Source organism: Hydra viridissima, unplaced genomic scaffold (assembly GCF_058129835.1).
Source record: "Hydra viridissima isolate aposymbiotic clone 2 unplaced genomic scaffold, HvirCarnegie_v1 scaffold_2, whole genome shotgun sequence".
Classification (NCBI taxonomy): domain Eukaryota; kingdom Metazoa; phylum Cnidaria; class Hydrozoa; order Anthoathecata; family Hydridae; genus Hydra; species Hydra viridissima.
Genome location: NW_028324301.1, coordinates 16,514,516 through 16,752,415, shown reverse-complemented (window position 1 = coordinate 16,752,415; position 237,900 = coordinate 16,514,516). Strand labels below are relative to the sequence as shown.

The 237,900-nt window shown below is 28.8% G+C and overlaps 15 protein-coding genes, 3 long non-coding RNA genes and 1 other non-coding gene across 36 annotated transcripts in view; 7 read left to right on the top strand and 12 right to left on the bottom strand.

The window, feature by feature from the left end:
- Positions 1 to 3,188: 3,188 nt before the first annotated feature.
- On the bottom strand, positions 3,189 to 7,610 carry LOC149892241 (uncharacterized). Its single transcript, XR_016449782.1, has 3 exons — positions 6,975 to 7,610; positions 4,724 to 4,946; positions 3,189 to 4,642 (listed from the first exon to the last, which is right to left on the bottom strand). It is a non-coding gene; the product is annotated as an uncharacterized LOC149892241 (long non-coding RNA).
- A 516-nt stretch (positions 7,611 to 8,126) lies between these two features.
- LOC145197834 (sodium/hydrogen exchanger 8-like) lies at positions 8,127 to 19,655 on the bottom strand. 5 transcript variants are annotated; one of them, XM_090078600.1, is made up of 17 exons: positions 19,406 to 19,655; positions 18,935 to 19,067; positions 18,425 to 18,505; positions 18,176 to 18,243; positions 17,891 to 17,974; positions 17,350 to 17,451; positions 17,235 to 17,269; positions 16,656 to 16,799; positions 15,637 to 15,778; positions 15,445 to 15,550; positions 10,341 to 10,457; positions 9,949 to 10,031; positions 9,425 to 9,542; positions 9,140 to 9,285; positions 8,825 to 9,031; positions 8,448 to 8,687; positions 8,127 to 8,260 (listed from the first exon to the last, which is right to left on the bottom strand). In XM_090078600.1, exons 2-17 carry the CDS (start codon positions 19,053 to 19,055, stop codon positions 8,147 to 8,149), a joined length of 1,908 nt encoding a protein of 635 aa, XP_089934726.1. In that variant the 5' UTR covers positions 19,056 to 19,067; positions 19,406 to 19,655; the 3' UTR covers positions 8,127 to 8,146. The 5 variants fall into 5 exon arrangements, 4 of the variants coding, with proteins under 4 accessions (XP_089934726.1, XP_089934727.1, XP_089934728.1 ...); XM_090078601.1 differs by lacking the exons at positions 18,176 to 18,243; positions 18,425 to 18,505; positions 18,935 to 19,067; positions 19,406 to 19,655 and adding an exon at positions 17,659 to 17,742 and having other exon boundaries at positions 17,891 to 17,962; XR_016449781.1 differs by lacking the exons at positions 8,127 to 8,260; positions 8,448 to 8,687; positions 8,825 to 9,031; ... (1 more) ...; positions 9,425 to 9,542; positions 9,949 to 10,031 and having other exon boundaries at positions 15,666 to 15,778.
- Positions 19,656 to 27,079: 7,424 nt separating this feature from the next.
- LOC145186811 (uncharacterized) lies at positions 27,080 to 38,615 on the top strand. 2 transcript variants are annotated; one of them, XM_090078904.1, is made up of 3 exons: positions 27,080 to 27,221; positions 36,722 to 36,994; positions 37,365 to 38,615. In XM_090078904.1, the coding sequence occupies exons 2-3, from the start codon at positions 36,736 to 36,738 to the stop codon at positions 37,958 to 37,960; spliced, it is 855 nt and encodes a 284-aa protein (XP_089935030.1). In that variant the 5' UTR covers positions 27,080 to 27,221; positions 36,722 to 36,735; the 3' UTR covers positions 37,961 to 38,615. The 2 variants fall into 2 exon arrangements, with proteins under 2 accessions (XP_089935030.1, XP_089935031.1); XM_090078905.1 differs by having other exon boundaries at positions 27,092 to 27,221; positions 36,770 to 36,994.
- A 250-nt stretch (positions 38,616 to 38,865) lies between these two features.
- On the bottom strand, positions 38,866 to 51,345 carry LOC145186816 (putative sphingosine-1-phosphate phosphatase). Its single transcript, XM_090078903.1, has 13 exons — positions 50,883 to 51,345; positions 50,284 to 50,369; positions 49,833 to 49,927; positions 49,441 to 49,516; positions 47,608 to 47,675; positions 41,685 to 41,729; positions 41,242 to 41,321; positions 40,558 to 40,707; positions 40,227 to 40,312; positions 39,896 to 39,995; positions 39,763 to 39,816; positions 39,425 to 39,594; positions 38,866 to 39,273 (listed from the first exon to the last, which is right to left on the bottom strand). Exons 1-13 carry the CDS (start codon positions 51,028 to 51,030, stop codon positions 39,100 to 39,102), a joined length of 1,332 nt encoding a protein of 443 aa, XP_089935029.1. The 5' UTR covers positions 51,031 to 51,345; the 3' UTR covers positions 38,866 to 39,099.
- Positions 51,346 to 52,547: 1,202 nt separating this feature from the next.
- LOC145184463 (uncharacterized) lies at positions 52,548 to 59,057 on the top strand. The gene is made up of 16 exons (XM_090078799.1): positions 52,548 to 52,713; positions 53,922 to 53,949; positions 54,167 to 54,239; positions 54,367 to 54,470; positions 54,805 to 54,983; positions 55,451 to 55,557; positions 55,686 to 55,746; positions 56,804 to 56,878; positions 57,034 to 57,141; positions 57,390 to 57,455; positions 57,618 to 57,677; positions 57,851 to 57,910; positions 58,069 to 58,213; positions 58,332 to 58,413; positions 58,518 to 58,570; positions 58,677 to 59,057. The coding sequence occupies exons 1-16, from the start codon at positions 52,641 to 52,643 to the stop codon at positions 58,858 to 58,860; spliced, it is 1,458 nt and encodes a 485-aa protein (XP_089934925.1). The 5' UTR covers positions 52,548 to 52,640; the 3' UTR covers positions 58,861 to 59,057.
- Positions 59,058 to 62,068: 3,011 nt separating this feature from the next.
- On the bottom strand, positions 62,069 to 69,123 carry LOC145190080 (uncharacterized). 2 transcript variants are annotated; one of them, XM_090077298.1, is made up of 3 exons: positions 68,853 to 69,123; positions 63,580 to 64,463; positions 62,069 to 62,859 (listed from the first exon to the last, which is right to left on the bottom strand). In XM_090077298.1, exons 2-3 carry the CDS (start codon positions 64,448 to 64,450, stop codon positions 62,255 to 62,257), a joined length of 1,476 nt encoding a protein of 491 aa, XP_089933424.1. In that variant the 5' UTR covers positions 64,451 to 64,463; positions 68,853 to 69,123; the 3' UTR covers positions 62,069 to 62,254. The 2 variants fall into 2 exon arrangements, with proteins under 2 accessions (XP_089933424.1, XP_089933423.1); XM_090077297.1 differs by lacking the exon at positions 68,853 to 69,123 and adding an exon at positions 68,338 to 68,476 and having other exon boundaries at positions 62,070 to 62,859.
- A 12-nt stretch (positions 69,124 to 69,135) lies between these two features.
- LOC145193223 (uncharacterized) lies at positions 69,136 to 105,322 on the top strand. The gene is made up of 13 exons (XM_090077295.1): positions 69,136 to 70,137; positions 98,499 to 99,238; positions 99,326 to 99,613; positions 99,729 to 100,521; positions 100,612 to 100,776; positions 100,889 to 101,786; positions 101,880 to 102,099; positions 102,256 to 102,583; positions 102,769 to 102,989; positions 103,095 to 103,401; positions 103,484 to 103,761; positions 103,920 to 104,124; positions 104,265 to 105,322. Exons 2-13 carry the CDS (start codon positions 98,558 to 98,560, stop codon positions 104,873 to 104,875), a joined length of 4,995 nt encoding a protein of 1,664 aa, XP_089933421.1. The 5' UTR covers positions 69,136 to 70,137; positions 98,499 to 98,557; the 3' UTR covers positions 104,876 to 105,322.
- LOC145184518 (methionine adenosyltransferase 2 subunit beta-like) lies at positions 70,253 to 76,074 on the bottom strand. Its single transcript, XM_080060216.2, has 2 exons — positions 72,366 to 76,074; positions 70,253 to 70,949 (listed from the first exon to the last, which is right to left on the bottom strand). The coding sequence occupies exons 1-2, from the start codon at positions 72,877 to 72,879 to the stop codon at positions 70,576 to 70,578; spliced, it is 888 nt and encodes a 295-aa protein (XP_079916342.2). The 5' UTR covers positions 72,880 to 76,074; the 3' UTR covers positions 70,253 to 70,575.
- On the bottom strand, positions 77,514 to 77,586 carry Trnav-aac (transfer RNA valine (anticodon AAC)). Its single transcript has one exon. It is a non-coding gene; the product is annotated as a tRNA-Val (tRNA).
- LOC149892240 (uncharacterized) lies at positions 79,650 to 83,780 on the top strand. The gene is made up of 2 exons (XM_090077296.1): positions 79,650 to 80,041; positions 81,204 to 83,780. Exon 2 carries the CDS (start codon positions 81,204 to 81,206, stop codon positions 83,439 to 83,441), a length of 2,238 nt encoding a protein of 745 aa, XP_089933422.1. The 5' UTR covers positions 79,650 to 80,041; the 3' UTR covers positions 83,442 to 83,780.
- LOC149892238 (uncharacterized) lies at positions 83,631 to 87,821 on the bottom strand. Its single transcript, XR_016449473.1, has 2 exons — positions 87,333 to 87,821; positions 83,631 to 87,235 (listed from the first exon to the last, which is right to left on the bottom strand). It is a non-coding gene; the product is annotated as an uncharacterized LOC149892238 (long non-coding RNA).
- Positions 84,441 to 87,231, top strand: LOC149892239 (uncharacterized). Of its 2 annotated transcripts, XM_090077300.1 has the most exons (7): positions 84,441 to 84,618; positions 84,827 to 84,915; positions 84,988 to 85,038; positions 85,218 to 85,287; positions 85,628 to 86,383; positions 86,471 to 86,569; positions 87,075 to 87,231. In XM_090077300.1, exons 1-7 carry the CDS (start codon positions 84,441 to 84,443, stop codon positions 87,116 to 87,118), a joined length of 1,287 nt encoding a protein of 428 aa, XP_089933426.1. In that variant the 3' UTR covers positions 87,119 to 87,231. The 2 variants fall into 2 exon arrangements, with proteins under 2 accessions (XP_089933426.1, XP_089933425.1); XM_090077299.1 differs by having other exon boundaries at positions 85,628 to 86,569.
- On the bottom strand, positions 91,453 to 93,549 carry LOC149892237 (uncharacterized). Of its 2 annotated transcripts, none has more exons than XM_090077302.1 (3): positions 93,301 to 93,549; positions 92,977 to 93,097; positions 91,453 to 92,542 (listed from the first exon to the last, which is right to left on the bottom strand). In XM_090077302.1, the coding sequence occupies exons 1-3, from the start codon at positions 93,328 to 93,330 to the stop codon at positions 92,001 to 92,003; spliced, it is 693 nt and encodes a 230-aa protein (XP_089933428.1). In that variant the 5' UTR covers positions 93,331 to 93,549; the 3' UTR covers positions 91,453 to 92,000. The 2 variants fall into 2 exon arrangements, with proteins under 2 accessions (XP_089933428.1, XP_089933427.1); XM_090077301.1 differs by having other exon boundaries at positions 91,453 to 92,617; positions 93,301 to 93,472.
- Positions 105,323 to 106,389: 1,067 nt separating the features above from the next.
- On the bottom strand, positions 106,390 to 124,079 carry LOC145181416 (uncharacterized). Its single transcript, XM_090078428.1, has 20 exons — positions 123,979 to 124,079; positions 123,002 to 123,167; positions 121,897 to 122,033; positions 121,261 to 121,393; positions 120,651 to 120,686; positions 120,346 to 120,544; positions 120,039 to 120,112; positions 119,821 to 119,917; positions 119,318 to 119,426; positions 118,965 to 119,227; positions 118,286 to 118,350; positions 116,457 to 116,718; positions 113,784 to 114,029; positions 113,563 to 113,661; positions 113,002 to 113,162; positions 111,503 to 111,984; positions 108,299 to 110,777; positions 107,956 to 108,127; positions 107,301 to 107,872; positions 106,390 to 107,205 (listed from the first exon to the last, which is right to left on the bottom strand). Exons 2-20 carry the CDS (start codon positions 123,038 to 123,040, stop codon positions 106,534 to 106,536), a joined length of 6,297 nt encoding a protein of 2,098 aa, XP_089934554.1. The 5' UTR covers positions 123,041 to 123,167; positions 123,979 to 124,079; the 3' UTR covers positions 106,390 to 106,533.
- Positions 124,080 to 125,164: 1,085 nt separating this feature from the next.
- LOC145196016 (uncharacterized) lies at positions 125,165 to 145,326 on the top strand. Of its 3 annotated transcripts, none has more exons than XM_090079049.1 (11): positions 125,165 to 125,247; positions 137,505 to 137,660; positions 140,567 to 140,817; positions 140,967 to 141,129; positions 142,435 to 142,848; positions 143,028 to 143,147; positions 143,326 to 143,397; positions 143,589 to 143,664; positions 143,987 to 144,033; positions 144,320 to 144,598; positions 144,768 to 144,912. In XM_090079049.1, exons 2-11 carry the CDS (start codon positions 137,609 to 137,611, stop codon positions 144,851 to 144,853), a joined length of 1,560 nt encoding a protein of 519 aa, XP_089935175.1. In that variant the 5' UTR covers positions 125,165 to 125,247; positions 137,505 to 137,608; the 3' UTR covers positions 144,854 to 144,912. The 3 variants fall into 3 exon arrangements, with proteins under 3 accessions (XP_089935175.1, XP_089935174.1, XP_089935176.1); XM_090079048.1 differs by lacking the exon at positions 125,165 to 125,247 and adding an exon at positions 136,215 to 136,385 and having other exon boundaries at positions 144,768 to 145,326; XM_090079050.1 differs by lacking the exons at positions 125,165 to 125,247; positions 142,435 to 142,848; positions 143,028 to 143,147 and adding an exon at positions 136,254 to 136,385 and having other exon boundaries at positions 144,768 to 145,326.
- LOC145188547 (nucleoporin p54-like) lies at positions 125,810 to 134,149 on the bottom strand. 3 transcript variants are annotated; one of them, XR_016449762.1, is made up of 15 exons: positions 133,953 to 134,149; positions 133,534 to 133,710; positions 133,223 to 133,255; positions 133,031 to 133,063; positions 132,682 to 132,908; positions 132,032 to 132,219; positions 131,721 to 131,823; positions 131,503 to 131,596; positions 130,483 to 130,537; positions 129,662 to 129,755; positions 127,859 to 127,991; positions 127,632 to 127,699; positions 126,622 to 126,673; positions 126,337 to 126,447; positions 125,810 to 126,132 (listed from the first exon to the last, which is right to left on the bottom strand). XR_016449762.1 is itself a non-coding variant. In XM_090078485.1 (15 exons), the coding sequence occupies exons 1-15, from the start codon at positions 134,077 to 134,079 to the stop codon at positions 126,016 to 126,018; spliced, it is 1,587 nt and encodes a 528-aa protein (XP_089934611.1). In that variant the 5' UTR covers positions 134,080 to 134,149; the 3' UTR covers positions 125,810 to 126,015. The 3 variants fall into 3 exon arrangements, 1 of the variants encoding a protein (XP_089934611.1); XR_016449761.1 differs by having other exon boundaries at positions 126,257 to 126,447; positions 127,884 to 127,991; XM_090078485.1 differs by having other exon boundaries at positions 127,884 to 127,991.
- Positions 145,327 to 147,234: 1,908 nt separating the features above from the next.
- On the top strand, positions 147,235 to 149,175 carry LOC149892236 (uncharacterized). The gene is made up of 2 exons (XR_016450333.1): positions 147,235 to 148,523; positions 148,611 to 149,175. It is a non-coding gene; the product is annotated as an uncharacterized LOC149892236 (long non-coding RNA).
- Positions 149,176 to 150,883: 1,708 nt separating this feature from the next.
- Positions 150,884 to 188,308, bottom strand: LOC145193138 (uncharacterized). Of its 6 annotated transcripts, XM_090077134.1 has the most exons (51): positions 188,193 to 188,304; positions 185,527 to 185,581; positions 180,510 to 180,902; positions 180,052 to 180,371; positions 179,722 to 179,866; positions 179,083 to 179,270; positions 178,732 to 178,864; positions 178,300 to 178,512; positions 177,478 to 178,053; positions 176,942 to 176,990; positions 176,746 to 176,896; positions 176,489 to 176,615; positions 175,756 to 176,181; positions 175,054 to 175,146; positions 173,456 to 173,908; positions 173,101 to 173,351; positions 172,907 to 173,018; positions 172,202 to 172,511; positions 171,764 to 171,884; positions 171,447 to 171,591; positions 169,012 to 169,128; positions 166,607 to 167,209; positions 166,376 to 166,515; positions 166,159 to 166,232; positions 165,931 to 166,034; positions 165,757 to 165,786; positions 165,354 to 165,650; positions 164,935 to 165,100; positions 164,627 to 164,814; positions 163,985 to 164,299; positions 162,941 to 163,633; positions 162,325 to 162,684; positions 160,181 to 160,486; positions 159,876 to 160,040; positions 159,440 to 159,745; positions 159,111 to 159,260; positions 158,691 to 158,864; positions 158,429 to 158,599; positions 158,225 to 158,331; positions 158,023 to 158,087; positions 156,283 to 156,422; positions 154,836 to 155,132; positions 154,392 to 154,688; positions 153,917 to 154,222; positions 153,323 to 153,789; positions 153,131 to 153,228; positions 152,475 to 152,631; positions 152,307 to 152,373; positions 151,931 to 152,202; positions 151,629 to 151,800; positions 150,884 to 151,370 (listed from the first exon to the last, which is right to left on the bottom strand). In XM_090077134.1, the coding sequence occupies exons 1-51, from the start codon at positions 188,214 to 188,216 to the stop codon at positions 151,150 to 151,152; spliced, it is 11,310 nt and encodes a 3,769-aa protein (XP_089933260.1). In that variant the 5' UTR covers positions 188,217 to 188,304; the 3' UTR covers positions 150,884 to 151,149. The 6 variants fall into 6 exon arrangements, with proteins under 6 accessions (XP_089933260.1, XP_089933258.1, XP_089933263.1 ...); XM_090077132.1 differs by having other exon boundaries at positions 176,746 to 176,990; positions 188,193 to 188,308; XM_090077137.1 differs by lacking the exon at positions 188,193 to 188,304 and adding an exon at positions 185,758 to 185,889 and having other exon boundaries at positions 176,746 to 176,990.
- A 4,114-nt stretch (positions 188,309 to 192,422) lies between these two features.
- The window catches only part of LOC145195994 (uncharacterized), a 247,611-nt gene continuing 202,133 nt past the window's right edge, over positions 192,423 to 237,900 (bottom strand). The window contains exons 163-204 of the mRNA XM_090078096.1: positions 234,067 to 234,621; positions 233,544 to 233,749; positions 232,947 to 233,052; positions 231,899 to 232,321; positions 231,696 to 231,788; positions 231,044 to 231,478; positions 229,917 to 230,167; positions 229,536 to 229,644; positions 228,794 to 229,154; positions 226,291 to 226,408; positions 225,598 to 225,742; positions 225,181 to 225,309; positions 224,317 to 224,922; positions 224,036 to 224,178; positions 223,860 to 223,930; positions 223,581 to 223,687; positions 223,001 to 223,027; positions 221,876 to 222,160; positions 218,822 to 218,987; positions 218,398 to 218,585; positions 217,033 to 217,341; positions 214,384 to 215,142; positions 213,891 to 214,250; positions 213,468 to 213,773; positions 212,793 to 212,957; positions 211,469 to 211,774; positions 210,210 to 210,362; positions 209,761 to 209,934; positions 208,728 to 208,898; positions 208,537 to 208,643; positions 207,813 to 207,877; positions 200,911 to 201,050; positions 200,509 to 200,802; positions 200,108 to 200,404; positions 199,580 to 199,885; positions 199,010 to 199,476; positions 195,217 to 195,314; positions 194,951 to 195,107; positions 194,774 to 194,831; positions 194,325 to 194,596; positions 193,032 to 193,209; positions 192,423 to 192,792 (exon numbers count right to left, since the gene is read on the bottom strand). Of these exons, the coding sequence (XP_089934222.1) occupies positions 192,566 to 192,792; positions 193,032 to 193,209; positions 194,325 to 194,596; positions 194,774 to 194,831; positions 194,951 to 195,107; positions 195,217 to 195,314; positions 199,010 to 199,476; positions 199,580 to 199,885; positions 200,108 to 200,404; positions 200,509 to 200,802; positions 200,911 to 201,050; positions 207,813 to 207,877; positions 208,537 to 208,643; positions 208,728 to 208,898; positions 209,761 to 209,934; positions 210,210 to 210,362; positions 211,469 to 211,774; positions 212,793 to 212,957; positions 213,468 to 213,773; positions 213,891 to 214,250; positions 214,384 to 215,142; positions 217,033 to 217,341; positions 218,398 to 218,585; positions 218,822 to 218,987; positions 221,876 to 222,160; positions 223,001 to 223,027; positions 223,581 to 223,687; positions 223,860 to 223,930; positions 224,036 to 224,178; positions 224,317 to 224,922; positions 225,181 to 225,309; positions 225,598 to 225,742; positions 226,291 to 226,408; positions 228,794 to 229,154; positions 229,536 to 229,644; positions 229,917 to 230,167; positions 231,044 to 231,478; positions 231,696 to 231,788; positions 231,899 to 232,321; positions 232,947 to 233,052; positions 233,544 to 233,749; positions 234,067 to 234,621 (9,893 nt within the window). The 3' untranslated portion in view covers positions 192,423 to 192,565. The remainder of the gene's footprint in view (positions 192,793 to 193,031; positions 193,210 to 194,324; positions 194,597 to 194,773; positions 194,832 to 194,950; positions 195,108 to 195,216; positions 195,315 to 199,009; positions 199,477 to 199,579; positions 199,886 to 200,107; positions 200,405 to 200,508; positions 200,803 to 200,910; positions 201,051 to 207,812; positions 207,878 to 208,536; positions 208,644 to 208,727; positions 208,899 to 209,760; positions 209,935 to 210,209; positions 210,363 to 211,468; positions 211,775 to 212,792; positions 212,958 to 213,467; positions 213,774 to 213,890; positions 214,251 to 214,383; positions 215,143 to 217,032; positions 217,342 to 218,397; positions 218,586 to 218,821; positions 218,988 to 221,875; positions 222,161 to 223,000; positions 223,028 to 223,580; positions 223,688 to 223,859; positions 223,931 to 224,035; positions 224,179 to 224,316; positions 224,923 to 225,180; positions 225,310 to 225,597; positions 225,743 to 226,290; positions 226,409 to 228,793; positions 229,155 to 229,535; positions 229,645 to 229,916; positions 230,168 to 231,043; positions 231,479 to 231,695; positions 231,789 to 231,898; positions 232,322 to 232,946; positions 233,053 to 233,543; positions 233,750 to 234,066; positions 234,622 to 237,900) is intronic.

Genomic DNA, 237,900 nt, shown 5'->3' with positions numbered 1-237,900 from the left:
ATTTTTGGACAAAATTGCGGTCCAGAAACTTTACTTTTTGACTGTATTTAACATTAAATGGAGTCAACAAAGTATTAATTGAATAAAAATTGGCCTTTTCATTAATCGAACTGTGACCTAAAGTAAAATACGATTCATCATCAAAATGATCCATTCAAAGTCCAGGTAATTTTGGTAAAATCTACTGCATTATGTTCGAACTCTTTGCATCACTTGATCATCTCGCTTCGGAATTTTTGTTTTTTACAGCAAACTTATTTCTAAGCAATTTATTCACCGAGCGATTGCGTAATACTGAATTTACGAGCTACTCGCCTTTGAGAATCTTGATGATCAAAATAATGATGGTTTTTTGCTTAATTGTTTTTCATCTTAATGGTTTTTAACTTGGTAACCTTACTTTTTTGGCATTTTTTGGCTAAACAACCACTCGCAGCCTTTCTCTTATGCCCAAATTTGTTTTCAGCACGTTTACTTATGTCATAAAGTGCCTTCTTGGAATATTTTCAGCTTGGAGATGCTTTTATTATGTTTGTTTTTTCAAGATTCATATTTTCCAAATAAACCTCATATACACGTTTCCGTTGTTCATCTTCGTCTTTTTTTTTGTTCACCTTGATTTTGAAATATTTAATACAAATTCTGAAAACTAGAAACTCTTTGCTTAATAAATGTATATAGAACGATGTGAATAGTCATTTTGAAACGAGGCAAAATTCAAATAAAAAATCAAATTAAACTTTGTGCGGATTTTTAGTGATCACCTCTTACTCATCTGCATTTAACTTAACTCATCTGCATTTAACTTAACTCATCTGCATTTTAAAAAAATTCCGAGTTACGGACAGTCGTAATTAGAGATTTTAAATTTCGAACATTTTCGTAACGCATCAAACTTTTAAGTAAAAGTTCCGAAAGTTAGAGTAATTACGAAAAACCAGGTGTAAGAGGTCTTTAACATAGAAAATTTGCAACACACAAAAAATAATTATCTTAAAAAGAATTTTTGTGGAAATGGAAATACAAAGAAAAAGTTACTTCTGTTAGCGCAAACGTTTTTCTTGATCAGTTTCTGGTAAGATTTACTTTAATTGAAACGTAGATAATCATGTCCACATTTTCTAGGCCTTGGACGGTTTCTGCGATGACAGACAATTTGACCACTTCCAGAAAACCAACTTTCACTAAACTTAAAAAATACTAAAGAAAACATGATTACCAAGTTAACACAGAAACTAAAAGTATGTAACTTTCGTAAAAAACAGATTACTTATTGGATACTTGGTTATAAGAAAGTAAAAAATATTACTTACTCCAAGACGATACCTTGCCAATCCTAAAGGGTTTTCTTCAACGATTTGGATCTTGATTTTGTTGAACATGTCCACTTATTTAGCAGCACGCCCTTGTAGATTGGATGAAGAAGATTTGCAACAGCATTGGTGAAATTGTTGCAGCCACAATCAAGAAACCTTTTCTCGATTTCTTTTTCAAGAGTTTTTAAGAATTCGTCAACTTCTTTGTTGTTGGTTTGTTTTTTGAGAATTTTCAGTTTGTACATTTGAGAAATTTTCTTTGGAACAGTAAGAAAGTCGGATGAGAGAATTCCTGAAGTATTTTTTTTCAAAGTCATTTGATGTATGAATTCTGTAGCTAAGTGAAGAGGTTGGATCTTCTTTAATGGCTTCCAGAGCAACTCAGACACGTTGTTGACTAAACTGTTGTTGAGTTGTGTCAAAAAGATTTTGAATGAATCAAGTACTTGCACATTTGTGGGTGGTTTTTTAAACTCTACCGCTTTGAACACAATTTACACAATTAGAACACAATTTGAATATAACTAGATTGATTTAATGGTCAATTAAGATATGAATGTTGGTGATTAGAAAGGATTTCGGGATTGCTGCATTGATCTTTGCTTCCAAACCATGTGTTGCAACTCATGCTGCATCTGGAAGATTTCTGGGAACCTCTTCAATAATTTTTTAAAGTTTTTTGAGATTGCAGCACTTTTGTGGTTTCCCTTAAAAAGAGCATAACCCACTACAACATTTTTCTGATTGAAATCCTTGTCGATGTATTGCAAGGTTGTTGCGACTGGTCCACATGTAACACTTTCGCATTCTGGAAGATCAGCCTCTAGCCTGGAATCCATAGCTTTGTTCACCTTATTATAGAAAAAAGGAAGTTTATTCCTGAAAAAGTTGTTGCCCTCTTGACTAAGAACTTTGGTAGATACTTTGAGGACCATTTTTGGAGTCTTTCATTCCATAAAGCTGAAGGGAACAGATGAGCTTTTCCATCGGTTATGATCAAACTCAAGTTGGCGGCGATAGAACAAGGGTGTCTCATCTCCATATGATGAGTCTTCTTGAATCTCCAGTCATCAACGTTCTTTTCTTGGTGTGAGGCTGCAGTAAAGTGCCCTGTGTACTGATATACACATCTCGTTGTCTTTCATACTCTTCTGCTTCCTTGACTGCCGATGCAAATTCTTCAGTTTCCAAGTCGTTTTTTCTATTTCTTCCACACGGCGATCTTCTATTTGACTTATTAAGTAAATTTTTCGAGATCGTCCGTGTTTTATCATTCGGTCTTATTTTTATAAGATTTTTCATTCCGTAATTTTAAGGTCTTCATAAACATGCCGCGACAGCTCATTTACCGTAAAATTAGCGAAGGCCGACTTTTTTACGGTTAAAATTATTTTTTATCCTTGCTTTTGTAAACAAACTTCAGAATCACATAAAGAGTTTTATAAGGACAAAAAAAAATTTTCATTAAATTTCGGAAGAAAATATTGTGGGAATTTTTTTTACGTTTATAAATAAGTTAATTACAATAAAAATTTAAAGAGTTTAGCTAAAAATGACTAAATCTCATTTTCATAAACTGCACGTTTTTTTTTTAGCTGTTTAACACTTGTGACAAAAATAATAATTTTTTTGATAAAAACAAACAAATATGTTAACTTTATTTTGTTAAAATTATTTTGACTTTTTTAATTCAAAGCATTTTATTTTGAAGTTGAAAGTTTTGGTTGTTTTATTAAATATTCCTTCCCAAAATCTTCAGTGTTTTTTACAATAATTGTTTTAAAAAATGTTTGCCAAAATGCAGCAAATTTTTTTAACACTTCGAACAAGCAATTGAACTTTACTATTGCAGTTAATAAAAATATCAATTAATCCTCTCTTGCACAGCAATGGTGAAACTTTATTCACAAGTGTCACTTCAAATATAAAAAAAACAATAAATAACAATGTAGACTAAATTGTCAGAAGGTTCTCTTAGTCTTCCCCTGTTTAAAGAACTAATCAAAGTTCCATATTTTTGAAACATATCAAAGGTGTCTGTTTCTTCTAAAATTAAATGTAATTCTGGAAGTTTGTAAGCAATAAAACCTGCAATATATAAAAGCCCTTGTTTGCATTCATTTGGCAACTAACCTCACAATTTTCACATATTGATATATCAAACTCCACATCAAGTTCACAGTTATCACAATGGTGGTGAGCAGGAGGAAATATTGTAAAATCTGCTTGCTCGTCTAGCAACTTTCCAGTTTTGTCGATTCTAAATTTTTGAATAACATTTTGAACAGTTATCAGATGTGTCACCTGACTCTTGCTGATATTTCCTAAATTGATTTTCTAGTGCATCTGATTGCATATGTCCTAGCAATATATAAGATACACCGCAATTCAAAAAATACTTGGCACAGCTTGCTAATCTTTTAGAAGTTTTTTGCAATAAGAAATATAGTTCTCTAAGAAATCTATTTGCCATTGACTGAAGTAATTGGCTTTCTTCGAATATCATTTATTCTAATCTTTACTGTTTCAATAAAAAGTGCAGTATCTTTAGCTTCAGGGATTTTTACACGTAATGCTGCAACTGTTTCATCACAAAAAACTTTGAGAACTGATCTAAAACTTTGTCGTTTAATTGGTTTTGGTGACTTGATGCCTAAAATAACTTGCTCGCTTAGAATCTGTTTCATTATTAATAACATAACTGACAGCATTCTCCAGTTGAGAATAATATTTAATAATTCCTTTGTTTAAAAAAGAAAATAAATATCTCCAGAATCTTCTGAAGTTATATATATTGAAAACTTAGGTACTGGTCCACCATGTTCATATGATATTAAAGATATTTTTTTTTCTTTTTCAACAAAATAAAATTTTTCTTCACAGTTATTTATCATTGACTTCAAATTTTCAAAAAATCCATTTTTTTGAAGTTTTCGAACTCATCAGGTAAACTATTCTTTCATAGCACATTAACCCAGTGACATCTTGTTTTCTAGACACTATTGGAATACAAGACACTGGTATACCTTTAAAGACTGATGGAGGATGCACTGGAACAAAACTACCACCTTTGACTTTATTTAATTCTGCATCTTTAGGCTAATGCTGAGCACAAATTCGCTTATAATCTGTTAACACCAAGTTTGCATTTGGAAGTTTTTTAATCCATAACTTGCGATCCTCGGATTCACAGACAAAGACATACCAATTTTATCTTCACCATTTTTTTAAACGCATTCAAACATTGGCTGACCGTTTCCTGACTCTAGATACTCCAATATTTACTACACTATCCCATAATAACTTTTTCATCTAAACGAGAAGAACTATTAATTACTATTAGTTAATTAATTCCAGTTATACTATTACAGCTCGAAGAACTATAACCTTATTTTATCTTCACTTACTTTGAAATTATAGAAAATAATTTCATTTTTGTAAACTTCGTTTACGATTTGAGTCTGATCATTTTCTAGCGATATCAAAAATTTACTTCATATTAAAGAAACAAACAGTAAAAACACCTAGTTTTATAAAACGAAACAAAATACAGAAAGAAATTATTTCGTTTTTATTTAAACAAAATACAGACATGCAATTATTTCTTTACAGTTAAATAATTTTGCTGACCTGGGGCCAATGCTATAAACATAAAAAACGAAGTTTTTTCCGTAAAACACGAAGTTTTTACCGTAAAAAGCGAAGAAAAAAAAAGTCCATTGCTATAAACATTCAAAAAACTCCGTTTTTAAGATAAAAACTTCGCTATTAAATCCAATGCTATAAACGAACAAGGGAATCGCCTTTTCAGATAAAAAATGCGTTTTTTCGAAAAAAAACTTCAGATAGATTTTTGATCTCAATTTTAGATATTTTCTTCGTGATTTTTGGCGGCCATTGTTGGAACAACGTTAGCGCTTCAAAATCATTGAACATTCTTTGTTTGTGTTTTTATGCAGATATTTTATAGATAAAGCTTAAAAGGATTTTGGTAACTTCATAATAAACTAATTACTTAAAATCTGCATTTAATCGATTATTCAGTTCCTTGTTGTGCTTCGTTAACAATGCATGCATGAATTTAAAATTCCATACTTATTTATGAAGGTTTTCGATAGTAATTCTGGTTAAACAAATTTTTCATAGTGTTTGACTAAAGAAAAGTATAAAGAGTTGATAAATATGCCATATAATACACAAATACACAACAAAATAATACACAAATACACAACAAAATAAAATGCTGTTTAAAGAACTTAAAATGTTACTAGCAATAAAGATCAGAGAAAACAAAGAGGTTCTTCTTGGGAAGCTTAGTATGTTTTAATTAGCAAACTATTTAAATAAAAATATGTATTGCTACATTATATTTTATATATGTATATATATATATTTACAAATGTTATAGTATAAGTATGTAATATATAGTATATATTAACATAATATAAGTATGTAATCAATCAATCATATTTCTAAATAAAGATTTTACATTCGAGTTTATATACAAATAGTTATAAACTAATGTAAAGTAAGCTACTAACAGTGCTAATGATATATAACAAGGGTAATAATAATGGCAATTTAATCATTCTATTCAAAAACAGCAGAGATATATTACAGTATATAAAATTAACAGTGATAACATGATGTAATGTATAGTATATATCAATTTTATATATATCTAAATATATATATATATATATATATATATATATATATATATATATATATATATATATATATATATATATATATATATATATATGTAAATATATATATACTTCCAATAGTTTTATTAACTTAATACACTAACATTGAAAATAGCTTCCCCTACACTGTGTATAATACGATAAATTGTGTTGGTAAAGATTCCATGACAGTCTCTGAGAACATGAAAAAAAACATTTGTGCCAATAAAATGAAGAAATGCTTAGTATAATGTTGCAAATTGCTTAGTATAATGTTGCAAATCATCTTTAAGCCTAGTTTCTAAAAAATCTAATACAGCTCTTGGGACTCGATACTGCTCTCGAAAAACGTTGTCAGAAACATCTTCGTTAAAAAAGCGACCATTAAACTAAAATGATATTGAAAAACAAAACAAAAATATAATTTCTGCGCCTATTTAGTTTGATTTCTGATTTTGTTCGATAAAAAATCATTATATATATATGTATATATATATATATATATAGTAATTTTAAGTAATGTTTTAAACACCAACCTCTCGAGGCAATCGGTGGCGAAGCTAATTTTCTGCAACTTCGAAATCTAAGTCTTCGCCCGAAAAAATTAAATTCATGTTCCTACTTTAATTTTACACAGCTTTTTTAAACACCAAATACTAGAATGTAAAAATATTCATAAAAGTAGAATAGACAGCACAGCATACTTAATGACTAATAAAATTCATTAATTAGGCCTAATAAATAAAAATTACAATAAAAATTACTATTATATAACTACTATGTATTACGGATAAAAAAGTTCGTGAATTTTAGTGACGTATACGTTTTATGCTTTATAGCAATGGCCGAAAAAAATACAAACAGCGATAAATTCTTCGAGATTACGAACTTTTTTTCGTACGTGAAAAATTGCGTTTTTACGAAAGATTTTTTTTCTCGAAAAAAACTTCGAATTGTTTATAGCATTGGCCCCTGGAATCTTGCGACGCATTCGGCTTAAAGTTCTAAAAAAAGACTGATTTTTTAAATAGTAAATTCTCCATAACAAAAATAACGAACTTTTCTCTTTTTACTTTTCTTGATAAAACAGGTCTTATTTTTCCTAATTGTCAAAAAAAAATTAAAATGAATTTTATTTGCATGATTTTGTCAAAACAACATTTTTTTTTTTTTTTTTAAAAACAAAAGAACAACGTTCTGACTGTATAACGCACAAGTTTATGTTTACAAAGTAAGGTGAATTCGCATTGTATATAACATTTCAAATAGGTTACTTGGAGTTGTTTGACTATTTGGTAATTTCCAGATCCACGGATATTAGGAAAATCTATATGCGAAAGATCGCCGTGCCAAGACAAGCGTGACTTCTTTCATGGTAAATTCTCATTCCGGCAGTGGTACTTTTTCTGTGTCAAATAACTTTAGGGAAAAACTGGCATTTGATTGGCCTGTAATCAGTTCCAGGGATAGAGTCATGCTTTTCAAAGTTTTTTCAAAATTCAACAGCAAAAACTCGATTTACTGTCTTGCTTAAAAAAAAATTCGACTTATCTGAAAAGTTTCAAATTTCTCCAAAATCATTTACTTTAATTAATCGCTGTTTATTAAGATTTTTCGCGTCATGCATTTTAGAAAATCTCAGATTTTTTTTTTTATTAATAAAAGAGCTAATATTTATTTAAGAAACACAAAAGACACTATAAACGACATATAGCTATAAACGACAGTTGTTAAAACATAAAGGATAAAGAAATAAAACATGAAGGATAGAGAAATATTGAATTGGTGAACTTCAACATCAGTTTGAGAGAAATGTTTTTTACGTCATGCAAAGAAGAAGAAAAAAAATTTCTTCTATGTATGGTTACTTTTTCATAATAATTTGAAATAAGAAGAAATAAGAAAAGCTGGACGCCTCTATTTTTTAAAATCGTTGGATGATCCACTTAACGTTTGAGATTCACTACGACCGTAGCGATAAATGTACAGATTGTTATCAACTCTGAAAGACTTATTAACATTACATAATACAAAAATGATCTCGTTATTTATATGTTAACAAAATTATAATTTATATATATATATAAAAATTCTCATTACGAAAACAAAAAACACGTGAAAATGCAACTTTAAAGAAGTAATTCATAGCGCGCTGTCTTTTTTGTCGTCAGGAATTACATTCACCGAACCGTAGTTGCAACTGGAAATTGTGCTTTCCTCGTGCTCAGCGCTTTCATCAATAGCTTCGAATCGAATCTAAAAAAATAATGTTTATTACGGATCTCTTAAATTTTATTGAAAATTTTGTTTATTAAACATTGCTTAGTTCACAAGCCTAACAACAGCAAATTTGCGGTGATTATAACTTTAACCACTTTTTTTTAAAAAAGTTTTTTTTTAAGATATAAAGAAATCATAAACGACACAGGTACGATAACTTTACCCTATCACTTTTTTTTATAGGAGTCATCCCACTGTCACTTTCATCTTCAGTCTTACTTCCCCCTTCGTCGACGTCGCGCAAAATTTTTCGCACAGGGCGCACAATATTTTTTCGGGTCCGCTGAACTATCAGTGGACTGTTTTCATCAATTTCTCCAGAAGACGTTAGAAACTGATGCGCTGTTCGCTCCTCATTTTCAGCCCATCTGTCAATCAGATGAGTCACGGCAGCAGTGTAATCCTATGAAAGTCGATTGTTATACAAATAGAGTCAAGTTTATTATTTAAGGTATTTTTGCTGAACAAAATAAATGTCTATGTCAACTTTGTAAATCAAAATACATGTGAATCGTTTTGTCTTATAAAAAATCAAAATACCTGTGAATCATTTTGTCTTATAAAAAACGGCATTAAATACTTCTTATCAAATCGTCGCCACCCGCGGATGATACTCATAGGAGATTTTCCATAACGCGCTTTGTACTTTATTGTTTGACTCGAAGCTTCGGAGGGCCCTACAATACGACCTAATTTCAATGACTTACTGAAGCCTGACTTAAAGTGCTTTCTTTGAACTTTTAGTAACTAAAAAAAAATAAATAAAAATACTACAAAATAAAAAACAAAAGATTTTAGTAAACGACTATTTAAAAACAAATAACTAAAAACAGAACATCATCAAACAACATCTACCTTAACTAAGGGTAATGTAGATACACCAAGTACTAAATTAGTAACTACAACAATAGCGAGCGTAGTGGTAATAATTAATTTCTGAGTTTCAGAATTAGCAAGAGGAAGATGTAGACTCTGAGCATACGCCACAGCCCCACGTAACCCTAATAGGTATCATAACTGTATAAAGTTCTACTATTATTTGTTTAAAAGTTTCTTCCTATAAATTTTTTTTAAAAAAAAAAACAACTTTGGAAAAATAGAAAATGATTATTTTATATAAAAATAAAGCGAGACACTCACCGCTGAACCAAATAAGAAACAGTACTTTAAGCGAGATTCTGTTTTCTTTCGGTCGGCAATAAATAAAGAAAAGTGATAACGGAAAAACCACAACGGCTCTTGAAATCAGACATGTCAGCTGGTGTCAAAAAAAAAAAAAGTTCTCATTTAAAAAAATTTTTTTTTTGGTTTTATTTTAACATTGTAATAATAAATGTATTAATTTTAATGTGAGTATTAAAATTTACTCTATTATTTTCAAATTTCCCCTTCACTTCACTTATATGCTTTGAAATGCAAGTTTACAAAAAGTATAAATTCAAAATGGGTTGGTGGAAACATTGACAACATTGAAAGCTTTTTTATTTGTTGACTTAAGATTATCCATTTAGTTATTTTTATAATCGAAACTGTCAACTTGAATTGTCAACGAATACGAAGTCATGAAAAAGATCTAAATAAGCAGTGCTCATAATTTTGGGACTGTACTATGTAAAAACAACAAAAATGTTTTGCTATTTTTTTGAAAAAAGTTTTAAGTCTACCAATGACCAAGAGATGAATCTTATATCAAATAGGTGCGGTCCATTTAAGATAGCCATACCCAAGAACAGGAATACGATTGTTTCTAAACAGAATAATATTAGAAAATGATAAAAAGTAGAAAAATAAAAAAAAAAAGTTCCATTTAGGAAAAAGATGAAAATTATATGAAGGATACACGTCCAAACAATCCAAACGTTCAAAAAAGTTTTTAACTCAAAACCAGCTCTCATACTCATACAAATATAAAATACTCGAATTACATGAGTAAACTCTTTATTTTTCTTTTTTTTTTTTTTTTAAGTACAAGTAAAAAGGCCCGTTATCTTTTTTTACATAACCAGCTCAGTCAAAAAGAAATTTAGTTTTCCTAATAAAAAAAAACTTAACAAACCTGTAACTAGAGCCATCAGACGAAAAATTTGCTGAACAGTTATTTGGGTGAGGGGAGATAAGTTGAAGTGCGTATAATGAGACATAGTAATTCCACACAATAAAATTGCCATAATACCTATAAGAAAACGTAAAACAAATTTGAAGTTAATAAAGTTAAAATCTAGAAAAGAAACCTTACAATGCTCATGGATTCACCCAAAATAATTTTTTTCTAAAGTAATTATTTTTTTCTTTCAGCTAGAATGTTGCCCCTGGATCTGGATGTTTTGCCCCCAAATTTAGAGTATTTTGAAACATCTAACAACCTTCAGAAGTGTAATTAATATTCTTAGACATGTATTTCAGTTTGAAAAAAACATGCTGGAATGGATGTACCAATCCATGAGCAATAATCATATTAAATATTTTGATTTTGGGAAGTATGTAAATAATGGGAGGGGGAAGGAGGGGGATGAATATGTCTGAAAGTATAAGAGTTTATGATCAATCCTCTTCGTTCTTTACACCTTTTTGAAAGTATATGATATATCATTTTCTTTTTTTTTGCTCTTTTTTGAGGGTACATGACCAATGCTCTTCTCTCAAAAGAAAGAAGTTTGAAAAAGTCAAGTGTGGAAATTCTACTCTTAAACACTTTCAGAGATTCTACAGATATGGCAAAGTTTAGGTGCTAACATTTGAAGTCCTGTAACCCACTTTTAAAAAAATTTTTTACACAATCTATAAAATTTTTACACAATTTTTACACAGGATATGGTGTGTTTTTGAAAACTTCAGCTTATCTTTTTTTAAAAGTTTAAAAAGAAATTAAAAAGTATAGTTTGACCTATACTTTTTAATTTCTTTTTAAACTATGTCCCCACTTTACCCCATTATGTGGGCTTTTTTTACTTTTAATTGCTTTTTCTTTTAAAACTTTTACTTTTGAAATTTACAGTGATAAAAAAAAAAAAAAAGATTCAACTGAAAAATACTTTGGACAGCTTAAAAGTACAATTTAACAACGTAACTCTTTATTATTGATAGTTGATTAGACAGAGAAAAAATCTTTTAAAGTAAGAGTAACTATTATTAGTACAACTTGTATGGTAAGAATTTGAAGGAAGAAAAATTGAAAATGATGGCTCTTAGCCACTCCCTCTGGTGAGTACCAGTATAGTGAATAGTAAAGTTAATTCAAGTCAAGCAGACTGGTTTTAAAAACCTAAAACCTTTAAAAGAAACCTAAAAAATACTAAAACTATGTTAACTAAGCATCGGCGTTACCGCGGTAAAAGTGCGTAAATCTGCGTAAAAAAACCTGCGGTAAGTTTGCGTAAAAAAAACTTTTACTGGAACGATAAGTTTGCTTAATTACCGCGTTAACTTTGCTTAAAAATGCGTAATACACAAATTTACCGCTTTTATCACTATTAACCACTTTTCTTACCGAATTATTAAACAAGGATACGAAATTTTACATTTTAAGTTTTAAACAAACAAGTTATTAATAAAAAATTAATCACAGATAATTCATCATCTGATTGTAATAAAAGACTTGCAACCTCAGATGCTTTGTACTTCTTTTTCTCATTCCTCTTCTCCTTTGAATTTATCATGTCACTTTATTTTGCTTTTTTTGCTAGTAATAAGACTTGTACCAGAAAAAATCTGCGCGGACTTTATAAAGGATATTTATCTAACTATTGTATTTCTATATTGAATGTTATGTATATTTTGAAAGTACATATATTAATATTTTTAAATTTCACTTAAGAAAGTTTGTGAAGTTTTGTACGTGAGAACGCACGCACTTTGCGTTTTACACTCGACATCAGCTTTTGCACAGTCTTCGGCTGGACATTCTTGGTAGCTCTCATCCATTTATTTTTGAAGTCTTTAATGTTTTTGGCTTCTTTTACATTGAACCATAGTTTTCTTTTGACAAGAGCCCAATATCTTTCGATAGGACGTAGTTCGGGACAATTTGGTGGATTGCAGTGTTTTTCAACGAAATCTACTTTATGTTCTCTAAGCCAGTTTAAAGTTGTCCCAGAGTAGTGACATGATGCTAAATCGGGCCAAAATAACGGGTTACCCGTGTGTGTTCTTAAAAACGGCAAAAGACGTTTCTTGAGACATTCCTTTATGTATATTTTGGTGTTAATTATTCCCGTAGTCACAAAACAAGAGCTTCTTTCACCACATTCACAAATTGCTTGCCAAACTAAGAACTTTTTAGCAAACTTTTGCATTCCAATGCATTTATATTTGGAATTCAGTTTCTTGCGATTCATTGCTGAATAATATTGGTGTCCTGGAAGAGATCGGAAATATGCAGCACAATAAGTTTCATCATCAATAATCAAACAAGATTTTTTAGCACATAATTTTTTATAGAGCAGCTTTAAACATCGAATTGCGACATTTTCTTGCTTTTCTTCACGAGGAACTTTTTTCTTTTTATAAGATTTATAACCACAATTTCTCTTTACTCTTTGTATAGTGTAAGCTTTTGTCTTAAATTTATTCGCTAATGTTCGAACAGAAATCTCCGGTTTTCTGTCTAAGGCATCTTTTACCTTTTTACGAAGATCTCGTCTAACAAAACATTTTTTTCTTCCACTTCCTGATTTTCTTATGATTGTACCAGTGTCCTTAAATCGTTTCACAACGCTCTGCACTGTTCTTTAGAAATAGTTTTGTTTGATACACCAGGATTTTCAAGGAGAAAATTCAAAATTTTTTCTCGCTTCTTATCTTGATTTGATGACATTTCAATTAAAGCTAATTGTTTTAATAACAGAGTTGTTTAAATTTTGAACAACATTAATACAATCACATTTTAAAACAATTAGCTATTTTAAATGATGTACGGTTTCCGTAAACACCACATCAGAACACGCGCAGATTTTTTCTGGTACATGTCTTACTAGTACTTTATCTTTGTTGGAGTGTCATTGGAATCAACAGAGAGAGACTTTGAGTTTGGTCTTCACTTTGAGTCCCATCATTCCCTTCTTGTTGAACTAGAGTCTGTTAACTGTCTTAAAGTGTCATTGCTGTAGCTGTTGTTGCTGTTTAAGTTCAGGAACAATTTGAGTTTCTGGTACTTGACTTGGAGAAAACTTTTCAGGTGCACCTCTTTTTTTAGTTTAGTTAGACTTTAAGTCTTGGTTTTAGAGATTTCTTACTGTTTAATCTCTGGTAGTGATGGTGGTGTGAGATGAGGTAACTCATGATTCACCTTCATACGTTTTCTCCCAATCTTTGAGGTTAGAAGGAGCCTTTGTGTAATTTTTACAACTTTTTAAACTTTGTGCATAGTCACCTTTTTTGTGAAGACCAGAAACCAGAGCATTGTTTACATTTTGCCAGAAAAGGTAAAATGTTGTAAATACTATTGCACTCTAACTCATCCAGAACCAAACTTTGAAGATCTGGTTTGTCTAGGGTTTCAAAAGCAACCAATAAACCAACCTTTAGTCTGAGAATTGACTTAAGCATCATGAAGTTGGAATTCCATCTTGGTACCACAGACTAAATGATCTTGACTGGTTCTATATTTGCTGCCGCACATAATTTCTTGATATCCTGTCAGTCCAGTGAACTTTGATGGGTCCTTTGAGCAAGTCCTTTACATTTTTTGATTATAGCATTAAGTACTTCTGATTTTTCTATAACTTTTGTTAAGCAAGTATTGAGCAGATGATCAGCACTAGTTAGATGATCATTGATCACTTTGTTTTCCATGATTGCTTTCTTGATGTTGGCTGCAATATCATTAACAAACTATGTAAAGGTCTTCCCTCTGAAGAGCAGGAAATCAAGAAATCATGTGTTCTACTCCTTGAGCCAAACCCCTGTATGTCTCCCAATGAAGTTTTGGAAATCCAAAGACAACTTTTTTAGTTCAAAGTCTTTCATAACAATGCAATCTAAGACTGACTAAGGGATCACATTTTCTTGCAATCCATCTATCTTTTGTGAAAACTCCAATGTGGGATGTCTCTCTCAAATTGCTTTTCAACATCATGCCTTAGATTGCAATAAATAATTGGCATCTTGTATTTGGATAAGGCAATTGGACTTTTTTGGGTGACTTGTGGACAAAGATTTTAAAGCCAGCATTTTCAATAACGTGAAACAGGAGGTTAAAGAGGACAACTGCCAGGGTTAGGATGATGTCAAATTCCTATTATTATGTACTTTGTGAAGGCCACTTTGTTGATTCATTAAAGTCAGCAATTTTTGTTGACTTGATGATGCACCTTGGGGGAGACTATCAAGTCTTTTATTTTTATTAATAGACCCAAAATATCCTCTTATGGTGTAGGACTTATTAGCCACTGCTAGAGCATCCCTCTTTTCTTGAAATTTCTTCTCTTTATTTTTATTATCAACTTTTTGCACCTCATAAAAAGATAGCAGGTGGTAGAACCTGAAAGAAAATAGTGAAGTTATAAAAAGATACAAGTTACAATGTTTCAATAGTAGATAGTTCATAAATAGTAAATACATGAACCACAAGACACAATGATACATTTTAAGTGATTCGAAAAATATTTTTTCATCAAGTAAAGTTGCATTTTACTCAGAAAATTTCTGGTTTTTGTGCATTAAATTACTGGGATTTAAAATACACTAAATTAAAAAAAAAGTAAAAAGCAAAAGAGTAAAACACTTTAATGGAACACTGATGCTTAACATCAAATTTACATATTGGATACTGACTTACTATTGTGACTGTTTATAACTCACCAACATTGTCTAGATTAGTTAATCTGCTTTAGATGTAAAGGTGACATCAATATTTTATAAGGTTGCTATGCAGCTCCATACATATGCAATAAATATTACCAAATCTGATAAACAATGAACTTTTTGTGTGAGCTCCCCAACATTTTTTAAAGCTAGTTCAATCAGTCCTTAGTAACAATAAGTTTAGTTTATAAATGCTTTCTGGATGGTTTCTTAAATGGCAGAGAACATAATAAATTACTTTTACTTTATCCAAGTTAACAATTATTATTCTAATGTGAGCAAACAACTTTTAACCTTAGAAATAGGAAAAAAATGAGTACAATTTTTAAATTTGCACTCGCTTTTTCTAATAAAATTACCAGATAACTCAATGGCTTCACAAAACCCATAAGGCATAAAAGCAAATATAATCATGGTCACACATTCTAATGATGGATGATTATGCATTCGAACATACTTCAACAACTAAAAAGATCATTTAATTAAAGTTAGTGCTATTAAAATATTAAGCTTATCAAGAAATGCATGAAATTTAAAAAAACTGCACTCACTAAAGCACTAGCAAGTCCAAAAAAAATACCAATAATAGAAGACAAAAAGAACATCATGCAAAACTTTCCAAGAGAATGAACTGCTAAACTGCTGAAGTGAACAACACCAGAATCTATCTGTACAGCAGCACTCATTATTGTTCTAAACAAAATAGTTTTTACTTGTGTTACTTAACTACATAAAATGCTTTTTGTGTTTTTGACACTTTTTACATCGAATTTAAAAAAGAAATCAAAATTTTTCATGCAAGAAAATTTTTTAATAAATTGGCTTTCCAAAATTTTGGGTATTTTGCAAGTGATTAATTATTGTGCATAAAACAATACTTTATATGATTACTACTTTGTGTGTTTAATTCTAATAGAGAGATTTAAACAAATAATGACCCTCATGGTGCTAAAAAAATAGCCTGTACAACTATACAGAATGCTCTTTATAAGTATGACAAAATTGTGAAAGTAATCACTGTGCTTGCACCTAGAAAGGTTCACTCGGTTTTGTTTAGAAATTACAGCTATTCTGTAAATGTGTATGACAAGGTAGTGTGCAAATTATTTCCATTGCAGATAATCCTTATTGTGTGCTTACTGTGTTCTCATTGTGTTCTTATTGTTTACTATTATTTCTATACAACTATATAACTTCTAAAATAGATCAAAACACTTTACATGCTACAGAGAGTATTGGTCTTAAAACTGTTAAATATTATTATTATCATTATTATTATTATTATTATTATTATTATTATTATTATTATTATTATTATTATTATTATTATTATTATTATTATTATTATTATTATTATTATTATTATTATTATTATTATTATTATTATTATTATTATTATTATTATTATTATTATTATTATTATTATTATTATTATTATTATTATTATTATTATTATTATTATTATTATTATTATAACTATATTTATATTAATATTATAGTAACTATATTTAAAAACTTACTTTGTTTTAAATTTTAATATTAAAAAACATTAATAAAAATCTTCACTTACAGAGTTAAAATAATAGACACTGCATCATTTAGGACACTTTCACCAAACACTATTGCATATAAATCTTGGTCTGCATTCATTGCGCTAAATAATGCTAGAGTTGAAACAGGATCAGTGGCAGAGATCAAAGAACCAAAAGCAAATCTAGATATAATTTTACTTAAAATGATTTATCTTTAATGGTATAGAGTTAGATGCAACTAATGGTACAACTAATTCATTTTTATCTTACTATTGAAAAACATCTTTTAGGTTGTTTTACTGGATATAAGGTAAATTATTTGAAGAAAAAGCTTATGGGACAACCAGTTTCTTATACACCCTTCTGATTACATATTTCTGCTTTGCAAATGTTTTAGAATATTTTTATTTCATCTTTTTGCTCCCAGTTAAAGTAATGGTTGCAAAATGAATGTTAACTAGTGTTTATTAAAATTACTTTTTCAAAAGAAACTTATTTACAAGTTTACTTTTATATAATAAATTCTCAGCAAAAATGCAAAAGTTTTAGTTTTCTTTGTGGCTTAAATTTTGTTTGCCTGTAGAAACTTAACAACTAGCAATTCATTTGTTACTTACGCTTCAACTCCAGCTACTTCATAAACCCAACCTAACTAAAAATAAATGTTATAATTAACAGCTTAAAGATGCATTTTAAAAAATCAAACAATAAATGAAGTTATTTTCCAAATACCTGACCAAGTCCATACATTGAAAAACCAACTATTACTGTAGACACTGTTGTACCAAGAAGTGCATATGTTAGTATAGCCCCAATATTACTGAAAAAATCTCCCTAAAAAAAGAATGTCAATCTTTTTAAAAGGCCAGAAAATAAAATAATCGTTCTGTAATTAAAAGTTTTTATGTAATGATTACTACCAAAATGATCACTAAACCACTACTGTTTAACTATTTTACTTGTAATCTGAACAAAAGTGTTTAATGAACACGATCCAACAATTATTACAAGTGCTCTTTTGAAAGGCTAAAATATACTCACTCTACACATAATACAATATGATATCTTCACCATTTATCATAGGAATACCTTCTCCAAATATACACCAGTGTGTGTAATGTAATACTAAACTAACAAATTTATCTAATTGGCTGAATTTGAATGTTTAGAAACCTGTATAAATTATTTACTAATTTGAGTTTGAGAATAAATAAACATTCACACTAAAAAATAAAATTTGTAAAAAGTATTGATAAATAAAATAATAACGGACCTTTTGCAGGGTGTAACCTGATTCAAATATCATTGGAGGTAGCAATACTAAGAAGAAAATATCCGGGTGAAATGACTCCAGGTTCTGAAAAAATACAAAAAAGTTTTTGAAATATAGTTAAAACTTTGAAAATAACACAATGCTATACCATTATTATCATATATTATACATCACTATATGCATCAACATCAGTACTAACATAATTTAATGTAGGGATTATATAGAAATTGATTTATTTGCAACAAATCATTAAAAGATTACATTTAATTGATCGTAATTTTTTACCTTCCATTTACTCACATCAACACCAATATTTGCTAAGAGAAAATTTACTACAACAGCAATAGCTACACCTAAGAAAAACAAATACTTTACATACAGTTTTAATTTGAATTGCTATCAGTTGTGTAATTTTACCAAAATAAATTTTCTTAAATATCTCAATCTGCTTCTGTCTTATATATGCAAGCCAAGAATGAATTTTAATCATACATCTTTAAATTGTTTGAATCATAAAAAAAAAAAAACATTTACCAAATATCATGACAACAAGTGCTTCTGGTATAAAATGAAGCTTGTTGTTCAGCAAAAAAGTGATGGCTATCACACAAATCACTAAAAAAGTTAAATATCAGTAAAAAAAAAAAAAATGCTTTAAATTTAAAAAAAAAGGTTGACATATTTATTAATTGAATACTAACTAACCTACAAAAATAGGTTATTTTATTCAGGTTATTTTTAGAATACTGTTTTACAAACAACATGAAGAGAACCTTGCAAAAACAAAACCATAAAAAATTTAAAGCTAAATATTTTAAAAAAAAACTAATTTTTTATATAAGTTATTGACATTGATGAATGATTTGTTAATGATTAACTATAAAAAAAAAAAACTGATAATTTTAAAGATTATTAAATATACAACTTGATAATTAAACTAATACTTATTTGCATTACAGTTAAGCTTTAAATGAAACAAGCAAATTGGCAAAAGTTTAGCAAGAATGTATATATGCAAAAGCAAATCAATACAAAACAACTCACATAAAAAAATAAGAACAAGAAAAAAAGTTAAGGCTTGTTCTTCAAGGAGTTTTGCAACTGGGTCAAATTTTACAAGTGTAGAAGAATTTTTGAATGTTTCATTTGTTGCATTTGATCCCATTTCTATGCTTCTCTAAAATATAAAAAAAATGTTGCTGCTACACTTAGTCAAACTTTTGCAATAAAAAAGAATTCACAAAACACACCCAAAAACAGTTTTTTTGACTAAGCATAATGTTTGCTTTTTTTCTTTTAAAACCTTAGGTAATTAATCTTTTAATTATCTGAATTTTAAACTATGAACTAACATTAACCAGTACACTAAATAAGGTTTAAATCTTAATATTCTTGCAAGATAAAAAGTATAGCAATAATAAGTAAACGATCCGGATATGCTGCTTTAAAAAAATAATTCTAATAAAATCAATAAAAATAAATTAAAAATTATGAAAATAGTGTGGAAACGCATACCTTATATTTGTCCCCTAAGGTTAAAATAGTCTCTCACATGCTGATTCCCTTGCGTCAAAGGGAATGATCTAACGGTTAGGGAAAAACCAAAAATAATAAAAGGGTATTTTCAAAATGTATCTGACAGTTTTATAACTTCTCTAAAAGGGTGAAATGACTACTTTCTTCAAAAGTTTCCTTTTGATCAATCACACAACAAAAACAAATATGAAGCAAAAACAACGCGACTTTCTGTAAGATCAATAGAAACAACTTTTATATCGCTCCGCACAGTATAAAAGTTCAGTATTAAATAATAACTTTTCGTTCAGGAAAATTCTTAAAGAATATTGCCCGTCAAAAATAAGTCAAAAAATGATATTTTTGTAACCACTTTAAGATGACAATCATTCCGCTCACGCCTACATAAACTAAAAAAAGGTGTATTTTATTGTCATCTTTTTAGTGTCATTTTTCCAAATATTAGGAGTTTTGTTAATTGTAAGTTCAATTGGTAAATAGATAAATAGACTATAACCATTTCAGAAAAGTGCCTCGAACTAGTTTCCAAGCCGCTATGTTAAAGTATGAAAAATATATTGTTAATCAAAGCTCGCATTCCAAATTTCATCAGTTTCTCCAGTAGTCAATGTTATAAACGTGTTACGCTCGTGATTTACGCAGTTCCTAGCGTAAAAACAAAAAAATCGATTTCATAAAACTTTTTTGGCGTAACTTACGCTGGAAGCATCGTAAGTCACGCTCAAAACTGTACGACAAAAAGTCCAGCGTTAGTTCAAATTTTTGTCGTAATGATATATGGCGCTGTGCAATATCTATATGTTTTTTTTTGTTTTGATTAAGTATTAGAAGGTAAGTGGCGTCCTCTAACTTTTTTTAACAGAAGATAATACTAATAAAACAAAGTTTATTCTTTGCCATTTGAGATTCAAAGTAAAAGTATAATTGGTTTATATTATATTATTTTTAATGAAAAATAAAAATATTTTAAGACTTAGAAATTGTCTATTTTTAACTACCGATTTTGAATTCCCAATTAGTTTGACGACATCAGGCGGTGGCATTAAATTATTCCAGTATTTCCCAAAGCAGGGCCCAAGCCAATCAAGGGAGGGGGAGGGGGCAAAATTTGAAGTAAAATTTTGAATGAAAGTATGGGGGTTCTCATTTCAGTGAATTAAATTTTTGAATATTGAAACTTTTGTTAGATTAGGGGAATTTGAATTTTAGAAATAACAAGTAATTTTGAAATCAGAATCAATCATGATCAACAGGCTAAAATTGTCCGTAACAAGTAATTTTGTCCGTAACAAGTAATTTTGAAATCAGAATCAATCATGATCAACAGGCTAAAATTGTCAAGCTCAAGCTTGGCTTGAGGCTCAGGTTCAACTTTTGGAGGGTCAACCCGAATCAAGAACTTATTAGAAAGTCACATACATTTGGAAAAGTCTATATTCAACCAAAACATTATGAATTAAAAAAATATAAGTTTAAGATTTAGTTGGTATAAAAGATGAAGTGTTAAACATTTATCTATGATGTTAGATAATTAAATAAAATTTTTAAAAATTATTACCTTTTCAATTTATAAATTTTTATTGTTATTGTTATTGCAAGACCAAAAACCTTGTTGTTTTGTCCGCCAATTTGAATCACAGACATCTAAAATATTCAACTCATAGAGTTGAAATCTTATGACACACTTGAAACAAATGACGAAAAGATTACGATACGATGCAATACGCTGAAAATTATTTATAACATTGAAAAACTTTGTCACGCTGAAATAGTCGTAGCGTAACATTTCCATCGTAATTACGACATTTCTAGCGTTAGGCTAGAAAAAGTTTTATAACATTGACTACAGGAGTAGCTTTTGGAAGAAACTTACTTGTCTCGACGTAGATCTTAAGATAGTTTTTAAAGAAAAATGGGAATTAACATACCAAATTAATACTTGCAAATATTGAGGTCACATTAAATAGTAAAAGAATTTATAAGTTACCTCAAGCTGAAGCATTTTTTAGCAATATTTTCTGGAAAAAATATTTAAAATGCTAATGCTTATGAAGATGACTACACACTGTAGTCAATCGGGTTGAGATTCGAAGAGAAACTTACGGTAAAAGGGAGAAAAGCACTCTGGTCGCTGCGACCGTAGAGCTTTTCTTCCTTTTACCGTAAGTTTCACATCGAGACAAAACTCCTTAAACCGGTTGATGATGTTAGAAACAATCGAGGGATGTTGAGCAAAAAGTCCATCGAAGGATGTTGAGCAAACGCATTTCGGTATAAACACTGGTTGATGGTGTTAGAAACAATCCATCGAGGGATGTTGAGCAAACGCATTTCGCGAAGTTTTCCTTGAAAAAAAAAGTTCCACTGCGAAAACAAAACACAAGTTTTATCATAGCAAAAATATACTAAGTGAGGTTTTATCATAGCAAAAGTATGCTAAGTGAGGTTTTATCGTAGCAAAAATATGCTAAGTTGAGGAGAATTCAATAAAACAAAAATTAATTGCGCTAAAATAATTTTGTTACAAAATGCAGCAAAAATTAAGCCAGTATTTTTTTGGTCTCCCTGTATAAAACTTTTAATGGTCGTCTGCAATTCTTACAGATTTGAGATTGGAAAAAGAGATTACTTAAAAAGGGTGGTTATTTGCCGAGTACAAATTTAAATATTAAATTTGAATAACGCAACCTATGTTATTTCAAAAAATATTGCCACAAAAAGATTTCTCGATGGTCATTGGAAATCAGTCATATGAAGCAATAAGATAAAGAAATAATATTAAGTTATAAAATTTTACAACAAATAAACATCAACGAATATTTTAAAATATATTATCAAGAGCCTGCCCAAAAAAAAAAAAAAAACGCAAAAGATCGTTTAAACACGGCCCTTTTTTCCAGAATGTAAGTAATAATAATTAAAAAATTTATTCAAGTGAAATTTACCTCAACTAAAATGTACTTAAGAGACATTATATCAGGTGCTACATTTAGGTGTCAAAAAATCTTAAGAGTACTTTGGTATCACGAAGTTTCTCAGAGGAAAAAAGAGGCACAGAAGTGAGATCAATAATTTTATTTTGATTGTCTTAGTACAAAGTTGTAGTAATATATAGTAGTACATAGTTGTAGTAATATATAGTAGTACATAGTTGTAGTAGATTGCTATTCATAGTTGTAGTAATATTTTAACAGTGTTTTTGATAACAAAGTAAAAATTATGTTAACAAAAATAGTATTATTAATTGTAATAACAACCACCAATTTGCATTCAGTGGAATTTCCATGATTTTTTAATTGTAAGCACATTGATGTTTGGATATTTTGCAGTTGAAGGAGGAGTCGGAAGAAGAGGTTCGCTTGGATTCTTTACAAATTATTTAACTAAATTAATTGTTTGTCTTTCTGCGTTTTCTCATTATTTACTCTTGATAAATTGGGACCTCATAACTTGTTTAAATAATTACTCTAATTACTAACAAAGTATAGCTTGAAAAGAATGATAGGTAATGTAAAACTGATGGTAATGTTTTCACTTCAGAAACGAAAAACTATCCCATTTTTTAGAAACTTCAGATAATGCTTAAATTAGACTATTTCAAGTGTATTTAATTTAAGTGTATCTATTTCAAGTGTATTTATTTTGGTGTTAAAGTCCTAGAGCAAATATATATCAATTTTTAAATATAAAAACTGCGTATAAAAATAACTCGCGCATTTATATTTACATACGTGTGCATATCCACACATGCATGTATGTACATATTTGTATAAACACACTCAGATTTATTTATACATAAAATCATAGGCGTCGAGTTCACGGGGGCAACAGGGGCAGTGCCCACCCCCCCAGAAGTTTATACTAATAATTGTCAAAACCAAGTTGAGGCCACTACCCCTGTTGCCCCCGTGAACTCGGCGCCTATGCATATAATAAACTAAATCTAACAAACTTTTCGTTATCATTTAATGTAGGAAACGGAACTAACGGTAGACAACGATTTTATTCAATTATTTTAAAAAAGTTATTGTACGTTATTCTAAACAGACGCAATTGTACAAGCACACACGCTTTTGTATATTTACGTTCATTCTTAATTCAATCTTTATTGCAAATTTATTTTTGAATAAAAAAAGGAACTGAAACAGAGAATCATTCTTGTATTTAACAAGCTTTACTTTACAAGCTTTATTTGATATGTCGTTTTACAGTCCCAACACACATAACACGTTGTAATTACCAAAATCATTTGTTATAAAAAACAGAAACTACTCTTGCGTGCCTAATACACGGGAGGGGACGTTTATTAATTTTCGGAAAACTTTTCCACCCACCCCAAGCTAATTAAGATCCCCCCCCCCCCCCTCTATTAACTTTTACTTGTTATTAACAAAAAAACTCAAAACTCAAAACTAAAAAAGAAAATTAAGCGAAAGAATTAGAAAATATATGTCACTGATAAAGTAAAAAACTTTCAGTGTAATCAGGTTTTAAAAATTGTCGACTAATAAAAAATCTTGTAAAATTCGATTTGTCGAAAATGAGCTTTTGGTCTATTCCTCACCAGACTATAAAACTTATATAAGCATATTAAATCCTATTGAAATTATGATAAAACAGATGTTAAAAAAATGCACATTTGACCGTAAGCCACCTCCCAAATAGTGAACTATAATTAAAAAAGAAGAAAACACGTTAAAACATTGCCACGCGGAGGTGATGTTGCAAGAGAGAGTTTTATTCAGATCTTAAAGACGTTAAACATGATAACCCCACATTAACAAAAGCCCTAAAACTTGGGAAAAGATGTCAAAACCAAGTTGAGGCAGATAAGATGCTGTAACTGCTCCTCCAAGCAAATCAAATTATTTTCAAGCAGGAGAAGGACAGTTAACCATCCCAAATATCAGACAAGTTTTATTTGAGTGGTTTGTAGATATCCGTGGAACCTTTAAAGCAAGTTTACCCAGGAAAATGTTTACCAAGCAATGCAAGTTTTTTTTATGAACAGTGGCTTGCTCAACAACCAAATGAGGTGCCAGAGGATGAGAAAATTACTTTCTCCAACCGTTGGATACATAACTGGATAAGTGAGTATGGTTTCAGTCTGCGCCATCCTAACAAACGCTTTCAAATAATGGAGGTAGATTGCGAAGAAAGAATATTTGAGTACCTGAAAAACATTTGGACTGTACGTAAATATTTTACTGAAAAATTTGGAGTTGATCCACCTATGCTGAATGGTGACCAAATGCCTCTCCACCGGAGAGAAAGTTTTACCCAAAAGACCTTGAACTTCACTGGTTCGGACACATACGTCAAAGATAACTTATTCTCTTTCAAGAGAACGAATTACTGTTTACACCCAAGTTTTCGGTGATCCTAAAGTCTCACTTAAACCAAAATTTGTGTTTAAAGGCAAAGGTGTTCGAGTTAAGCTTATTCCTCCTCAAGATATGAATTTTTAAAGGGCGCCTAAAGGTTCATATCGCTTGGAACGTATGCTGAGAACAATAGCTAATCTACCAAACAGGTACAATATTTTTACACATCGAAACTACGGGATTTATGTTCTAGATGACTATAGTATTCATATCATGCCAGAAATCAATGCTGTCTTACTGAAGAAAGACTATATTTTCGTTGGAATAGGTGGTAGTGTCACAGGTGATATTCAAATTAACGATACAGATTTCCACAGCCCTTTAAAAGCTAAATACCGAGAGTTGGAGCAAAACCTTATGATGGAGCAATTAAGGCTTAACCCCAAGAAAATTCCAGGGATCAGATGAAGCAAATGCTGCTAGAAAGTTGGAATTCGCTGGAGATTGAATGTAACTAGTCGATTTAAGGCCCTGTAGGTAACTAATGCTCTGGACGGAAGCGAGGATTATCTTGTTTCAGAAAGAGTTTTTGCCTTAATGGGAGAAAAGTTTCAAGCATTTCGAAGAAACCTAATGCTAATCCGAAGTCCAAGAAATTTGAAAGATCTCCAGGGGCTAATTATACCTCCTAAAGCAGTGAAACGAAAGCAAGGAAACAAAACTAGTGAAACAGAACCGGTAGATGAGGGAGATAAATTATATGATTGTGAAGATGACAAATTAGTAATAAATGAACACGATGAAGAGCATCAGTCAGACGAGGAAAATGATGCAAATGTGGAAACAGGCACTATTGAGAATCAAGATGAAAACGATCAAGTTAATGTAAATACTGTTAGCACTTCCAATTATTTATTAGGCGATTTATGTCGAGGCAAAAATGGTTTGAGAAAAGATGCTGTTTTCATTGATAAGTTAGGAAAACTTTTAGGTAATTAAGAAACATTTACCCAATTTATTCCATATCTTACAAAGTTTAAACAAAGCTACATAACATCTCGCCGTGCCATAAAGAAGCGTGTTGAAAGCATGGTAAACAACAACCTTGATTTAGAAGCTGGTGACGATGAAAAGTTGGAAAACGAAGTAGAGCACCGCGATGAAAATGATTAATCAGAAACGCTTTTGAGGATCTGTTTCAATAAATGGATCATGTTTATATATTTATTAAATGTTGGTAGTAAAACCTGTTTTAAAAGTCATTCATTTTCTTCTGGGAAATCTTTTTCGTACGTTCATTAGAACTTGAGAGATCTCTTTCTTAAAGAAACACCATCTATTACATTTTGAGACAAAATCCTTCGCCCTTCTATCAATACAACCTCCAGTTTATTACATTTGAAAAAAAATTTAAGTCTATTGCAGAGCATCTGGACAAATAATTTTTCTTGCAGTACAAATTTTGCGCATGTAAATATAATAATAACAAAGAATATAGTAATAAATACATTCACAAACGTTATACTATTTTGCTATTTTATTTTTGTTCCCTACATCTCATACTCATGGCCGCCGAGAGAGGGGGGGGGGGTGGACAGGGAAGATTCCCGGGGCCCCGTGTGTGTACAAACGATTTTTTAAAATAATTTTTAAAAGATTTAAGTAGTTTTGACTTTCAAAAGATTTAATTAACTTTTGTTTTTAATTTTCAATGACCAGAGCACGTTTCTTTTGGTCCTAGGTATATAATTGATCATAATGATGGCCCCTCAAAAAAACTTCCCCGGGGCCCGAAATTTCTCTCGCCTTCGTTAGTCTTTTTTAAAAATAAGTTTGTCTACAAAATATCACAGCTCGCCACTGTATGTCTAAAAAAAGGTCACAGATGAGCCCAAGAAATATTATTTTGACTGTTATGCGGGTTAAGTTTCTTATATAGAGCATCAAAAAAAATGTGAATTAATGTGTATTGTAACATTTTAAGTTGCGAGGTTTCTCTCACTGAAGCGATCAATTTAAAAGCCAGAAACTAATTTTAAATTTAACTTTTAAAAAATTGACCTTTGAATGCGATTAAGTGGCAGGCTTAAAATAGTGAAAATAATTTTATTTTTCTTTTATTTGAAGTATTCCGTGCGTGAATTTGAGATCGACAGAAAATAAAATTTCCACCAAAGTTTGATTGGTAGGCTTTATATACGCGCATTGTTTTTCATTTTAAATAGATTTAGAATATTAAATAGAACAATACACCAGGAGTCTATTTAACTTGTTATTTTGAAAATGCAATTAGAAATGTGTTGATTACGCGTATTCCTGCAATTGCTTTGTGAAGCTGGAGAAAGTTTTGAACCATTTTGCGCTGTTTTGTTAAATTTTATCTACCGAAAATGTTCTTCGCGCTTCAACATCGTTGAAAATTTTATCGAACTCTAACGTTCGAAATAAAGGACAGGCGAGGCGACAAAACGGTAAGATTTTTTTCTTACAAACTGCTTATTCAACTTAATATGCATTGCCTAATTCCATTTCTTAAAGTTTTGTAAATGGAATTATCTAAGATATTCGCTCAGCGCATTTACAAAAGCACCACTCTTAATAAAACTTTGATAATATAAAAAGTAGAAAGGAATCAATAATCGATTCTTTTACATTTGCTGAAAAGATATTTAAAGAATTTCTCTTGTAAAACGTGGTTTGTTTTATCAAAATATAGTATTATGCTGCCAGGTAACTAAAGGGGGAACCCTCTCACTTTTTTTAAAATGAGAAATGAAAAAAAATAAATAAATAATAAAAAATAACTTAAAAAGAATGCTAATAAAGTCACTCTAGCAACAAATATAGAAAAATATATTGAAAATTGTTACTTGTTGTCATAGTTATTACACAAAAATAGATAAATTTGCTAAAATAAATTTGCTAAGTAATATGCTGATTATCTGAATTTCTCTCTGCAGATTTTTTTTCTTTGATCCTTATATTGTCCACTGCATAAGCAAAAGTGGATCAGTAAAAACCATAAGAAGTTAGATTTAATTACTTACGAAAAAAAAAAACTTTTCAAACTGTAGCTCACTCAGATCACTGATTTGCTGTCCTCACTCAGATCACAGATTTGCTGTCCACTGCATAAGCAAAAGTGGATCAGTAAAAACCATAAGAAGTTAGATTTAATTACTTACGAAAAAAAAAACTTTTCAAACTGTAGCTCACTCAGATCACTGATTTGCTGTCCTCACTCAGATCACAGATTTGCTGTCCACTGCATAAGCAAAAGTGGATCAGTAAAAACCATAAGAAGTTAGATTTAATTACTTACGAAAAAAAAAACTTTTCAAACTGTAGCTCACTCAGATCACAGATTTCTATAAATAGAATATTTCCTAAAAATGAGAAATGTAGACAAACGCAATCAAAACGATAATATAAAATTTGAAAACTTTTTTTATCTATATGAAAGTAAAAAAACTTCCAGACTTCTCCTAAATCTTTTTCTTTTTTTATCTTTTTAAAACGCAAAAGTTTTCATTTTTCTTTTTGGTATAATAACAAATTTTTAGCAGCTTCATTCTTCCATTTATGGTAAATTACCCAGGAACAATTGACAGTTTTTTAAATACAAGGACAGATGACTTCATCCTATTGTGAAATGCAACTACAATCAACCGAGTTCCAAGAGTGATAATGACACAAAGTTTGATTTTGGGATCCGCTCTCATATCGTACTGTTTAAAAGTTCGTTATTAATCTGTCTTACCATGAAAATATTTTACGAATTTTTTATTTTTATTCAGATCTAAATGTAAAGCCATTACTTTCATAATCATATCAATTTACAATCCTGCTTTCTATCTTACTTTTTTTTTCGTTTTTATCAATACTGAACCTGTACTAACTGTTTTTTTTCATTTAGGTTCATGTTAGTAATATGTTTTTGCTACATGAAAGAAAATCACATTAAAGGACGTAGTTACTAAGACCCAAATATCTATAAAAAAAAAAAAAAAAAAATTCATTCGGTTTTAGATTTCAAATTCTGGATAATTTATGCGTAAAATGCACTCATAATAACTTTTTTGAAATTTTTATAAAAATTGGGGGGGGGGGGGGGTAAAGTTTACTTCTTAAAATAAGTGTTCATTCAATGCCAGTTTATACTCCACTCTATTCCTGAAATTTTGTGATGCAGTGTTCGGTAAATTTAAATGATTTCGTCATGCTTTCAATTCTTACATTACAGACAACAATCTAGTATCTTAAGATGATATTTGTGTGTTGCACCCTATTCTCGCAATATGAGTTAAGGATGATTCTTAGGCTTTCTACTCAGACTACATTTCTGTTACTTAGCCTTTTTTCTTTCTATGTTTTTTCCCTCTATTCCGTAAGACCTTCCAACGGCTTTATTCACTCTCTTCTTTTTTAAACTTGAGTAATTTTTAATCACTTTAAATTTGTTATTGTAGTTATTGCGATATAATCATTGGAGTGGTCACATTGAGAGAAGGGGGAAGCTGCCCAATTAACCTTTTACTTTTAACTGGTTTTTATAAACCGCAAGTTCATTAAAAATGATAATAATGATAAAAGGTTCTAATAAAATCATCGAAAAATAGTTTCTGATCATTTGCAATAAAAGGTGATGATGGGAAATGTGCAATTTAAAACGACCAATAAATAATGCATTTTTTAGAAACGGTTTTCAAAAGTAATACTTTATTTATCAGGGATTTGAACGTTGCATAGATTTGGGCTGATTTAAATCGATTTGGTACATAAAATTAATAATTTAGTGAGTCTAAGATTAACTTACGCAACCTAACTTATGCAACCTTCAATTTAATAGGAAAAAGCTCCGAAAAATTCTATGTATATATAAAATCAATTCAAATAAGTTGTAAATATTATGAAATTTTTCATGGAATTCGATACATTTTGATTACGTTGAAATCATCATACCAGGACACATAAATAATTATCACTTGAAATTCTTAGAGCAATAAAATCAATGGCATTTTTAATATCACGCCTGACATATTTCATATTAGTTGCAGTAAAACTAGTTTCACCCTTTCTACCGTTTCCACCCTTTCCGTGGCTTGCAACAAAAAGTCCCAGAAAAAGATTTTCTTCATTTTGCATTAAAGACACGTTATGTTTATGATATCTTTGTTTTTGAATTGCGATGTCACATTGTCGATGAATATATGAATTTCATCAGAAATCACAACAATGAATTAAAGAACTTTGTTCATGTAAATAAAAAATTACAACTAGATGATGATGAGCCCAGCGGCAATTACTGAATCAGAATAAGATTAGCCAAATACTTATTTTAGCCATTTTCTTTAATCTACATTCTTGACATATTTATTATCTTTTTTTTAATTTTTATTACTTACTGAAATTTTAACATTTTCATGTTGTTGTTTTTTTTTTTGAATATTTTATTTATAGTGTCTCAATTTTACATGCAGCTATATTGCTAATATGTTTTATGCAGTAATTCATTTGGAGCAATTTTGTTTTTTTACATGATGTTAAAAGTAGTAGTATTTTTTTCAAACTGGTTTGAAAAAAATAATACTGGTTTATACTGGTTTAATATTGGTTTAATGTAGTAAAAAAACAACAGAAAAAAACAATTTGAAAAAAATGGTTTTTTTCACAACCCTTGATATAGATTACTCATACCACATGACAACATTTCTAATCGAGAATTGATTTTGACCATAATAACGCTCATTACGTGAAAAACAATTTGCATTTTCTGACCAATCAAAATAAATTATAGCCGATGTTGATGATTTCTTTAAAGCTTTTTTTTATAAAAGGTCCTTAAATTTTTGCAGATTTTTCTTGAATGTACCTTAAACTACTTGAGAAAGAAGTTCATTGAACATTCGTTTGATAAACTCCTTTCTCAGTAATTTAATGTGTTCTACCAAAGTTTTTCCATTCTTGCAAGTTTTTTTTCTATGTTCACGTGAGACTTTTCTTGGGCTTTAGCCACTTGAATGTTGAAAGTTTCAGCTCTTTGCAAGTGTCTTTTAAATAATGAAGATGCGATGATTACGAGCAAATGAAAGATCGTCATCTTTTAAGCATATATTGTTCAATGTCGTAAACAAGGTCTTTTGATCATTTTGTCACCGAGCTAATTCTTATTTTTTTAAAACCGATATAAAAGATTGTGATATAAGTTACGGACAAATGTTGTGAGAGGGGAATTTTGTGACTGAAGAATATTTTTGGGTTGAGATTTTGAAACCTAATTTTATTTGTCAATTTTAAACATTGTCAATATTGAACAATTTTAAAAAGGGTAAGACTTATTTAATCATGGTAAAAAAAGCGAAAAAAAAAAAAAAAAAACGACACCAAAATCTCAAATTCATTTTGAAAGGATAGTCATTAAATTACTAAGAAAGGAGTTTATCAAACGAATGTTTGATGAACTTCTTTCTCAAATAGTTTAAGTTACATTCAAGAAAATTTCATTATTACATCAAAACTGAGAGGCGTAATTGGATTTATAAAATAATACAAAATCACGTTAATTTGGACAAAAACACAGCATTCGTCGGAAAATACGGAAAAAGCGTGTTTTTTTTTCTTTCTCTTAACATCTTTGATGATGGACTGCAGGTGCCTAATTTGTTGTTTATTTATTGTTTGCTATTTACATAAGAACAAAAATATTTTCTTCGGAGAAATTCTATTTCATTATTGCTGTAAAACTTGGTCACTTCTAAAATTTAACTGGATATTTTCCTGTCTGTCCGCACACGCAATTAAACAAAAATTTAGTGCCACTTTCTGAAAACAAGCAAGCTATGCAAATCTGGTCTTAGTTTTTTTTTTTTCTTTTATATATATGCGATTTGTACAAACCAATAAACTAAGAGTATTATTAAAATTTCATCTCGTCACTGTTAATACTTCCAGTGACAACCTTTGTCAAAACTTAACTGGCTTTAGTTTTAACTTTCACAAACTGCCATCATGGATTTCAAATATTGCCAATAAAATAAGTACAAATCAAAAATAAAATTTTTACAACATTTACAAATTTTTAACAATAGTTAACTATAACATGTAATAATATGTAACAATAGTTTCAAATTTTTACTCATGTGGGCAAGAGTTCGTTATCAAAGAAAATTTAACAAAGGTCGGTGATCAAAACCAAAAAAAGTTAAGTATCAATCATCTTTTGTATTATAAATCTCCAAGACCAGCAACGCTTAGCAAACCAGGTTGTTAAATACATTAGGCATTCTGACGCTTTTTTCAAAAAAAAAGCGTCAGAATGCCTAATGTATTTAACAACCATATCTTAGTTAACGTAATATGCTTCAAAAAGCATATTACGTTAATTTAGAAAGAAAAAACTGTGAAGTAGTTGATAAGTAGAGAAATTTTTTATTTTGTGTAGGTTTTTTCATGTAGATTCTTCTTACTTGCAAATGGCAAATAAATTAATGAAGCATAACTTCGTTATTTTTCATAATCTCGTTATCCCTGGTTGGAAAATGTGTTACATTTCATCATATAACTCAACATCAAAGAACCGTATCAGCTGAAGCAAAGTCAAAAAGCATTAAATAAATTGGAGAAACACATTGCAACTGATAGAAAAACTCGTATCACAAGAATTGAAAGAATATAAAGAAAATCTCGCTACATGATGGATCAACTCATCGCTAAGTAACCAAAAGTCAAGGAAGTTATTTAAATAACTAAAAGGGCACGCTCAGAACAATAAATGAATTATTCTCGGTGACTTTGCTGAGAACTATAAATACACCCTTTGACGACATGCAGTCATGGCAAAGTTCTATTTACCTTACTATATTTTCTATCAAAAAAGGTTATTGTTAAAAGATAAGCCAGAGACCTCGATCCATTCTTATAGTTATGATCTAATGGCATATATTTAATTCTATATTTAATGTAGTATTTTATCAAACTAAAATTTACATAAAACAGCAGAGAAAATTTGAGGTCTTTTTGTCCTGAAGCACAGACCTTGGTTGCGTCACTCAGGCCGGGCTTCATACTTACCAATTCTTAATTCTTGCAACAAAGCCTTTTTTATTTAAAATCTTGAAAATCCATTATGAAAGTTTTAAAAAAGTTCAAAAGGCTCAAAAATATCTCCAAAAAAATATAATTTCTAATGTATTAGAAATTATACAGGGTGGCCCAAAAATCACAAAGCCATTTTAAAATAGAATAGTTTTTTCATTTCTTATTAAAACACATTTACTCTTTCAAAACCAGAACACGCACTTCTAGGAAATAAATTTTATTTAGTTTTGAAAATTACATCCTTTAAATAAACCACCAATTTGCTTCTCCACACTGACTCACTCTTCTGAGGTTTAAGTCATCACCTGCCGTAATGTTTCTTGGCTTATTCCTTTAATTTCTTTACGGATGGTGGCCTTTAATTGATGAATGGTTCGAGGATTGTTACAGTAAACTCTATCTTTCAATTACCCCCTTAAGAAAAGGTCTGGAGCAGAATAGTCAGATGAGGGTGGCGGCCGAGCAATTTCAACTGTTTGCGAAATTATCCTTCTCCCAAAAATTAATCCGTAAGAGTTCAGTTGTTAAGCAAGCTTTATGGGTAAAAACACTGTCTTGCTGCCACTATACCTTTGGTGTGTCCTAGGCTGCAGGATGCACAAAATTCTCCAATATTTCTCGATACCTTTCGCCAGTGTTGGTTAGTACGTTTTCTCCCTCAAATAAGAACCCTTCCTGCAGTTACACCACGCCAAATCGTTACTTTTACGGAATGCAGAATATGTTGGTGGACTATTCGAGGATTTTCTGCCACCATAAATTGCATATTTTGTTTGCTAACAAACTCATTTAGGTAGAAGTGAGCCTCGTCGCCCATAATGAAATTGTAAATGAAATCAACTTCTTGCTTTGCCAATTCCTGGATCTGAACAGTCTACGCTAATCAATTCCGATAATCTGGCGGCTTCAGTTCCTGCACTAGCTGTACTTATACGAGGTTAGGAACATATCAAACTGCTGGGACCGTTTTTCGAGTTGACATTGAAGACACCTCTTCAATGCTTCGGCGTACAGACTCAATGTTTGTCTTCTTCCTAGAATTTGAAACCGCCGGAAAAAAAAAGAAGAAAGGTTTATTTATACGGTGGCTTTCTGACCAAAAAATGACGAATTTAGATTCTTTTTGCGTTACTAGATTTGATCGTTAGTTTTCTATATACAAATCGATTATTTTAACGCGTTGCTCAGTCGTGAATTTCTCCATAGTTAATTTCCAAAAGTGACGCTTAAATAATCTAAAATTAGATTTTTAAAGATATTTAGTTGCTTAGAAAGTATTTTGAATTTTAAATAGTGTTGCGACTTTTGGACCATCCTGTACACATGCGAAATTTTTAAACTGTTGCACCAAAAGAATGTTTAAGTTTGATTTTTTATTTAAAAAAAATTAATAACTCATAAAATTATTTATTAAAAATGTTATATCGTTATCTTCCTCCTTATCGCTTCCTTCTTTCATGGTTAGTTTGGAGCCTTAAAATTTGTCTCAAACTTCTACGCTGAAAAATGATGTCAAACTTTGCAGCTTCGATGTTTGGCTCTTACACAACAGTCTTCTATTTTCTTTGTCGGCCGTTCGGATGTTGATGGTTCTGGTGTCTGAACTTCACTACCATTCTCAGAAAATTCTGTTTTTGACTCTAACCATTGTTTGGCTGACACCGATTTCTGTCTCTTTTTTATGATTTCCAACATAATTCGATATTTTTAATGAATTTTAAACCTACCGTGTATTCCGCTGATTTCTAACTCTCAAATAATACTCTTCTAATCCAAACAAGCAATCATTTCGTTTTAAATCTTTCAATTTAAACCACTCATTAAAAAGCTCCAATCGGGTGAAATTCTCAAAGGCATTTTGAGACACTTTTTATCTTAAGTTAAATTTAAAACAATAAAGTACTAAAATAACATAGCTTTAACACCTGCAAATAAAGAACAACCTACATAATGATTTTTTATGTATTGTCATATGAGCTTAATCTCATTTAAACAAACAGTATTCTTTGATTCCGTTGTTAAATATGCATAATTTATTCTTACATTTAACAAATTTTAGGCTTAAATTTAATAGACGAGTTTAGAACTATGTTACACTACGATTGTAAACTTGCCCGGAGTTATTATTGAGTCCCTTTCAGAGATGTTAAATGTTAAGAGATAAAACTGATTGGAATATAATTTAAAGGAAAAAAGTAAATCCAAGGTTTTCTAACTTTTTGCAGTTCATTTAAAGAACACAGTTTTTTTTCTTTATTTTTTATAGTTTTTTACCCCTCAGTCTACCTTAAGAAATTAATAAGTTTGTGATAAAAAATTATCTTTAATGTGACGACCTTAGAAAAATGAAAAAACTATTGAAGTGGTGAGTTTTGAAAAAATTAATTAGTTATTAATTAGATGTATTGTTTTATTAATTAGGTGAACCTCAAATGTTTATTTCCTTACTCTTTAGTATGTAAAACTCAATAGGAATTAAAAAACGCCACAAAAAATTAAGTTTTAAAAAATGAAATATTCAATTCTTCCGTGGTTGATTTAGCCATATATGGCCTGCAAATAGCAATAACGATAAAAATAAACATAATATAAAATTAATAAATGATAGTTTGCCCACCCTACACACATCAACCAAAATGTCCTGGCCACCCCACTACGATGCAATTCGCCAACAAATTGTTGTTTTATTGACAGGTTGACAGTTTGACGATTAGCTGATAACACAGGCCAGCAATAAAAAAAACAATTTTTTTAACGTTGGCTGATTCTTGTGTTTTTGGGTGGCTGAGTCCAAAAATTATAATAAAAAAAGTCGTGTTCACACTCTATTTTTTTAAATATACGGAATATGAGAAATTCATTTATATATTAATTCATTTATATATTAATATAAATGAATTTCTCACATTATAATTTCTCACAATACTAATATCTGCACATTTAAATATCCTGTTACAGGTTAATACTAAATAAAATTTGGCAGTTGATTTAAAATGAAAATGAAAATTTGGCAAAAAAATTAAGTTGGTAGTTGGTGGTAAATGGCACCTTCAGTACTGGTCTTTGAACGATTTGTTCCTCTTCGCTTACAACTGTTTTCACTCAGTAGACACAACCTCACTTTCAGCTTTTTGCTCGTGTGCTCTAAGTATGGCTAACCGTGGTTGTAAAGAGTTTCTGTTTTTTATGTAATGACCTTACAATTAAAAAACGTGTGTTAAGTTAAATAAAATCTGTATCTAAACAAATGTTTAATACCAACTTGAGTAATTGATTGATGATCAATATATATCTACCATTTAATGAGATCGCCGTTTCACGAGGTCTCCGTCTAATTAAAAAATGCTTTTACCGAAATTCAGTAAAAGCATCTTTGAAATAGTCAGAGACCTAATGAAACGGCGTTTTCAAATGAGAGAGGAGGGCAATTTTGGTGATTTAAAAAAGTATTGTTATATCGATTTTTTTGCAATTCTAAAGAAACTTTTTTTGAATTCTTATTGTTTTCAATTTAGTTAGCACAGTTCAACTGATTTAAGATTTTCTTTTTATTAATGGGAAATTGTAAACCAACAGTCTCGCTCATCTTACAGATGAAGTGTCGCTCATCTAATATATAAATTGTTATTCTAGTGTTAATAGTGTATATTCCTTCCTTTAACTGGGTGAGAAAAAAAAATAACAACTTGAGGTTAATTTATTATTTAAACAAAGTTTAAATTTAACATTTGTTTAGATTTTATTAAGGTTTAATTATGAAAAAAATTTCTGGCTACAAATGAGCTTTAATAATCTGAATTTTAGTAATTTACTTATGTTTTTTTAATCGTTGTTTGATTTGTAAATAACGTGTTAGTATTATTTTTTCGTATAGAAAAACTCTAAAACATGAGTCGTAAGAAGGTAATCTTTGACCGTTTAGAAGGGTACATAAAACAAAACGATCACGTGAGCGTTTCTTGCATCTTAAAGTGGGAGTATATGAAAGAGACACTTTTTGAAATGACAAACGATAATGGACTGACACTAACCCACATTGCTTGCTTGTATGGCGATTTAAAGAGTCTGGAAGTGTTGCTGAGAAACGGGGGAAGTATACATACAAGAAGCTCACAAGGCTGGAGTGCTCTTCAAACTGCGTGTATAGGTGCTATAATATAAATAAATTGATTTTGATATGAAGGAGTCTTAGAATAAAATAAATTTTTAAATAATTCAGTATTAAAAAATGTAATTTTTAAAGCTTTATTCTTTTTTCGACTTAGGACACTGTTAATAAAAAAATGCTGAAAACGAGAAAAACCTAAAAGGAAATCTCAACACTTTGAATGAAGTCACCAAATTTCTTTTTTTAAGGGAGAATACTGTTAACTGTTATCAAATAAAATTAGTAAAATGTGATGCAAAATAGATATAAAAAACAAAGTAAAAATTGGTAAAATGTGACTGCAACAGAACTACACTTATGAAAATTAAAAACAGAACTACACTTATGAAAATTCATTTTTCTCATATAGGTGGGAGCATAAATGTCGTCGCATACTTATTGGAAGAGTGTTCAGCCAACCCGCTAGACATTGATGAAATAGATTTTGCATCTGATCATCCTATCAACGAAGAGATTGCATCACTATTAAATCAGCACAAAGAAAAGTACAATGCAAAAATTCAAAAAGAAAATTTGCCAAGACAACTAAATGAATTGCAGAACATAAAAGAGTGGGGAGAAACAAACCCCTCAAAACAGAAAAAAGGAATGTTAGAGCGATCATCAAGCTTGTGTATAAATAGGGAGAAAGCAAATGAAATGCGTAACTTACACCGAGGTCACCACACTTCCAAAGACGAAAGCTTTATTCAACATAAGAAAAATGAAATTCGCAGGCAATCGCTATTTTTCAATGAGAAATTATCCTTTAGAAACCTTGAGAAGCATAACGATGAAGTAATCCGTCGGAAATCTTTGCCTTTTGAATCTAGCCCTAGACCTTTTCCGAGAGTTAGGTTTTGTGCGTCATCTCCTTTTTCAGGGTTTCAAAATCAAACTAAGAGTACGCGAAAAAATTGCGACTCAGGAATTTATGACGAAGAGGAGATTGATAATTATCCTTAATCTCATACCAAAATTGAAAAGTAATGAATACAAACTGATTTTAAAAAAATCACTATAAATTTACGTGACAGACGGAATAGATAATTACTTCGGGGCGATTCGAAATAAAGCAGCAGTATGTAATGATTCGAATCATAGTAAGACAAATATAAAGTACAAAAAGACCGTAAAAATGGCCGAAAGATTGTTACTATGTATTACTTTTAAAATGATAGGAAAAAAAACTTCAAAAAATCAAATTCGAATAAAAAACAATTGAAATTTTGTTTGTTAAAAAGACAACGCAAAATATTTGAGTTTGGTACGGCATATTAAACGCTTTTGTTGGTAATACACAGACTTCTATACGCAGCTAATAAAAACTTAACAAAGCTCTAATCTCTATATCATGGAATTAAAAAACTCAATTAAGTTCACACAACTTATTGTTGTGTAAAAGAAAAAAACAGCATTTACAAATTTTACATATTAAAGCAAAAATATGAAAAAAGATTCCTAAGAATGTTTCTAATAGTTTCGCAAAAAGAAATGTAAATTATTTTGAAGAACAGTGTAAGAGGTTTCAATTTATTTACAACTGATCGGTGAATGAAATAACTCTTTAGACATATACACATAAAGTTAGATAATATTAACAAAAACAATAAAAAAGAAACATTTCAGAATTTGAATTCAGACCTAAAAAATTAAGTAACACCTAGCGCTATATAAATGTGTATTTGTAGTATACTCTATACACACAAACATTTAAGTAGATACATACACACGTATGTGCATATATATATATATATATATATATATATATATATATATATATATATATATATGCATACATACATTCCATAATTACATATACAAATACATTTCAAGAGCTACGAAAAATTTAAGAAATTTACTGTCGAATATTTTTGATTTTTAATTAGGATAAAATAAGGCATCAACTTGTAACTTTTCAATGATGACATCAGAAAATTTCTATCATGAGCTTAAAAGAACTTGAATTCTTGATAAGATGAATCAAAAAAATTGTTCTGACATTTTGAACTGGTACTGAAGAAAGTTGTAGATCTAAAAAGATTCTTACGCTTTGAATTTCATCAACAAGTTGCAAATTTTTCAACGTAGCAATCACTATCAACTCATAATACAAGGCCCAGATATTGATACAAGACTGGGTTACCATAGTATACTACAAAACCAAGACCTATGTAAGTGAAGAAACGAACGACATGACTTATATTCCATGGTTCTTGTTGCTTTAAATGTGAAATATTTCTTAATCGAACATCATGATCGTCATCATTTTCTTTCTTCTAAAATAATAACAATGTAAGCGTTTTAAATGATTGTAAACGTAAATGTTAGAAATCGACATATAACGAGGAATATGTTTCTACACAATGAAACAAATATGATTATCTACTACTTTTAAATTTTAACTAAGAAGCATACTATTTGACTTACTTTGTTTTGCCAAACAGGAGGAAGCCTGTAGTTTTTTGAAAAGCCAGTATAATAAACACTGGTTTTAGACTTGGAGTAATATTTTATATCAGTCAATTTTAGAGCAATCTCAATTACAGCTTGTATCAAAATTTTTAATACCACACGTGTAACAACTACTACTAAGATGCCTATAATAAATAAAAAAAAAATTATACAAAATATAAACTAAATATGAAAACTAAATTTTGTTTTTTAAATGACATCCTAGCAATATAAAAAGAGAAATTGCAAAAAGAGAAAAAACGAATTATGAGAAATAAATTTTAGTAATAGCCATACTGAAAATAACTGCTTACCAAGAACGAACCGACATACACCAACAATAACAGCAGTCATAACTGGTGTTTCACCTAAAAAAATCTCCTATGATATAATCAAAATGAAGGATAAAGATGTCTACAGTAAATTGAGTTCTAAACTCAAACATACCATACTTATACATTTCCATTAAAGACTTTAGAGGTGCAGAGCGCCCATATGATGCAGCTCGACCAAGAATGACACCAACCATACTGGAAACCATTGCAGTCTAAGAAATAAACACCAAAAATTAATTTGTGTTCAAACAAGGAGTCAAAGTATTAGGAGCAACTGAGAGTTAAAAACATCTTTGGTTGCTCCTTATACTTTGAAAAATTAAATAAAATTAATAATTTATAGGGAGGATTTATAAAAACTAATACAAAAAAAAAATTATTATTTTATACAAATCGTTAAAACTATACCGCCTTTAGTTCTAAATAATCAGACATTTCCTTACTGTTTCAACAAAAGCTGCCAGTCCAATTTCATTAAAGGGATGCAGAATAATAAGTATAGCTGAATAAACTGGGACAAGAAGAACACCTTATAGTGAAAAAAAAAAAATCTTTTAGATTGTAATCAATAATGCTCAAGAACTGAACCTCTGCTTAAGAATTGGATAAAATATTCAGATAATGTAAGCAAATGATTATTGCATTAACAAACTGTTTGCTAAAAAATGTGCAAATGTTTTTACTTAAACATCAATACATAACAAAAGAATTTTCTTGTGTATTAACATTTAAATAAAAACATTGGTGAAAGACTAACACTATTTATATTAATACCTTGGCCAGTCATCATACTGGATAGATCAAGCAGGTTATCAAACCTGTTCATAAAAGTAACTATTAAGCAACCAATTAAACTTCCAGTAATTACATCAGCAGGACTATGGACACCATTGTATATACGACAAAACATCACGTTAAATGACCCTAAAAAAATTTTATATACCTTTCAAATGTAACTCTAAACTGGTTTGCAACCTTAAACTAACTTCTTTTTTTTTTTAAGAATGTAAATGTTTATCATTTACTATCTTTAAAAAAAAAAAAAAAAAAAAAAAAAATTAATTTCATTAAAGATTAGTTGTTGCAATTTTCGTTAAAGATTATTCATTAAATATTATTTAGATTTATTTTCACTTTTCAGTAGCCTAAAACAAGAATAAGGGGATATTTTATATACTAACTTTGATGCTTATTGTTGAATCATCAACTTTGATTTATCAGTTATTTAATTATTATGTTCAATAACAATTTAAAGTATAATTATGTGTTTTAATATAAATCAAAATTAGGTCAATACCTTTTTTAATATTTGTTTTATGATTTTTTAAATAAGTTTCAAACAAAAAAATGTCTACTTTTTTTAAAAGCACTGAAGTTCTGTACCAAAAATTACTGACATGAATTTTAAACTACTTTAACATGCCCCCTCCTCTTTTTTTTTAACAAAGAAAATCTTACATGCAGTAATGAGCATAAAAAGGCAGATTAGTGTAGAGAATTGTAAATGATAATGAATCCAACAATAAAACCACAAATACCTAAAAAAAAAAAAAATGTAAATAAAGCAGAACTACACAGAATACTGACCCTGACCTCCCTCAGAAAGGCTTAATAATGAATTAAGAATAAAGATACCAATTAGCAGAGCATCATTTCTATGATAAAGTTGCAATCAGCTAATAAAATTTATCTTGACTATAAATTTTTCTGCAGATCAAGTTGTTTCTTTGAAGGATATTTATTCTTTGATAACAGTACAAATCAGAGTCTAATTCATTGTAATTAAATTAATTCTTTTATATTCAGAAAAAAAGAAAAGGTGAGGAAGAGTATAAATAAAATACTTATAAATTCTTATATAATTTGAGGTTTTTATAAACAAAAAGATTTTTTAAACTCACCATGGACATACAACAGCTAAAACAGAATGATGACTGGGCAAACCCCTAAAAATTAAAAGCTTAATTTAAATAAAAGAAAATACTATGATAAAGCAAACTCTATAATGTGTATTAAAAAAATAATTTCAAACAATCACTGCAGAAATATTTCAAAAGAATATATTTTGTCAGGTTTTTCTAATAGCTCCTTTTTTAAAATAATTAAAATATTGTGTGCTTTCACTGTATTATTAACATCCCAATTATAACGATTAATCGGATTTTTGGTTCTTTTGATTTTTGTTCATCAAAACCAATCTATTTGAGTTCATTTTTTAAAGAAATTACCATTAAAAATACTATCTTTTAAATTAACACGCACAAATCTTTATTGTGACCTATCAATTCATTACTTGTTTACAAGACATTTGAAATAGCGTTATGGGATTTTTTAACAATAGAAAAAACTGAATATCATGCAGTGATAAAATTCTTTGTTTTGGAAGGTTTATCTGCAACTGAAATTCATACAAAAATGGTGAACATGTTAAAGGAATCTGCTCTTTCATTTCTGACTGTACATCTATTGGTTTTAGAGAATAAATGCAGTCATACAATGATTGAAGATAAACCACATAGAGGTTGACTAAAAACTGCAACAGTCCAAGAAATCATTGAGCAAGTACATGATCTTGTTATTGAAGATCCAAGTTTAACTAAGCATAAAATTGCTGATACCATAGGCATCTAAGATGAACATGTACTCAATATTTTGCATGAAGAATTGCATATGAAAAAGCAGTTTGGAAACTTAGTGCTGCATTTGTTAAAAGTTCAACAAAAACTGGATTTTAAAAAAATTTCTCAGCATAATTAGGGGCATTTTAACCCATTCCACCACAATTTTTTTTACATATTTTGTTAATTAAAACACTATTTAATTTTTACAAGTTTTTATTTCAAAGAAACCTTAACACTAAATTATGAGTAATATTTACATGAATAAAATTGTTGACAATAATTTTTTATGCATAAAATGACCACGTAAAGACAGACCGGTGAAACGCCGGTTTAGTGTTTCAATACCATAATGTAGTAGACCAGCGATTCACCGGCTTTGTGTGTCAATGAGTTAAGCACAATAAAACCAATTTCTTGTATCATTTTACAATTATGGATGATACTTGGATCAACCACAATGATTCTAAATTGAAATAACAAAAATTGCAGTGGACTGAGGCTGGTTGTTCAGCTCCAAAGCAGGTGAAGTCAGTACAATTTGCAAAAAAGGTTATGGCATTAGTTTTTTGGGATGAAAAAAGGATTTTATTGATTATCTTGAAAAAGATAAAACAATTAACTCTAAATATTATTGTAACCTTTTGGATCTAAATATTATTGTAACCTTTTGTATGCTAAGAATTGTGAAAAAAAAACTGGTTTAGCAAAGAAAAAAATCATTTTTCATCAAGACAGTGCACATGTTCACATAAGTGTTTTGACAATGGCTAAATTAAATGAATTAAAGTACAAATTGCTTGAGCATCCACCATACCCACCAGATTTGGCTCCTAGCGACTACTACCTCTTTAGAAACATGAAACAATTCCTTCAGGGAAAGTGTTTTTCATTGAATGAAGAAGGTATTTCAGTCATAGATCAGTATTTTACAGAGTTTTCAGAAAATCATAACAGAGATGGTATAAAATTATTGGAGGATCATTTGAATAAGTGTATTAAAGCTGAGAGAGATAATATTGAATAAAGAAACTAATTTCAGGTAAAAATTTATATTCTTTCACTTTTGCTTTCAAAACTTTTCAACTAATTTATATTAGGGCTGTGGAGTCAGAGAGTCGGAGCTCATTTTGGCTGGAGTCGGAGTCAAAAAAAATTGTACTGACTACAACTTCAGCTTAAAAAAAATCTTTCAAGGTTTCATAATTTTCATATGGATTTTATAGATGTTACTCATTAAAATATTTTATTTTCTGTCAGCCTAAAGCACAAGCGTCAAACTCAAGCCCTCCAGTTGTTACAAAACTACAAGTCCCAGGATGCTCTGATAGTTGTAGGATATCCAGACATAATGGGAATTGCTGTTTGCAACAACTGGAGGGCAAGGAGTTTGATATGTTAGTTTAAGGCCTTTAAAACAGAGATTAGCAGCAAGGCATTTTGCTGCTTATCACTGAGAATCATAAATCATCTCCCCTGTGCTCTCCTCTACCATCCCTTAAACTAGATAACTTCATGATGCCCCAATCCCCAACTTAAACTGTCTGACACTGTGCTGCATATTCTTAGTAGAAAGCTAGGCATGCCACCACCAAACACAAAAGAGCTTCTTCAAAAAACAGAAAGACTGTAAGTATTCAATTAACTTTGCTTCTCTGGAGAGAGAGAGTATTAGAAAATTAGTGATTGAAGAAGTTGTTAAACAAAAAGAATTGCAATTTCTCAAGGGATGCTTTGTGTTTCTTAATAGAGTGAACTACTTTGCAATCAATGTCTGATTTGTTTTTGAAAAAAATGAAGTAGCTACCAAGATATTGGCAGTAAAAGACACCAAAGCTAATCACACCAGTGAATTTCTCTAGGTCTTGGTGGAAAAGATTCTTCAAGAACATGAACTTAAAGAAGAACAAATTCTTTCTGTTCAACTGACAATGTTTCAAACATGATTTTGACAAATTCATAATTTTATTAGTGACTGCATAAGAGTTTATTGCATAACAAGAGTTTAGAAAAGTTGGATTATTTGAATCATGGTGATGAAATAGCCAGTATTAACATTTTACTACAGTAAGTTTGTTGTTACAAATTGGCTACTTATGAAGGAGTCAGAGTTGGGAGTCGGAGTTGGAACAGAGGCTTACCGACTTCACAGCCCTGATTTATATATAAAAAAGTTTTAATTTCAGTCTTGTTTGTATACATTTTGTTACCAGGTCTACAGAGGTTTTACCAGGCTACTGAGGTTTTGCTCACTTTAAACAGCATGCGAAGATATAACCAATAATCATTAAACTCACTATCCCAGTACCGAACAAATTATGTAAGTCAAAAACATCAATGTATGTGTTTGCTTGGTAATCTTTGTATCATTAACTCAACTATAAAAATAATGAAAATGTTTGATAAGATGATTTTTTTTTTTTTTTAAATTATTGCAATACATTATAAGAATTTTTTTTAAATTATTAAATAAAGACTGTCTAGAATGATAATGACCATAGTGTTTTTGAAATATTTTAATGACTTTTTAAAAATTGTTTAAAGCAAATTTATTTCCCTTTCAAATTATATAAAGGTAATAAAAAGGTGATTGTAAACAAAGAAAATTTATTTGCAAGTAGAAAAGAGAAAATTCATTTTTAATGAGTGGCTAAAAAACTGTAAAGTTCCAATTAATTCACTAGGCAAAAAGAATAGAGTTCAAAGGAAAATTGTCAGTTGTGCCATCAAATCATGAAGTGAAGCTTACAGATTGGAAAGAAAGCCAAAAAACGAAGAAAGAGCTCAGTTAAGTTTTATACTTGAATAAAAAGTGATTAGGGAGATTGATACAAATCCAAAGTACTCCGTTTGGGATATCGAACTCCGTTTGGGATATCGAAAAAACTGGTGTTCCCAAATCAATAATCCAAAAATTCCAAAGGAGATATGGCAAATAGATGTATAAGAAATTTCTTGAAAAGTCCTAACAGTATTTCAGCGAAGACCAAAGACATGGTTGAAAATTGCTAAAAGAAAAGCTTCAAGAAAATCAAAAGTAAATTATATTGGATGATAAAACCCATTGCAAACTCAATTGTTTAATGCTCCCAGGCCAGCAGTTTTATGCAATCTTAAAAGGAAAAAAGCCTGACATTTAGGAAAGAAAGTTATGGTTTAGCAAGCCATCTGTTTATGTGAATTCACAAATCAGCCATTTTTAATGAATGGAAACAAGAACTCCAAAGTTTACATAAAAAAAAGTTTAAAAAAGCAACTTATGCTTTTGATACAAAAGCAGGATGATCAGGTTGCTTTCTGGTCTGATCTTGCATTTTACAATTACTTAAGAAGTTTTATCAAACAGTATTAACAAAATGGTGCCAATTATGTCCCAAAAAATATGAATCCAAAAAACATACCACAACTTTGTCCAATTGAAAATCTTGGGCTAGCATTAAATCTGGCTTGGTCAGGAAAGGCGTGCGATCGCACTCTAATCTTGACCACGCATACAATATTTAGTTACAACAACTTGCCTATAGCTTCATATACTTTTTGAAATGTTCTCAAAACATCTTAAGAGCCGTGGCCAAGTTGTCGCAAATAAATATTTTATGCGTGTACAGTTAAGTACAGTTAAGCTTTTAGAGCTGATCAATATATTAAGAAAATATTTTGATCAGCTCTAAAAGCTTAACTGTACTTGGTGAAAAACTTCCCTTACAACGAAAAAAATATTAAAATTTATGAAGTGGTTCTAGAAATAAGTTAAAAATCCCATGGTCATTGTCATTCTGGACCATGTTGTACTATGTCAATCTTTAAACATGTTATTTCTAACTGAAATTTAGATCTTCATGTGAATATGCATTACTAATAATTTTTTGCATAGTATAAAAAAATTTCAAAGTCATTTGCTTTAAGAAAAACATTTTTGTAAAAAAAGAAAAAAAAAAAAAAAGTGCATCAAATTATTATTCTAATTGTATAATGATTTTCCAATTGACAAATATTTAATTTGCTTCTATTTTATCTCTGAGGAGTTGACCTGGTATGTGACTCAATGTAGCATTCAAAATATTTCATTAAAATGAAACAAAACAAGATTCAATATTACCAATGGTGATCATCCCATTAATAAAGATTACTTACAGGTATGTATATAAATATTTAAAATACCAAACAAAAATTGTCTGGATTTAACTTACTATTACTAACTTCAAATGAAATTGTATAAAAACAATAAATACTGATATAAAACCAAAGGTGTAGAGAAATGTTACGCCCATGACTAAAAACAAACATTTTCACTTTTAGGCTGTCTGGCTTAAACCCTATAAAGGTATATATGTCAGGGCTTGTGATGAAGCGGACGCACTCGCGCCGCGCTCATGAAACATTTTCGCCCCTAGGAGGTTTTAAAATATTGTTCACGGCCGTAAACAATATTTTAAAACCTCCTAGGGGCGAAAAACAACACTCGATTAGCTTATAACAAGAGTATAAAATCATGCTCGTTCAAAAGTTTGGGATGGAAAAAAAAAATTTAATTACAAATATTTTTTATAAAATATTTGTAATTAAATTTTTTAGGTAATGATAAAACTTGTTGATTTAACAGTAAAACTCTGTCTTCCTTATACTTATATCCTTATACAAAGTACTTATATAAAATATAAGCATTATGTCACTCGCTTTCTGCACGTTTCTATTTTGTTATTTTGTCAGAATTTTTCCGTTTTGCACTAAACATAATGAATGAAATTTCAAGATCGCTCTCACAGACTTGACCCTGAGCACACATAATTGCACTCGATGACAACATATTATAATTTTACGAGCGTGATATAACACGCTTGGCAATTTTCTTCATCACAAGCCCTGATATGTGTTCAAAAAGCAGCCAACTCTTTAAACTTTTTTAATACTTTTTCTTTTGTTTTTACAAGAAATTTTTTAATGACAGGTCATTCATACCAGAAATTTTTAAATTTTTGGGTAAGAATTGCAAAACCTAAGGAGTAAAACTTTTCCAAAAAAGGTAAAACAAAATGTTAAAACAGAGAAACTAGATACAGCTACTTATTTGTGCTTAGGGATACTCAATTACTTCTATAACATACTATACTTTATGCCAGTATTATGAAATATTACAGAATTCAGAACTCAAGAACACTGAAAGTTTTTTATAGATGAAAAAATTTTTTAATTAAAAATAACTCACCATGTATAATAAGCATTTTCTAATGGTTTCACAGGTGGACTTGGGGGACGAGGTAAACATAATGAGTTCTAAAAAATATAAAACACTTTACATCCGGATATGCAGCTCTTAAACTACAATTAATGATATTAAATATAACTAAAATATGTTAAGTATCATAAAATCAAATATCAGGAGTTCTGTAAATTCTTGTGTATATAGCAAAGTTAATAAAATAATTGAAATTGAGAAAAATTTAAAGCTAAAGATATTTATATCATGTTTATGAAAGATTCATAAGCATATATAAATATATATATATATATATATATACATAAGCATATATATATATATATATATATATATATATATATATATATATATATATATATATACACACACACACACACACACACACACACACACACACACACACACACACACACACACACACACACACACACACACACACACACACACACACACACACACACGCTATTTGTGTTTCTTTAGATAAACTGGCTATTTGCCATTTGACTTCTTGTGATACTGATTTTCATTGCATTTTTCTGTTTCAGGCGTGCTAAGAATTTACTGATTGAAATATCTCTTGAAATTCTAGTTAAAAACTGATTTTTGTTTGAAATTATTTGTAATTTATATTGATCAAAGCGAGTTCAAATTTTCATGATTCTCGTATAACTAATTTAAAAGTTATTAAGTTTAAATTAACTGACCTTACAATTTTGATTAATTTTTGGTAATAAGTAAATAATAGGGTTGCTTGAATTTGTCTTTAAATTTCTCAGAAAGGATAAATAGGACCGAAAAGTGTTATATATCAATGTAAAGCTAATTGAAAATCAAAAATTAAAAAAGTTTTTTTTAACTATTAATCATTTAAAAAATCATTTAAGGGATAAGTAAATAGCTATCAAAAAAAAAACTGCCTTATATTTTTGAAAGCCACTGTATTTTAGTTAAAAGAATAGAACAGCGCTGGTATAGTTTTGTACCTGCTTTTAAACTTAATTGTACCAATAAAATGTACTTATTAACTTTATATATCCAATAAATGAAAATAGGACCCTGTAAAGATTCAGATTTTGAATAGAATAAGAAATGTGCTTTAAGATTCTATTTGAGCCTATTCTCTATAATTGAATCAGAAGAATTGTATTTTGAATTTTTATGTAAACATGTGTAAAATTGTTTTTTAGGTAATTCATCAAGTTAGGTGGATAGAAATTCAGCATTATTACAGTTTTAAAAAATGCACCATGGTTTTAAATCTATTATAAATGTCCATTGAGGAGGTAGGTCATGGGAATTGTGTATCCCTTCTGCTGTTGATGGTCTAAAGAGTATTCACCAAGATATTTACTTTGACACATAACTAAAATATTTAATGGTTGTCTCATAAGAATTAAAACAAAGGTACACAAACACTTTTCTATTATGGAGTATTTCATAGCAAGAAACAACACTTAAAAAGTGGAGCCTGAAGCTATAAGAACCCCCTAACTGACCTAAAAAAATGATAGGTTCTAGGCCCCCTCTTTATTAACTAAAAATACTCTTCATTAACTAAAAAAACTCTTCATTAACTAAAAATATATAAAAAAGGTTTGTACTAAGTAATCCTAATATTTCTACTGCATGGAAAGTTTATTAAATTTTGCTGATATTAAAACACAATTTAAGATTCAATTTGATTTCAAACCTATACAAGATTCAAATTGCAGCAAATCAATCAATTTCATATTCAATATAGAATAAATTTGTTGGGGAAAAAATAAAAGTATTCTGAGAAAAAACAATTAAAAATAAAGTCCAAAAATTAGCACTTCTTACTTTTACTGCATTAGCTATATAGAAACCCATTGCCATTGCAATACAAGATAATCGAGCAAGACGCATATCAACAATCCTAAAATTATATGCAATTCAGAACAGAAAAAACTTTTTAATTCAGGGTGGTAAATATTGGAATATGCCAAATATGCTTTAACGTTTTTAAACACAAATATTTTGCATATAATATTGAGTGTAAAACAATCTATCATTTTGGATGTTTTAGAAATATGGTAAACAGTGTTTGAAAGAACTTTCATGTTTATCCAAATAATTTCTTTATAATGGAATTATTTTTAGGCAAATCGAAAAATATATCTGAATTTAAAGTATTTTTATGAAATATATTTTAGATAAAAATTTTAAATAATAAACTTAGCTAATTTACTTACCATACAAGAAAACAAATATATAAAACATAAAACTCTTCACAACCAAGTAAACTAACAATCTTCATTAACTGTGTCACATGTTTGTTACGAAGATGCTAACAAAGCAATTAAAAAAACAGTTACATAAAAATCACACAAAATCATTTTAAAGCATTTTTATTGCATCTGATTATTAGAAGAAAAAATTTATTAGATTATTTTGTTATAATTTTATTACAATAGCTTTAAAGTCCAATTAACATAAACTTGATTATTTATCAGGTGTTACTAACTTTTATATAAATGGAATCCAGTTAGTTAGATAGAATAACAAAAAGAAAATGGAAAAATTTCCATTCACATCAATCACTATCCTACCATAATATAACTAGACAGATGTAACACTGAATTAGTTAAATGATTTTTATAAAAACAAAATTTTAATTTATGTCACATTATGTCCCAAACTCACTTGTATAGCAAGCAATACAGGTGTTCCATAAAGGATGCTTTGCAACAATTTGTGACGAATCCAACGACCAGGAGGACCAAGAGCATCTATAATTAATATATATTAGCATATAGATATATTTACATTTGGTGGTCATCATCTATGTCATTGTCATCATTATTGTTGTTATCACTATCATCATTTTTTCAGTTAATTTTAAAATTTGAACATTTTTGATGGCTTTGAGATAATGCCACATAAATATCTTTATTTCTTTTTCTATCATCATATAGTACAAACAGCATAACATTTTTATTATTGACTTTTAACTTACATGCAAAAAATTCTAAGTTATTTAGCATTTTCAAAAAAATTTAAACTATAGTCTTATTTATGGTATTTCAAAGAAGGTTAGATAACTAAATGCCTATAACTTCAACATTTAGTTACAAACATATGATTTATTAGTCTAAAATCGAACATTAATCAAACATAATAGAAAAAAAAAATTAAATTTAATGTTGTTTATATAATTATAATAACTGGAACTTATCATAAAAAATAGGAGTACGTAAATAATAAATAAAAGCTAGACAGTTACATTTATAACAATATCATACCAATAGGGGCTTGAACATATCCGATGTCTTCATCAACACCATCCGAACTGTTTTCTATTTCTCCTTTCATAATCTGTTCAAGGAGAATAAGTTCTTTCTCGGTTTCTTCATCATAGTTAGCCCACTCCTGAGTGTCCTGAGCCTCCATTCCTTAGTCTATGAAGATATCAGATACAGAGAGACATAACCCTTTCTTACTTAAATAGAACTCATTCGGAAGAACTTTCTTTTTTGTGACTGTTATGACATGAAAACATTTTTATCTTCAGCCCAGTTCTCCGTTTAGAAATCAATGTAAATACGAAGAAAAGAAGAAGGAAAAAAAAACGAAACCAAATAACGAAATTAGAATCGAAAAAAAAAAAGATGTTTAATCTAAACATTTCGATGAAAGGCATCATCATTATTTATTCAAAAATATTTATAGCGCAACGTTTGTTTTTTTTCGTTTTTTTTGTTTCTCAGCTAAGTGAAAAATTATGCTGCAAATCCTCTTACATAAATATTAAATTAAAATTCTTGACAAATTTAAATGATGAAATGACAAATCAACTGATTGAAAATTAATCCAATTATACATAGCCTACCTACAATAAAAAAAAAAAAAAAAAGAAAAAAAAAGAAAATAAGAAAATAAGAACCTATCTACTAGGCGTAGCCATTTAGAGTCTCAATCAATCTATTGTAGAGTAAGATAAAAACAGCATAATAGGTGGAAAAAGTTTTAGCGTAAGATTTTAGCAAGTATAAATGCGAGTGAGAAGATTTTTTTGTTTTAAAATAATGATTTATTGACACGATAAAAAATAAAAAGTGCCTTCTTTTCAGCCTATATTTAAAATGCAGTAAGACTATTGAAGAAGCATTTGATGTTAATCAAATCTCCTCTAAAAAACAGGAAAAAACAACTGGGTGTCTCTCCGATAAAGGTTTACATTAGAGACCCTTTTTTTTTCAGGCCTGAAAATACAGACCTTAACAAAAATCTTTTTTTAAAGTTAAAAATTTTCTCTGTAGTCACAGAAAATGGTGAATTTATATCTTTTCCTAGGCAACTTATACAGACTCAAAACGACCAAAATTTCAATACAGTTTTTTGGGATAAAAAAAATCATAAAATGAAACTGCTAAACTAAAAAAAAAAAGGAAGAGCAGGTAATGTCAGTTTCTGACCTTTGTAGAAAATCTAAATCATTTTTAAAAGATCTAAAACCTTAGTCTTTGGTTATGTAGGTTGTTTGATCTTGGTTTTTATGAAGAATATCTAAGGTGTAATTTTCAAAAAGCTGAAATAAGATTAGATATTTTCAATCACTCTCTTCAACTAATTGTCTTCGGTTTTAGACTTGACGAAAGTAAGTATATCATGTGTGCTATATGCAGACAGCATCTAAAAATCCTAAAATAACGGCATTCTTTGTTTTTCCCTTGATTTATTTAGTTTTTTGAGAAATTAAAAAAACCTTATTCTGTAAAATTCTCAGTTTTTACTGGCTTACATTGTCTATAATTTAGTATTTTAAAAATCGCTTAGATAACACGTTACTCCAATATCCTATATAAGAATCTATTTACAAATATTAGATAAGATTTTAAATGACAGCTTGTTGATCTAGTTGAAAATGAAATAGCTAATGTAGAATATAATTTTTAATTATATAGTAAAAATAATAAAAGGAAAGAGGCCCCCGTGGGTTCCGTTTATAAATGTTAAGTGGCTGTAATTAAATGTGATAAAAATCAAATGAATCGGTGAAAATGGCGGATCCCATAGCAGTAGCTAACGTCGGACCCATTTCTGCTGAGGAAGACGAGAGTTACCTATATTCAGGTAATAATCAGTTATAAGTGAACAATTTTCTAATTATTTACTAATAAAGTAGTAAATTTAATTTAGAGATAGTTCCTTTGCAACAAGAAAGAATTTGTCGCTGGTTTCAATGATTTATTTAAAAAAAGAAATTTCAATTATAGTTTTTATAGTTTATTTAACTCATCTATATTCAAATGGTAAAAGTAAATTAAATTTAGATGATAGATTTCTGTATTAAAAAAAATATTTATAGGATATTTGCTATCATATGCTTTAGTTAAAACAGTTTAAAGTTTATTCTAAATTTTTAAGTTCTTTTTGTTTGTTGTTTGCAACTTAGAGCAAGTATGATTCTGTCACTCTTATACTGGTTTCACTATTATGTTGCATTAGATATCTGTAGAAAGAAAAAAAAGCCAAATTTAATTTTTGAATTTTTGAATTTTTTATAGCACAACTGCAGATAAGTATCTAAAAGCCATGCTTTAATTGAGTTTGAAAAATTTATGCAGAGCATATAGCATCAGCACTGTCAATAAAGCTGCTTAGAATACTTATATCAATATTAAAATTTAAAAATTTTCGTAGCAGAATTAGCCTAGAACTTGCTTGAAGAGCTTGATGTGTTTAATGACAAATTTTATTGGGAATGGATTGAAATGAGTTTGTCATCAAAGTTAATTAGCTTGTAAATGGAGGCCACAGAATGCAGATTTGAAATAAAAGAATAGTATTAAGCTTCCAAACCCAAATCTTCAGTATATTCATTTTAACATGACTTGATAAATCCCTATTTTCACTACATTTATAAAGTAATATTAGAAAAAAAAACTAATTTGAACAACAGTTCTATGCAATTAAATGGCAATATCTTCAGTTTCATTTAATTGATTTTTATGTCAAATGTACTATTTATAGTATGCACTCATCTTAACTTTTGTGCATAGGAGAGGGAAGGATTTCACTGCATACTTCTTTTGTTTATGTTTATTTGTTTCTATATTTTTCAATATGATTTTGGCTCTAATTGGTGAGAGGGAAAGGCAGAATTATTAATTACACTAAAATACTGCATGGCTCACTTATCCTGGCACACAATCTAGTTTCTAAAAGTTAATTATTTAGAGAAATAAGTAAGTTTGATTAAGTTTGATGAAGTTTTAAAACCAATTGAGGTTTTTTGTTTCAACGAGTTTTTAACTTTTTAATTTCTGTTTCTTATATAGAAGGAAGTCAATCTGCACCTACAGTAAGGTAATAATCAAATGTTTATGCTTTGCTTTAAGTACAGATTTCTGTAATAAATTGTTATGGTAACTTTATTTACAGTTTTCGGGGTACAGTATTTGAGCTGTTCGCTATGTTCTTATGTGGACAGTGTTTTCCTTAAATTTTTTATTCCAGAAACTAATTTTTACTGGAAGACTTGAAAAAAAGCTTGTTTTTAAAAGATTTTTTATTATAAATATAGAGAGGATGAAAATTCCGCTCGGTTAGAGTTTGTTTCTGATGATCATACTGTAGAAGATGAGAAGAATGCAGAGGTAAACAAATTTTTGTGTGCAGGTTTTACAGTGGTTTTTGCCTGTCCTTATTTTTAACCTCAGACAAGGTTTGCGCACAAATTTTTTAAAATAAAAATTCTTCATATAATTATGTTCATTTAATTAGGAGCAAAATGATGAAGAAGGAGAGTTTGAGGAATCTGACGATGATGATGATGATAATATTCAAGTTCATATTGGTGAAGTAAATGCCAGTGGAACTACTCCTGGGTTAGTACTGTATTTAAGTCAAGATTTTGAGCTATTTTAGAATAGGTAAAAAACAGACCTTAACCTTTTCAACAAGTTTGTTTATCCAGTTGACTTGTTTACTAATTCAAGAGTTTTTTTTTTATATACATAATTATAATGATATTTTCCAGGTAAAAAACACAAGGTCATTCATTAATAAATGTATGTATATATATATATATATATATATATATATATATATATATATATATATATATATATATATATATATATATATAAATTAAAATCTGCTAAATATACTATTCTCCAAAAATTCCTGTTTGGGATAATAACCTACTTAATTTATGTTTAGTGTTTATGGTACACCTGTTAACTGGAAAAAAGATGCTACAGGCACTGTTAAATCTGCTGTTCTGCCTACACAAGGTCAGAAGAAAATTGATGTCAATGCTGTTGGGTTGATTAATGGTCAGCCTATATATGAGTATGACATGGACAATGATCAAGATGATAAGCCTTGGAGAAAACCAGGTTGGTGAGTTAGTTAATTATAATAGCCTTCTACTCTTTAAAACCTGGATTTTCTCCTGATAAAATGTTTTTCTACCAGAAAATAATTCTCCTAACCAGTTTATATTTTTATTAATGTAAAATACAAGAATAGTTGATTTACTTGTTTAAGCATTTTACATAAATGAAATGTTTAGCAATAAAGTTTTTACATGGTTCATAAGTAGATATACATTCCCACAGAGGATTTGTAAGATTACTTTAGAAGATAGGTTCTTGATAAGAATAATATTCTGAAATCTTCTTACCGCACATAGATACAGATTTGTTTTCATTCTTATAGCATCTTTCTCTGTTGCTTGTTTTTACATAACATTGAGGAATTTAATAACTAACTAGAACAATATTGCAAAGTTGTAGTATTAAATTTTCTTTTTAGAGTGTCCTTCTGATCTCAATGCTACAACTGTTTAACATTTTTTTGTCAGGTGCTGATATTTCAGACTATTTTAATTATGGCTTTACTGAAGAGACCTGGAAACAATATTGTGAAAAGCAAAGGCGCATGAGACTTGAAACTAATCGTGGGTCTTATGTAAGTATTTTTTGTTTATTGTTCAAAAGTTATCACTTGTTGAAACAAAATTTTTTTAACATAAGAGATTATTAGTTAATGTGAGTGTGATTATGCATAAATAAGTCAATTATCTTCTTTTTTTTAAGATAGTAACAACAACCCCGTCTATAACCCCAGCTCAAGTAGAAATTGAAGTGCTGCCTGATGGTAAGAAAACCTATTTCATTGAAAATGTTGTTGTTTATATTCCTATTGAGTATTCACTGCAAACATGGGTATTGAGAAGGCAGTGCAAAACAATCCAATTGTACCATATTTTTTTTAATTGTACCCTTTTTTTTTTCCTCAGTGGGGTCCTATTATTGATATAATAATTAGGATCAAAACTCATAATTATTAGCACTAAAACTTAGTCTTAGCATCAAACATAGTAATATTGTTCAAGCATAGCAAATTTTAAAAGTAAAAAAAGTAATACAGATCTTGTAAAAAAGAGTGTCATTTTGTGGTTGTATTTTAAAACAAAATGTCCTTTATATTATCCCTATCATAAGACTTGTCATTTGTGAATGTTATGAGTTACACAAAAGAAATGAAGTGCTGTTTAAAAACCAGTTGTAGTTAGTTGTAGTGTGTAGAATAAATCTCGGAAACCAAACTTAATTTAGTAGATGAGTAAATTAGTTTTTTTAAATTGTTCGTAAGTTTTTTAAAAGTTTTCTCGTTAACTGCTGTCAATTTACAATTTTCATCAAATCTATCAGATACTATTAGGCTTTTTATGAGACTGCAACCTCATGAAACTTGTGATGTTTAAAGCAAGAATGTATGACAAAATGTCCTTGTAACTCATACTGAATCATTATAAGTTACACGGACATTTTGTATTTTTATCAACTGACTTTTATCACTGTCAAAATGCTTTTGTGAACTTTTGCAGTTTTCTTGATTTAAAAAAAAAAAAAATGAATCTTTGATAATTTTACTTTTGATATTTTTATATCATACATTAGTTAAAAAATTTTAAATTTAATAATGTAAAGATTATGTTTTTATATATAAATCTAAATTTTAGATTACTCTGATAAACATAAAATAAGCCTGCATTTTATTGAACCATAAATTTTTTTTAGGGGATGCAGAGTGAAATTACTGTGCTTTCTCACTAAATAATTTTGTCTGTCTCTGTCTCTCTATAAATATTTAATCTGTTACCATGTTTTCTGTAATGAATTTTTATTTTATAAATAATTTTTATAAAAAGGGCGTACTCGTGTTAAAGCTGGTCCACCACCTGATAGGAAAGTAGAGGGTTCCATTCATGTCATTGGATCAGATGGTAATAAGATTGAAATATAATATTCTTTGCAATATTAACGAGAAAAACATTCAACTAGGTGTTTTTAAATGAATATTTGTATTTAACTTTTGCCAAAAACATTTTCACTACATTTTAAAGTGGAATCCTTTCAATGCTTATTTTTTGTTAAACAGCTGATGCACGGCGTAAGCAAAAAGAGGATGAATTATTAGCATTAGCTTTAGGATCTACCCGTGTGATGGCTCCATCAGGTTTTCCTGGTCAGCGTCCAATTTACACTGGTATTTATTTTACTTTAAATTGTTTTTTATCCTAAATTTAATTTAAGTTTAACATTTTTTGAAATCTCCAATTTTACAAGTTTGATAAGTATGTACGACAAATTGTTAAAATATTACGATTGTAATCTGATCATCTTCATAATTTTATCTTTGCAGCATTTCAATTGTCTTAAATTTAGTTTATATTCAATATTTAATTTATCTTTGCAGCATTACAGTTGTCTTATATTCAATATTTATCTTTACAGCATTACCAGCTGGCACAGTGATGTTTAATCCTGAAACCTCTCAGCCTCAACAAATTCAATCGATTGGTCAGTTCGTTTGTTATTATTATTCTTACTTTTGTTTTAAAATTTATACAAATTTTATATCTGCAATCTCTCATTTAAATATTTTAATTATTATTTTCAATTTGTTTGAATACAATTAGAGTAAGTAAGCCAAAATTTTTCATTTTTTGCTTGGTTTGGCAGGTGGAGGTCCAAGTGGTTTACCTCCTGGCCTTCAGTTCTTACCTCATGTATCTCAATCGGGTTAGTTAAGTTTTCAATATTGGAGATAATGTGAGTTTAATATAACTACCAAGTTATTCTCTATTTAAGTTTATTTTTCATCAACCTGGTGAGTTTTTTTAACACATGCGTGACTTAAAATTAGTTACTTTATTTTTTTTACAACTTTGAGTCTTACACATGAAATTAATTAGGAATACAAAGCATGAGTGGTGCTCCTCAGATATTTCCTCCGCCATCAATAAGTCTCGGTGGTATGTAATTTTTTTCTAACTGTAAATTTTTCTATATTTTATAGGTAATAATAATCTCTTACTTTATATTTTAAAAAAGTTCGTTAATTTTTTTGACATCATCCAAATCTATTTACCTTTTTTTTTTGTATTTAAATCTTTTTTCACTTTTTATACAGATCCATTTCTTCATCCTGGCAACATGGTGCCTCCCGGAGGCTATAGTTTTGCAGCTCCAAATCACTATGAAAGTGACAGTGAATATGATAGTGATAATGAAAATAGGCGGCATAGAAGCAGTCGTCGTGAAAGTTCACGTCATCGGTATTAATCCGATTTTTTTCATGAACATGGCAATTTTATTAAGCTCAAATTGCCTTTTTTTCTGGATAGCCTAAAAAAAGGAAATTTTTAATAAGTCTATTTTTCTTCATAATTTTAGAAGACACAGAGATAGAAGTGATAGAGATCGTAGTGATCGTAGTGATAGAGATCGTGATAGATCAAAAACACGAAGTGATCGTGTAAGAATTTAGCTATATTTGAGCCAAAAATTAACTGTACAGATAAATGTCGGCAATTACTGCTATTCTGGCATAACAATTTGACTCTTATTTTGATTTCCTAGGATCGCTCTTCATCAAGAGTAAAAAGAGAACATTCAAAAGCATCTTCAGACAGGTACTTTTTATGTATTTGTTTTTAATGACTTTTTTGAAATTGATATCTTTGTTAGTATATCACTGAATTATCGAGTAATAAAATTCAGTTTGTTATTGTTTTTTAGGAAAAAACGATCGTCACGTACAGTCAAGCAAGAGGGAGCTGAAGGAAGCGAAGAGTCCTCCGAAAGAAAGAGTCGATCATCACGTCGATCAAAGCAAGTAAGCGATGAACCAGAAGAGAAAAAAGATGTTACGAAGGATGAAGGAGCTCCGCCGAGCGTTAAACAAGAACCCGTTGGAGATTGATCAGAAGTTAAAGAAGTTCTTCGCGTTCTTACACCTTGATCAAAACGTTTCTAACATCTCATCAAATGTTAACCTATTAATACGGCGCAGCGTCTCAAAGACGTTGAAGATCATTTTTTTGTAAATAAAGTGTTGAACAATTGTCTATTGTTCCATTAGTAAATTTATTTACTGAAAGTAAAACGATTTTTTTTTCTGATTTGTTGCTTTTACTCAAGTCCCAATCCGTGGCCATTCTAAGAATACAAATTGCAAATTTTGTTTGCTTCAATATAGTTTACATACCCTAGAGAAAAATTTACGCGAAAATTTGGTTGTGGTTATAAAAACATTGCTGTGCTGAAATTCTATTTAAAAAAAGATTTTTCAAATGCCTAAAGATTTATGATAAAATAAAAATATACCTGACGGAACTCTATGAAGATTTAACTTGGCATTAATAGCGGCAGCTTCCCCGCAGTGTACTATTAGATAGGTAAAATGCTGATTTTAAACATAGTTACAAAAAATCCGAACGAAGTACTTTGACTAGTGTCGTCATCTTTAAAACACTTAAAAAGTTGGGAGTTTCTATGTAACTTTAATTTTTGTAACTTTAAAACTTCAATTTTTTTGTTAAGGTTAAAGAACAATGAAGTTAACATCGGAGCAACTCGTTTATAAAATGGGTTTTTCTCTTTTTAGTTTAAATATCGTCGATTCAATCAAAACCATGGTTATTCAGAAAAAGTAAAAGAGTACCAAAGAAGTTAAGATGTTACTTTTTTACTTAAATAGCTGGTGGATCTATTGGAAATAAAAACCTTTTTGCTTTTCAGTTTTATGATATACCAAGCATGCTTAATGTTGCTTTATTTTTAGATGATGCACAATGAGATCTTTGGAATAGGTCAAATGAAAACGGAGGTGGTCTGGAGGCTACTCACAATTACGTCCAGTAATGCACAAAATGTTAGTACGCTGGCAACAATTTCTTCAAACTTACCTTTTAAAAAATTTTGGAGCGGATAACTGTATGGCTGTTTAAAAAGGCTATTTTTACAGACACAGATCTTTTAAGATAATTATTTTTCACGAATATATGACACAAGTTTTATGATAACTTAGGGGCTCGCAATTTCTAGTGAACTGTTTGCATGTTTTAATTTTAAAATTTTTTATAAATATGAAATACCATTTTGCAATTTAAAATACAATAGAAAATTGCAAAAAAAAATCTTTTTAACCTCAATTTATTTCAAAAGTAAATTTATTTTTATTATATTTATCATGATCATCATCATGATCATCATCATGATCATCATCATGATCATCATCATGATCATCATCATGATCATCATCATGATCATCATCATCATCATCATCATCATCATCATCATCATCATGATCATCATCATCATCATCATCATCATCATCATCATCATCATCATCATTATTCCAAATCTTTTCGTGCTTAAATTTTAACTTTAATCAATCGCTAAAAATTGCTTAAATTTCATGAAGATTGTTTTAAAACGACTTTTTTGAACGAGTTTAACAAATAATATTTTTTGCTCTGGGAACAACACATTTATTATTAATACTCCGTATGATTCACTTTGTTCCGAGTTATTCACTTTACCTTTAGTGTTAAAATAAATTAAAATTTTTAAAATTTAAAATTAACTTAAAGATTTTAAAGCAGAAATAAATGTATTTTATAGTCAATAGGAGATGCTTGCAGATTAAGATTGCGAATATTTACTGGCCATTTGGAAAGTCCACTGCTTTCAGAATTATCTATTTATGGTTGTAAAAATTAACCATCTGCAAGAAGTAACGGGATTTTCTTATAACGCCTGATAATTTATATTTTACTATACTGTGAGGTATGCATTTCAATCTAAGAATCTTTTTTATGATTGGGCTTTATTATTGTTATTAAAATTTTATCATTGTTATTAAAAATTTTTGTTCTTAAAATTATTATGTGCTTTATAAGGTTTTATGAGTTGGGAGTTTTGAGGGTTGAAGGATTGGAAGGTTAGAGGATCAAAGGATTGGGTGTGCATGGTTGTGGAGATCTCTCAAGCTAAGAATATTGAAGCATCTCTGTATCCATATTCATTGTGATGGTTGCACTTAGTTCTATAACCGAACGTATTCTTACTTCTGCGCGATTTTTTTTTTTTTTACTGTCTAATGTTAATTTTCTTTTCCAACTCAAATAAAAACAAAAATCACAAAAATCACAAATTTTCAAACAAAATAAAGTTTCTCACTTTTTCTCATTGATTGTTTATTCATCTGTATATCTCTAACTCTTTGCTGTGCTTCCTACTCTTCTCTGATTTTTCTCTTTTACTCTTCCTTGCATCTTCTTATATCTTATTATACTCCCTTGCATCTTCTTATATTCGTTTCTTTATGTTTTGGCGTTAGCTTCTTTTTATTATCGCAGTTTGGTGTGTGAAACACTAACTTTTGGATTGGATAATTAAACAGCTACAAGTAGCTTCTTGTTTACATTAACGATTACATTTGGTTTTCTCACAACTTTAACTAATTGTGTAACTAAATCTCACAACTTTAACTAATAACTAAACTCACAAATTTAACTAATAACAAATTTAACTAATTTCTCACAACTTTAACTAAATGCTATTGGTAAATGGAGTTCGTAAAAAATATGTTTTTTAAATTTAAAGAATATGTTTTGAGCATCTTTCAACAATAGAACCCATTTTATTGGTAGTAACTTTTACTTAATTGTTAAAACAAAATTTTTGTTTATTTATGAGTTTGTTAGATTGAAATGCATAAAATGACGAAAACATGCTTTTATTCGATTTATATTTATATTTGCTCCCTATTATTAAGTGTTCATATTGACCGATATGATTGAGAATCGGTAAATTAAAGTCACAAATTAAGGTTAAAATAGAATTGTTTCCAAGGAGAGATTCAAAGCAATCCAAAAGCAATACCTAGAACTATCAAGTCTGAGGTGTAATTATTAAAGTATTTTATTATTTTAGCGGTTTTTAAAAATATCTTAATACACGAAAATTTTACTTTTTAACATTGACAAAAACGAAAACATAAAACTTCAAACAAAAGTGAAGACAATTTATTTTCATTAAGGTTTTATAAAAACCTAAAATAAAATTCCGGACTAGTAGAGTTACCCATCTTTAACTTTATGCAAAGTTCAAATCGTTTTTCATAAAACTGTTATGTATACTATTGATGTATAAAACAAATCGAATAGTGTTTGTTGTAAAAGGAACCAGTCAACAATAAGTTACATATATATATATATATATATATATATATATACATATTGAAAAATTATAATCTTGTTTCTTTTTTACAAATAAAAAATATACTGATACAGTACTGTCGCATTGTTTGCTTAATCTATTAGTATGCTATTTTCTAAAAGAGTTATTTCTTTTTCAAAAGCGTCCGTAAGCTCTGCAGGTTCAGCAATGATAGTCTCGTCTGTCATGATAGCTAACTGCAGTTTGCCATTATAGCTAAAAACAGATACCACAAGACCTACTCCACCATGAAGTGGTGGTGTAAAGACGATAGATTTCACGCGAGATCCAAGTATACCTAACGATGTGGTTGGCCCGGGAACATTTGAAACAATAAGCGTTGTATTCCTTCGCAATGCGAAAGCTGCGAATCGGCTAAAAAAATCTGGAAGCACGCTCGTTACGGTATAGAAAAAGAAAGAAAACATTTGTACGTGGGAGAGCTTCTTTAACAAGTTAATGCGATTGTTTGTCACTTGAAGTCTCTGTACAGGATCTGCAATGGAGAGCGGCAAATTGAGAAACAAGCCACCAGAATTGTTTCCCAGTGGAATATGGGTTTTCATCATTTCTGAGGCCGACCGTAAATTAAAAGTCATCGCAACAGGTTGGTCATCAGGAAAAATACTCCGATCTTTTAGATATCTGCGAAGAGCCCCAGCCAATGATGACATCATTACATCATTGACAGTTGTATCTGAAAGTACGTGATAATCATATTTGTCATTAAAACATTATTATAAAACATTATTATAAAACATTATTATAAGGCAGTAAACTTTCGTTTTTGGGTCTAAAAAACTCTAAGCAGTAAATACCAAAGAAAAAGTCCTCTTTTTAATGTTTGCTTTAGTTTAAAATGTTGTTCGACATACTGTATTAATGAAAATACATTTTATATAGATGAAAAAAGCTGAAAAACTGAAGTTTTAAATAAAGTAACTTTAACTATAATAAAGTCTCCAGAAACTTAATAAAGTTTCCAGAAACTTAGAAAGTTTGAATCAATTGAAATGTTTAAAACAATTTCAAAAAGTTTACATAAATTTACATAAATTTTACATAAGTTTACATAAATTTAAATAAATTTACACTCAGTTGAGTGGTCCCAATACAAAACATATTTGGACGTAAACGTGACTTTTGGGACGTAAATCTCACTTTTTAGTGGAGAAGAGAAGATTTGAAAATGGATGGTTCTTTTCAAGTTTATCTTAAATAGAAAATATTTTTGATTGTTTTTGTGAGGTATTCAATTATCTAAAGCATCATATTAAAAAAAAAATGGATAAGAGATGTTTTGAAATTGGACAACTCTTATATAAACTTTGGATTAAAATGGTTTATATTAATTTGAAATGTTTACATAAATTCAAAAAAAAAAAAAAGTATTTCTCTCAAAAAATAACAAACTTACTTGTTTTAGTTTTAATCTTCTTTATCGTGTCCAAACTTATAGGATTAGTCCAACTGATTGTCTTACTAGTTAAAGCCCTTGTCGCTTTAAATGGATTTCTAAGATTTCTTGAAAATGCTATTGCTAGAAGTGCTAATGGTCCAGTCAACAAGATTGTCAAAACCCTTAAAAGTTTTTTTGAGAGATAGCTTTGAGGTTTTGGTGGTACATTCATAAATTGAGGTTTCTGATCAACAAGTTCAGACAATAATCCAATTAGTGCAAATCCATCTCCAATGACATGATGTACTTTGGCAAAAATGATAAACCCTGTTTTATCTTTTTTGGGAATAACTTTAAACATCCAAGGGGATATGTCTTTAGGAAACGGCTCGGCAGTTAATCTAGAACACAGCTGCTCAATATCCTTTTTTGTTTCTGGCAAAACGCCCTTATAAATTGGAATATGTTGTCTAATGTTAAAATTCGATTCGTTTTCCCATACGTATGAAAAGTAGCGTTTCGTAACTCTTTGCGATAGACGGTCGTACGTTTTATCTAGAAGGCGGCGTCTATCAAGAAACCGAGCAGTAACCCACTTTCGAATTTTTTCGACATTTGGTTCACCCTCAAGCTCGATAACACCAATGATAAAATTTCTATTTTCTTCACTTTCGTGGATGAACGCTTTGTCGAACGCTGTAAAAACTGTGCCCAGCTTTCTATACGTAATAAGATAATTTTCAAGGCTACTATATAGCCGAAATGTAAGGATGACGGGAATGCACACCACACCAAATGTCAACCAAACAGCATATGCTAACGCACATAAAATACCATGTATTAAAAAAGGAATACTTCCTTCAATATATTTAAGGTATAAGACTGCCATTTATGAAAGTTTCCTGAAAAAGAAATTTATATTAGTACTTCAGTTGATAGTGATCATTTTAGCGAGTTGTAACTTTTATGCATGCATAGAGCTTATAAACAAATCCTGGCTTGAGAAAAATTACAATATTTAGCTAGTCACAGTGGGTGAAAAATTTTTATATAAATAGATTTAAAGTTAGCTAACAAGTAATTAAAATTATCTGTAGGAGAAAACAACAACAAAAAGACTTTTTTTGCTCGGTGTTGCTTTTTGGTAAAAAAAAAAAAAAAAAAAGTTTTCATAGAAGCTTAATTATCTAAAGATGATACAAAAAACTTTAAGTATTAACGTTTGGGGGATTTTTTCAGAATTACAAAATGAATAAAAATAACGAAGGCTAAAAAAATCAATGAAAGTGATAAATATTCCGATATTTGCATATGATTTTAAGTTGAATAATTTTGTTTACAAAAGCTGAATAAAACTTAAGTGTTTCTATATTTCACGATGAATCTCGAAATTTGTGGGTGGTCTTAAAGCAACCATAAGTCAGTGGAATCTGTAAGTAAATACTGTGCCTTTATTTATCAACGACTTTTACTTAATAGCCTAAAAGATTCTAAACTCAGCGAGTTTAATGTTTCTTTAAATTTAGAACTCTGTCTCTGTAACTTATAAAGCCAAAAAGGTATTGAGTTATACAAACACTTCGTAGCTGTAACAGTAAAACTTATGATTGAGTTAATTATAAATATCTATCTAATTTAGTTAATGATAAATACCTATTTGAACAGGCACTCTCCATTTAGTGGTAAAACACAATTAGTCATAAAAAAGTTTTATTTGATCCACGTTATATTATTAATAATTTTATTAGATTGCAACAACAAGTTTTAGATAAAAAGTTGCGTTTATCGTAAACCTAACATTTTTTTACTTATTTGGTTTACCAAACGAACCAAATCAATATTTTCTTATGAACGACGCTATGAATGTATTTTTCAGTTTTTTTATCTTCCACCGAACCAGTCTCTTGAAACTTTTTAGTAATTCGACAAATTGTGCTTTCAGACGGACGATTATGTAAACGATAAAATTTACGTAATTCTCTAAAAATACTTTTTACACAACGTGAAAAAGTGTACACAAAATAACGAAGCCATTTTTATAAAAATCATACATCACACTTTTTAAATATAAAAAGTGTGATGTATGATATTTATAAAAATGTTTGTACATTCACGAGAAACATTCACGAGAAAATGAATGATTTAAAACAAAACATGGCTGAAAATTTGTCCTCTAACATATTTCTCTTTTTATATTTTCGCCACGTTTTGTATGCATGTATGTATGTATGTATGTATGTATGTATGTATGTATGTATGTATGTATGTATGTATGTATGTATGTATGTATGTATGTATGTATGTATGTATGTATGTATGTATGTATGTATGTATGTATGTATGTATGTATGTATGTATGTATGTATGTATGTATGTATGTATGTATGTATGTATGTATGTATGTATGTATGTATGTATGTAATGTACACATATAGTTATGTTTAAACATATATATAAATTCAATGGAGGCTGGGCTCCGATTAGATGGTTATAAAAAGTAATTGGAGAGAATTAAAAAGTCTTCGTTTCAAACTCCTGTGAGCGGAGAATTATTTTTAAAAAATTTTAACCAATAAACTAGGGCCAATGCTATAAACAATTGGAAGTTTTTTTCGAGAAAAAAAATCTTTCCTAAAAACGCAATTTTTCACGTAAATTTTTTTTACGAAAAAAAGTTCGTAAACTAGAAGAATTTATCGCTGTTTGTATTTTTTCGGCCATTGCTATAAAGCATAAAACGTATACGTCACTAAAATTCATGTACTTTTTTTATTCGTAATACGTTATTGAAAACAACAATTTTTTTAAAATTTTTATCAAGTAGGCCTACTTAATAAATTTTATTAGTTATTGAGTAGGCTGTGCTGCCTATTCTATTTTTATATATATTTTTACATTCTAGCATTTGGTGTTTAAAAAAACTGTGTAAAATTAAAATAGGAACATGATTTAATTTTTTCGGATGAAGACTTAGATTTCGAAGTTGCAGGAAATGAGCTTCGCCACCGATTGCCTCGAGAGGTTGGTGTTTAAAACATCACTTAAAATTATTAAATTTTGATGTTTTTTTTTAATGATTTTTTATTGAATAAAAACAGAAATCATACTAAATAGGCGCAGAAATTATATTTTTGTTTTGTTCTTCAATTTCATTTTAGTTTAAATGGCCGCTTTTTTAACGAAGATGTTTCTGACAACGTTTTTCGAGAGCAGTATCGAGTCCCAAGAGCTTTATTAGATTTTTATAAACTAAGCTTAAAGATGGTTTGCAACATTATACTAAGCGAAATAAAAGCATTTCAGTACGTTTCCAGATAATGATATTTCTTCATTTTATTGGCACAAATGTTTTTTTTCATGTTCTCAGAGACTGTCATAGAATCTTTACCAACACAATTTATCGTATTATACACAGTGTAGGGGAAGCTATTTTCAATGTTAGTGTATTAAGTTAATAAAACTATTGAAAGTATATATATATATATATATATATATATATATATATATATATATATATATATATATATATATATATATATATATATATATATATATATATATATATATTACATATAATAAAATTGATATATACTATACATTACATCATTTTTTCATTGTTAATTTTATATATTGTAATATATCTCTGCTGTTGCTACTGTTTTTGAATATAATGATTAAGTTGCCATTATTATAACCCTTGTTATATATCATTAGCACTATTAGTAGTTTACTTCACATTAGTTTATAACTATTTGTGTGTAAACTTTAATGTAAAATCTTTAGTTAGAAATATATGATTGATTGATTACATACTTATATTATGTTAATATATGCTATATATTACATACTTATACTATAACAACACTTGTATATATATATATATATATATATATATATATATATATATATATATATATATATATATATATATATATATATATATATATATATATATATATATATATGTATGTATATATATACATGTAATTATACATATTTTTATCTAAATAGTTTGCTAATTAAAACATACTAAGTTCCTAAGAAGAACCTCTTTGTTTTCTCTGATCTTTATTGCTAGTATCATTTTAAGTTCTTTAGACAGCATTTTATTTTGTTATGTATTATTTTGTTGTGTATTTGTGTATTATATGGAATATTTGTCGACACAACAAGGAACTGAATAATCGATTAAATGCATATTTTAAGTAATTAGTTTATTATGGAGTTACTAAAATCCTTTTCAGTTTTATCTATAAAATATCTACATAAAAACACAAACAAAGAATGTTCAATGATTTTGAAGCGCTAACGTTGTTCCAACAATGGCCGCCAAAAATCACGAAGAAAATATCTAAAATTGAGATTAAAAATCTATCTGATGTTTTTTTTCGAAAAAACGCATTTTTTATCTGAAAAGGCGATTCCCTTGTTCGTTTATACCATTGGATTTAATAGCGAAGTTTTTATCTTAAAAACGGAATTTTTTGAATGTTTATAGCAATGGACTTTTTTTTTCTTCGCCTTTTACGGAAAAAACTTCGTTTTTTATGTTTATAGCATTGGCCCAGGATTAACTTTTTAATTGGGAATTTTTCGCATTTGATTGCTGCTTGGTTGAAAGACGAAAATTTGTTTTAACACAACTTGGTTGTGCTAAATGACGCGCATTCAGAAAACATGATGCTTAAAGTATAACTTCATGGAAATGTCTTTTAAATTTTTTTTAAAATATAAATATCTACACACGAAAGTATAAATTTATTAGAAATTACTTACCTGTGCTATTATCCAACTTTTCACCCTTAAAGTATGTCTATACCAACTTTTTTTTTTTTTTTAACGAAATGACAGTTTGAGAACGGATGTTTATTTAAGATGGTTGCGAAATATTTACTAATTTTTCAAACATCTTAATTATGATAGACTAATTATAAAATAAACAACAAATTTAAACCGTTAATAGAGCGACCAAGAAAAATCGATTCGCTGAAATAAGATTCTTCAGGAGATCTATCTTCTGTTTTTAAAAAGAAATAGCCGAAGATCATTTGAAAAAGTATAAAATTTGGTATATTTTGAAAAATGGTTGAATGATAACCGTTTAAGGGAAGAATGAAGTCGTCGCAACAACAAAACCACATCGTATTTTATAAACAATCATATTTAATAAAATGATTTAATAAACAGTTGTCAGTTTTCAGACTTATATTACTATTAAATGTTATCTTTTTCAATATGACTGACGTTTTGTAAAAAACTGAAGATGTAATATTTATTAAACGAATACTTACAATGTTTAAAAGAAAGTAAATATTCTTATAAGGCTGATGCTTTATAAAGAACTAAAGAAGTAATATTTATCAAATGACTAGTATTAAATTACAATATGTTTGGAAGAAAGTAAAAACTAAAGTGCAATCGAACCGTTTACCGGTTCTTGTGATCAACTTGATACACTTTAAAGGAACTTATTAAAACGTGTTTTAAAAAACGTTATAGAAAATATGCAAATTAAGACAAAAGCACGAGACAAACGAATGTTAAGTAAAAATAGGACGAAATTTTGTAAGAACCTATTAGTTACGTAAGTTCTATGTTGAATTAAAAACCCAATGCCGAAAATATCTTATTAAAAATAAGATATGGCGTCGTCTTTAGAAATCCGATCTTTTTACTTTCATGACGAAAAAGGAAATATCACTTTGAACTATGATAATATATTCATTTATAAACTCCTAAATATATCTTTTGAAATAATATTTCTTGGCATAAAGAAAATGAGACAGCAAGTTATCTTTTCAATAACTATAGCCATTTTAAAGTTAAAAAAGTAATCATTTTTTAAAGACGATGTTATTACCGCAAAGTGCATATTTCGCGATTTATAAAATACATATTGTGAGGAGGGAAAATGAGAAAACCTTGAGTTTTCACCCGACTCAAGCATATAAACTTCGAACGAACAAACGAGTGAATCAACCAAAATATCAGGTGGATACACATGTTCAATGAGTGAGTCACATCATTTATGTTGAAAACTGTTTTCGTAAACACGATTAGAAATACAATGATATTAATTTGATTAGTTCTCAAAAGTTCTGTAGCCTTTCTGAGACAAAGACTAATAAGAAGAAAACTTGTAAAACCTGTCATATAAATGATTAAGCGAAAAAGAAGAAAAGTTAAAAATAACACTAAAAGACGTATACATGGAGACTTATTTAACCTGTCATGATAAATAAATGATGAATGAGTATATATTGAGAATGAGAAATAAACGATAAACAACCAAAAACTATAAAAAGAAGGGAAACGAAGACGAAGAAGAGAGGAGGAGAAGAAGAGGAGGAGAAGAAGATTTTAAGAGAAAAGAGTTTAAAGAGATTTTGTGAAATTCTCTTTATAAGAGAATCTGATGAGAAAATAATTTTAAGAGATATTAAGAAAGATTTTAAGAGAAAAAGAGTTTTGAAGATTTAATGAAAAACTTATGAAAAGAATTTATGGAAAATTCAACGAGAAACTTATGAGAAGAATTAATAGAGAGTTTAAAAGAGAACTTTATGAGAAGAGTTGGTAAGAAAATATTTGAGTAACTTTCAATATGCGTTATTATGAGTAATAATGTATTGTTATATGTATGAGTTAATATTAAGAGAATATATATATTGATGAGAAATGAGATTATTCGTAAGTATTTTAATTTGTATATTGATTAAGGCAATATCATTATTAGAATTTTGTTTATTGCTTTATGCATTAACAATTGTTAATCATCACATCTTTAAAATAATAAAATAAAAATAAATAAAATCCACCGCCCTCACAATATTTGTATAATATCAAAATTTCTATGATATAAATTTTTGTAAATATTTAAAAATAATTCAACACTCTTTATAAAAAAAAAACGAAGAAAAAATGAAACGACACCATTTGAAGATAAAAATCATCTTTCTAATCTATTTTTGCCACCTTTTTAAGAAAACCGCGAGGAAAAAAAAACAACTGAAGTTATGCAAACTTCTCTAAATATTTCTTTATGTTTTCTTCAAAAGTAGTGCGCTTCCCAATGCCTAAATTAATAAGATCCGAGCAATCAAGCTCACAATCAAATGGTCGAGACACTCCTATAGAAGGTTCATTATCTGGCTTTATATGTTCCATCGAAAAATTAAATATGCGTGACATTATTTCAACCATTTTGTACTTTGTCATTTTTTCATTGCCACTCCAATGCCAAATGCCATTAAAAGAAGCATTTGATTGTTTGTACTCCACTATTTGACGACAAACAACAGCAACATCGTCTGTACTTGTTGGGAAACGTTGTTCATAGTTGGAGACCTTTTTTGTTGTTTTGCTGTCTTTTAACAATTCAAATAATTCTAAATAAACAAGCAAATATACATAAAATTTACTTCTACAAACTTGTCACTACAAATAAAGGTTAAGTTTACTCTTTCCATTTACTTAACGCAAAAAGAATGTTAGATATTAATGATCACATTAAATATAAAGAAATCTTTTTTTTAAGTACATAAAAAACAAAACAAAACAAAAAACAAAAACAAAAAAAAAAAAGCAAACAAACAATACAAAAAATTCACATTGAAAAATAAAGGTTAAAAATTACTTTTTCTGATAGAGAATTATATTTTAACTATATATGTTAATATATATTCTTTTAAAACACCAATATGTTAACATATATGATTTATTAGATCACCAATATGACAATTATGAAACAATTGTGACACAAAATGAATGTGAAATGATATCTTTTACATTTACAAAAGATTTCTTTTGTATGAATAGATTATTATTAGAATTATCATATATATCATAAATATTTCTTAATACTTATATGTAAAAATTTTAATTTATTCATATATATATTTACAAAAAATGGTATCTAAAACAACTTTAACACTGACATAAAATCAGCTGGAGATATTGGGTTATGCAGTCCTGGGTTATCTGTTAGAGAGGTTAAAAAGGTCTCTAAAGCTTTACTTGTCCAGGTTTTGATTAATTGTCCTCCCAGAAATATAACATTTGACTAAATGGTATAAAACTGGTTGACATGAAATTGGTATAACAATGGTATAACTGGTATAACTATATAACAATGGTATAAAACTGGTTGACATGAAAAATCAAAACTTAAAGTAATTGTAAGCCACATGATATCTTTAGCTGGAGTTGAACAGACCTCAGGACCTCTTAATTTATCAGCTTAAAATGATGTGGTATGACTTCTACCAGCTAATAATCAAAATATGATTGTAATTTCATTGATATGAACTCAATTTACTTTTATTGAGTAATTCAAATGCTGTTTCAAAAACACACTTGCAATAACTTAGTAACTAAAAAATTTCTTTGGGTTGGATGTCTAAGTTTACATTTACTGAATTAACTAAAATTATCGCATTTCTTAATCAACTAAGTTAGAAATTAAATTTTACACATGTTCTAAATACACATATAATCACTAATACCAAATCTGTTATTCTAACTATATTCACATAGCGTTACTGTTTTTTTACCCTTAAATCTGTAGAAACTTTTAATGGCTCTTGTAACAGTATATAATTTAGAAAAAAGCTGTACCATAAAAAATGTCTTAATTACAATTTAAGCATTTTGAGAAAGTTACTAAGACAAATAGCAACATAGGTGTGGGTTAAAATTAGTAACATACAATAAGTAAAGTAATAAAAGTATTTTTTTAAAAATATTCTAACTGTTATACCATTTTAAAAAAGTGACAATAGGTACCAAATAATACTATTTCATACCTGTGACTGCACTCTCTTTAAGATACTCAACTTCACCATACAATATTGGAACTCTGAGAACACAGGAGGTTCTGCAATTTTCTAAAACAGAAATTTCACCTTCTCGTTTTGATATTCCATATTCATTCAAGGGTTTAGGAACATCACTTGTTCTATATGGGGGGTGGCAGCCATCAAAGACATAATCAGTACTAATGTAAAGAACGAATCCTCCATTTTGATCCATAAGTTTAGATATATTTTGAGTTGACATAATATTAAGTTGTTTTGTATGCTCTTTATTGTTTGCTACAAAATCAGGCCTTCGTTCAGCTGCAGCATGTATAAACACATCTGGTTTTTCATTTTCTATGAAATCTGCTAACTCTTTTTCATTGCACAGATCAACTTTGCGTAAAGCATCACCCAATCTTGTAAATCCTAGCCCTAACACATCCCAATTAGTTTGGTTGCAAAACTCTTTATAGATAGACCTGCCAAGAAGCCCTGAGGCACCACTTATAACAACTTTCATATTAGTCAGATAAAATGAAAAATTCTAAACTACAATAACATGTCACTATTAACTTCAGCCAGATTTAAACAGAACTTTAGTAAATATAGTTATTTTTCTTTATTTAAATCATCCTTTTTTTTAAATTTTAAAAATACACAGCTAAATACATCCTGGTAGAAACGAAAATTGGTTTGTGTGCTTAAACTTATAATTTGGCTAAAGCTTCTTAGGTTGTTTTAGCGCAACACAAAGCTTTTCTTCTACTAGATATATTAGCTAACTTGTTGAAAAATGTTATGTTAGTGTCAGTCCCAGTGCACAGTGATCTAGAATGCAATTATGGCACAAATTAATGATACGCAATCATAAAATTTTGTTTAATACTTATAATTTGTATTCTAACAAAAAATAAAACACACTGGATTTGCTCAAATGAACTTTAACTGTTTTTATTAAGATAAAAAATGAATTAGACGTTAAAATATCGTTGCAAAAGCATTTATAATAATGATCCAAACGCATACGATTTAATATTTAATTTTGAGGAACAACAAAACCTTTTAGATTCACCCCCAAAACATTCAACAACTTGTAACTTTACACAATTGTTTAATCACCTCTAAACAGAAATAATAAATCATTGAGCTTGATTTATCACCTACACAGAAAAAGGAAATCATTGAGCAAAAACATTTAATTTATGGTGATTTGTAATAGCGTGTTTCATTATTTCGCACCAGCAAGGATACTTTATAACTAATACTTCCTCAGTTCCCACGGCATATTTTTAAGGTCAAAGTTTTCCGTTGTTCCCGTGGTATATTTTTATTGTCGCGTTAACTTCATACCCACAAAAAAATGTTTGTAAGAATATGCAAAATATCTTTATCAAGTTTTCATCCACCGCAGTTATCTCTGCAGACATTTTCAAGTTTTAGAAAAAAACTTGTGCCGCGTTACAAGTGCATCTATATTCAGGTTTCTGTTGACCTTCAAATACTTTTGAGATTTAGAAATTGAAATTAGCAGAAAACACGGGAGGTTTTGTTAAAATTTATCCAATATATCGAATTATGTTAGAAATCATAAAATAGAGATAGAATTCATTGTCAGTCAAAAAAATGGTTAGAGTTCGAAGTAGAATTTTCTGAAAATAAAAGTGAAGTTCAGATATCAGAACTTTCAACATCCGGATACCTAGTAGGAATTAGACGTCCTTAGACGTCCACTGGACGTCTAATGCCTACTGGGTAGGTTGAAAAGTTTGAAAATTTTGCACCAGAGCCAAAAAACAAAAGGTGTAAAACTTGGCATCTTTTAGCATAGAAAGCTTTCATTTGTGGTATAGACGAGTTTAAGGCAGCCATGATAATAGTCTGACAAATTATTCTACCAACTTCTTCAGGGCAATAATAATATCTCAGTCTTTTTGAATGAAAGTTAAAGATAAAGTTTTATTTCAATATTTTTGATAATTTTAGAAAGATTTATTTGGTTTGATCTATTAAAGTAAACTTAACCCGAGAATGGGAAATATATATAAAATGAATAGTTTTAACATAGATTAATGTCTTACAGTTTGTTTCTATCTGCAATTCTTCTAACACAGTCAACTTTTTGCTTCAGTTCAACTCATCAGTTGATGTCATTTTATCTTGTTGGATTTTGTCTTCTTAGTTTCTAACATTTTTCTGAAGCTAACCTTTATTCTTCAACAAGCACCCCAGCAGGCTGATTACTTCAAATATAACATATAGTTTACATTTGAAACTTTTTTCAACTAAACAACACAATCTGATATTACAAAAATTTTCAAACAGCCACGGATAACCAACTGTTGATGTGAATATAACTAATTCAAAGATATTAGGCCATAGCCCTTGTATGATTAAAGTTACTTTAGTTTCCTATGGTAAATTTCTGTAGGGGAATGATTTTATTTTTCTACCCCTTTTTTTTTTCAATCTATAAAGTATGATGTTTCTTAATTTAGCACGTGCTTTTTTCCTAAAAATTTCCTTGTTAAAGTGGTTATAAAGTATAACCTAATGGATATATTAGTGGAGTTATTGAGTAATATATTAGCTTGATGAACGTTATTACAAGTGAATACAAGCAAGATCAATATAACGGTTGCAGCAAATTCTTGCTGCAACTCTTATATTGATCTTACTTATATTCATTTATAATATCAGCATTTTGTTTTTTAGTAAAAGGCTTAAAATCCTCAGCTTTCAAATTTCTAAAACAACTTTTGTTGCTATTTTTTATTTGCTTTCTTTTTTTAAAGAAAAAGGTATCAGGTTGATGGCCGAAATTTCAAGTAATATTTTAAAACAACTCAGAAGTATAATGTTCCCTTATATTGACCTTATTTTTACAAAATGAAAGAGTAACAATATTAATTAGGCATAAAATTTGAAGTAATTGAAGTCATTTATGATTTTGAAAGATTAGTTAGGCTGTTTCATTCTTGATTAAATTATCTTTGTTACATACAAAAAGTATATTAAGTATAGTGATAATAATTTTGGAAGGAGCCTCGCATGCGTTAAGACCGGTCCTAATCAACAATTAAACCGGGTTTTATTAAAATGGCGCAAGTCACTAAAGGTAAACCCTCGGAAAATCAAAAACAGCTTTCTAAAGTTTTTGTTAGTTATAGAATTTTAATAAAAACCTTTTTCGGGCATTTTTTTCCTGATTATTAAGCGTGAAAGAAACAACTGGTAAAAAGGAAAAATGGTTAAAGTCATTTTTTTGGAAAAAATAAAATGACTCTCGTCGCTTTTACAAAAAAACACTTTAATGAGATGCAATAGTTGATTTCACTTTTAAGATTTTACATCATTTTAAAATTCTGTTAAGTGCAATGACCGAGGAAAGTCAAGAGAAACACTGTATACTTTAAAAAAAACAAACTTTGCATTAAACAAAACTATTGAAAGAAAAATAAATTGAAGTGAAAGGAGAATATAAAAACAAAAAGGATTTATTTACTTATTAGTCCTCTGGTAGATGAGACAAAAAAGAAATTCAAAAGGCTAATAACTAATACTTCTAAACTGTAGACTTATTACTGGAGCATATAGGCTTTTTTTATATGCTAAAAGTAATATGTAAAAAGAACCCATCAATCTTTCACTTTTCCAGTTAGACCTAAGGCCTCTACCATCGTGGATTATCTCTCAAAGCACATTGTGAAAAAAAAAAAGAAAAGATTTTTGGAGGGTTTTTCTTTACCAACTATTCGCTTACACATGAATTTCCTTTTAAAAACACCATAGAAAACTTTGTACAAGTAACTGCCTTAGGAGATATTTAAGCTCAAAATAAAACAAAAAAGCTTTATTTTGTGATTTCGGAACATGATTTATTGTCTATAAAATCCAACTATAGTTGCAGAAAACTTACAAAGAAATGTTTTTATCATGTTAATATTACTAAATATACCTATAAAATTAGCAAATTTCAGGGACCATTTTCTCTGAATTAATTGAATTCGAAGACAATTTAAGACATCATTGCCAGACTTTTACCTAAATTTCTCAGATAATTACTCTTAAGGATTAAGGATTAAAGTTTAAATAAAGACTCTTTTTAAATAATAACAAATTATATTAATATGTAAATTGCGAGAATTTTTAAAAAGATCTTTCGGTCAGTTAAATTTCTGATTAAAGTAATTTAAATTAAAATAGCATTTTGTAACGAATCTTCATTTATTTGGTATGTGCGTATCTTCAATTTACGGCACCGATTTTAAAGATAAAATCTGTGACCATTTTTTCACCGCGTGCTCGAGGTAGGTGTCGTATAGATGGATTTTTCTCGTCTTTTTTTTTAGAATTTTATATTGACTTAGATAATATTTTAAAAGTAGAGTGCTGTAAGTTTACTGCAGTTTATTTTTTTTTTGCACTAACTAACTTTTTTAGTGATTTCATTGCTATTGAAAACTTCATTCCTGTTCTGGAAGTGAATTGACATTGAAGGGATGATGGGTTTTTTTTTTCTAACTTTTGAATCAATTTTCTATATCTATTTTCTATGTACCTGCCAAATTTCATTAAAAAATAATGACACGCTCATATTCTATTTTTGCACGCAGTAAAGGTACCAAATATTCTTCTGTTGTAGAGGTTGGGGGGGGGGGGGATTCACAATTATGAGCATTTTGTGTATTTGACTTTTTTATTCATTAAAAAATTGTTTTTTTTTAGAAAAATGAAACTTTATTTAAAATATTGGTGATTTTTTAGAGTATTCAAAACGTGATTTACACACAAACACACAAAAAAAAAAACCATATTCTGTTATTAGTTGAATAAAAAATATAACCGAGGCAAAGTAATGCGCTATAAACTAAACAATGAAGTTTAATTATAAAACCACCGTAAGCCGAACGCTAATTTTTTAGGTTGGTTGCAGTTTTCTTAAGCATTCCTTATAATGAATTTTTGTCACTTAAATGGGCATAACTTTTAGTAGAATCATTAGTTTTTTATGAAATTTTCACCATCGTAAAACTGATTTAAAGCTCTTTACAAAGATGTATAATAATTAAATATTTGAATAGTTTAAAAGTTTTGCACACATACCTACATTTATAGAATATGGAAACACCGTCCACCACAATAATAACTAAAATTTAGTTCCACCCGGGCTTGAACCGGGGACCTTTCGCGTGTTAGGCGAACGTGATAACCACTACACTATGGAACTATTGATTATATCCGAAAATTATTTGTATTTAATCCATTATCAAAGCAATTAAGCTTTTGAAGTACTATACAATTGAACAGATTTTACTCATTTATGTGCAATGATTAGTATTTTTGAAAATATCATCTGCAAAAAATTCTCTAGAAAATCATCTTGGTATGGTTTCGATCTAGTTTTTAACTCTAAGCTCAAATCTATTTTACTAATTCCTTTAAACTCCTTGAAACAAAATACCACCTCAAGCCATCACAGCTTCTGGATGATTACCTCTCATAACTGTAAATAAATTCAGACAGCTCTTGAGAATAACAGTACTGTGAATAAGTTTTAGCCCACTTATTAAAACTTTTTATATAAAATAGAACCTTATTTCAAACAATACTCAACACTATTTTAACAGACAAAAGCAATATTTTCCAAAATTTTAAATAGATTTTTGTATTTAGATATATAATTGTTTATTTTTATTATATGCTGATATGAACCCAATTCGTATGAGCTCGTTTGTTTTTAGTTTGCTCTTGCATTTTTGTTTATTTATTGCTGTGAAGGCTTATATTATATGATAGTACAATTTACAAAGATATTTTATAGATATTGTGTTTAATATTACTTTTGTTTTTCTTAGAGCAAAATCTATTCTAATTTAAGTTTTTGTTTTTTTTTTTCTTTTATATTATCATGTTTATTGTTATTAAAATGCTAAAATGGGTAAAATTCAACTACTGGAACGTAAAAAAATTATCGTCCTTTATAAAAATTAAATCGTAAAAAAATTATCGTCCTTTCTCAACGACAAGTTGTCCAAAAAACAAAATATTCAAGGACAGCTATTTGAGAAATTATAAAAAAATTTAATAACACGGGATCTCTTGAGCTCACAAAGCATGACATAAAGTGTTTTAAAAATGTGTCATTCAGACTGCGACTGGGACCAATGTTTCTTCATCTTACATTCAACGCATTTTGCTAAAAGCTGGGTTAAGAGGGCGTGTTGCAGTTCGGAAGCCTTTATTACGTCGTGGCAATAAAGAAAAATGGCTTAAAAATATACAAAACAGCATAATAATTGGACGCAAGAAATGTTAAACCGGTTCTACACACAGATGAATCAAATTTTGAATTGTTTGGTAGCAGAAGACGACAGTATGTAAGAAGAAGGGCTGGAGAGGCTTATCACCCTGATTATCTACATCCAACAATCAGGCATGGGGGAGGTTCTGTTTTAGTTTGGGTTAGTTGATTTAATCAGAATTGATGGCAAACTGACAGGAGAACAATATATAGAAATTTAAGGACATCATGCAATACCATCTGGAATGAGACTAATTGGTAATAATTTCAATCTACAGCAAGACAATGATCCCAAGTATTGTTTCCAAATGGCCAAAAAATATTTACAGGACATGTGTGAGGAGAGAGTTCTCGAAGTAATGAACTGGCTTTCTCAAAGTCCAGATTTGAACATTATTGAACATGTTTGGATTATTTAGATAAAAAAAGGCTGAATATAACCCCAAAAATGTCGAAAAATGTTTCCGAATATTAAAAAGAGAGTACATGTTTTTTTTTTATAAGCATAACGCTTATAAGCATATAGAGGCTCAGATTTGGAAAAAAAATAAGCATATGTAAGCATATTCCTGAGCCTCGATAAACTATTTTAAAAATTTAAATTTTATTTAATTAAAAACTTTAAATATATATATTTCTAAATTTAAACCAACAAAAACAACAAAAATCGAAGTTTATGTTTTGCAATCCAACAAGTCTCTCTGAAGTGTTTTATTTCTCTCTTTTTTTTTTCTCTCTCACTTTTAATGTGTAGTTTATTTAACACCATATTTAAAATGTTTATTTTATTTCTAAGTTCAATCTTTGATTTCATTGATAACATTTTTATATAGTATATATGCTTTATTTTTTATTACTATACTATAACATTAATTCAGCTACATTAAAACCAAAGCAAATACAGAACATAAGTCAATTTTTTATTTTTCTTATACCCATTAACCTTTAGTAACGCGCACACTTTAAGAAAGTATTCCCTTACAAAAAAACCCAGCGAACTTCCAGTGAAAGTTCACTGGAAATGTAAAAGATCACTGGAAATGTAAAAGATCACTGGAAATTCACCGAGTTCGCTGGGTTTTCCGCAAATTTTACGACTTCGCTGGAAGTTCACTGGAAGTTTAACAAAAAACGTCATTTTATTTCCAGTGATCTAAAACCTGAGTGGAAATTTAGCGCTGATTTTCAATAATCGAAAACGCCGCGGGTTTCATAACTCAATATTGATATAACTTTTGCTAACATAACTTTTTTGAAATTTGACAGATATAACATCTTGAAAATTTTTTTCCAATTTCTGTAATAAAGTAAACGTTGTTTTTTTATATCCACAGTTTCAGTTTCTATTATTTTAAGTTCTACTCAATTTCCAAAACCACAGGTATGTTGTTCAGTATGTTCATTTTTATTAAAGCGAGTTCATATTCAACTTTATAATTTCACAAAAATTTATTATTATAAATTTCTTTATTGTAGATTATTGAACATAATAGATAATGATTGATTATATATATATATATATATATATATATATATATATATATATATATATATATATATACATATATATATATATATATATATATATATATATATATATATATATATATATATATATATATATATATATATATATATATATATCTGTGTGTGTGTGTGTGTGTGTGTGTGTGTGTGTGTGTGTGTGTGTGTGTGTGTGTGTGTATTAGGGTGTCCCAAAAACAGCATTTTTGAAAATAATTTGTTCCCACCCCCTAAATGTGTTCTATTTAATACAAAAACACTAGGTTTAAAATTTTTTTGGAATAAAAAATATTTTAAGGGGTCCTTATAATTTCAAAATATATATATATATATATATATATATATATATATATATATATATATATATATATATATATATATATATATATATATGTATTTACATATATATATATATATATATATATATATATATATATGTATTTATATATATATATATATATATATATATATACATACGTATATATATATACATACGTATATATATATACACGTATATATCCGAATAATTTTAAATGTATTCTTAAAATAGAGGGCTCAATGTTCTTAAAAGAACATAGCAATAATAAATTAGTAAAAATCATTTATCAAACTTATTTCATTTTACACTGTGTTTCATCAATTAAGACATCAGAAAATTTCATCAATTAAGACTCATCAGAATAGATATTTTGTAAGTTTTATAGTTTTCAAAAGAATATTAAATTTTCTGAATAATTATAAAATTTAAATAAAATTATAAAATTTTATACCGCTTAAACACCTTCATTTAACATATATATGCATTTGATATTTATATATACATCATACACTTGATAAAAAAATTTTCATCAAATAAAAGTATAGTTTGTATTGTATATACTAAAGAACTAGCTGTTAAATAAGCATCATTGTTATTTAAGCACAATTAGGTTTAGTACAATCGTTTCTCTTGTTCTCTTTCTGATGTTAATCTTGTTTAACTAAAGTTTAATTTTGCCTGCTTGCCTCTTTTATTTTAGATGCCTAGAATTGGTCGCTACAAGAAATGGCAATCAGGCGAAGTAAGTATTCCAAGAACAACACAATGGAGGATGTCAAAAGTTAACTGTGCTCAACAACAGAATGAGAGCACCTCTGATGACAATAATTCTATTGACGATGAATTTATGGATCATTTATCTGACTTAGATGAACCAAAAAATGAAACAATCAATGATGAGTTTGATGAAAATGAAAGTTCAGAGAGTCCACCTCTGTATCCTGGGGCAAAGATAAATGTCTCTAATGCATGTTTATGCATAATGACTTTTGTTTTGCGCTTTAATTTGTCCTACGAAGCCTTAGAGGCGTTGTTAACTCTCTTAACTATTTTATTGCCACACAGTGTTTTGCCTACATCTAAATATTTGTTTTTGAAGTTTTTTAAGAAGGAAAAAGAGTTATATGAAAAAGTTTTTTTTTGTGATGTTTGTGAAGTTGCTTTAAGTCTTAATAAGCAGTGTCCAAAATGTTTGAAATATTTTACATCATCCTATCTTCATAAGAAATGCAATTTTTTTCATATTTTAAACATAAACAAACAGCTTAAAAATACTTGCGATAACAATTGGATACATTTAGCAGATCTTGAAGAAAATGGGCAAGCAACAATTAGACTTGTTGTTAATACTGATGGAGTTCCCATTTTCAAATCATCAAAGTGGTCCTTGTGGCCTTTGCTAGCATCCATTCATAGTTTTCCATATTCATTGCAAATTACTAATATTTTGTTTTTTGGTCTCTGGTCGGGTTTTAAAAAACCAAATATACAATTATTTTTATCTCCTTTTGTTGATATTTTTACTAACCTATCCACTAATGGTATACTCTTATCTAATAATGTTCGTGTTTTTTTTCATGTATCTATTTTTTCATGTGATACAATTGCAAGAGCTCTGGTTTTTTGTCGTAGGCAATTTAATGGTTATAATGGTTGTCATTGGTGTTCTTCTAGAGGGGAAAGAGTTCCAAAAGGCAGGGGGTCTTGTATGACTTATCCATTTTCTGATGTTACTATGAATTGTAGAAGCAATACAGATTTTTTTTGTGTTAATGTGGTTGAAGGGTTTTTAGATATTTCACCATTAGTAAGATTGCCTAATTTTGATTGTGTAAATGGAACAGTTGTTGATAATTTGCACTGTATAGAGCTTGGTGTTATGAAAGCTATGTTTTCTTTCTGGTTTGATAGTTGTTATTCTGGTTCTATTTTTTCTATTCGTAGACACTGTACTGTTATAAATAATCGGTTATCTGTAATTAGTGTGCCAAGCAATATAAGGCGGACTCCACGATCATTAAGTTGCATAAAGCATTGGAAAGGTGTTGAGTTTTTTAATTTTTTAGTTTTTTATGGTCCTGTTATTTTATGTGATATTTTGCTTCCGCAGTTTTTTGATCATTTTATTCTTTTATCTAATGTTGTTTTTATGTTAAATAATAAGGTATTATCTGAAAGTGTTGTTAATGAAGCCACATTATTAATTAATCGATTTGTTTACGAATTTCCTGGTTTGTATGGTAGAGAGAATATGTCTTATAATGTGCACCAATTACTTCATCTTCCCTCATGTGCTCGTCTATGGGGGCCTTTATTATCTTATTCTTGTCATCAGTTTGAAAATTTTAATGGCATTATTTTATCTCTTTTAAATGGTACTCAAGATATATCTACTCAAGTAATAGATCGATTTTCATATTTAACTACATGTAACATTCAAGCTTCTCATTCTAATATTATAGACGAAGATTGCATTGACTTTTTGGATGACATGTTATTTTCTTATAATTTTAATTTTAAAGGAGTTATTATTGGCTCAATTAAAGTCTTAGATAAAGGCTGTAATTATAATATTCCTTATTGTGAGAAACTGTTTTTTGAGCATTATTTAGGTAAGCATATTTTTGAAATTCAAAAATATTACAAAGTTTCTATTGCCAAAAACATTTACCATATTCGTCATAAGAATGTTCGTCATTGTGACTCACTTGTTAAACTTACTTGTGGATCATTTTGTAGTATTGAATATTTCTTTATCTTTGAGATGAATGTTTTTGCTTGTGTTAGATTTTTAAAAACAAGTCCGAAAGCAGCTAAGCATATTTTTATGTATACTTATGCAGAATGTCTATCTATAATTTTTGCAGAGCAAATTATACAAAAAGCTTTTTTGGTTGAAGATTGTGTTGTTAGTATTCCTGATTTATGCCCTTTTTAACTCTTCTATAATTATTCTTTGCATAATATTATTATTTGTATTATTATTGCTTTTTATCTTTGCATGATGATTTGTTTGTAACATTGTAATTTTTGTTTGTGAGCTGTTTACATAATTTTTTTTTGGTGAACTGTTCTTTTTTTGGTAAACTGCAATTTTTTTTTGTTAACTATAATTTTTTTTGGTGAACTGTAATTTTTTTTTGGTGAATTGTTATTTTTTTTTTTTAAACTGTTGCATTTTATATTTGTGATAAAAAATTACATGTAACCTTCAACAGTTTATGTTGGCTTGTCAATTTTGTAAAAACTTCTGGTTTAAAAATATTGTTTTTCTTTAGAATTGTTTTTTTATTTTATAAAGTTAATATTTACATTTTCTATAACTACTGGGTTACTGTTTTTTTTTTAGGGTTACCTAGGTCATTTTATTCACTTTCCTACACAGCAACAATTAGAGTGTTGTTATTTTAAGCGGTAGTGGTGTTGTGGTAGAGCGCTCGCTTTATAAGCGAGAGGTTCCAAGTTCGATCCCCACCATGTCCCTGGTAGTACCGCGCTCAACTTGTTTCTTCATGCAGCGGCCTTGTTCATCAAGGTTTGTGTTTTGGAGTTATAGAGTTGAGAGAGGGTTATAACCACAATTAAGTAGCCTCTTCATCTGTAGTGGCCTTCTCAGCCTTGGGGAGGTGAATTAACAAAAAAAAAATTTCAGAAGCATGGTACTGGTTAAAATTGGATAATTTTCATTTAATCTACTGTCTTTCTAGACCGTTGCAATTTCGGTTACAATATATTTAACTGCTTATTTGTTGTTACAATTTTTAAATACTTAAAGTCTTATTAATATACATCTATAAATTTATGTAATACAGATCTATAACTATACATTGCTAATGAGGTATTAGATTTAATAGCAACTTATAATTTGCTTCAAAATTTTTTCAAAATTATGTATTTATTTGTAATCTTTAAATTGACTTAAGTCTTAGTATTCATAATGTCTAAGTTTGCTGTTGTACAATGGTCTCGCAACGGAACTGTCTCTGTTGAATGGGATACATCTGTACTTAACAGGGCTTTTCTTGTAAATAACAAAGAGGGTGATATAAGATACACAAAACTTACTAATCGAGATGAAGGCCCCATTGAGAAGGGTAAAGTTATATGTGTGGTTGGTAAGCTTCAAATTTGAAAATATTTTAAGTTTCTTTTGAAATTTTATATTTAAAGTTGTTAATTATTTCAATTGCGTATGTTTCCAGCATTTAAGATATTTCATATAATGACATCGTTAGTAGTCTTTTATGTTTGATGTATTACAAACATCTGTTTTTAAAGATATATTTAACATTTATGAAATAGTAATTATATTATTATATTTAGACAGTTTAGAAGAAGCATTATTGAAAAAAGGCTCACTTCTCAAGAAAAAAAAAGATAAGAAATTGCTAAACATAACAAATGAAATTGAGGTTTATATATTATAAAATTTACTTTGAACAAGATCAGTTCAAACTCTGGATAAAACTTTGTTTACTTTTAAGGGTTCTGTTAGAGTTGAATATATAACAGTTCAGCAAATGGAGTTATTGTTGGTAAGTTTATTCTGCTAATAGTTTCATTTATAAAGATGGCTGTAACTCTTCCAAAATGGAACCTCATCAAAATCATACAATTTTAGAAAAGCAGACATTATGCATAAACAAAAATTGATTGACCTATCCTGTTTATTCATAAAATATAGTTTTGTGTCATATATTTTTACAATACCTAGAATACTCATACTATAGCATTAAAAGAAGATTTTGCTAAGAAGCTAACAACATTGTACAAAAAAATAGAAAGTAAGTAAACAGTCATTTGTATTCCAAATAAAATACTGGCATAGCTGAGATCAATTTTGGCAATTCTATTTCTTTTTTTTACAATAATAAGAGTTTTATTATAAAATGTTTTAAAAATTTTAAATGGAATTATAATAGCTAAACATTTGCGATTTACTTTATCAGCTGTTTTATGACTATTTCTAGTGTACTTCATTTTTCTTTTAGACATTCACTGCTTGTGACCATTCAGTAAATTTAAATGCTCAACTTTTCTGTTTTATAAAATCCTCTGTTTAAAATACCCACAGTTTTATAATGCCCTATGCTTTTAAATGTATGGATTTTATTTCACTTTTAGGGCTTGTTAGCAAAGCAGAAGAAGGTGACTTAAGCGAAGAGTTGCCAAGAAAGAAAGCAAAAATGTTGATTTCCCAACCATCAACAACCCATTCAAAACCATCTCCATTATATTTACAACCAACAAATTCACAAATACAACCTCTTTTATCACAAACATTACCAACAACTCCTCCTTTCTCAACCCAATCCCAACCCAAACAATTCCAGTCTTTTTCAACTAATGACTCCATTAATGAACATCCTGATTCCTCACTTTTTCTTAACAATCATAATTCGTTTCATGAAAATTTGTTCAATTCAATTGACTTCAATCGACTTCAATCGGAAAACATTCCATCGACTTCAAATTCATTTCAAATGCCTTCTCCACCTTTTTCACTACCAGCACAACTATATTCTGTTCCACAAATGCCACCACCATTGTTGCATTCACAACCAACATCGCTAACAAATTCACAACTTCCACTATCAATGCATTCACAACTATTAGAACAAGTACCAGCACATTCATTAGTTTCCCATACAACACAACCAACAGATTATATATGCAGTGACAAAGAAGTCACTGAAAACATGATTCCTAATAGAGTCTTAACAGCACCAACAGGAAAAAAGCTGGTCAAACAGTTATTAGGCCATTTTTATGAAAGAAATAAGTTGGTGAATGCTTCGCTATCAGGAAAAAAAGGCTCTTCAAAGTTTTCTGTTTCAAAAAAAGTTGGCCTTGATCCAGCTGTGTTGCATTTAATAACAGGTAAAAAATTATTAAATTTTAACACTTATACTCTGGAATTCCAGAATCAATTCAATACGAGAAATTGCTTATCTGCAATTTTTACAGAACTTACAATATCCAAGTTTCCGAATTTTTCGAAAAATGATGTCAGTGTTGCGCTCTGTGAAAAAATTAATGACGAGCGCAGAGCTTATTTTAAAGCAGGTATTATATTTTAATTGTATTACTTTTCGTATTTAATTATAATTATATCACTAGTTTTCATCTTTTATAAATAACAAAATTTTGTTAGGACTACTATGTCTTAATTTTATTTTATAGAAAAACAATAAATAATAGGATTTTTTAATTTCAACTAGCTTGTGACTTTCGTCTGATTTTTTATTTTTTTATTTTAATCTTGTAATTATTATTATTGTTTTAGTATATTTTTTTAGTATTAATTATTTTGATTACCGTATAATCTCTAATAGTAAGGCCAGGTTTATGTTTCAGAGTCACCAATCAAATTTTTTTATTTTAAAGTAATTATCGATTTTGAAATATACATATGTTTTTGTTTTTATAATTTATCCTTGGTTTTTAAAGTTAATTATGTTTATACCTGTTATACTATTTTATGTTTGCTTACTATTTTACTGTTTATTTTATATATGTTTTTATATAATTATTATATATGTCCTTTAAATATTGTATCAATTTTTTTTAGCTCCGAAGTCCCAAACAAAAAAGAATGCGTCAAGCACAATTTAAAAGACATACGAACGTACTCACGAACTTACGATTTTCTTTTCTTTTTTTTGTTTTGATTACTTGTCTGTGGAGAACGAACACACCGCTAAACTCATGATTTTTTCGCCTCAAAATATACTAAAATATACTAATAAATAAAATTTAAAAAAGTTTAGATAAATTATCAGGAAAAATAAACAAATTGCATTTATTCGAAAACAAAAAATGTACGTACAGCCTTTTGGTTCTCGACTAATGAGATACACATTTTTTTAATTCAATTTTTTTTCAAAGTTTTTCAAACAAGCTCGTGTAAGCTTATGCAAAATGATTATGCTTTATTAAATTTTTTTGTAGATTATGTTTTATGATTTAAATCTCTATCAAAACAAAAAAATAAAAATACAACTGATTTTCTGTTTTGTTTGTTTAAATGGTTAAAATAGAAAAAAAATTGATTTATGAAAATTTGTATTCATACTTAAGGTAGTTTATTACTTATACATTGTATTTTTATTCTAAATATCGATATTTTTAAATAAATGTTATATTAAACTTTTTTTTTTCCTATGCTTAATTTGTCTTATTTCGCGCTTCACGGTTTTAAATATTTAAAATGTTTATGAAAGTTTTAAAAAAAAATATATCCTAAAAAATAAAATTCCAGCGAATTCGCTAAACTTCCAATTTTTATATATAAACATGAAAGTTAACTTTCATAGCTAATTAGCTATGAAAGCTTTTCTAGTGAACTTCCAGTGATCTTTAAAGATCACTGGAAGTTCACTAGAAAAGTTCACTGGAAGTTCACTGGAAGTTCACTGGGTTTTGGAACAAGATCACTGGAAGTTCGCTGGAAAAGATCACTGGAAGTTCGCTGGGTTTTGGAACAATTTTTCACTGGAAGTTCACTGGGTTTTTTTGTAAGGGTTGAAATAAGCATATTTTATTAGAAATATGCTTAAGCTTAAGCATATTTTTGAGCCTCTTTTAACTTTTTGCTTAAGCATACCCGAGCCTGTTTCAAAAATTTCATATGCTTATAAAAAAAAAAACATGTATTATGCGAATCAATTCCCAGGAGATTCGCTTCTGTGATCAATGCAAAGGGCGCACATACGAAGTATTTTTTTTGTTTTTTCTTTTTGTACCGTATTTTATTAAGCTATTTCTAGATATTTTTGTTTGTAATATATGTCTATAAGCCTGATTTTTTTCACTTCATAAGTCCTTCATATTTTTACGATAAAATAAAATAATTATAAAATTATGGTTGGCTAAAACTTACTCACAGTACTTGTATGTACACACAAGCAAAAATTTTGCTTATTAAAATTTATATCCGATGTTAAAAACTTTTTCATCAGAAAAAAAGGATTCTCCATCTTGTCTTCGTATTGGTGAATCCAATGAATTAGCTGTGGTCTTTTTCTTACAGCGGCGTAGAATGGTTTTCAGCCACCTGGGGCACAGGCCAAATTCTCTTTCCCCATATTTAGATATTTAAATTTAAAAAACTTTAAAATTTTTAGAAAAGATTACGATTATGCATTTTTATTGAAAAAATAATATAATTAAAAATAAAACTTCTGTCTTTAACTAAAACTTTATTCATCTACTTGTTCTAAAAGAAAAATCATGATCAGCATTACGTAACAGGCTGGTTATTTTCAAATTAGAATTGAAAGTTGATTATAATGTTTAATTGCGGGAAGTTGCTTGCAATACATTCCAACAGATTTATAGACGGTTGTTTTATTATGAATAAAAGTAGGATTGTAATATTCACTATTCAGATTGAATTACCGATTTATCCTTATCTAACTAGTATAGGACCTAAAAAAAAAATTTTAATTATTGGGAAATTTTGCCGTCCCTCCCCCGCTTTCAAATCGCGATTAGAATTATTTGGTTCTATCTCCTATTTTAAAAGTTAGGAGAAAATGTGTTATTAATTTTAGTAAGTAACAATTGCTTTTAAAATACACTCTATTTTACAAATTTTTTTCTAAAAAATTTGCTTAAACATAAATTATTTAAAGATACGTTATTATTTCTTTAAAAATTAAAGCTAAAATTTTAAATAATTTTTACTATAAGAAAAAAATTAAAAACTTTCTCCCAACATTTAAACTTGGAGATAGAACAAAATAATTCTAACCTCGCGATATGTTGCCACTGTTTCGGTATAATAGAAATTTTTTTACAGGGTGATTCAGCTAAATTTACAAAGGCATAAAATGCGTAAATTTATACATACCGCAAACGCGCCAATCGTATTCGTTTAATGATTTAAGTTATCAATCATGGATAAAGAGATTAACTGCAGCCACATTTTATTCATTTCCTATTTATCAGACTACTTCTCTCATTTGTTTCCTCTAGGAGATCAACCTTCAACTGTCATACAGAAGCTGGGATTAAAAAAAAATCAAAACAAGGCTATGTACAACACAAGACTGTGTACCACAGGTTAGTTCATAAGACTGAATATTGAATGAAAGAAAAGAGAGGAACTTTTCGTGCATCAAACACTAAGAAGAAGGCAATACAGCTAATTATGGGAAAAAAATCGTCAAAATTTAGCTCGTTCCCTGCGAAATCTAGCCCATGATTACATTTTGTCACAAAATTCCCCGCAATATTAAAGATGATCTACAGGCATATCTGGACGAGGAATATGTGATCTGAAACTTATGGATCCAAGTGTGAAAATTAATCATCATTGTTACCAGGAAGAAATTCTTCGTAATACAGCCTTGCCGTGGGCAAAAGCAAAGTTTTGAGATGAGCCATATCTCTTCCAGCAGGATGTTGCAAAGGTTTGTTACTCCCTGTCATTCTCTTGAGATTCTCATACCAGCTGACGAAAATTTATCTGAATCACAGAAACCATTGTTTTTATTTTTTTCTGTAACAGAAAACATACAAAGAAGACTGATTCTTATTTTGTGACGCACAGCTGTCAAAAAGACAAGAATGATTACAATGGTTTTCTTCACTAAAAGATTTTACCTTTTTACCTTAGCGATAAAATTCCACATGAAAGAACAAAGTTCATTTGGCCCTTATCTATGGATATGAGTTGAATAATAAAATTCCTTTGTCAGCAATAATTTTTCCTAGTATGTATTACTATATATGGCTAGAAAATATTCCTGGTTAGCCTTAAGTAAAGTCTGGTTCAAACCACGCTCATGAGTGTGAGTATCAAATGCTACGCTCACGAGTATCAAATGCTACGCTCACGAGTATCAAATGCTACGCTCACGAGTATGGAGTAAAAATAATTTTTTCCAGAGACAGACCAATTCTTATTTGCCAGGAGATGTTTTGAATGAAGAAAAATCGAAAAAGGAATATTATTGTACCACTTCCAAAAGGGTGTACATGGTATATTGAATAAATATTTCCAGTGAATTAAAGAAGTCTCAGTTTCATTAACCAAGATATTCAAAATGAGTGAGGCTAAGAAGTTAGCAGTACCATTTTATTCCTAAAATATTGAATGCAGGCTGAATGACCTTCAACAGATCTTTGCTGAACACAAACCATTTTTCGTATATTGTCTACATGAGAGATGGTTTTTTAAGTTCTACACCTTCAAAAATAACGCTTGTTTAATTTTTAGCCTTAGGGTTTTTAGGTGGCAAGGAGAAGGAAACTTTGAGGTTGCAACAAAATTCGTCTTCCTACTAATTTAGAGATGTTTGCTATGTTCTTCGATTTTTCGAAGACTCTTTTTACTTTGAGTAAATTTCGCCTTAACGCTCCTACTTTTTTAACAATTTTTGGAATCGGTGTTTCGGATGAAGTGAAGCAATACTTTTTTCCTTTTTGGCTTCCATTACGAAAAACAGAACATTAAATGAAAATAATTTTACATGATCGAAACAATTTTAGCCCTTTCATGCACCAATTATATTTCTGTAACTAATATAACTCGTAAAAAATCATCTACAAAAATGACAGTGGTACTATGAAATGTTAAATTAGACTTTTTCTACAGCCTTTTTCAACTCTCATTTATAAAATAATATTGTTTTCAATTGGTTAGAATGCATCATTTGAATTGGGGAAGCTTAGCTTAATTTGTTGTTATACAACAACCCAGCGCATGAAAGGGTTAAATAGAAATAATTTTACTTGGATAACAACTTATAAACAATTAAAATTACGAACTGTTTTAAGTTTTAGCTTCCATAGATCATAGTTAAATATTTTTGGTGATTTTAGTAAAATATCAAAATTCAATTCTCGATTCCTAAAAACATAGGAATACTTTTATAGTCGCAATTATCACTTTCTCAGTGTTTTTAATATTTGGAATATTTAAAGATCAAAACAAATAACTACTAATCATAGTTTTTATTTCATAGTTAAAAGTTTGTACCAAATTGAACATCGGTTTATGCTGTTTATTTAAAAAAATTATGTTCTAAAAAAACATTTCCATCTTCTCTTTATACTGATCAAATATTCGCCAAAAGTTTGTCAAGGAAAACGAAACCACTTAAACTAGTTTTTCCCAGAACGATGATACGGTTTGATGATCAAAACGATGGAAGGTTTTTCTGTTTGATTACGTTAAAAGTATTATTAGAATGTTTACATTTTCTCTGACTGGCACCACTTTCAGAACTTTTCTTTACAATAAACGGGAATTTGTAACTCCACAGCTTTTTATAGAACCTTAAGACTACCTCTCAATGTCTCTTCAACAGAACAAAAACAGTTAGGTTAATTAAACAATGTAAAGAAGCCAACTGATTCATTTTATATCCTTTAGAGCAACTTCTACACCCTCAACTGGTTATCGTTAACGTTCAAAGTATGTCCTAGAGAGAAACAACCATTTAAATGGCATGTGTTTCTCATTTATATGAGTCTAGTATCTCTAGTCTTAGTGAATTTTTAAATGACTTTTTAACGTCACTCTTTGCGTGAATGATTTTTTACAAATAACACATAGGTACGGTTTTTCTCCGGTGTGAATGCGGATGTGAGTTCGCAAGTTAGAAAACTGGGAAAAAGCCTTGTTGCAGTATTTGCAAGTAAATGGTTTTTCTCCACTGTGGGTGCGGTGATGATCACGAAGATGCGATGATTTGCTAAAACTTTTAACGCAATATAAACACTGAAACTTTTTCTCCTTTTCTTTGTGAAAAGAAGTTTCGTACCATTCTGATTTTTTAGCTGATAAAACAGCAGGTAAAACACGATGCCGATTAATAAATATTAGACTTTCATTTATGCATTTTACTCTATCGGCAATACGGAGATCCATTTCTTTGTTATTTGAGGTTATGTTTTTATTGGATGCATCATTTAATGGCCTTTTGAAACATTTGATCTCATTGACAGCACTTGCAAACGGCGCCTCGTAACTGTAAAATGGTTCTCGAGGAAGCAATCTTTTACGAAGGTTTGGTTTTGTATCAAACTCTTGGTTAAAAAAAAACGGATAATGGGGAAAATTATAATCACCTTTCCCAACACATCGATCATAAAAAGAGCGTTCTAACCAGAAAAAGAAAAATTGTATACATATATTTACATACATACATACATACATACATACATACATACATACATACATACATACATACATACATACATACATACATACATACATACATACATACATACATACATACATACATACATACATACATACATACATACATACATACATACATACATACATACATACATACATACATACATACATACATACATACATACATACATACATACATACATACATACATACATACATACATACATACATACATACATACATACATACATACATACATACATATATATATTTATATATATATATATAAACACACACACATATATAAGGTTTAACAAACCTCGGTTTAACTTATTGCAGGTACATAAGGTTTGATGGGAAAATCCACGATACGGTTTGATATGAGAAAAACCACGGTAAAGTGCTCTGTAAAAACCCTGAGATCTTCTTTGGTCTTCTAGCTAGTGTTTGAAAAAATTTACTGCAAGTCTTTAAAACATGCAAACTTTAAACTGAATTTGAAACTTTGAATTGAATCTCAACGTATTTTGTAAATACTCATTTAAACTTGTTTTGATTAGCATTAAAAAATGAAGCTAAATTAAAAAAAGAATTTACTAAAAGGCGTAAAAAAAAAAAAAAAAAAAAAAAAAAAAGGTGAAACCTTTTGGTGCACAATTCTTCTAAAATCCATGATTCTTCCTCCCTCATTGTAAAGACTATATTTTTAAAACCGCTTTTATAGATGCGTTCTGTACCCAAAAAAAACGTCATATTTCTTTCACGTTTTAAGGTAAATTTCTTGCAACTGTTTGGTTCACATCAAAAAGCTGAAATACTATTGCAGGATAACAGTCTAAGTTAAACAACATATTAACAAGGAGCACGTTGGCAAATTAAACAACAATCGTCATTTAATTAATCAACAATTATAACCATCGTCGCTGAATTATCAAAAAGCAAAATATTCAGAAACATCTGTGTGTGAATGGTTACATAAATAGATCATAGCTCTCTTTTGTTGAATAGCAAATAAATGTATTTTATTTTATCCCAGACTTATTCACCTTCTAAACTGATATAAGTTTTGGTCGCAGACCTTTGTCAATTAAAAGCGACTTGTAACGAAGTTGCAAACCATTATAATCTTACGTTTTGTTTTAAGTTAAAACCATCAATTAAAAAAAGGAATTTGGTAAAAAGGTTTACAGAATGCCAAATTAAATTTCCTCATACACTATTTGCTCAATAAATAAAAATACAAGAAAGCTATAGGAGTTTTTTCTACATTTATTTTAACTATTTTAAAAAAGCTGGGTTGATTTGCAGTTTTCACAAAATCTAGGCAAATTAGTTTTTGTGTTAAAATGAATCTATTGGTAAAGGCCTTTTTACTTAGTCAATTCAAAAGCAAAGTCTAAATTTGAATTTCTTTAGAAAAATGGTATGAAATAGGTAATCTACCAACTCTATATTTTGTAAACTTGATTTAACTTGAATTTATCTTAAAAATGTCATAAGAATTGGTTTAACTGCCCTTGTTTTGTAATGGATTTTCTTCAGCTATAAAGCATTCCTTCTAAGATTTCTTTTTTAATTCTTTTTTTTTTTTATTAATTTTTATGTAAAAATTCTTATATAACTTCCATTCTATAAGATTGATACAGCGACTCTCGGACGGCAACCATTATATTTTTAAAAAAGGTGAATGAAATTTTTATGTCGTTCCTTTAAAAAAATAATTTGTGAAAAAAAAGTAACATAAAATATTTGTACATTAGGTATGTAGATATTTATATCTTTCTCTAAATATTTGATCTTTCTAAAAGAAATTTTCAAATATTTAAGAACTCTGTTAAAAATCATCAGCTAAAATTACAAGAAGTTTTTTTACCATTTCGAAATGAAAAACATATAGAAATTGCTGCAAGAGGCTTCTAGTTTTAAAAGAGAATATATTTCTGGTCGTATTGTTGTTATTTAACGTTTGGATTTCATGCAGTTTTTAGAGCATTTATTTTGACTCCATATATTTTAACAAAAGGTCTTACAAAGGTCTTAATCTCATTGGGTTTCAAAAAGTTTCAAAAAAATTTTTTTTCGTTTGAAAAGTATTTAGAGTCGTACGCAGTATTTAGCAGGAAAACACCTGCTCTATTTTTATCTGAAAATCTTAACTGGAGTTGATTCGATTGGCGGAATAAATTACTCTTTTTATTGGCGCAAAATCAAGACTTTCGATATTGTATTCTATCAGACTTATACAATACAATGTCACCACGACCATATTATAGATCCATATTTTTTTGAGTTATGTCGCGTTTTAGCAAATCGTCTTATTGAAAACTATTTCTTTAAACTGTGGACAAGTTTGTTTGTTAATTGGAATATCTTTATATAGTTTTTTAGTTTTCTCTTATATAATTTCTATAAATATTAACAGAATTGTAAATTAAAATGATAATATCTCTGTAAATAATATAGTAGCTTTATAAATGTCATTTTCATTGATTTTTATAAAATCTAACAGTAAGCTGAACTTCTTTAAAGATATGTAGGGCTTTTGAAAGATCTGTAAAGCTTACTCTTGAATGATCTGTTAGTTAAAAGACAAGAGCAGAGCCTAATATAGAACCCGTGAAGAAATTTTTTAGTGCTTTTTAAAGACCTGTGAGGTAAGACCTGTAAGGCTTGCTCTCAAAACACCTGTAAGGTAATATCTGTAATGCTTGCTCTCGAGACACCTGTAAGTTAAGACAAGAATGAAGTCAATTACAGAACATGTTTAGAGTTTTTTTAGTGAGTTTTTAAATTTATTAAGATAAACAGCTGCTTTACATCCTTTTTCAACGTTGTTTTCTCGGCCTCAATAAATTGCAAGGGCCAAAGATTCTGAACTTCATCATATAGACCGTTGAATAAGAGGTTAGCTAGGATGCAAAGTTGTTCAATGCATCCTAACCATCCTCTCATTCAGTTTGATGATTCTAATGATGAACAAAACCATTGTTTGATACTATTATTTTTCAAATTTAAATCTGAGAACGTCTTTTTTACTTATTGCATATCCTGTTTACTTGAGGTTGGTTTAAGTGAAAAATGTTAGGAACGCTGGTTAGGCTTTCTTAACAAAAAATATTTCATCATACAGTAAAATAATTGCTCTCACAATTGACCCCCCGGGATATAAAATGCTCATAGAACTCAATCAATGTATTTTTTTATTGAGATTAAACTAACTTCATATACTTTTAACAATCAATCGATTAATTAAAAGATAAAACCATCTCAACTGCATTTTATGCGTTATAACGGAAGCAGAAGCATTTGCAGAATTTATATAAGAAATTTAACGAGGGCAGGCAGAATAGAAACTATTTAACAATTCTTTAGATAAAGTGTGTTATGTGTATCTTCACTTTTATCACCATTATTCAAAATTTAAATATAACAGAAATTACATTTACCAAAAAGTAATTCTGTTACTTTTTCTCTTTACAATTTATAACAAAACAGTTACAAATAGCTTTTGGTTTCATTTTACACTTCAAAATTTTTAATTTCGTTTGAATATTTTTTAACTTATTCTTACAGACAAATTAGTGGGTTTAATAATCTTTTTAATGACTAAAAATTCACCTCTGTTTATTAGTTTATTAATCCAAAACCATTTTAATTAGGAAATAAATAGACAAAACCTTTCTTAACCTATCCACAGTATTTGCAACTTTTTTAATCATTTCCGTTAAACTTATTACAATTATGTAGAAGCGGAGGACGAAATGAAAACGAAAACTTCCGCATTCGAGCTAAAGCAGACGTCCGTTACAAATTATCTCCATGTTAATTTATTTGTATGATATATATATATATATATATATATATATATATATATATATATATATATATATATATATATATATATATATATATATATATATATATACACACACACACACACATATATATACATATATACATATACATATGTATATATATGTTTATGTATATTATGTATATATATATGCATATATATACATATATATACATAATATACATTTATAAATAAACATACATACATACATACATACATACATACATACATACATACATACATACATACATACATACATACATACATACATACATACATACATACATACATACATACATACATACATACATACATACATCCATGCATGCATGCATGCATGCATACATACATACATACATACATACATACATACATACATACATACATACATACATACATACATACATACATACATACATACATACATACATACATACATACATACATACATACATACATACATACATACATACATACATACATACATACATACATACATACATACATACATACATACATAAAAAGTTTACATATGCAAAAACAAGTGATTACTAAATGTATTGTGTAACAACCTCGCCTTAAAAATAATTGTGAAAGTTTCTGAGATGTGAACGTTAGTTAACCTCGTGTTTTCGAAAAACAGACTGAATTTTATTATCTCATTTATTCCATTGCTTTTTTTTAATAAAGCTGAGTTTTACTTATTAAGAAAGAAAAATACTGGTGATTATAGATATATTTTAAACTAATTACATCGTAAACCATTTTTCTAAAACAAAATATGTTTATTAGAATAATTGCAAAATATGCTGCCTAAAGAATAGTTTAGCTGAAACAACTTGAATAACGAATTCTTGAAAATTGAATAACGAAATTTATTTTGTTAACTCAAATCATTTCGGAACCCGACATGTCAGTGAATTTAATTTACTTAAACCATCGGTTTTTAGATGCATTAAATTGATTAGGCTATAGGAAAAAATTAGTGTGATACTTTAGGAAGCCATTAGCACAACTTTAATAACGTGTTTCTTAATTGCAAAGTAATTTATATTGTTTGCAACTTTTTTGCCACGAATGACGAATATCCGTAATTTTGATGATAAGTAAGAAATAATTCACGTAAATTCACGTTGAACTGCAGTGAAAATTTATTGCGGACTGAACTTCCATCGTACACGTGAATTTTAGAAAGAGTAGCACACAGTTGAATGTAAGTTGTTTTATAAGAAGATTTTTGGCTCTAGACAGTGTTAATGTAAATACTTATGCTGTAGATGGTATTTTCATCTCCAATTTAAACAATCGTTAGGTGCCTAAAGAACAATGTATCAACGTGTTTAAATGAGATACATTCTCTTTGCGGTGAATTTCTCGTCAAATTGATAGGAATATGGTATAAATCTCTAATAAAAATGGTATGGTATAAGTTAAAATGAGAAAGAATTTATCACAATTTTTTTAATACGTGATAATGGTAAATGTCAAGTTTAGCGTCTTTCATCATTTGCATGAAATTCTGAATGCGTAAACAAGGAGTGTAAGTTATTTTGAATCGTTTTATATTCAAGTTACAAAAGTGAGGTGTAAATTTAATTATGGGTGATGTTTAATTTCAATCCTCAGCCTAACCTCATCCCTGACCGGTTCAAAATGAAACGTATTAAATTAAGGTAGCGAAGCTGAACTTAAATTGTGAGAGTAGTTTTGCACGACATCTTTTTATTTCTTTTATTTAAAAAAGTTTATAAACTTTGTTAGTTATTATTAATGAAAGTATTTTTTTTTGTGGGGGATTTCAATTACCAAGCTTTTTATTTATTACCTTTTAATTGAATAATAAAATCTGTTTCTAAGCGATTAGTTTTAAGCAAGGAATAAATTACCTTATTGCAGCAATTAGTGGTAACGTACTTACGAATCACTCGGAAAAACACCGGGATTTGAAAAATAACATCTACACGGCTTGTTTTAAATTTTTATTGTAGGTACTGGAATTTCCTTTAAGCACATCAAGGTTGTCTGTTTCTCATGAAAAGATCCGAATATGGATGTCAATACTGAAGGTAAAACCTGTGATAATATAGAAATGCAAGAAAAAGGGTACGTAAACAAAGGCGGGGCTGATAACGAATCTGTTAGCAGCGAAGGCTCCAGATTGCATCTGATAAACGGTATTCCATCATTTAGATACAATACGGAACCAAATCGATCTGTTGAACTTGATAATGGATTGAGCTACAGAAAACATAATCAACTAGGGCCTTCTTACTTAGATTGCTATAACTTTATTGGATTAGAGAAGCAGCCATTTAGTGGAACAACGTCCACCCTACCCTCATCTATTGGAAACGATAGACCATTTACAGTTGAATGTATTGACGAAAATAAAGGAGACCGTAAATGGTTTAAAAAAACATCAAAAGTGCTTTCCGCTTTGAAGCTTATATTGGGAATTTCTTTGGCTGCTGTTACACTTGCATCTGTTCTCATCAGCAAATTCACTGTACTATCGATTGCTAGTCGTTTGAATAAAAACAAATACAATTCAACGAATAAGTTTTCATGCGATTCAACAAAAGTCGATTCAGACTGCGAGCGCGAGACTGCTTTGGTTATGTTATGCATTATAATGATGGTTCCACCAGGTTATACTTCATTAAAGATGTTTATTTTCACATGTAGAAAAATAACTCATCCATGGCCAACCAGACTTGCAATATTTTGGGTAAATCATATTATTTCTAATTAAAGCACTTTTAAACTTTTTTTAATTGAAAAAGTGAACTTGAATTTAAATTGCTTACAATTATAGGGTGGTGTCGGAACAATTCTTGAAGTTGCTGGGTTATCCTTATTTTTTGTTGGTGTTGTACACGATGTGAAGAATACAGATGTAAACATCATTCTAATGAATGCAATATTTATATTTCCTGTGTTTTCCCAGTTTTGGGAAGAACTAAATTCATTAAAAGAAGAGAAAAAAATGGAAATTTCTGTCACTCTTTTTAACAAACGAAAACAACAGCATCTCCAGAATATTGTTTTAGCTGTTATTTCGTTTATTTTGCAAATTGGAGGTTTATGCGGTATTATATTTTTAGTGAGTGGCTTTTTTCTATATTTAGATCTCTGTATATTGATTTGTTTAGAATTGTTCAACAAGCTATTATTTCGCTCAGAAATTTTAATTTTGAAAAAGGCAAATTTATTTTTAGGTTTGGTTGAAAGGTCATAGTATTGAGACAATAGTTATTTTACCTATCTCTATTGGTTTGTTAAGTGTTGCTTGGAGTCCAAAAATTCGAAAACTTCAAATTGATCACGATCTTGCATATGTGTGGGGCGATTCTTCATCAGAATCATTTGATCGAAACGGAAAAACAAGAAGAAATCATCTTGCGAGACATTTTCAAGAAGACTCGATGAACGAGGAAATCAACGATGGTGCACAAAATTTTAATATGAAGACAAAAAATCAAAAAACTTTTAAAAATGAAGCCAAAAAGATTATTGTTCAAACCAACACGTCGCGCGGAAAAGCCACGCTCATAAACTCGCTGATTAAGTTAATTACTATTCCTGCTTTTATTGTAATTTATGCGTACTTATTTGAAGTTGCAGACGTCACAAAAACCTACGAAGGCTTTATTGGCATTATGCCTAATTCACAGTTAGGTTACATGTTTTTCTTACAGATTGCATCAGCATTTATCGGTTATCATTCGGCTTGGATTGGATGCATGATAACTTTACAAAGAATGTGTTTTGCAATTCCGCTGACACTATGTACGCCTTTATGTATTGGAATTGTACTTTTAAAAAAATGCGATTTTTTTAGCATAGGACCTTGCATAACCTTTACATACAACAATAGTGGTCAATGGGTGACAGCTCTGAGTGTTCTCTTATGGCTTGGTCAATTTTTTGCTACTACGTATTATGCATGGAGAAGTCAAGAATTTATAATGGCAGATGAGGCTACCTTATTTTGGCTTCCTTGTTACGATGGTAAAAAATACGTTCTTTTTTTTTTTTTTCAAATCAAATTTTCGTAACTTTTTGTTTTAAATACTAGGAAATTTTTGTTTTAACTACTAGGAACTCTGCTGGAACAGAATATTTTGTTAAACAGAAAAAACGAAGCCACGAACGAGTTTTTCGTAAACTATAGAAGTTTAGTCAAAAAAAGTACAATTTACATATGCACGACAATGTATCACGAAGCTGATTACGAAATGGAACAACTTCTGTTTTCTATTGCAGGTATTATTTTTCGGGTCGGGTACTATTCGTCTTTTTTCGGGTGATTTTATCGATGATTTAAAAAAACTTTTTAATAAACTAAGATTTTTTAACTTTGTTTTTATTGCTCAAGGAGTTGATCGAGCCCGTCACAGCGAAGGTAGAAAATTTGAAGCCCATATTTGGTTTGATGATGGTGTGCGAGATAAAACGCTCAAAACATTTGCTATCCAACTTATTTCACTCCTTCCGCACACTGTTCAAGCGTTGCCAACTGACGTTTTAAAAACGGATGCACCTTATGGTGTGGAATTAAAATGGATTCTTCCTGGTGGCATGCCTTTCTATATCCATATGAAAGACAATTTCAAAGTAAAAAATAAAAAGCGTTGGAGCCAAGTAATGTACATGTCATATGTTCTTGATTACAGAGAAAAAGATAATCTTGATCACAGCTTCATTCTTACAACTGATGCCGACGTCAAGTTTCAGCCAGAAGATGTAACAGCACTTATGGACTTTATGAGTAGAGATCCATCAGTTGGTGCAGTTTGCGCTAGAACTCACCCCATGGGAAGTGGTCCAATGGTATGGTATCAGATATTCGATTACGCTATTGGGCACTGGTTGTTAAAGGTTGCGGAACATGTTATGGGATCAGTACTTTGCTCACCGGGCTGCTTTTCTGTATATCGTTGCACAGCTGTTAAAGATATTTTACCTATTTATGCTACTTCAGTGGAATGCGCCTTAGATTTTTTAACAAAAGATATGGGAGAAGATCGATGGTTTTGTACACTTATGGTTGAAAAAGGCTGGAGACTCGATTACTGTGCTTCGTCAACCGATGTTACGTATTGTCCCGAAAACTTTGACGAATTCTATAAACAAAGACGACGGTGGGGCCCATCAACTCTTGCAAATCAAGCCTTACTTGTTCAAAAGCAATCTGTTATAAGAGCGTCAAACGATCACATTAATCTAATATTTGTTATATATCAAGTTCTAATGTTAATTTCCACTGTTATTGGGTAAGTTTTTTTTGCTACAAACATTTAGGATTTATTATAAATGCCATGTCAGTTTGTTTCAATTTTTAAAGAAATTTTTTTTTTAAATTTTAGACCTGGGACTGTACTATTACTGGTTTCATCTGGTTTGAGTGCTGCCTATCCAAGATATGTTACGTTAGCGGAAATGTTTACTGTTAATTTATTCATCCTTGTTGGTTATATTATCATTTGCTTATACTTTTCACAAGATTTGCAGATTAAAAGTGCACAATTGCTGACATTTGTGTATGCAATTGTCATGAGTATAACAGTGGTTGGCCTAATGATACAGGTAGGTTCGACATGTAACAGTTGCTAATACAAATCCCTTTGTAAATAATTTTATAGCACTCAATGCAAACAGACAAAAAAATTTTTACAAACTTTTTTTTGTTAGTTTGCAAAGTTTTTACAAGTAAAACTTATACAACCTTTTTGTGCTTTTAAGGTTTCAGATGACTTATCAAAACAGAAGCGATTTGGTACAGAATGGTTTCTAAGAAACTCAACTGGAGATTTTGTAATTCCTACCTTTGATTACATACCTCCAAATAAACTGCCTTTAAACTCAGCCATTCATTCGCGATTTATTTTACAATTAACTCCACCCACTCTTTTTTTGTTCTTCTTAATTGGCCTTTTTGTAATCACTGCGGTATTGCACGGAATGGAGGGGATCCAGCTTGTGCATGGTTTATGGTACCTGTTAAGTTTACCTTCGGGATACATATTTCTTATGGTCTATTCTTTAGCAAACATCACTGATAGATCGTGGGGTAAGTCAACATCATTTTAGCACAGTCACTCACTCTTTCGCAGTTTTTTAACTGATTTTTGCAGTTCGTTGGAGAATTTTATGACTTTCGACGGTTTGATTTGTGTCCATTTTTACAATGTTTTTTTTTTTTACTTAAAATTTTACGCTAAAAAATTTACGGTGTGGTTCAAATTTATTTTACAGGCACTCGTGAATCAAAAATTGCAAAACAAAAAGCAGAACGTGCTAAATTGTCATGGAATCATATCATTTGGTTTAAATTTAAAGAGCTCTTTTTCTGTTGCTTTAAAGATGAGCGACAAAAAATATATGATAGGACTAGGGTCAACAACATACCTACATTAGATCCGGCTGTTAATACTGCAGAAACTGCGGCGGAAGAAAAAAAGAAAGAAGAAATGATTGTAAAGTTTTTCCCTATTTTATTTACATCGAGTTTTTGAAAATCAACTTGGCCTATGGGAAGTTTAGATGCTTTTTAAACTGTTTTTTTTTAAACTTCTGTTTAGAAAGCAAAAGAAGAAAGAAAAAAAAAAAGGGACGAAAAAAGAAAGCAAAAACTTGCAATGATAGAAGAACAACAAACTCTTTTAGGTGACCATGAATCTAATGTTGATCTAGACGCCGACTTTGCTAGTTCTGAAATTATATCAGTTGCCGATAGCGATTGGGTTGCACCTAAGGAAAGAGAGGCGAATTTTGCAAGAAGGCACAATAAGATTCGTCGCTATCAAAGTCAACGCCGCCCTAAACAGCATAGAACTGACCCATCATCAGCTTATCCAAAAGTAGATGATCCAGCGATATATGAAAATGGTAAATTTTTCTTTTTGTTATCTGACTTTTTTTTTTTTCAACGTATATAATTAAAACAGCCGATTAATATCTTATAATGTAGGTTTTGATCAAAGTGGCGTTTACATAGGGGAAACTTTAGAAAATTTCTCAGAAGATAACGAATATTTTATGACTATGAATATAGAAGACTGGTTAGACGGACCCTACGCTCAGTATATTGAGAATTTCAAAGAAGCAGGTTACGATGATACCACTTTCTTAATGGGAATGAAAGAACAAGATTTAATCGATATGGATATTGACAATCGTGGGCATCGTAAAAAGATTATGGCAGAAATTAACCGCCTACCACCAGAAGAAATTGATCAGGATGTTCCCGTAAGTTTTAACGATTTAACTGTAACATATTGTCGGTAATCTTTTTTTTATTTAACGAGTTTTTGTCTACTTCAGATTTTCGCGCGAGGATTTCCGCGCGTAGACTTGTGCTAAGAAACTCAAATGAGCACTACTAATAAGTTAAACTTCTTTAATAGGAAGATGTTAATAAGTGGCTTGTTAATCTTGGTCTTGGTGAATACTGGCCACAGTTTGAAGAAAATTCGTATGCAGAACCTAACGCTTTAGCAGATTTAAAACTTATGGATGTAAAAGTATTGTCATCTATATTTAAAGTAGAAAAAGCTGGGCACTTAAAAAAACTGGTAACCGCAATTCAGCAGTTAAAATACCCAACTGCAGGTATGTTGATAAAAATTAGACCTAAACTCTCACTCAACCATTTTAATTTCAACAATTGACAGTAGTTAGCGTTTTTTTTTCGTTAGGATAATAATGATAAAATTTAATTCTCGCAAATTTAAAGTGTCACAACATTATAGGTCAAAGAAAAATTCGACAAGCTAAATTGGTTTTGGAGAATGTTACCACCTATGAAATGTCTGAAGAAAATCCTGAAGAGTATATGTTTTGGGACAAACTAAGGAAATTGTGTTTACTTACAGAGCAGGCGGCTTTTTCGCACAGTACGGAGTTGCACGCTAAACTTTTTGAATTACGAAATTCAGCCTTAGTTGTATTTGCAGTGTGTAACATCCTGTGGTTAGTCGTAATGCTTGCTATTTTAAATCAAGGAAGCAAGTTAGCAATATTTAACTCCAATTTTCTATCTGTAGCTTTTCTTCTCATTTATGCTCTAATTATGATCGTACAGTTTATTACTTTAATTTTCCATCGGATTTCAACATGGATGCATTATATTGCACGAGCTTCGTTTAGACCAGGTCAGAAGACAAATCAAAATTGGTCTTTTGAAGACGCAGATTTGCCCCCCGAACCTACAACCGATGAAATACAGGAAGCAAGAGAAATAATAGGTTTACATATGCGTTCAAGATCTCAACATCGTACCATAAAAGCGAAAGAAAGGGCGGAGTATTTAGCAAACGGACCTTCTAATGGTCGTGCTCATTTAAACGAAGTTGCATTTTGAAAATTTATAGGACTTTTTAACCCTAACTCGATATTACGCTGTAGTCTTCATTTAAATTTTGAGTTCGGTTTCTTTCGACTCGGCTTTCTTTGAATCGCAAAATATTCAAAATATTTTTGAATACTTTTAAATGTGATTTTAAAACTAACATTTAATATTTTAAATTTTAACTAGATCTTAGCTACTACTTTTTTATTCTTTATTTCCAGATTTCTAGCACATTAGAGAATTAAGGATTAAATTGCTTTAGTGTTGGAATTCTGTAAACAATGTTCTTCGTAAGTCCATCAAGATGTAAGCCCATATGGACTTTTCTACGAAGAATTTTTTTTATTGTCTTTATGGTTTTTTTTTCTGTAAATGAAACATAGGGTTAAACATTATTGTAGACTAAGTGTGTGTGTGTGTATATATATATTTTTTTAGATAAGTTAAAATCGGAATAAAGTTTTTTTAGTTCTGAATTTATAATAATTTGCAGTTTTGGAAATTGTAAAGCGCTTGGAAAGTATTGATACATTTTTGAAATCCCGCACACCACTAACTTTCTGAGTTATTCACTCAATAATTCAATTTATTTTATTTATTTTGTGCCATTACTAATAGTCAACTGAACAATTTTTCTGCTTGTTTTAAGCACCTGTTTGTGCTTCAGGATAAAAGAACACTAGGATTCTCAACGAAGGTTCTAATTTAATGAAAATTTTGAAGCGTTTTACTTGGTTCAATAAAGAAAGTAAATCTTAATTGAAATTTAATTTGTTGTGATTCAAGTTGTAACATTAAGTCGTTGAACTGGTCTTGATATTATCAGTCTTTTGTTTGCTATTAAGATGGAAATAACTGGACAATCATCTTTAGATGAATTTTACAAGTAAAGAGTTGACAATATAAATCACAAGTTAAATACTGGTCTTGAATAAAAGAAATTAGGTAGATAACAAATTAAATGCGATGAAAATGATTCTAAAAAAAAGAATTATCAAATATTCTGGCTTAAACTCTTTACTTAAATTTAAGTATTTGTAAAATTCATTGCCATTAATTTCTACAAAAGAAAGATAAATGAATTTTTGAAATAAATTTTACAACTCGCTTTAACTACTATCAAATATTACATAATGATGTTTATTTGGTTACGCAAAAGTTTACGATTGAACAAATTTTACGATTTCCGACAACTAAGAATAACGATTAAATTTTTTATTCTGAAATTTTAACTTTGCGACAAGTGATCACATGGATCGGCAAAATTTCAAAATAACTGAACCAACTTTTTCAAGTCAGACGAAAAACATATCGCCAGCAAAAGAAAGATACTTTTCAATGTTAAGTTTGTAATTACACTTCATTTTAATAGAAATATCAATAATGATTGTTTTAACACAATTACAATCAATGTATTTATTTCAGATTAGAAAAGTTTTAGAAGTCGAATTTTTGTGACCGACTGGAAACATTTTATCGAGTTTAGTTAGTTTTTTTTTACCCTACTGTTTTTATGTTAACTATCATTAGACTAAAAATCTTTTTTATTATGATTTACAGAGCTACAAATTCCTATATTACAAAATAAATCAATTGTTTATGTGAATTAATATTTACAACTAAAATCGTGATAAATAGCAGGCAAATAAAGTACCGAACAATTTAGATTTTCATCTTGTTAAAGCCATACACACTCTTCCATACGGTAAACTCCTAAAAAATTGATAGACTTCCTCTAACTTAAAATCTTTGACAGATAAACCTTGAACGCTAATTAGTTGGTCACCTACTTTAATCTCTTTACTTAAGGAGCTTCCTTTAGGTACGGTTTTAATGAGAATCGGTGTAAGACCGTATATAGTATCTTTACCCCCTTCTAATGTAAACTCTAACTGTTCACACTCTTTATCAAAACACACTGTATATAGATGGGGCTTTAAAGATCCCTTACTAAAAGTGCGAGTCAGAATTTCTCTAAATGATCTCTTCCTCTTTATCTTTTCATCTTTTTTGTTTAAACAACCAGTGGAAGCATGACATTTAGGTGCAAGCGACGATGAACTTCTATGCCGTATATCCTCAACGCTCTTACTTCTTGGCTGTGGTCGTAAAGGAGTTTGAAAAGGACTCGCACTAGGAGCATGGCTCCTCTCCTCTTTGGCTTTCATTGACTTATTGCGTAAAACTTTAAGAATGACGCAGTCAGGAATAGTTTTGAGCATCCCAAGGGCATCCCCTTGAGTTAAACCTCTTAAAGGAGTGCCATTGATAGCAATGATGAGATCCCTTTCTTGTAACCTACCATCCATGTTAGCGATACTTTCAGGTACAAGTCTTTTAACCTTAAAAATACAGAAACGAAGCTAAATAAAATTTATCTAATTATGCTACTTTGTTGTCCAGACTATTCAGTTTATTTTTGGAACAAAAGACATACCTTAATACCTTCCGTTATAACTGACTTAGGACCACCGTACACAGCAATACCTAACCCTTTTCCTTGAGTTTTGTACAAATCAATTTCTAGTGAAATTAAATGAGCTAAATTTCCGGTTAAAAAAGTATTACTTGCAAAAGATTCGTTATCATTTAAGGGAAATGTTGTATCGTTTTTAACAACACGAGATTCAGTAGGTTTTGAGGAAACTGATGATACAGAACGGACCTTGGGTAAACTGTTATGACGTCGAGGAGCTACAGGAGGTGTATTAAAAATTACTTTTTTTGAATTATCTAAATTGTTAGAGTGAAAGGTTTCCAGTGACAAACTTTGCTTTTTTGAACTTACGATGACAGGTGGCTTAACCTTCACAATTTCACTCTCTATTTGATTTTGAGTTGCATCTTTAAGATTAGATAAAAATTTGTCGTGGTTCATTTTTGGTTGACGTGTTTCTTTCTCTAAAAGCTTTAACAACTCTGCATTGTGATGCGACTTTCTCTTTAGCGTCAGCTTCAGCAAAGGAGGAGAGTTTTTCAAAACATCTAAAACATCGCAGTGGTCTAAACCTAATTAAAAAAAAAAGATTTACAAATGAACAAATGTACGCAATATCAATATAAAAAATGAATAAACTGTAGAACTTGCTAACCGGTGACTTTTTGGCCGTTCACCTCAATGACTTCGTCACCAGGTTGCAACGGTATTGAGCATCGTTGAGCTATCGAGTCCTTGCTTACCTCCTTAATCAATATTAATTTTGCAACTGTATCATTGCCACCTGCTATTACAATACCAAGAGGTTTGCTTCGCTCCTTTAAAAGCTAAGACGAAAATAAATATTAAAGAGCAAAAGCACTGGCGCTAGAAGCCATAAATTCCACAATAAAAACGTGGTGGTCGAAAAAAAACATGTGTGAAAAAGAATTTGTAAGTCAAAATTTTAATAAATCATATGTATAAAAACACACATATAAAAGTCGTAAAGCATTTACCTCGACTTTGAACATTCCCTCCTCCTTCGTCAATATTTTCTTTTTTTTTATGACATCGCTTTTAAAATTCCCTTCAGGATGCGCTACCGGGATTTCAGAACATAGTTCAGGATTACTTCCAGTGAAAACTTCTGTTTTTTTTAAACATTCTTTTGATGAAGTTTTTTTAAAGTGATCTACTGATGCGTAAAGATTGTTAGTATCTATTGGTGAATTATTGGAAACCGAGTATTCTTCCAGATTATTAGGAACAGGAGGCAACTGTCGAAAATCGTTATTTAAACAGTTTATATTTTGATACTCAGTTGGTAAGTTTTGTACAAGTTTGTCGCTAGCATGTTGTGTACCAGTATTTTCACTTTTTTTATTTCCACTTTTTGATGCGGAGGTTTCTGCTTTCTGATCCAAGCTATTCTTACGGGGTGGTTTTGGTATTGGATTTTTCGCCAGCGGACTCGATAAATTTTCGTCATGCTTGTTATAATTTCTTTTAGTTTTGTTTGGCAGTATGATTTCACTCGGATTACTACACAGGACCAAATCAGTATCGCTATTCCAAGCTCTTTTGTTTAATGGTTGTTTTAAAATATCGCATGTTACACTAGTATCTACTACTTTATGAGAATAAACAGGACTGTCTACGTTTACAGTCGATTCGCATAAACTTGTTGATTCCCAAAAACTGTTTCTATTAGTTGACAGTTCAGGCTTGTCAGGGGTTGAATTTGGCGAGCTATCTTCGTCGATATCTGTGATGAGAGGCGGGGGAGGAAAGTAAAGCTCTTGCAAAGACGGTGCACGTTTCTTACTCTCATCTGAAATAAAAAAGGGAATGCTCTCTTTTGATTGGCTATGATTTCTGTTCAAATTCACGGGCATTGACGTTGATAAATTAATAGCTGCTCTATAAACTCCAAGCTCAGCATTCATAAATGGAAACCCTATTTTTTCTTTATCATTGCATACTTCAGGAATAAAATCCTTTTTATCGAAATTGTGATTACTTTTAAAGGCAGTCGGACCTTCAGCTGCGTAACTACTTTTACCGTTTGATGAAGATGAAGATAATGGTGCGTATGTAAAATCATTTCGTTCAAAATCTTTATCAAAAAAATGATCGGTACTGTGAAAATGATTGTCACCAGGTTCTTGGGTATGTGGGACCTCAAAGTTACACGAGGATTGCGCGCTGTCATAATTCGATGAATTTGGAGGTATATGGGTGTTAGATGTTATTACAGGAGCTGGTTTTTTGTTCGGTGATTTAAGCTTGAAATTAACATTTTCAGATTTTGGTAGAAAGTTATCGGTTTCATGCGCTGCAGCTTGACGAGTTGGAGATTTAACAAAGTCTGTACTATGAACAAAGTCTGTACTGTGAAGTTCAAAAGTTGTGTTTTGGTTTATACTTTTTGTTGTTTCGTTTTGTTTCAATGAACTTTTGCTCGGAAGCAACATTTTAGATTTTAATTTTGACAAAAAAGATCTTTTCTTCGTAACTTTTGTCACAGCTAAGGTGTTAAAAGATTGAGGGGAATAATTAATTGCGTTATCATCGTTTTCATGAATATCAGAGTATATTGGATCAGGTTTATCAGGAATGTTTGAAAAGCTTGATTCATTAGAAAATTCATTATTTGATTCTTGATTTAGTATAACCTCATTTGAGTTTACAAGCAACTCTTCTCTTTTACATGGACGCAAATCTATCGAGGTAATATTTTTAAATCCAGATGGAGAACCGGGGCTAGAGTATTGACTTTCGCTTTCAACACTAATTTCTGACTTGGTAGATTTAATATCAGTGCTATCACTGGAGTAACCTTCTTCGGATGAACTAGAGTCAATACTGCTTCTCCAGCTACTTTCTAACGATTTATGAGGGGTTGAAATATTTTCAAAAGAAATGTCATTTTTATTTTTCCCGTTTTCTTTAACTCTTTCATCTGTGCTGCTGATTTTCTGATTGAACATGAAATCTTCATATTTGTCTTTAGCATGTCGTTCAGACTGAAAAATGGAATGAGGCGGAGGAGGAGCGGGTATACTACTAAACATGCTTCCTAAATCATCATCAATGAATACTTTAGTATCTTGGGAATTGTGGTGATTAGGATGATGCTGAAACTCAGGACGAGAAGGCGCAGGAGGAAGCGAGGTGATATCACTAATATCATCAGCAAACAGTTGGGCTGAATTCTTTTGGAGGATTACCCTTTGTTGATATTCTGCAGAGTCTATCTGTATGTTTGATTTATTTCTCATCTTGCTTTCCAAATTAGAAGAGATGTTCTCCTTATCTCGTTCGCTCAGTTTTCGGTGCTTAAAACTATTTGAGTCACTTTCCGAAATAGCTTGTGTGGCACAAACTATAATCTGTACTTTACCACGAGGAATGCTTTTGAGTAAATCTTTAATGAACGATACAGGTCTACCACTTACTAGCTGATTATTTATTGCGATTAGTTGATCATTTATTCTGCGGAAAAAACATCACAATGAATGAAAGTATTAAAAACTGTATAAAGTAAATTTGAAAAGTTTACTATGAAAGAATATAACTTGTATTCTTTGAAAACAGATTTAACAGTCTTAAGAAATATAAGCTGGAATGGATTTTCCATCAACTATCAACAAAGCAGTACCCATTAAGTCGATGAAAGTAATACACATACTTATCTGAGAAATCTTTTTTTAAAAGTTTTTAACAAAAAACTTTATCACTACAACATTAGAATTGCACGATCAGATAAAAAGAACCTAATTTAAATATTTAAAAAAACTGTTTGACAGATTAATTTTAGCTTTTATGCTTAAATATAAAGTAAATGTTACTTTGTAATGCACCACATTAAGATATTACACCTTATTTTAGACAAAAAAAAAAAAATTTTTTTTTAAACTGCCCTCACTTTTTATTAGTTCATGAAAATATCAAAACAAAAAAAAAAAAGATAATGCAATTAGTTAAAAATGTTGATGGAACACAATTTTAAATGTTAAATATTTATTAATGTAACAAAATAAAATAATAAAATAAATAACAGTAAAATTATTAAAATGAGAGCTAAAAGAGCAATTAAAAAAAAAAAAAGAAAACAAAAAAAAAAAACAAAAAAAAATGGAGTTAAAAAAGCTCACCTTTAAATGGTCAAAGAAATTTTCCTAAGAAAAAACTACATAAAGTAAAGAAAAAAAACTAACCTTATTAAGCCATTCTTTGCAATTATTCCAGAAGGCAGAATGTCTGTTATAATGCAGTCTCCATTTTCATCCACCATGACATCTAACCCCAAACTTTTAAAAGTTTTATGACACTCAATAAGAAAAGGACCAACTGTAGATCGGCAATTAATTGCAGTGCATTTTGGTATGTTAGGGACAACACAAAAAGAAGCATCAGACTCTTTGTCCTCTATCTTAGGTACATTTTGAGATGCAAGCTGGTCAATGCTGGTTTCATTTACAAGGATTGGTGTATGTTTAGTTAAATGAGGTGAAGAATCTAAAGTATTGTTCTCTCGGAGAACAATAACCTTTGTCAAAGTGATGCACTGATTAAGAGCTTGTAGTAGTTGTGAATGGCTCAAGGAGTTCATAGTGATGCCATTGACAGAATAAATTATATCACCATGAAGTAGATTGCAACTTTGATCTGGTAGGGATCCTGGGGAAACTTGCTCAACCTAAAATGTAAATAAAAAATGCAATCATCTGCAAAAATAAACAAACTTAGTGGCAAAATGCTGATGAAATAAAAGTTTACAAGCAATATATCCCTTGATTTTAGTTTTTTGTTAAAATAGTAATGTTATTTATTAGTAAACCAAATGAAACTTATATACAATCAATCTTTTGTATGAATATATAGGCAAAAAGTTTTTTTTTTTTAGCTCAAAGTACACTTACCGAAAGGAGGTAAAATTACAAATAACGTAAAGTTACTAAAAATTTCATTTGATAGTTAAATAAGTATAATTTTACCCAGGGTATCCAAAACCAGTAATAATACCAGTATTTTGGAACTGAAAACTACCTAGTGTAACTGGTATTTCGGCTTCAGTATTACCAGTGTTAAATGTATTGATTTGGTCTGACTACTCTAGTGATGAATATGGTGTGCACTACTTTTTTAATCGCAAAACTAGTGCATCCAATACTGGTAATACTCAAACCAACTTAACCAGGTATTTTTCAGTAGTGAAATGCCAGTATTAGAAGCCCTAATTTTATCTAATTATCTAATTGTAGATTACAATTTTCTAAGTCAATGGATAGGATGTGCTTACATAAGACAACTTGTGGTCGTGGAGGACAATTGAAAAAGTAATACTGCATCAACATTATATCAACTTCTATAAGTTTATAAATTTTAAATTGGTTTTTAATGTCAAAGAAGAGAAAAAGTAGGGTTGAAAGATAAACCTAAAACTGCATGAAATCTTACACCATAGCTTTCAAAAATATAATACAATCACTGTAGTAAACAATTTTGAATTTTTATGAATGATGTTGCTTATATAACTCATATAATTTTGTTTTTGTTCTCCAGTAAAACTTCATATTCTCATTGTCTTTATATGTAAAGAAAAGAACAGAAATTAATCTTGTACAAAACAAAATAAAAATATCTGCTATTTTTAATTGCATAATTCAAAAACTGAATTATTTTTGTTGACAAATAAAAGGAAATAGATATTAACCTGATAGAATCCGTAACATTTTCCACTTGCTGGAACAAGTCTAAGACTAGCAATAGCATTTTTATTTATCAAAACTTGAAAAGCACTAAAACCAAAAGGGATGTCATTTTCTTTAAAAATCTTTTGAGCTCCAAATTCCACATATGGTTTATTGATATCACCTAAATTGTGTGTGCATATATATATATATATATATATATATATATATATATATATATATATATATATATATATATATATATATATATATATATATATATATTCGCATATATATATATGCATATATATATACATATATATATATGCATATATATATATACACACACACATATATATATATATATATATATGCATATATATATGCATATATATATACATATATATATATGCATATATATATATACACACACACACATATATATATATATATATGCATATATATATATATATATATATATATATATATATATATATATATATATATATATATATATATATATATATATATATATATGCATACACACACATAGGAATGAAAATAACTACAAAATAAAGTGAAACCTTCTTTACACTTTTCTTTAAAATTTCTTTGAACTTCTTTTGATACAAGTAAATTTTCACTGATGCAATTAGGCATTTGAAGACTTTCAACATCATGATCTAAAATATAAAGTAACAGTATTCCTTTCAGCCAATAAAATAAAATCTTATTGATTTTTTTCATAATATATGAAACTACAAATTTGTAAATTAAGCATTAAAAAATTATAATGTAAAGTTACTGATTGGTTTTCGCTTCAGCACAATAATACTTCTTTTTGGCAAATTCTTAAACACTGTTAGAATTTCTTTGGTGCTCAAATCTTTAAGTAACTTGTCATTAATTTGAACAATATGATCGCCCACTTTTAGTCCACCTAACTTGCTACCTTTAGCAGAATAGGCAGGACCATGGTCTGCAACTGATTTGACCAAAACTTGGAAACCATCCACTTCTTTTCTTATCTTGATGCCAAAACCAACATTGCCTGTCAACCATAAACATTTAAAGTCATAAGGTGAACACACAAAAAATCCAAATACTTTTAATGCTTATTTTTGTAGAAGCTAAAAAGATTTAAAGTTATTAAGATGAACAATCCAGTACTATGTAACAACATCTTGCGCAAAATAAATACACAAGATGTTGTGCAAAATAAATACACATAACATTGGAACAAAGCTAACTTGTTTTTTTTTTATTTAACTCTTAACAGCTTTTTTTTACAAAATACACATATAGTAACTGAAATATGATTTAGTTCAACCATTTTTAGCATCAGGTTGACAAAAAAAAGTGTTGTAGATGAATGTACAATAGATTTTTGTCAAAAACTCAAAGCGATGGTGGAAGAAAAGTGGGAGAAAACACTGAAACTAAATTGATGGCTTTTAATTATTTGCCACTCAAACTAAATCTTTTCAATTAGTAGGAGATCATAGGGATAAAAAGGAAGCAGGAGAAAAGATAAAGTTGTAAGTAATAAGCAAAGTATAGCTTGTAAGTAATAAGCAAAGTATAGCTTTTAATTGATTCTTGCCTTGATCTTTATGCTAAACACATACTTATATTACAGTTTTAGAAATGGTCATAACAGTCTAGTTTTATAAGGTCATTTCTATAATGTTTTATAATTGACCAAATTAAGGAATTTAATTTTGGGTTTGAAAGAAAAAGTGCAACTAAAACAGGCATCCAGATCAGTATTTAGTCTCAATAAATCATTTTACCAAAAGCTGATATGGCTAGTCCTACAATTCCCTTTATAAATTTAACAGGTCTCTATAATGAAACTTCATCATTGTGACCTTCTAATAAACTATTATTGAATTAATAAAACATCTTTATGAGATTACTAAAGAAAAATACAAATAAAAAAGATTGGAAATGACTGCAGTAAAAAAGGAAAAGCCATCTATTAAAAGAAAAGTGCAAGAAACTGAAAACAAAAAAACAAAAAAAAACAACATGTCTTTCAAAAAATATCAAAAAACAAAAACAGGGCATTTATTAAAGCACTAATAAGGTCAACAATGAATTGATTTGGACTTTTTTTTTTGTTTTGTTTACAGCTAATGTTAAAATATTTTGATTGCTTTTCAGTTAAACTTTGAATTGCAAAAAATATAATTTTTTAAGTTGATATTTTTTTATGTTAATTGTATTGATTTACTTTAAAAAAACTTTCTAAAAAAATAATACACAGCCTAAAAAGAAAAGAAAAAACATCATGCTTCATATTTTAACTTATACTTAGGCATATGATGTACTGAATCCAAAAATCGTATCATTTTTGTCCATCACATCCAGGTTTTTTCTAAGTGATTTAGAAGATGATTTCACAAAAGTCTCAAACTCTATGGTAAAAACTTTCTATGATGAAGAACTCCTCATTTTAAGTTTCAACAAAAATCCTAATAAAATCTTCCTATTTGTTCGTCACTTACATCACTTTTTAAATTTTTAAGGTTTTCTATAATACTCTATCAAAACCAAGGACTTAAAAATTTCCATTTAAATTTTGAAATATGTAAATGTAGCTATCATATTTGATGCTTTCTTCTACAAACATATTTCAAACTGTTGCTTCAATTGCATTCATATCAATTAATCTCTTGTCAGCAACTGCTTTTCCTCCCAGTGTTTGCGTTTTGCCCAACTATCCCATAAAGAAAAGATGAATATTTTGTAGTAGAAACTCAAATCTACACGTCATTGGTATTCAAAATGTCTTTTTTTTCCTTCTTTTATTTCCCCATCGTCTCAAATTTGTAAAAATGCTTCAGAAACTGAAGTCCATTTCTTATCCTGGTCTCCTAACTTCAACAGTAAAAAAGGTATAACTTTTTAAATGTATCATTAACTTATTGGTGTATGTAACTTACTAATGTATCAGTTTTTTGGTTTCAGCAAAATTACATAAAACAAAGAACAGAATTATTCAAGCATTTTAAATTTTTTGGATCAGATTCAATATCTTTTTTCAGAGTTTTATTAAATAATATCTAGACGTATACTTTCTTTAAATCTGAAAAAGCAAAGAAAGCTTGTGTGAAAGGAGATTGAAATATTCATTTAATTATACTAATCAATGTATGAATTTAGCAGCAGTTCATTTAATAAACTTATTTCAAAAAGGATTTTGTGTATTTAAATTTCCAAAAATTTTTAGACACCATTCACTAAAATATTTACTGTATACATTTAAGGAGACTTCAATAATACAAAAATGATATGTGATGGTTAAAAATGGATTGGATTCTTAAAAATCAGCATAAAACTATTAAGATAAAAGTTAAAAATAAGTTGATGGGACAACTTTTCTTGTTAACCTGTGTTACCTGAATAAAAGTTAACACCTTACTACTTACCAATTCTTCTATTGAGCCTTAAAGTTTCTCTAAAGAACTCTTACCATTAATATCTCGCTCTAACAATAAGTAATCAATATTTCCTTTCATAGAATTATGGTGTAGACTTGGGTGAGAATCATTGTTGATACTTTCACTAATGGTCTTACTTTCATAAGCTAAATCTGTGTTTTTATATTCAGTTGAAGGACTGCACCAAATGTTTTTATTTTTCTTAATGGCAGGATAGTGTGTTTCCATATCCTGCCTGTTTGGTTGAACATTATCTTCAAAGTTTAAACTAGCTGCTGACAAGATTGAATCATCCTGGTAATAAAAAAAAAGAGAAATATAATTATTTTTCAATTAAAACTGAAAAATATTTTAACTTGAAGTTTCAATAACAATTCTTTGTTTTAACTGTTAAAAATAATTTGAGTAGATATTTTAAAGAGGTTTTCCAGAAATTTGGTACTAAAATTGTATAAAAATAATTTTTGGAAACCAAATTTTCTTTATCATATAAATAATTCACATGGCTCTACTACCTTCAATATTTTTTACTTTTGTTTCAAACTGAATTTATTTACCAGAGTTATTCTATTAACTCAAAAACTGACTGCAATTAGAAGTTTTCAGACAATTAAGGGATAGTAAAAGAATAGATTATTTTTTTTTTACTGTAACATACATACATACATACATACATACATACATACATACATACATACATACATACATACATACATACATACATACATACATACATACATACATACATTTATAGATACATTTATAGATACATTTATATATATATATATATATATATATATATATATATATATATATATATATATATATATATATATATATATATATATATATATATATATATATATATATATATATATATTTATATATATATTTATATATACATATAAATACAGGGTGTTCAAAAATAATGCACAATTTTAACATAAGCTAGCAAAAAGAAAAAATAATCAAACTGCAGTAACTTTTATTCAAAAACACAAGTTAGGAATACTTTCTGTAGTTTATAATAGGTAGCCTCCATTTTCTTTTACAAAAGTTTCCATATAAGCCACCAAATTGTAAATGGCTGTAGGTGTTTTTTCTTGTGAAATGTTTGCTATTGCGTGCTCAATGCAATTAACTAATTTTTCTTTAAACTTAGGCTGATTGCAATGATACGTTGCTTAAAACTCTCCTAAAAGCCAATAACCACATGGACTAAGGTCTGGGGACAAGGAGGCCAGAATTGATTGAAATGTCTGCCACTAACTCAAATTTCATCAAACTGATTGAGAAGAAATTGTTTGACAGTTTAAAATGTGGGGAGGTGTGCCATCCTGCATGGAAATAACTGAATGCACTTTCCAGTTTTTTTCTCAATTCCAGTAAAAGGTGTTCTTTCAGCATGGCAAGATATTGTTCACTGTTGATGGAGCCATTAAAGAAAAATGGATGGAAATTAAACATCTTGGAAACACCCATCCAAACAGTGTTTTCTCTGAGTGCAGTGGCATTGTGTAAGAAACTTTTAGATTTTTTTAGACCATAAATGCAGTTATTTGTATTTACTTTTCTATTACTCTTATATATATGTATGTATGTATGTATGTATGTATGTATGTATGTATGTATGTATGTATGTATGTATGTATGTATGTATGTATGTATGTATGTATGTATGTATGTATGTATGTATGTATGTATGTATGTATGTATGTATGTATATATATATATATATATATATATATATATATATATATATATATATATAACTAAGATGCTTCAAAATTTGAAACAGGACTTTATAATAAAAAATGTTTGGATAATTAAAAAGTTGACTTATTTAGTAAAATATATTCACTTCATCAGAAATGCCAGATTCGTACAAAGATATTATGGGTTGCAGGTTATCATCCTTCTCATTATCTAAAATAAAAAAATATTTTATTTAAGTAGTTCCCATTCGCAAATGAAAAAAGAAAGCAGAGCATTTAATTATGCAAGATAACAAGTTTAATTTTAAAATAATCGTTTTGTTGATGAAATTTAATCTAAACATTTACAATGCCAAATCCTTTTTTATTATGATATTTCTAAGTATAACATTTAAATAAAAAAACATGATTAACTTTTTAACCAAAATAAATCATAACTATAATTTATTTTTAAGCTATATATGAATATATCTTCTGAATTAATGAATGTAAATAAAAGAAACAAAAATGAATACAAAACCAAGTAAATTATTTTGTAAAAAATTTCTTTGTTAAATTTAAAAGTTAAAAAACAGAACTGAACTTGGGAAAATTATTATAGATGTTATTTCTCAACATTGTCATTTTAAAAATCTGTTATAAATGATGTTATTTAATCAAACATTTTCAAATAATGGTCTAACAGTCATCAAATATTTTCTAAGCATAAAAAATTTTTTTTGATGCACCTAACACTTAGGATTTTAATCATATTTGAGAATGTACAATTATATTCTGGCTATGGAATTTTTTTTAAAAAAGATAAAAATAAAACAAGATAGTAACCATTTATGGGAACAGCAGGAGACATCAAAGAGTTCAAAGAATGTTGCTCCACTGTTGCAGTTGGCCTAGTTTTAGTTAGAGAATTTCTATAGTTTTCTAACTCCAAATCAACTAATGCATCGCAACTTTTTGAATCATTTGTTTTACGCTTTAATTCCAACCTTATGATGCCAGGTTTTAAACTTCGAAGTAACTTGTAAGTTTCATCAACACTCATTTTAACAACAGACATGCCATTTATGGATAAAATCTGATCTTTTAACCTAATTCAAGTACCATAAAATTTTAAATTTAAAAACATGCCAATGAATAAACCATCCTAATTCACTAAATTAAAAAAAAAAAATACTTACCTAACATCTTTTTTAAAAATTTCAGAATTTTTTGCAATATATTTTATGATAATTTCGTCATTTTTCCTGGTGGAGGAACCAATTCCAAATCCTAAACCTTTCCCTGAAACTAAAATTATACAATTGAAAAAAAAATTATTTCAATTAAGGAAAACAGAATCAATTTATTTTTGCCAATAAGTTTACAAAGGTTTTTTAACAACTACATTGTTACAATAAAAAGCATAAAATAAGACATCTGTTTACTCATTTTCACATATTTACTTACATTTATATCATATATTATCTATTTTTATATTCAAAAAATTTTTATTTTAATTTATGTTGTAATTAAAACTCTACTATTTTTTTCTTTTCTTTAAACTTATCAATGAAAACAACACTTTTCTTTTTTAATTAATAGTTTAAAGCTAAAAAAAAGAACAAAATTTTTTTTTATTTAAAAAAACAATCATGAAATACCATATACAATCAACCATTACACCTGCTCTAAACAAATTTACCTTTATTAAGCAAAACAGTATGAACAGTGGAATTGTTTATGCTTTCAATTTTATTGGCTGGTTGAACAAGAAGCCTAACACAACCCTTTTGAAGTGACTATGAAAATAAATAGCAATAAAGATATCAATAAACTCAGTGACATTTTTAAAGCAACTATAACAAAAGCAATTGTCCTCAGCTTATTGTAAAATGTTGTTAAGAAAAAGAAAAAAAAAACCTTGAAATAATCAACGGCTTCTTGGTGGGTCAAACCAGACAGTAATTTATTATTTACTTTGATAACTTCATCTCCTAATAAAAAAATTAAAACATAAAAAGTTTTAAAAATAAGCAATAAATTGATCATCAAAGTCTCTGTAAATCCTATATTTTTTTGTATCATTATATAAGAGGCTCCAACAATAAGGACTAGTATAACTATCTCAGTGTTTAATTAGTAAATCATAAGTAGTCTATGGTAAACAAGAAGTCCTGCTTAAGCATTAATACCTTTGTTTAAATACCAATGTTTTATTTTCTTTTACCTATATTCAGTCTACCATCTGCTGCTGCAATACCACCTGGCAATATATCTTTTACATATATCTTTTCAGCTCGCTTAAGAGTCTTTCCACCAGTAATGGAAAATCCAAGCTTGCCTTCTTCATTATAAAGAGTAATTTCACGAATTGCTAACTTAGAAATTTCTGCTATGTTTTGTTTTTCAGTAGTTAAAAAAGTATCCTATTAAGAGAGAATAAAAATGAAATATTTAACTTTTAACATAAAAAAAAAAGGCTTTAAATTTTATACACTCATTGTTTACAAAAAGTACAAAAAAAAAGTTTACTTTAGGGGGTTCTTTCATTTCTTTGCTAGCATCAATCTAAAAATAAATTTAAAAATACCAAGAGAGGAATTTTATCCAAATGCAAAATCATTTTCTTCTTGTGTATCATAAATTGTATACAACTAAAAATATTTAAACATACAACTATTTAAATACCATTGCATCACTACATCAGTATTTTGAATGTTTTGACAGTACTTTATTTACTAAACATTAAAAGACTTTCTTTTTTTTAATTTAATGAAATTTTGCCAAATTAAATGTTAATTTACTTGATAATTGAACTTGAATTTAAGATTGAAATTGAAAAACTTAACTTTGATTAGAAATTTTTTTAAATTTAACTTTATAATTAGATCAAAAGCTTTTTTATGAATATTTTTTATTCTATGAGTTTTATGCTAACTAAATTACAGACAACTCTTTTGATTAACCTGTAAAATCTCTTGAATATCATGAGATTTTTTATATGTTTCTTTCTATAAATCTTTAATTCTATTTTTCTTTTTGTTCTTTTGATAAATTGAACAGCATTTATCATTTTATGAATACAATATACATTATAATCCATGAGCTACAACAGTAACAACAAGATAATTAGAATACATACTGGGCGACTAACAATAACTTGGACTGGATTTGCTGCAGATTTTAGAATGGTACTTGCATCTTGTAGTGAAGCTGATATTAATGGATGGCCATTAACAAAGAGAATTTCATCACCAACTTTTAGACGCCCATCTCTTTATCAAAAAAAAAAAAAAGAAGAAAAAAAAGGAATATGTAAAAAAAAAGTAATTTTATAAATACTTGTAAATTTTTTATATAATATACTTAATTTTAAAATATTTATGTTTAGCTTACTTTTAAACTATTTATCATATTACTTTGTATATATGAGTAACTAGAACTTAGTGAAAACTAGAATTTAGAGATACTGTAGGAAAATAATTTTAAATATCTTACAAAAATTGGAATATGACTATAATTTAACATAACAAACTGAAAAATGTTTTGGATTTATGAAATGTGATTTTTAAAAAGTAATTAAAAATCCAAAATCATGGTATGTTAATAAGCCAAAATTTCAATTTTATGAATTTTAACATAAAGGACCTTGAAAAAAGTTGTTGGAGTCTAGAATACTAAATGAATAAGTACAAAAAGGCACATAACTATCAAAAGAGCATACTACTTTCATTAAAAACGTTTTTTTTTAAAAAAAATTATATGTTAATAAACTCACCGATGTGCTGCTCCTCCATCTAAAAGGTGGCTTACAAAAAGTCCTCCTTTTTGTGAACCTTTTCCACCAGTAATTTGTATACCTAAGTCTTGATCTTTTTCTTTAAGTAAGTGAAATTTCCGAACATGGTTTGTGTTCTGTAAACAAAGTAAACTTTTTATGTAAGAACTATAGATTCAATTTAGTTTATAGTTTATAGCATTTAGTAGATAAAGATATAAATAATAGAAAACAAAATTAGTATTTTAAATGCTTTATTTATTTACTGTATCAATATCATTCAATAGCATCATTCGATTCAATATTTGTCACCACATATTAATTGAGAAGGCTATGTATAATATCAAAGTGTAAATTTCCAAGGCAATGCTTTATTCTATTACATAATTTGAGGTTTTTAGCTTACTAGTTATATATGGAAACATTTTCTTTTAGTTTACCCCAAAAAAGCTGGATGTGTTTCTGGCAAGTTTACAGGGTTATCCTCTTCCTTCATAAAACAGATATCCTTTTCATTCATATAGTCAACAACTGCTTTGCCATAATGTAATGTTTCAAAATTAGGAAAAAGTATATACTTACCATCATTTTATATAATGATTAGTGCATTAATAGTTAAAATCATCACATTTAGAATTTAGAGTTCAAAACTTTCTTTTAGCGCCAATTAACACACTAAAACCATTCTTACCATTTTCTAGCATACTTATATGCTAGAAAATGGTAAGAATGGTTTTAGTGTATGCTAGAAAATGATAAGATACCAAATTTTAGATCTTTATCTAATAGAATAGGTTTTAAAAAGAAAAAAAAACTTAAAATTAGTAGATTATTTTGATGAATAAAGTATTTTTAAACAGTCATAATCTCTGAACTGCATGGATTTGATATATTTACTACTATGATAAATTTAAAAATGAACATTTGCATGTTTTTTGAAAATATACAAATACATACATCAAGCATATCTTTATGCAACAAGTAAGATAAAGATAAAGGATAAGTAAGATAACAATAAAGTATAAGATAAAGATAAGTATGTCATTTAGGACAATATATAAAAGAGACTTTATAAGTTTTGAGAGCTTAAAGCTAAAATAGATACCTTGATTTTTAGTGGTTTATTTGTAGTAGTTTCTGTCATTATGTAATTTGAAGTATTTTCCAATTCTGATACAAAAATCTCAGTGCTTGGAGAGACATATTGAGCATTTGCCCTGTATATTATTCTTTGTTTGCCAAAAGATGCTGAAGGTGGATTTTTAACCCATCTAAACATGGTTTTTCAAATAGTGAAAAAAAGCACCAAAATGATTTTAAAGTTAAAAGTTTGCATTCTTGCATATAAGAATATGTTATATGTTAAAAATGTTCAAATAAAAACATATTTTCAAAAAGAAAACATAAAACCTGAAGCAAATATAAAAACCTATATAAACATAAACATTGTTCCAACAGTAAGTTTTAGATAATTGCTGAATACCTACCTAAGTTACCAAGGAATTTTTAAAGCTATACAAAATAAATTATAAAAAAACTTGAAATCTTTAAAGGTTTGTTATGGTATATATATATATATATATATATATATATATATATATATATATATATATATATATATATATATATATATATATATATATATATATATATATATACACTTATGTACAAACTTATAAAAAATTTATTAATATTTTAAATGTAAATAAATCAAAGCTTAACTGATAAAATGTTGACCTTTAAAAATAATGTTAAATTATGACTAAAATAAAAATAGGTAGCTAGACATTTTAAATGGTAGAATCATATCATTATTGAAATCTTGAAAGAAATCTTCAGGGTTAGTAATTTTCTTTTTTAAAAAAAATTAGATTATGTTAAAATTTTGGCTGTATTACAAACATCTTTTTCAACAACCTATTTCTATTAAAATTTTAATTGATATAAGATTTCATTTTTGCATTTATAGAAATATGTATAATTTAAAAACATTAAGAAAGGTTAAATTACTTAAAAATAGTAGAATAAAAATATCACTAAAAAGAAACAAACAAGAACTCTGAATGCTAGTATTTGACTTACTAAGATAAAGCATCCATCAATATTTACATATTTGCTTAATCACTGTTTACATTTACTGCTCTTTTCTACAAGAAAAACTCAAAAAAGTAATAACAATTTCCTGCATTCAGTTACTTTTCTGCTTATAGTTACAGATTAATTATTTGAATTTAAGATTTTTTTAAATTTTTTTAAAAAGAGTTTAAAATAAACACCACTCAATAACTGACATAACATCATTTAGCAGTAGACAATATTATTTGACCGAAATTAGGAGCAGAAGTCGCGATTGCTCAAAGCATGTCAACAAACATTTAAATTTAATCGAGACATGAATAAAAGCAATGCGTATTTTTTAAGTTAAGCAAGTCAAAAACGCGCGACTTGCCGCAATCACTGAAATCCGAACGCAGGAAATTGAGAAGCAGAAAGGCTTAAAGATTGAAAATATCTCAAATGCTGATCAAAATATTTTATGGAAAAACCATGATTTCCATTTTATTGAAGAGTAGATCTGATAATATTCAGTAACATACATATGAGAAAAACTAACGCATAACATTGTAGTTTTTATACAAAAATAACGATTGACTTATCAGTTTACTTCACAGGATTATCAGTTTACTTCATAAGATTATGAGGTTGTGATACTTAACTTCATAAGACTATGAGGTTGTAATACTTTTAACTTATGGTAGTACGAGGTCAACAAAAAGTTAAAAAAAGTTAACATTTACATTTTTTTTTTAAATTTATATAAATGATTTTAGAAAATAACACATGGATCAAAAATGTCTCAAGCCGTCCGATGGCGCTTCTAAAGAAATATTCCTACGATATTTTAATATTACCAAATTTATAAAAATTTCATAAAACAACCGTCAATTTAGAAGTTAGATTGAATTAACTGGCAAATTGTTGATCAGTTTTAGAAAAATGAGTTTTTCATTGTTTTTTAATGGGTAAAAATAGGCAGAGTTTTCAGTATTATAGACAAACATCTGGGTATGAAAAGGTTGTTTTCCAAACTGGCACCGCATTTTCTCACACCTGAACAAAAACAATAACAAAATGGTGATTCAGAACGCGTTTTGGACATGTTTAAGCGGAATAAGTCTGAGTTTTTTCGTCGGTAAATCACAATAGATGAAACATGAATCCACCATTTCACTTTAGAATCCAGTCGACAGTTAACTGAGTTAAGGGCAGTCAATGAAAGTCGTCCAAAGTGACCAAAAATACAACAACTGGCCGAAAAAGTTGTGGTTTCCGTATTTTGGGATACACAAGGTATAATTTTTATCGCGAATATTGAAAAACAATCAACAGCGGCTATCATATTGTATTATTGGAGCATTTGAAGGCCAAAATTACAAAAGAAGCCAAATTTGGTAAAGCAAAAAAGTTTTTTTTTTTATAAAAAAAAATTCACCATGTCACAACTCACTGAAGTGGCAAAAATGCATGAATTGGACATTGAATTGTATAAACTAGATCTGTATCCTAGAATTACCTCCTCTTTCTCAAACTTAAAAAAAAAAGATCTTTAGAAACAGCTGGAATTAAAAATCTATACACCATTTTCGGGTATACTCAAAATGGTGTCTTAACCTAATGACATCTTCTATCTCTTAGTAACAGGGTGGTACAGGGTGTTTCTAAGAAAGAGAAAAAACTCTTTAAAAAATAACTCCAAATACCGTCACGAACATTCAAACTTTAACTATCCATTACCAACTGCTTTAACTTCTGATTCAGAAATCCGAACAGAATCAGAAGAGAAAAAAAAAAAAACTTTTTTGAACTGCAGGTCCCAGCGATCGTCGGAAATCTCCTTCATGTATAAGACAAATTAAATTGATAATTCCTCATAAATATATTTTACCATTTTACAGCAAAAAGTGCAACACAAATTTAAAAAATATATCCAGTTGTATTTCGTATAGTTAACTGCTTCTATTCATTTACAACAATATTTTGAATCGCGCTGAGATTTATAATTACATTTTCAGCCGGTATATCCTGTTTGTTACCTATAGGTACGGATTCTGAAAACAATTAGCGTCGAGGTATGTAAGTGTCAAGTATTCCATTTTCAATGATCTTTAGATCTTCAAAGTCATCTTTTATAATTGAGATAAGATTCAGTAAGCCATTCTGCTGTTGAGCTAAATGCTAAAAAATAAGAAGATAAAGGAAAATTAGAAAAACGTTGTAATTTAGAAAAAATATACAAATACAGAAAAAATAAAATATATATATACAAATACAGAAAAAAAAAACAAAAAAAGAGAAATACCACATGGAGCATTTTTTTAAAAAGTTTATTCAAGCTCCGAAATTAAAAGATTTTTACAAAAACAAAATACAATTATTTACATGTTTTATCTCAGCTTTTGTCTGGTCATCCAGAACGTAACCTGAGCTGTTTTGTGAACTATTGATTTGAGATTGAAGCCGCGTTTGAGACATTAGTTCGTTCAAGCGTCCCTAGTTAACAAAGGAAACTTTGAAGCTAATTCCGTGACAACAAATACAGTTTGCTGTTTAAAAAACTCAAAAACATTACTATTGCTTTTTTGATAACTATTTAAATAAGATAATCACTAAATTAGATTTATTTATAATTTGTAAAAAAAGTGAATCTTTTTTTAAGTAAACAACCTTGAATTGCATAGGAGCGTTCAATTCCGCTTGCAATGATTCTAACTGAATTCTAAAAAAATATTCAAATTTTTATATAAAGGAACCTTGGGTCACTAAATTAAACAATAATATTGCACAGTGGGCCAAAATTGGTACTTTTTATACAATAATTTAACTTTTTTTTTAAAGACTTATGCAAGAAAATTTTCTCTAAAAAACTTGACACTGTTTGGATTTATTTTTTAAAATACTTATACTTGCAGGTGTCAACAACCTGGACCACAGTTATTCAATAAAGCATTGAGAGGGTTATATAGTTTTAACACAATTTTTAATGATTACAAACGATACATAAAATATATAGCTTTTCAATTCATAAAGGTGTATGGGTTTCATTAGGTGTTTAATTTCATGGTTAACTTGTATTATTTATTCATGTGACTTAAAAAAAAACCAACTAATATTTATTAAATTATAAAAGAAGATCTTTATACTCAATAGGGAGCTCAATCTAATGTTCAGAGCTTGAACTTCTACACAGGGACTAATATAGGGCTTGCTGCTTGAACTTCTGCACAGTAATCTTGACATTTTATCTTAATTTGTTTCTAAACATAAAAACTTTCTGGTGAAATATCAAACTTTGTATGGAGGTAACACTTTAGACTGCTTATTTTATAATTTGTTATTGTTTGACACATACTACAACTGACCTGGAATTGACTAGCATTGATATATAATCAAGGTATAGTTGAGCTAAATCAACAGTTGGCCTATATCAACTAAATATCAACTATAATTGACCTGTATCAACTTCTGAGTATATTAGGTATAGACACTACTATGAAAAACTAAATTTAAACTGTCCCCATAGCAATTGTTGTAGATTGTAGTAAATATTAAAAAGTGATTTTTTTTCTCATTAAATATTCTAAATAAATATCAAATTTAAGGGCAAATGAACGGTTGCAATAAATATTAAAAGTAAGTTTATTTGAAAGTTTTTTCTTCAAACAAAAAGCAATTACCTTAAATGCTCTTCTTCTGGTTCAATTGCAAAACCCATCTTACGCACAGTTTCCTGATATATCATCACCTATATTTTAAAAAATATAAAAAAGCAGCAAGAATGTTTAATGTTTTAACTTACTGTTTTTTTTATGTTTTATTGTTTAATTTACTGTTATTTTATGCTTTAATTTATTCACAATAAATGGTTTTCAAGCTATTATAAATGAGAAGAAAAATTAAAAACCTTAACAAATGACCAAAAGCCACACCTCCAGGGTTCTATGTCCAAGCTCCAAATGTTTCCGTTTGTACTGAGCAAGTTTAGCAAAAGTTGTTGAGTGAGCTGTCTGCAACTTGCTAATCTCTTCAGATATTAGCTAAAATAATTGTTTAAATAAATTTTTAAAACGCAAATCCTAGGGTAACATACATTGGTAATGAGATAAAATGGTTTATCAGAATGAAGTTGAATTTTATAAAAGATTTTTGAGAGTACTTACATAATAAAAAAAAAAAAAAAAAAACTTAAAAATATTACTCAAAATATCTCAAATAAAATAACAATACAGTAGTAATTATGAGCGTGCATATATGCGATGTATACACTCAAAATTGTTATTATAATTGATCTATAAATTACAAAATTAGTATCTATTATTACATCCACTCAAAATTACTACTATAAAATTTTGATATATAGTCTTAACCACTTTTAAGCCTGTTTTTTTTTTTGTTTTGTTTTTTTTTTTTAAAAAAAAAAAAATTATCATTTGAAAACAAAAAGTCTTAAAATACTACTAAAATAGGCAGAGGACCAAATCATGTTAAGGATACTAATTTATTGCTGCTGTTTTTTTTCTTCCTGCCAAGAACCTTTTGTTTGATGTATCTGTAGCAAAATGTTATGCTAATATTTATACGATCCAGAACTTTAGAACAGATTTGAAGCAAATCTCTTTTGTTAGGGTGATACGATAGGGTGGAAGTAAGTTAAAGATGGTGATTTGGAATCAGATGGTGAGTGATCAGATGATGAGTTGGAATGGAAGTGGTACCTTTTAAGTTGAATGGATAGTTTCCAAGTTTACAATTACCATCAACTCAAACATATACTTTTAATTTACATGCAAAAAAAGTAAATCCTAACTTTTCCATTTCTGCTGTACCAACCCCAAGATTTTGCAGGTTATTAAAAATCCATGTTTACATCTCTGCTGTACCAACCCCAAGATTTCACAGGTTATTAAAAATCAATCCATGTTTACATCTCTGCTGTACCAACCCCAAGATTTTCCAGGTTATTAAAAATCCATGTTTTAAAATTGAGTGCAAAAAAAACCATAATTGACAAAAAAAAAATTCTGCAATGAATGATATTTTATACGCATATGTGATTTTTAATTGAGAAGACTACAACTATGAAGTTACTTGAAAAATATTGGAATACAAGTGGTTGGTACAACTAAATATAACCACTTACAAGGTTGTTCTTTAACATCTAAAAATATGAGCAAGCAAGAGAGGTGTTCAATTGATTACAGTTTTGAAAATCAATTTTTTAAATGATTATAAAGATGAAAATAAGTCTATTTTTCATGCTCAATCTAATCAGGTAGGTGTTGCACCAATGATACAATTGACTGCTAATGCAAGAAGACTAAGTGGATCAATTCTGGCCATACAAATAATGTACTAGAGCAGTATGAATGGCATTGGTTTGGTTGATATAAATTTTCTTCTAAAGAATTAAGTAAAGACAGCAGTAATTCTGATGCACCTACTAGATAAGCATTAGAAATTATTTTAGGAAAAGGTAAAGTCCAGTGTTACCTAACTGGAAAAAATCCTGATAGTTGAACTGACTTCGGTAATATGCTGTTAGTATTCTTAACAACAACAACAACAACAACAACAACAACAACAACAACAACAACAACAACAACAACAACAACAACAATTATCATTACTTTTATTTAAGATTATATAAAAAAAAACAGCAAGAAACAAGACTTTAAGTAACTTAATTAAAAAAAAGTATAAAACATACATCAAGACGTTTTTGATGTTGAGTGTTTTGATACTGCTGATGCTCTAAACGTTTACGAAGGTCATCAAATCCCATCAATGGTACAGGAATTAGTCTAAAGTATATACAAAAAATGGAACTAAATCAAAATAAACTTTTTCAGGAAGAATATGTATGAAAAAAATCTTTATTCTAAAAAGTGATAAAAGTTGATGTATATGTATACATAAGCATCAGTACACAGGTATATTGGCTTCGTCAAAACACAGTGTAATAGTTAAAAAAGTTATTTAATAAACATAATTCAAGGTTGGTGATTGCAAAATTTTAAACAGAACATTCTATGTATTAAATAAGATTTAAAAAGAACTCATTGTTATAAAAATGTAAATAAAAAGTTGTTAATAGTTCTAAAATAAATAGTTTATAAATTTTTCAAAATTGAAACCCTGTTTCACAAGTTACAGTTCAAACATTCTTTAGAAGCACACTAGAATCATGAACTAAGAAAATTATTTTAAAGCTTTATCAGCTTTAAAATGCATTTCACAAATATATCAACTATATCCAGAAACAAAAACAAGATAAGTTCACTAGCAAAAACTCCTAAAGTTATCACTAACGCATTGGTAAATTTATGCAAAACACATGCCTTTCTTGTGATAAATATTTTAACTTGGCCTTCAATAGTATGAATTTTTATTAAACCTTTTAACTTAAAGAGAAATAATAACTTTGTAAAAATAAAAAAAAAAAAAAAAAAAAAAAAAAAAAAAGAATAAGATAATCATGTATTTTGAGCTAAGAATATCAATCAAGAAATACACAACTAATAGAGGTACCTTTTAGGGTCAGGGTTATCTTTCTTGGCCTGCTCCCACAATATCAAATCAACTCCTAAAAAGTTTAATTTTTTTTAATCAGTAAATCAATGTTGCATGAAATTTGCAAAATTTTATGCAACATCGTTCTAATGATTACTTGTAATTAATACCGGTAGTGGAAATTACATCTGCTGATTGTGGAATAGGAACCATCACAAGTTATCAGTAATTATGTCTTTAACTTGAATTTAATATTACACATAGAAACAATAATATACCATATCTATGGTACTTGAGACCATTATTGCATCTGCTGAGTTTTATCTCCATTTGATAACTTTTTTGCTTAAAAATTGTATCTATTTCATAATTGAAATGTTACCACATAAAAGAGGCATTGTTTTAAAGGTAAATACTACAGCCTACTCTTGACTACTTTAGATGTAAAGACAAAAATGATTAGAGTTTGCAAAACTCTATTTAAAAAAAAAGCAGACTATATCAAATACTTGCACTCTTGCAGAAATGATTGGACAATAAAAAACCTTAGAATATTCAAAAAGAGTTTATGTTTGTCAAAACAAAGATGATGATTGCATAGTGCCTATAATAGAGCAAAATCTAGGATCTTTTATGATTTGCCAAGGTTTAAGGTTCTTTTTCTGTTTCACAATAAAAAAAAAATCTTAAATAAAATGGTATTCATTCTGATTTTTAATTAAATATGTTAAATTCATTTTCGAGCAATACAAGGATCTTAAATTTATGAGGGGACATTCAGACACAAAAAAAGGGATGAAAATGTTATGGCCTTCACAAAAACTTTATTGCAACCCTCTTAACTTCTTCAAAAGTAAAGACCAAAAAAGGAGAAACTTAAGTTTAAATTAATTTTGTCTTGAAAAAATAATTGCATATTTTGCTATAATTACGTTATAAAAAAGACTTTTTTTTAATGAATATATCTATCAAATATTTATTGTTACAAATATCTATGTTCTGAGTTTCAGGAATAAATGATATAAGGGTAATACTCACCAAGAGGTGGGTTATCAAGAAACTGTTTCAATTGGGATTCATTTAGAGCTGTTTTGGCTACCATGTTTTCAACACCCAGAGACTCAAGTTGTTTCTATGCAATAAGATTTTTAAGTATAATTAAGTGTTGAATATTTTTATATTTGTAGACATTTCAACTCACCAAATCTTATACAACAAATCAAACACAAAACATAAATAACATAAGATAAGAATACTTTTATGTTATCTTGACTTAAAACTGCATACAACTCTGTAGCAAGAATTCTTCTAGATGCACCATTAGATTGTCGTTCCACCACAAATATAATTACTTCAGACCTTATTAACATTTAATTACACATGAATGATATTAGTATACTTACCAATATTATATATTACATGTAGAAAACTATTTAAATTTATTATTTGATTAGAAACAATTAGATTAATTTTGCTTTTAAGTGTGAAATCTTTTTGAACTTGACTTTCAATTAATAAATTATCCTAAAAAAATAATAATAAAACAAACAACATCAAAAAAAATTACTTGTCTCCAGGTAAACTTCTCACGCCCTCAACACACACAGATAATGTTTGCTGACCACCCAAAATTTTGTGCATAGAATCTACAAACTGTGTTTGATTTTGCTTTACATAGTCTTCTTTATGTGTTAAATCAAGCGAAACAAAGCCATCACTATCTTTGGCTGATGGCAAGCAGCTGTAGCCAATGGTCTGAGACAAAATAAAACATATGAAAAAAAGTAACTATTACTTGAAAATAATTTCTAAGATGATGAAAATTGCATTTTTATGATTTCAACAGGTTCCTTTAGTCAAGTTAGAAATTACCAATCTGCAAATGTTTTTCAAGGTAACTTTTTTTAGATGAGAAATTTGATTATTTTATAAACTATTGAGTTTTTGTTAAGATTAATTTAACTGATACTTTAATTTCAGTTTTAAATTCATAAACATGTAGTTTTCTGACTAAATATAAAATAATCAGACAGAAATGTAATACTAAATATAATCAACATGAAAACATGCTTATTGACAAGTAGAAAGACAGCAGACACTTTCTCAAAATCAAACTTTTAAATGTTTAATTTTATAATACTTTCTTAGTGTGGTAAAAGTTACTTTCTATTTAAAATCTTTATAAAAACAATTTATTCACAAAACTTCAAGTCATACCTTAAATCTACAAAATGGATTTTCTAATGTAAAATTGATTGGCTGAGCATTTGCAGAATAGAATGCTTTACCATAGCCCCATAAAGCTTGCAACTGATTTAACTTAGCAATTACTGAATCTCTTTCATCCCCAAACAATGTAGGCATTGTTACAGCACTTGTCATTGCACCTAATGGGTTTTCAACAACAGCAGTTTGTTGCTGCTGTTGTTGTGGTTGTTGTTGACCTAGAGAAATTTAAAACATTATCACTATTTATCATGAATTCATGAAACTTTCAAATTCATGTAAGCTAATAAGAGTAAAAAATTAATAGGATTTAAAGAACACTATCAAAATACTTTTTCACCTAGATTCCATGTTGGTTGAGTTGATCCAAAGCCTAAAAATAACACACTTATTTGTATAATCTTCTTGTTTTCTTATTCATTCTTAGTAAGTTTTAAAAATTGCCTTTTACTAAATATTTCTGTTAATTATCAATATATACTTTTATGTGATTTAGTATATCACTTTTTTTAAATAGATGTAATAACCATACCTGTAAATAAACCACCACCAGTTGCACCAAAACCTAAATAAAAAGATAACAACAGTAAAGTTCTGCCAAGGGCAATAAAGCAAATATCTTATAGAATAGATAACTGTCTTTTTATTTATACCAAATATATGCTTGCTAAAAATTTAGTTGTTAAATTAAATTTAGAAAACTATTTAAAAAACCATTTAAAAAACTATTAAAGAGAAAAACTAATTTTAAGCAATACTATTTATAAACTCCACCTACACCAGCACCTGCTAAATAAGAATTTTAAAATGCATAGCAATATTCCATAAAAAGAAATATGGTACCTGAAGGTGCACTTGTTGTTGTAGTCCCAAAACCGCTAAAACCTGAACCAAAACCTGTGAAACCAGTAGCAGATGTTGTGGTCTTTGCACCAAAACCAGAAAACAAAGAACTGCTTGTTGTTGTAGTTGTTGCTCCACCAAAGTTAAAAGGTGTAGCTGCTGCAGTATTACCAAAACCTTTAATTAATTTTAAGTATAAAATAGGCTTTCTTTTTTGTGTAAAGAGGTTTGCTGATGGATATTATAATAAATTAAGCTCTATTGACCAAAGTTTAAAGCAGTTAATGGTTAAGTGTTTGTATAACATGCTACACCAATTGAATCAAAACAATATTAAAAAAAATAATTTTTCCTTATAACTTTAAGTTAATGTAGCATTTTAACAAATATTATAATAGGAAGTATTTCAATTGTGTTACCTGAACTAGATGTAGTTGTTCCAAAACCACTCCCAAACAGACTAGTGGTGGTAGTTTTTGCAGTATTTCCAAAACCAGTAAATCCTGGTGTTGGATTTACAGTTGAAGAACCAAAATTAAATGTCATCTTTTGTTAACTCTAATTTTTCTTTGTAGAAATTTTAACAATCTTCTATAAAATGAATACATATACAGAAAATAAATTATAATTTTTTTATGCAAGTAAATAATGATAAATATATATTTATATTACTTACACTTACCATGAAAGGATAAGCTTACTATATTTACTGTAAGAGAATAATGATTGAAAATTTTAAATTTTTATGAAAGCACAAAAATTATAAAAAATCTTAGCAGCAATTACAGAAGTTAGTTTTTTAACTTTTTAGGAAGTATGGTAACGACATATTACATAGTAAATATACAACATAAGATATTGTATATTTACTATATAATATACGTCCAGAGAAGCAATAAAAATTGCCTAAATTTTAACTTAAAACTTTTTTTCTTTTGAATTTTAACAACAAAAACAAAATAAGAGAAACAATAAAATTTCGATGAACTAAACAAGTTTCTTTTTAATTGAGCTTCATTTAAGCACACTTGATGTTAATATGTTAACTTAAACGCTAACATGTATTTAAAGTAAAAACCAGATATAAAATGACTCAACATAAATTACAGCCTTCTATTGAGAATATTTCATACAGAGGGCTAAATGTGAACTTCAAAGGAATCTTGAGATATTTGACCATTAATCAAAATTAATCGGTAGTTTATTGCTCGAGGTCAGAATATGGGGGGAGGAAATCCTAACTTTGGTCTTGTAGCTGAAGGCCGCATTACTGCTGTTTCTCGTTTTGCCGTTTCTTAATTTGCTATATTACGTTTTGCCGTCTTAAATTTATTTCAAAGCAGCGAAAACATCAGGGGTGAACTCAACAAGAATTCATTTTAAGATAAATCGAAAAAAAATGTTTCAGAAATCTTCACTATATCACACTTAATCAAAATGAATGATACCAGTTTTTGATTTATATAAAATATTGTATAATGCATTAATTTCCATGAATTTATATATTCCTACTAATTATAATCGCTTTTATTATGTAAAAACAAGTTTGATTTGAAAATAGTTTGAAAATATTACAGTTTGATTTAAATCCTCTGTTATTCATAAATTCTCGTTTTGATGACCGCTTTACTTAAACACAGCTTTCTTTCCGTTAATTTATCGTTTCAATCTCGTTTCACGAAACTTCCAAATATCAGATTTTTCCCAAAGATCAGATCTTTATTTTCGACTCGCACGGTTTAATTTACTTAACTCAGTAGCATTTAAACCCGACAAATTATCAGAGGATTTACTTCAACTTGTATTAACTTCTATTATCAGTTCTCGTACTAGCAGTGTTCGAATGATCTAATGTCAATATGATGATTGAGGTTCGGGTCAACTTACTCTAGTGGGCCTATGGAGCCCAAACTGCAAGGAGTGGGGCTAGTTTAGGCTTTGTACATTTTATTGTCATTTTCGATTATCTTGATTTTGCTAAAATGTCAAAAATAATTAGGTGCCAAACCTAGCGAGTACGGTGGGTGGTCAGACGCTGTTCTATATTAACTTTTAGGCAAATCATGTGTATAAGCATTTTTATAGATGTCTGAGTACTAGTACTCTTAGATTAAAACAATTTTTCCTATTTTCAATTGTAAATACTTTTAAAAAGAATAAATGCGAAAGAAAACACACAAGAAAATAGTTACTACTTAGAAAAAAATAAACATAGAATTTTTTCTCGTCCAAACGAACATTCCCTTAACAGAAAATATCTTATGAAAAAAAAACAAACTTGATAAAAAGTATTTTTCGTCATTTAAAATGATGGGCTCTTACCTAGAGTGAGCCTCAAAGCAAAATTTCCACCAGTCCCCTCCTCTTGACGAGTTTGACCATATAAATATTCGAAACTAACCATATCATAAAATTGCCTATATATCATGAATGATTCTAGTTTACACAAAAAATGTTGTGTTGCAATTGTTAAGTTTTTAGATAATACATGATTTGTAATAATTGTTCAATCTTTTAAATTTGAAACATTTAAAAAAAGAAAATTAGATTTTTTTTTTAGACATCTCTAAGTGCCACTCGTGTAGGTTTTCGAAAGAGGGGTGCAAAAAATAAAATCCTACGCAAAATGAACTGAAATTTTACAGAAAATCTTAAAATTCAAGTTCGAATTCTATGGAATTATTCGATTGTACTTTATTAAGCAGCTAACAAATAGAACCATTTCTCTAAGCAAGTTATTACTCGTGAGAAATTTTTACAAATCCTGATGAGGAACTATCAAGCAATTTTTTTCATTTTAATAGCTATTGCTTATGTGATTTTTGACCAAGTGCAGTTAACAAATGGTCAAGGTACCTGTCACTCTTTTTTTAGATAAAATCCATTATACTTTATTACTTTTATGCATTCGAAACGTATTGCATTCGAAACAGATAAAAAAAAAAATTTAAATGGCACCAGTAGAAATATCATTTAATGACTCATTTTGCAATCGTATGTTTAAAAGTCTGGAATAGCTTACGACTGCTGTACATAGATATCAAAATATAAATGCACATCAAAACTTTTTAATTCGATTTTTTTCAAACATAAAAAACTTGCTGAATAAAATGCAGACGAAAATTGTTTTTTCGCCCGACCATTTTTTTTTTTTTACAATATTGAATTTCACTAAATCGTTAAAAATGTAAAAACTAAAAAAAACACCAAACGCTTTCATTATCCAAGATTTAAATTCTACCACCAATATAAATGCAGTAACCAGCTCATCAGCTTGATCATCAGATTTGAATCCAATTAAGCCTAGTTTTTCCTTTTTTAATTATGTTTTTTTTTGGTGTTGTTTTCGTTTTTTATAACTTCCCCATTTTCCAAAAAAAATTATACTCGGAATAAGATGAGAAAGTAGAGCTACTTTCTCATCTTATTCCGAGTATAATTTTTTTTCTTAATCCCACAAATTGTGGGAAATTACATTGTACAAAGTGTGGGGAATATTTTAATCTTCCCTAAGACGCAAATGAGACTCTGTTTTTTTTTTATGAATTTGATATTATTTTTCCCGTCTGACTGCGAATCTGCAATTTGCAAACTCCACTCCTTATTATATAGTTTTACAATCGCATCATTTATTAACACATTGAATACACTAACACCTTGCATACATTAACACCTTACAACTTTCATAACCCGCTAATAGCATCTTGAAGACGTTATTCACAACAAAAGTCAAGCTTGGTTTTTTGTAACTCATTTCAAAACAGTTTGCAATAAGTAGACCTATTTCTAGCTAAAAAAATTTTTTGAGATTAGGATTAATTTCTTCAAAACAAATTTTATCTAAGATAACAGATAACGCGACATTACTCTCAACTTTCTTTTCGTTTGTTTATTTGTTCTTGTATTTTATGTTTCTTTTTTATATTATTGTTGAAGCATTAGAGCTATCATTTCCATAAAAATAATTATAGATTCTTACTCTCCATGGAATGATTGGTCTCCATGCTCACGTAAATGTGGACCAGGAAGTAGATATCGCGAGCAATACTGTGTTTCGTCGCAATGCATCGATAGAATGGCACAATACGACGTGGTAGCTTGCTCCAGTAGCTGTGGTAGTGTACAAGGTAAGGAAGTTACTCAAATAGCTAAACGAAAATTTTTAGAATATGTTTTTTACAGTACCTATTACATATATATAATACTACAATATTAAATACATTATTGGTTATTTCATTTTCGTTAGAAAAATTCTTGTTTTATACTATAAGTTTGGTTTCACAAGTGGGTTAGGATGTTGGCAAAAATTGTATAAGGAAGGATGAAAAAACCAAGAACTCCTAACAACCCTTAAATTTTTTCGTCAAAATGATGTAATTTTAAGTACAGGGTAAGTCTAGGAGAGATTTCCATGCTCCAGAGTTTTGTACTATTTTTTATTTAACTCAATGAGATTAGCATCGCAACATTGGTTTCCATATTTCATGGTAATGTTAGTTTTTCTAACGAGGAATTTTATAACTTCTATAACACACATTTTTTAGTATTTTATTTGGAAACATATTCTGGTTTTTAAGTATTCTTAAAAATAAACTTAAATCTAGGTAATGGTTATATATATATATATATTGATTAGTATATTGTTATATATATTGTTATATACATTGATTATAGACAATAACTTATATAGTTCTCAGAGTTATACTCATCTACAGTATTTTATTATTGTCACCTTATAAAATTACTTAAGGGTTTTTTATATGGAAGCATTAAATATCTTTTGGTCACAAAATAATTGAAAAACATTTATGTTATTGGTGGCTCTACTTTACCTGTTAGTCGATTTGTATCATCATTCTATTTTTATAGAAGTTGTGTATGTGTGCGTTTTACACAGAAATTTTCCAAATTTTTCATCTAATTAAGTACGTAAATTAAATGAAATGTTGTTGAGTCAGCTATTTTTTTCTATATCTAATCCAATTTCTATTATATCTTAAGAGACAATTTATGAGCCGTGTGAATTTTAACAATCATTTGTAAGTTTAATAAGAGCTCTTTGTTTGTAGATATGGAAAAGGCTGAAAGTATATCTGCGCCCACTAATACTAGTTATTCTCAAAGAGAAATTACTAAAAGATGTACAGGACTTGCAAACTAAATCGGCGCGACAACCTTATTTTGTTTATTCAAAATTCGCACTCTCGATTTTCTTTTGAACTTTAGCGGCAAAAGCTACTGATATCTACTGAACATTCAATTGTATCGTCAGCGTCATGGGGGAAGAAACCATTGTTTTAGCGCTGAAGAAGAGCGATCTGTTATTTTTAATGAAGAAGAACAATGGTCCGCCGTGCCCATGATATTCGTACACAACAACCTCAAAATTTCAAATTGTGAGGTTAAAAACATCACTGGGATGCCAATAAGGACGGTCCAGAAGATTAGGAAAGCACTTTTGGAAACCAAGAACAAAAGGGCTGTTGTCACTCGCAAAAACATGGAGGAAGTCAAAAGAGTGCGAATTTGTAGAAAAAGTGCAACAAATGATGGAAGAAAACCCGGCAAGGTTGTTTGGATCAATGGCTAATGAGTTGAAGTTCAGTGCCAATACAACCAGATCCCGCATTTTGGAAGATTTGAGGTATTAATTTTGTCAAATGCAGACTTGCCAAATGCTCAATGAGATCGGAGAGTAAAGCACCCAAAGGAGCCCAGCATGATCTAGTTTTTCTCTGTTGAGAAGAATTTTTTTCAAGACCAAATGCATAATAGGCAAAACAATCGCTGGATCGCTATGAGGCCTCAGGACATTCCTCGCTTAATGAAAACAAAGTTTTTAGCAACTGTCATAGTGTTTGGTATGGTTTCAAGTGAGGGTGACGCCATGCCTCCGAACATATTTGAAAAGAGTCTGAGGGTGAAAACCAACTTCTATCTGAAGGTCAAAGAGGAGACAGTTCTACCCTAGATTCAAGAAGTTGCTGGTAACAAGCCATGGGTGTGGCAGCAAGACTCTACCACTTGCTATGTGTCTGATAAATCTCTGAATTGGCTGGCTGAGCATTGCTACGACTTCATCAGCAAGGACACCTGGCCGCCAAGAAGCCCTGACTTGAAACCCATGGACTACTTTGTGAGGGGCAAATTTAAGGCACAAACAAACAGTATAACAGCAAGGCAGCTCCTCATCAAAACTCAATCCGTTATCAAAGCTGAGGGAAGCTACATTGAGTAGTTTATTTGTACATATGATTACGTTTATAAACTTAAAATTTCAAAAAAATGAATGAAAAAACAAGCATGCAATTGTAATTTTAAATTCTGATAAAATGCGGGCCGAATTGGTTTGCAAGCCCAGTACTGTTTCTCAGGTATTTGATCAAAATATTAAGAAAAAATTGGCTTATATGGAGAGTTTAACATCAAAAAGAGTTTTTAAAAAAAGTATTTTAATGCCACGTGGTCAAAGGACACCAAAAGAACTTTTAATTTTTTTCCTTTTTTTTTTATCAGTGAATTAAAAAACTTGTTGAAGAAAAGTTAAAAGTATTTTGTTACTATATTTGAATTAATTGAAGAAGACTTCCTCGTGGAATCCGTTGAAATTCTGCTAAATACTGGACCAAATCTCCCTTCTAACACATTAACTCAAAAAAATCAAAATAAAATTGAGTATCATTTTTAAATAAAAATTTATTATAAATAGACACACAGAATATGCATCTCGCTAGTTCATAAAATTCATAATTTTTGGCCGATTTGTAATTCTGTCTTTTTCAACTGTGACAATTTGTTAAAAATTCGAAGTAACGTTCCCCCGTTTTTTTGGACGCAACGTTACCCCGTTTTTTTGAAAGTGAATTTATTTTGGCAATAACAAATACTAGAGAGAATTTGCTTATAAGTTCTCTTAAATTCAATTAGTTTATCTAATGGTAATTGTATGTTATGTAATGGTAATTTACATTCTATTTACCATCAGTTAAAAGCAACTAAAGTTTACATTTATGTCAAAAATATTTATTTTTAGAAAAGTGTGACTTAACCAACGCTAAAAGTCTGTTTAACTATGGGTCCGTAGCACAGCCTACAGACCCTTCACTGTCTTCACAAAACTATGTTTGCTCAGATAGTGGGCTTTTATATCAGTCTGGTTCCATTCCATACACAATCATTCGCTTACTTATCAGATCATCTGGTATATTAACTTTAACGATGCGCTACCAACCAGTTAATTTAAACAAGACATGGTTCAATTTTCCTTCACAAAAAGATAAAAAGGTATGCACTTATTCTATTTATTTTGATCCGGTAATTTAACAATATTTTATAAAGTATAAATTAATTTTCGTATCTTTTTGATACATTTACTACAGTGGCGTTGTAATAACGCGCTCTTTTCGGCTCAGTTTTATTCTCTTTTCATGTAGCAAGAGCTACCGCTGATACTTGGAATATCACTTTACGATCCATATTTAAGCAAATACGATTTTGCAATTCCTGTTGAAGGTGTTGCGTTTGAAGTTACTGGCGCAACATATTCAAATCCAAAGGCGGTATGCTTTCAAGGGAATCTTGTAGGGTGCTATTTTGGTAAGTTAAATAGGCTTAATTGCTTTAAACTTTAGGCTGCAATTTATTAAAAGTATAATAAGTATTATATTGGCAAACGCATTAAAGGTGGATCACGGACAAAATTGATAAGAGAATAAAATAGTAGAAAACAAAATGTCATAAAAAAATGAACTTTTAAATATAAGATAAAAAATATTAACCATCTGATAATTAGAAAATTAGTTAAAAAAACGATTTTATCCAGCCACCTGTTGAAAAAAGTTTATTGCATTTTATCATAATTCATCAATAAACCATTAAAAATTAGTGTCCAATTTTATTTTGGGGTCTTTTAATTCTTCTATTCTTTTACTTAATTTGTTAAAAAAAAAGCATTTGAAAATTATTTTGGAATTAAGCTTTCAACTACAAATATCCCGCTCAAAAATCATTTCGTGGTATCTACAGAAAAATTTGCATTGATAATAACCGTAAAATAATAATTGAAAGATTATCTTAGTGCACAATGGTTTACCTGGTTATTGTAGTGCAGAGAGGGCAAAATATTGCATAATAAACAAAAGTATAACGAATTTTTTTGTTGTAAAAACTATTGAGTTTTATGAGTTAAATTTACAATGTGACTTAATATAATATGAAAAAATATTATATGCATTAATTGATCAGCTTTAATTTAAAAAAGAGTTTTAAGGTAATTACTTTATTACTCATTTTTAATTTTTGGTTGATCAGTTTAATCTCTGCCTTTAACCAATCTTTAAGTTATGCTTCAAACCTGGTCAAAGAATTTTATAAAAAAACTTAACGTATACAAATGGGTTCAAAAAACTATATCGTTTTTGGGTATAAAGTTGGGGTATAGTAAGAATTTTTCAAATAAAATTTAAAATTTATACAAACTTCTCTTTAAATATAATTATACTTGTCTTAAGTTTATTGTACACTTAGATTATATTTATTTTTCAAGATTTAATTTCACTTTTTCTGAAATTCACAATCCAATATCGAGTAACTAAAACACATTGATGATTTCGACTTAATACCCTTCACAAACGTTTAAATGTCACAGAAGTTGAGAAATAGTTTGTAGTAAAAAAGCTACACCACATGATAGTATAAGTTTTTTGATCAGTCCATGAAAAATTAGATTTATCTTGTCTAGCTTATCAATGACCATCAAAACTTATTCAATTCTAAAAAATTGACAATGACTGTCCAGGGGTTAATATCCTGGAGTTTGCTTGCCCTTTACCTTAATTGATACAATACATTTTTTTAACAAATGATCAGCTTTTTTAAAGGAAGGCTTTGAATCTATTTTAGCTTTACCAATGTCGTTATCTTTTGAGCAGCCATATTTTTCTCAATGGTTAAGTGACGCAACCTTACCAGTAAAAGGCGAATTTATTTGTAGTACAAGTGGTCGACCGTTTTATTATTTAAGCATGCAGGTAGTCAATAGAATCAAAAGCAAGACTTTAACAGGAGATTTTAGTCAAAAAATATACGTCAATAGCTCTCCAACAAACGACTATCTTTACAATGGAGTTCAAGGTTTGGCTGTAACACTCAATTTTGTATCAGCAGACGAATTAGGTTTAGAGTTTCAAAAGATAAGTTTTATGGGCTTAGTTTATTACTATGGGTCATTTGATTGCTACGGGGAAGTATCTATGATCAACAGCATGCTCTATGGCCATTTTAACAAGGGTCATCTTGAAGTCCTTTATAAACATGGTAAAATAGTGTTGGTAAATATTTATAAACAATTAAGACATGTTTAGTTAGCAAGTTCAATTACTATAATCATAAATTTATTTACAAATTAATTCTAAATTTATTTCTAAAAATATTTTTTAAGCCTACGTTTAAAGTTAATACCTATGAATAATTTAAATTCGTTTACATTTTGCCAGATCTCAATGAATGTCTCACATATACAGAATGTTCAGATCGAGGCACCTGTGTAAACGTAGTCGGCTCCTTTTATTGTAAATGCGCCTCACTATATTTTGGTGATGGATATAATTGTTATAGTAAGTTCTGTTCCCTGAACCATGTGATTACTCTCAAAATGATTCACTTTAATTGCTATGACATTAGAAAATTATGGTAGTTGTTTTTTTATTTAATAAATTCAATTTTGAAAGATAGAAGAAAGCGAAGTTGATAAATCAAATATGTTTGATCTAAACGGAAATAAATTTGTTTCAGCCAAACAGGATTGGTTTTATGATCAACGCGGTGTGTTCTCAACGTCGGAATTTAAAGAGTACACAATACCAGGTAAGTATTGTTTTACATTCAACAATAAGTTAAGAATAAGTTAAGAATAAGTTAAGGAATAAGTTAGGGTTGAATATCAGGTTTCATTACAGGTTTCAAGTTAGGGTTGAATATCAGGTTTCATTACCTTTGTTAACACTTTTCAAGAATTTTATGTGTGGTCATAAAAATAAAAAGAGGTTGATTTTTAGAGCTTTATTATCGTGGTTTATTTTATGCGAACAGAACGAAAGAGCTTTTTGTGTGCGGAAGCTACAAAAAAAATAGGTAACTTTTTTCTAGACTTCTTATACATTGACGTTGTCAGGCTTAAATTGCATCTTTTTTTTGAGTTTGGAATTTTTGTAGTTCAACGTGCGGCTGCTAATTGAGAGTTTATAAAAACATCATAAAACATTTTAATTTTATTATCATTAAATTAGTTTTGTGTAGGTTTCTTATTGCTACTTTTTAAGATGAATTATTACTTTTTTAACGCTATATTATTAATAGAAGTAGTTGACATGTGAATTTTAAATTAATAATGCTAGGTTATTTTTTTTCGGTGTTGATTAGCGTTCAAAATTGATCTTTACACTTTCAATTACAGTAAATATGGCTGCTTATCATCGAGAAATCTTGGTTTAACATGGAATTGTAAGTAAAATTTAATAGGTTTTTCTTTTTGCTAAATGATTCGAGGAGGAGAGCAGAAAAAACGCACAAAGTTCTTGATTAAACAAATCTTTAACACGATAATTTCTTCACATTCAAAACCGAAATACGCGCTTCATATCTCACTTTGATGAAAAAACCTAACTTGATGAAACAACCTACCTCAATGAAAAAGATTTCTTAATATTGTAATATATTATTTTAAAAAACTTGCTGTTAAGCTAGTGATGTTGATTTGTTTAATAAACATTTCTTACATATCTTCTAGTCACTCAACACCGTCTCGATATAATTTTTGGTCAATCATCGGATGAAAATTTGTATGGATATTCAACGTTAGATAGCTCTTACTTAATGTTTAGTTCCTTATTAAACAGTTGGTATTCAATACCTCCCGAGTCTTATTTCAGAGCAAGAAATAAAATCGACTTTATCTCGGACAAAGTTATATTGCCAACCTCATATATCACTGTTGATGCAAGACGCAACGAAGTGTTTTTCCCATTACAACATGGCTTCTATAGAATTGATGGCTACTTGTTTGCTGGTTTGTTGCATTTTTTTCCCTTCTATTTAATTGAACCTATTATTAAAAAAACTCATTTTTACACAAACCTGTTTTAAAGTAAATTTTTCAATAACGACTTTATAAAGCGAAAACGTTTAGTTTTCACTTCATCAAAAGAAAAAAAAATGTAAAATTTCTCTTTTTTTAGTTACATTAGACGGAATCTTAAAATCTTTGAACGAAACACAGGGAAAATGGGTTTCTTGCTTTTCTTGGGAAAATCTGCCATTATGAGGGTAAAGGTTTGTAAATCAAAAACAAAATCAGTAAAATAAAGATTGCAAAAATTTGATGAGGTTCAGATCATTTCTTATTGTTATGCAAAGCAGTCGAGGAGAGGGGAAAAATACAGCGGGAATCCAACAAAATTGCACAAATATTCGCTACTAAAACTGGTTTCTATTGAAGACTGATGAGTTGACCACGACTAAATATATTCTATAAGCATGAGTTAAGATACCATGTTGAGAATAGTAGAACTACTTTTCTGAGTACTACTGATATACAGTAGTACTCAGAAAAGTATTCAGGGCGTCGTTTCTTAAAAAAACTAATCCTAATATTATCAACGTGGGAAATCACGTTGCATAAAATGTTTTCATATATCTGATTAAAATCAGCTTCTGTGTCTTTTGATTGGAAACACTTTGGGATAATAGGAATGGTAGGATAAAAAATTGTTAACAACACTAGAAATTTTCATAAAATAGCCTCATTATCTATGTAAACTAATTTTACAATTACAATATATCATCATCTAGATTTTGTATGCATAATGCAAGAAATCGATGGCTAACAATAAACGAGTTGATTCGCTGATAATTGACATTATAAAATTTTGGGTATCATGAAGCCACTTCGGTTGCTTTTTCACTTTTCACAAACTCAATTTCCAGGTCTAAAATTGTAATTCATTTGTGGAACTCAAATCAATATGTAATTAATTATGATTAAAATACGCTTTTCTATAAGTTTAGATAAAAAAAAGTTTCTATTTAATACTCAATTCGTTATTTACGTGCATTAAAAAATATTGTATAAGTCGAAACTACGAAAAACTGATGCGAGTATGATGCATTGGTAACGTTTTCGAGTCAGATATAATTACTTAATGATTTTTTGATAATATATATCCAACAAAAGACAGTGCTCAATAAGTTTCTTTCCGACATCTTATCTTCACAGTTATGAGTGTTTACGACATTTTAAACTTTGTTATGTGAACCTAAACTTATCGTTCATTGTAATCATTCTTTCGGCTTCGTGAACTTCTTTTCGCTTAGTATTTTTTTTGTACGGATGTTTACCACTTAAGAATTCAATATGCTCATATTGCCTAATTCCATTATTCAAAAGCTGAAGGAGACAATTATTATATAACATTCCTTTAAAGTTAACAGTGTACTTGTGGTGCAAGTCGAGAATGAGCCTCTCGAATAGTGCGCAATCTGATCGGTCTTCTACCTCAGCTTTGCAATCAAACTTTTATTTGGTGAAGGAACTGATTACAGTAGAGCTAAAACTAACAGTACGAACGCTCGCTGAAAACACGGGATTATGTCTTGCATCTGTTCATAACATTCTGACCTAAATTACTTTGGTTGAAAAAACTTTGCTCAGTTTGGGTTTCCTCAGTTCCAACAAAACAAAAAAATTCGAATTGCTTACGTTTACTCAATGACCTATTGCGTTGATCTAAACCAATACGACAGGTGGGTGTTTTAACCAATACGACAGGTGGGTGTTTAAAGATTTGAAGGAGTTTCTCCGACCATCCGATTTTACTTATGCAGAAGAAATTAAGAAGCTGCAATTGTTCAGATCATGACCAGCTGATCAGGTGTGATGGAGTTTACATTCCGCGGAAACGATACGCTTTTTTATCTTATAACATGTAATAAAAAATATTGGTAAATTTTAAAATATGCTAAATGTATTAGGCATTTTAAATAAATATGTGAAGTTATAAAAAAAAGATATTCTATGAAATTTTATGGTTACCCCATATCATTCGTCCCAATTTTTACCTCATGGATTCCAATTGTTAGGCCATGAGTTCAAATTGTTTTCCCATTTGTCCCAATGGTTGCACCTAATGGCTACTCCATGGTATTTAATTGTTAAATCCATGGTAGCACATTCTTAATCATGTGGCACTACGTGTCTAATATTGATATTTTTTTATTGTGTTTATTTTATTATTTAGATTTTTTATTTAATAGTTTCTATGCAATATATATTGTACAAGCATATTACTGATATTCTAATAATTTCTTGATGCAGTTGTTTAATGATTTTGTAATGTTGCTATAAAAATCTCGAGGAGTGAAAAACGATCCTTTTACTTCGGAAAGACTATGTATTTAACTGGTACAAAAAAAGAAGTGACCCAAGCTGCACCACCAACAGAATATATAATAAAAAAGAGGTCTGTGGAGAGCACGCACCAATAAAGTAAACCATTGACAATAATTAAATTACAAATGTCACTTTTAGCATTTGCATTTATTTACCGTATGCAAATAAATGCAACGTTTCAAAGGTTCACATTGTATAGCAAAAATTTAGTTTGTTGAAATGTTTATATTAAAATTTTTTATATGGTGTCATATATCAAAAAGAACAAAACAACCAAAACTTGTTTGGAGATCAAAAATTGAGTAAATGTGATTAGACAAGTAATATTCAGAAAAAAAATAATTTTTGAGGTTTTGAAGAAATTAGTTTGTTTGATATTGCAAATCAGAGAGTTAATAAAAATGTATTTATGCATAAAGAGTTTTTATTAGAACAGAGAGCCGGAAAACAAGTTTGTATTTTATCAGTAGATCAAAAGTTAAATTGAAAAAATAATTCCTGAGCGAAGAGCCAAAAAAAAAAAAAAAAAAAAAAGGAGGAGAAAACCAAACTTCAACAAAAGCTACAATAACTTCAAAGAAATCAGAAGAAAACCTATTTTGAGGATGATGCGAGTGATAGTACTAAACATTCTGAAAATGAAGAGCACACAACAAATAATACAAAGAAAGTTAAGTTTATGACACCTAACCTTAGAGCAGCATAAGACAGGACAAAGATATATGATAGAGAAGCTATTATACAATTGCAGCTACAGCTACAAGTTTGGGACATGACGTTAATGATTTAAAACTATCAATTACACCATTCGTAGAACTAAAAGAGAAAATAAGAAAAAGTTACCAGAAAAGGATAAACAAAACACTGCCAGATGCCACCAATATTGTTTATAAAAAAATTGACCGCATGGCCATATTAGTGATGGGTGAAAATACTGAAAAAGTTACTTGGTATTCCAAAAATATCAAAAGAAACTGGAGCAGCCATTGCTGAGACTACTGTAGCAAGTCTCGTGGAATGGAAAATAAAGGAACAAGTTATTAGAATGTGTTTTTTCCGCCAATCAACTTTTAATTCTTTTTTATTATATTATGCGATACTCATATATTAAATTCGGAAATACTCCTATTTATTGAAATAATGATCATTATAAAAAGGAGTTAATTACTCGTTATTTCAAATGTGATTCGAAAAATTCATCTTTAGAAATTAAATTTAGAAAGAGCCAGAGTTAGATGAAAATTGTAAAGAGGTTGTTATTTTTATTGCTGGATATGCAAAGTTATTTAAACAAGTAAATCTGAATTGTACAATCTATTGCTAAGAAATCTGTTGCTAAGAAATCTGTTGCTAAGAAATGGTACGAATTGCTTCAATCGGAAAGACGATAGAAACAACAATCTTGTCTTATTTTTCATCATGCTCAAGCATTATTAAAATTTTATGCTTGTGCTTTTTTTTTCTTTTCGTTTTTTTTTTCAGCATGGTTATTTTCTAATTTTAAAATTGGTACAGTCAATTGGGATTACTTTGGCCACTATTTGTGGTATTGTTTCCTTGTTAATTGATTATATATAATTTATTAAACTTTTATTTATTATTTGTATTTTAATATAATTTGTTTAAATTTTAGAAGCCTAATTGTGAACAATGCGTTGCACCGATGTTCTGGAGATGCCCAATTGAGTAACATTCGACAAGTAGATTTAATTGAATCATCGAGGACACTTTCGTGTACGGCTTCCATAGCTTGTTGGTTGCAAACAGGTCGATGAACAATTTTTCATGGCAGATCACATACTCACACTCCAAGTTTATTAAGTTTCTTACCATGTAAGGAGCTGTGGCAGTATTAAAATGTTGACAAGATTTTTTTTTGGTTTGACAATGGCTCGTCCGGAAACAAAGTAAAATTCAACAATTTTGACAAACTCCTGCACTAATGATAAATACATAATGAATATTGATAACCATCTTTATAAACTGCAAAAAAAAAAAAATTTAAAAATATAAAAATTATATACCTTTTAAATCAGTCTAAGTTGCTCCACCTTGTACATCTGGCCATGGTGCAACTATCGTTTGTTTACAAGACTTAAAACTTTCATGGCTTAAGCAAAACATTCAACTGGTTAACAACCAATAAATACACAATCTAAATTTTATACTTTTCTTATGAAAGATCATAATGAAATATACTTTCTTTTTCTTCTACTGCTTTATAAAGTCCCTGTTCAAATTATCAGCCCACATTGCTTTTTTTTGTGATTTTTATCATTCTGGTAAAGCTTGTTTTTTTTTTTAAAATACAGAAATAAGTTTTATATTTATATAAAATATAATTACTTACTAACATAAAATACATAAAAATTTTTTAATCAGCTGGGTGTTATTTTTGACCTTTTCGATGGAAATTTCTCTCTTTAATAACTCTCATTCAATTTCCATGGGGGTTTAAATCTGGGGAATTCCCTGTCAATCCAATAGTGACATTTTTTGTAAAGCAATTCATTTTTTAATGGGTTTTGCAGTGTTGCATGAGGCTCCATTTTGCATAAATATTTTTTTCTGCTTATTTGGAAACCATTTCTTCAATTAAGGTAAAAGGCAAATTTCAATGAATTTTTTGTATTGGTCCTGTTTCATTATTCCATCTACAATGTACAGTCGGCCAAGGCTTTTCCCACTGATAACCGACCAAAACATGACTTCAGGAGGATGTTTAATTGCTAGATTATACAATCTTCATGGAATTTTTCATTGGCAGCCCTTTTGACATATTGAGTTTTTTGAATCATAACTTCTATAGTAGCCTCATCGCTGAAGCGAATCTTGAGTAAACAGTATAAAAGTTATCACAGAATATAGACTGAAATATTAAGAAAAAAGTTCTCATTATTGTATTACAACGACTAAACTAATTTAAATCATTAACAGCAAAACCACGATATTTCTTTGCCCAATCCAGACGTTTTTTTCTCTGGGCATTGGTTCATTTTGGCTTTTTTGCTGGCCTTCTACTTCTAATACCCAATCCATGCAAACTTCGTCGAACAGCGATTGTTAATACATCTATTCCCACCTCGTTTAACTTGCTGGTAATTGCGGAACATGTAGCAAATCTATTTTCTTTCACTTTTCTTACTGCCATTCTCTCATTCCTAGGTGTTATTTTCTTTTTTCAAGAGCATTTGCCTTGTCTACGAACAAATAACGGGAGGCCATTTTTTAATTTGTCTTGGATTCGCTTTACAGTGTCTTGATATATCACATTTTCTTGATATTTCACTCATTGAGTACCGCTTATTGGTCAAAAGATATTGAATAACTACTTTTTTTTCAGAACTAATGTCTTCTTTTTTTAAAAAAGAAGACAGTTCTGAAAAAAAAGCAGTTATTCAATATAATGAAGAATAATATTAAAAAACATCACTTCAATTAAAGGAAACATCAAAACAGTATTGATGATAAAACAAGAATTTCGTGAATTAAACAGATGGCACTTGCCCCCTTGAAACTGTTGCCACCGTAAAAATAGTTTTATACTCCTAAAAGCTTGAGAGTATTAAGTTATAAACATAAAAATATAAACCACCTAGCAACAATATTATAGTAACAAAATATTGCAATCCGACTTAAATGTCACCTAAAACATTAAACCGTCAAAACTTAACAAAAGGTTGGCTAATAATTTGATTATGGACTGCAAGGGTCACTTTTAAAACCTTTCACCCCACTTGTATCGACAGTTAACTAAGACTATCACAGCAAATCCTTAACCATTTTTTTTTTACCATTTTTTACTATTCGAGATTTCATTTGCAATTTTCAGAATTTAAAGCGTTAAGATTGCTCTAAATTGAAGTATATACGCTATTACACATTTAAAATTCAAAAACACGCAAATGATTTGTGAAAGTCAAGTCAATTTGTAAATAAATACAATAAAAGTACACTTTCCCTCAAGTTTACAAAAGAAGTCTCTGAGTTTAATACTCATGTCGTTATTAACGTGCAGCAAAAATACGTAACATGTCGTAACGTAAATATTATTTAAGCAGAACTTGCGAAAAAATGATGCAAGAAGTCAACATTTTTGAGTCGGAAAAGATGGTTTAATGAAGTTTTTTTTTTAAAATGTTTTCTGAAAATTTCAGTTCCACTGTTTAACTTTAGTCATGAATGTATCTAAATTTGTCGTTCATTGCAATCATTCTTTCGGCTTCGTAAACTCCTTTTCGCTTAGCTTTTTTCTTGTAAGCGTTTTGAAGAGATGAAAGCTTTACTCTCTCTTCTTCGTGTTCACAGCTCATGTTGTCTGAAAGTTCAGCCAGCTGGTCGCAGAATTCACCAATCCAATCCCTTAATCCAAAAAGTTCTTCCTCGAAAGTTGCTAAAACAGAAAAGCAATTTTTATAAAAACAAAATCCTGTGATACAAAATATTTTTGTATAATACAAAATTCTTTAACAGACTGTTAATATTTTTAATGACATAATAGTCTGTTGAGAGTTATGATAATCCACGATAAAGATAATGATTAAACTTAGCCAATTCATGAATTAACAGAAAAAATGACGAATTTTGAGTAACCATAAAAAAGTGCAAAAATGCAAAATTATTTTCGTGCGAACTTAATAACAAAATTAACCTTCTCTTGCGACTTTACACATTTTTCTATGAATAAAGAAATCGAAACTAAGACCACCAACAATAAAAATAGCAATTAGGATGCCCAAGCATACAAGAGACCGTTCAAAAGCAGGCGAGTCTTTTGAAAATATGTCTTTTATAACTTGATCTGCATCTTGAAGAACGATTCCCTAAACGAAAACAAAGCTTAACAACTGTCGTTAAAAGGACTCAAACTTTAGCCTCATAAAGAATATAATCTTGATATATAATCTCCTTATTTTTAGCCTGTGCTCTATGAAGTCAAAATAAAAAGTTTACCGGAATTCGGGAACTAAACGACGCTGTAAACGCAGAAATTTCATCACTTTTTGATCCGATAAAACTTTCAATGTCTCTTGTCAAAGCCGCACTGAAACCCGACATGACAAAACCGTATCCAGTGTTCCTATTTTCAACGCTTGCTATTTTCAGCGACTTTGCATCTAGTATAGATTGGTAATCCAAGAGTGAGAACGCATCTATGTACACGATATCAACGACTTTATTCTGCAAGTCATCCAGCATTGTTGGAATATCAGTATACTGAGATTCTATACACACATGAAAATACTTTAACAACTTTTCTGACAAGCAGCTCATTTTAAAGTAATTCTCCGGCTACTCATCCACAAAAATAGAACTGCATCATATTTACCTTGAGATATATCTGCATTTTTTAAAATGGCAAGTCTATATTCAAAAGAATTCTTCAGCGCAGCCACCTAAATAAAATCGGATTTAAATTAAACCCATAAAACTGCATAGAAATTTTTTCAAACTCTTTTAGAAAATTCAGAAAGCAGCTGTAAATTTTGTTAAATACCTTGGTATTGTACAGCATGAACTCTTCAGCTGAGCTCAAACTCGTTAAGTTTGTGACTATGAAGCCGACGATTAAGCCGTTCAGAATCAGTCCCGTCAGAAACCAAATCATTGCGAATATTCGTGCAGGAATCGAACGAGGACTTAAGTCACCGTACCTATTTTAGAAGAATAAACATCAAGAGTACTTCTCAATTATGATCTTTACCCGTAAAACAGACTACATACAACTTCTCTTAAAGGAATTTAAAATCAGATGTTTTGTTTGTTTATTCTTCCAAAGTACTAATTAAAGATATCTAATGTAACAAAAGCATTACTTTAACACAAAGTGCTAATTAAAGATCTCTGATGTAACAAAAACAGTATTTTAACACAAAGAAGATATCAACTAGATCAAAAAATACAAGTAGTAAAGCCACCCACTGTATCTTTTAAGACTGCATGGACATAATGAATGAACAGCTATGTAAATACATCAAATGATAATGATATAACTTTGATTCATAATAGGCAGTTTTAAGAATCATAAGTTTTAAAACAACAAATAGATTAGTTTAGTAAACCAATTAACTCAATTGAGTATAAAAATCTTTTTTTGGGCAAAATATCAATTCAGCAACTATTATCAAATTGCCTCCAGCACCTTTAACTTACCCAATTGTTGTCATAGTGACAAAGGCAAACCAAAAGCCAGACAATGGACCTCGAAGTGAATTCCCTTTCGAAAACTGAGTTGGGTTAGAAAACTGGTCCTAAAAAGAAAATTTGTGTACTTCAAGAAAAAGCAGAACATTAAAGTGTCTAATTACAATTCTAACATTTTTCAGGTACCAAAAAAAGGCTTACAGTGAACCATATGAGAATGCCAAATAAAGAAGCAATCGCATAGCTGATAAGCAGTAATGGCCACACATTAAACACACCCAATATCATTTTATTAATCACGTCGTTTATTTTATTTTCATCCCGCACAACCATCAGCATACCAGGTGACTTCACCAGTAAAGAGAATGTACTGTCAGGTGCCACCTCTCCCCCTTCCACTCCGTATATAGGAAAGCTTAAATCAACATCATCATTTATGGAGTTCTTCAATTCAAACTCTGAGCTTTTAACAGGATCATCCCCAGATTTTGACTGAGTAAAGTACAGTTGAGAGTTAGAGTAGTCTTGACATGAGCCACAAGATTGGACTACCATTTCCTGTAACAGCTTAACAAAAAAACCGCTTGGATTCAAACCAGCATCAAGAGAAGTGAAGGGGTTTTTAATGTATAAGTTTGCATAAAGAAGCTGGGAGCACTTGCATGTCCCTGAACAAAAACTAAATTTGATTACCTAACTAAAACTAATTTTAAAACATACCATCACAAACAATTATTACTAGCCAGATCAAAAAACCATTTTTAAAACAGCACAATTGTAATAAATGACACTGACTTGCTTGGTACTCAGGTGCAGGGCCACTTCCAGCAGCGGTATAACCAGCAACGCTTATGTTGTAAATGGCATAGTTAAGAACATCTCTTTGTTTGTAGTAGAGGGTATATTTATCTAAATCTATTGTGATCTTAGTTTTCTCTCCGCTTATTTCTACTCCTGATTGATAGCTCAAATAGTAGACAAGCCTGTATCCAAGCAAAATTCCATTGACAAACTTTGACGGTATCGGTCCCCAAGATACTGACCACCAACTGATTGACTGCATGTCTTTTACAGTAAATTGAGGAACTGGAATGGATGGAACTGGAAAAACAAAACATCAAAAACATTTAAAATGGCTGTTACTAAGTATACTTCTATCTTTTAAACAGCACCATCAACCCAACAAGGTTATCTTTATTTTAATACAAATATAAAACAATAATAGTCTAAATTTAAATTAAGAATAGTCTTAGTTTAAAAATTAACTTACCTCCTTCAATTGTTTTGCACATAGAATATTGAACAGGACTGTTCCCATTTACATTGTATCCATAAACTTCCACAATATACAGACTGTAGGGCTTCAAATTCTTGATTGTGAAAGCATTAAAACCAAACTGAGCTTCTGTCTCTTGATAAGCATCATTTGTCCAATAAATCTTGTATTTTATTCTGTAACCAAGTATTTTACCATTGCAAAACTTTTCAGGAATATCAGTCCACTCAATATAAATTTCAGTTGGATTTGGAGAAAATGTGTTAGCCTCAGGGGGAGGTCTCTCTGGAGCTAAAGTTTATAAATGGATAAACAAATACATAGTCTTTGTGTGTATATAAATCTTCTATAATTACATGGATAGTTAATATGGATTAACTATCTATGTAATTATGACGTTTAACAAAATTCAATGAATAGAAAATGTGGAACACTCACGGTTAGCTGATGTCTCAAAATTAAAAACTGTACTTGGCACACCATTGCCAATATTCAAAGCTGTTAGCATATATGCTTTGTACCTGTGAGATGTTATCAGATCTGGTACTAAGCCAAATCGACTCTTTGATTCTAAGCCTCTCCATTCCCATGTTGAATTTTCTAAATCTGTGTCTTTGTAATAAACATACAACCATATATCTGTTTTGTTTATGCAAGCGTCTCGCACCCATGTTAACATTACAGTATTTTTGTCATACGGTATGGCTGATATGTTGTAAGGCGGAGGACACGATACTTAAAGTAAACAGTATTTAACACTTACTTTGAATAAAATCCAAGTAAAATACCATGTGTAGCTTAATCACTGCTAAAAGATATTGTAGAAATTTATTACACAAGGACTGACAAACAAATAAGTCACTCTCCAGTGTTACATTTATCGTTTTATCTTCTGTTTTTAAAATGACAGCTTAACTTAAAAGAATTTCAATCACTAAAAAGATGTCTTCATTTGAAACATAAGAATTTTAAACACTCTTTTTAAAACACTCTAAAACCAAATGTATTTTAAAACTACCTTAATTTTTAAGCTGAAGCTTTAGCAACATAAAAACAAGAGTTGATCATCTTATGCAAAAGTTTACCTTACTTAACCCAAGGTTTTACTAAAATACACTAAAAAAGTTTAGCTGATCAATTAGATTTAAAACAATATTTTAAACTACTTAGTTTTAAGCAATAAACTTTAGAAATAATATATATATATAAAAATTGTATTTACATCTGATTCAATTGGGGAAAATATAACTTTGTATTTATTTTTTTAGATGGAAAGAGCATAGCTTAGTTTTGAACTAGCTTTATTTGTAAATCGTGCACCATTCAGTAAGTGGAAAGATGCTCTCCATACTTGATTTTATCCTCAATTTTTTTAATTAAGCATAAATATTAACAAAAAATATTGATAGTTTTAAACTCAAAATATTGAAAAGGAAAGTACCTTAATCTTACAAAATATAATTTAATATCTCTGTTTATAAAATCAGATTTTAAGTAAATAGTCATAAATTATGTGTAAAAAGGTGCTAAAAATAGAGTCACTGCTCTGGTATTTCCTGCAATTAATAAAATTTATAGGAGAAAGAGGCTCCTTACTTGGGGCATTGTGTTAAGCAGGATGCCTCTTGCATTATAATATTTATAACTAATGTTTTTCTATAAATGTGATTTTTTATTTTTGAGAGATACTTGGAATTTCACAAACACAAAAAAATATATAGCATACTACATAACCTATATCTAAAAAATCCTATGGCACCCTTATTAGAATCAAATAAAAACTGATGTCAAACTTATAATTCAAAAGTGGTTTACAACAGGTCTCCATATTTACTTGCATACATGACATACATGGTAACTGTTTAACTGAATATTAACAACATACCATCATTTGAAGTATATTGCGTTTTTGCTATACTAATATTTGTTATTTTTCCTACTTCATTGATTCCATCGATAAATTCAACCATTTGACCATACAAATAATCAAATATTAACGTGTAATAAACAACAATGCTGCCAGCTCTGCAATAAAAAATAGTAGCAATAAAAGAAAAAAAGAACTTAAGAAGTAAAATTTTCAATTTTAAATGCCTTAGCTACATAAAAAACAAAATTGATATATTTAAAAACTAAAGAAGAAAAAATATGATTTTTGGGATTTTGTAGTTTTCACCTATGCCTAAGACATAGTCATACATATGTTTTCTGAAAGTAACTTTAATTGCAAAAAAAATATTAGTGTCTATATGAAAAATAGAAAAGAAAAAAACCATTAACAATAGCGAAAGCATCAAACATTGCTGTATGTTGCAGTAAAGTCTGATGATTGTGATATTGCATAAGACATTGTTATAATATTTGACTATGTATTATATAAGGTATTGTCACTATTAGTGTCATTCATAACTTGTTAAGTACCATATTGGTTATGTAATACAAATAATATATGCTTATTCATAATTTTTGATATTTCATTTATATGAAGCACATTCACCTTTTTATAACTGTGCAAACTTCGCTACGGCAATAAATAACCATCAAAATTGAGTGAATTTGAGAACTTAAAATAAAACTTAGTTTGTAGACCAGAATTTAAAAATAGGACTGGATAGTTAATTAGATGTGTAACAGCACAGCCACCTTACAATTGATGTCCAACTTTATAGGTACATAAAAAAGAATCCATTTGCCAGAGATACAATTTGCAAATTGAAACTCAATATTTCAGAAAATACTCTATGGCAACATTTGGATGATGTAGGTTTTATAATTATCATGAAGCAAAAAAACCATTCATATTGGCAAAAAACTAAAAGGCATGTTTGCAGTTTACAGAAACTCACAGATATTGAATGGTTGAACACTGAAGAAAAATATTATGGTTGGATGATTCAAAGTTTAACCTAAAAGGTTCAGATGGTAAATGAAATATGAGAAGACCAATTGGTAAACAATTAAAACAAGTATACACTATTGGAACCATGCAACAGAAGGGAGTGACAAAAGCTTGATGGTATAGAGGGTACTTTTTAGCACTTTTTCATTTAGAACAGTTCTATCGCATTTATGATAACTTGATGATACAGTACATTTGCATAGTAGGTTCAGAAATGCTAAAGAATCATATTAGAAAAGTTCAAATTGTTAAATCTATGCCTCGTAGATGCACTCAGGTTAAAAGTTCCTTCAGCTTCAGAGTTAAAAATAATATAGTTTTTCTTTCTATAATTTTTTATTATATTGCTAAGTCAATATAAAAATCTATGTTTGCATAGAATAGATACTTAGACTATTTATCCAAATCAAAATTTTGTTGTGTTAAAATCAAAAATAAAATTATGTGGTCAACTACAAATGGACAAAACAGTTGACCATCTTAATCCTGCTTTTGGATCAAAGTGAAGTCTGTAACATTTTTCCCAGAAACAATTTATTATTTTAACAACCAACATTTTGTTTCTAAATAATTGTTGTAATAATTTTTGAACATTAAAGATAGAAAATCATGAAACTAAAAAACTCTACCACTTTTTTTATGTCAAAATTATTATTTTCAAAAAATTTCCAAAATTACACAAGAAATCTACAATTGAAATATAAAAAAAAACAAAAAACAACTCACTGAAGACGAGTTACTTCAACACCTCTGAAACCTTTTAGATTTTTTTCTTGGAAGTAAACATGAACCTTAGATAAAGGTATTTTATTAAAAAGCTGCTTAAACTGAATAGACTAAATTGTATATTAATTAGATTTTTTACACACAAAAGATGAAATCTCACAGAAAAGAAAACAAAAATTAATGACAAAACAGAAATGCATACAGATTCATTAAATCGATTAACAAATATGCGAGATTCTTCTGAGTTTATGTCATACATTTTCCATGTCCATGTTTCTAGTGTTCTTTGTATTAAATCCACTTTAACAGCTTTAAAAGGGGAAAAAAAAACAATTCTTATTGCACACTAAAATAAAAACATTTCTTTCAAAATAAACTTCTTTAATTAAAAGAAAAAACAACATACACGTGCAGTTTTGAATGTAGCAAGGCTTTGTCATTATGTCAATGCCGCTGCATTCTTTACCCTTTAATGCAGGTACTGGGTTGTTGCAATAACGCCTACTGATACTTATTCCTTCCCCACAAGGTCTACTACAAATTGACCAGTCAGTCCAGTTTGAGAAACCACCATCAACTAAGAGAAAAGGACATTTATCATTAAAAATATTTGTGCTGCAGACAAATAAAAAATTTAAAAATTATGAAATTAAACAAGTGAAGTGTACCTGGGCAAGGAAAAGCATTACATTCTGGCTTTTCATCTTTATGGACCCCTTGGCATGGAGTACCACCTCCAACTGCAGGTGGATTGTTACATTCTCTAGTGCGAATCTCATAACCATATCCGCATGTTGAATTGCAAGTAGAATAGTTCCCCCAGCTTCCCCATTCCCCATCAACTAAGCCACAACAAAAAAAAATAAATTTCACATGCTATACTTTGGTAATGATTTAAAATAACTGAAACATGTAATTATTAGCATCTGGTTTTTTTAGTTATAACTAAATTTCAACTAATAAAAATGCCAAACATGCAAGTTTAAAGCTGGAGCATGAGATTCATTTTTTTAATTGTATACTTAACTTCTGAGCAAATTAGTTGTGTATTTAGCTCACAACAAAATAACTAAAGAAACTTGACTGACCTGGACAAACAGGAACATCGCAAGCTTTTATATCTTTAGAGTTTCCAACACACCTTCCAATGCAGTTTCTCTTTCTTATCTGGATGCTAGTGTTTCCACAGGTTTCTGAGCAAAAACTCCATTTAGCCCATTTAGAAAATCCAAAATCATCTAAAAGATTTTACTTTAAATGGATTATTAGCTTTTCATAAGTTCAAGTAATGTAATAACCTAAAGACATTCTAGAAATATTCTTAAATAAACACAAAAACTGCTTCCCATGAGAATATTAGTAAAATGTAATAGCAAACAACACAACCAAGTAAAGGTTTGCATAAATCAAATGTTACCTGGACTAATGCAATTGCACAACCTGTGCATTTTAGGCCGACTGAAGTTACTCTTACTCTCACAAGGAATATCTTCTGGTATGTTGATGTAACCACGACACACTCTTGTTGTGTTATCAAAACTAGGGTCTAGTTCAGAGCTATAAACTCTATCAGCTGAAATGTTTGGACATTTAATTGGTGTAGTTGCATCCAGGAAAATTGAAGTATCATTATAAGGCTTCAAATAAAAACTTGAACAAAAGTAGCCACTTTGAGAACATACAGCTGTGCAATTTGTTTCACCTTCAGCTCCGATAACAAATCCTGAGTGTAAACAGCAGAAGTTTGAATAGCATAGTATTTGTGATTTAATTGTTCTAATTTGTAATGTAAAACCCTTTTTTTAAATAAGAAAAAAAAAGTTTAAACAAACATTTTTTAAATAAAGCCCTACTTGAACATCTTGCTAGCTTACAAGTTTCAAAACTTGAGTTGCTTCCAAAGCAGTCATAACCTCCTTCAGTATGTGGAGTACAAATGCGTGTTCTCCACTTTTTACCTTCATCACATGTCTGACTGCAAGCTCCCCAACTTGACCATTCCAACCATTTCCCATCAACTAAAATAAAATACAAGCAGACTTTAAAAGTAAACTGCACTACAATAATTTAATGTTGGTTTAAGAAAACACACTAAAAACCTATAAACCCAAAGCATTGTGTCTTAACATGAACAATTTGCTGAATTATGAATACATACTATATCCCATAGAACTTGCAACAATAAAGATTCTGCTCCCACATCCAGCTTTATTACATGCAGCTACACTAATATTATGAGTGCTTCCACGATCAAGGTCAGTTAAGTCAAACTGAAGGACAGAAAGATTTGTATAATTGAAGCATACCTCTTCGCCACTGGCAGTACTGGTTAATAACTGTTTGCGACAGATTCTATAACTAGATATTATTCCATGACTTTTTTCGATGGGCACACCGGTCCAATTTACTCTTATAGTTCTAACATTTTCACTTGAGTTTGATATGAAATCTGGTGCATCAGGAACTAAAGTTTGTAAAGTAATTTAAACACAAATAGATTATGGTGAAGCAATTTGGTATTTGCATTATCATTATATATATAATAATGTATATATAATAACAATGTATAAATAATAACATAAAATATATAAAAATATAAAAAAACATACAATGTAGCATTACAATTATGTAATGCTACAAATATCACTAGAAACTTGCAAAGTCCAATTTTACCATTTTAGGCTTTAGATTTTATTGGAGTTTTGTGGTGAACTAATTGATTTATTGAGATCTAAAACTTCTCATTCAGTATGTTGACAAAGTTAGGAAAGTTCTTCTTGTAAAACAAAAATAATGCCTGGTTATAACTAAAAAAATACTATTTGTGAAAATCAATTTTGTGATGCTTCTGTTCTGAGAGGGATAAATCATCCAACTTAAGCTTGTATATAGAAAGGAAACTCTACCTACCTCTCAGAGATTGCAAGTTGAAATTTTAAATGTTTTAATAAAATTTAAAAAATCAAATATGTAAAATTTTAAGGTTCCAATAAAAGGTTGCTTCCAAAAGATGTTTGCAAGTTAGCTAAAGAACAAGTTTGGTTTAATAACAATTAAATTTAATAACAATTAAATTAGCTGCTAGTGACAATTCTATAGCAACTCAAACCACAGCAACTCACTTTGTTAGATATAACTAGGTTAGAAAGCTAACTGCTTATTTGGTAAAAAGGCAATTTTCTTTTATTTTAAAATTACCTTTATGGGAAATTTGTTTATGAAAAAATAAGAATTCGATAAAGAGGAAAAATTAAATTGTAAAGGGAATTTTAGTTTTAGTATGAATTGGTTAAATTTTTAACAAATGTAAAAGAGATAAGCTTTCACAGTTAAACAATTTTTTGGAAATGATGATGAAAAGTTGGTTTTTGAAAGCATTTAAATTTTAAAAAACTATGAAGCACACAAGACCAAACTTTTTGAGATGATTGAACCTGCAATAATTGTAAGATGATGGCAGATGAGGAAAATGAGGATTTTAACAATTTTAAGAAAAGAAATTGCTTTTCCCCCACCTATCTACCATCAAAAAATAAAATAAATTATATCAATACTTAGAGCTGGAACTTTGATCAAATTGTTGGGTTAAAATCTGGACCTTTTGATCTATCCAAGTGTGATTTTACATTTGGCAACTGGAAGCATAATCTTTTCAATCATTTCCTGGTAAATAATTGGATCAAAATACCACCTCTACAGTTAGCTAAACCAACCATGTATGACTGAAACAGTGTCAACTAATAAGCATCCTTTGCCATGATTAACAGTTAGAAGTTGATACTTGGAATTAATCCTTTAACAGACAGATTCTGGTTTCTTTCTAACACAATGTTCTCTTGTGCTCTCATATTGTTTAAAATAACTACCTACCATAAAAATCCCATCAAAATCTAGTAATTCATTTCAAAGTTGCACAGCAAACTTGATAAAAAGGAAAGAACTCATCTTTTTTACCGTTACTGTAAATGCACTTTCAATTAATTGCAGCTAAATTTTGTTTTGAGCCAACTTCCATACCATATTTGAAATCCATTCCAAAAAAGAAGCAAAAGAGTTTATCACTTAAAAAAATTTTGGTTGTCTTTGTATGTTAGAGGACATAAATAGTTGATTACTCAGAGAAAACTGTTGAAGTTTGAAAACTGTATTGTTTGAAAACTGTTTGAAGTTTGAAAACTGTATCCTGCAGCTATATACTGAATTTTGGTGCAAGATGTAAGATCACTAGTACCCTTTTTAGACTGAATAAGCAAAACAAGAACATAGATACAACAAGTAATATTAAACTGAATAAATACTTACAACTTTCAGCTGTCACAAGTTGATATGTGCCACTCCAAGGACCAAAGCCGATTGAGTTGAAATACCTTAGGTCTACATGATACACAAATGATGGAAGCAGATTGTCAAACAATATATTCACATTACCATGATACAAATCATCATCTTTAATCATAAACTTATAAACTTCAGCAACTGGTAAAGATCCAAGAGGCAAGTTTGTTATTTCAGATGATGAGTTAGCTTGCGAGTAGTTTGTTAAGACTGCATGAATGCCAACAGCAATACCATTCATATCAAACATATTAGGGGGCAATATTGTAACACGGCCAGAAGAAAATGTCATTTCTATTCTGCTAGTTATTGGAATAGCAACTGGAACTTTAAAAAATCAATTAAAGAAAGTTTAATATTTCTTAAAAATTTGAGATCAAGCTAAAAAATAAAAATATTGGCTTTAGTTCTGTGAATAAATGACAGATAATCTTTTAAAAGAACTACTAAATTAAAAAAAAAACATTTTAAAAAACTCAAAAGAAATATATCCTTATTCCTTTTTATTAATAATTAACAGCTTAGTAGAAATTTATAGATTTTTGTTAGTAAAAAAGTTGTATATTAGTAAGAAAAGTTATACCATCTTCAGCAGTATGAGCACAGCTTTCAGAACTGAAAGGCCCAGTTCCATTAACATTAGTTGCTCCAACTTTGCAACAAATTAATTCATATTTATGTAAATTGACTAAAGTTGCAAAAAGAGTCGTAAAAACATTTTCAAAGAAATTGAATCCAGATTGACTGCCATCACATTTTAATATGTAGTTTTTTAAATCTCCATTTGCACAGCTTATATGTAGCGCATCCCATGATACCACCATTGACATAGAAGAATCATTTTGTAAATGAACCGAACCAGGTGCACAACTTGGAATGTCAGAAAATGTTTTAAAAGACACTTTATTTGAGCTTTGTCCACATCCATTCTCATTGCACGGCTGAATTGAAACTTGATAGCTTGTGTAAGGATGTAGTCCAAATAAAGCTAATTCAAAAACGGTGGTTTGATTGAAAAATCTTAATAATTCCTCTTGAACACATGGCATTGATCTTTCAGCATAATTTTCAAGTGAAAAGGTCAAACTAAATGGTCTATAAAGATACTCCATAGACATAGGCCCAGGGTCATAGCCCTGTGTTACATTTACATGAAATAACCATGACTTATTGACTCCTCGAAAAAATGTAGGACCAAAACCTTCAGGTATAAAAACAGCTGCTCTTGGACCAGTAATATAAAAGTCTTTGATGACAGGATTTACACAATCTGGCTCTAAAATTTAACAACAGCAACAAAAAAATTTAAAAGTCTTACAAAAAATATAAACTGGAAAAAATAATTACAATTAATTAACAGTTTATTTATTTTATTTAAATAATTAACAATTTAAAACTTACAGTCTTTAAATATTATTATTAGCATTTTAATACAATATTAGTATCTTAAGTGTAAGCAATATTTAGAATGCTAATAATATTGTAACCTATTATAATAATATATAACAGTAACATAACAGTAAAATATAGCAGTAATACAGAGACATGAAATTTTTAAGCAATTCGATAACTTAAACATCTAAAATTTTTTATTTCTTATATGCAATTTTATTTTGTGATTGCTTACTTGTAATTGGACTAAGAATGCATATTTTAGAACTTTCAGGTCCAGCAGCAATAGAATATGCATTTACTACAGCCATGTATAGATAACACAAACTTGCATTATTCAAGACAAACTGATTATTTCTGGTTGAAGCAATAGCAAGTAGACTTTGTGCAATTGTTGATGCATTTTTTACTGGGCCATAACGTAGATTGTAAAAGCCTGGTGCAACAGGACTGTTCCAGACTTCTATAGAACTTTCAAGAGGATTCCACTCAAATGTAATTAAATTATTGTTAAAAACTGCTTTTAAACCATCTGGTGCATAATCAGGTGCTTAAAAAATTAATAAAATACTTATTATTGATTGCATGCATTCTTTAACAAATAATTTGCTATTTATAAAGTTCTATTCAATTAATTTGAAATTACTAAAATACAAATTCAAAATCATTTTTACATTTTTAAAATTTTTCATAGAACATAGAATATCAAGCAATTAAACAATAAATGTATAAAAACAATTATTATATAAGTTGTAAAATGTTACTAATTCATTTTATAAATATTACTACACTAATTTTAAACAGTTTTAAGAGAAAAAAGATTTTAGGAAAAAATTATTATTTTTATAATGACATCCTCAATACTTTCATAACTCACCATCACTCTGGGTTCGAAAAATAGCATAGTTTGCAACACCAATTCCACTCCCTTTTTGTGTTGTTGCATAAGCAACAACACATAATTGCATAAAAGGAAAGTTAGAAGTGTCAAAACTAAATTTTAGTTTTCCATTGGTAGAAGGATTATAAGCTATAGAAACAGTAGATTGGTTGTAACTGAATTTACTAAAAAAAAAAAGTCATTGAAACTAAAATAATATAGTAACAAAATAAAATAACATAGTTTCAAAAACCTTTGAAATATAAATTTAAAAAATTTAACAGAAAGAAATTAGGAACCCAAACCTTTCTGAACTATTGCAAGAATCTTCAGATGTTTTAATTCTGTATAAAAACTGATAGCTATATGGAATTCCCTTCCAAGAACTCATGCTTATTTGATCTACATCACATTGCATAATTTTCAATTGTTGATTAGCTATACAGCTCAGTTTAGGATAATCAACAGGCTCTGAGATAGAAATACAGAGGTCAGTTTAAGATAGTCAACAGGCTCTGATGCAGAAATACATTTTCATATAAAATCCCAATAGTGTAAAAAGAAACAAACAAACAAAAAAGAAATTTAATCATTCATTTTTTTATTGTCAACATTATTCTAATAACAGAAAAAGTATCAGAATAATTACAAATAAAGAACAAAAATAATACAAAATTAATGTTAATGCTATTTTAAATTATTAAAAAAAACTATTTATCCAAACCTCCCTCAGCTGTCATAAAGGTTTTAACTTGTGGAATGCAAGTACTCTGTTTTCTTCTGATGGTTTCCAAGGCAAAACAAACTTTGTATTCAGTAAAAGCATCCAAACGATCAATTAAAATGAAGTTGGTGTTGTTAGACCATATTTGATTTGTAATTAAGTTATTATCAGCTCTACTACACTGAATAAAAATTTTACTAATAGGGTATCTTTCATCTTCAAATAGCTCCAAGGAAAAGGCTATAGATGTTTGACTTTGCGAAAGCACTTTATATGATGTAAATCTTGAATAATATACTGAAAATTAAATTTATATAGTTAATTTTGTTTCAATTCAAATATTTTAAATGAGTTCAATTAAAAAAAAAAATTTTGCTTTAAATTTTAAAATAAAGAAAATTACCAAGTAAATCATCTGCTGATTGTGGGTATACTGAAAAGCAAAGAAAATGATAAGATACTGTTTACAGTCAAAATAATTTATTTTGACAAACTAGTTCTTTTTCTGGCACCTCAAAAGAAATTAGTTATATTTTAAGAAACAAAACCTCTAGCAAACAAAACTAACTTGTATTACCTGAAAAAATATTTAGATAGCCATTATTAATTCCAGCAACTTTTTTAAACAGATCATTGCTCTGAACAGTGAGATATATATTCAACCGGCCACAGACCTTAGTACTTAAAAAAAAATATTGCTTTTTCAGAAGACTCCATAATCCATTATTAATTGCTATTTAAATTAAATAGAATAAATATTTTTTTGTTTGATTGAATAAGAAATTTACTTATTAAATTATTTTACCTCTGACCCTTATATATTGAAGTAATTTCAACTAACAAGAACTCAGTGATTGATGAATGAAGTAATTCTGTTACCTTTTAAAAGAAGATAATAAATTTTATAGTTCTGTTATCTCTTAAAAGAATGCACATTAAAGTAGCACAAAAACTCATATAAAAATTATTAATTATCTCATGTTTATTATATCTCACATATACTTATCAAAAACAATTAAAACCTGAGATTCCAGTTTGCTAACAACATTTTCATAGAGATAGTTACCAGGTAAACAATTGTCATAAATCCAGACTTCTATTGAGCAGAAACCAAACTGTGATGGTTTAGTCATCTGTTTAACTTTTTCTGAACTTAGTCCACCTACAATATTAAAAAAGAAACTGTCAAAATGTTATCTGATCTCAAATTGAAAATAAAATTATTTACTTTAAATATCTATATAATTACAAACCTGTCAACTGTCTCCAGAAAATGACATAAGGAGGAACATCTCCAACAAATATTTCATCAAATAAAGTAGCATTTGATCCAACCCTGGACACACGCACATTATTTTCTGTTGTCAAAGGTAGAGTAGTAGATATGCATTCAGTGCTTGCAACAGGTTCACTATCAATATAAACTGTTATGCTGCCATTAAAAACAAATGCAAAATTGTACCATAATCCAGATTTTCCAGGCAATTGATATAAGCAGTCATCATGAAAAACCAGGGTTGGTGTTAATGCTGTAGAAACATTAGTGCTCATCACACCACAAATTAATGTTACAAGTGATGTAGTAATAATTGGCTGATATTCATCTAAACTTTCGCAGGTGTGTCTAACCCAGACTGAAAATGTATGAGAACTACCACTAAGATAATTCAAAATATCTTGATCCCCAACAACAATACCCTTTGCCTCAGTTGACAATCCATAATTTATAAAACCCAACACTGAAACAGTTTCTGAAGATAGTTCAACTTCATAACCATCACTGATCCCAGCCAAAAACCTTCCATCCTCAACTTTATTAAATGGCTGATATAAAGTCTTGTTATAATCATTTAGATCTGAAAAAGAATTTCAAGATAACTGTCATGGTCTTCACAAATCACTTTATTTAAGCTTAATCTGTAATTTAATTTGTAATAGTACATTACAGTTAATTACTGTAATCGTTCATAACTGTTGTACATAACAGTTAAAATATAAATTGGTTTTCTATGATGTATTTTATCAACTAATTTAAAAGTTAACTTTAACTTAATTTCTATTAAATTTATTTTTTTTGTTTATTAGAAATAATTTTTTTTTTTAATTAAAAGTTCTAAAGCTTTATCTAAAAGGGAAAGAACAGAAAGTACAATGGTCTTAAAAAAGCTTAGATACAAACTAGAATAAAAAAAAGAAAATTGCTGATGATGCTTAAAATTTTAGAGGTTTTTTAAATATAACGCTGAAAACAAATACAAAGCTAAAGAGACTTCAAAATCTATTACAAGTTCAAAGGTTCAGAACTATATAATTATGGCTTGGATCAACATTTCTCAACAAAGTTAGCTACTGCTTCTTTTTTGGAACCAGGTGCAATTAATTCAAGCTAATTTACAAAACTTTATTTGAAGGTCAAACCATTATCAAATGTAAGATATAAGGATGAATATCATTATATAAAACTTTATTTGAAGGTCAAACCATTATCAAATGTAAGATATAAGGATGAATATCATTATATAAAACTTTATTTGAAGGTCAAACCATTATCAAATGTAAGATATAAGGATGAATATCATTATATAAAACTTTATTTGAAGGTCAAACCATTATCAAATGTAAGATATAAGGATGAATATCATTATATAAAACTTCATTTGAAGGTCAAACCATTATCAAATGTAAGATATAAGGATGAATATCATTATATAAAACTTTATGTGAAGGTCAAACCATTATCAAATGTAAGATATAAGGATGAATATCATTATATAAAGCAAGATTTAACGCATGCTCTTAACATAAAAAAATGACTATAATCAAGATGGAGGAAATTTTATCAACTTCCCTGGATCTTGACCCTCTTGAGTTTTTCATATGGAGATATATGCTAAACAAATTGAATTCAATACAAACCAATAATTCAGGGCAATTTAAATGTAGTTTAGTCAAAAAATGGAACCAAATAAATAGGTTTTAAACCTCTAAAGGTATGGCAAGCATCATGCACATGTATAGCATGCAATGAGTTCAAAACAAAAATGGGAAAAGATATTAAGACAAACAATGAAAGAATTGAGTCAAGTTAAAATGTTTGGTATTTTAATTTTTGCAGGTAGTAAAATTTAATTTTCTTACACTTTTTTGATTTTTTTGCATATCATGTCTTTATCAAAATAAGTTTTAAAGAAATTAATAATTACTTTCGAAAAATCTTTTTTGAAAAAAACTTTATTATACATAAACTTTCTTTGTTTAATTTACTGCTTGCATGTATTTATTACTGCATATTACTTTTTTTAATCAACTATTATTCAAAGAACTTGAAACTTAATCATTCTAGGTACTTTATTCAATAACTTAATTTCAAATCTGATTCAATCTTCATTTAAAACACTGCACTAAAAGGTTAAAAGTATTTTAGAGAATTAGTTCATTTAGGAAATATTCAAACAAATCTTTTATATCAATAAAACAATGTGCATTTTCATACACCATATAAAGGTAATTTAGTTTCTTAATAATTATCTAAAAAGAGGATTATATTATTTTTTTTTTTTTTTTAAAAAAAAAAAAAAGCAATAAAAAATAATATTAATTATAATATTAATATTAATTAACAAATAAAGAAATAGTTAAAATAACTTAAACAATTCACCTTGAAGACAATCTCCATTCTTATCAAAAATATACTCCCATGGATACAACTCCCATTCACCATAATAAGAATTACACCACTCACATTCATTCTTCTGTTTGATGCATGCAGCATCCACTAAGAAAAATATAAAATTTTCTGCCAAAAAATATCAATAAACACAACTATTCAAACTTGTTAAATATTTTCCTTCATTTTTGAGTATGAAATTCAAATGTGAAATATTAAATCTAAAAATATTTATGCAGCTTTAAATACAAACTATTAAATTCTTTTTATATTTAGAGTGGAAACAGGTTTAGTATAGCAGTATATTTTCTAAATCAATAACTTTCTTAAAAAGCACCTGGAACTTACACGACCATTTATAATTATTCAAATAACAGGAAAACTTTTTGAAAAAATGCATAAATTTTACATTTTATGTAACATTGTTAAATCATGATGATATAAACATGGATAGATTATTTTTAAAGAAATTCAGAAAAAACTCATTAATTATACAAGTGTTCAATTAATCAGTGTTGAATTATACAAGTGCTCAATTAATCAGTGCTGAATAATACAAGTGTTCATATTATCTCAACTAAGTATTTACAACCTCTTTTACCTAAACAAGTTTTTTTCATGTAACCTTAATTCATAGTGATGCAGCATTTCAAGTGATTTTCTTTATTTTTCCCTTCATTTATAAGTAGAACATTGAAAACTTTGAAAAGTAGTGTCATTCAAATAATTATCAATGGTAGTGTATTTGCTTTACTAAAATTTTGTCAACCAAGTAGTTTGCATATTATGAGATGCAGTCAATAGCTTTTCCTTTTAAATTTTATAAAAACAATACTGTATATATCAGTGTATAATTTGATCTGCTGTAATAAGTTTTAGGCAAAAAGAGCGGTTTAATATTTTTTAGCTCATGCAAAAGTCAAAGTGCATTTTCCAAATATGGCTATTTTAAAAACATTAACAACATTCCAGAACTTGATAATAAAAAACTAAAAAATATTTGTCATGAAAGATTTTGACAAAATTTTTTTTATCAGAGTCATTCAAATCACAGTTACAATCAATTTTTAACAATAAATTTACAAAATAGAATAAGCATTAAACAACTATCCATTTTAATAGCAGAATTGAAAACTTTTTGTAGGTTAGTTCCTGCTTTGTTTATTCATCTTAAACATTTTTTTTTGTTTGGGCTGCTAGCCTTGCAAATTAAGATGACTGTAAAATTTTCCTTATCTTTCACAAATCTTTTGTTTGTCAAGTACTGTGAACAAAAAAGCTGACAAGAAGTTACAAAATGACTTAAGAAGTATGTTGCAAAGAATCCTACCATGTCCATTAGAAAAATGCCAAAGCTTTTGAAGTTGATGAAAAGACCATGAGGACTCTAAAGACTTTTGATAAGGTCAGTGTTTTCAGGCTTATCAATCAAATTTTGATAGAAAGACTCAAAGCTTTAGTCTTTCTATCAAAATTTTTGCTAAGAACTTTTAGTATTTACTATTAGAACTAGTTCTTTTAACCCAATAGAGTTTCAATCAGTTATTACTATCAAGCTGTTTTTCCAATTCAAAGTTCTACAACTCAACATCTTAATTTTTGATCAAATAACAACTTCAACATGGTAACTTGCTATCAGCTTGCTTTAATTCAAAGTATTTTTTAACATTTTTTCAAAGTGTTGTTAGCTAAAATATTTTTTTCATCTTTCAGGTAACAAATGGAAGTACTCATTGGAAAGGCCATTGTGAAATGATAAAAAAAAAAAAAAATAGTAGTCCAATATCTCAATATCTGGTGAATATGGCAGATGGGGTAACACATCTCAATTAGATACTTAAACAGTGCATTCTTTGTCCTTAATATAAAAATCATTGTTGCTGAATTATTGGAACTATTCTATACAACTTTTTTTGGATGAAGCATTGTTACCAAAAGCATCTACTTGTATACAAAAGATTTATACAGCACTTTTATGCAACAGAAATTATTGCAACTATTGCAAATTATTTCTCATGAATCTTGAATAGCTGTTACCTAAGTCAACATATTTAATATAATAAAACAAACAATTGCTAAGTGATTATCTGAAAGTCTTGTATCAAATATCAGAGTTTTTTTACAGTACAATCAATTAAAGTGGTATCATTATAGGACAAGTGGTACAAATGGGCACACGGGGAAATAATCAGTTTAATTGAAGAAATTTTTAAAAATATCACTTATATATCTCACAATACTAATTACGATAGTAATTTAAAAATGGCAGAAATTTATTCAAGTACCCAATATAGTAATAAAGATATTTTTACAAAAAAAAAATAAAAAAAAAGTTCTACAGGGTTTGCAATTCATTTATACAAATAAACTTTTACATTAATAAGTTTAGTAGATAATAAAATACCAAACAGTTTACTAACAAATACCTGACTTGTTAAGACACAACTGTGCTGCTTGTAATGCAGAAGGAAATAGTATTTCTTTAAACATTTGAAAGCAAAATATGTTATTTTCAAGTACAATATTCATGCTTGAATTTTGTGGAAGATGTACATCATCATGAACAATACCCTAATTTGTGAACCAAATGTAAACTTTGAAGTTTCTTTTGAAAGATCCTTACACTCTCTTTCATATTTTCAAAAATTATTTTCAGAGCTGTTAAAAATATGAAGATAAAGAATAATCTCTTAAAAAATAAAGATAAAGATTTTTGTAATACTATCAAAGGAAAAATATTTACAGAATTGAAATCTACTTCAAGTGACAATTTCAAAAGCTTCCGTTCATATTTCACCACCACAAAATGCCAATCTAATGAAGAGTCTATGTTCGTGTATTTTGTTGAACCATCAAATGTCAAACTAAAAAGAGACAGAGGTTATTTTAAAATAATTAAAAGAAAAACCAAACATTAAGATTATTATTTTAAGTTATCAATAGGTTTATAAAAAGCAAAAAATATGTATAACTTGACAATGCCAAGAAAATCAAGACTGTTTTAACTCATGATGGAAAACTACTCTCATATAACTTGAGTGTTAACAAAAAATAAAAATATGTAACATTTTTATAAAGTTTTTACCAATTAGTTAAGTCAATTTATAATGCTAAAAATGCTATTTTGATTATCTTTTCCTATTAAAGGACAAAATTTTCAAATTAATCAAAAGTTACTTACGAAATTGATGAGCTTTGAGAACTAATGTATACTACTTTCCCATAGGTAAAACTCATAACTTGAGATGAACTAACTTTATACCAAAATATGAAAGTAAAATCTTTATTTAAATCTGCTTCTGAGAAGAAAAGATTTTTTTTTGAAATTTTTTCCTTGTATCCAAACAAAAATTGCAAAATGCTTCCCATGGAATCTTGGGATACCCTTGCACTAGGGAAACTTGTGAAAAGTTCATTAGATCCTCTAGCGAAAATTGCTGGTTTGGGAAATAAGGAAGAATGATTTGAATATTCAGAAATGTTTCCACTGTCTAAATTATAAAAGCATTAAGTAAAATAATTTTGATTGCTTTAATAAAAAAAAGTTCCTTTAGTATAAAATTTAATTATGATAAAGGATCTTTAACTGTTTCCTTTAAAAAGAATAGTTGAATATGTTGGAATCATTACTCAAGCCTTATTTTAATCATTTCTAGTTTTAAGAAAATCACAAATAGGGCTTGCAACAATGACTTTTTTGGACTCAAGAAAGTGCTACAGATATCGCATGATATTTTTTGTTGGACTAAAGAAAATACTATCAATATCTCATGATGTTTGATAAGAACAAATATAAAAAAAGAAACAAACAAAAACCTAAAAACAAAGGCTTCACTGTAACAAAAGTGAAGCCTTTGTTTTTAGGTTTTTTGTAAGCAAAAAACACCTAAAACTGAAGGCTTCACTGTAACCAGCTCATCACAACTACTAAAAAACTGAAAGCTACCAAATGCAATATAACCACTACCAAGACCATTTTTCAATGCAACAAATTCTACCTGTACAAATGAGATGAAATTTCTAAATTTTTTGAAGTTTAATGCAGGTAATTAAAAAGAAAAAAAATAGTTTATAACTTACCGATAAAAAATTATTACCATCTTTACCCAAATTTATGTAATCATACACCCATTTGTCAAGACCTTCTTGACGGTAGAAAAAAGCAAGTTCTTGTTTAACATTATTGCTATACCCTAACACCACAAGATTTACAAACCCATTCCCACCAAACTTAAAGCTATATGATAGACATGCTCCAGTAACAGGAAATGAAAGTGACGTCAGAAAATCTTGAGAACTTTGCTTGATTGCACTTGCATAAATATAACTACCTAATGAAGACAAAAATAACTGATAAGATAAAATATTAATATTAAAAATATATATGCAGCAAGGTTACTATTCAATAACAAAAACATGAGAGCATTGAAATTACCTGGTGAAGGCCACTCATATGAAACTTTCAAAATGCTCCCTGGTTTTAGTAAAGTATTGTTTATTTTTACCACAATTGTCATCGGTATGGTATAAGAGACAGTTTTGAGAAGGTGACTTAGCAAAGAGGTGAGATCAGGTGAGGTGATAAGAATCTGACTGGAACTTGCTGATTCACACCACTGAATATGGCTAGAAACTTCAGGATGGTTTGGTAATTGCATAATTAAATTGAAGCATCGATCAGTTTTTGGCAAGACCAATGAACCCTCTAAATAAAGGCTCATCAACCGTATGTTTCGAAATTCAAGAGCAATATTGTCAAAGTAGATTGTGGAGTAGTTATTAACATTTTCTGGACTTATAATAAAAACATCATCATCAATAAAGTCATCTTCTGTAACATTCTCCATGTCCAAAGATCTGCTTAAATATTCAACAGTGCTAGTTGTTTCTGAAAAAAAATACCAACATTTTCTTTGATTTTTAAGTAAAAAAAAGGTTCATGCTAACATTATAGCTACAACTTTGTTACCAAGATGGACAATTTATCTCCTAGGAGCATACCTAATCATTGAATTGAAGTTTTTTGTATTTTATTGTTATTCTTATTTGTTTGAAAAACATGAATAGCTTTTTCTAAATAAAATTCATTTAAATTTTTTCTAATTATCCTGCATCATGGGACAGGAGACATGTTTTTTTATGATAGTTTGTAGAACTTTTAAATATTGAAAAACAAATTTATTTTTTAGCTAATGTTGTAAGTTAATAGCTTATGAATTGGTTACTTAATAGAACATATAAAGCTTCCTTTTTATAATATTTAAGGCAGTAATTAAAAAAGTAGAAAAAATAATAATTGGAAAATTAATAGCAAAGTATTGCAGTAGAAAAAACTAGAATCACAAATTGGATAGAGAATTTAATATTACAAATGTGAATGGAACTATTATTCTGTTTCCATACCTATTAAAAATAGGTATGGAAACAGAAAATTTTATAACTTATACATTAAACAATTTTAAATGTTTTGCATTATCTAGTTGATAAATATAAGTTATGATTTGCTATAAAAGTAATTATATGCAATGCTGCAGTTGTGAACATTGAAAGAAAATCTAGTATAATAGTGCTTTTGCAAAAAGAATTTGAAAAGAATAATTTCAATTTTTTTAATTTATTAGTTGTCAGTACCACATTATAGAGCTTTAAAACAAAAAAATGGACAAAACTAATCATATTAGTTATTGTTTTATTGATCAAAGGATAAATAATATTTTTTCTATTATTGTGGAATTTCTTAGAATTAATTTCTAACTGAAAGTTATTTTTCTTTCCATCAATTTCTGAACTTTTAGTACCATAGCCTTATGAGGTTATGAAAATGTTATCAATATACTGTAAATAGAACATTTATGATGAATTTTTTATATTTCATTGTAGAAATAATATACATAAAAATTTTATTTGATGTAAATATCCCAATCATAGACCAATAAATAATAAAGATTTAAGTTTTTAATAAATTTCTTAATTAAGCCATGAAACTTAAAATATACCTAACTTAAAAAAAATGTTGCAGCAGTTGTAACTTACCCAGAGTTTCACATGGGCATACCATATTTTGACAGTAACAGTCTGAGCCAAAGCTGAACCCTGATGGTGGAGTTGCATCTAGACTACTCCAGTCTATTAAAAATACAAAAAGTATAAAAAAAACTTTTCTACTAAAAATCTAACACTTGTTGCTAAGATTTTTAACTGCTTTGTATGCTTTTGTAAACTTACACTTAAGCAAACAAAACAGAAGTTATATTTATTGCATATACCAAAGAGTAAAAAAAGATGTTTTATTACATATAACAAACTTTGTTTCAGAGCTGATATAGAGAATATTGGCGTTGAATGAAAAAGTAAAAGGCTAAAACAGATAAGATCTTTGTCTGAATTTTGGTAAACAATGCAAAAAAATGTCATGTTAGGAAATTTTAAATTTAAGTTTTTATTTGGAGAAGAAAATTAATTTATACTTTGAGTTTCTTTTTCTTTGTGTAGCTTTAATTAAGGTTACCATTATGAAATATTAGCAAATTATTTGAAAACTGTTTTGTTTCTCTTTTTAAATTTCAATTTTGCATTACTTTATTTAAACATTTTAATAAAATTTTTAGCTTTCCAAAATAATTGTTGTACTTGATTTTAAAAAATTACATCAAAAAAGAATAATCGAATAAAAAAGAATTTAATCAAAAACTGATGTATTTTTTTTTTAATTTATAAGAGTATAACCAATAGTACCAAACAAAGATTGTTTAAGTAACTGCGATACTTCATCAGCTGAAATCGGAGTACTCCACATTTTGATGAAAGAAAGACTCCCACGTAGGTCTGATTGATTATTGTAATAATCAGCATACACTAGGAGGTATTCATTAAAAGAATGATTTGTAGAAATTATGCTTGAATTAGAAACAGTGCCATTATCCATTAAATCTTCATTAAGAAAGAAGTTCAGGCTATCTTGTTGTTTAGACCATACAAGCGTTAATGTATAAGGGGCTTCAGTAGGGTTCTCTATGTTTGCTTCATACACATGATCTTTTGTAACAACTGTAGCCACAATTTTGTTATCATTATTCAAATGAATATTAAATCCATAGCCAAAGGTTCTTGTTGGATACCCACCTAAGCCAGCTGAAAATATAGGGGCTGTTGTGTCTGCATCTGAAAATTTATGCAAATATATAAATAAAATAAATTACAAGGTGTGTATTCAGCTTTTTTATTAGCCATGAATTTAAAACTAGATTAAATAATAAACCAAAGTGGTTTTTCTAAGAAACTCCAGCTTAAAAATCATACTAATTTTTGTCATGTATGGCATAACCTAAACAAATTAAAAACTTACTTTAGTAAGTTTTTAATTTGTTTAGGTTATGCCATACATGACAAAAAATTTAAAATCATTGCAACTAAAATAAGCTTTTTTTAACATTTTTTGTAGTAAAACTACAAAAAATAAAGTACTTACATTCACTTCCATAGAACTCAAAATTTATTAGTTCAAGATTCCGTGAAGAGGAAGTTACATAAAAGTTGTTTGTTTCAAGGGCTCCTTTAAATGTAACATACTGACTTTCACCACCATTTAAGTAGTACTGATTTGAAAGAAAAATTGAGCGTATTAAAAGATTTTAAAACTTAAAAAAATGAAAATATCTTTATTGTAACAATACATTAATGATATACCTTTATTGTAACAATACAATAATAGTATAACTTATTTACCTTATCAATATAAGTGTAAAATGTATTAAAGTAGTCTAAGTACTGGATATTGAGAGTAACAGTCATTTCTGATGTAGAGTTGGTCCATACTCGCATTCCTAATATATAATAAACTTGACCAAAGCTAATACTTTTGTAACCAGGTACAAAAATATAATAAGAACCATAATAATTTGAATGTAGTTCATCAAATCCAGCCACATTTTTAACATTTGAAGGAAATAATGATCTCACACCACCAACAACTAAGAAAAAATATTAATTCTAAAATAAATAAAACTCTTATATTAGAATAACTCTGTATGAAAATCTTATTTTAAAAAAACAAAAATTCTTTAAAACCAATGAATTCAAGATACTGTAGCCAAGACAACCTGCAATAACTTGGTATGACTTAAAAGCCTAAAAAAATGTTTATAGAGAGCTGCATATGGCTTGCAAGATACAGTTTGGCCATCCCAGATACAGCTTTATAGGACTTTAAATGTTTTTAATATTTAACATTGAGCAATATAAATAAGGGAACTAGGTTACAGAAGATTTAAATTTTTTCTAACTTTTATCTTAACCAAATAAACTCAACAACAGTTCTATAAAAATTAATAACTTGGCAATCAACCATTCACTGCTAGAATAACTGTTTTTACATTAACAGTTTGAAATAAATTAATGCCTGCATCAATTTAATAAATTGATGAAAAAAACAATAAAAATGTAATATTTAAAATTAACCTTTGTTTCTATATGCCAACACCAATGTTATATCACTTCTGTCAACTTTTATCAATATTTCTTTTGTACATACATTATCAGGCAATATAACAATACCAACATCCCTCACTAAACCATGATATTTTTTTCGAACTGTTTCCAGTAGGATTTTTAAGCTTATACTTTTAGAAATTACACCATTAACACTCTTTGAGTCATTAAACATGACTGTGATATAATCAGCTGTCTGAAGTTTAAAAGTTACACTTGAATATTCGAGGTATTTAAGAGAAAAAAAACTATTTCTGAATGAGTCCCCTTGTGAAACTAACACATAAGCTCTGGCAACAAAACCATTATTTTGCACATTGTTCATTTTGAACTCAAAGTTTGTAACTTCAGCATTTGATGGGAACATAACATCTGCAAACAAAAATGAAGACACTACATTGTATACTATTGAATTTCCTGGACCATATGAATTGTGAGCATCACATCCAAAGTGTAATGATTGAGGTTCGTCATTAATGCTAGAATCAAAGTAAAAGGCAAAAGAAGGCCGAAAGTTTGCAACAACATCTTCTGAAGAAAGATTAGCTATAAAAAAAATTTAACAAAGTGGTGAAAGTTTTAGTAGTATCCTCACTTCAGCATAAAAACAAAAAATTTGCATTTTGCATTTAAAAGTGAGAATTGTATTTTACAAAACTTGTAAAAAAAATTAGTATTAAAAAATGGTCAAAGAATTTTCATCTTTTCTTTAGCCAAGTGATTGGTCAGGTTAGAAAATATTACATTAAATTATACTAACATAAAGTTCTGGAAAAAACCATTCTATTATACCTGAAACACCAAGTTGCAAAGTGAACCCAGTATCACACAAGTGAGGCTGGGTAAAACAGGAAGGACCATAATGACTGCTCATAAGCCTGTTCAGCGAGTTTATCTTTTGGAGATATCTTGAATCTCCATAAAGTGTCTCAATACCTTCAGTGTTTATATATTCAACAAGAAGATCACCATTATTGGAATTTGAACTTTTCCAAGTATAGTCAGCTATATAAAAAAAAATTTTAAAAAGGTTAATATAGATTTTAAAACAGATTATAACTGATGTTTTTTTGTAATGATTTATTTTCTCTTATTGTTAAGAAATTAAAATGGAACAAAATTCAAAGTTAACTAGAAGAAAAATTACTAATTACCTTAACAAACAAAAACTGCCTTAACTATATTTAGAATGGTTTCAATAATATTTTTTAAAATTGTCTTAACCTGTAAGATGCACGCTTCCTTTCACACTTATTGTAATACTGTTTAAAACATTTTCAAAAAACTTTAAGCAAGAAAGTTGGATTTTTTTAGTTCGGAAAGGAAAGAATGAGACTTCAGGAGTAACCACAAATATCTAAAATTAAAATTATTTTTATGTTTAAAATCCTTTCCTGCTGTATGTATGTATGTATGTATGTATGTATGTATGTATGTATGTATGTATGTATGTATGTATGTATGTATGTATGTATGTATGTATGTATGTATGTATGTATGTATGTATGTAATGTATGCATGCATGCATGTATGAATACATGCAAGCATGTAAAATAAAACTTACTTATTACTTACAATATCATCAGTAAATAACATGTTATCCCTATATGGGATATATTTGTCATTTATATCATAGTAAATACAAAATCGCAGGAGCCAGTCAATATTATCAAACATAAGTCCAGTAATTAATAATGTATCATTCAGTATGATTGTAAACCAATCATTCTCTGAAAAAACGAATGAACCAAGGATAGGCTTTTCTGAAGAAAGAAAAGAGAATAGTTACAGCAAACAGTATTCATTCTAACAGTGTTAAATGGCCTAATTATTTTCAAAAACATGTAACTGATTGTTGTTTATTATAAGATATCCTTTTAAATGAGACTAGTAACTTTTTTAATATCTCTTTAATAGAGTGACTTTTTAGTAAAAATATATTGTTTTTATTTGCAAAAGCTATGCTTTTTGAATAAAGTCTTTAAAAAATTTTCAGAAAAGTAAATTATCTAAACTAATTTTATAGTTTTTTTACATTTTATACCTGGATACTTAAGTGAAAATTCCAAATACACTATAAAAACAATCTTAGATTATTACAATTGGATTAAGATATCTATTTTAAATATGAAATACAATTTGGCTATAACAGAATAAAATACTTCTTGAAGAAATCTTTTATAAAAGTGTGCTTTTAAATTAGCAGCTACTTACTAAACTTATATCGAACAGACTCAATGAACCTAAAATTGAAGTGTAGTAAATCTCCAGATTCTACATCAACACGAATTTCAGAAGCCATGAACACATTCTTTAAATTATAACTGCACCATGCTGTGGAAAGATCACTCTCAAACACCTTTGAAATTAGGCAGATTTTATATATAAGTATTTTGTAACGCTAAGCATCCTTACTTATGTCCACAGTTTAAAATTTGCACAAACAAAAAGTTTGCTTTTTGTAAGTATTTATATTTCTAAATCTTTATTGCATTTTACAAACTCAGTAAAAATGACAGGAAATAAAAAAAGCACAAAAATTACTTTAGTGACGTTGCCTTCTTTGTAATAAATAAAATCTCTATCGTTATTTAAACGAAAAGACAACAAAACTCTTTGAACAATGTTTGAATAATTAGCCGCAAGAATAAATTGATACACCAACTGAACTTGAGTCAATTTCACAGAAAACCATGCAACTGATGATGTATCAAACTCTGTATCAATTGGAATTAAAGATTCAACACTGTCACTTGTAAGATTCAATATCAAAGTTTTAATTTGATCCAAAGTGTATTCTGAACTGCCAGCATAATAAGCCTCAGAAATTTCATATTCATTTAAGTCAGGTGCATCAAAGTACGCTAAAATAGTTAACAAAAATGCTTAGTTTTAGTTTTTAAAAAAATATAAAAGTAAAGAAGTTTTAAAATAAGGAAATTCTTAAATAATTGTTTAAAGTAAAATTTTTCTGCATACAAATGGAACAAAAAAATACCTACCAGGTTTTCTAAACATATAAACATAAACATCAATGTATGCTACACTTGTTGTTTGAAAGTTATTGTAAGTTTCCAATACCATGAACTTGGCAATCATACCATTAAAGCTGATAACATTAGGATATAAATTATAATTATAGAAACTATTATAGCTACTGTTTCCATTGGTATAAACACCATAATCTTTATTTATTCCATCTAAACTTTTTAAATATACTTTAAAACTGCTTTTATCAAAATACTGTTTAGAAAATATTGTCGCCCCAGTGACAAAGTACTCCTCTGAAAAACTCAATACAAAAGTGACACTCTTTTGTAAGTAAAAATATTTAAGAGCACCAGGTCTTATGTCATCATCTGTATAAATGCTAAACACAATGACTGGTGTCAAGTCTAAAATTAAAAATAAAAGAAATACTTATAAAAGCAAACAAAAAATATTTGCACTTCAAATAAACAAATAAAATGATTTTGCAATAATAACAAAACATATTGATCAAATACAACAATTTTGCAACATTAACAAATATCTTGAGGTGGTGCTTCTTAATAGTGGAGATTTTTTTACGGCATTTCTATATAACCATGCTTTCTATATTTTATCATATGAACTTGATATGTTGCTTTTTACACTGTACATGTCACAGCAAACCCTCGTTAGCTGGGACATAGAATATTTATAGAAACCCAAAACTTTTTTGTTGAGATTAATCAGTGCATGACAAAATTGGCAGTTAAAATATCATAGTTTACAAACAAAGAATTTACATCTAGCAAAACTATTGAAACAACACTCAAAATCACTCAAAATATGATTTAATAACATAACCCAGTATCTCAGCACTGCAACTTCATCAATAAGTTGAGCAAAATGAAAAGAAATTACCTACTTCTTTGTAATCTATATTTAATATAGAACATAACATGTTTACACTATAAATAAAACTTAGGTGTCATTTAATTCAATGGTCAGTAAATTAACCAAGTGGTCAGTTATTTAATCAAAATGATTTGTATTTTAAACAAAAATGTGAGTGAATAAGATATGAAACATACCCAAACAAGAAAGATGCAATTTTCAGAACAACTAGGTCTCAGATAGTTAGGTCCCTTACAGTTACGATAACAAACTTTTAGGCCTGAGAGCCATTTAGGTCTACATACATTTAGGTTCATTACATTTTATTGTTAAGAAAGAGAGAAGAGAGAGAGTTGTGAAAAGAGAAAGATAGCGAGGAGAGAGAGAAAAATGGAGGGAGAGGAAGAGATATGCTTTGCTTTTTCTTCTCTTTCTTCTCTCCTCTAACAATTTTTCTCTCCTCTAACAATTTTTCTCTTCTACCAAAAAGAGTTTTAAGAATCCTTGTAGATAATGGACAAAAAATCCAAATTAAACAACCACTATCTTTATAACAACCACTATAAAGCTACTATGTAACACTATATAACCGCTATATAACAACCAACTATATATCTGCCTATAAAAAATTAAAATATGACAGTTTATCCATTTCTCTTGGTAAATTAGAACAATGGTGCGGAGACAATAATGTTCCCAACAGTGAGAATGAACCTTTTTATAGTAATTTACAAAATTGTTTTCTCTGATGGTTCAGATATACAACAAAAAAGTTATGATGTCCAATACAACACAAAATTTCACTAGAACCTGGGTACATTGAAGTAGAATGGTTGAATTCTCATCAAACTTGGCATGAAGATTTAGACATTACACACCAAGTATGTATAATACTCTTGAATAATTCAATTATTGAAAGGTAATGAACGGTAAAATGAAAGGTAAAAACACTTTAAGGGAAGATGAAAGGTAAAAACACTTTAAGGGAAGATGAAAGGTAAAAACACTTTAAGGGAAAGGTATTCTAAAGGTTTAAAAAAGTTGTGTTAGAGGTGATTGCAAAATGGTTAAATGAATATACAATAAACATGAAAAATACAGTCAAGAACCAACAATTACACTAAATTTGTGGACAAATGTTTATCAGTGGGCCAAGACCAACAAATCAATCTCATTTATGCAAAAAGGTGAATCAATTGAATATTATCTACCTACAAATGATGAAATAAAAACTACTCAGACAAAAATAGATTGCATCAAACAAATAAAACGGAAGACTTTTAATCAATTCAAACAAAAACCTTTTAAGTCTGGACCTTAACTACAGAGGTTGCAAACTAAATCAGCACCATTCTTATTTTGTTTACTTAAAATTCACGCTCAAAATCTTTTGAGCTTTGGTGGCAAAAACTGTTGATATCTACTAGACAATTCATGTATCATCTAGTAGATATCATCAACTGTTGATATCTACTAGACAGTTGTATCATCAACATAATGGAGGAAGAAACCATTGTTTTAGTGTCTGTTGTTTTTACTAAAGAAGAGCAATGGTCCGCCATGACCATGATATTCATACATAACAACCTTGAAATTTCAAATCATGAGGTTACAAACATCACTGGAATGCTAAAGATTAGAAAAGATATTCGGAAACCAAGAACCCAATTGCTCTCATCACTTGCAAAAAGATGGAGGAAGTCAGAGAGTGAGAACTTGCAAATTTGTCAAAAAAGTGCAACAAATGGTGGACAAAAACCCAGCAAGGTTGTTCATATCAATTGCTAATGAGTTGAAGTACAGTGCCAATACAATCAGATTATACATTTTGGAAGATTTGAAGTGTCAATCTTATCAAATGCAGACTGGCCAAATATTTGATGAGAAGGCTAAAGATGGGAGGGAGTTGAAATTGATCAGACTCCTCGACAAACTGAAGCACCCAAAGAAGTCCAACATGATCTAGCTTTTCTCTGTTGAGAAGAATTTTTGTCAAGACAAAATGTATAATAGGCAGAACAATCACTGGATTGCAATAGGGCCTCATGACATTTCTCACATAATTAAAATAAAGTTTCTAGCAACCACCATGGTGTTTAATGTGGTTTCAAGTGAGAATGATATCATGCTACCACATATTTTTAAGAAGAGGCTGAGGGTGAACACCAACTTCTATCTGAAAGTCATGGAGGAGACAGTTCTGCCCTGGATCCAACAAGTTGCTGGTAACAGGTAATGGATGTGGCAGCAAGACTCTACCCCCTGCCATGTGTCTGATAAATCTCTGAATTAGCTGGCTGAGCATTGCTACAACTTCATCAGCAAGGACACCTGGCCTCTAAGCAGCCCTGACATAAACCACATGGAATTGTATGGGGCTATCATGAGGCACAAACAAACCCATGTGTTTATAACACCAAAGCATCTCTAGTGAACGCCATCAAGGAGAACATGGCCTCAATGCCAAAGGAGTTCATTGTGTCTGCATTTCCTTTAGGTCCAGGGTTGAAGCTGTAATCAAAGCTGAAGGAAAGCTAATTTGGTTTGCAAGTCCTTTACGATGTAAATTACATAACAATGAAGAAAATCGGTCACATAGTGTATGTTGTTGTTCAAATTTCTTTAGGAAATTCATGTGCAAATATACTACTTGTTTTACAACTTAAAAGAAGTATTGTAAATCAATGGCATTAAAGACATTCCTATTGGTGAAGAAAGAAAAAAAAAACAAAAAACAACATGGGAGACCGATGAAAGATACTAAAGTGTTACTAAGAGATTTATTACTTCACTTTGAATTTTCTACCATTTTCACATTATTAAATATTTGGAGATTAATATAAGCTATGATTAATATGTATATTAATTATTGTAATTGAAAAAATAATTTATAGACAAATTTGTGATTTTACTGACTGATTTTAATTGATTACTTTACTTTAATTTGCTCTTATTTTTAATTTTATACTGACCAATTTTAATTTTTATATTGACAAATCAAAATTGAAATACTGACCATTTGTAAAAAATAAACTGACCCAAAAATATACATTTAATAACCAAAGTACTACTTATTTCAAAATATACTGATTCATCACAAATACTAACCAAAAAAGTTTTACACATAAAATTTGAAGAAAAATTGTTTTAAACTGTACTTTTTATACAAAAAAATAAATTGAAAGATAACAGTTAATTTTAATGCAAAAGAAATTAATGTAGCATTAATTCTATACTTTAAAATATTCCAAAAAGTCACATACTATTAGCATTTATTTATTTAAGAATGGTTATTTTACTGATGAATGTTTTTGTTATTCATTTATTTTTTATTTTTTCAGGTCTTTAGTTAGAAGATTAAGAAATTAAAAACTGAAACATGGAAGCATAAAAATGCTACTTATTCATCAAATAAGCTATGGAAGGCTCTACAACACCTAAAAAGTGGTTCATTAAATCACAAGCTACTTCTTTACACTAAAAAATTAGATCAACATTAAAGAATAAACTCAAATATATTTAAGCTGACTTTTGCTAAACAGGAGTCTTTTCACAAGACAGATCTCAAGTACTACCTTAATTACCATATTGTTGTAACAAGACAGGCACCAACTCTACTTCTAAATTGGTTAGCCAATCATTTTAAGATCATTTAAGTAAAACAAGAATTAGTGAAGTGTTTCTAATTAACCAAACCAACATAAACTTTAAGCTGTTCGAAGCAGAATTTTATGTGCCAGTGATGCAACTTTGGATAAGTAACATCAGGATTGGAAATTATTAAACAATAAAAAACGACTGTTTTTTAGTTTTTCATTTGTAATTTGTACTCTTTTTTATTTATACTTTGCTGTTTTTATTAAACTCATCTTGTTATAGTTTTGTTTATAATTTTGAGCTGATATAATATTGGATCAAAGGTACTCCAAAAAGCACGTTGGTTTTTGTCTTACATTTAAACTTAAAAATTATCTTAAATGCAAAATTTCTTAAATGTGAGCTTTATTGTGATAGTTATCATTATTGTGTACATCAAAAAGTATTCCTTGTTTCAAAAACTAGCTTTTTTTCTTTAAATTCATTCAAAATTAAGGTGTTATATAGCCCAAAGTAACACTGTTTAGGGTAATGTATGAAATAAAGTGTTACAATAATTACCATATTGGTATTTAGCTGCAAATATACTAGGATCCAATGCCAGAACCAAGCATACCTAGAAAGAAAAATTAATATAAAACAGTATTTAAAATTAAAATATTTCCTTCAAATTCACAAATTTTTTTTTAAAACAAATCTACATTTCTCTTATCATTTCCTTTGAAACAAATTCTTTTGGAAAGGTTAAGGTACCGTATTTCCAGTATTGAATAGCCATAAAGTTATACATACATCAATAGATTAGTTTTTGGTAAAATTTTCTAAACTTTTGACCGAGTGTCAGTTTAAGGCCAAAAACCAAAAACCGAAACCAAAACAAAACCCAATCGTTCGGCTAATTGTACATTTGTTCCATACATCGGCAAAAGGCAAACGAAATTCTGATTCATTAGTTTCAAATTGAAATCACGGAAACCAAACATGTCCCTTAATAATTTGTAATGCATTTTTAAACGTTTATGAATTACAATTGTTTCGTGGGGCTCAGGCTAAGAACTACTGCATTATTGTGGGGACAGATCAACAAAGCTTATTATGATAAATTTTTACAGTCATAAGTTATTAGGTTTAATTCATTTCAATCCTCTGAATAAATACAATTAATCTATAAAATAATCAGCAAAGAAGATTGAAGAGATGCCTGGAGAATATCGTGGGTTGGGACATAATCTCCCGTCCCATCTCTATAAGCTTAAGACATGATTTTGCTATGTGTGGCCACACATTGTCGTGCAGAAAACAAATCTTTTGGTGAGTAAATTTCTGCGTTAGTCTTTCCAGTGGTTGACAGTATTATTCCTCCATTATGATGTTGATGGGAGGAAGTAGCTTTAAATGCATAAAACTATGTACATCACACCACACTGATAACATGACCTTCTTTTGGTGAGGATCTGCTTTAGGCACTGATTTTGCTTGCTGATTATTGTTAATAACCTTATTGTTTGCTTGCTCATTATTGTTGCTTGCTCTTATTGTTAACCCGGAGTGATACCGTCAACAACTAGAAATTTTTAGCATAAAACTGACTTTCGGTCAGACTACTTAATGCATGAGAACATCGGAGTATTGAGGCAATACAGAGGCTACTGAGCCTTGGAACCTCATGAAAACTTTGTACATATCTTCAGATCCTGTAATTGAGTTACCCCATTATCTATGAGACCTTAGTATTCATTGCCATTTGTAGTCCTTAATCTAAACTTATATCGCATGAGGATATCATATCTCGTGAGGGTGAAGAAAAATAAATTAAAAAAAGAGAAAATTTTGATATATAGACTGTTGTTTTCTATTTTAGATTAGAATTACATTTCAAGCCCCTGATTCTCATAGCTAAATATTTCGCCTAAATGCTAAACGTCGACTTCAGATTAACTTTCGGCTGATATTGAAGCTGCAATCGAAAATGTTTTTAGTGCTGAATGTGGCCGAATGTGGCCGAAACTTCAATCGGATTCTAATTTTAATTTTCTAAGATTTTTATGATAAACTTTATATTTAAACTTTACAAGTAGTAAACTTTGGTTTTTTCAAAGAAGTTGTTTTATTTAAGCTATCAAACTTGTTCTAACTTTGATTTTTTCTTAAATTTATTCAAAAAATGAAAATATCTCAATTTGGGATTGGTAAAAAAAAAAATCAGGCCAGTAAAAAAATCCCCTCCGTAAAAATTCGACTCGAAAATATTTTTTCTTATTTCAAAAGTAGAATTTACATTTTGCAGGCGTCCAGTAATAGCTGGTCTTATTCGCATGAATTGTCTATTAGAATTATTCTAAGTGCATGTTGAAAAAAAAAATACTTTAGTATAAATAATATTGAAGGTGTCCACTATACTCTTACATTCACCAAGTAGTCCCTAATACCATAACATTTTTTAGTTAGCAAAAGTTTACAAATTGTCTTTACATTTGTTTTAGGAAATAAAAAAAATGTTTTAAAATATTTCAAGAATCTGAAAGAAAAAATGTTATCATCTCCGAAACTGATTTTAAATTATGTAGCAGTGCATGTTGGGAAAATAATAAAATCATCCCTGAAACTGAAGAGTCTAAAACAAATTTCGGCATTGAAGGTGATGAAGCAATTTCTGATTTTGTTCAACTGTAGCAGTTAAAACTAAAGTAAACCAAGCAGAGGATGAAAAAAGAAAAATCAAATATATTTGTAGGGAACGCTCATTAAATAGATGTAAGAACAAATTTTATTCCCATCACAAGAACCAAAAAATTTTACCAAAAATATAAATAAGCATTCTTTAAAAATAAGAGTTACGAAATTTATTGAGCAGCCAGTTGATCTTTTCTTTTTTTTTTATTTGTATTTTCTTTATGTTTTCATCCTTTTTGTATACTTCGTAATATTCAGTGGATGACTCAGTAAACATAATTTTAGTTGCATCTCACACAACTACAACATTACAAGTTTTAATTATAACTTTGAAGTGGAGTTAGTAAACAGTTCTTTTGGAAATCAATGTAAAGTTGATATGGTTGAACCATTTAAAGGTCAGATACATTTACAAACAGTTAAATTTGTAATACAGCGTTCTAACAGTTAAACGGCCTCGCGGCAGCAGTTTTTGCTGCTATGAGGAAATGCGCAACATTTCGAAATAAAGTATAAGTAAATGTGGCTAAATTAATCCAAAATATATCACTTACGATCAAACTTTGACCAAAAGTCATTTAGATCTCTTTTAAGTATGTAGTTAATACTTTTGATTTTTTGTGTTTTTGCGAAGATATATATTGCGAATACGCTTAAACAATTAAAAATTATAAAAAATTAAAACAAGATAATTATTGTTAAAATTTAATGTAAGTCAATCAATAATAAATGAATGTAATGTTAAAGATTAAATATATAAAATTCTCAAGCCGAACATTTTCATGCAGTCATGCTGAGCTTGCGTATGTTGTTTCACTGGTTGCTCTGACGAAAACCACAATTTTCTTCATGCGGATAAAATGATGAGTAAAATTTTTTATTCGGTCAAAAAAAGTTTATAAGAAGTTAATGTTTACAGTTAAACGTAAAATTCGCCTTTTGTGAAATTACGAACAAGAATCTTGTGAGTGAACTCCAGGAACAATTTTTTTGTTGATTTACCAAACGTTTGCTGAAAGTTTGTTTCCATCATTTGAAATGAATAAGATTTAGAGCAGATCCACGTTCTATCATATCAATTTTAGAGAGACCGGTTTTCTTTTTAAACTGTACCACGTTTTGAGTTAAAGCGGTTTTTTTAAAACATTGTACAAGTTTATCCCATTCGGTTTATCTAGCTAAATTTCAAAATCAAATAAACCTCTTTTTAGTGACAGAAGTTTAGATCCTCACTGACTAAAAGGAATTGCTCCATTAGGGGGGATGCATTTTCAAAACCAATATCTGTTGATGCTACTTACTTTCTTAGATATTTAACTTTTAGTCATTATTAGGGGGTAAAAAGAGAAAGAGCATCTGGATGTCTTTTTTCTCTTTTAAATTTTCAGATCAAACGGTAACAAGAGGATGAATTACGTTTAAGACCCAAATGATGAATCCTTCGATTGAATTTTAGAAATAGAGGAGTGCTTTTAAAATCTCCTGAAGATAGGAAAAGAAAAGAAATATAGGGGTTAACAAAATTACCCATCCAACATAAGACGTCTTCAACTTATCTTTAACTCGTCTAGACGTCTTTAACAAGTTAAAGACGTGTTTAAGACGTCTTTTGCACACGTCTTTAAGACATCTTAACAAGACGTCTCTCCGAATAACCAGTTTAAAATGTCTTTATCTTGGACGTATAAGAGATAGATTTGCAACGATTTTTGTTTTTTTGTAAACCATGCTAGTTGCGCATTGTTAAAAAAATCTTTTGTTTTAAATAATAGAAATTCGATTCTTTTAAAGTCTGTTGGATTCGTCGAAAGTTTCTGGTCTCGCTTAACCAGTCATTTTAACTTTCCTTTACTTATTAATGATAACAGCAATAGAACAAAGTTCTAAGCTTAATTTTATATAGACAAACTTTATATTTTAAGAAATAACGCGGACGATGAAAAGAAATTAAGATCATTTTCTTGACTACATTAGTACATGTATAACTTGAGATATGATAAATAATACAAAATATCAACTAGTTCTTTAGCTACCTGGAGCACAATGGTTCCACATTTAATGAGCTACTCTATCTACTATATTGCTGCACTCTTCCAGTTTATGAATATTAGAATTTTCTATTTGGGCTTGCTCCATCAGACACTATAGCCCTTACTTTAAGTCTAATGGATTCTAATATCGTTGCATACATATATATATATATATATATATATATATATATATATATATATATATATATATATATATATTATATATATATATATATATATATATATATATATATATATATATATATATATATATATATACACACATATATATACAGGTTTTGCATTACCAAGTGAATAATAAAAAAACCCATTAGAAAATACCCCTACTAAAAAACAATTAATAGTGGAATATATCGTGGGTATACTGGCAAAAAACGTTAACTCAAAAATCCCTGTTTAGAGAAATAAATCTTTTAAGTTTTATTCCAATTTGAAACTTTTGTAATGTAATGAAATTGTATTTGGTGTTGACATTAAATACATCATAATGTTAAGTGTTTATTTAAGAAAATATTTATAGCTTTTGTATTTTTTAATTTCAATTATTAGTAATAGCTATTTAAGTTTATTTTCAAAGTGAAAACACTTAGTGTTTTTTGCCAAAAATTATTGTTCTGGCAAAAACCACTAAGTTGTGCTAGTGCTTTTTGTTGTCAGCCACTTGTTCTAACTGACTGGTCTCGTTATTTTTATATAAATAATATATTTAGATATTACACAATTCAAATAATAATAATAATAATTAATATTATTTACTTATTATTAAATGAAGAAAATTATTCCTTCATAAAATAATGACTTTTTTATTTTATTAATTTTGCTTTCTTTTTTGATAATTTTATTAATGTGTTATTTATTTATATGTATTATTTATATCTCATACTGCAATGGTATAATAGAGTAAGTAAAGTCTTAAACATGTTTTTATATTGTTCATTTTCACAATACAGCTGTATTGTATAAATCTAGATTTATTAAAAAGATAATAGATACAAAAACTAGGGCAAAAGAAAATAATAGTTACAGATAAAAACTTAAAAGTACAGTTCAGTCTCGAAATCCGAATGCATTTCCGATGGTTCAGGAACCACATTCCTCACAGTTTCCAAGACTGGTAGATTTTGATACCAGTTATGTGGTTCCAAAGGAATCTTTTTTTTTTCACACATAGGCCTACTGAAAAGATCTGTTTTCTTGTCTTTACTAAGGGGTAGCTGCGCATCATACGCCTTTGGAATATCGATGGGTCCATGGTTTGCGATTCGTCTACAATGATTTCCTATATAATTAATTATTTTGTATTCTCCAGTATAACCATACCTGGAGTATATCATACCTGGAGAAAGTTTTTCATATCTTAAACATTTAATCTTTAACCATTTTCAATTTCGTTTACCAGTTGTAAGTTTCACCTTATAACACAATACTTCATTCATTTAAAAAAGTTGTCTAGAAAAATTATCGTTTTACTTAGAAAAATCACAAAATAGATAAAATTTAGATAGCAAAATGAAATTTAGCAAGACAAAAAATTGCAAAACAAGAAACTGCGAAGAGAGAAACAAGCAATATGAGAAACAATAAAAAGAGAATAAACCGATCAAATTGTTCAAAATTTTTTGCAGAAACACATTGCTGAAAATTTGCTACTTTGGTAAAAAAAAGAGGAAAGAGGTTTTACTTTTCCTTCTTTACAAACATTAAAATTTTCTTTTGAAATTCATCTTAGATTAACTAATCATTTAATTAAAGGGCTCCTCTTTGTTTTCCAATGCTTTAAGATACAAAATTGGCAAATCTTGGATTAGGAGAAGCAACGTATTTGCGCGGCACAGTGGGCCAGGACTCCCATATTTTAGACAAAATTAATTTCTTTTCGAGCATTCAATCTTACAATCTTCATAATAAGTGCTAGTTGGCCTTTGTACGACTGGATTCAGGATATCATTTGAAATCTCTGAACTCAATACAAAAAGACTTTATTTAGATTGTAACGTACTTCTATTTACGTAAAGCTTAACGAACAGATAAACAACCTGCAGCAAACATATCTACTGTTGCAAGGTTATAAATGATAAATAATCGAATGAAACGTCCATCAAAATAGTAAAATCTCAAAGCATGAATAGGTAGTATTTATCTCAAATTGTTTTTCATAAGTATCAGCATTATCGGCAGTGCGAAAAAGGCTGCTGCTAATATAATAGGTAATTTTTTTCAAAACTCAAGGTTTAAAGGAAATATTTCAATCACTCTTAACTGAAAAAATCGACAAGCTGTGTTTTGAGGTACCAAAGCCTTCAAATCAAGATAAATTGGTAATTAAATCTTTTTCCTTGTTAATAGATATTATCTTAAATTTGCATTTTATCCTTACTTCATAATGTCCATCATAAAGGATAAATGTAAGCAGTACTCGATTATTCTAATCCAAGAGTGCATAGAAGATAAAATCATAACGAAGACTTTGCGAGACCTTTCTCTACAACTTTCTATTCCAAATTATCAACTTCATTCCTCTCTTTTTGAGTAGCGCCACATATTGAACATGAAAGTGATAAATTATTTTTTTCAAAGATAGTCGTGGCTACTTTATAATTATAGTTATTTCAATAGTCGTTTACTCTTTACTCTTTCTCAAGTAATCTAGGATTTATTATATTCCTGTATTTTTGACTTATTTTTAAATATCAGAAGTCCGGCCATTATTGCATTCAGAGAAAAATGTAAATAACGGAATGACCTCATTTATTTTAAATAAGAATGAATTATTTTACAGTTACTTTTAAATATTTTTACAATATGAGATTAAATAAAATTTAAAAAAAGAGTTCTTGTCTGAAAAGATTTCACCAAAGATTTTCATATCTACGTTTTCAAACTGTACTAGAAATGAATCCGTACTTATTTTTCATAGCAGCCAACCTTTCAGCCTCGTAAATTCCGAGATGTTTCACTTTATTCACATATGCGCCTTTAAGAATCGATAATCGCACTTTTTCTTCATCGTGTTCACTACTCATCTCGTTAGCAAGTTCAGTGAGTTGCTGGTGAAAGCAATAAATATCATTGCTTATTTCAATTAATTCTTCTTGAAATGTTGCTGAAAAAAAGAAAGACGGAAGAAAAAATATAACAATTAAGACTTTTCGGAAACTTTTTACGGATATTAAAAAGATAAAACTAGTGTTTCTATTTATTTTCAAATGATATAATATTTTTAAATATACTAATATTAAACATAACAATTCTTGCCTCTGACTAGAATCGAATATTAAAAAGAAATTTGAGATAAATTTAAACACGTAATATCTGTAAAAAATATTTAAAATCTAAACTTACGTTGGGGTTCAACTTTATTAGATTTATATTTGATAAGTTTAACAACTTCGAAGACAATCCCAACAACAGAGAGACAACCAATCAAAATGGCAAGCCATTTGAGAGAGTTATGGAAGGCAGGAGAATCTTTTGAAAAAATGTCTTTTAAAACCTGACCTGCATCTTGGACAACGAGCATCTAAAATAACAATCATTATTTCTATACATGAAAGTAGACGAATGAGCAAACCAACATCTTATAAGGAAAAAACCAGGTGTCCATTGTGAAAATATACTTAAAAACGAAAACGAAACCGAAAGTCAAAGTTTACATCTAACACTACTAATCATCTAGAAACTTATCCTTAATAATTTTCGGACCGATAGGCCCTAGAGTATGGGATTAGCTCTGAGCCAAATTTATTTATTTTACAGCTGATATTCTGGAAACCCTAAAGGACACAATGAGCACTCCACTCAGATAATATTTTATAGATACGGTCTTCTGCAGAACAAAATTGGAATTAGAGTAGGGATAAAAAAATGAAACGTATTGTAAACAACAATATTTTTAACTAACTATATAATAGTCAAATAAATAAATAAAAATACAAATCTTTTAGGTTTTAACTGATGGGTTCTTAGGATTTTGGGTATTTAGATACCATGCTGTCAAGAGTTTGATTAAAAAAGGGGCTCATTCAATTGTTAGAACAATTTAAGATCTAAGGTAATAGATAAGCGACCCAAGAAAAAAAAGTTCTAAAGAACTTCTATAAACTTTTGAAACATATGGCCTATAGAAATTCTATAGGATTCTATAGAATTTCAATTAAATCTCTGCTATTTTCTATAGAAATTCCTATAGAACTTTTTTTTTTACATATACTAATATAAAAAAGTTTTATAGCAAGCTCTATAGAAATTAATAGACATTCTATAGAATTTCTATAGCATTTCTATAGAAATTCTATAGAATTTCTATAGGCCATATGTTTCAAAAGTTTATAGAAGTTCTATAGAACTTTTTATCCTGGGTATTAGACATTAATTGCCTTTCTTCAGAAGATAAAATTAGATACAGTGGAACTCAAGTAATTCGAACTCCTATAATTCAAATGATCATTCAATTCAAACAAATTTTACTATTCTGTCAGGATTTACTAACAAACACTAAACTCCTATAAATTGAAAACTCACGTAATTCAAACCTATTTTGAGACCCCTAAAAGAATTGAATTGGTAGAGTTCAACTATATTCAAGCTCATTTTGAACTTATAAAATTAAAAGTGAAAAGTAAAAGGAAAAAATACCGGAATACGATCATTAAATGAGGCAGCAAATGCAGAAATTTCGTCGCTTTTTGACCCAATGAAACTTTCAATATCTTTAGATAAAACCATGCTAAAACCAGACATAACAAACCCATAACCAGTTTTTCTATTTTCAACCGATTGAACCTTCAGCGATTTTGCATCAAGTACTGACTGGTAATCCAACATGGAGAATGCATCAACATACACAATGTCAACCACTTTCTGCTGCAAGTTATCAAGCATACTCGATACGTTTGTATAATTTGTTACTAAAATAAAATATTTTATTCACCATCATCATGGCTATTGTGTTAATCACTTTTCATCATCATGATGATCATGATAATCATGATGATCATGATGATCATGATGATCTTGATCATGATAATCATCATCATCATCACCATGATCATGATCATCATCATCACCACCATTGTCATCTTTACCTTTTGCATTCTTTAAAACTGCAAGTCTTTCTTCAAATGAATTTTTCAATACAGCAACCTAAATAAAAATTTGTTTAAAAAAAAAACTAACAAAATTATCATAAAAAAATGAAAAGCAAAGTAAATAGATAAAAATAAAACATTTTGAACAGTTTGGTACACTGAAACCATAAAGACCTTGGAATCGTACAACATCAAGTCTTCTGATGCACTAAGACTGGTCAAGTTTGTAACTATAAAACCAACAATCAAACCGTTTAGAATCAATCCAGTTAAAAACCAAATCAATGCAAAGGTTCTTGCAGGAATAGAACGAGGACTTAAATCACCATATCTGTTTAAAATACAAAACATTACTTGTAAAATGAGATATAAATGTTTGATGACTGAACTAAAAAAATTTTTAAATAAAAAAGCCAAAAAGAATGTTTTAAGAACCTCACCCGATTGTTGTCATGGTGACAAATGTAAACCAAAACCCAGAGAGTGGTCCTCTTAAAGAACTTCCCTTTGAGAACTGATCTGGATTTGCAAACTGATCCTGAAATTAAATAATTTATTAAAAAGTTAAACATTTTTTAAAATTTAATAGTTATTTTTTTTGTGTTTACAAACTTGTCACATCCTTATTCCAATATTTATTTCCAATATTTATGTAATTAGTCAGTTCAATTAACTTTTATAATTCTACTCTTGTCAACTAATTCAAAATTTTATTCATAAATTTTCAATGTACTATGTTTTGTATACATTTACATTACATTAAATTACATTACTTATACATTAGATACATACATACATTAGATACGTACATACATTACATACATACATACACATACATACATACATACATACATACATACATACATACATACATACATACATACATACATACATACATACATACATACATACATACATACATACATACATACACATACATACATACATGCATACATACATACCTATGTACGTGAATGAATTGAAGTTTTTCTTTTTACAAATTTGGTTCATTGCAGATATTCCAACAACACAAAAAAGAAATGATTTTGTTCAACTTAAAGTATTGTGTAACTCTTTCATTAAAATTAGGAAAAACAATTCTTGCAGAACTGAAAGATAATTAAAATTGGAAACTGAATTAATAAAGAAGTTTGATAGGCTTTTTGATGTGGCCCATGCAGATTGTGACAGACTTAAAAAATTCAAGATACAAATTTTCAAGATATAAATTTTCTACAAGACCAAATAGATAAAAAAAAATGATAATGGGCACAGGAAATTTAGAATTTAGAGAGCATTAACAAAAATGAGTGTATCTACATTTCTAAAAGGCAACTGAAGTTAAAAAGAATACTAAGACTGTACTGGTTGAAAAGTATTCACATTTAGAATATACAGAAATCTGCAACTTAGTATACAGAAGCACAATTAAAACATAAAACAATTAGAAAATCAAAAGCCCAAAATATTCAAAATACTTTTGTGCCAAATACACCCCTAATTGCTCATTTTGACAATAAAATTTTACCAGACATAGAGAAACCTGGTTAAAAGGATGCTATTTGTTAAATCTGGTTTAAATGTTGAAAATCTATTGATATTCCATGAAACTTTCCATGAGAACTGGTAAGGAAACTTAGTTGATGTGTTGAAAGAATGGAAAATGAGTGAAAACAAAGACCTGTCGACCAATCTTGTTCCAACTAGCAGCTCTGTGATTATACAGAACCAGTTCCAACCAATGTATATGGTATTCACACCAATGCTATTACTATCATTCAGTAGACATGAAAATTATTTACTTTTTTTGCCTGCAGGTATCAAGTTCTTGAAATTATTTTGGCTGAAGTTTATGACCAGTTTTTCCAGCCTCTAGGACCAGATTGGAATTATTCAGTCAATTCAAAGAACATTAGGAGCTTGTAGACACTACCAAACACAGTGCAAAGGAAGCTTCTGACATTGAAATCAAATCTGAACTTTCAGTTGCTGAATGTGTATGGTTAATCCAAGTGAAGAAAGATACTTCAGGATTCCTTAAGAATGAACTCTCTGAAAACATTCAACCATAAAAAGATAACCTGGAGCTCATCAGACTGGCACTAAAATTCATTTCAGCCGTCCAGGAGCCTATAATTATGCCAGGTGGATAGCGAATTTTACAACTCAAAAATCAATAAATCTGTTTACTATGGTTAAAATTAACCCAATTTCTCTTATTTATAATCCAGCTCCATGAAACTTCTGACCAATCTTAATTTCAAGCAAAAAAAGGCAAGCATGAAACTCACCAATGATTGTGCTGAGCTGTGAAGTAAGCAGAGAACTTCAATAATGTACTAAAACTTGATGAAACTGAATAGCAGTTTATATTTCAGATTATTGAATATCACAATCTTATGAGAATAGTGATCATTCATTACTCATGTAAACACTTTGACTCAACATTATATGACAATTAAATAAATCACAACATTTATATTCAACCAAATTGATGTGATAAGTAAGTATTTCAACCAAATTGATGTGATAAGTAAGTATTTCAATCAAATTGATGTGATAAGTACTGTTTTATCAACTTTTTTTTTTCAACTTTGAGTCTCTTAAGCACCCAATAAAACTTTATTTAACCTTGAAATTTTATCAAAAACACATCAAGAGCCAATTTTATCAAAAACACATCAAGCCCAATTAAAAATATTTTTTTAAAATACAATCTTGAATTGGTCTTATAAACATAAATATATAATATATATCTTTTTTGATAAATGTTAAGCACTAATTTACCAGGTTTCTAATTAGGGTAAGGTTGCTAATATTGTACCGATGCCTATATTGTACTTTTAACATAACTCATTATTTTTACAACCCACAAGAAATTTTTTAATTTGTTTTTTATCTTTGCTGAATGAAATTAAGTAGTCAATTGTTTTTTTTTTGTCATCCGACTGCATTAAGGCCAGAGTAAGCTCTTGTTGGTTTGTTATTGGAGATTTCTTATTTTAGGTTTTTATGGCTAAGCGTATTTCACTAAAAAAAGCAGAAGATATGATTTGTTCTGTGTATTTATGTTAAAGGATAATTTATCTAAATTTAAAATAAATACCTAGAATTTAAAATGTCTCATTTTTAGTTGTCAAATTTTTTAATTAACTGAATGTCAGATTAGTTGTGTAAATTGTACCTCAAGGCATGTCCTAAATTGTACCGACGCAACCACTCTGACCGCTAAAAACGCGTGTAAAGTTTAACAAAACCCTTTTGAGATTTTAATTAGAGAAATATCCGTACTTAAAATACGAACTTCACCAATTAAACAAAATAAAAATAAAAATTTCAGTATTACTCTTGTATTGACAAGCAATCCTTAAAAAGATGCACTCTCTAGTTCAGTTTTACCAATATGTCAAGGCTGGTGTCATGTTGGCTGTGCAGGTGTTAATCAAAAACAGACACAATATATCTGAAACTTTTGCCAAAAAAATAATGTTTTTATGTATTTTATTTTACAATATTTAGTGTGGTTGTTTTTAAAACAGATATAGTATATATTGTTTTACATTACTTAGTATAACTGTCTTTAATACCTACCTTCCTCCTCTAATCTAATCTTAGCTAACCCATTGGTAAACATACAATATAAATAAAAATTGCACCATATGTGGTGATACCTGTTTTCGGCATTTCCCAGAAGAAAAAATAATTCAAGTTGCATAGAGTTTATTAAATAAAAAACTTCATTTCATTATATTATGGGCAGTTAGGTGCTATGTTATGTTATATCAGAATATTTCCAATTACTGATTCTATAAAAACCATTCCTTTTAACCAGTTCTTTAAATCCCTTAATTCTAAAATCATAAAATATTTGCAAAGCTGTAAAGTAATTGAAATCAAGAAAGTGGTACAATATTGGATTACAATGGTACAATTAAGGATCTAGTTTCCTTAATTGTACTCTTAGCGCTATTTTTTAAATTTGATTCTTCGAGACTTAACGCTTTTTAAATTTTGAGTTTTTTTAACATCTTTACAACAAACAATCCCTAAATTATGAAATCCAATTGAAAATCCATGTTTTCACTTAGTAGATTACCTACATTTTTTAGTTTTGTCTTAGGGGGTACAATATTGGCAACCTTACCCTAAAAAAAAAATCATAAATAAAAAAATATCAAATTTAAAACAAAAACCTGCAGCTAAGAATATCACAAGCAAAAATATTCAACTTACAGTGAACCATATTAGGATGCCAAACAAAGAAGCAATAGCATAGCTGATAAGCAGTAAGGGCCATACGTTAAAAACACCCAATATCATTTTGTTGATTACATCATTTATTTTATTTTCATCACGCACAACCATCAGGATGCCTGGTGACTTGACCAGCATAGAAAATATGCTGTCAGGTGCTACTTCATAGCCTTCTACTCCATATATAGGAAAACTTAAATCTACATCGTCATTTATCGAGTTTTTCAATTCAAACTCTGAGCTTTTCACAGGATCATCACCAAACTTCGATTGAGTAAAATACAGTTCAGAGTTAGAGTAGCCTTGACATGAACCGCAAGACTGAATGACCATCTCTTGTAACAACTTAATAAAAAAACCACTGGGATTCGAATTAGAGTCCATTACAGTAAACGGGTTCTTAATGTACAAGTTTGCATAAATTTGCTCTGCACATTTGCATGTCCCTGAAACAATCTTAAACAGTTAAACCTAAATGCATAAACTTTATCAACACAAAAGCACTAGTACACATACAGAAAGTGAAACTAGTTAAGAACAGTCACTGACTTGCTTGGTATTCAGGAGCAGGTCCACTCCCAGTAACTGTAAAACCTGCAACACTGATATTGTAAACAGCATAGTTAAGAATATCTCTTTGCTTGTAGTAAAGGGTGAATTTATCAAAGTCCAAAACAACCTTTTTTTTCTCTCCGCCTATTTCCATTCCTGATTGATAGCTTAAATAATAGACAAGTCGATATCCACGCAAAATGCCATTCACATACTGTTGTGGTATTGGATTCCAAGACACTGACCACCAGCTCATAGATTGCATGTCGTTTACTTTAAAACCAGGCACAGGAACAGAGGGCACTATAAAACAGAAAAACACTTCCTTAGATTTAAGTACATTAGTTTAACAGAATGTTAAATAAACGCAGAAGGAAAACTAAAACCAATTCTGATACATTTAACTTCTCTGAACATTCTGTTTTGATTTTTCAGATCAAGATTACAAAGTATAAACTAATATAAAAAACCCCCTTCCCCTCTTGCCATAAATTACAAAAAAGCAGAATAAAAACTACTTCCAACCTCCTTCTATTGTTTTACACATCGTAAATTGAACAGGACCATCTCCATTAGAATTGTACCCATACACCTCTACTAGATAAAGAGAAGAGGGTTTCAAATTCTTTATTGTGAAGGCATTAAAACCAAACTGCGCTTCTACTTCTTGATATGGTACCTTAGCTCTATAAATCTTGTATCTTATTCGATAGCCAAGAATTTTGCCGTTTTGATACTTTTCTGGAATGTCAGTCCACTCTATGTAAATTTCAGTTGGTTTTGGGGAAAAAGAGCTTGCTGTTGGAGGAGGCCTTTCAGGAGCTAATGATAGAATCTCAGATACTCAATAAAAATTTACAAAAAGCATTTTGAAAATTGAAAAAACAACATCAGTTGCAACAACAGAGAAAATAATTTTGACTTACGACTTTCAACTGCCTGAAAGGTAAATGTGACACTAGGCAAACCATTTCCATTCTCGTGTGAAGTCAGCATGTAGGCTTTATATTTATGAGATGTGATTAGATCTGGCACAAATCCAAACGCACTACTTAAGTCTAAGCCTCTTCGCTGCCATGTAGAATTTTCAACTGAAATATCCCTGTAAAACACATAAAACCACAACTCTGTTTTGTTGCAAGGGTCTTTTAGCCATGTTAACATTACAGTGTTTTTATCATAGGCTGAGACTGAGATGTTGTAAGGTGGCAGGCAAGGTACTGAATATCAAAAACATACTTTTAAAAGATAAATAGCTGCACAAAGCAAACTAAAACTGCACAAAAAATTATTCAGAAAGCATCATAGATTAAATTTTAGAAAATTACCATCATTAGAGTAGTATGTTGTACTTGCTACACTGATATTCATTAATGTCCCAGTTTTATCAATTCCATCAAGAAACTCAACAATTTGGTCATGCAAATAATCAAACTTCAACACATAATTAACAATGATACTTCCAGCTCTAAATTAAACAAACTTTTTAATTCATCATAACCATTCTAATTTTTTATAGTTACTATATTAAAATGAATGACTTTTAAAGTTATATAAGTCATTTTTTTTAAAATCTGAAACAAAGTTAGACATTTAGATTTAACATTTGAGGAATTTAAGTTTTTTTTTAAAAAAAAAAAAGAATAAAGCTATCTTCAAATGAAGAATTATTTACAAATAAAGGTTAGACATTCTTTTTAATACTTCATTTTTACTAGAAGTTGGAGCAAGTTATTACTATTATACAGAAATCTTATTTTATTTCCGAATACTTTTTTAAAAAAATAAGCTATATAATACATAAATAAGTCCCATTAATTAGATGAAGAGTTTTACATTTATTGAGGCAAGTAGCATTTTATCAAGTTGTTCTATTACACAAATGGAATAAAATAGTATGAGTTTCTGAAACTGATTTTAAACCAATCAATCTGATTTGATCAGCTCAGAAAGTTAAGGATTTTTTTAGTTTAAAAATGGAAAAAACTATTCAAAGCATGCAATAAAAATAAAGTCATATTTAAGATAAAAAAATCAAATTTAAGCTGCAATATTTTGATAGATAATTTGAGTATTAAAAAATTAGTCCAAGAAATAAAACTTAAAAAAAACAGAAAAGTAATAGTAATTGATTTAAATCTTAAAAATATCCCAAAGGGTTAAGATAAGAAAAATTAGTTTTAATCTCTAAGTTATTTTTCATACCAAAAAAAGGAGTAAAAAACATTTTGCCTATAATATCAGCATATAATTGAAGAATAAAGCATGGCATTAAAAGTTAGTTCGTTGCTAGTTATCGTTGTTTAAGTCAACTTAGAAAGTGGATTGTAAGGGTTGCAGAAAAGCATTACACTTAGAAGTAAAAGTAGGAAATCAGAATCTATCAATAGCAAACTGCTTATCTTTCATTACAAATTCATATAAAAGTACAATATTGTTTGTAAATGTTGTGTTCATTATCTTCTCTCTTTTAAGACCGGCACCGATCTCTAAGATCAGCCTGTATATTTATACATATATATAAATATGACACATAAATACAAATATGTCAATAACTCATAACTCCTCATAATCGACTGGGTCATTCAATTTTCCTTCATACAATCTACATTTAACTATTTTACCTCTTAGACTCCATTTGCAAGTTTCTTCATTTTGAATTGCAAAGTTTTGGCCTTGTCTAAAGACCTGTGGTACAAAAGGACCAATATTTTTATTATGGTATTTTTTAGATTGAATTTTCTCTTTGACTAAATCTCTTGACTGTTTAAATTTTTCCTTATTTTGAGTTTGAAATCTGGGTAAATTGTCTCTCAGTTGACACCCATGTAATAACTCTGCTGGAGATAAGCCACATTTTATTAGAGTATTACCTAATATTAAGATACCTTTATAAATGTCTTCACTTGACATATAACATTTCTTTATCAACAATTTTATTGATTTTACAGTGGCTTCTGCTAAACCGTTTGATCATGCATAGTGTGGACTACTCAATATGTGTTTAAATTCCCATTGTTGAGAGAATTGACGGAGCAATTTCGAACTATATTGTGTACAATTATCTGACACTAATTCTTCTGGGATACGATTTCTAGAAAATGATTCTTTGCATGCTTGTATTACATTAGTTATCTAGTACTTGAAAGCAGAAACACTTCAGTCCACAGGCTATAGTAATCAACAATAATTAAATAGTTTTTATTAGCCCATTGAAACAAATCAGTTCCCAGTTTTTGCCATGGTCACATTGGAATTACAGGAGATAACAGATGTTCTTTTTGCTTTGATGGGAGATACTTCATACATGCCTCACATTTTCAAAATAATCCCTCAATTTGGTTATTTAAACCAGGCCAGAAAACACTCTGACGTGCACGCTGTTTGCACTTCTCCATTCCCAAGTGACCTTCAGGTAATTTTGAAAGAATTTCTTTTTGCATACTAACTGGGATTACTATTTTATTTTGATATAACAAAAGTCCATCAATTTTAACTATTTTATCATTGAAATCCAAATAAGGCTGGAGATTAGCTGGACAGTATTTTTTTTTATCAGGCCATCCCAAAATTATACTTTCTTCCAATTGTTTCAAAAGTTCATCTCCAGTTTTCTTCCTAATTTCATCTAACCGAATCTCTGTAGCAGGCATACTTTTTTTTATTGAATTAACATATATGTTAAAATCATTTTCTGCTATCTCGTCTTCCTTTATAGGTTGAGATACAGGTGCACAAAACATTGCATCTGCGTCAATGATCAAGTTGCCAGGAACATGCTCTGCAGTAAATAAAAATCTTAAAAATTTCATTCTTAAGCATTGAATTCTTGGAGACATCTCAATAAGTGAATAGTAATTTAATATGGGAATTAATGGTTTATGATCTGTTTCTAATATAAAATTTGGTAGGCCATAAAAATATTTTGACATGCATGTGCACCCCCATGCTACAGCTAATATTTCCATTTCGATTGGATAATAATTTTTCTCAGTCATTGTCAAAAATCTAGATGCACAATCAATTGGTTTGTATACACCATCATGACTCTGGTAAACAACTACACTAAGTATGTTTAACAAACTTCCATCTGTTCTTACTTTTACAGGTTTTTTAACATCATAGTGGGCCAAAATGGGTGGATTAGTCAAACTATTTTTTACATCATTGAATGCTTTTGAATGATTGTCAGTCCAAAACCATGCTGATTTTGAACTTAAGAGATCTCTTAAAGGTTGAGCTACTTTAGCAAGCGATGGATTAAATTTTGATAATTGCTGAGCCATACCAAGAAAGCTATGTAAAGCTGTAATATTTGTTGGTCTTGGAAAATTTTGTATAGCTTCAACTTTTTTGGTCAATGGTTTTACTCCCTCTGCTGAAATTTTATGACCTAAAAATTCTACTTCAGTTTGATTAAATAAACATTTTTCTAAGTTAAGGGTAACTCCATGTTCTGCTAATCTACTCAGCAATGCTACAAGGTTTTCATTATACTCAATTTCTGTATTGCCAAAAACTAAAAAGTCATCCATAGACCTTCAAAAGTCATCCATTTAGACCTTCAATAACATGATCCATTTTTTTACTAAACATTTCTGGAAGAAACGACCAAAAGGTGCAGTAAATGTACATTTTAATTGACTTTCAACATCCATTGGTAACCGCCAATATCCTGAGTTGGCATCTAATTTAGCCATATATTTATGCCCATTTTCTAGTTACGCCAATGTATCATCTACACTGGGAGGTTCATAGAATTCACGTTTTGTATCTTTGTTTGTGTCAAATTAATACAGATAAGAAGCTGTCCGTTTGGTTTTTTCATGACAACTATTGGACAACACCAGTCTGTAGGTTGATTCACTATTTTGATAACACCCATTTCTTTCATTCACTCAAGTTCTAACTTCAATGGTTCAAGTTGTGGGAATGCTACTCACCGTGGCGCTCCAATGTGGTATTGTGTTGCATTTTCTTGTACTAAAATATGTACTTGATCACCTTTAATTGTCCCTAATCCTTTATATACTGATGGAAACTGTTCTATAATGCTACATTTTGATTTTGTAATTGTAGCACAAATGAATCCTTCTGGAATGTCTATTTTAACCAGGTTAAACTTTTGTAAGGCAGGTCTTCCCAATAAAGTAGTTTGTATATTCTTACAAACATATATAGTAATTAATTCAGTGTGCTGACCATTGATTGAAAATGATTTTTAAAAGTAACCAAGACAATCGAGTGCTTTATGATCAGGACCTATTGTTTGTTAGTAACATGTAAATGTTTAATTTTAACTCCAAACTTTTTTAAATGATTAGTTCCTATAACTATTACCTCTGCACCAGTGTCAACTTCAAATGTTACTTTTCCATATTTTACTTTTAATTATATTTCCCAAGGTCTTTCTGCATTATCTACTCCTACTCTACCCAAAAATAATGCACCTAGATGCTGCTGCATGCTTTACAAATTTTTACTATCACTTTGTTGATCAACACATCAGGAATATTTGATTTTGTTTTTAGGCAAACTGAACTATTTGTGAAGTGGTTCATAATACCACATTCTCTACAATTTTTACTCCATGCTGGACATGATCCCTGAATAAAAGGATGCTTTTTTAAACAGAATTTACATCTCAATGAATTAAATTCAACATCTTTATCATTGCTAGTATTCCATGTGGGTGAAGTAAATTTATTTTTCCCGTACAATTGCTGCCCAATATGGTCTACACTCTAAGTGTTATTGTTTCATAGTTCAGATACACCATCTTGTGCTTTTTCTGAAGAATGACAAATTTCTACTACTTTATCTAGTGTCAAATTCTTTTCAGAAAGTAATTTTTCTCATAATTTGTCACATCTTATCCCATATACAATTTTATCTCTTAATAAACTCCCAAAACAATCTGCAGTGTTACAAAAATTGCAGTTTTTACTTAGCAATTTTACTTCTGTTAAGAAATCATCAAAACATTCACCATCTTCTTGAAAACGTTTGAAATATTTGTCTTTTTAAAGTCTCATTAACAATACCCTTGGCAAACACTTCCATTTTCTCCAATATATTAGCTGGATCTGTCTTTTCGTTTTCGGTTAGGTTTAATGATTCATAAATATTTCGAGTTTCTGAAGAAAACGTATATCTTAACATAGCAGCTTGATATGCTGATGGTTTCTTTTCTAAATCTGACAACAAAACATAATCCTACCATTTCTCAATCCATAAACAAAATGCAGCGAATCTATCTACAGCTTAATTCAACATTGGAGGAGAAACACCTCCCTTACCACTTTCTGCCATTTTATGTGTAACAATTCACAGGATTGAACAAGATAATAATAAAGAGCTTTTGCACATTTCTTCACATACTCATAGTGCCATGTTTGTTTATTATCTTCTCTCTTTTAAGAATGGCACCGATCTCTAAGATCAGCCCATATATTTATACATGTATAATAAATATGACACAGTAAATATTTATACTAATTTTATTAAGTCAACATTAGAAGGTTTTGGAAATTATTTATGCTGATTACGATGTGAAAATTCAATATACCATTCTTAAAAAATATATTAACTGTTAAAGATTTTTAATATCCTAAGAAAACGAATCAAATAATTGGCTCTATGTTGTTTAAAAAGCAATCTATCAAAGACAAATTGTAGAACTGCATAAATGAAAATTAAAAAAAAACTTGTGCATGTTTTAAAAATAATTTCAAGCTTAGAATCATTTTTCCAAAGTTATTATCATTAAAAAATATTTAAAATTACCAAATTAAAAGTATTTTAAATAAATGTCTCAATTTTAATTCTTACAGGAAAAAAGTTGTTTGAAATTCATTAAGCCCTGTAACTATTTGCTAAAAAAACATGTCACAGCCACAAATATGTCAAATGATAAAAAAAATTAGTGCAGAAACAATGTATTTGTGCAATTTATTTTTTCAACAACCTTTTAGCAATTTTTTAACACAGCCTGTTAAAATGTGCTACAAAAGTATATGCAAACAAACTTTAACAACATGTTAGCCCACTAAAGCAATAAACCCATATCCATTTTTAATCCTACATTCATCAATCCATCTTTTATATATTCTATGAAAATTACAAACAGAAAATCTTTTAATCTTTAGTTGTATTTTGCATGGTTTTAATTTTATCAACATAAAAGTATTGTAAACTGTTTACATTTACTTTTTTTTAAAGTTTGAATCCCAACCAATAATAAGAATAACAAAATGATATAACAAACTGAACTGATATTAAAACTTCAGAAACAGTAATCATAATAATAATCAATTAAATATTAACATAAATTATTTTTTTAAATTAAAGTTTAAAGCCTTACATTTCTTTCCTCTTTGGAGATTTCTGAAACATTTGTTTTGCTGTCAAATATGTAAGTTACCTTGTTGCTTAGTTATGTAAGTTACTCTGTTGCAAAAATCTCAAAGACAAGTTAAGTTGTTAATGTTTTCTCCAATGCCTTTTTTTATTGTATATTATTGAATATAAATTCCTATTACTTTTAAACCAGTTATTATAAAACCAGTTGTCAATTTAAGTCATTAACTAGCATTATATTCATCAATCAGCTTTTATTTTGGCCTTTGTTTAAGTTTGACTTCATTAAATTTCTTGATTTTCATTTTCTCTTTGATCGAGTGTTGCAGTTGTATATATTAATAAGTTAAATGTGTTTTTCAGTTAAGAAAATAAAATTGCATAACAATGTAAACTATTTTCGTTTTCTCATTTGCATTTTATTTGTTTTGCTTTCCCTGCACTTAAAAAAATAAATTAAAATTAATCAAGTTAAAGATAAATGACATGATGAGAAATAAATTTCATTAAAGAAAATTAATTCAATCAAAAATGCATAAAAAATAAAATAACTTAGAGATTAAAACTCAAATTTTTCTTATCTTAACCCTTTGGGATATTTTTAAGATTTAAATGAAAATAAAAACATATAAGTTAACTTAGCATTTTACAACTCATACAGAATATCTTTTAATTATGGAGAATAAGTATTGTAAAGAGAATGGCTTCTTATGACATCAGGTTTTTTGTATAATTAAAATTACAAATAAGACAATAGTTCTGAGTTATTTCTAAATACAAACAGCTTTGACATTTTATTTGACCATTATTCCAGATGACATCATATTTTATGTAAACATTTAGAAAAAAAAATTGGTTACGGTTTACTTACTGTAAACCTGTAACTTCGATACCACTAAGGCCTTTTAATCTTAGCTCAGTGAAGAAATCCTGCACCTAAAAAAAATTGTATTAGTAAAAAGAGAAAGTTTTAAGAAAATTTTATGACAATCACTGATACAATTGTAGTCAGCTAACGAAAAAATATAGGCTAAATTGATATTTATGATGCAAAATCTGTTGAAAAACATTTTTTCATTTTTAATCTTGTGTTTGTTTTCTTAACAACATTTTGTTAAAAAATTCAAGATGTTTTAAGCTTTACATGTTAAACACTTTCAAAGATTATATATGTTGACTATCATAGTAGAATAAAATTCTTTGGAATTTCATTTCTCAATTTCTCAATTTATCTGTAAGTAACTGTAAAAATGTAAAAATGTAACTGTAAAAATTCTATTCCGTTTCCAAAAATTTCATAAGAATGCTTTAAAAAATCTAATGACTGAATATCTAGAGTAAGTCTTCTTATTTTATCTCCATTTTTTATTCTTACTCTAAAAAATCTTGAAACTCTTAAAAAATTTTTACTTAAAGTTTTACTTTTTAAAAAGTTTTTCATTGACTATCTTTTGGTTGCATCATAGCAAGATTGTTCTTCTAAATATGTCATATTTAGCATAATAAAAGATAAATACCATTGTAACAGCAACAATAGTAAAAATATTAAATAAAACAGTTATCAACAATTATAATGGTTAAATTCAAAACCATACTGAGGAAGTAAAATTAGCAACAAAATCTTGAGCTTCTTGTGATAAAATTTTATACATTCTCCAATTCCATGTCATATGAATTCTTTGCAACATGTTGACTCCAACAGCTAAATGAAGAAGTAACACCAACTTAACTTTTGCTTAAAACAAAATAAAAAACAACATTTAAATGATAAGAAATGTACACTTACGTGTGCAGTTTTGCATAAAACAAGGCTCAGTTATTATGTCAGTGCCATTACATTCTAAGCCATTCAATGCTGGTACTGGATTATTGCAATAACGCCTACGTGTACGCAATCCGTTTCCACAAGGTCTATCACATATGGACCATTCAGTCCAATTTGAGAAACCACCATTCACTGGTAAATAAATTCAACCCATATGAGGATGAATGTTTGAAAAAAGTAATTTTAAAGATACAAATGTGTGAAAATCTATTGTTTGTGTGCATTTCTATCTTTTTAGCCTACAAACATGAAAACTTGAGACATAAATTTACATTCATAAATACCATTATTCATGAGCTTAGCATATTGTTATTGAAAAATAAAGAAAAAATTCAGAATTAATAAAAATTACCTAAGAACCATCATGAAAAAGGAATTTACCCTCTTACTGTTAATTTTTGCATAATTAGGGCTATTTTCAAACTTTAGACAGTATGATAGCATTATTAAGCATTATATTCTTACAACTTTTTAAAAACATTTTTAAGAATTCATAGTGAAAAATCAGTTTTGGTTCCACATCTTCAAATTTGAACAATAAATTGGTGTTACAGTTAAAGTTTTTAAAAATAAAAAAACTGCATTTTTACTAGCACTTCAATAACTGTCATTTTAAGGCAAACAATTTAGTTCATACTTTTGTTGGAAATTTCTGAATTTGCTTGGATCATTAAGGAATATAACTATAGAAATATAACCATGTATAAAGTTATTGAACTTGGCATTTATAAAGAAGCTAGAAAAGCTGTGAAACATGTTTAAAAAGATTATATTGTAAAAGCATCGTTTTATGAGTTTTAACCTTTTTTAACCTTTTTTGAAAATTATCAAAATAATCCTTACAAGATTTTAAGCAATCTTTATCATTACAAAGGTATTAAAAACTGAGATCTGAGCTTTTTGTTTGCTCTAAACAATTGAAGGAGACATACTACTGTGTACAAAAAAATGTGATAAAGTACTGAGTCATAATAAATCATGTCCTGACTAATACCTGGACAAGGAAACGCATTACATTCAGGCTGCTCATCTCTATCAATTCCTTGACATGGAGTACCCCCCCCAACTGCAGCAGGATTGTTGCATTCTCTGATACGAATTTCATAGCCATACCCACAAGTTTCGTTGCATGCTTGATATTCTCCCCAATTTCCCCATTCGCCATCAACTGAAACAATAAAAAACTGAAAAAATTTTTTAAAAAAAAATTTTTTTTAGATTTCAATTTCAACAATGGCTTAATACTTTAACACAAACTGAAAAATTAAAATAACCTAGAATCTTGTTTCTAGCCAAAAAAAAAAGATTAAAAAAATTACAAGTGTTAAAATAATTAAATAAAACATAACCATTTATAATCTAATATGGATAAAAACACAAAAACTTAATGCAATTTATATATATATATATATATATATATATATACATATGCACATATATAACCTGGACATTCCGGCTTATCGCAAACTTCAGTTTCAACTGTTTTTCCTGAACATACATTCCCTATACAGTTTCTCTTCCTTACTCTAATGCTATCTTCTCCACAAGTCTTGCTACAAAAACTCCACTTTGCCCATTTTGTAAATCCATAATCTTCTACAAATTTAATAGATCATATTTTAAAAACACAAAAAACAGCATTTTGATTATTACATTTGCAAAAGCATTAAAATAGCTACATTATGCTAACAAATTTGTTTTCATTTATTAATTTTTTTCAATGCAAATTTAGATTTTGAGGATGAATAACAGATGATCCTTAAATAAATTTAATTATTGGCATGAGCTTAAAACTGTTCATACTTAATGGATCTATGAAATGCATAAAGTTTAATAAGATAATACAGCCTTACAGCATCAGAATTATAATATTCAAAATAATGATGGTTCTATCAAGTCCTTGAATTTGCTGTATTTTTATTCTCCCCAAAATCTATTGCTATTAAGCAAGAAAAAATGAAGTAATCGAAATGCAATAGGTTTTTACAGCCTATTGTTACTTCAAACCTGCAGATAAAAAAAACTATTGAAAAAAAAATTAAAAAGAATTTAAAATATCTAGTTGATTATAATGTTTAGAATATTTATCTAATATAAAGCAATACTTTCAAAAATGAAAAAATCTTTATACTTGCACAAAATAATTTTTTGTACATGCTATATCTGTGATTATTTTATGTGCATTTTTATTTAAAAAATTTGTCTAAAATAATTTTATGATAACAGGTAATATCAGCATAATACTTCTACAATCAATCTCCATCAAAATAGAGCTCTGTAAATGGGAGAAGCTCAGATAAAACAAATCTTTTGAAGGTAAGGGATGCTAGAAATTTTTTTTTTTTAAATTTCAAATTGTTGTAAAACAACTGATATACAAACTGACATAAAACAAACAAACAAAAATATCTAACTTAAAAGATTGGGTTGAAGATGCTAGTGATGGTGAAGAAAAGTGAGGAGGACCAAAGCATGGTTGAATCAACAGAGGAAACACAAAAAATAGCTATTAAAGTTTTAATATTACTATTGAATAGTTATATTGTTTAAAAAAGTTCTTTCATTAAAAAGAAAAATAATTCATTATACTAATTTTGAGGCTTAAAATCTAATCACACTAAACAAATATGAAAGATTAACAGTTTACACATCACAGAGTAAAATATTTAAGCAGAACTAGTAAAACTTTTACACATGTTTACCTGGACTAATGCAATTACATAATCTCTGCATTTTTGGACGACTAAAAGTATGTTGAGTTTCACAATGGATTTCATCTGGTAAATTTATGTACCCAATACAATTTCCTGTAGCATTATCAAAACTAGGATCAAGTTCAGAACTGTAAACAATATTAGCTGAACTATTTGGACATTTAATTGGTGTAGTTGCGCCCAGGAAAATAGAGGTATCATTGTAAGTTTTCAAAAAAAAATTTGAACAAACATAGCCATTTTGAAAGCATATAGCTGTGCAATTTGTTTGGCTTTCTTCTCCGAGAACAAAACCTAAAAATAAATTTTCTTACACATATTCAAAAAAGTAGTAAATAATGAAAAATGTTAAGAAAAATAATTAATAAGTATCAAAAAATAATAAAAATATTACCAATAATAATATTAACTAAGAATAATAACAAAATAACAAAATTAATTGAGAACAATAAAAACAATTATACTGATAATAACAGTAATACTATTAATATAGTAGTAATAATAATAATAATAATAATAATAACAATAATAATAATAATAATAATAATAATAATAATAATAATAATAATAATAATAATAATAATAATAATAATAATAATAAAAATTAATAATAATAATAATAATACTAATAATAATAATAGTAATAATAATAATAATAATAATAATAATAATAATAATAACAACAATTAATAATAATAATAATAAAAATAATAATAATAATAACAATTAATAATAATAATAATAAAAATAATAATAATAATAACAATTAATAATAATAATAATAAAAATAACAATTAATAATAATAATAATAAAAACAATAATAATAATAACAATTAATAATAATAATAATAAAAATAACAATTAATAATAATAATAAAAATAATAACAATAATAACAATTAGTAATAATAATAATAAAAATAACAATTAATAATAATAATAGTAAAAATAACAATTAATAATAATAATAACAAAAATAATAATAATAATAACAATTAATAATATTAATAATAAAAATAACAATAATAATAATAACAATAAAAATAATAATAATAATAACAATAATAATAATAATAATAATAGTAATAATAATAATAATAATAATAATAATAATAATAATAATAATAATAATAATAATAACAATAATAATAATAATAATAATAATAATAATAATAATAATAATAATAATAATAATAATAATAATAATAATAATAATAATAATAAGAAGAAGAAGAAGAAGAAGAAGAAGAAGAACAAGAAGAACAAGAAGAAAAAGAAGAACACAAAACTTTTTAAAAAGCAAAATCTTAACCTGAGCATTTGGCTAGTTGACAAGATCTATACTCTATGGCATCTCCAGAACAATTATAACCTCCTTCTGTGTGTGGAGTACAATCACGTGCTCTTTTTTGTTTTCCTTGGTCACAGGTTTGACTGCAACTGTCCCATTTGGACCATTCCAACCATCTACCATCAACTAGAATAGTAATTTGATAATGAGAAATTGTTTACAATGAAATAGAAGATAAAGTAATAAACAAAATGAATATAAATTAATATGAAAAGAGCTTACAAATACAAATAATAAGATACAAAAAGCCATAAATAACAAATACACTAACAAGATCTGATTAATATAATAGCAAATTTACTTAAAAAAAAAGAATGACACTAAAATAACTTAAAACTTGAGTAAATTCTAACGCAACTGTCCCAAATAAACAATGATATTTGCCCAGAAAAAAAGAGTAGCTGTTAGAATGCAAAATAGCTTATTATGAAACAAAAGATACTATCCCTAACAATAATTATGAGTTAAAATCATAAAGAATATATAGTCATGAACAAATATATGAGCACCATGTAATAGAAATTATTGCTTGATTTATTAGATATCAAAATAAAACTTTATTGATTCAATCAAATAAAAATGTATATATAAAATTGGAGCAACTTTTGAACACTGTATATTGCAATCAAAACTTACTGAATCCCATAGCACTGGCAATCACAAAAACCTCTCTTCCACATCCAGCTTGATTACAAGCAGCTACGCTAATTCGATGAGTGCTTCCTCGATCAAGATTGCTGAAATTAAACTGCAGTAATGAAAAATTCACATAATGGCAACAATTTTCTTGAGCAGTTGTAGCATTACTGAACATTTGTTTGCGACAGATTTTATAACTAGATATTACTCCATGACTTTTTTCAATTGGCACACCACTCCAACTTATTCTTATAGTTCTTACATTGTCACTTGAGTTTGATATAAACTCTGGTGCATCAGGTACTAAAACATACTTTTATAGTCAATCAAAACAAAATATAAATGATCAGAAAAAACAACTACCATTTGCCAAAAAATAGGTCATATAATGCATGAAGTGTGATCCAATATTTTACTTACAACTCTCCGCAGTCACTACTTCGTATTCCTTACTCCATGAGCCATTACCAACACGCGTGAAATACATAAAATCTATTTTGTACACAAAAGATGGCACCAAATTTTCAAAACTAATTTTTACCAAGCCATTGAACAAATCTTCTGGGTTTAATGTAAACTCATGATCTTCAGTAACAGATAAAGATTGATTTTGCAATGTTTCTGTTTCTGGTGACAAGCCAGCAAACGAGTAGTTGGTTATAGTAGCATGAATACCAACAACAATGCCGTTCATTTCATATACATCTGGGGGTTTTATTGTTGCATAAATGGTATATGGTGTAGTCTCAAAGCTACTTATTCTTGGAACTTCATCTGGAGCTATAATAAGCAAAACATAATAAACAAAACACAATTAGCAAAACCAATTATAACAACAACAACAAAAAGCACACTTTTAAAAGACATTCTTAATGTAAAAAACTGAATTTGATTAAAAAAGTCATTTTCATACTGTCTTCATCAGTGTAGGCACACTTTTCAGAGCTAAATGGACCTGTCCCATTTACATTTCTGGCTGCAACTCTACAACAAACTAACTCATACTTTGATAAGTTTTGTAAACTTGCAGAGATACTTGAATACCTAGAAAATATTGGTCCTGATTGATCGCCGTTACAGTTTAAAATATAATCAAGTAAAACTCCATTTTCACAGCTGGCATTTAATTTATTCCATGATACTAACATTGATGTGGAAGATTCATTTTGCAATCGAAGAGACTCAGGCTCACACCCTGGAATATCTGAATATGTTTGAAAGGACACACTTTTAGAAATGTTACCACATCCCATCTCATTGCATGGTTGTATGGAAACCTGATAGTTTACATAAGGATGCAATCCTCTCAAGTTTAATTCAAAACCTGTAGATTGGTAAAAATATGCTGATAAATTTGCTTCATCACAAGGAGCTGAGTTTGCAGCAAAAGACTCAAGTGAATGTTCAAACTCGATTGGTTGTTTAAGATATTCCTCTGATAATGAACCAGGATTATAACCCTCCAATGTATTACCACCTGCATTAACAGCAACACCATTTGCACCACCATTCGCAACACCATTCACACCACCATTTGCATTAACAGTAACATGAAACAACCAATATTTTTTTCCTCGAAAGTGCGTTGAATTAACACTCTCATGAAAAATGGTTGCACTTCTTGGACCAGATACATTAACTTTTTTAATAACAGGATTTACACAATCAGGCTCTAAAGATAAAATTATTCCAAAAAAAACTTGGTTTTCATAAATTAAATATCATGCTAAAAGAATACGTAGTCTTAATTTATTCAAGTAATTGCTTATACCAAAAACTGTTTATTTTAGTTTATTTCTTTAATTTATCAGAATTTTTATAATGTTAAACTGTTTATAATGTTGCTGAATATTGTTTTGAATAAAACTTCAAAAACTTTTGTTTAGATAAAAAAAAGTTTTGGGAAAGTAATTCTTTTCAGAAAAATCTGGTAAAACTGGTAAGTTTTGGAGAAATAGCTGTTTTTAGATTGTAAAACTGGTGGGTACTGTAAATCCTTATGTGCAAAATAGCTTTTCAAACTTTAAATTCATTTCCATAATGGCAGTAAGATTGAAAAAAACTCCTACAATACAAAAAAACAAAAAGTTTTTTATTGATTTTATTGATGTGTTAAGACTTTTTTTTTTTTTTTTTTAAATAAAAAAACAAATTTTTTTTTGCATGACAGGAATTCCCCTACAAATAATTTTGCTAACAAGTTCATTAATTTTTTATTCAGTTTTATTAAGTGCACATAAAGACATATCAGAAAATGCAAAAAAAAAAAAAAAAATTGACATACAAACATTTGAATTAATATCTGTTCTATTTTATTCTCAAACCAACTGTTATTCATAACTATTCTATTAAATATTGTTATCTTGATCATTTTCCATAAAATTTTCATAAACTTTTTTACACTAAAAAATTTTTAATGATGACTAGTTTATTTTGAAATTTTCAAAAGATCTAAAAATGGAAAAATCTGGAAGGTAAAAAAAAAACTATAAACTGAAACCATGTAGCATCTCTCTTCAATTACAGTTAGTAACATTTTATTTAGGAAAAATATTGTTACTTATGCAGCCATTAGGAAACCCATGCCGACAGCCAGAGCTAGGTTCACAAGGTTAACATGCTGTAAGGAGATAATTGCTCAGCCTTTAGAAAAATGGAAGCAAGTAATTCTCAGTTATGAAACTTTAATATAATAAGTAGGAAAATTTTTCTTTTTTTAAAATTTAAAACTAAAAAATTTTTAAAATTTAAAAAGGATGGAAATCAATTTGTTGTACCAAGTGGCTTCATAGGGAATCTTGGTAGTTAGGGGTGCTTTAATGTTAATGAAGTAGATTTGGGTAAGATCTATACAAGTCAAATCAACCAACACATATATAGAGATGCTAAAAAACATAATGGTTCCATCAGCAGACATGCTGATTGATTGAAATGAATGATAGCAGTCTCCACAAGATACGGCTCCTGCCTACAAAATGTGCACAGTCAAAGCTTGGATGGAAGAAAATTTGATGCCCTGGCCAACTTGATCACTATACTTCAATTAAATCTAATCTATTGGGCTTGAAAGAACAAAGAATTATTAAGCCTTTAATTAAATTGATTAAATATGGTCCATAAGTAACCTTAAATAAAATAACAATTTTCAATACCGTCAATATATATAAAAATAATGGGAAGAATTCCAACTAAAAATTGCAACAATCTTGTTAAATCAATGCAAAAGAAGTTGATAGCTTGCAAAAAATTTGGAGAATTTAAATACTAAATTTGATGTTTATTGTTGTTTTACTGATTTTCAGTTTTTATTAATTTAACTATTATATTTGATAGCATTTAAAGTATAATTATACATCATAATATAAATATCTTAATATGATATCTTAATATGATATCTTAATAAAAGATTTATTTAAAAACAATGCTAATATTTTTGTTAACTTTTATTTTATGGTACTTAAAATAAGCATTAAATAAAAAATTTTAATTCAGAAAATATTTTTTGAAAGCACTCTTTATAATATGGTTAAATTTTGGTAAAATAATAAAAATGTATACTTACTTTTAAGTGGACTCAGAATACAAATCAAAGAGCTGTTTGGTCCCAGTGCAACAGAAAATGCCTTAACCTGAGCTGCATACACATCACACAAACTTGCAGGTTTTAAAATATATTCACTATCTGTGACATTGACTTTCATTCCTGAGTCAAGTTCTATCGGTATCTTTTTTACTAACCCAAACTGCAATTTATAAAAGCCTGGAACAATGTTATTCCAAGCATCAGTTGAGTTCTCAAAAGGATCCCATTTGAATTTAATACTAGTTTCATTAAAACTTGCTATGAAATTTTGAGGAGATATATCAGGTGCTGTAAATGAAAAAAAAAAAAAAACTAATAAAAAATCTTTAATTCTTTCTTGCTTGAAATTCAAGATTTTAGTGGTTGCAACATTTAATAATCAAACCAACACAAAGTAATTGGCTCTAACTTTTATGTAAAAATAAGTTGTTCACTTTAAAGCCTTTACCATTCTCTTTTAGAGATGATACATATATTTCTTAAATTTGCATGAGTTCCTACTTCAAAATTGATTAGAAGAAGGACCCCTTCCAAAGTTTAAGCACATTAGAAGAAGTTTATTTCTCAAACCTTCACATTGATACATCAACTTAATATAAAGATATCATGCTTTTAACAAATTCAGTATGAAAGTTGTTCATTTTAAGAGATGAAAGTTAGAAAGGAAAGCTAAAAATTAATCAAACTAATAAAAAGGTTTAAGAATAAAGATAAAAAGCATTAATTTAAGAATAAAGATAAAAAAGCATTAATAAGAATGATAAAAAACAACAACAAGTGTTTGGTTTTTAGTTTAAAACCCATAGTTAGAAATTCTCAGAAAAATGCATTCAAAGTTTAAACTTTTCTTTTCATATAGGTTATCTTGCTGTAAATAAAATGAAGATGACTAATATAATCATGGATAACATTATTAACAATGAAATGAGCCATAGACAACTAATCAATCGTAGAGGAGTTCTGTGAGTATTTAATACTCTTTCTATGTAAATGTTACAGAAGATACATAATCTCAAGTGATGTAAATATCATAGAAGATATCAAATAAAATGTCTATATTACAATTAATATAAATTTTTTCAAATAAAATAAACCTTGATTTAAGTTCTTTTATCTATTACAGCTTGCTTAGGATTTATTACTCACAGACAGATTTTATCGTGTCAGTAACAGTGACAGCAAGTTACTTGAAATTCAACTAAGCAAGAAAGTTTTTGTGTTTTTTTTAATTTTATTTTTTTATTTTTTAGTTTTTGTACAAGTTGCAAATCCTGATTTCATTTGGTTCATATTTATTCCTGCTTTTCATCAATTATTACTTATATTGAATAATAAAGAACTCACCTTCGCTCTGTGTTCTTACAACTACAAGATTCCACACACCAATACCATTTCCATTTTGTGTAGTGGCAAAAGCAAATATACATAGTTGTTTGTAATGATACATACTAGAGTCAATACTTATTTTTAATGCACTATTAGTGTTAGTAGCATTATAAATTAAAGTTATGGTGGCTTGGTTTTGATAACCACTAAAAAAAAAAGCAAACTGAAAACAGTTTAATTTAAGAAAAGACAAAAAGATAAATTATAAAATAGCTTACATGTAAACAAAAATATTATATTAGAGTCAGCAGGTTGCATATTTATCCTTTCTAGCTCTCTACTGGTGAATGCAGGAAAACTTTACTACTAAAATTCTAGAGTTGCAAACTCCAAAAAGGTATATAATCAAAGAGATTAAAAATAATTGAAAAACAAAATAAACCTTTGCAAGGTGTTGCACAAATCTCCATCAACTTTTATTCTGTAAACAACTTTGTAACTGTGTGGCACTCCTATCCAAGAAGTTGTGGAAATTTGCGTAATATTACAATTTACTTTCTTCATAATTTTATCAAGTGCACAGCTTATATTTGGTGCATTAACAGGTTCTAAGAGAACAAATTATAGCATAAAAGAAAACTTTAATAATGAATAATTTCTCTGATTTGCTTTCTTTGAGATAAACTTTTGTTAACATTCAAGTATGACCCTATCTTTTTCAATGTTGAGTATTTTAAAAAGTATTTTAAATGAAAGTATTTAAAATACTATTTAAAATACTTTCGTATTATTTTTATTTTAATTTGAAATACTTTTGTTCATTAGTATTTTCAATTTTATTTCAAATACTTTTCAAGGCTACTTTTTATTTTGTTTAAAACACAAAATACAAAATACTTTTCCACCAACAGCAAATTAAAACTTGGTTTCCAAAGTTCCTTGGCTGGATTGTGCTGCCTTGGACCACCCTTGGTAATGGTAGCTATTAATTTGTTATTTAATTACTATGATTAGAGGGAACCAATCTACCAAAAATCCTAATATGGCAAAACAGAGGGAAACGACTGAAACTGTAGAAAATGAAAATGCTGAGAGTGAACAAGCCATCCCTGCTATACTTGATGGAAAATTTTTCAAAATTATATCTAAAAGTAAAACTACAGGGGATGTTAAAATTATTGCACAGTGTATGTTTTGTGATGGCAAAAAAACTTACAGTGGTTCACTGAAAGCAACTTCTAATTTTACTCAACATCTTCAGGTATGTATATAACTACAAAAAAACTATATTATATTGTGTATCTTATGTTTGTTATATAATAATCAGTAATCATTACTCATTAGTCATTAGATAGAAAAATTATGATTTAGTTTCAATATAATATTATGAGGCACGTGTACATTTCCTGAAAAAGAAAGAGACCAGACCAAATACAATTTATTGATTAATGTGGTATGGTATAAATATAAATATTAAATAAAGTTGTTGTTGCAGAATGCTCATGGCAAAAAGCGAATCAATGAATACAAGCAGCACAAGGTTTCAGTTGCAAAACAACGTAAGCGCTCGGTAGCTGAGATGGAATCTGGAGTTGGAGGTGGACCTTCTGCCGAATCTGGTCCTGCTTCTAAGAAGTTGAAACAAATGCACATTATGCCTCGAAATCAAACATCCATTTCACTGAATGCTCAGTATCACGCATATCTGTTGCTCTTTCCTGTCAGCGCTTTGTTGAAAGTCATAATTACGACTCAGTGGCTGCAATGATCTCAAAAATTCATAATGATTATGGGTTACGCTTGGAAAAAATTACAGCAACCGTAACAGATAATGCCTCTAACTTCAGAATATTTTATAGACACTAGGAGTACTGCATCTGGTTCAGGGATCTCTGCAACTGCTGAAGAACAAGTTCAGGAAACAGGAACTGGTGATGATGATGAAGCAGAAAATTCCGACAATGATGTTGAAATAGCGGACATGACTGCAGTCCTAAATTTACCAGTTAGCGAAGACACGGATGCTGATACTGAAGTTGTTCTGCCTCACCATGAATCTTGCAATAGTCACTCTCAGCCTCACATCAACTACTAATGCAGATAAAGCATGTGATTCTGATGCTAATTTCAAACGTCTTTATCGAGCTGCATTGGCCAAGTGTACAAGCATTTGGAATTTGCTTCGTAGAAGTTCCAAGGCATTGGATGCTGTGAAAAAAATCATCGCAAGGACAATACTGATACCTGTCCCTACACGATGGAACTCCCGGTATGATGCATTGAAATGCATTCTTCACTTGCAAGATAAGCTTGGCGAAATATGCGACGTTTTGAAGTTACCAAAATTCAAAAAGCAGGAGTTGGAATATCTAGAAGAGTATGTAATAATAATGACTCATATTGCTGTTGCCATTGACAGGCTACAAGGTGACAATGTGTACTTTGGCGATGTATTTCCGACGCTGCACACCGTACAGAAGAATTGGCAGTACTTGCAGCAGAAATCACTGAAGCATGCTAAGAAATTTGCAGAATCTATGCTTACAAGCTTGAAAACAAGATTTGAGGATCATCTATCATTTTCTGAACATAATGCTAGCAGGATAATTGCAGCAGTATCGCATCCCTACTTCAAAATGAGATGGGTTCCGGATGATGAAAAGATTTCTGTCGTGATCTCTTTGTTCGTACAGCTAAGTCTCAGCAGCAACAGTTGTTTGACAGAGCTAATACTATTTCTGACCCTTACCCACTTCCAGGTACTCAATCAACTGGTGGCAGTTGCATGAGAGATGATTTTTTCTCGTTTAGCGAAATTAACATTGCAGAACAAACAACAGTCAACAACAAATGTTTATCGTACTTGAGCGACTCTGGTACGGATTTTAAAATCTTGGCAAAATATGAAGTTATAAAACACGTATTTGTGAGGTACAATACGACCGTACCTTCGTCCATACCTGTTGAGCGGTTATTTAGCACCGCAGGACAAATTCAGACGCCACGAAGGAACTGTTTTAGTGATGCAACATTCAAAAAACTGTTACTTTTAAAGGCCAATAAATGTTGATTTAAAGGTTAAATTATGTCAATAAAGTTGTGATGTACAATTCGAGTCGGTACGATTCCAGTATTTTGTATTTTATATTTTGTATTTAAAATAGTTTTATAAAGAATTTTTATTTGAAATACTTCCCTTGTATTCTATTTTTATTTTCATTTCAAATACTTTTTAGGTAGACTATTTTATTTTTATTTCAAATACTTTTAAAAAGTATTTTGCCCAGCACTGATCTTTTTTATACACATGTTTGTTGCATGCTCACACTCAGAAGATAAATAAGCATTTTAAAATTAAAAATTCTTCTTTCATACACATGATTGCAAGCTTTTTAAAATTAAAAATTCTTTTTTCATACACATAATTGCAAGCTCATACTAATAATGTAAATAAAGTTTTTCAAATTAAAAAGAATTTTTTTTAATAAACAGATACCTCCCTCTGCTGTCTTGAAATTTTCTTTTTGGATACATGAGCCCAGCTTTCTTCTGATTGTTTTAAATGCAAAACAAATTTTGTATTCTGTAAATATTTCCAATTGGTTTATAAATATAAACCCTACATTATGCGAATACAATTGTTTATCAAAACCTGTCTTTCCATACTGAACCAAAATACTACTAATTGGATATCTCACATCTTCGAAGATATTCAATGAGAGAACAACATAAGTCTTATTTCTTTGTCTTATATTGTATGATGCATGTCTTACATAGTATTCTAAAAAGAAAAAAAGCCTGAAGAAATCTATTCACTATTAAGCCACAAATTTGTATTTAACTGTTATAAAGATTTATTTTCAAAACATGTAGTATTGAAGAATTTAAATCTGTTTTATTGAAAAAATTAGTAAATGCTAATTTAAACTGAAATTTCATTAAAAGTATGAACTTGATTGTCATTTAAAATTCTAAAGACTTCACAGATCAAACTTTACTTCTTTTGAATTTGATGACAACCATATTTATTTAGTTAATAAACCAATTAAAACTTAATTGAATCAAATTAATTTATTTCAATTGGCCTTTTTTATATATGAAAATTCAAATATATGTCAAAAAAATTGTGTCAAAAAACGTGCTTTGTTTTTTGTTTGTTATGAGAAAGTATCACAAATCCACATAACAGCTGTTGGATCCATTGAAAATGCCAGAAAAAACTTTTGTAACCAATATTTTCTCTATTGTTTCACAAAGGCTTTAAAGGTGGTATCAAACTTTATTAAATTTAGTTATAACTGTAAGTATCTTTACTCTCATAAATTCAGTAAAAAACCATGTGTTTTTATAACACACCTATATTCTTAAGAATAACAAATTGATAAAAGAAATATTTTGTCCCATAATGTTTAGATTATTCCCTTTAATGAATTTATAAAAGAAATGAAGGTAAGCAGGTAATGATCAAAACAACATAAACAAAAAGTTTTGAAAAAGAAATCAGTTCACAATGTGCTTAGAGAAGATCTCTGTATAAAGAAAAATTGAAATTTAAAGTGGTTTTAACTGTGAATAAGAACTTTTAAAAAAGTGGGCAACTTGAAATAAAATTTTAACATACCAAGCAGATCATCTGTTATTGATAATGCTAAAAAAAATAATAAAAAAAGTATATATATAAAACTTATTGACATAAAGTATCACATTAAGTTAACCAAATAAAGCTTGTCATTAGTTGCTTTCTTTTTTTCTTTTTTTTTGTATTAAGCTTTACATGTTTGCTAAAATTTTTACTTTGGACTCTACTAATAAAAATTACACAATAGAAAGACAGAATGTATTTCAAATTGAAAAAAAAAGTTAAATAGTTGAAGATACGTTTAACAGAACTTTTAAAAAAACTATGAAAAAAATTATATAGAAGGAATTTATTTTAGTAGTTAAAAATTTCTTTTTTTAGTCTCTAAAAACTTTGAATAACTTTTTTATAGATTTTAACAAATATTTGCCAATTATAAATAGTATATTACATACATAGTATATATTATAAAACAATAAAAAGTATTATATTTTACAAAAATATATTATTAGATTGCACAACTAACTAAATTATAAAGCAGTACAACCCAAAACTACTCACAAAAAAATACTTAAACTTTTGTATGAACTTTGTCAACTCAAAGTTTTATAAGTTAACATACATGTGATTGTTAGTTGAGTTTGAAGCGATCTAGTAACATCATTAACTGCACTTTCATTTTGAATTGTGAGGTACACATTGAGAACACCACAAACATCATTGTTCATACTAAGAAAGGGAAAATAATTTTTATGATTCATAAATTAAGATGACAAAATCAGTTAACTCATAATCACGAAGAACTGATGATGAGCAAAAGTTAAAAAATCATCACAACTATCATTTTTATTCTTTACATTATAAACAAGAAATCATAAAAAGAAAAAATAGAAAAAATTACTTCGACTTTTGTATTGATGAAATTTCAGCAAGTAAGAACTCCTTTACAGATAAACGAAGTTGTTTTGTGAGCTAAAAGATTAGAATTTTTACACTTTTATTGATTCTATTGATTAGCAATTAAATCCATAATATTCTTTTGTGTGTAATAAATTTTTGAATGGGAGATTAGAAAACCTGAAACTCCAGATTGTAAACAGCTTTTTCATAAAGATAACTTCCTGGTAAACTGTTATCATATCCCCAGTTATTACTTGAGCAAATTTTAAATAAAGTTGGTTCAGTCATTTGCCTAATCTTTTCTACACTGTTGATGTTGCCTGCAAAAAAAGTCAAAGTAAAAAACATTTAACACTTTTTATTATAATCAAAGTTTATAACAGTGTTGCTATTGGTTTAAACAAGTCAAAAGATTTATTAAGAGAAATAGATTTTTGATGGGACAACTTATTAAAAACCTGCTAGCTGTCTCCAAAACAGAACATTTGGTCTAACATCCCCAACAAATATTTCATCTACCAAAGTAGCAGTTGAGCCAACTTTCGACACATACAAATTTGAGTCTATCAATAAATCTGGTATCTCATGTGATTTAGAAGGAATACACTCAGAGGAAATCAGCTCACCATCAATATAAAATGAAATGCTTTCATTAAAAACAAATGCAAAGTTATACCATAAGCCAGATCTCCCAGGTAGTGCAAACAAACACTCATTATAAAACGCCATGACTGGTGTTACTGTAGTTGAAATATTATTTTTTACTTTGTCACAAACTAATGCAACAAGTCCAATTGTAACAATGGGCTCATACTTATCCCAACTGTTACAAGTTTGTTTGATCCAGATAGAAAACATAAAAGTGTTGTTAGTGTATTCAAAAAAATCACCATTGTTAACAACAACATTAACTTCATTGACTGAAATGCCATTATTAATAAACCCAGGCACCATTTTAACTGATGTTAACTTTACCTCATACTCATTTGCGATACCTGCTTCAAATGTTTGATTGTAAACGTTGTTGAATGGTTCAAACAAAGTCTTTTCAAAATCATCTACATCTAAAAACAAATCCCAAGTCAGTATCCATAGTGCCATTTTATTAGCAAACATTTTATTCATCTTGTAAGACTTTATTTAATATTGCTAGATAGAAAGCTATTCAAAATGAAAAAGAAACAAAATATACCAAGAATATCAAAACCTGACTCTTAATTGTAAGTTCAAAAATGAACTTTTTTCTCTAAATAAGCATCTCTACTTAATATACTTTTAAATAGGAAAAAAAAAAAGGTTTTGGACAAAGGATGATGTCAAACCTTCAATACAGCTACCATCTTTATCAAAAATATATCTGTATGGAAACAACTCCCATTCACCATAAAATGAGTTGCACCATTTACAAGGGTTTGTTTGGTTTACAAGAACCTTTGTGCATGCAAGCTCCACTATAAAAAAATAACTCTTCTCTATAATAGGTGATCAGGAATTAAAGGCTAGGGTTAAACTTTGATAACAATCAGGGATTTTTAAGTATTATATTAAAATTTAAAATTACTAGTTATGATAATAAGTTAATTAGTTACAATCTACTAAATATAATAAATATAATACATAAAATATTAGAAAATAATTGTTTGGTAACAGGTGTTATTGCAGACATAAAAAGAATTTAACTTTACCAAGAAAAAAGACTTTCATTTTTGGAAATTTAGTAAAGCCACTGATTTAACTACCTGGTCTGTTATCACACAACTGAGCTGCTTTTATTGCAGAAGGAAACAACATTTCTTGGAACATTTGAAAGCAGAATATTATACTTTTAAGACTGATTCGCATGCTTGAATTTGTTGGGAAGGATATATTATCAAGAGAAACCCTCTGTTAAAATTCAAAAGTAACAAACATCAAATTATCATCAAATAAGTATGCATGCATGTATGTATGTATGTATGTATGTATGTATGTATGTATGTATGTATGTATGTATGTATGTATGTATGTATGTATGTATGTATGTATGTATGTATGTATGTATGTATGTATGTATGTATGTATGTATGTATGTATGTATGTATGTATGTATGTATGTATGTATGTATGTCTATGTATGTCTATGTATGTCTATGTATGTCTATGTATGTCTTTGTATGTCTATGTATGTCTATGTATGTCTATGTATGTCTATGTATGTCTATGTATGTCTATGTATGTATGTATGTATGTATGTATGTATGTATGTATGTATGTATGTATGTATGTATGTATGTATGTATGTATGTATGTATGTATGTATGTATGTATGTATGTATGTATGTATGTATGTATGTATGTATGTATGTATGCTTGTATGTATGTATGTATGTATGTATGTATGTATTGTGCATATATCTAAAAAAATAGACAAAAAATGATTAAAAAAAACTTACAGCTTTGAAATCAATCTCTAGGGACAGCCTTGAAAATAATCGTTCATACTGAACCACAACAAAATGCCAATTTAAGGAATCGACTATTGTATTATTTGTTTTTCCATCATACTTCAGACTAATTATAAAAAAAAAGCAAATTTCTCCCATTAATCTATTTCTACAATTAATATTTAAGCAAAAATGATTATAGTTAAAATGGTGGCTAACTGTTCAGAAGTTTGAATGACAACTATTCTAACAACTTTTCTAACAAGTCGTTTCAAGATAATGCTTTGTCAATATAAGGCATTATCTTGAAACACTGAAGAAAAAAGTGTTAGATTTGCTAAAAAACTTAAACTTATTTTCATAGATCTTAGACCAGTGATGACCAGATCTTAGAGCATGATGCTAAATTTCCAATCCCTGAATTGAATTTATAGAAGAGGAAACTTATTTTTGTAACAAAAGGCTATGACATAAAAAAGTCCATAAAAATAAAATTTGATGTATATACTGAATTTTTAAGTGATACACAGAATGAAATTTTGTAGATTAGTTAGTGCAGTTTAAGAAAAATTTTACAAACACAAGTTTGATTTACATTTTGTATAGAAAACTATTGATGTTTTCTAGAATTATGTATTTTATTATAAAAAAATTTAGTAATTTTTTTATTTATTGTTAATCAATTCAAAAATTTTTCCCCTAACTTAATAAAAAACTCATCAAAAAAATCATGCCTCTTCTCCCCGGCCATAAGCTGTTTTTCCCTATCTTTCTAATATTAGATACAGTACAATTTAAGGTAACACAGCTTCAATTTATGACTGGTGTGATTTATTCTAGTTTTCTTGCTTATTACATAATCTTTTTTATTACATGACACATTTGTTATTATCATCTGATTTCTGATACTTTAAAAAGTCCTTTCAATAAATAAACTCATAAGATTTCTTTACTTGTAACTAATCAACTTAACTATTTTTAATTTAATGACTAAATTCAAAATGTCTAAAAATAGTTTTCATTTAGACTTGCCTAAGAAACTATGAGAATTAATTTTTGTCAGGCTTGAAATTATTAAGTATAAAAAGGTTGTTGATAATCTTGTCCAAATGAACAAAGTATCAACAGAACAGCATATCTTGGACAGAGATATGTGATTGGCTGAATATGTAAAAAGTAAACAGAAGAAAATGATTCGTTAAAGGAGTAAAAACCTTATGGAAAAAGCTGAGTCTTCCAATTCCCCATGGTAAATCTCCAAAGTTGATTTAGTAGAAAGTCAGTCAAAATATCAACAATGAATTTAGCATTATTTGAATTTTCTTCATCTTCAGTTTAGTGAAGTTTAAATTTAGCGCTGAAGAAGAAAAACAAATCCCTAGCAGTGGTTCTGAACATTTAGAGATTTGAACAACATTAATGTTGTTGACATTAATGTTGTTGACATTAATGTTGTAATGACAAAAAACTCATTTACCAATAAATTTGGTGACAGCAGCAAAACTGTCAAAAAACTAAGAAAAATAAAAGGAACAATTTATACAAACTCTAAAAAACAAAAACTGGATCTTGTACTTTGATGGGGAGTACAAAAAGGGTATCAGTTAAATCAAAAAAAAAAAATAAAAAAATAAAAAAATAATAATAATGATAATAGAAAATGGATAAATTAAACTAGGCTTTCTCTACTGATTAATAAAAAAAGGTAAAACAATATTCAATGGAATAAAGACTGTGCTTGATGAATATAAGGCCTACAATTAAAATTATCATTTCTGATACAACCTCTATAGAAATACTTTGTTAAGCTTGGATTAGATAAGTGATTACTTTGAAAAGGCAACTATCTTGCCTAATCTCAATTGTTAGTTCAACAGCAAAATAATTGCAACAATACAAGCAACTGAGTGCATTTTTTTACATGATTGGAAAATGTTATGAAGGAATTAGAAGAAATTAGCTGGAGAGATACAGCTTTCAATTACCACTTGATTACTTGTTACAGGCAATTTAAGAAAACAAAAAATTTTCCTAAAGTTTATTTCAAAAACTTTCCAAATAAAAGCATTAATAAAATGGAAAAGACAAGCGACCTATGCTTGGCTAGCTTTTTTTTTTTTCCAGAAGTTCAAATATCTATTGACAAATAAACTTTAAAAACCATTTTATACATATAAATCTGAGATTTGCCATTGGCATTTTCTTGATTTTTGCACACAAAAAATGTGGGCATAGGGTTTTAAAAAGTGTCATATCCCTAATGTATATATGCCATACTATTATTTTATCTTCATGAATTCATAGCATTATTAGATGAAGTGAAATGATGAAATCCATTAAGAAATGCTAGTACTTTTAAAAGGTAGACTTTATACTTACAAAATATTTGGATCTTGAAAACTAATAAGCATTACTTTTCCATACACAAAGCTCATAATTGGGTTAGAACTACTAAGTCCTAAATCACTGAAATGTTAGGTTAATGTTTTTAAAAAATGAACTTTATACTCACTAAATAGATGAACCTTGAAACTCAATAAGCATTTCTTTTCCATACACAAAGCTCAAAATTCTGGATGAGCTAGTTGATCCTGAAAGACTGTAAAACCAAAATATTAAAGTGAAATCCTTGTACGAAACCAATTCTTCAAAGTAAAAAGATTTATTAAAAACTGTTTCTTTATGACCATAAGTGAAATTCAAGAGAAGGGGGTTGGAGTCTTGAGATATGTTTGGATTTGAAAATGTTGTAAAAACCCCTGCCCCTTTAACAAAAATGGCAGGATAAAATAGATTTCTATCAAAAACCATGTCTTGGTATTCGTCTGTTAAGTTCAAAAAATTACTTGAAGATGCTGTTGAATTTTTCAAATCTATAATAAATTGAAAAAAAAAGGACTATAATCATCATCATAGCAATCATAATCATAATTACAATAACTTTCAACTTTTGCTTTTTTTTTTTTTTTGCTTCAATTAAGCTTTTTGATAGTTATCTTTGTAAAAATGATTATATCAGTGATTATCTCTGTCTTATATAGAAATTGAAATGTTGTTAAATGCTTTTTTAAAGTCAAGAAACATTATTTATGATTACATAATAATGGTTCTGAATTTAAACAAGCAAAAAATGTGCATTCAAATTCTTAAACACTTAGTAATGTTAAAAACATGGTCTTTATCTGTTTTTATTTTAAATTTTAAATAAAAGTTAAGATAAAAATTCACAAAAACAAAGTAGATTAGAATCACACCTGGAGCAGTAGTTTCATTTATATCTGCAGCACATACACTTAGAAAATGAAAGGTACCAAAAGCAATGTAGCCACTACCCAGGCCATTCTTTAATGCAATAAATTCAACCTTAAAAGTTCAAAATATTTATGAACATCTGAAGACTATTTCATAGAAAAGTGACAAAATGATAGGTTTTAAGGCCAGTATCCTGTTTTATACTGTATTATATTGAGCATACCAAGACTATAAATGAATTCTTTATCTATACTATTTTTTCTTATTTTTTATTTTTTCTTAATTTCCTGATGTGTTTAAGCTTTAAACAAGCAATAAAAGTGTTTCAAAGAAGCAATAAGCATATAAGAAGCAATAAAAAAGCAGCAACAAAAAATTATTACTGAAACAAAATGTTCCCCCTCATTGCTTAAATCCAGCTCTTTTTCAACCCATTTGTCAAGAGCTTCTCTTCTGTAAAAAAATGCAAGTTCTTTATTTATTCCACTGTGTTTAAGCCCAAGCACAAGAAGGCTAACAAAACCATTACCACTAAACTTGAATTTAAATGATAAACATGGTCCCTGTATGTTTAATGAGATTTTAGACAAATCAGGAGAATTCTGTTGACTTGCACTTGCTTGAATAAAACCATCTAAAATATAATTTGAAAAAGATTGCATAAAAATTTATAGGCAATTACTCATTTATCAATTTTTAGGGTAAAAAAATATACAAATACTTTTAACTGCTAAATAGATTTTGTTGAGCTCTATGTGGTGAAGATTAGTATTTAAGATCATACGCAATTATTATTTTTTCATATCAATTTTGAAAAAACTTAAATCCTTTCAATCAGAATTTGCTTTAATTTTAATCTTGATTATAAAAAAAACTTTGGTTGAAAAGGTCATAAAATAATTAGGATTCAGGTGTCAGGTGATGTTTTAGGAATTAAATGTTTAACTCTACAAGAGTAAGCTAAAGATTGCAATTTGCAAAGTTTGGTTATGCAAAAAAACCTTTTTTACTCAAAGGAATTTCTTTGCTAAAAATTCAAAATCAATTCTTTTAGGTATATTCAAAGCAATTATTACATTAAAAGATTTAATGGAAGAGTCATAATAAGTTCAAATTTTTAAATCCGAACCAGAGTAAGTACAAAAGCTACATAGATGTTATATCAAATGTGAGTTGCAAAAACTGCCTTTTTTTGAAGTGTAACACACCATTTCACACAAACTTATTTTTTACTAGTTTGGACTTATTCCAGTTAATAAATTTTGTGTAAGTAAAGTGACTAAAAGACTTTTCTGTTAGTATAAATTTTCAAAATCTATAATTTGGTAGGAAGCTAATTTTTTTAATTTTTAAAATATCATTACTTCAATTTAGAACTTTACTTTAAAACCCAAAAGATTGCTTTTTTCAGTTTCTCACAGACCTATAAGTAATACTCACCATAAAACATCAAATTTTAAAATGAACATTGCACAAACATTACTAGTAAATGTAAAAATAAAAGTCTTACCAAGCTTAGGGAGATTATATTCAATTTTTAAAACACTTTTAGGTTGCAATACAACATTATTAATTGTCACCACAATTGTTAGTGGACTTGTATAAGAAACAGTTTTTAGAAGATGAGTTAACAAAAAAACAAGATCAGGAGTGATAAAAGTAAGGTCAGAGCTTGTTGAGTCACACCATTGAGTTTGACTTACTTCATTGCTGCCTAAAAACTGCATTTTTATTTCTGAACAAGTTTTACTTTTAGGTGAAACTAGTTTGCCTTCAATATATACATGATTCAACCAAACATTTTTAAAGTCCAAAACAATATCATCAAAAGAGGTAGCAGAGTTACTTTGAATAGAAACATAGATATCCTCATCAAAGTAATCATCTTCACTAATTAGTACAAAATCTGATAAACTGCTGATGTATTCCACTGTACTGAGTGATTCTTTTAAAAAAAAAGCAAAAAGCAAAAACTTCAAAGAATAACAGAACTAATACTAATTTCATGCAAGTTAAAAATTGAAAGAAAAAAAAAATTCTCTCAATCTTTCTTAATTATGTACAACTTAATATAACATAAACTATTTGTAAAAACATTATTAAATAACTATATTTATGATCAATAATTTTGGTTTCTTTGATAATTGCTCTCAATAGCATACCTAGAGTTTCACATGGACATACCACATTTTTACAGTAGCAATCAGAACCATAGCTGAAACCTGGTGGAGGAGATGCATCTAAACTACTCCAGTCTGCCAAAAGTAAAAGCAACATAAAATGAATTCAACAAATCAATTAATATTTCTCATCATTTATTTCCTTATAAAAACAACTGTCAAACTGGTTTAACAGAGATAAATACCTAAGGATTGCCGATCAAGTAACTGAGATATTTCTTTAGCAGACAATGGCATGTCCCACATTTTTATACTACCAAGACTACCATACAGACTTGAATTGCTGTTGTAATCAACATACACAAGAAGGTATTCATTGTACAATGTCCGGTTTGATGAAAGATTATTATTTGAAGCTTTCCCACTATCTTTCAAAGTGCCATTAACATACAAGTTTAAAGTATTATCTAGTTTGGACCATACTAGTGTCATTACATAAGGGACATCAGAAGGGTTCATAAATCCTGCCTCATATACACTATTTTTTGTAGCAACTGTGGCGACTATTTTATTATCATTGTTTAAATGAATTTGAAATCCAAAGCCATGAGTTTTGGTTTGATAACCGCCTAAACCAGCAGAAATTATTGGTGCTGATTTTTCAACATCTAGAAAAATTGGTATATATTATATATTATTCATACTAAAATATTAATAATTCACAATAACTTTTGCAAAAAAAATTTTAATATTGGTAATTTTGGAAACTTATGTGTAATATTAAATAATATGTATTTTCATAATCAAACTTAAATTACACATTAGAAGGAATTGTGTTACTATGATGATGAATCATTCCACTCAGAATGGAAATTAAATTTTATTATTTCAATTACTATATATATATATATATATATATATATATATATATATATATATATATATATATATATATATATATATATATATATATATATATATATATTTATATATATTTATATATATATATATACATATATATATATGTATATGTATATATATATATGTATATATATATATATATAAAGGAAGTTAATTTAAAACATATTATATACACTTTACATAGATGTATGTAATATCCTGCAACTCTATTTAATCATCCTTTTGAAAGTGATTGTAATTTAGTTTTGATTTGAAATGACATTAACAAAAATATCAGCAGAAGTTTCTTTTATACTGTTCTTAAAATTATATTTATTTTTAACTTTAAAAACAGTTACCATAATAAACTATTTAGTTAACTATATCACTCACATTCACTAACATAAAACTTAACAGTAGAACTTTCTATTCGCAATGCTTTTGTTCTTATGATTTCATTAAATGTTATGTGCAGGCTTTCCCCAGCTTCTAATTGATACTAAAAAAGACAACTAATATGAATAGTATTTAAAAAAGAAATATCTTTAAAAATGTAAAATCCAATTATCTTAACATTAGTATATTAACTAAAATACTTATAAAAAACTGAAAACTGAGTAATTAAGGATTGAAAATACTTTACAAAATTATCAAATTTTATGTAGCCTGTGTGTATTTTACCTAAAATCAATGATATAACCTATCCATTAGAATCATTTCAATTGAATTATAATCAATTTAAGAATATCAAAATAAAATCACTTTAATCTCTAATTATTAAATTTACACAATAACTTTATAAAAATAACAAACACAATCACTATTTTTAAAAAATTGTTAAAAATAGAAAAATAAAATTTAACATTAAACTGCTCAGTTGTTAAAACGTTAGGAGGATTTCTCTTTTAACAACTTTTGAAAAACCTATAATTCATGAACATTTTTTATACATTTGACCTTTAAAACTTTAGATAAAGTCAGCCATATTACCGTATCATAGTCAACATAATATAGTTGATTATTGTTCAAGGCATCTAAACCCTCAACTTCTAGCTTAAAAAATCCTTTCGATGGTAAGTCATTTTTCAATTCCATCCCAACTATGTAGTAAACTCGAGCAAAATCAAAGTAGTAACTTGAAGTAGTGCTAATAGTAGGGTTGCTAGCAGGTATTAGTTCTTTAACTTCTCCAACAACTATGAAATCAAAAGGTAAAGAACAAAAGAAGTTCAGTTGTCCTTTAAAAAATTTACAACCATGTTTTACAATTTACAATCAATGTAAAAAAAAATTTTTTTAATATAATATTCATTGTGCTCTATTGTTAATCTACAATAATCAAAACCATAAAACATTATTTATTCAAATTTTTCCCTAATATTAATGATAGAAAAAAGAGAAAAGGTGATTTAATTCAATCTTTCACTGAAATTTTTACTCCAATTTTGTGTGTCTAAATTCAAATAGTTAATAGCAATAATACAGGTGACAATAGTAAATAAACAAATTCAACCTTGGAGTTGATAGGCTATTGTTAATACAATTCCACTTCTGCTGACATCAAAATTATTGTTGTTGTTCATTCTAACATCAGGCATTACAACAATACCAATATCATTAAACAGCCCATAATATTTATCTTTTACTGTTTCAAAGAGATTCAATAGGTCAATACTATTATTTAGATTAAGATTACTTTTGTTCCCATTAAAACTAAAACTTGTATAATTTACTTTTGAAAGGAGAGGCAATGCTGATAAATAACCATTTCCATATAGATTCATAAATTCATCTCTAAATTTACTTCCTTGTGACATTGTTAAATAAGCTCTTGCTATAAAGTCTTCACATATTTCGCAATCAAAAGAATCACCAATATTTAACTGAAAGTATGTAACTTTTGCATTTGATGGTACTTTAACATCAGCAAAAAAGAATGAAGCTACTGAATTATAGGAATCAAAGCATCCAAACGATATTTTTTCAGGTTCCATATGTTCATATTTTTTGGTATAAAATGTGTTAGTAGGACGAACATTAAGGACAATATCTTTTGTTGAAAATTCCTCTACAAAATAGCAAAATATTTCGGTGCTATATATTTTATTAACATAATATTTACATAAACTACAATTTATAATAACATTATTTTCAAATTTATGTCATTTTTTTGTTTATAAGACTATTATCATCATACATAATTAATGTATATTGTATACAAATTCTACTGTAATACATTATTTACTGTAGTATTTTATTTACCAACTATATAAAAGCAATAATGCTATATTACTAAATAGAATTAAAAAACTCTACATATTTTTCTTAAGTCAAGAATGTTTAAAACAAACAAATTCAAATCAAATTAAATTAGTACTTTCTGTTCAAGATGACATGTTAAAATTTTGAAGTTTGAAAATAAACAAATACTATTTTAATATTTAAGTAATTTTTGGATAAATTTCTCTAAATTTATAGCCTTGACAGAGTAGCTCTTACTAGTCTAGCTTTAACCTAAACATTAAACAGTAAAGAAATACAGTGAAGAAAATGGTTTTAGGTTTTAGCTCTGAATATGACTATAATGACTGTTAGTCCAAAAAAAAAGATTTTGTCAATTACTGGAAAAAGTCAACAAAGAAGAAATATACATATCACACAGTTTTTGTTTTAACAGATAGATTTTGAAAATTTTACTAGAGATGTTTAAAACTAAAAGAAAGTAGTCTAAAATGGGAAAACTTTTATTTAGGGATTGCAACTCTTAAATACTGCTAGCTTCAATTTAATTAAAAGTGTATTATTTTTCTATTCAAAAAATGTTTTGAAATGGAATTTTCCATATCATATTCAACCATAATCTTTAAAATATTTTAACAAGAAATTATAAGCAGAGTATGGCAATTCAGCATATTAGACATGTTAAAGAAAAAAAGTTCTGTCAAAACTTTTTGTGTACATGGCATGATGAAAATTTTCATATGCAAAATAAATGTGATCATTCACAGGCATAAGAAGCTACTTTTTGTATTCTGAAAAAGTTATAAAATGCACATATATATAAAAAAAAGTTATCTAAAAAGCTGACCAAAAACTTGTATCTCTGAAGGAAAAGTGGTAGATTTTATTTGGTGTAAGTATTCAGTTTCTTTTTGGCCTTATAACATAAGAATCAAAAAATTTTTTAGGTCAACAAACGTGCCAGACAGGGAAATATTTTATGGCTATTTTTCCAAAACACCTCAGGATCTTTTTCTTCTTCTTCTGTTGGTAGACAGTTAACATAATTATTTACTTCCCTTGCTAGTGTTTGATGTTTACTTTGATCATGATTGGCTTATATAGACTTGTAAGAGAGAATAAAATATATGCCAGCCCAGGCATATATTTTATTCTCTCGTTTTAACTATAAATGAACCTTTTTATAATCTTCTAAAACAAGAACGTAATTTATTAATACTTGGAATTGATAATTAAATTTTTTACTTGATATGTTAATATGCTAAAATGCTAGAATGCTAGAAAGGGTGCATGTGGGCTTTTCACACATGCTAGTACCTAAAAAATTTATGGATGGCATGACAAATCTAATTTATGTCATATGCAAAAAGTATTAGCAAGATTAGGTGCCATTGAATGAAGTGGATGGCTGGAATCAGTAGTTAACTAAAAACATAGAAAACTATTAGAGCAGTTGTGATTTGAGAAGTTGCAAAAAGTCAGTCTTAACCCCTAGAATGATTCATTTTGATATAAAATTACATATGGTTAAAAACTGCAATACAACAACATTTGAGGAGTAGCTCACAGCTTTTAAAGTCTTGCATACTATAATTTAAAAACCTTGATGGGTTACTTCAACAGGTAATGTGTATGTAAACTTATATATATATAGTAAATCTGTTTCCTATATTGTGCTACTAGCAGCAGTAAACATCACTTATTTACTGAGTTTGGCATATGATTCAATATCTACTATTCTGACTACCATGTTTAGTTTTTGTTGAGTTCTTTTTTCTGTGATCTCAAGATGCAGCAAATGAGGTTAGTAGTTTCATTATTTATTTTATTTGTCAGGTTTTACTAAAAATTTTATTAGATTACTGCAGATTGCAGAAGATAATATAATTTGTATCACATTAGAGAATACACCCCATTCCAGACATTCATTTAAGAAAGCAAAAAAATCGAACATACAGCTAAATGTTTGACTGTATGTAACAAAAACCCTTACTGAATAAAATAGCCACTGGCTGACTCTGATGCATTAATATTTATTTGTTTCAGTTTCAAACAAAAGTAGCTAATCAAAGGTTCAATCCACTTGATGAATATGTTAATACAATAACTGGTAGACAATTGCCATATTGCTGTAAGTTCTTGTCTATTTCTTACATCTTCATGTAGAGCAGCAGCAAACCATACAACCTGTAGCTGCAAAGGAGGTCTTTTGGCAAAAAGCAAGTATCCTAATGAAGGACTTTCAAAAATGCCAAAGCATGGTAGAAAAGGTATTTGAGCAACTTTCACACACAAAGTTAATGACAGTGCATTTGTTGAAAAACTTGAAGACCTGTTCAATCTTGAGCATGATAATTTATTGCAGGAGATAATCAATGATGAGCTTAGAAAGTTTCTTTTTGCACAAACAGAAAAAGAGCACAGAATTTGTATGATTGGATGTGATAACAAATTACACTTTTTTGAACTCGCAACCATCAACCTGGGAGGCACACCACTTTGTGGAATTCATTTCAATTTGCCCGCAGCTATTCATCATGCTGGGCGAATGGCAAAGGTGTTGTATTGTTTGAAGATACTAATGTTTCACAGTCAACTCACACTCTGTACCTGTGAACAAAACGGTTTGAAAGATTTCTGCCTACTTGCAGTTAGCATTAACCTCAAGGCATGGATCACAGCACCACATCCTTTAAGTGTGCCACAAAATGACCTGGAACTTCTGAAAACAGTGCTTAAGTATGAAAACACAAATTTGCTTATCTCAAAGGCAGTTGCAAAGAAACTCAGAAACCATCTTTGGTATTTGTCAGAGGAGCTTGCTGCCTTGGCACTATTTGATTTGGGAGTGGACATTGCAGTTAAACAACAAATGGTATGCGCAATGAAGAAAGAGGAGGGACATGAAGATCAACCAAAACAGAAAAAAATCAAACTTAAGTCTGTTCCTAAGAAAATCTCACAAGACTGTCAATAGCCACTCAGAACAACTACTTGAGCAATTGAAATTTGCAACAAGAGTTTCTTAGTGCTGATTCAAGAGTGGTACAATAGAGCAGATTACCAAGAAGAATCAGCTGTTATCCACAGTCTCAAAGTTGTGAAT

Excerpts from the sequence above, each read along its gene's own strand:
- LOC145197834 (XM_090078600.1), bottom strand. The coding sequence starts at position 19,055 with ATGGGATCAAATGCAACAAATGAAACATTCAAAAATTCTTCTACACTT. Across the intron at positions 15,551-15,636 it reads TTGGACTTGCTAGTGCTTTA|TTGTTGAAGTATGTTCGAAT; the intron begins GTGAGTGCAGTT and ends TGATCTTTTTAG. Across the intron at positions 10,032-10,340 it reads TCTGATGGCTCTAGTTACAG|AAACAATCGTATTCCTGTTC; the intron begins GTTTGTTAAGTT and ends TATTCTGTTTAG.
- LOC145186811 (XM_090078904.1), top strand. The coding sequence starts at position 36,736 with ATGAGTCGTAAGAAGGTAATCTTTGACCGTTTAGAAGGGTACATAAAA. Across the intron at positions 36,995-37,364 it reads TCTTCAAACTGCGTGTATAG|GTGGGAGCATAAATGTCGTC; the intron begins GTGCTATAATAT and ends TTTCTCATATAG.
- LOC145186816 (XM_090078903.1), bottom strand. The coding sequence starts at position 51,030 with ATGGAGGCTCAGGACACTCAGGAGTGGGCTAACTATGATGAAGAAACC. Across the intron at positions 49,517-49,832 it reads TATATTTGTTTTCTTGTATG|GATTGTTGATATGCGTCTTG; the intron begins GTAAGTAAATTA and ends ATATAATTTTAG. Across the intron at positions 40,313-40,557 it reads CAGTATGATGACTGGCCAAG|GTGTTCTTCTTGTCCCAGTT; the intron begins GTATTAATATAA and ends TTTCACTATAAG.
- LOC145184463 (XM_090078799.1), top strand. The coding sequence starts at position 52,641 with ATGGCGGATCCCATAGCAGTAGCTAACGTCGGACCCATTTCTGCTGAG. Across the intron at positions 53,950-54,166 it reads CAATCTGCACCTACAGTAAG|AGAGGATGAAAATTCCGCTC; the intron begins GTAATAATCAAA and ends TTATAAATATAG. Across the intron at positions 58,214-58,331 it reads CGTGAAAGTTCACGTCATCG|AAGACACAGAGATAGAAGTG; the intron begins GTATTAATCCGA and ends TCATAATTTTAG.
- LOC145190080 (XM_090077298.1), bottom strand. The coding sequence starts at position 64,450 with ATGGCAGTCTTATACCTTAAATATATTGAAGGAAGTATTCCTTTTTTA. Across the intron at positions 62,860-63,579 it reads GAAGATTAAAACTAAAACAA|ATACAACTGTCAATGATGTA; the intron begins GTAAGTTTGTTA and ends ACGTACTTTCAG.
- LOC145184518 (XM_080060216.2), bottom strand. The coding sequence starts at position 72,879 with ATGAAAGTTGTTATAAGTGGTGCCTCAGGGCTTCTTGGCAGGTCTATC. Across the intron at positions 70,950-72,365 it reads TAAAGAGAGTGCAGTCACAG|AATTATTTGAATTGTTAAAA; the intron begins GTATGAAATAGT and ends TTGTTTATTTAG.
- LOC149892240 (XM_090077296.1), top strand. The coding sequence starts at position 81,204 with ATGCCTAGAATTGGTCGCTACAAGAAATGGCAATCAGGCGAAGTAAGT.
- LOC149892239 (XM_090077299.1), top strand. The coding sequence starts at position 84,441 with ATGTCTAAGTTTGCTGTTGTACAATGGTCTCGCAACGGAACTGTCTCT. Across the intron at positions 84,916-84,987 it reads ACATAACAAATGAAATTGAG|GGTTCTGTTAGAGTTGAATA; the intron begins GTTTATATATTA and ends TTTACTTTTAAG. Across the intron at positions 85,288-85,627 it reads ATTGTACAAAAAAATAGAAA|GGCTTGTTAGCAAAGCAGAA; the intron begins GTAAGTAAACAG and ends TTTCACTTTTAG.
- LOC149892237 (XM_090077301.1), bottom strand. The coding sequence starts at position 93,330 with ATGGATTTTAGAAGAATTGTGCACCAAAAG. Across the intron at positions 93,098-93,300 it reads GAAGAATTGTGCACCAAAAG|CTAGAAGACCAAAGAAGATC; the intron begins GTTTCACCTTTT and ends TTCAAACACTAG. Across the intron at positions 92,618-92,976 it reads CTGCAATAAGTTAAACCGAG|AACGCTCTTTTTATGATCGA; the intron begins GTTTGTTAAACC and ends TTTTCTGGTTAG.
- LOC145193223 (XM_090077295.1), top strand. The coding sequence starts at position 98,558 with ATGGATGTCAATACTGAAGGTAAAACCTGTGATAATATAGAAATGCAA. Across the intron at positions 102,100-102,255 it reads TGGTTGGCCTAATGATACAG|GTTTCAGATGACTTATCAAA; the intron begins GTAGGTTCGACA and ends TGTGCTTTTAAG. Across the intron at positions 103,402-103,483 it reads TCCAGCGATATATGAAAATG|GTTTTGATCAAAGTGGCGTT; the intron begins GTAAATTTTTCT and ends CTTATAATGTAG.
- LOC145181416 (XM_090078428.1), bottom strand. The coding sequence starts at position 123,040 with ATGACAGAAACTACTACAAATAAACCACTAAAAATCAAG. Across the intron at positions 116,719-118,285 it reads AATCTGGCATTTCTGATGAA|GATGATTCAATCTTGTCAGC; the intron begins GTGAATATATTT and ends TTTTATTACCAG. Across the intron at positions 111,985-113,001 it reads AATGTTACGGATTCTATCAG|GTTGAGCAAGTTTCCCCAGG; the intron begins GTTAATATCTAT and ends TTTACATTTTAG.
- LOC145188547 (XM_090078485.1), bottom strand. The coding sequence starts at position 134,079 with ATGACATTTAATTTTGGTTCTTCAACTGTAAATCCAACACCAGGATTT. Across the intron at positions 132,909-133,030 it reads TCAACCAACATGGAATCTAG|GTCAACAACAACCACAACAA; the intron begins GTGAAAAAGTAT and ends AAATTTCTCTAG. Across the intron at positions 127,992-129,661 it reads AACATCAAAAACGTCTTGAT|CTAATATCTGAAGAGATTAG; the intron begins GTATGTTTTATA and ends CAATTATTTTAG.
- LOC145196016 (XM_090079048.1), top strand. The coding sequence starts at position 136,301 with ATGAGGAACTATCAAGCAATTTTTTTCATTTTAATAGCTATTGCTTAT. Across the intron at positions 143,665-143,986 it reads GGAAGCTACAAAAAAAATAG|TAAATATGGCTGCTTATCAT; the intron begins GTAACTTTTTTC and ends TTTCAATTACAG. Across the intron at positions 144,034-144,319 it reads TCTTGGTTTAACATGGAATT|TCACTCAACACCGTCTCGAT; the intron begins GTAAGTAAAATT and ends CATATCTTCTAG.
- LOC145193138 (XM_090077132.1), bottom strand. The coding sequence starts at position 188,216 with ATGACTTTTGGTCAAAGTTTGATC. Across the intron at positions 173,909-175,053 it reads ATGCCCATGTGAAACTCTGG|AAACAACTAGCACTGTTGAA; the intron begins GTAAGTTACAAC and ends ATTTTTTTTCAG. Across the intron at positions 158,600-158,690 it reads TAATGCTTTTCCTTGCCCAG|TTGATGGTGGTTTCTCAAAC; the intron begins GTACACTTCACT and ends CTTTTCTCTTAG.